Source organism: Leopardus geoffroyi, chromosome B4, assembly GCF_018350155.1.
Source record: "Leopardus geoffroyi isolate Oge1 chromosome B4, O.geoffroyi_Oge1_pat1.0, whole genome shotgun sequence".
Lineage (NCBI taxonomy): Eukaryota > Metazoa > Chordata > Mammalia > Carnivora > Felidae > Leopardus > Leopardus geoffroyi.
This window is the reverse complement of record NC_059341.1, coordinates 138573468-138847958: the sequence shown is the minus strand read 5'-3', so window position 1 is coordinate 138847958 and position 274491 is coordinate 138573468. Positions and strand designations below refer to the sequence as shown.

Below are 274491 nucleotides of genomic sequence, written 5' to 3'. Positions count from 1 at the left end.
CCGCTCCCGGGAGGCACCAAGCCAGGAACAGGGCCGCCAGGAGCCAGGAAGTTCAGCTGGATGTCAGCCTGGGTCTCGCCCACTGCTGTCCCGGTCCCTTTCCCTCCTCTGGGTCTGAGCTTGCGCCCACCTTCCTTCCCTGGGATGCCGCCTGCCTGCCCATTGTGTCCTTGGTCTTCAGGGCCTGGGGACTCAGCAGCCTGGCCCGGGCATCCCAGGGTCTTGCGGTCCAGGAAGGCCCAAGAGGGTTGTAGGCTTGGAACCCACAGCAGTGCCCAGCAGAGGCCTGGGTGGTGGGCGGGTGGTTGGCACATACTGGGGCTCAGGGCTCCTTTACTGTGCGCCCTAGGCAAGCACTGCTCCCAGGGCCCCAGGGGTGAACAGCACCCAGGCCAGAACTGTCTGGCCGGCTGCCCCGGCTGGCCCTTCCCCGTGTGATCTGGGCCTCACGCCTCTCTGGGCACAGCTGGAATCCCACAGCCGTCTGGGACCTTGTAGAAAGGAAAGCCCTCACGGCCTTGCAAGGAAGCAGCCCAGGAGCCCCCTGCTTGAGCCACTGGTGCGGGGCCACTGCTGACGCCATTCTGCTGGCTCGACCTGTGTGGGCTGGGGGGGGGGGGGGCGGGGGGTGGTTTACTCAAGGCCCCTCCCCTGGTTTCTGGCTCAAACCCTCACTTCTGGCTCCTGAGCCCCTGGCTTTTCCACCAAGCAGGACAGGGTATGACGTCCATCCGCTCACACGCCCCTCCATTCCCTCGCCCGTCATTGCTGGGTCCTCAGTGCCCAGAGCTCAGCTAGGCGTTGAGGGCTTCTGGAGCTGAACGGGCGATCAGCACCCAGGATGGCGGACGGAACGGTGAACAAACGGGCCTTGTCAGCCTCCCATACCCAAGGCTGCCATGGAGGGAAGTGGGGTCTGGAGGGCAGCGGAGTGTGGAACCCGGCCTTGGGTGGACCTTGGGGTGGTCAGCAAAGGCTTCCTGGGGGAGCTGGCATCCAGGCTGGGCCCCAGAAGAAACGGGATGGAAGGAAGGAGGTGAGAAGGATGCAGAAGGGAAAGCGACGCTTCGGGCACAGGAACGGAGGCCAGAGGGGCTCTCGCGGGTCCCGGGGTAACTGCGTGGACAGCGGAGCATGGGGTTTGGGGGTGCCGGGCAGCGAGGAGAGCAGAGCTTGAAGGGCTACCCCATGCCCGATAGGGTTCCAGAACCCTCTGGAAGGCACTTGAGCCTCACAGTTTCCAGCATTTGACAGGAGCATTCCCGGCCCCCCTTCTTCTTGTGGCCAACACGGTCTCGTGCCTTCTGGGCAAAGGCCCGCATGCCAGCTGGCTTCTCTGACACCCAGGCTGCTGTTTGGAGCCCCTGTTTTCCAGTGGGAAAGTGTCTCAAATGAGAGTCCTCGGGCTGCGAAGGGTGCAGGGAGCGAGGGCGCACATCGCTGCCCCTCCATCCAGGTCCCTCTGCTGGGCTCGGGGGCCAGGGCTCTGGGTTACCAAGGCTTTGCCAGGCCTTGGGCTGTTTTCCGAGGTCCCACCAGCTCAATGAAAACATTCGAGGACAGGCCTCCATGGGCCTCCTCTGGGCCTCAGTTGCTCTATTTGGACTCTAGTGGATCCCAGGGTCCTTGTCAGAGCCAGGAGGAGCCCCGTCTGGGTGAGCACTGGGCAGGCCGCCCCCCAGGCTCCCCGTGCCTGCCCTCTCTGGGCTAACAAGGCCGCACCAGGACCCCGAGCTTCTCCTTGTCGACCAACCTGGGAGGGAGCGCCCTGCCTGCTGACGGAGTGGGGGCAGCCTTGTCAACATGTCCTATCAGGGGCGTGGGCGTGGGCCGGCTGTTTCACACCTGCTTCCCAGGAAAGAGAGATCAATGAAATCTCAATGACAAGGACTCTGGGAGAGGGAGGGCCGTTGGTGGCGACATAGCTGAGTCACCAAGACTGTCTCCAGAGCTGGGAGAGTGCCCATTAGAGGGAGGGACATCTCAAAGGGCCTGTCTCTAGTGGAGGGTCCGCCAGTGCCTCATGGGGGGGACTTTGGGGCAGCCCAGGAGGCCCAGCGGGGGGCAGGCCTCAGGCCGTATCAGGAGAACTTTCTCATGGCCAGAGCTACTGAAGAGAGGTGGGAGAGGTCACAGTTCTGGGCCGGGGAGGAGGACGGGCAGGGTCCGGTTCTGGGAAGACTGCCCTCTCCTCTTGTCCTGACATTGGCGTTCCCTCTGGAGGCGAGCGTCTCTTTGCCTCATGGTTGTTCATTCTTTCCACAAATATCGTGCTCCCCTGCCACGTGTCAGGTGCAGGGGAAGCCACGAAAGGGAGCCGACGGTCCGGAGGGGGCGTGAGACCACATTCTTTATGGAAAGTGTGAGAGGCTCCTCCCTGCAGCCTAGAAGCAGGGACAGGAGTGGGGAAGCTACTGAAATAGTCCAGGCGGGAAGGGGGAGAGTGGAGAACCTGGGCGCACTTTGCCGGAGGGGAGTTCGGGCCTTGGGTAGGGATCCGCAGAGAAGGGCCGGCCAGAGAAGGCCGATGGCATGCTCAGCCCCGGCCGTCCCTCGAGGGCAGTGGGGAGGGACTTAGCCCAGGACTCAGTCCAGTCTGCTGCTCAGAGGGAGGCTGGGAGAGCACCTGACCTGTCTTCACCCGTGTAGCCTTGCATCAAAGGCGTGGCCCCGACAGCTGGGCCCCGGGGAGCACGAGGGGCTCTGGGTCCAATACTTCCTGCCTGTGTGACCTTGGCCCCACTCTGCCTCAGTCTCCCCTCCGTAGGAAGAGAGTGTCCGCCTAGGGCCCGTGACTAGGGGCCAGGGAGATGGCTGGTGATGAGTCAGCGGAAGTCAGCAGCTGCCCCCCTCCTCCCCGCCCCCCTCCCCATCCAGGCCAACTGAAGACCAGACGTGCCCCCTCAAGCTGCGAAGCCCCTCCACCACCCCTCCTGCCCACGCTCCCTTTGCTGGGTAGGATCCTCAGTGGAGGGGTGCTGTAGGGGATGGTAGACCCTCCCCCTCCTTCCCTACCATGCAAGAGGGACGGTCCTGCCCCCCCCCCCACCTCCCTGGAAAGTCTGCCTGTGAACAGGCCTCTTGCAGGTGACAGCCAGACAGGCCCCAGCGCAGGCCTGCCCTCCTATGCTCACCACACTTTACAGTTTACAAATTTCCCTACGACTATTTCCTGGCTCAGGGCCTAGACGCCCCAGGTCCCAGCCTCTCCCTGGTCTCCAAGGCCCTCTCGGCTGGTACCCCTCTCCTCTCGCGTTTCTCCTTGGGGGCCTCTTGCTGCCCCCTGACTGAGGCTGGGCCTCAGGGTCCTCAGGGCCCCCTGCTGTCCCCCTCACGGTGTTTTCATGGCCATGAAGTCACCTGTCTCTCTAGCCGGCGTGGCCAGAGATCTCTTTGACCCTCAGCTCCCATCGGCGGCACCCAGCACATCCCCCTAACTGCTTCTGTCCCTCTGGGACTCCCTGGGACCTCTTGCCCCGGACTCCTACCTGCATCCTGGCAGACCCCCTCCCCGAGGACCCCCCGGGTCCATGTCCCGGCTGTACCCCTGGAATCCTGCCTCGTGTAGCTGGGACACCTGGGCCTGAGGTGCCACAGGGCCGTCCGGCGGGCCCTCACCCCGCTCAGACCCCTTGAACCGGCCCATTACATTGCCCACTTAGCCCCCATTCTTCACAGGCCTGCAGGCTTTTCACCCACCCCTCCCTTCCACCCTCCTCCAGGCCCTCCGGCCTCCCTCTTTGTGGCCCTGATGGCACGTCTTTCAGGATGCCCCGGTCTGCACCAGGTTCTCTGTGCTACCCCCACGGGCTGGGTTATTGTTGTCTGTCTGCTCTGAAATGGGGGGGGGGGGTCATTCCTGTCAGGTGAAGGGTGGGTGCCCCCGGCCCTGCGCCGGCCCACCTGGGTGTGGCCGGCTGGCGAGGACATGCCTCCTGCGCAGCCGTAATGGGCACCTTCATCCCCTCGTCATCTTCTGATACCTTCATACCCCTGTCACCGACAGTTAAGTCAAAACTTGGCAGGAGCCCCGGAGGGCCAGGCCAGGCCTTGCACAACACGGGGTGGGGCGCAGGGGTGGGGGGAGGAATCCCCGCAGGGACGCTGAGACGCCCCTATTTTTAGCCTCCAGAAGAAAACTAAACCCCAACACACACACAGCATGCAACACAAATATTTGTTTTTATTCTTAAAAGGGCTCGGGTGGCGGGTTTGGGGCCTGAAGCACACGCTCGGTTGAGCCACGCTGGCTTGGAGGAAGTCTCGCCTGTCCCCACATGCCCCACCCTGCGCTCCCTCCGGGGGACCCCACCCTGCGGCTCCAGGAGCCTCCCGGCCCCGCCCACCCTCGCTGTCCTTTAGGGAACTAGCCGGGCAACTTCCCACCTCCCGCCCTGCTCCCTGCTCGGCCGGGTGTCCCTCCAGCCCCGTCGTGACGCCCTGCCCCTCTGTACGGGGGGCCGCAGGCCTGGAAATCCGGCCTTCGAAAAATTCCTGCTCTGCGGAAACCTCCCCCAGCTCAGGATTCCCTGTGGCCCCAGGACCGACCCTCCACGGGCGACGCTGGGGGACAGTCGACCCCCCATTTGGGAGCGTTCGTTCCAATTGTTCTGCCACGGCGTCCGGGCTGTGTCCCTGGGAAGCAGACACGAGGGAGACATCCCCAAAGCGCTCCCGGCCTCAGGGACAGGCAGCGGGGTGTTTGAGCTGCACGGGAGCAGGGGTGCTGGGGAAGGAGGGGGCATGGCTCTCTCGCCAGGGCCAGGGCCGCCCTGACCAATGACAGCAACTGGGGCAGCTCTGAACAACAGTGAACTCTCTCACGGTTCTGAGACCAGGGTTCGAAGCCAGGGTGTCGGCAGGGGGGCCTCCCCGCGAGACTCTGCTCCAGCTCCCGGTGGCTGCCAGCAGCCTGGGCTCGTGGCCGTGTCACTCCCTTCAAGGCCAGCACCTGCTCATCTGTGCTCCTCCTCACGTGGCCGCCTCCTCCAGGCGCGTCAGAGGGCCCCCTCGGAAGGTCCCCTGTGATCGCACTTGGGGTCCTCCGGTAATCCAGGACAATCTCCCGTCTCAAGACCCTTCCTTAGTCACATGGACCCTAGAAGGAAACATTGACAGCTTCTGGGATTAGGACCTGGATGTCGCTGAGGCTCACAGACTCCGTGAAGTCTCTGTGAAGACAGAGTCCCCCCAGGGGCAGCTCTTTCTGAGAAGAAGGCAAAGCCGGGAGGGGTCCACCGAGGCAGAGGACAGACCCGAAGCTGCTGCATCCAGAATTTGGGATCGGGGACAAACGCAAGCTCTTGGCTGCATCACGGACTGCCAGGCAGATGGGGGGGCCCTCTGGGGAGGAGCAGGCCTGGGCTGGCTTCGCTCACACTCCTGAGCCAGCAAAGAAGCAATTGTCTGAGGCTGCAGGGGTCCCCACGATCCACGGCTCTGAGGGCCCTCCCTTGAGGTGTTACCCCAATAAATACTCGGTAAAGCGGTGGCCCTTAGCATTCTTGTGACTGCTCTGTCTCCACACATCCCCTCCTGCCCAGGACTGTCTGGTTCACCTCCAACTTGGTTAGGGTCTACCCAGGATCCCTAGAATTCCTCCCGTCTCCGGCCCTGCCTGTGGGGCAGGTGAGGTGTTCCCTGACTGGTATGCTCTTTCCAAAGACCTCTGAGTGGCCACCTTTTTTCCTTAGGCCTCAGCTTGGCGGTCACCAACCCAGAGGCTCATTTATTTGTTTCTTTATTATTTTTGAGAGACAGAGTGTGAGCTGGGGAGGGGCAGAGCGGGGAGGGAGACACAGAATCCGAAGCTGAGCTGTCAGCACAGAGCCTGACACGGGGCTTGAACCCACGAACTGCGAGATCGTGACCTGGGCCGAAGTTGGATGCTTAACCAACTGAGCCACCCAGGCGCCCCCCCAGAGACCCTTTCAGGCTCCAAACTTAGAAGCGGCCCCCTCCCCAGTGAGGAGCTCAGGTGGAACCTTTGTCCAATGAGTGCATTTATTAAGCGTCCACTGTGTACCAAGACTGTCCAGTGAACAGCGTACTAAGGGCCAAGGCCAAGGTCACTCCCGGGCTGGGGGCTGCACAAGGCCCTGAGTCTGTCCTCAGGGATCCAAGCGGTTGTTCTGGAGAAATGCAGGAGGCTGGACATCTTTCTGTCCTGCTCTCCTGCAGTCAGGATGCTGTGGGGCTCAGGGAGCACTGAACCAAGTCAGGCAGGACGACTAGGGTGGGGGGCACCTCTATCCGTGCACACAGCCAGGAGGACCTCCGAAAGTGTTCACCTCACAGGAAGTGTGTTTGGAGGGGAAGGGGTCCGGGGCCTGAGTCCCCAGCGGCTCAGGTGGGTGCCAGGTCGGGCGGACACCGTGGCACATCGGGGCGAGCCTCACAGGGCTGTTCTCACGTGCTCTGGGAGCCCTCGGCTCCGTCCAGAGCCTGCCGGGGGCAGGGGCTCTGGCCCTCAGACCCACCTCCACAGGGCGCCTCCGCGGTGGCCGGCTTTGACCGTCAGGGTTCCACAGAAGAGTTAGTTTGACAAAAGGGTCTGGCTGCTAAAAATGCCAGAAAACCACGAAGAGAGTGTAACACTGGAGTGTCACGGAAGGTGTGCAAGGCTCAGAGAGGGCCCTGGTCTGCCCCAGGTCACACTGGCTGGTCCCCTGACTCCACCCAAACAAAGGCTTCCTGAAGCTGGGCTTCTCAACGCCCCCGGGGCCCGGGACAGAGCAGCCCGGTTCTGATCCCATCACCCCAGACTCGGCTGGAGGTCCTGAAGGAAAGTTCCGGCGAAAAGCCAAAGCTGGGAGACTCTGGGCTCAAATGTTCCTAAGTGAAACTGGCACAGGAGAGACAAGTTCCAGAAATGCCTGGAGAACTTTTGGCCATGCTAATTAGCCACTGAGGTCACGGGTCAGGGTAGGCGGCACAGGGAGGCCGGGTTACTGGATGCAGGCTGGCTTACCTGGAGTTCTGGTCGATGCCATACTTCCCGGTAGGTCTGGCTGCCTCTGTCTGCTGCTGGGTGTCACCCCGTGGAGACAGGAGCTCTGGCAGGGTCCTCCTGTGCCCGTGGCTGGGGGTGGGGCTCAGTGCTGATCAATCTCGGGAGGCAACACTCCCGAAAGGACTCGGGGCCCAGAGAGAAGCGTCTGGGGGGGAGGGAGGTGCATGGGGCTGAGAAGGCCGACCGCCCCCAGCTTTCTGAGCAGAACTCAGCCCTCCCGGATCTGGCTGGCTGTGATGGCAAAAGGACTTCGGGAGCCAAGGCTGAGGGCAGGAAAGCCCAAGGAGCTCCAGGGCCAGATGGGGGAGTCCCGGGTGCCCCAGGGGGCAAGCAGAGCCCGGGGGTTCCCAGGCCTGCAGGAGTCTGGGCCTAAGTGTGCAAGGCCTTGACTATCAAGCCTGGGCCGCTGACTTTTCTTCGACCCCTGGTGACCCCGGCAGTGGCCCGGTGACCCCAGGTCAAACCTGGGGGTTTGATGCCCTCAAACCTCTGTGGCTGCTGGTTGTCAGCTTTGTCTGGAAGACGTCTCCCCCGTGGGCCCCACAGCCAGCACCTGCCCCCAGGCCTCCCAAAGGTGACAGGTGACAGAATGAAGCATTGAAAGATGCGTCAAAGGATGAGTGAGTGAATGTATGAAGGAGGGAGGGAAGGAAGGAGTGGACGAGCGAGCAGAAGCATCTCCCCAAGCTGAGGGCTTCCCCGCTGAGCAGGGCTGAGGGATAGGACCCCAGGCCTCACCCGGGCAGGACCAGACAGGGGTCAGCCCAGGCTCTGATCCGCAGGGCCTCGCTGACTGCTGGGTTCTTGAACACCCCAGCGGGTGCCCTGCAGGACCGCGAACACAGCTGGAGTAGCCCATACTCAAACCCACGGGACCTGAGGCCCCTTCCCCGTTGGTGCACCTGCTGTCCCTTAGCTAAGGTGACCTTCCAGTCCTGTCTGCTGGGCAGACTCCTATGTATCTTTCAAAACCGGTTCACGCGGGGCGCCTGGGTAGCTCCGTTGGTTGGGCGTCTGACTTAGCCTAAGTCACGATCTCGTTGTTCCCGAGTTCGAGCCCCGCATCGGGCTCTGTGCTGACAGCTCAGAGCCTGGAGCCTGTTTCGGATTCTGTGTGTGTGTGTGTGTGTGTGTGTGTTTCTCTCTCTTTGCCCCTCCCCCACTCACGCTCTGTCTCTCTGTCTCTCTCAACAATAAATAGAAAAAAAAACAAAACAAAACGGTTCATGCGGCACCTCCCCCTCCAGGAAGTCTCCAGGGCTGCATAAACAAGGGCAAGAGTAGGGGCTCCAGGGGCCATGAGGGGCCATATGGCTGCTTTGCCAGCATCGGCTCCAAGTGCCCACCCAAATTCAGGCCCGGAGCAGAATCTTGGGGGGCTCGCTGCTGGTGGGAGAGACTCCTGCACTCAAGCCACCACAGGCAGAGCAGGGCAAGGGCCCGGTGTGGCGGGAGGGAGCGGCCTCTGTGTCAGTGTCTGGCCCTCCTGTTACCTCCCCGGCCTGTGGCTGGGTGGCCTTAACCTCTGCAAGCCTCAGTTCCCTCTTCTGTAAAGTGGGATTATCTAAACTCCCCCCTCCGAGAGGTCTAAATGGCCTGGGTGAGGAAACGAGCCAGGCACACTGCCCGGTATAACGGAAGTTCTTGGTCTACCTAAGTTTGCTACTCAAGAACGGCAGCTGTGGACAGAGTAGAGAGACCACAGATGCACCGAACTTGAGAGTCCGGACCAGGCTCTTCGGACACGTGGCGGCTGCTGGACCAGCCCCATGGGAGGCTCTTCCTACTCCCCGCACCCTCCGTGGCTCCCAGCAGGGCTGAGCCCCTCAGGGGGCAGGATGCTGGTCAGCCTGGGGCTTGCGCACACCCTCTCTGACCCTCCTGGGTGACCGGTAGGGCTGGGGACTGGGTGTGTGAGGGTCTCCCAGGCTGGACCCGACTCCTGCCTCACACCCCTCCGATCTGGTGGGCCTGGGAGATCCCCTGGGTCCCCTCTGTGAGACGTCACGGCCCGATAGTCACAGCCCCACTCCTGTGAGCTGTCAGGGCCTCCCGCCTTTTTCTGGGGATGCCTCGGACGGACGGAGCTCAGAGGGGCGGGCAGGCGGGAGCCAGCGCTGGTGGGCCTCTGGTCTCAGGACAGAAGCTCCCCTCTGGGGCCTTGGCCTCCTCATAGCCAGGCGGATAATCCCCACCAGCATTGTGGGAGCCGGGGCCGGGCCCTGGGAAGATGCCCCAGAGGCTCTGCTTGGGCCCTGGAGGGCGACCTCTGGGGTTTTCACTGGTTGCCCCACCCTTGGGGTAATTGAGAAAGCGGCTTCCTTTTAATTAAAGCTCTGCAAAGGGTCTGAGCTCCCCAGGAAAGGAAAAGTGTAGATGCAGAATAATTAGCCAGACAAAAGGCAAATCCCCTTAGCATCTCCCTGGGTGATTGCAGGTTAATTGGTTGAGGCTCTAACCCGCCTGCCCGGGCCAGACACCCGGGCTCTCCCCAGCCTCCCGCCGCTCGCTGACCCTGAGGCCACACCTGCCCCACTGTCCGGTGTGGGAACCCAGCAGGGGCTCCGGTTGCCCTCTGATCCGCCCCTGCCCCGCCAGGCCCTCTGCCGGCCTCCTGGCCCCTCCCCCGTCGTCGTGGCCCAGAGCCAGGGTGAGCCTGCCGAGGAACCCCGGCCCGTCTCCCTGGAGCCCCTGCGGCCCTGGGCAGGCACGCTTTCCTGTGCTGTTCCAGCCCCAATGCACCTCTGAACCTTTGGCTGGGCTCACCCCTCTGGCTGGCAGGCCCCCCCTCCCCACCAGGCCCCAGGCAAGGCTCTGGTGCAGGGTGTAAATGATGAGCTGGGGAGCGCCGGGGGCTTCCCTCACCAGCCCCGACTCAGGCCGGGGAGTAGGGCTGCCTTCCTGCTCAGGCCCTGCGTCCACAGGAGGGAGCTGGCTTGAAGAAATGGAAAGGTTATCAGTGAGAAAGAAAAGGAGGGAGGAAGGAGGGAGAAAGAGAGAGAAGGCAGACGGGAGGGAGGGCCCGAGGACCAGACGGCCAGACCTTCAGGATCACCAGCCCCCGGACTGGGCGAGGCTCCCTGGGAGGTCTCTGCCAAAATGATTCTGAAATGCGCCGTTTTCCCGCCCTGCTGTGTGAGGCCTCTCCTTGGCTGTGGCCCCCAGGGGGACCCCTGAGCCACGGCCACCACCATCACTGTCCACAACCGTGGTCAGAACAAGAGGTGCCCAGGCCCGCATCTGGTTTAGTTGATGAGGCCACCGAAGCCGGGCGGGAGAGGTCAGGACCGAAGGTCACACGCTGAGCTGCGGGAGGGCACAGCGCAGCGGGACGGGCGCACCCCCAGTCCCCCCGCCCCCGGCTCAGTGGACGGTGTGGGGCCCAGGCAGGGGTGGGTCTGGCCTGAGGTCGCGGAGGGGCTCCTCGGGGCAGCCCTGAGCCCCTCTCGCTGCCTCCGCCCCGGTGGCCAGTGAGTCAGCCCCACAGCTTGGTCTGAGGCCTGGGCTGCGACGGTGTTTCCAGCTGCGGAGAGAGGGGGACAGCTGTTTATTTTTCTTGCAGTTAAGGGGGTGGGGTGGGGGCGGGGACGGAGGAAGCTGACCTTGCTGTTCTCACACTGCTTCAGGCTTCCCGGGAGCCCCCGAAGGAAAGGGGGGGCCGCAGGGGTAGGCTGCTGGCGGGGGGAGGGGCGGGGGGCCTCCCCACCACACTCCTGGGGCGGCCGGCCAAAGCCAATTCCACAGGCCAGTTCCTGGAGCGGGATGTTGGGGTTTCCGAGGTCGGGAAGGAACTGGCAAAGCTCAATTCATGATGTCACCGGCCGGGCCCCAGCCCCGGCCCAGGCCCCCCCTTGCTACCGCCTCTGGAGGCCGTGAGGTGCCCAGGGGATCGCTCAGAGCTGACACAGTGAGGTGCTCAGGGGATCGCTCAGAACTGACACAGTGAGGTGCCCAGGGGGGACTCAGGGGCCTGTTCCAGAGCAGCCCTGGGCATCCCTGCCCCTCAATACCCAGATCGTGGCTGCAGGGGGCCCCTAACCCGGGGACCCCTTGGAGGCGGGGACGATCTCCTGGCTTCTGGGATTGGCCAAGGTGGCACCAAAGGGGTGTTTCCTGAACCAAGAGAACATCTTTCCAAAATGCAGTGATTCACCTGCCATGGGAGGCCCTCCGAGCACTCCTGGCCCTCCTCCTGGCAGGCCCAGGGCTCAGCCCCCATGGAGGGTGGGGACCCCTGCCCAGCCCAGGACCAAGTGGGGGGTCCGTGCCGGGGGGGGGGAGCGTGTCACCTGCAGGCTGGAGTTGAGGACCCCTCCGAGTGGGAAGAGAATGGACGAGAGGGGCCGTCTTCTTCTTTCCTGGGATTTCCAGTTTTCTGCCGCAAACTGGAACTTTTTAATGAAGTATAACCCACAGGAAAATGGACACAGACGTATACAGCTCGACGGGTTTTCACAAACCAAACCCTGCACGTAACCGGCACAAGACCAGAAACAGAACGTGGCCAGCTCCCAGAAGCCTCCCGATCCCCTTCTGGCCGCTGTCCCACCCCGGGGGCCACGCTCCTGACTCCCACGGCCGTGGGTTCGTCTTGCCTGGTTTATAACTCCCGTGAACGGGTCACACAGCCTGTCCTCACATGGAGGGTCACGCAAAGCCTGTCTGGCTTCTTTGTTCAAACTTGTGTTTGTAAAAAGAAACCCCCAAAACAAAAAAACCCCAAACCAAAGAAGATTCTGTGCAAGGTAGGTACAGGGGTACCCACTGTCGTGTGTGGTTGTAACTCATGTGATACTCTTAAAAAAAAAAAAAAAAAGTCCTGTACAAAAAAATTGAGGGGACAGTACAGAGTTCCCACATCCCGCCCTCCCCACCCCTACTATTCACGTCTATTTGTCACAACTGACGAGCGGATGGTGGTATGTAATCGTTCATAAAATCTATAGGTGACGTCCGAGTTCACGCCTGATGGGTACATCCTGCGGGTGTAGACAATGTGTGATGAAACCTGTCCACCATCCTAGCATCATACACAGTGTTTTCACTGCCCTCAAAATCCTTGGTTCTCCACCTCTTTATTTACTTCTCCCCTCCCAGCCCCTGGCAAGCACCGATCCTTTATGTGTCCACGGTTCTGCCTTTTCCAGAATGGGACAGACTTGGAATCGTGCGGTGTGGAGCCTTGTCCTAGGTCCTTCTTGCAGTTAGCGGTGTGCTTCAGGTTCCTGTACGTCTTCTCGTGGCGTGATAGCTCATTTCTGTTTAGCACTGAGTAACATCCACGGTCTGGACGGACCGTCGTCTATTTACCAGATCACCTGCTGGGGGGTTTCCTGGTTGCTTCCAAGTCTTGGCAATTATGAGTAAAGCTGCTAGAAACGTCCACGTGCCGGTTTTTATGTGGACGTAAGCTTGCCAGTCCGTTGAGTACCCGCCGAGGACGGGGATTGCTGGGCCGAATGAAGAGCATGATTAGTTTGGTAAGAAAGCACCGCGCCGTCCTCCACGGTGGCCGCGCCATCCCGCGTCCCCAGCGGCCGCGGACGGGCGCTCCTGTGGCTCCGCGTCCTCCCCAGCGCCACGTGCTGTCTGCGTTCTGGATTTTGTACCTTTCTCCTAGGTCTGTCGTGGTGGCTTGTTTTCACATGCAAGTCCCTGATGACACAGGACGCGGAGCAGCTTTTCATGTGCCCGTTAGCCGTAAATCGGGTTGAAATAAGCCATCTCCTGTGTTACTTTCCCTCTTTTCAGACCTTTCGTGCATTTTTTATTTGGGTTGTTTTCTTCTTGAGTTTTAAGAGTTCTTTGTGTGCTTAGGACAGCAGCCCTTTATCAGATATGCGTTGCAAATATTTTCTCCCCGTCTGTGGTTTATCTTCTAATGCCCTTTGCAGCGTCTTTCACGGACCACAAGTTTCTCATTGTAATGCTGTCCGGCTCATCAATTATTTCCTTCACGGATCGTGCCTGTGGCGTTGTGTCTAAAATGGCGTCACCAAACCCAAGGTCGTCTAGGTTTCCTGCTCTGTGATCTTCTAGGAGCTTTAGATAAAGTTTTGCATCTTAGGTCTATGATCCGTTTTGACTTAATTTTTGTGAAGATCGCAAAGTCCGTGTTTAGATTCATCGTTCTGCACGTGATGTCTGGTGGTTCCAGCGACATTTGTCCAAGAGCCTGTCTTTGCTCCTTTGTCAGGGTCAGTGACTGTATTTACGTGGCCTTAGTTCCGAGCTCTCCATTCTGGTCCATTGAACTGTTTGGTCTTTACCCCAGCATGCTGTCTTGATTCCTGTAGCTTTACAGTGTTGGGTACTGTGTATTCTTTTTCTTTTTTAGTGTTTATTTTCGAGAGAGAGAGAGAGAGAGAGAGAGAGAGAGAGAGAGCATGAGCAGGGGAGGGGCAGAGAGAGCGGGAGACACAGAATCCGAAGCAGGCTCCAGGCTCCGAGCTGTCAGCACAGAGCCCGACGCGGGGCTCGAACCCACGGACTTCAAGATCATGACGCGAGCCGAAGTCGGACGCTCAACTGACTGAGCCACCCAGGCGCCCCTGGTGCCGCGTATTCTGTAGCTTTGTAGGAGTCTTTGCGTAAAACTCTTTTTAATTAAGAAAAGTAGCCGGTGCTATTTTAAAGAGATGCCACGGGAGGAAGCCGCTTGCAGCCGGCCCGCTGTTTGGGGAGTCTCCTCCGCTGGCCCCGTGGTCCCCTGCAGTAACTTCTAGGCCCCAGCGGGCCTGTGGGTGGCAGGATGGGCAGGGAAGGGAGGTCATTGTTTGGTTTTGCTCTTTAGGCTTGCGGGCTTGTGGGGTGGGGGTAGGGGAGGTGGGAACTCCTTGCTGTCACGTGACTATTAACCATTTTGTCAGCCGGACCAGGCCTGGGGGCAGCTGGAGGGGGAGCCCCATTCCCCCGAGGTGGACCTTTCCCACTGTTGGCTTCCCACGGCCATTCTAGAGAGAAGTCCCCATTAAGGTTTGTGAGGCTGGGGTGGAGGAGGGGCCCAGTCCCCATGGGACCTCGGCCAGGTCACTCCTTTCTTTGAGCTCTTGTTTCCTCACCTGCAAATTGGGCCCCTGAGGGACACGAGCAATCACTATGGCTCCATGGCTCCCGGAGAGGGAGTGAGGCCCCTTGCAAACTGTAAAGTGCCAGGCAGACCTGTGAATGTTAAGTTCGGTTGGACCGTGAGCACGGCCCATCTGCCCGGGGACCCGTGCCACGCCAGTGACGTGGCCCCGGTGGCCCCCTGGGCAGCTTGGTTCCGGGATGGACGGGACAGCTGCCTCCCAGAGCTTCTTCTGTTCAGTTACCCTACTCCGTTCCACTTAAGAACATGAGGCAGCCCTGTGGGGGGCGGGGGTGTCTCCCTCCTCATCTCCATAAGGCGTCCGGGGCCCAGAGCTCTGTCCCGGCCTGGCGAGAGCCACTTGGCCAGGAGAGGGTGGTGAAGGCTGAGCTTTGAGCCCCTGAACCCAGGGCCTGGCTACATCCAATGACCCTGACCCTGACTCTGATGGGGGACACGGGGGGGGAGCCTCTGTGGGGGCCCCCCCCCACTGGGGCCTATGTTCCCCTCTTGGGCCTGGCCTCCTCATCAGCCTGCCCAGTCTCCAGATGGTCATCTGCTCCCAGCAGATGCACCGGGGCCTCTCGTCCCCAGCCTGACCTGAGTGTCCCCTGAAGCAAACGTTCCCGCCCCCGGAGTGGGAGCCTGGGTGGCCCAGCGCCTGCTGCCTGCTCCATTGAGGGCATTTTAGGGAATAAGAGAAGGAGGAAAGGGTACAGCCCGACAGCTCTGGAACACCAGGGGGTTTGGCCTCTGTTCTCTGGGCACTTGGAGAGCCATGGAAGGTTCTGGGGCCTGCGGGAAGGGGTTTGGAGGGACATCACCCCGGTGGGCCTATTGGATTCTCTAGGATTTACAAACCCCTCTTGGGACATCTGTTCCCTCGGCTGGGAGAAAGTTCCCCCAGCAGAGGCTGGCGTGAGGCCTCAAACGGAGGGACACGAACCCACTGGTGGGTGCTGGGCCCGTGGGAGGCGGGCAGTCCCCATGGCCCCTTCTGAGGAAGTGGAGCCCCGCTGTGTCCCTGAATGTCAGGACCGGTGGGCTCTCGGCCACAGGACAGCCTGGCCCACGGTGGACGCCCCCCCCCCCCACACCCACACACACAGGGTGGGACAGCACACAGCGGGCCAGACACGGTCCCTCGTTAGGCTGAAGGAGCCAATCCGGGTCCCGAAGGAGGACATTCTCGAAACTGGCCAAGCTAGCTGCAGGACTGGCCCGTCGGTTTCTTCAAGACGCGGCACCCTCCCTGCCGCCTCGTCCTCCAAGGCCAGGCCCAGCGGAGCCCGCGGACGGCAGCCCGGCAGGGGTCTGGTCAGACGTGGGCCTCCCTCCCCCCGCTCACTCCATCCCCCACCTGGCGCCCCCCTCCCTTGACGCGGGGCCACGGCCAGGCCTCCTCCCAAGAGGGTGGTCTCCCGAGACCTGGGTGCCACCTGGTTAAGCTGCGGCCCTCCTGTGGTCTCCAGCCAGCCGGGCGCTTCTCTCTGGGCCTCAGTTTCCCTCTGTGGGTGGAAAGAGCTCTTCCCAGAAGTTAGCTGGACAGGACCTGTGATCCCCGGCCCGGCCGGTCATGGCACCAGTACCCCTTGAGCTCCAACCACTGATGGGCTAAGGAGGCAGCCCCAGGGTGAAAGGCAGAGCCCAAAGGACAGGGCCTCAGGACCCTGGCTCCGTGCTCTCCCCCCAACCTATGGCCCCCAGGGGTTCCCTGGGCCTGTCCCGTGACCTCAGTGCTGCACAGACCACAGCCCTCTGCCCCCACCCTGGCCCTCCAGCTGACCTGCCTCACCTCAGACCCCCGCCCCCCCCCCCCCCACCTCGGGCCCTTGCCTCTTGTCTGACTCCTGCTCACCTTCCAAGGAAAAGCTCCAGAGGCACTCCTCCAGAAAGTTCTTCCTCCTTCCTCTCTGATGAGGGAGACCCAGGGGCCATGGGAGGCTCCTATAGGAGGTGTTGGTGGAGCAGGGGTTTGAGTCAAGAGGAGGCAGGAAGCAGCTGAAGGAGGAAGGCCAGGAGGGCCTGCCCGAGGGCCCTTGCCACCCTGAGGGGGGTTACTGGTGCATATTGTTGTTCCCCTTTCTGGAACAGGGGCTGGGCTGGAACCTCTCCAAGGGCCTGGTGCATGCGGGAGACGCCCGACCCCGCTGGGTGCATGGGTGAGTAAACAAGGAGGTAAGAATGAGTCAGATGGTCTGGGAACCCCTCGCCGGCGGGCCAGGTCCTCCGGGAGGGGCCTGTGGGGCACAGGGGTGCATCGATCGTGTGTGCCCATGGCAGGTGGGCCTGGCCCTGGCTGCTCTCGTCTCCATGGTAACGGCAGGGCAGCGTAGCGGTCGAGGAGGGAGTTCTGGAGCTCCCGCTGGTTCAAATCCTGGCTGCACTCCTTCCTCCCTCTATGACTTTGAATAGCTCACTCAGCCCTGTGCTGTGCGAGAGGATGGTAAGCCACGGGCCGGGCCGTGGGGACTAGTGAATCAACAACACAAAGCTGGAGGACCAGGGCTGGTGTGGTAGCCACGCTGGTAACGCTGAGCTGGGGAGACGAAGCCATTTGATAACGTCACAGGGGACGCGCACATGCATGCTGGGGCTTTTCGGCTTCTCCCCCGTGCTGTCCAGGGGATTATGGGACCCCAGGATCTGCCAGGAGCAGATCTAGACGGCACAGTGCTGTGCCCAGCCCGGATGCAGACCCCAGGGTGGGGACAGAAACCCCAGAGGAGGGGCAGGAACTCAGGAGGAGGGACACGGACCCCAGGCCCAGCGCGCGGGGGGTAGGGGGTCGGGGGGTGGCGCAGCTGGGCCCCTGGGCAGGGAAGTTAGAGGAGGGGAACGAATGATTTATTGTCTGAACAAGGTCGCTTTTCGAGACTGAAAGGGCAGAGGCACTGAAAATCATTTAAACTATTGGTTGCTGGAGGGGCGCCTGGGTGGCTCAGTTGGTTAAGCATCCGACTTGATTTCAGCTCAGGTCATGATCTCGTGGTTCATGAGATCGAGCCTCACATCTGACTCTATGCTGACAGTGTGGAATCTGTTTGGGATTTCTCTCTCTCTCTCTCTCTCTCTCTCTGTCCCTCCCCCACTCGTTCTCTCTCTCTCCCCCCCCCAAATAAATAAATAAACTTAATAAAATTAAACTATCAGTTGCTCGAATATGTATTTATTGATCAACAAATCAGTTTTATCATATTGGTGGACCTACAAAATAGTTATGTTCAGAACCTCTTAAAAAAACAATACCATTATGTCTGAAATAATTTAAGCAAATTATACCCTCACACATTAAGGCACGTGGAAAAGATAAGCCTGCCCCGGGTTTGATTACCTGCCATGAAAAATAATGTATGTGCAACATGGATTCTCCATCACACACACGGTTTTGAGCCCTTGTCTGTTCATTTGTCTGGGTTTTTCTCTTCTCAGTGTGTGTGTGTGTGTGTGCGTGCGTTAAATAAGGTCTAATTATTTTTAGGGTTGATTTCAATCAATTTTCCTGTAACCTTCAAAGTTGCTTATAATGATCCCCAAATGTGAATGTGCTGACACCTTAGACCGATGCTTCTCTGTGGATGATGCTATTTTATTTTACTTTTAGCGTTTTTATTCATTTTTGAGAGACAGAGAGAGACAGAGTGCTAGCAGACGAGGGGCAGGGAGAGAGAGATACACAGAATCCGAAGCAGGCTCCAGGCTCCGTCCGAGCTGACAGCAGAGAACCCCATGCGGGGCTTGAACCCACGAACTGTGAGATCATGACCTGAGCTGAAGTCGGATGCTTAACCAACTGAGCCACCCAGACGTTCCAGATGATGCTATTTTATTATTTATTTATTTATTTTTTAATGTTTATCTTTATTTTTGAGACAGAGAGAGACAGAGCATGAGCAGGGGAGAGGCAGAGAGAGAGGGAGACCCAGAATCCGAAGCGGGCTCCAGGCTCCGAGCTGTCAACACAGAGCCCCACACAGGGCTTGAACTCGTCAACTGCGAGATCATGACCCGAGCCGAAGTCGGACGCACAACCGACTGAGCCACCCAGCCGCCCTATTTTAATTGAGAGGGTCCTCTCCCTGCGGGCCGGGGTGCCTGGTGAGCTCCTGCGCAAACCTGTCAGTGGACGGAGTTCTCGTTCTAATAGTTCGCGCTGAAATGTGGAAACGTTTCAGCCCAAATGTCCTCACAGGCACTGTCTTTTGGCCTCCAATTCAAGGGTGCAAATATTCAACAATAAAAGAAACGGTAAAAGACAAATCTTGTCCAAAAAAAGCTATCTCCGTGATTCTTTTAGGTGAATCTTCACATTTAGAGGCTGCAAAACCAGGGGCCTGCCAGATTCCACCCCACTTTTTTAAGTTTATTTATTTTTTGGGACAAAGAGGGGAGGGGCAGAGAGAGGCTCCACACTGTCAGCTCAGGGCCTGATGTGGGGCTCGAACTCAGGAGCCGTGAGGTCATGACCTGAGCCGAAGTCAGACGCTTAACCGACTGAGCCACCCGGGCGCCCGGCTGGTCCAGAACATCAGCAGGTGCTCCCCGCAGCGAAGGGGTTTCATCGGACTTTAGAATCTCGTTGCCTTGGGCGTCTCCCCGGCTGGGGGGACCGCTCCTCGCTGGCTTGCGTGGGGACGGATTTGAACGCCTTCTGGTTTGCAAGCCGCATTCCCGGTCCTCGGCGTCCCGGAAAGGCTCCCAACGCTGAAGGTTCTCGGTGCTCCTTTTGCTGAAATATTGGATGAAAGATTTCTAGCCGATTTTCTCACGCATCGCAAGCGGAAGTTAGAGAACTCCCTTCCGCAAACACGCGGACACCGTCGGCCTCCTGCGTTGATTCAGGAAGCGGCCTTCCCAAGCCGGAGGGCCGGCCGGCAGCGTGGGCTCCACGGACGGGGCACATCTGTGTGCCTGACGCCACATCACTGCAGAAATGTGGCCGCTCGGCCCCGACCTGGGCACGAAAACCAGCTGGAAAGGCTGATTCGTACAGCTCCTGGCGTGCAGTCTTGGCAGAATTCTGCGTGCGTCACGACCAAGCGCGTCGCCACCCCATGGGTTTGCGAGTGTAGCTGGAACATCCCTTTTCCCGCTAGAGTCCCTCCTGCAGTCACCCCTGCAAAGACCAATGATTTTGTCTCCATGCTGAACGTCCAGCTGAACTTACAAGGGCCCTCGCGGCCACGCCCCCGAGTCCCCTCGACAGGTTGGACTTCTGAAAGCTTTACCTGGGCTGCATACAAGAGGCAAAAGTGTCTGCTCTTGGACTTGTCTGTTGTCTGTTGGTGATTCATTGTCCATGCCCTGGGGGCAGGGATGGTCAGCCCCCCACGTGTCCAGAGTCTGTAGGACCGCAGCCCCTACCCCAGGATTCTCCCTGAACCGTCCTGACTTCTGGACGCGCAGGCTGCTGCTGAGGGTCCTGCATACCTTGCCCAGGCCCGGGTGGCTCTGGGGGACCAGAGACTGAGAGGTGGACCCCACGCAGGTCCTGGGCCCCTTTCAGTGGCCCCTTGCCGCCCACAGTCCTGGGGTGGGGGCGGGGCTCCAAAGAGGTGGGGCCACCGAGGCCCTGAGCCAGTGGGCGACGGGGAGCAGGGTCTGGCCACACTTGCCTGGTGGGGGGAGACCGAGGACATGGCCAAAAGAGCGGTGTGGGGGAGGGGCCCGCAGGGCCACGGCAAGAGGTGGCAGCTCCTTGGGGGTGTCCCAGCAGCGAGGCCACTCCTCCCACGGCCTGACACGCCACCGCCCCGGTTCCACGCCCTTGGCTGCGCTCCCTGCGCTATTTCCTAAACCTCTGTTGACCCCGGAGCTTTTCTGGGGTCCAGCTTTCATGCCCTGTGGGGCTCCGTGGAACACGGGTTGGGAATCACCGGGCAGCACCTGCACTAAACGCTTTCGCAGTGACAGCTCTCTGGGGAGCTGGTGTGGCCTGGCATGCCCGGCCCACGGGGCAGCTCCCGGGTGTGGGAGCCGTGGGGCGCGGCTGCCTCCCTGTTCAACCGCCAGCTCGTCCCTGCCCTCTGCCTCAGTTTCTCCACTTGCGCAATGGGGACAGATGGGGCTCCTGGTCGGGTCTGCCGGCCGGGCACTGTTCACACCGCTTCTGACTCCCTGCCGGGCCCTTCCCCGCAGAGCCCAAGGCCACCCCCTGCAGCCTTCAACCACAGCTGCCGGGCCCGGCCCCGACGGGAGCCCCACGCGCGGGCAGAGGCAGGGGGCACCCAGCGGGGCTCTTGGGTTTTGTGCGGCTGATGGGATCGCTAGGGTGTTCGGGTCCTGGGACCCCGGGACAGCCCTTCCCTTCTCTATCTGTCCCTCCAGAAACCAGAGCTGCAACGGGCTACGCGGACAGCCCCGAGGACGGGGCGGCCACACCCAGGGGTGCAGTGACGGGGGCAGCCGGGGCCCAGGCTGTGAGGAGGCAGAGGGGCCAGTGCCCGTGTTACAGACGAGAAACCGCGGTCAGGAGAGCAAGGGAGGCGCCCGTGTGTCGCTGGGAGAGGCCCCCCCTCCTCCACATCCCTCGGCTCTGTGCCGGGTGCTGGCATCCTAGGCGCCGTGGGCGCAGTGAGCAGGTGCCTCCCATAACTGCTGCCCAGCGAGCGGCAGGGGCTGAGCGGGGGCTCGGGGGGCCGGGCGAGGGTCGTGAGCATCGCCTGCTAGCAGAGGGTGGGGTCCGAGGGTCTGAGGGTGGCAGGGAAGGGGCGAAGAGCCACCAGGAGATGCAGGGCGGTGGCGGAGACCCGGTGATGGAGCGTGAGGGTGGGCGTGTCCGATTCCAGACATGTCTAGAAGGTCGAGCCAACAGGATTCGGTGATGGATGGAGTGTGGGGTCAAGAGGAAAAGGAGGCATGGGGAGGGAGGGGGGTGGTCCAGGGTTTTGGTCTGAACCTTTGGAAGGAAGGAGGGCTTCCTTCCTGAGACAGGGAGGGCTGGGGTCAGAGCAGGGGAAGGGCCTGGAAGGAGAAACAAGAGTGGTCTTGTGGCTGGCAGTTGGTCCTAGATCTGATGGGATCATGGTTGAGGGAGGATCTAACCCTCTGGGGCCTAGTGGGTGTCTCCCTTTCTCTCTACGGCAGCCTGATTACTGCACACGTCCCAACACGTCTGTTCTGCTCCCACGCACACATGCCCGGCACTCTCATGCTGTCTGCTGGGTGCAGAGAGCCCTGTGGGCGGGAGAGGATGGGGAATCAGGGTTCGGAGCGGTGGTAATGTGCCCCAGGCCTCAGCCCTCGCCGGGATTTGGACAGGGGGTGTCAGAGGCCAAAGCCGCTATTTTTCCAGGGCTCACGCCTGCCTTAGGGCCTGTGGGAATTTTCTCCCCAGGGCGGGGGCGCCGAGTCCAGCTGATGGAGGCGAAAGGGCCACATGCTTTTTGTGGTTGAATTATCCAAACACTGAATCGCTCCATCCGCCCGGGTGGCTGTGAACGGGCCGGCTTTGTCCAGTCCTGAGAACAGCGGTGGCGGGCAGGGCCAGACAAAGGCGGGCGCTGACACGGACTTTTCCATGGTCCGGCAGAGAAAGAAAGGCCTGATGGACAAAGCCTGGCGGAGTCAATGGGGGCGGGGCGGGGCGGGGGCTCGGGCGTTAGTCACGGTGGGGCTGGCGGGCGGGGCGAGGGGCGAGGGGCGAGGGGCCCCCACCCGAGCTCCCCACCGGTCGGCCAGAAGCGTCAGGATGGGAACAGAATGGCAGGAGCCGACTTTCTGGTGGCCCTCTGTGTCCTGGGGCCAGCTCTCAGGGCTGCAAGCCCCCCCCCCCCCGCCCCGCCAAATCACCTGACCACATAACCCCCCAGAGGAGGCCTCCAGGGACCCCAGGAGACCACTCAGGTTCCCACGGCCATCAGCACCCACTCTGCCTGGCTCCAAGGCCTGGCCATGCCTCCTGGGGACAGCACCACGCCTGGGGGTGTGCAAGGCCTCCCCAGGCCCACAGCCGGAGACTCCTCTGAGGGGCCCCGTGACTGGCTAAAACCGACCTCTTGTAAAGAGTGTGTGTGATGGGGGCCAAGCGATAACACAGCAGGGCTGGGGCTGGGAGCCCCTTGTCCTCACCCCTCTGTTCACGGGGACCGAGGAGCAACCACAGGCCGAGAGCCAGGCCTGAGGGACTCAGCACAAGGCCTGGGGTGCAGGGAAGGGTGGGCGGAGGGGGTGCCCAGGACAGGAGCGGACCCGCCGGAAGCTGGGCACGGCGGGCTGCCTCCGTGTGGCCCCTGGACGGCGGTCTGAGGGCTCTGAAGGTGGTTCCCCCGGGGCCGCGGACCTTGGGTGGGGGGAGGGTGCCCGTGAGCACCGGTGTCACAGATGTGGGCATTTTGACCAAAAGGAGCACACGGGGGTGATGGGCTCATGCCCGCGTTGTAGAGAATTTCCTTGGGGCCCCCTTGAGAATGAGGTGGAAGGGGGAGGCCAAGCCCTGATCAGGGCGGGCCAGCGGGGGTAGCGTGGATGGTTTGAGACTGCGTTCGGTCCAGGTGAGGCGTGGGGGTGGCCACAGCGGGGGCCGGAGTTCCCTGGCTGAGCTAGCAGGGGGCTGTGCTGGGTGGGGGTCCAGATGCCAGCAGAGTAAGGCCTGGGAATAAGGGCCTGAACCGCCAGGCCTGGTGCAGCCTCTTCATACACGATGATTTCGTCCTTTAACCCTCAAAACTGCCGGGTGGGTCTTGTCCCGTTTACACGCAGGGAAACCGAGGCCCAGGGACCAGGAGTCTCAGAGCCAGGCCTAGGGCAGCGTGGGCTTTACCCACCATGCCCGGCGGCTGCCTTGACTGCTCCCAGCCCACGGCTGACCCCCAGACCCCCCCAGCCTTCCCAAGGGAGCACCTCACCGTCCCCGCAGGTGAGGCCAGCTCACCCCAACACGGAGCCCATCTGGGGACCCGCGGGGCACACCCGGACGCCTGGCCTGCCGGGAAGGCACCTGGGCCTTGGCCAGGGTCAGCGTCATCCTCCCTCGGGCAGCGCTGGGCCCCCAAGCCAGGAGGTGGACCCCCAGCCTCACCGCGGCCCGCACCGCCCTCTGAGGCCTGCCCCGGATCCCATCTGGGTCCCATCAGCTTGCCCTCGGCCAAGAGCGTGTGGCGTCCGTGGGAGTATGAAAAACAGCCGCAGGGGCCCGTCCTGCTGCCGACAGGCCTGGCTCTGCCCCAGCGGGGAGGGCGCATTTCTGATGAGGAAGCAACTTGGCTGACCCATCCCCCATCAGGTGGCGCCCAGGGAGGCTGCCCAGGCCCCCGCCCAGCCCCGGCCACCAGGCTCCGGCCGCGATCTTCCGCCAGGATGTGACTAAAGACCTGGCCGAGGCCTGTGGGCCGCCTGGAGGACAGCATCGGGGGCCCGGCGGGCACCCGGCAGGTCGGGAAGGCACGTGTGTGCACACGCGTGTGCATGCGTGCTGTGCGCTTGCACGCACGTGTGTGCACGCGTGCGCGTGTCAGTGGCTCTGTGCTCAGGGCCCGGTGCTGGGAGGAGAAAGTGGCCAACCAGCTGTGTCCACCGTGGGACGGGCCCTGTGACCCAGACCCTGGCATGCCGACCTCAGACAGCCCCGGGCTCGGGTTCTTCCCCCCACCCCCCCACCCCCCGCCGGTCCAAGCCTCCGTTTCCCCACCTGGAAAGTGACGGTGATGAACTAACTCCACAAGCCTGTTGCGAACTTCAAGAAATGAGGTCATTTACACAAATCCCCTAGCACAGCCCTTGGCCTGTAGCAGGAGCTCAGTGAACGAACCTGCCCTCTGAACAGGACGGAACCTTCGCGGACCTGGCCGAGGGTGTCAGAAACACCTTTTCTGCGCAGGCAGGGGGAGCCTCAGCACGCATCAAGATCCCATGGGACTCGGCAAACATTGACCAAGGTCCTGCAACCCACCGGGCCCTGGGTTCGGAGCTAAGGATCCTGAGGTGACCAGAGCATGCTCCCCGCCCTTGGGGAGCTCACACCAGCGGGGGAGATAGACACTGCCCCCGAGGGAGGGCTGTGGGATCCCAGCCTCAAAGCCTGACCAGCCCTCAGCCCCTGCCTCGCTGGGCTGGGGTGCAGTCCGGGAGGGCTTCCTGGAGGAAGAAGCATTTGCGCTAACTGCGTAGAATGAACACGTGGGCCTGGCGGACGGAGAGAGGGAAGAGCAGGAGGAGGACCAGCACGAGCGAGGGCCGGAGAAGGGACTGCACGTGGTGTCCACGTGTGGGATTGAGTGCCGAGCGGTGGGGGGGAGGCAGGAACGACAGTGGAGAAGTGGGTGGGGCCAGGGGACGCTACTGAGCAGAGGCACAGACTACCTGAGGCCCCCGGGGGGAGGTGGGCTCCGGGGTCCTCTGCACCTGCTTCCTCTCTTCCAGCCCCCGCCCCCCTCCGTGGGCGGCCCACCCGTGTTGGGGGCAAGCGGGAGCCGGCTGGCCTGGACGAGGAGGCGGCTGGACCTGCGTGCCTCTCGGTGAGCTGGGCCCTCTCTGCCCCTTCGAGGTGGGAGAGCGGCCACCGCCCCCACTCCGCCCCCAGGGGGGCTGGGACCCTGGGCTAAGCCTGGGAAGCCACCTGGGAATGGCATTTGCGTCGTGGATAATGAGGGCGGAGGGAGTGTAAATCTCCAGAAAGCCCTCTGATGTGTTTGGAGAGAGCAGGCAAGCGTCTGGGAATGCTCAGTCACCGCTGGTCAGCGCTGGGCCCGGCCTTTGTTCCCTGGCCTCTGGGCCCTGGCGTCCGGGAGCGTCCCAGTCAGCAGAATCGGGCAGGTCGTGTTCAGACCCCGGGCGGGGGTCACCGCAGGGCTCCCCCCAACCCCTGGGCAGGCCTCCCTGAGGACAGGGAGAGGACGCCGGGCCCAGACCCTTGCGTTCAAGTTGGGTGCGAGGCAGGTGGCGGGAGCCGGGACGGAGGGGGCACCTTGGAGGCTGTGCGTGAGCGGTGGGGGCTGGGGAGTCGGGGGAGCAGGGCTGTGGACAGCGGTGCCCGTCTCTCTGCCTCATGCTGTCTTCGGCTGTGTCCCCGGGTCCAGAAGTCTCCCTCAGCGGGGACCAGGGGCCCTGCTCACCCCCTCACAGAAGGGGGCTCCCGAGGCTCGGTCACAGAGGTGCACCCCAAGCAGGATGGCCCCCCTGCTCTGGGGGGGGGCAGGGATTGGAGGCGGTCAGGTGGTAGGAGCCCCACGGGTGCCCCCAGGACCCACCGAGTAGACGGGACCCGTGCAGGATCCTGCTGGGTCCAGGAGGGCAGCGGGTAGGGGTGCTGGGACCCAGCTCGGATGAAGCCTGGGACTAGGCTGGAAGGGAAACCCAAGGGACTCCCGTATCACCACAGCCGGAGCGGGGCCAGGACCGAAGATCAGGTCCTGATCCCCAAGCAAGCGTTCTTGGCACTTCTACACCCTTCCTGGCCCCAGGCGTCCACCTCGCCCTCGCTGCCATTCCCAGGGCCCAGCACCACCTCACTGCCCACAGCACCCCAGCGTATACTGAGCACATCGTATGGTGATGACGTCGAGGCCTCCTGCCTCGTCGGGGGTCTTCTGGGTCAGGGGCAATATGGCTCAGGAGCCATGGCCTTGACCTCCGCAGCACGTGAGGAGGGTAGCAGCCTGCTCGTCAGCTGCCAGGATTTACGGTTGTGTTTACTTTTCCTAAAACACATTCTGCTCCCTCAAACACCTCCCATAGCTCCCCATTGCCCGCGGAATGCAGCTGGCATGAGTGTCTGCATCCCCACGGTGTTCTTGCGGCACGGGGGCCCCCCACTGTGTCCCCCCTCAGGACCCCAAGCTCTCTCTAAGGCTTCCCTTCGGGCTCCGGCACCCCCAGGACTCCCCAGCTGCTCTCGTTCGAGCCTTGCACGGTGCGGGCCACGGGGCATCTCGCTCCTCCGTGCTCGTGGAGGATGAAGGCCCACGTCACCTGCCTCCAGCGCCTGGCTCCGGTGACCCGGCTGTGACCAGTGAGCAGGCACTGGTCTCAAGGCTGCGCTCTGGGCGTCCCGCTGGGCCCTGCTGTTTATAGGCGTGGGCTGGACCTCGGGCCAGACCGTCACTGGCACCGGGAACCCCCTCCCGACAGATGTAGATGTTGTCAAACCCAAGGACGCGGAGGGCCCGGCTAGCGGTCACCATGCCACGCTCCCGGTCCGCCTCGAGGGACGCCTCCAAGCTTGGAATTATGGTTCCCAAATCGGTCCTTACTTGGGTTTGCTTTTGAAAAGGTTAGGATTTAAGTTTCACCCGAAAACACGCACGCTCAGCTCCGTCTGAAATTACAGAGCGGCCGGTCCCGGGCTCTGGCGTGTGCCCACGGCTTGGTGAAGCCACGTGCCCTGTGGCTGTTGCCACTCTGCCCCGGCTGGGGGTGGGGGGTCCAGGCAGTGCCGTCTACCTGGGGCGTCACTGGGGGTGCTCTGGGGTGTCGCTCACCCGGGCAAAGTAGGGTCTTCGGGACGGGAGGAGGCCCCTGCCGGCCGCACCCACAGGTCCTGACAGCGACGCCCTGTGTCTGGGGACGGGCACCGGGCCCGTTGTCCCCACCCTGGTGCCTCGTACAGCAGGTGTTCTCAGCTCCCTCAGGAGCTTGACCTCCGATGCTTGCTGGCACTGGGGCCCTGGGTAAGTTGCTTACCTTCTCTGGGCCTTGGTGTCTCATCTGTGAAATAGGGATCGGGCGGTTGCAAGCAGAGAAAACGTGTGCACAGGCTGACCCCGGGGCCCACTCATAGCACACGACCCCCAGGAGCTTTGGGGGTGAGAACGGGGGCCCGGAGCAGGGGCAGAGGCAGTGAGCCCAGGGGGCCACGTCCCAGCCCAGGGTCCAGTGTGTCCCATGCGTGCCATTGTGGTGGGGATGACAAGGACATTAGCATTATTATTCTCTCCACTGAGCGGGAGCCGGGGAGGCGGGGCCAAGTGCATGGTGTCTGGGGAGCAGGTCCTGGGAGTGGATCCCTGCGGGGGGTGAGGAGTAGACCTTGGGCGGGGGGGCCCAGGGCAAGCAGGCCCTGTGCTTGCGTGGGGAACATGTGGGCACCCCGAGTCAGGACCCCCGAGGCTCTCTAAGCGCTCCCCCAGCTCTCCCTGACCGCCCCAGCCCCGAGCCCAGCCTTGTCCCAGGATCCCTGAGTGTGTGACACACGTCGGCTCTCCTTCCGCACCGGCCCCCCCCCGCCCCCCCCAAGGCCTCCAGGGCGGGACTCACCCTGGGGACACCAGCCTTCCCGCTGGGACCTGCCAATGTGCTCTGAGCCTGTGGGCTTGGGGCCCCAGTGTTGTCCCCTGCACCCCCACGAAGCAGCTGCCTCAGTTCCTGGGCCTCCTTTCCACCCCCGTCCCTGGACACCTCCGGCCCCTTCAGCCACCTGAGGCAGGGAGCCCGGCAGGTATGGGTGGAGCCTGCTTGTTCCCTGATAGCTGTGTGACTCTGGGGAAGCTAGTCAACCTCTCTGTCCCCAGGTTCCTCTCTATCAGTGCTATCTGCCCCCACCCCGGGCAGGGGCTCAATCGACATCAGAGGGACTCGTCCTCATGCCGACGAACACGGGTCAGATTGACCCTGGGGACGACGCCTGACCCGCCGGGCCAGCACTGGGGCCCTGAACCCGCCATACAGGCTCCCTGGGCCGCCTCGGCCCCCTGGCTCAACAAAGTAGATGCATAAGGCACGTACCGATTGGCCCCAGCACAGGGACATACGTGAGGGGTCACCCCAGGACCGACGCTTGGGTGCTCCCCATCTGTTGTCAATGGCCAGAGCAGGGTGGGGCCCTCAGGGTCAGGAGGAGGATGGCCTGTGTCGGGAGGGGCACGTGCCAGGCTCCAACGTGCAATGTTTCGTCCTTCAGTGGGACGCCTGGGCGCAGCACGACCGGGGGTGGGCAGTGGGATACGGAGTGTGGGGGAAAAGCAGACCCCGGGCACGCGGCATTTGCAGGTCTGACCCTCAGCTTGTCCTGGCGAGGAGCCGGCGTGCTGGTTCCGACCTCTCGGGTCCCCTCTCCCGTCCAGCAATGTTGGCCACGGAAAGTCTTCGGTGGGCAGATCCCCACCAGGGGTGACAAACCCCGGGGAGGCCTGGGCCCGGGGAGGAGGGGCCTGGCTGCTGGCCGTCCAGACTCCCCACCCAGGGGGATGTGCCAGCACAGGACTGAAGACAGGGACACAGCGGGGACAGAGAGAGGCAAAGGGCGACGCCGAATCACGGCTGCAGGGGGCCCGCGTTCAGACCCCGGCCCGGGCCCCGGAGGCCAGGGGCTCAGCTCGCTTGAGCCTCAGTTTCCTCGCGAGAGGCAGAAACGGGCCAACGTCCCCACGGAGCCGCTGGGGGGAGGGCTGATACCGTGGCCGTCGGGCCAACATCTCGCTGTCGCTGTTACCGCGAGCCCCCTGTGGCCCAGCCACTGAGGGAGGGGGGCCCTGGGAGATGCCAGCAGCTCAGGTTTGAGCAGAGCCCCCCCCCCCTTGCTTGACTGGCCTCAGCACAAGAAGCCCAAACCCAAACAAAACGCAGCCCCAGCCTCCACAAGGGCCTGTGTGTCTGCGGAAACTTCCACCCCCTGGGACATCTGTGGCGGCCCTGGGGGGGGACGTGAATAGGTTCGGTGGCATGTTCATTCAGCCAGGCCCCAGACGCAGGGTCGCTCCCTTCGGGCCCCACACCCAAGCACCCTGGGCCGCCTCCAGCATTCTGTCCCCGGGGTGGTCCCCAGCCCCCCCCCTCCCATCCCCAGCACCTGCCGTCGCCCCTGAAGGATGCCCAGGGGCCTGTGGGTATTGTCCCGGGGCCACCTGTCCTGTCCCGGGCAGGCACACGGGGTCACGATGGCTCCGCTCATTCACACGAGCCTGAAAGGCGGCCCCTTCCAGGCAATTGCCCTTCTCCTCCTCAGCCGCGTCGGAGCTGTGCAGGGGGAGGGGCCGGGCAGAGTCAAACAGTATTTTTTCTGTTCTCTCCTGCACAGATGGAATTCAATTAGGAAAGAAGAAACCCAAGCCCAGCCAAATACTGCTTTAAAAAAAAAAAAAAAAAATCTTGCAGGAGAGAAACATCTTCCCACATCCTTAGCAAATCAATGAGATCAACGGCTCCCGTCCAGTTTCCTCCCCAAACGCCGAGGTCGCGGCCAGAACGTCCTCCCCCACCCCCAGAGGGGGCAAGGCGGGAGCGGGCAGTGGAGCCCGCTCCAGCCCCTGACCCCGGTCCTGCCCCGCCAACTCCCCCCGAGAGCAGGAGTGCTCAGCAGGCCAGGCCAACTCTGCCAGACCCTGGGTGGGGTCGAGGGTGTCACTGGGCTCTGAGGCAAGAAAGCTTCTCCCCACGGCCCAGCCGCCTCCTCGGCTCTCCCTCCGGCCGCTGCCCAGGGCGGCCAGAAGCAGCCTGGGGCCAGGACACAGAAAACCACCGCAGGAGGCTGGGTCCAGGGGCCTGCCTCCCACTGCCGTGGCCTCTGTCACCAGGTCCCCGCCAGGCTGTTCCCCACCTGAAACAGCCTTCGCTCCTCAGCAGTCGCCGCGGGGTCAGGTCGCGGCTGCCCCTGTCCTGCTTCACAAGGAGCAGCCCCGTCCCAGGGAGAGGATGGCCCAGAGCCTTCCCAGCTGTCCTGACGGCCCAGCCCCAGGCTCGGCTGCTGCGAGTGGCCTTCTTTGGAGAAGGGCTGGACGGACGCTCATCGAAACGTCCTGTCTGGTCTCTAGATGCTTCACGGGCTCCAGAGACAGAATCTACCTCTAGGGACAACTCTTTTGAGAGTATCAGTGTGAAACCGGAGGAGAAACGTGTCGGGCTTTAGAAGCAGCAGCCCAGTCAGTGCCCTCCGGCCTCGGGTGGGGGAGGAGGCCATCAGGACCCCGTGTCCTGGGAAGACCGCGGGGCCAGTCCCGGTGTCTGGGCTCTAGTCACGCCCCCTTCCCACGCCCTGCCCCAGGCTCAGTGCGATCCAGGCAGATCCTTATTGTCCGAGTTGCCCCCGTCTGGGGAACAGGTGTGTTGGGGCCCAGGACCCAGAGCGCGGAGGGAAGAGAAGGAGGGGGGACAGCCCCTCTTCGACCTGTTGATGGCGGAGTGGCAGTCTGCTTGCCTTCTGCTCTTTCCTCCACGCGCCCGGCGCCCAGCCCTCACCCCAGCCTCTCTGGCGCGTGTCTGTCTTCCAGAAGCCCTTGGACCCATTTTGCCCCAACCCCCTGGCCGTGAGTTCCCCGAGGGAGCCATCCTCTCTCGGACCACCCGTGGGCCCCCAGCCCCAGCACAGAACCAGCACGGGGAGGGGACAGAACAGAGCTGAGCTCCTGCCCCACGGCGGCCTGCTCTCCTCCACTGCGTGGCCAGCACCTTCGGGAAGGACCGCGGGCCCCGCGTGCGCGTGCCTCTTCCGCGCCGCCCCGCGGACGCCGGCTCAATGCGCCCGTGTCCAGGCGGAGGCCCTCCTCTCGGGCAGGACAGCCGGCCGGGGGCCGGGCCCTTGCGAGTGCCACCTTCCGAGAGCCTCCCGACAGCCCGCGGTCTGCGGGGCGGAGGGCGGGCCAAGGTCACACGGAGGGAGGGGGCAGAAAATGCCGGTGGATTTCAGCACAGCCCCGGCTGAGGTGCAATTCCTTCGATGCTCTGAACCAATGGGAACCATTTCAATTCTTTCCAGCCTGACTTGTCTCACAGATTGCCGAAGCACTAATTAGTGCTAATTAGAATCCGATCCACTCGCCAAGGCAATCTGTCCTGCTGGGGCAGGCGGGATCCCAGAAGCACGTCTGATCTCGAAGGGAGTGGAGTCTTTTCTGCAAAAAGGCCCCCGTGGGTAGCTTTGGGGGCGGGGTGTTTTGTGCCTCCCTGCCGGCTTTGAGGACGTCCCTGTTAGAAGCGAGTCTGTTCCAACGTGTTTGACACATTCCAAGGGGAGAAAAGACAAACGTATGCCTTTGAGAGATGGGTGAGGGGGGACAGGGCAAGGCCGGCCAAGTATCGTCTTGGGCGTTTTGTGCGAAGGCACCAGTGAGGCCTCACAGGCCAGGAGAGGCCCCGGCGTGGTTGCCATGGGAACGTTCTCCCACTGGAAGGGGAGAGCGGCACCCTGGGTCTTCCCTTTCTCCTTCTGCCTGGGACCCACTCCAGAGCACGGGGACCACAGACACCTGCCGGGGCCCTTGCGAAGTCTGGAGAGGGAACAGGGGTGGCCGAAAGAGGTGACCCTGGTGTCGCCTGGTGTCTGGTGGAGAGCAGCCAGCCAGGGAGGGCTTTGGTTTACAAGGCATCCTGGCCACTGTCACAGGTGATGGGGGCGTGTGACCCCACCTGACCTTCACAATGGGTCCTGGAGATCGGCACCAGCATCTCGATTTGACGGAGAGGGAAACTGAGGTTCCAAGAGGTGAAAGGAGAGAGCTCGGAGTCGTGGGTGGGCTAGGAAGAGGCAGGGCTAGTGACAGACCAGGGACAGGGGCCCACACACGTGTCCAGAGTCCAGAGCTGGAGCCAATCGCCGAGGACTGGCTCCCACTGTCAGCCTCCATCACAGAGGACCGAGGGTCAGGAAGGGAGCAGACGTGCCCATGGCAAAAACCCAGGTCGAGCAATGCTCTGCCCTCAAGTGGCCTTTCTGCTGTGGTTGTGCCCAGGCATTCATAGTCTTGATATTTTTCAGAAAAAACCCATGTGTACGTGGGTCCCCCTTTTCTCCACTGGCAGGTGGGTGGGCACCTTAGCCTCAGGCTCGGAGCCCCAAGACTGCAGGTCCAGTGTGAAGGGGGAACATTCATTTCTTTGAGCAGAACCTCGGTGGTGCCCAGGGAACATCTGTTTATTGGGTCTGTTGCCTCGCAGGTTGGCAGAAACACGGGTTTCTCTAGGTTCTCAAGCAACACGGTTCAGCCTCTCTGCCTGGACCCAGGTGCTCTGTCTGTGTATGTGGGGTAGGGGTGGGGGGGGGGTCCTATTGCGCTGCCCTTGCCAGTCACAAGCAGACCCTCCTGCGGTCAGGGAGATTCCACCCGACAAATCCCTGACCCGGGCCAATTTGCAGCAGGAGGAGTAAGGTCAGAACCTCCGGATTTCTGACGAGCCCCGGGATGGCGATTCAGAGTCTGGGTCAGCTCTCTGTTACCAAGTATCTCCGCAGCGAGGCTATGGGCAGGATGGGGCCTCCCTTCTGGAACATTCCTCTTGCCCTTTTTTTCAAAAGCAGCTTTATTGAGGTATAATTGTCAATTAACGGAGCGTGTTTAAAGGGTACCGTTTGATAAGTTCTGACATCTGCATGCATCTGTGAAACCACCACCACAAAATCAGGATAATGAACAAGTCCGCTATCCCCCAAAGTGCTCCTCTGCGATCAGCCCCTCCTTGTCCTACCTTTTCCCCAGACGTCCACTGATCTGCTTCCTGCCACTATCCATTAGTGTGTATCCCCTAGCATCTAGATAAATGGACTCACGCCCTATGTTCTCTGTTTGTCTGGGTGCTTACCCTCAGCCCCCTCAGACTGATTTTGAGACTCACCTGTATTGTGGGGTGTATCGACAGTGGGTTCCTTTTTATTGTTCAGTGTATATGTATATCACAGTTTGCTTTTTTATTCACCTGCTGATAGGCATTTAGGTCGGATCCAGTGTGGGGTTACAAATAAAACTGCCGTGAATATTCGCATACAAATCTCTGTATGGACGTTAAGTTTTCGGCTCCTTTGGGCAAACGTAAGGGTGGAATGCTTGACAATACTTGGTATTGTGAGTTTTTCTCATTTTAGCTGTTTCAAGTAGATGTAGGGGGTAACTCACTGGGATTTCACTAACTCACTGGGATGAATAAAGCTACTGAGCATCTTTCCATGTGCTTATCTGCCCTTCGTAGGTCTTCTTTGGACTTCTTTCAATGCATATGTTGTTTTGAGAATTTTTTTTTTTTGGGGGGAGTGGGCTGTTTGTTTTCTTATTTTGGGTTTTGAGAATCCTTTCTATATGCTGGATACAAGTCATCAGATATATGCTTTAAACTTATTTTCTCCCGGTCTGCGGCTTGTTTTTTTTTCATTCTGTTGACGGTATCTTTCAAATAACAAGAGAAGCTTTCATTTGTATAAAGTCCAATGATCAATCTGTCCCCTTATGAATCATGCTTTTTGCTGTTGTAGCTAAGAGACTGTTGTCTAGGGGCGCCTGGGTGGCGCCGTCGGTTAGGCGTCCGACTTCAGCCAGGTCACGATCTCGCAGTCCGTGAGTTCGAGCCCCGCGTCGGGCTCTGGGCTGATGGCTCAGAGCCTGGAGCCTGTTTCCGATTCTGTGTCTCCCTCTCTCTCTGCCCCTCCCCCGTTCATGCTCTGTCTCTCTCTGTCCCAAAAATAAATAAACGTTGAAAAAAAAAAATTTAAAAAAAAAAAAAAAAAAAAAGAGACTGTTGTCTAACCCAAGACCGCAGAGTGCGTCTAAAGCTTTTATGGTTTTCGGCTTTCCATTTAGGTCTGCGGTCCATTTGAAGTTAATTTTTGTCTATGGGGCCAGATAGGGGCTGAAGTTTGTGCTTCAGTTTGTTTGGTTTCGTTTTGGCACACATTTGTTTTGAACAAATGTTTGAGTGTTCTCACACCATTTGTGTGAACGACGATCACACGATCACTTCTCCGCTGAACTGACTTTGCGCTTTGTCCAACGTAAGTTGCCTGTCTATGCGTGGGTCTCTATCTTGTTCCACTGATCACTACAGTCTCTTGATTACAGTAGCCTTATAATGAGTCTTTAAATGAGATAGTGTGACTTCTCCAGTTGACTTCTTGTTTTCAAAGTCTTGCTGGGGGCGCCTGGGTGGCTCAGTTGGTTAAGTGTTTAACTCTTGATTTTGGCTCGGGTCATGATCTCATGGTTTGTGAGATCGAGCCCCGCATCAGGCTCTGCACTGAGCGTGTGGAGCCTGCTTGGGATCATCTCTCTCTGCCCCTCAACAGCTCGTGCGTACTCTCTTCCTTTCTCTCTCCCTCAAAATAAATAAATAAACATTAAACAAATTTAAGGTTGTTTTGGTTTTTCTAGGTTCTATACATTGCCAAGCGACTAGATTACGAGAGTCAGTTTTTCCGTCTCTAGAGGAAATCTGCTGTAGTCTAAGTGTCGTGACACCGCATCTGTACATTGACTTGGGGAGAAAATGACATTTTTACAATATTGAGTCATTCTAATCCATGAACACGTTCCGTCTCTCCATTTATGAAGATCTATAATTTCTTTCGGCAATATTTTGTAATTTTCAGGGTAATAGGTCTTTTGTGTCTTTTGTCAGATTAACCCTTAAATGTGTCATGCTGTTTTGGCACTATTATAAAATGAATTTTAAAGTCTTCATTCCTGGTTATGTGGTGCTAGTGTATAGGAATACAAATTGATTTATGGATACTGATCTTGTTTCTGCAAACTTGTTAAACTCATTTATTGGTTCTAGTAACTTTATTGTAGATTCATTGGATTTCCTGCATAGAAGATCATGTCATCTGTGAATACAGACAGTTTTACGTCTTCCTTTACAATCTAGATGTGATTTATGTATTTTCCTTGCCTGATTTCCCTGGCAAGAACCTCCAGTTCAATGCTTAATAAAAGTGATGAGAACAAACATCCTGTCTTGTTCCTGAACTTAGGGGAAGAAAATTGAGTCTTCCGTCATTAATATGATGTTAGTTTTAGGTGCTCTGTAGATGTCTTTTCTCATATGGAGAAAGTTCCTTTCTATTTCTAGTTTGCTGAGTTTTTTTTTTTTTTTTTTAATTTTTTTTTTTTTCCAACGTTTATTTTTTTGGGGACAGAGAGAGACAGAGCATGAAGGGGGGAGGGGCAGAGAGAGAGGGAGACACAGAATCGGAAACAGGCTCCAGGCTCTGAGCCATCAGCCCAGAGCCTGACGCGGGGCTCAAACTCACGGACCGCGAGATCGTGACCTGGCTGAAGTCGGGCGCTTAACCGACTGCGCCACCCAGGCGCCCCAGTTTGCTGAGTTTTTAATCAAGAATGGATGCAGATTTTTTAACATTAAACCACTCTTGTATTCTTTAGATAAAAGCTCACTTGATCGTGCTGTGTTGTCCTTTTTATATATTGTTAATTGGGAAATACATCCCTTTAATATTCTGAGAGTTTGTGTAGAATTTCCTAAACGTTTCATAGAATTCGCTAGTGAAGGCATCTGGGCCTAGAGTTTTCTTTGTGCAATGTCAATTTCTTTAATAGATATAGGGATATTCAGGCTATCTATTTCTTCGTGAGTGAACTTTGGAAGTTCATGTCTTTCTAAGAATTTGACTGTTTTAACTAATTGTCAAATTTATAGGTATGATGTTGTTCATAATCTTCTCCTATTATCCTTTTAATATCTGTAGAGTCTGTAGTGATGTCACCTTTCTCACTTTTAATTTTAGTAATTAGTATCTTCTCTCTTTTTTTCCTGATTAGTCTGCTTAGAGTTCTATCAGTTTTATTGATCTTCCCAGAGATGGCCTTTTGGTTTCATTTTTCCTTTCATTATTTTTCTCTTCTCTATTTCATTGATTTTCACTTTGGTCCTCTTTATTTTCTTTCTTTTGCATACTTTGGGTTGAATTTTCTCTTTTTCTATTTTTTTTTTTTCAACGTTTATTTATTTTTGGGACAGAGAGAGACAGACCATGAACGGGGGAGGGGCAGAGAGAGGGAGACACAGAATCGGAAACAGGCTCCAGGCTCTGAGCCATCAGCCCAGAGCCCGACGCGGGGCTCGAACTCACGGACTGTGAGATCGTGACCTGGCTGAAGTCGGACGCTTAACCGACTGCGCCACCCAGGCGCCCCTCTTTTTCTATTTTCTTAAGATGGAGCTGAGGTCACTGATTTGAGTTCTTTCTTCCTTTTTGATACAGGCATTTCGTATATTTAAGGTGAAGCTTATCTCTGCTTTAGCATCAGCTCACAAATTCTGATCTGTTGTGCTTTCATTTTCCTTCAGTTTTAAATACTTCCTAATTTTAATTTGTTTTCCTCTTTGACTCATGGGAGTACAATATAAGTTGTTTGGTTTCCAAATATTTGCGAGTTGCCCAGATAGCTTTATATTACTGATTTCCATTATGGTAAGAGAACATAATTTGTGTAACTTGAATCCTTTTATATTTCATGAGCACGAATATGATTTATCTTGGTAAATGTTCTATGTGCCCTTCAGAAGAATGTTTATTCTGCTGTTGCTGAAATGCAGCCTTCTAAAAATTGTAATTAGGTCAAGTTGGCTAGTAATGTGGCTCAAATCCTCTATATCTTTGCTGATTTTCTGTCTCCTTGCTCTATCAGTAGTTGAGAGAGGAATATTGGAATCTCTTCCCATAATTATGATTTAGTTCCCCCTTCAGTTCTATCACTTTTTGCTTCTTGTGTTCTGAGGCTCTCAATATTTAAGATTGTTATGTCCTCTTGATTGACACCTTTACAATTATGAACTGCCTTTCTTTGTCTCTGCTAATATTCTTTCTTCTGAAATTTACTTTGATGGTACAGCTACTCCAGCCTTCTTTGGATTACCATTATAGTGGTAAGTCTTTGACTACCCTTTTACTTATAACTTATTTGTGTCTTTAGATTTAAGGTGCATTTCTTGTATGCAATATTATAGTCTGATCTTGATTTTTTTTAAGCTTATTCATTTAAGTAATCTCTACACCCATCATGGGGCTTGAACTCATAACTCTGAGATCAAGAGGCTCATGCTCTTCTGACTGAGCCAGCCAGCTACCCCTGGACCTTGATTATTTTATTCGATCTCAATCTCTGATCTTTAATTGGGATGTTTAGACAATTTACATTTAATGTGATTACTGATACGTTAGGTTTCTTTGTTTTCTGGGTGTTTTTTTTTTTTTTTTTGTCCCATCTGTTCTTTGTTCTTTTTTCTTTTATTGCCTTCTTTTAGATTGAGTAATTTTTATTATTACTTTTTATCTCCTTAGTTATGCCTCTCTGTTGTGTTATTTTAGTGATTGCTTCAGGGTTTATACTATAATCTTTAACTTATCAGAGTCTACCTTCAAGTGGTTGATGTCACTTCACCTACTATAGTGTAAGAACTTTAAAAAAATTTTTTTTAAATGTTATATTTATTTTTTGAGAGCGAGAGATAGTGTGAATGGAGGAGGGGCAGTGAGAGAGAGGGAAACACAGAATTCGAAGCAGGCTCCAGGCTCTGAGCTGTCAGCACAGAGTCCGATGCGGGGCTCAAACCCACGAACTGTGAGATCATGACCTGAGCCAAAGTCTGATGCTTAATGGACGAGCCACCCAGGCGCCCCTGGCATAAGAACTTTATAATAGTATTTCCTTCTCCCCACTCCTGGCCTTTATACTAATGCCATACATTTCACTTAGTTTATAACTATATTTGAACAATCATCTCTTTAAAAATTGAGGTGAAATTCACATAGCAAAACTTACCTTTTTTTAAAAGTTTATTTATTTATTTTGAGAGACTGAGAAAGTGGAGGAGGGTCAGAAAAAGATGGAAAGAGAGAGAATCCCTAGTAGGCTCTGCACTATGAGGACAGAGCCCAACGTGGAGCTTGAACCCATGAGATCATGACCTGAGCTAAAACCAAAGCCAGACACTGGGGTCCCTGGGTGGCTCAGTCGGTTAAGCGTCCGACCTCAGCTTAGGTCATGGTCTCACAGTTCATGGGTTCGAGCCCCGCGTCGGGCTCTGTGTTGACAGGTCAGAGTCTGGAGCCTGCTTTGGATTCTGTGTCTCCCTCTCTGTCTCTGCCCTTCCCCCACTCTCACTGTGTTCTCTCTCTCTCTCTCTCTCTCAAAAATAAACATTAAAAAAAAGATGCTTAACCAACTGAGCCAGCCACCCAGGAGCCCCCCAAATTAGCAATTTTAAAGTGAATAATTGTGATATTTAGTACATTCACAATGTTGTATAACCACCGCCTCTACTGAGTTCCGAAACATTTCCATCCCTCCAAAGTAAAATCCCACACTCATTAAGAAGTCACACCCCATTCTCCTTGGACCCTTGACAACCACTCACCTGCATTCTGTTTCTATGGGTTTACCTATTCTGGATATTTTGTATAAACGGGATCACTTAATGTGTGACCTTTGTGTCTGGCTTCTTTCACTTAACATGTTTTCAAGGTCCATCCACATTGTATGTAGCATATATCAGTACTTCATTCCTTCTTTTTAAAAAAAAATTTGTTTAATGTTTATTTATTTTTGAGAGAAAGAGACAGACAGAGCACGAGCGAGGGAGGGGCAGAGAGAGAGGGAGACACAGAATCTGAAGCTCGCTCCAGGCTCCGAGCCAACAGCACAGAGCCCGACATGGGTGTCGAACCCACAGACTGTGAGATCATGACCTGAGCCAAAGTCAGACGCTCGACCGACGGAGCCACCCAGGCGCCCCTATACTTCCTTCCTTCTTATGATTGAATAACATCCTACTGTATGCACATACCACAATTTGTTTACCAACTCATTCATTGATGGACATTTGGGCTGTTTCCACTCTTTGGCTACTTGTGAATATTGTTGCTGTGTGCACTCATGTGCAAGGATTTAAGTACTTGTTTTCAATTCTTTGGGAGAATTGCTGGGTTGTATGGTCATTCTATGTTTAACTTTTTGAGGAACAGCCAAACTGTTTTCCACAGCAGCTGAATCACTTTATATTTTTACCAACAACGTACGAGGATTCCAATTTCTCCACATCCTTGCCCGTGTTCATTTCCTTTGTTTGTCTGTTTGAACCATAGTCATGTGAAAGTGTGTAAAGTGGTATTTCACTGTGGTGTTAGTTTGCATTTCTCTAATGACTACTAATGTTGAGCATCTTTTCACGTACTTATTGACCATTTGTATATCTTCTTTAAATAGGTGTCTACTCAAGTCCTTTGCCCACTTTACAATTGGGTTGTTTGTTGTTGGAGTTATAATAGTCTTTTATATAGTCTGGATACGACACCATTATTAGACATTGGATTTACGAATATTTTCTCCTACTCTTTAGATTGCCTCTTTACTATCTTCATAATTTCCTTTGATACGCAGACGTTTTTAATTTTGATGAAGTCCGATTTACATATGTATTTATTTAGTTAGTTCATTGTGGTTTTGGTGTCACATCTAAGAATCCATTGCCAAACCCAAGGCCATGAAGATTAAGTCCTATGTTTTCTTTTCAGAGTTTTATAGTACCTTTGATCTTTAGGTTGTTGTTGATCCCTTCAAGTTAACTTTTGTATATGGTGTGAGGTAGGGGTCCGACTTCATTCTTTTGCAGGTGGATATCCAGGTGTTCTCAGCACTTGTTAAAGAGAGTGTTCTTTCCTCACTGAATGGTCTTGGCAACCTTGTTGAAAACTCAGTTGGCCGTAGATGTATAGGTTTATTTCTGGATTCTCCAATTTATTCCCCTTGTCTATATGCCTATCTTCATGCCAGCACCATACAGTTTGTATTACTGTAGACTCGTAGTATGTTATGACACTGAGAAGTGTGAGTCCTTCAACCTTCGTTTTTCCTTTTCGAGATTGTCTTGGCTATTTGGGACCCCTGGCAATATCACATGAAACTGAGGGCTGACTTTTCCATTTCTGTGACAAAGGCTGCTGTAGTTTGGATAGGGATTGTACTGAATCTGTAGATTACTTTGAATAGTATTTCCATCTTAGTGACATCAAGACTTCCAATTCGTGAACATGGAATATTGTTCCATGTATTTAGTTCTTCTTTTCAATTGTCTTTTGAAGAGATCTAAATTTTAGAAAATTAAATGTACTCGTGTAGGTACCACTTACAGTGTTCTTAGTTTCTTTACATAGATACATTTTCAGCTGGTATTATTTTTCCTTTGTGTGAAGGACTCTAACATTTCTTGTAGAGCAGGTGTGATGCTAATGAATTTTCCTGCTCTTGTGTGTTTAAAAACGTTATTGTTCATGTTTCCTTTACAAAGACATTTCACTGTGCACATATTTGCTGGAATTATATTTTAAAAGATTTTTTCTTTTATTTACTTATTTTTCTATTTTATTTTTTATTTTTTAAAATTTACATCCAAATTAGTTAGCATATAGTGAAGCAATGATTTCAGGAGTAGATTCCTTAGTGCCCCTTACCCATTTAGGCCATTCCTCCCTCCCACAACCCCTCCAGTCACCCTCAGTTTGTTCTCCATGTTCGAGTCTCTTCTGTTTTGTCCTCTTCTCTGTTTTTATATTATTTTTGTTTCCCTTCCCTTATGTTCATCTGTTTTGTCTCTTAAAGTCCTCATATGAGTGAAGTCATATGATTTTTGTCTTTCTCTGACTAATTTCACTTACAATAAAGATATTTTTCTTTTAAAGATAGAAATAGATTGACAGCTTTTCTTCTGGTGCTTTATTTATTTTTAATTTTTTAAAATGTGTATTTACTTTTGAGAGAGAGAGAGAGAGAGAATGAGAGCGGCAAAGAGGGAGAGAGAGAGGGAGACACAGAATCCAAAGCAGTCTCCAGGCTCCAAGCTGTCAGCACAGAGCCTGGCGTAGGGCTCGAACTCATGGAGTCTAAGACCATGACCTGAGCCGAAGTTGGACGCTAGACCGACTGAGCCGCCCAGGTGCCCCTTTCCTGGCGCTTTAAAAAAACGCTGTTGCTTCACCTGCATTGTTCCTGACAAGAAGTCTGTTGTCATCCTTATTTTCCTCCTTGATGTAATGTCTTTTTCCATAGCTACTTTTAAGATTTTCTCTTTGGGGTGCCTGGGTGGCTCAGTCAGTTAAGTGTCCAACTTCAGGTCAGGCTGTGATCTTGCAGTTCATGGGTTTGAGCCCCCCCATCAGGCTCTGTGCTGACAGCTCGGAGCCTGGAGCCTGCTTCGGATTCTGTGTCTCCCTCTCTGCCCCTCCCCCACTCGTATTCTCTCTCTCTCTCTCCCTCTCTCTCTCAAAAATAATTAAAACAAACAGAAAAGATTTTTTCTTTGTCACTGTTTTTTAGTAATTTATGATGAGCCTGGGTGTCATTTTCTTCATGCTTCTTGTGCTTCGAGTTTGTTGAGCTCTTGGATCTGTGGGTTTATAGCTTTCATCATTTTGGACAAATCTGATCATTCATTCTTCAAATATTTTTTCTGTTCCCTGCTTCCTGTCCTTCAGGGACTCGAATTACACATACATTAGGCTGATTGAAACTGACCCACAGCTCACTGATGCTCTTTACTGGGTGGGGGATTCCTTTTCCTCTGTGTGTTTCACTGTGGTTAGTTTCTGTCGCTATGTCTTCAAGTTCACGAGTCTTTTCTTTTGCAGTGCTGATTTTTCTGTTGGGCTGTCTACACTGCTTTTCATCTCGTGCGTTGCAGTTTTCAATGAAGTCTGATTCGGGTCTCGATATCGCTACAGTATTATTCGAACATGTGACATACAGTCAGGACGCGTTTCTCTGTTAATTCTCCTGGTGGTTTCAGGTGGGGAGTAACACGAGCCTGTTGATTCATCTTGGTCAGAAGCAGAACTCTCTTTTCAATCCACGTATCGGTAACCTCCTCCTTGCTGGGTGTGTGAGCCCACGCAAAGGTGGACAGAATAAAATGTCAGCCCTCTTCTGACCACAAGTCCTCCTCACGGCCTCCCAAGGGATAACACAGCCGGCGGTGTCGTTGGGTCAGGGCAGCATGTATTACCTGGACAGAGGCCAGAAACAGCTGCCTCGTAAGCCCTGGTGTTCATCGTCCTTGTGATGCCGACACCGGGAGGACCCAGGACCCCTGGGCAACAGTTCAGGTTGGTGTTCAGAATGCAGTTTTCCCCTAAATCGGACAGATAAGCCAGCAAGAAATGATTGAGGTGTGACAGGCCAGGACGGAGGGCTAGAAGCACTCTACCCAGGTGGGGACAAAATAAAATAGCAGCCAGTTGAGGCGTTTGTTGCAATTCCGGCTGCATGAAGGGGAGCCTGGAATCGTGGTGACCGTGGCCACGGCCATCACTACCCTGGTTCTCGAGAGCTACTAGGTTTGGGGCATTGCCTGTTGGCTCACACAGTGACCGGTGGGGTCACTTTATTCATCCCCGTTTGGGCCTGGTGGTTCTTGAGGCTGGTGCTCGTCCAGGGAGGGGGCACTCTCCCTTACCGTGTCCAGGCGCGGGATGGAGGGGTGACTCTGTGCTTGGAATAGGGAGCCAAAGGTGACGTCAACCACGTCTGTCTTCAAGCAGGGTCCCTGCCTGTGAAATAAGATGCTAGACAAGATGGCCCTGCCAGGAAGGGCCTGGGCACCGGCTCTCTGGGGTCCAGTCTGATGCCAGGGTTGTAATAAATCACTAGCAAAGTCGAGAAGCCCTGGATCCCTAACCAGTGGTGGTGACAGCAGGTGTGTGCATGTGTGCACTTGTGTGTGTGTGTGTGTGTGTGTGCCTGTGCATGGTGGTGACTCCCAGAGGTCTGAGTCCACGCCCGACACTGGGGCTACTGAGTCTCCCTGGCCTGCGCCTGTCACAAGGATGTGGCAGCCAGGGTGAAGCCGGGAGTTAATCTGGCTTTGATGCTGACCCACTGAGCATCCAGGAAACTAGGGTCAGGACCTCCCAGTCTGGCTCTGGGTGAACCAGTGAGTGGCAATCTAGCAGACGTAGCCTGACCCGAAGCCCCTTGGAGGCTGAAGGGAGGGGGCCGGGGCTGCCCTGGGACCGGAGAGAACCTGCCCTGCGTCTTCCTGTTGAGACTCCCGGTTCTGAGCAAGGAGCAGAGGGCCTTCCTGTGTTGTTTACTTGGTGGGTGTTTCCTGGGCACCCACCTTGTGCCAGTGCTTTTTGGGGGCATGTGGGATGCAGCGTGGAGCAGAGAGGCCCAAATCCCTGCCCTCGTGAACCAGACAATACATGAAGTGGCCCCTGGGGTGGCTGGAGACAAGTATAAGGCAGGGGAGGGAGGTCAGGGCTACTGGGAGAGGAGGTTGTGGTTGTAATGTCACCGAGGAAGTGACATTTCAGCAAAGACCAGAGGGAGGTGAGGGAAGGAGCTGGCAGATATTTGAGGGAAACGTGTTCAGGCGAAGGGAACGTCAGGTGCAAAGGGCCCGAGGCAGGAGACAGTCTGACTCAAGGAGCATCTAGGAGTCTGTGGGGCTGAAGGAGGGGGAGCCGAGCAGGTGACCCGGTCAAGCCCGGGAACGCCGGGCCCCAGTGTGAACATAAAGAGGCTTTGGAGGGTATCGGGCAGAAAAATGACACGAGGAGGTGCTCATCAACCTCAAAGCACGTGACGGTTCACGGTGGCTTAGACCAGGAGGTGGTGGGAGGTGGTCAGCTTTGGGACACGGTTGGAAGGCAAGACCACAGGATGTGCCGACGGACGTGGGCTCTGAGAAAGAGGGGAGCCCAGAAAGACGGCAAGGATTTTGGTCTGAACGACCGGAAGGCTGGACTTGTTCCTCTGTGGGGGGTGGGGAGGCTGGCGGGGGCAGGCCTGGGGCGGGGAGAGGTCAGGAGAGGTCAGGCGCGTGTTTACCCGCAAGACACCTCCGGGCCGTCCCGGTGGCGACGTCGGGTAGGGAGTTGGATCCGGGGTCCGAGGCTCAGGGGGCGTCCGGGCTGGGCCTACGTGGGGACGTCGGAGCGTCACTGGTGTTGAAGCTTTGACACGGGGCACATCTCCAGGGAGTGGGTGTCGGGGTCTAAGACAGAAACACGGAGAACGCCAGCACCTGAGAAGGACGAGAAGGAGCGGGCCGCAGGGAGCCGCGCCTGAGGAGGTCAGCGCGCCGACCACCAGCCTGAGGGACGTGAGGTCCTTGGTGGCCGTTGGAGCCGCGGTGGGGGGAGGAGCACCGGAGAGGCTCACGGGAGAAGCGGGACCACTGGAGAAGGCCGGACAACTCTTTCGAGGGCCTTCGCTTTCAAAGAGCAGAGAAGGGGTTTCCTGCTGCAGGTCGGGTGGGGTCAGCAGAGGGATGATGGGAGAAACCCCAGGGTGCGGGCCGCTCAGGGGACAGGGCGCGACCTGGAGTGGAGGCGGGCACAGCTCAGGACAGGAAGGGGTGGCCAGCTGTCGCCCGGTCGCTGCTGCTTCCAGAGCTGGGGGGAAGGCCCCGCGCTGAGGGGCCGGGGCGCAGCCCCCTGGGCAGAGGAGCGGAGGGCCTCGGGTGGCCGTGGTCACGCCTGCGTCCCCCAGCCGCCTGGTGAGTCCTTCCCCCAGGCAGGCTGCAGCCATGGTGGGGGCACCAGGTTGGATTTCTCCAGACCAGAATCCCACGCAGAAGAGGGGCCGGAGCCGGGGGGAGGGTCGGGGTGCATGGGGAACACCGAACAAAGAACACCGAGCCGGGCGTGGACAGAGGGGAGGAAGGGAGGCCACAGAAGGTTCCGGGTGGGCTGGAGGGCCGTGGGGAGGAGATGGGGGGCAGTGGGCTTCCGGGCACGGACACAGGGCAACGATGCGTTCCGCGCTGTGCCCGTGGAAGGGAAAGGCTGAGCGGTCGCTGGAGTCACCTCTGCCTCAGCGTCCTCGTCTGTAAAATGGGAACAACCCCAGCACCGGCCTCACGGTATCGTTGAGGGTTAAGGTTCTCGGAACGCGGCCTGGTTAGCACGATAAGCACCGGGGGAAGCCTTCGCCTTGCCCGCACTGCTGGACCGGGGGTGGGGGGTGGCGAGGACCGAGGGAGCCAGGGCCGCAGGCCCGTCTCTGGGGGTGGGACGATCTCCAATCGCCCCCAGAAGTAGCACGGGAGCACGGTGAGCCTGAGGCCGCCGCGGGAAGGTTGGAGGGCAGGCGGGACCACCCGGCTGCTTCCCGCGGGGCAGGCCGGAGGGTGCCTGGGTGCTGCAGGCCGAGTCCTCCTTCCTCCTGCAAGGCCATCCCCCAGAGGGCAGTGCAGGATCACCTCTCGGCCACACGCAGTCTCCCCACAGCCGGCTCTTTCCGGAATCCTCGCCAACAGGCCGACCTGCCAGGATCGGGTTTTACTCTCAATGCTTCTCTGTTTTTCTTCTCTGAATCGAGAGCGGTCACGGGCCGGGTGCTGCCCTCGGCCGCTCTGTGCGTGCTGTCTCACTGGGCCTCCCCAGCGGCAGTGACTGTCATCTCCATTTCATACAGAAGGAAACCCAAGACCCGAGAGGTCAAGGAACTTGCCCAAGGCCACACAGCTCGGAAGAGAGGGGCTGCGGTTCAAACGGAGGAGGGTCCGGTGCTGGGGCCGGGCTCCGATCCCGCCAGCCAGCCGCAGGGCTCGGGGCTCTCGGATGGCTGGCGCAGAAAGGGTCCCTAAGCTCCCCCTGCCATCCAGCCTGCGTCCTGCCTTCCTTGTACTGGTCTCTAGAGGGGGCCCCGCTGCTCCTGCCCAGCTGGACCTGGTCTGTCTGCACAGGGCCTGGCACCTAACTGGGTGCTCAGTGAGCACTGCTGACCGCGATCAGGATTCATGCCCGGGGCGGGCGGACTGCACGCGTCTCCAGGAGTAAAGGCAGGAAGCGGGGAGCGAATCCTCGACCCCGCTTGCTTGTACCCCGACCTTTGCTTGCACGCCCCGCCCCGCGGCACTGCAGCCACTCGGGCGGGTTGCAGGCTGGAGCTGCAGTGACCCTGCCGTTGCACGCAGGTCTCACGCCGGGTGTGCACGCGGCTCTGCCCGGATGGACGGCGAGAGGGCCTGTGCCCCTGGGCCGTGCCTCCACGATCCCCCAGGACCTGTCCTCTCCGGAGCTGTGGCACATCCCCTCCAACACCCAACTCCCCACTGGGCCCTGCGCTGGGCGGGAGACGCGGAGCCGGCCGGGGAGACGGGGGGGGGGGGGCAGGCAGAGGTGGGGGCCTCCCTGAAGAAGCAGGAGAGAGGAGAGGGAGGGAAGGGGAGGAGCAGAGGCCGCTGCAAGGACTGAGAGGGACGCAGAGACGGGCAAGGAGGAGACGAGGGCCTCGGGAGCTGGGCTCCCCAGCGGACTTGTGATTCACAGCAGATATTAGTTGCTGGGAACGATTGCAGCTGGAAACCCTCTAAGCGCCAGCGAAACGCCTCAGAGCAAACCCCATCTGTTGGGGGGACTCCGGGAACAAAGGCTCCGCGTAAACATCTCCCGAGGTGTGGAATCTCCGGGTGACTCAAGGACCTCACATCCAGACACCGGGGTTGTGAAAGCCGAGTGCCCCGGCAGGCTGCCGAGCGTCTCCCGTGCTGATGACAGTGGGAGGCCGACTTGCAGCGTGAGTCACGGGCAGCGGCACCCGGGAAAATACCCAGGTCACCCCAATTACAGCATCATCGATCGCTGCCATCGCCCTGTAACCCAACCCAATGAAACCGGAGAAGACGCCGGCCGGGCCGGGCCGGGCCAGCAGGAGTCGGGCCCTCGGCGAAGTCGGCCTCCCTGGCAGCGGCCTCCGCGGCCATGCCAAGCCGCAGCCCTGTGTGGTCGAAGCAGAGGTATCGGCCCCGTTTCACAGACACGGGGACCGAGGCCAGCAGGCCGGGGCCACCCCTGCGGCGCAAGCCCAGGGCGGAGAACCCAGACAGAGGAAGACTGCCTGGAAGAAGGAGTGGCCTCGGGGGCCATGGGCGGGAGACAGTCTCGCTCAGCACGTCCTGCCGTCCTGGCCCCTGGAATGCTTTCGGCTGCTGGAGGCATCCATTCTGTGGACGGTGCCCACACTTGCCGGATCTCAGCAGCCTCCACAACGCCCCCCGTTCCGTAGAAGCCAAGGCTGCGAGAGCTCGTCCCTGGCCGGGGTCACAAAGCTGGTGAGTGGCATCGCTGGGTTAAAACCTGCTGGACCCCAAGTCCACGCTCTTTCCATAGTGACCTGCTGCCCGTCACCCTCCTGTGAAGATACTCAGACCCAGCGAAGGCCCCCCTGCCTCGTCTCCAAGGGGCTGTCGCAGAGCCGTGCGGGCACACGGGTGCCCGCACACGCGGCCATGCCCTGCAGCCACGACGTGCACTGAGGCGTCGCGGCGGAGCCTTCGCACCGCCCCCTGCCGCCGCTGACATTCCGGCCCGGCCTCGGCGGAGCGGGGAGGCCGGCTACCGCGGCCCACCCACGAGCCGGTAGCTCACCAGGCTCTTAATCAGTAAGATATGTTTCTGGAATAAAAACCGCATCAGCATTTTTATTTTCAAGTTCAGACAAGGTGGCTTTTTTTTTTTTTTTTTTTTTTCCCTTCCCAATTTTCCCTTCACATGGGCGAGGCTAATCCTCTTGCCTTGACTGACAGGTCTCTAGACGGAGCCATACATGTAAAGAAGCAAACAATCAATGACAACAGCACAGGGGAGACTTTTCTTCCTCGAGTCTTTCAGATTTCGGTAAGTCCACAACCCATAATTACCAATGCAAAATGTTTAAAAAGTGATACCAGGCCTGTGGCTGGGCCGTCCAGGCAGACACGTGGCAGGTATTGCAGGATGGCTCTTGCCTTTCCCTTGTTTATTATCGTACAGGTTCTTGCCTTTCTTTCTGAAGATCTGCCCTGGGGGGTGGGATGGTCCACGGGTAGACGGGCTCCCACCTGGGACCAGGGAGGGGCAAAGCTCCAAGGAAGAGGGGTGAGGAAGCAGGGCGAGGGGCCTTCGGGGAAGGCTCAGGTATGAGCCAGAGCTCCAGGAGAAACCACTTAAATCCAGGGAAATGCCTCTGTTTCAAGAGTGGGGAGGCTTTCCCATAGCCACAGAGTAAACTCAGACCAAGTCTCTGCTCCTGGAATTGAAGTGACCTCTTGTTATAAAAGGGGGGTAGAGGTGGGGGCAAATCCAATGCAGTGACTTTGTTGGGTGTATGTTTGGGAAGGTCGCCAAGAAGTAACATGTAAGCCGAGCCCCAAAGGCCAAATGAGGATCAGCCTGGTGAGGAAGGGGCGAGAAAGTTACAGGGAGAACTAGGAGCAAGGCTGATCCCCGGGAGACAACAGTCCGTTCAGGTGAGACTCGGTGGGGCCCTCTGGCATTCTCAACAGGGCAACTCTTCATGGTGGGGCCTGGTCCAGGCACTGCTGCATATTTGACAACCGGCCCCTGGCCCACTAAATGTCGTGATAGCCCAGAGTTGGGGGATTGTGACAACTCACACTTCCACACATTCCCAAATGCCCCCTGGTGGGGGCAGGGGGTACTGCCGCCAGAGAGGGACAGGTAGAAATCAGATGTGTGTGGGCTCCAGTGTGGGGGGTTGGGGCACGGAGTGGAGAAGGGTGGGAGTTAGAGATAAGGCTGTCAGGGACAGGTGCCACCTGGGTCCAGTTGCCTTGAATGTCTTACTGGGGAGTCAGCCCCTGAGGAAGTTCGGGTAGGGGAAGGACATGACAAACTTGTGCTCTAGAAAGGTCACTGGCTGCTACGTAGGGCATGATTTAGAGGGTGTTAAGATTGAAAGCAGAGGCTTGGGATTTTCTTTGTGGAAGGATTAATCACGAATTCAATTTCTTTAACAGATATAGGGCTATCTGGATTTTCTATTTCTTTTTGTGTCCATTTTGAAAATTCATGTCTTTCACAGAAATAATTCAAGTTTTAAAATTTGTTTTGGCATAAAGTTGTTCACATTCCCATCATTTTCCTTTTAATGTCTGTAGGATTTGTAGTGATGCCCCATCCTTCATTACTGATGATATGTGGGGTTTTTTTTCTCTTAAGCAGTCTCTCTGGGGATTCATCAACATTAGTGACCTTTCCGAAGAACAGCTCTTAGTTTTATTGACTTTCTCTACTGATCACCCATTTTTTGAGAGGGGGGGGGGCAGACAGAGAGAGGGACAGAGAGAATCCTAAGCAGGCTCCGCACTGTCAGTGTGGAGCCTGATGCAGGGCTCGAACTCACAAACTGTGAGATCGTGACCTGAGCCGAAGTCAGATGCTCAACCGACTGAGCCACCCAGGTACCCCCCTCACCCGTTTTCTATTTCATTGCCTCCTGCTTTTAGCGGTACAGTTTATGTCCTTCTTCTTAGTGTTTCGTGTGTTCTTTCTCTAGCTTGTGGTGGAATCTTTGTTGATTTTAAATTGCTCTCCTAACAAGGCGTTTTAAAGCCCTACATTTCCATCAAACATCTGCTTTATGGCATTTCAAGTATTTTCATATACTGTATTTTCCTCACTATTCAGATAAACCTTTTAAATTTGTTTCATAATTTCCTTTTTTATCCACAGGTCATTTAGAAGTGTTCTTTTTAACTTCCAAATATTCAGATATTTTCCGGGTACCTTTTTGTTATAGATTTTCATTTAATTCTGTGATAGCCAGCATTTGATTCTGTATACAGAATTCTACATATTCTGTATGATTTCAAGCATAAAAATATTTGGATAGAATTCTGTCAGTGAAAATGAAGGGAAATGCAGAAGAAAAAGTCAGAACATAATTTCCAAGCACTTAAAAAAAAGCACTTTGAAGACGGATTATGGTGGGGACCATAGTTTTCTATGTTTCAAGTCTACTGCAGTCATTGGAAGGAGTGATGTAATATTTTAAAGTAGCTCTTCTATTTGTGGCAAATTCTATTATTTCCAATGACTGAAGACTTAAGATGAAAAACTTGGGTACCAACTTGAAATGTTGGCATAATTTTTTTTCAAAGTTTTTTTAGGGAGACGCGAACAGAAAGTTGGAAGACAACGGGGCTAAATAATGAACGAAAGGGAACTGGGAACTGGAGGTTTTCTTTTCCTTAAAGATGGGTGCAACTCGAACCTGTTGGAAAGGGCGCAGGAGCGAGGAGGCACCTGCGCGGCAGCAGAAGGCACCTGCACGTGGGGGCGGGGCCAGGCTGGACCGGCAAGCCAGTGTCAGCAGAGCACAGGCGTGTGAAAGGCACATGCGCTGGGTTGGCCATTTCGAGACAGCAGTGCCCTGCTCTTTCTAAAGGTGTCAGATTCACCTTCCTCCCCCAGACCCTATTCTGGGTCGGTGGCCCAGCACACGAAGCAATCTAGGGCATGGCTGCATGACCCATGGCTGCGAGTGCTGGAAGGTGCAGATTAAGGTGGACCCAAGTTCTCAGAAGGCTTCCTGGAGGAGGACAGCATTATGGCAGAGCCTGAAGGAACAAGCAGGATTTAGGAGAACAGGGAGAGGACGGACTGGCATGGATCCTGTGGAAGGAAGCAAGGCAGGGCTGGAGCCTGGGTCTGCCCTCTGCTGCCAGAGCACGAGTCTCTTTGGGTTCCACCCCCCCACCCACCCCACCCTGCAGGGGTCCCAGCAGAACAGCTGCCTGGCTGAGCGTCTTCTAAGAGCCAGTCCCCTTACGCACACCAGAGGGTTAATCCTCACCTTAATTCTTGCTTGACAGACAAGAGGCAGACCCTGGGGCTCGGAGATGCACGGTAGCGTGTCCAGCTCACGGCACTGGGAACGGGACCTCGGTTCGCATCTTCCCACTCTGCCAGGCTGGCTCTTGCCCGGCCTCTGTCTTTGCCTCGTCCAACACGGCTGCGGCCTCCAGAGGGAGAATCTAGTGCTGGGGGCTCCCCACCGTCTCAGGCCACGGCCCAAACTCCTCCCGCGGGCACGCGAGGTCTCCCCAGCAGGTGACCTCTCAAGCAGCGGCAGGTTCCCAGAGGCGGCTCTTCTCTCTTGGCCCCAGGCTGATGCACGCACCGGCTCCCGGCCCCGAACACCCCTCCAGCCCGTCCCGACCCGCGAGAGCTGCTGCTGGGAGTCTGGTACCCTCTGGCTCCCGGGGCTGTGGCTCCTTTGGTTACGTCTTCCTCCCCACATCACACTGGGAGCTGGCTGAGGGCAGCGGTGAGCTCACGCCAGACGCAGCCTCCAGCTAAGACGGAGCACCGCGTGCCTGCATTCGCCTGCTAGGGCCGCCACAGACCGGTTTAAACGCCAGAAGTCCACCCTCTCGCACGTTTGGAGGCCAGAAGACGGAGATCGAGGTGGCAGCAGCTGGTTTCCTCTGAGGCCTCTCTCCTTGGGCTCGCAGGTGGCCACCCTCTGGCTGTGCTGATTTTCATGCGCGTGTCCCTCTGTGTACGCGTGCCCCTGGTGTCTGCGTCCAAGGTGCCTCTTACAGAGACACCAGCCAGATTGGGTTAGGGGCCACCCGAACAGCCTCATTGCGATGCCGTCACCTATCTGTAGATCCCAGACCAATCTGTAGACCCCCAATCTCAGAATGTGACCAATACGGTCACATTCTGAGGTCCCGGGGGGCTAGGGTGTTGACAGATGAGTGTGGGCAGAGAGACAGGATGCAGTCCTGACGTGGACAGTAAGTGCAGGCCACACAGGGGACATCAGGCAGACACAGTCCCCGCGCTCGCCGGCCTGCTGACGCGCTGTGGTCGCAGGCAGAGAAGCTGGGGCAGTCCTGCCAGCTGAGAGTCCCCTTCCCTGAGGCCCCAGCTGCCGCCGCTCCTCTCTTCACCCTCCTCCTCTGGCCGGTGCTGCATCACAAGGCACTCGCACATCCACCGCCTCCCAGATGCACAGGGCCCTGGAAGGTGTGTGGTTCATCTCACGTGCCAACTTGACTGGGAGGCGGGGCCCCAGACATTTGTCCAAACACGACGCCGGGTGTGGCTGGAAGGGTGATTCTGGAGGAGATTCAGTTTGAATCAGTGGTCTGAGTAAAGCAGATGGCTCCCCCCACCTGATTGGCCCCGTCCGTTCGGTTCAAGGCCTGAATCGAACAAAAAGGCCGACCTCCCTTGAGAAAGGGGGGTGGGCTTCCTGCCCGACTGCCTTGAGCTGGGACGTCCGTTTTCTCCTGCTTTTGGACTCACACTGAAACACTGGCTCTTCCTGGGGTTGGAAGGCCTCTGGCCCCGGACTGGAGTGACAGCATCGGTGCTCCTGGGTCTCCCCCCTTGCCGACTGTGGGCCTTGGGACTTGTCAGCTTCCAAAATCACATGTGCCAATTTCTCCGAATGAATCTCTGTCTGCCTGTACATACACCGTGGGTTCTGTTCCTCTGGGAACCCTAATACAAAGGTCCTGTGCCACCCCTCCTTGGTGAGCTCCAAGGGCCTTCACCTGCTGCTTCCTCCTGGCTCCCGGGAGGGTGAGCTGCTCCATGGACCAGTCAGCCCCTGCGACAGGGCCAGGTCACGTGCACATTTGAGCCAAAGCCCTCCAAAGCTCCCTTTCCTGCTCCTGTGACTACAATAGGGGGACGTTCTGATCCCACCTGCCTAGGCCCCTGGTCTGACTAAAAAACAGAAAGTCTAGGCCTTCCCTCCGAATGATGTCCTTTCCCAGGCAGGGAGTAGGATGTCACAGAGCCCCTGAGAAGGTGCTCTGAGGCTCCACACTCCACTCTCCCCTCTCCTGCCCCCTAGCTTCTCTTTCTCTAACTGACCTAGCTCCCGCCTGTTGTTTTTAAAGTAGGCTTCAAGCCCAGTGCAGAGCCCAACGTGGGGCTTGAACTCAAGACCTGTTAGACGTTGATCTGAGCGGAGGTCAAGAGGTAGATGCTTAACCGACTGAGCCGCCCAGGAGCCCCCTGCCTGCTGCCTTCACTCCTGTTCCCAGACACGCTCAGCTCTGGAGTCTGGTGACAGGTTGGCTCCCTCAAGTCTGACCCCTGGCACTTTCTTGCGGCAACACACTGCATGAACCCTCAGGCTTTCTCACTCTTTGGACACTCAAGCCAAAAAACACCTGCCCAAACAGCCCTCAGCCTGAATCAGGAGGGGCTGGTAACACTAGAGGGTGAGACTAAATCCCTGTCCTCCCAGCAAAACCACGCAAGGCTGGACGGCCACACCAGTGTTGTGGCAGATCCTGTTAACTGTCCCCACGACCTGATCTCCCTCCTTCCTGTGGTGGGACAACTTGCACTCTGGGTGGGCACATGGCCACCCAACTGGGGGCTACACGGTCCAGTTTCACTCAGGAATCGATGTGGCCATGGGGCTGAATTCTTGCCAGTAGAACATGAGTAAAAGAGAGGCGTGTCAAGCCCAAAGCCCTTCCCTCAAAGGAAACTGCTTGCCCCTCACTCTCTGTCCTTCTAGCCAAAGGCAGGAACACAGGCACAATAGGCCACCGACTTCAACTGTGCACAAGGGTCAACACTGGAGATGGCAAAACAGCAAGACAGCGAGGAGCCAAACTCCTGCCAAACCTGAGGGCACCCGGTGCCCAGCCCGGCTTACTGGTCTACCTCTCCGAACAGACCAGCGGCTACTACGTGAACAGAAGTAAAGCCTCACTCTTGTTGGGCCACGGTATCTTGGGTTCTTTTTGGATAGCGGCTCACCCTGCACCCCGGTGAGAATCTTGGTTAAGCGTGAACTGGAAAACACATACAGAAAAAGACACAAAACGTACGCCTCCAATTCACGGCATTATCGCAAACTGAACACACCCCCGTGACCACGGGCAACCTCCTCCCCGAAGAGAACCACCATCCTCACTTCTATAGTTTAATCTGCTCGTGAACTTCACAGAAATAGTCCTGCAGCCATCATTTGCCTGTAGCTTCTTTCACGCGACGTTGTGAACCTCCTCCCTGTTGAGCGTGGCTGCAGCTCACTGCCATATGGCCCTACACGCCATGAACGTATCACAACTTACTCAGCCATGGCACTGTTGATGGCTTGGGTTGCTTCCATTTCCCGGCGATCACAAACTTAATGCTGCTCTGGATATTTACAGCTCATCTGTCTTTGGGTTCACCTATCCATATACTTCTGTTTGGTGTGAACCTTGTAGCGGAAATGCCGGGTCATGTGATATGCTTGCTCATCTTCAAGTTTAGCAGAAAATGCCAAATTGTTTCCCAACGTGGTTATAGGGTTGTGCCAATTTACACTTCCACCAGCAGTGTTTGCCTGCTCCACATCCTCACCAACAAACACGTGGCGTTGCTGGTCTTATTTTTAGCTCTTCCGGTGGGTAGTGGTGGTATTTCGTTGTGGTTTCAATTTGCATTTCCTTGATCACTAGTGAGGTTACATACCTTGGCATGTGTCTACTGGTGAGATGGGGATCTTCTGTGCAGTGCTTGTTCAAGTCTTGTGCCCATTTTTGACAACTTTTTAATGGCTATGTAGTTCTCAATCTATTTGGGATGTGAGCCCTTTGTCACTTGTATGTTTCAAGTGTCTTCTGTTGCCTTTTCACCAATTGTGACTTAATTTTTTAAAAAGTCCATTTTTAACAGCTTATGTATGCAATGTAGTTAAGAAATCTTACCCCATCTGTGTGAGACTCTATTTTCTAGAAGTTTTCGCATTTTGTTTTAAAAAAAGTTGTTAATATTTATTATTTAGTTTTGAGAGAGAGACAGAGTGTGAGTGGGGGAGGGTTAAAGAGAGAAGGAGACACAGAATCTGAAGCAGGCTCCAGGCTCCGGGCTGTCAGCACAGAGTCCGATGCGGGGCCCAAACTCAAGAACCATGAGACTGTGACCTGAGCTGAAGTCAGATGCTTAACTGACTGAGCCACCCAAGCGCCCTTGGGAATTGATATTTTTGTATGGTACAAGGCAAGAGGTGAGTTTCCTTAACCCTCTACAGTTATTCAGTGGCCTGTGCAGGATTTGTTGAGATCACCCTCTCCCCATTCTCTGCAATGCCATTTGAGAAAAAAAAGGTATCAAATGTCCACAGATGAGAATCTGTTTTTTGGACTCTATTCTGCTTCTTCGTTCTATTTACCAAGTGCCAATGCAATCCTATTTTAACTAATCTTGCTTTTCAGTTTTGATATTCATCTTGTTCTTTCAGAGTGTCTTGGCTATTCTTGGCTTTTTGCATTTCCTTGTACATTTTACAATTTACTTAAAGATTTTATTTTCTAAATCTTTGTTGCTGGTATACAGAAATTCAATGAACCTTTGTATATTTACTTTGTGTTCAGCAACCTTGCTATATTCACTCATTCTAACATTTTATGCATAGATCTTTTCTTCACTAGCTACACGAACTATCCTGTTGTCTGCTTGAGGTCTTCTTTCCCAGTTACTGCCCTTCTCTCTCTCTCTCTTTTGATGTATTTCATTGGCTATTTCACCTTTCCAATATACGGGCGAAAATAAGTGATGAATTGGATTAACCTTGCCTTATTCTTCAGTGTCAAAAGGAAAAGTTTCAACATTTCTTCATAATGTTCTCTATTTGCTGTAGGAGTTTTTGCAGATATTCTTTATCACTATAAGGAATTTCCTTCCTATTCCCAATTTGCTGTTTTTACTAATATCGTGATTAGATGTTGAATTTTGAATGTAACTTACTTTTTCTGCATGAATTGATCATGATTTTAATCAATGCAGTGATGTTTATTGACATTAAAAAAATGTTACACCGATCTTTCATTCCTAAAATAGTTATTAATGTGGGTAGGCTCTCTGGATCCGTGTTCATGCAGAGAGAGGATTGGACTTCACTTTTCCTTTCTTCTAATAAACTTTGCAGGTGTTGATACCAAGGTTGTGCTGCCCTCACAGAGTGAACTGTTTCGTGTTCCCTCTTTTTCTGGAAAAGTCTGTGTGTGATTGGTGGTATTTCTTCCTAAAATGTTGGTAGAATTTGTTGCTGAAGCTATCTAAGTGTGAGTTTCCTCTGTGGAAGTTTTAAAGATTAAACATTTAAAATATTATACTTTTATAAAATAAACTTTAATTTGGGGCACCTGGTTGGCTCAGTCGGTTAAACATCCGACTCTTGATTTTGGCTCAGGTCAGGTCATGATCTCATGGTGAGATCTAGCCCCGCACTGTGAGTGTGGAGCCTGCTTGGGATTCTCTCTCCCCTCTCTCTCTGACCCTCCCGTGGCTCATGCACGCTCACTCTTTCACAAAATAAACATTAAAAAAAATTATATTTTTATTTCATTTTGTTTAGCTTTTTTACAAAACTGATTTGTCCATGTCATATGTAAGTTCAGATTTATTAGCATAAAATATTCACAATATTCTTTTAGGGACTTTTAATGTCCAGAATATCTGTAGTGATATTTTTCTCGGTGGTCTTTCTTCTTCATTGACACAGCTTTATCAGTTTAATTCATTTTGAAAAAAATTTTTAAATATTCATTTTTGAGAGACAGAGTGTGAGTGGGGGAGGGGCAGAGAGAGACACAGAGAATCTGAAGCAGGTACCAGGCTCCAGACTCCGAGCTGTCAGCACAGAGCCCAACGCGGGGCTCGAACTCATGAACCACGGGATCATGACCTGAGCCAAAGTCGGACGCTTAACCGACTGAGCCACCCAGGCACCCCAATGCATTTTTTTTAGAATCAATTTTTGGCTTTATCTTTTTTGTATGTTTATTTTTTTATTTTTTAAATTACTGCAGTTATTTCCCGTTTAATTATGTTCTGTCTCATATTACTTTTTTTTCCCCCCGTCAACTGTGGGTTTAAGTTATGTTCATACTACTTAAGGATGTTTAGGTGACTCATTTTCTGATGCGTTTTCTCACATGTGCACTTAAGGTAATAAATCTCTAAGAAGAGCTTTAACTGCACTCCACAAACTTTGTATGGTTTTCATTAATGTTCACTTAAAAATATTTTCTAATTTTCATCTCTTGGTTTTAACTTTTAGGTATTTGAGAAATAGGTTAATTCCTAAAGTTGTGAGCATTTTCTAGTTATTTGATATGTAGCTTAACTGTTTTAGGGTCAGAACATACTATGTATGATTTTAATCCTTTGAAATTTGTTGAGATCTAATGCACAGCAAAATGACAAATACGGTAAGTGGGCCCACATATACTTTAAAAGTGTGTGTATTCTGCAGTTGTTGGGTGCGATGTTCCATAGACATCCAAGAGGGTCAGCCCTAATTGCATTGATCAAAACAATATTCTTATGGGTTGTTTTTGTCTACTTATTTTATCACTCACTGAGACAGAACAGACCACTGCATGCTGGCCATATGATGACTCCAATCTGCAGACTGGGGCAAGAACACCCCCACGTGGTGGTGGTCAGTAGACACTGGCTGGGAGTAGATGGTGGCAGCTGCAGAGAGAGAGGGGGAGGAGAAGGGACAGGCAGGCAGGGAGGGAGACAGATGCAATCACCACTTAGTTGACTGAAGGAAAGAATCACCTAAGTGAAATGGTGTTCATGTTAATTTTCTCTTGCTCCTGCCTCCTTGGTGGTATTTCAAGCCTAAGGTTTAGTTCTGAGTTTCAAATGTCTTACCCAAAACTAAAACGCCCATTCTCTTTCTTCTTCGGCTGTAAATAGGGACATTCGACCTTTTTACTGTCCTGTATGTCTCTTACCCCATCTTCTGTATTTTCCATCATTTTGTCTCTTAATGGTTCATTTTGGGTATTTTTGATTGGTTGGTCTTCCATTTGCAATTTCTATCTTTCGTGGTTAAAATCAACTACTGATTTCTTAGTTTTGGTTGTTATTTTTTTCAGTTCATGAATTTTCATTTGATTTCTTTTCATAGTGTGTCCTGCCTTTGCTGATATGTTCAAAGTCAATCCTCAATGGTCTCTTTTGTCTCTTTAAACATGATGAACAAGGTTGTTTTAAATTTCTGTTTGAGGACTCTGTTATCTGGAGCCCTTCTGTGTTCATTTCTATTAGTTACTAATGGTTTTTCCTAATTTCTCATTTCTACTAGTTACTAATGGTTTCTCCTAATCATAACATGTGGTCTTGTCACCTCATGTTATTTTTGATTGAGTGCTAGAGAACATATATGGAAAATTATACAAATGACTTGAGACTTGTGGTGGTATCTTTTCCCAGAGAGGATTCACCTGGGACGGCAGTAATCCAGGATGTCTGATGGTACAGCATACCAGGTCTCTCAGATTGTTTCTGGAGCTGAAAATATCTGAAACTGAGTGCAGTCTCTCAACCATTTACTCTTCTGATGTAGGCCTCTGGGGTCCCATCTAAAGAAAGAGAGGTCTACCAGGCAATAGTCCCCGTGGCCTGGGCTCCTCAAGGCTGTGATAAGCACCATAAGCCACTCGGCCTCTCTGCTTCCCCCTCTGAAATGACAAATATCTACAGAGGAAAAAGTGGCCCAAACACCAGACTAATCTCCCAGCCGCTGTCTATTCCTGGATCCCAGCCCCGTAATTTTTCACTGTATCTGGTTAGCTGCCTGGCACCTTCGAATAGTGGTTTAAACATTATTTTGACCTATTTTTTAGTTGTCTTCAGGAAGGCTGGTCAGAACCACCATGGATTTGGAAGTGCCCTCTTTCCTGACATAAATAATTCTCCAAGAAAACTTTCTTTAGCCCCTTACCTTCCTTCTGAGACATCCCATCGTATGCACCCTAAAACGCAAATAAAGCTCTATGCACCAAGATGTTCACAACAGCATTTATAGTGATGAGAAAAAGAATACAAAATGTTCTAATAATAAGACAATGGTTAAGTCCACTATGGAACATTCTGATGATACAGCCACTGAAATTCTTTTCATGAGGGCTTTTTAACATATGGAAATATCTTAAGCTATCATGTTAAGTGTTGGCTTACACGGAGGCTGAAAATGTGGGCTACATTTTGTAGTAGGCCCTCTTCTCTATCCCCACTCCTGTCCCCAGACAATCTCATTTACTCCATGGCCTCAAATATGTTTACATTGACTCCAAACATGGATTTCCAGCACTGACCTGCCTTCTGAGCTCTAGTCTTGTATACTCAATTACTTTTTTAAAAAGTCCTCTCCATTGGGAGGTCTCAAAAGCATCTCAAACTTAGTTTGCCCCAAAGAGAATCTTGGTTCTCTCTGCTCCAAACAAAACCCACATCAGAACTATTCTCCACGTCACACTTTTCCACTTTGGTGAACGTACGATCATCTACCCAGCTGCTCAACAAAGCTTTAGAGAGTGATTCTTGCTTCCTTCGTTTAGCCCATCCTCAACAATCCACCCACAGACCCTATGAATTCCATTTCCAACACACAGACCAAACGCAAGCCCGTCTCTCCACAGCCACTGACCCGCACGTGTCTAAGTCGCCATCATCACTAGCCCCAGGAATTATGTCTCAGCTTCTGCTTTTTTCCACTGCAATTCATTTTCCCCGTGGCAGCAAGAGCGGTCACTGAAACACGTGAAGTGGGTCTTCCCATTCCTCTGCCGAATGCCACTTCCCGACGTACTTCACGCAAGACTCACATCCCCCCATGGCTTCGGAGGCCCTGCGCGGTCGGACTCCTGCTTACCCCTCTGACCTAGTCGCCCTCGTGCCGCTGCTCTCTGGTCACCATGCGCTGGCCCCATTAGCCACCCTCCTGGCCGCTGCCCACGTGAAGCTTGCCATCTCGGGGCCTCGGTGGCTTGTCGCGGTCTTGTGAATGCTCTGCCCCAGCTCTCAGAAAGGGGCCGTCGCAGAAAGGACACCCCATTCGCCATCTGTATCACCGTTTTCTTCACGGCACTCGCTGCAGTACGTGCTGGCCTTGCTCTTGTTTCATCGATCGGTTTCCTTGCTAATTTCCTGCCATTCTCATCAGGACAGAAGCTTCCCAAGTGCATGGACCATGTCTGCCTTCGTTACTGCTGTGCCCCCAGGAAACTTAGGCTTAACTTAGCTTAAGCAACTTGCTCAGGACCACACAGCTGGCAGTATGTGGAGCTGAGATCTAACCTAGGGTTCTTCTAACTGCAAAGCCCATGTTCTTCCCATGGAGCGCCCCTTTTGCTCTACGTCCTGAGCCACGATCCAGGCAGTTCCGCTACGTTTATTTTCCATGCTTCCGGGAAAGAAGCTATATTTTCTTCCTCACTCCTTCTCCTCTAATTAACTACAGCGATTAATCATTTAAGCATTTGCTGTCTGCAACTCAACTTCCTCATCCACGAAATGGGATCAGTACTAGCACATACCGTATCACTGCCAGGAAGATTATATTACTAATATTTTCAAAGTGCCGAGAGCATTGCCTGGTACACAGAAGGCATTGTGCAAGTATCTGCTGAAGACATGAAATACCTCTGTGAGCACCCACTGTGCATCCAGCACTGTGCAGACAGGGGCAGGAAAAACGGTGCCATTTCTGTGCGTCCACCAGATATGCTCACGGTGAGGGTGTGAAGGGCCTGTCGATGCACGTCACAGCAGTAAGAAGAGAAACGGGCAGCAACGAATGCTTACCACCCGGTGCATTCATTAATTTCTACCCTTGGACACTCCTATGGGTCAGCGGTATCATGAGCCCCACGAGTGGTGAGGAAATGAAGGCACGGAGCTTACAGGGTGTGCCCAGAGTCACACAGGAGAGAGGCGGGGGACCTGCCACCCTTGTGCTCACTTCAGTCCGTGCCTTTCAACCACTGCACCTCACACGGTGGTGGAAACAATTACACCCGTGCTATAAAACATCACGCAAACTCTCGCTCAACTGATGTAAAATGTGTGTAAATGGAGGATGTATATTATGTTGTTTAAACAACAACAACAACAAAAACGCACTTAACCTAGTATTTCCAACTTAAGGTTTTAATTGAAAACAGTGATCAATTAATTAATGAAACCTCCAAGAAGTCATTTCCACTGGCATAACTGTCTCTGGTTGTGATGAGGGAAGTCTGATGAATGACTTAATACCATAACCACTACATTTATAGGCAAAACGTGCCTTTAAAATTCATGTATGTTAGGGGGCGCCTGGGTGGCTCAGTCGGTTAAAATTCATGTATGTTATACAAGGTAAATCAAATTTATACTGTGAAATATCACCTAAATAAGACTTAGCTGAAAAAAATCAAAATAAGTATATTGAAAAAAATCTGTAAGGAAGAGAAAAACATATTATATCATATAACTCAAGGGGGAAAAAGTGAATTTGGAAAACAAGGATTTTTCATATATGGGCCTTTGTGGCTGAAACAATCAGGACCTTGGACAGCACCAAAAAAGTGCTCCTTTCCTGTCCCCACGCCCACCCCCTCCCCCCACCCCCAGACTGGACTGGATTTGTATTAGATTTTAAACGTTAGGATTCTTTTGTATTAGATTTCAAATGTTAGGTTAAATGTCAACTTCTCTGCATTTTACAGTTCTGTCTTAATTTTAATGACTCTCATGTAGAAACTGGTTCCTTTACGTGCAGAACTTACTGATGAGGAACATGTATTTTAAAGTCTTTCTCCTGCAGAGACTGGCGTTTCTATCATAACGTCTTTGTTCATTCATTCAGGGATGGAAATAGAAAGACAGTAATGACATTTGAATAACCTTTAGATCCCAGGTATGGTGAAAAGAGCAGGAAATTGATGCCTTCGGTAGATACTGGGCACAAGACACACACACATAAAATGTTGATTTTTGATTTAAAATCTACTAATGGGCAGCCCAAATGACCCCAATCATTTCTCTTTATCCTATTTTGCAACATGGGCATCTTTTAGCAGTTTCCAAAGCTCTGCGGCTAGATTCACAGTTTCCTGAACAAAAATGTGTCTCAATATTAGTTTCCCAAATAGCTCATAAGCAAACCTACAAGATGTACTAAGGTGGAGATATATAAATTCTTATATTACTAAAATTGTGAAAAAATTGTATTTTTGAAATATCAGCGTCCATTGTGAACGAGTTGAACGAAACCCTTCTGCAAATACCTAGACTCCGTATCAAGCAGAAAAGCCTTCCCCTACTAGCTTTTATAATGAAACAGGCTGAAAAAATGCAAGTGCTTTGCTGGTTTGCTCTTGGAAGCAGTAACACGGTCGCCAAACTTGCTGTGGCCCTTCCGTCCCTTTACAAATGTTGTAAGGCTGGCCTGCCTTCCTTTCTTCTTCTTCTAAATGACTGATGGAGGTGGTGATTTAATCCCCTGCAGCATGTAAAACGAGGCTCTCAGAATCGCCAAGCCCTTGGGTAGAGGGCAGGGGAGCTGTTGGCTGTGTGGGAGGATTAACCGTCCAGGGCATCCAAGCAGCCACAATGCAGCCGTCAGCATGTTTTCACTATGCAAGCCCCACATTTCCTAGTTAGAAAACACACAGCCATTACCCCTTTCTGTGTTCCCACACAAGGCTCCCTTTTGTTTATTTGTGTTTGTTATTATATGGCTTATACGGCATGTTTGTTTGATTCCACTGGTGTGCATACATCCATTGAGAGAAGAAGAAAAAGAAGTGTCTATTGCAAACTTGTTAAAAGGGAAAAGGGACTCCCACTGTTTTTTTTTTTTTTTTTTTTTCCTTTGGAGGGCCTCTATTTGAGAACAGGATGTTAACTCTTTGTGTCCCGGAAAAGAAGGACTTCTTTGTGCATTTTAAATTTTGAAAAAAGGCTTCTTTACTGATGGAATGTCATAAATGAGAGAAAAAAACCATTACAGATTACCACAATTCTGGAAGTTGACGTTTCTTCAGAAATCGAGAGTACATTAGCACGTGGGACAACTTTTATTTCATTCTGAACATGCTTAAGCTGTTTGTACAGAGCAATTTACGTATGGCTACAAAAAAACTCAGAAGCACTTTATTCTAGAACAATCGGTATTTCTGTAAAACTTCTGGCTGGGTCTTCGTTGTTTTTATTTTGGAAGATTCAACAGGGACTGTGCAAAATCTAGACAGTTTAGTAACACGGCTGTTCAAGAACGTTTTATGCATTCGTACGTGACCTCCCTCTGGAGCTCTCTGCTGGTTACATCAATGCTCTGGGCGGCCTCAAAGATTTCAGTGCTCGTTTAACCCAGCTCCACCTCTAACAGGAGTACGTGTATAGAGAGAAAAGGACAGAAATAGACAGATGTAGGTCAAGCTAACTCCTGGTCCCCAAAACTACTTTTGCAACTCCGGAAAGTGGAGCCGTGGCTGAAACGTGGAGTGGCTTTAGGAGACAGTGCCTTTGAAACTGAATGAGACGTGGACGTCCCTTAATCCTGTGGTCCCAGGCACAGAGTGCCCTTCACGGAGGAGGCATGAGAGTGGGTAAGAGGCAGGCATGCGCCTGTGAGAACAATGGGTCTGGAGGTCTAGTTCCCCGGGGGATTTGGAAAGAGAAGAGTTAATGGCCCTCACGCTCTCCCCACTCACTCCCCGCATCGTCCCCACAACGTTCCAAAGGGCTGGGCTCAGTGACAGCACAGCCCAGTCCCTAAAATGAAGAGGGAGCTTCTCTATTCTTCAGCATCTCTCGAATTAATTAGCTGGAAATGAGTCTTGTCAATGTTTTGGAAAGGCAGAAAGGGTGAAAAGAGATTGCTAGAATTAATCACAGTGAGAAACCTACTTCAACTGCCTGCCAGAGTTCAGAAAACCCAACGAGCAGAGAAGAAAAGTAATCAGGCCGACCCGCCATCTGAAGGAACAAATGGAATCCGAGCAAATGCCCCAGTCTTTGCCGAATAAGGGATACGCCCTCCAGGAAAAGAATTTATTATCTGCCGCCACAGTAAGTACAGTATATGACTTCAATGCACACTGTATCCATGGGGACAAAGGAAACCGAACGGTTACGTTTCTAAAGCAAAGAAACCACAAAATACTCAAGTTACTTTCACTTTCGAGCTCATACACATCTAACTCTATTACCTAAGATTCATGGATGCCTGAATTTGCACTTAACAAATCTTCAAACACTTGCAATGTTATATACTGCAGAAGATGGAGAGTCCGTGAAACAGATTCCCAAAATTCAGATGCTTCAATGGAGAGTTCGTTCACTAAGAGAAAAAAAAGAAAACAAAATTGCAGATATAACGGATCTATTTATAAGAATCACCCAAGGGAAAACACACACACACACACACACACACGCACGCACACACGCACGCACACACGCACGCACGCACACAGCTGAGGGAGGGACCTGAAACAACCCATTCCACAAGACAAAGGGGGCTTACCTGCATCGGCTGCCTCGTCAGGAGAACCCGACTGCCGTCAGAAACTTTTAGACCGCACAGAAATTTTGACATGCTTTTTGTGTATCTCCCCCCAGACGAGTCGGAACTTCTCATTTTTAAGAAAATGGCAGCTTAAAGCTTGACCAAAATGTTATTTGCGATTAAACTGAGGGCTTTCTTGGCCATCTGAGAAGGCAACACGCTCCCATCCGGGTTCTCGGGAAGAAGCTCTGCCCGTGGGCAAGGGAACAGGGGGTGGGGGCTGCTTTGCACAAACCGGCTGCTCCCACGGCATACTCACCTGCGGAGGTGTGTCACGGGTGGATTTCAGAATCAGCCTGTCACCCCTCTTTTCAACTTCCAAACCCATCTTTTTGAGCAGGGAGGCGTCAGCCAGCCCCTGCTGTTCCATCTTCGCGATCAAGTCTTGGTTCTGACTGTTGTCTTCTGTAAGGTTTCGGATGGCATACACCACCCACTGGGTCAGGACTGGAAGCGGGGTGAAGGAATCTGCCAACACATTTTCCCGGTTCGGGAGTCCACACGAGCACTACTGGAAAGGAGGGGGACGAACCCGGCACTGGCGAACGAGCTCCTCCTGACCATGTGTCACGAGCAACCCAGAGGGGGAACTGAAGGAACAGACGTGACACAGGAATCGTACGGGTATGTCCCACGTGCGTGTGCATGTGTGTGATATCCAACAACGGGCACACAGACGTACTTACTTAACCAAGACCCGTTGAGTGAACGAGCAAGCAAGCAAAAGCTGGGAGTAGCCACGTCTGAGGTCTATGGTCACACACAACACACACACACACACACACGTTGGATAATGTTACGGAGCCACCAGGGAAAGAATAAGAACACTAGAGCATTAGTCACAAAGATGCCAAGTTAGAAGCAGGCGAGAGGACTCATCTTGTTTAGAGCAAGCTCAGTTATAAATAAGAATTGTTCCCTAGGAGTCACCATGGAATTTCCCTCATTCCGCCGCATTTGAAAGATGAAGCCAGAAGGCCTTTGAAGGATTTGCCGTATTTAGTTTGAATACTTGTGCTCTCAAGAAAGCATCTCATCCCCTTGGCCTTGCTGGGCCCCAGCCCTAATTTTGCGTGTCCTGCACAGCAGCCTTCACAGCAGACAGAAGAGAGCCTATGAAGACGACAGAATCACTACACTTACGGAGGTCTTTTAGTGACCAAGAGCTGTGAAAATCTCAGGGAAGCATTAAGTTGCTGCTGTATGTTGTTCTACAAAAAAACTACAGAAGTTGCCTCGGGTACCAACCAGCATTCGGCGCTGGGTCCAGGGATGCATCAGGGGTGTCGAATACGGCGGGCCTGGCACCTTCTGTGGTTCCGGAGGGAACATCAAACACCTGGGGTGGGGCAGATGCTTTCTCCAATAAAGAAAGGCCTCCCTGCCCACCATCGGATGGAAGCTGGCAAGAAAAACAAACCCTTTCCCCGATCGCCAGATGTTTCCTGTGCAGGCATTTCTGGTGTCAGAATGGGGGCACCTGTGCCCCCAAATTGTATCAGGCTCTCCAGTCTGAAGGGTCAACACTTCTGACCCTGTCCCAGCTCCCAGCATAGTGGTGAGGCCGGTGCTCAGACATTTCTAGCTCCCTCAACTGGACACAGGAAGCCACAGAGAAAGGCTTCAATATGTATAAAGGCTCTTTCTTGTAGCGTTTGGGAAAGAAAGTGAATCAAACGGTTTCCCTAGTTCGATAAGCTAAAGTAGGGGCATCAGGGTGGCTCAGTCGGGTAAACGTCCGACTTCAGCTCAAGTCATGACCTCGCGGTTCCAGGGTTTGAGCCCCACATTGGGCTCTGTGCTGACAGCTCAGAGCCTGGAGCCTGCTTCGGGTTCTGTGTCTCCTTCTCTTTCTCTCTGCCCCTCCCCTGCTTGTGCTCTGCTCTGTCTCTCTCTCAAAAATAAACATTAAAAAAAAAAAAAAAGCTCAAAGCAAAATGGTAAAAAATAGGCTTGTCCACCAAAGTCAGACAAACCGAGGCATGGAAAACGTGGCAGTTTTATGTTCAGGACGTGTCTTCTTGGGGTTAAAGGGTTGCTCCGTCCCCGTCCCTCTGACACACCCACGCTGGCTCGCAATCCTGACAAGGTCTTGGAGTTCCTCATGGCCTCTGCGCTCCCCTGCTCACAGACAGTCCACACCGGCCCACCTCTCCCGGAGGCGGCCTCGGGCAGTGCCGAGGCTGAGCAGACGTCTGCTCGCCTCTGGAGGTTTATCATCAAAACCACTTGTGAGTATAAATGACTAACCTGTTCCAGACGGCACAGGACAGGAATTGTGGACACCCGGCTGATGCTGATTCTAGAATTAGTTGTCCCCCTTTGGTGGCAGAATGCCCTTTTGCCACTTATCGGTCATCCTTTGATCACAAAGCCCAGGCCCTTTACAGGGCTGTATTTCCTTTCTGGAGATCGAGTCCGTACAAACATCCAGATGCATAAAGGCCTAAATTAGAATTTCCGCCCCTTTTCCACAATCACCGAACCACCCCCCACTCTGCGCCAGTATGAAGAATAAAAATGAGAATCCTGGGTGACAAAACTTCTGATGTGTTAGTGAATTTCTGAACAATGAATTGTTTGCCGCAAGTACGTTCTCATCCAGAATGACCTCATTCTACAAACTCCTCACTTTTGTACCAAATGGGGGGCGGGGGGGGCAGTGATCAAGAGATCAGATTGAAGGAGCAAGCAACAGAAGGGTAAATTCAGGCAAGAAAATAAACACATACGCTTGAAGAATTTTGGTTCATGTGTGTACATCCTGAGCGCTAAGTGAGAGGAGTGGAGTACTTCTTTCGAAAGCTTCCTGTTAGTTAATTCACTGCAACAGAACTGAATGCGGGAAAACTGAAGTCTCACTGAGAGCTCCTAAAGACGGCGGCGGGAGGTGGGGCGCTGGCTCGGCAATGGAGGGATCCCATGCAGCCCGGACACTGCCACATGAAAGGCGGAGCGTCTCTGCAGCAAAGAACCATCACCATCGTCCAGAGCTTCAGGGATCAAAGTGCGTGTGACGGGGAAACGACCCCCCCCACCCCGCCGTGGTCGCTGCGCACCCTTCTTGCCGGGCGCCCTTCGCGTCCCGGGCTGCCTCTGCGCGCCGTGAGTCAGGCGCGCTCACCGCGTGTCTCCGGCAGCTCTTCCAGGTGCGCTGCGCCCACCTGACCGTGACGTTCGAGGGCAGGGGCGCACCAGATTCACGTCTATGCCTGCAGTCTGGCTCCAGGCACAAAGGGAGTGGCGGACTTTGGAAGCCATGACTGTCTGTTTCTACCCGTCCACCCAGACGCCCTGCGGACTCCTCGGGCGCAAGTGTGACCCGCCTCTGTTCCAAGCACAGTGTCGGGAGAGGTCTGTGGGACCTCTGCACAAGGCGTGCTAGCTCCCACTCGCCACGTGGGTGGGGCCGCGGTGGCACAGCAGTGACCCACACAGGCTGTGCTTTTCCTTCTGGTTCTTGGTGTGGTTTGCTGACGCAGGGCTTTGCACGGCGGAAAGATCAGATGAAAGAAACCCACTACAAACGCAACCCAGGCGAGGAAGCTGCGTGCGTGGTGTCCATACAGGGTATGGGACAAGAGACACGGGGAGGACTCCCACGTGGGCAGATGAGAGGGCGGATCTCAATCACGTGCATCGTGGCGAGGCGACCAACGCGCCTTGTGGAAGCGGTGCCACGGCAGCTTAGTGGCACTTCACCCTAGAAGCGCTTGGACACGCAAAACCCACGCGCCCCCCATTCTGCACGCAGCCAAAGAGGAACCCAGAGGAGAAGGAGAGGGGTGAAGATTCCCGGCGGTCAGACCGGGCAGGGGCGCCGCTCCCGGCTGGGCCAGCACGACTCCGGGAGCACAACGCAGCCGCTGTGAACTTCTCGAGGGACAGACTCGCGGCACAGCCACGCGGCGGACAACCTAACATAAGAAGCAGTAAAGCCCAAAGCAGAAAAGGCACGTCCGTCTTTTTCTGCAACTGGTGTTCAGGGGGCAAGAAGATGTGTGTGGACGGAGTGGGGGGTCGGGAGAGGTAGGGCCACACGCTGGAGTCCGCTCCTTTGCACACCTTGAAGATCGGAAATAACCGACCAGCAACCCCCACCCCCGACTTTTCACATAAATGTATGTGTCCCATTCTCGTCAACGTGAAATCGTATTTCCTCCTGAAAGAGGATTTCGTGAAGTTCGAACACGGTGCCCTGAGCAAATAGGAAAGGCCCGCTCTGCTTCTCCACCCTCGGTGAGCACCCACACTCGCGGTCTGTGTTGTCCCATCTATAAATTAAATGCCACACAGACATGCTCTCCTTTGTCCCTATTTCCAGGGAGAACGCTTTAGCACTACTGTCTAGGGGCTCTGACTTAATCATAATTAAAAAACCAAATTTAGCGGTCGTTTCTTTCACAAAATTTGAGTTGAAAAGAGAAAACACTGAAACAAGCCCTTACAGGCGGCATCTCACGCACACGAGCCTGGCTCATGAATATGCATGGCTCTCCTCGTTAGCGGCTGTGAAAGCCCGGAGCCCTGGGCAGCCTGCGCAGCCCTAGACAGCCCGAAGGGTCGCTAGGGAGATTAAAGGGAGTCCCAGTTAATATTCACATTGCCCTCTTGTTCCCTCTCTAAAGAGACAGACAGAGAGAAAGAGCGGGGGGAGAAAATTAAACATCTTCTAAAGTCTAATCCAACCAACACGTGAAGTGCTTTATTGTGCGCCTGGCTTTAGAGACAGCTTCTAAAGTTTCCATAGCTACTGCAAATACAAGGCGTGAGCCTGTGCGCGACAAGACTGCCCTGAAAGAGCCTTGCAATCAGCACTCGAGTGAGGACTCCACAGGGCTGGCCGGCTCCTCAACAGGGCACTCTGGGGTCTGGACACAGGCACAAAGGGGACAGTGGCAATGAGCACCCCAGAACTGCCGTGCTTGGGAAGGAGGCTCCTCTCGGGCCCAGAGCCGCAGCCCCGGGCTTCAAAAAGACCCGGCTCAACACCGAACCCTGCGGCCTTGGACAAGTCGGGTGATGAGGTGTTCGTGAGGCACAAAAATGTAGGCCGGGAGACAGTGCGACCTAGAAAATCTCCCAACACGGATGTGACGATCCAGCAGACTGATGTGCCAAATTCACTTTAAAGTCAGAGAATTAAAACACTGCAGTTGCAAGTGTCCGATGAGAAAGGTTCCATCTAAGAAGGGCAACATCCGTTCAGTTCTCAGAATCAGACACCTGTGTACCCAAACGCAGGGCCCGGGAGGACAGGGGCTCCGTTCCGGTCACCGCTCCAGCTCTGTGGCTGGAAGGATGCTGAGGACAGTGGTCAGCAAATTAGGGCCTGTGTTTTTGTACGGATGCATGTTGACAATAGTTTTTATATTTTTAAATCATTGGGGGAAAAAAATCAAAAGCTACTACTAACTGGTGACACATGGAAATTATTTGAAGCTCAAATTTCAGTACCCATAACCAATGAAGGTTTACTGGCACTTTATTCGTGCCCATTCACTGACCTACTGACTATGGCTGCTTTCATGTTCCAACGGCTGAGCTGTGGAGGTGTGGCAGAGACCGTCTGGCTAGCAAAGCCAAAAATATTTACTAAATTTAAACCTTTACAGAAAAGGTTTGCCTACCTCTGGCCTAGAACACGGAAGGCACCAATAAATATTTGTTGAGTGAATAAATGAGCTTTTTAAAGTCCTGGCATTGAAAGACTTACATTAGTAGGGCGCCTGAGTGGCTCAGTCAGTTAAGCGGCTGACTTCAGCTCAGGTCATGATCTCACGGTTCGTGGGTTTGAGCTCCGTGTCGGGCTCTGTGCTGACAGCTCGGGGCCTGGAGCCCGCTTCGGATTCCGTGTCTCTCTCTCTCTCTGCCCCTCCCCCTCTCACACTCGTGGTGTGTGTGTGTGTCTCTCTCTCTCAAAAATAAACAAATGTAAAAAAAAAAAAAAAGAAAAACTCACATTATCTAAATCAAAACAATTTAGCTTATGTTAAAAGATTTTGATAATGTGTGTATACATACTAGCTATGTAATATCTATGATGTTTTATACGTTATAAACCCGTACCTGCACAGCATACATCTATATTTAACATCATAACATATAACACGTACATAACAAATGTAGGTACTATATACATAGGATCTACATTTAATTTTTGCTTTCGGGATACATTTCGAAAAATTATTTTTAGACAACAAGCCCATTGATGGCATGGGATTTACGTACTGCCTAACAAAGTCAACTATTTAGTAGGGCACAGCATAAAAACCTTTTACAAAGTTGGTGTGAGAACAGGATGTTCGATATGAGGTGAGCCTACTTGATCAGGTTTCCGGGTTTCACAAAAACCGTGTAATTACCTGCCACGTTATCATATTAAGGTTTTTGTAATACGAAGCTACAGTTCTGCTAAAGATCAGGATGCTTTCAAACGACTTCCGTATCTAAACTAGTATCTTCACAGAAGTGGTAAAACTGAAGAATTTTTCAGAGTGCCAAGAAGTAGCTCAGTTTAAAATGCTTCTGAAAACGCTTTCCCTTGCTACAAGACAAAATACTTCTAAATACGCCCATTCTGTCAGGCAAAGGACGAGCAGGCATCGAAAGGGCGGCTTCTCTTCCCGCGGCAATGACTTACTTCGCCTTCCTCCTAGCCACACAAGTCGGAGAACCTGCCCGTGTCGGGGGGTGTTCTGGGGGGCCCCGCTTCCCAGGTCCTCACCAACCTCAGCCCTGCTCTTCATGTACTGACTTTCTGAGGGGGAAAAAGTGGCGCCTCTCAAACTGCTGCCCCGGGATCCCTGGGCTCCCCTGAGGCCTCTGCCGGAGGGCGAGGACCTTGTCCAAACCACAGAGGACGTCCGAGTGGAGGTGGTGAAGGAGGAAGAGCTCACGATTCAGGGGTTTCTGGAGGGTGAGGGGCACCCAGCTGCGGACAGACGAGGGCCGGCGGTCAGGACACACCTGGAAAACACGGCCACCGTTCCTTCCCTTCCCGGGACAGCACATGCTTTTCCTGCACGGACTGACTCGACCTCCAAGGGCCAACATACTTCCCTTTCCTTCTGCCTTCATCTACCATAATTACCTTCTGCTCTTAACTCTCATTATGTCATCCGGCTAACCCCATGCTCTTCTCCGTCAGGAAATTAAAGCAGAAGTTTCTGCGGTGCGGATTCTATCCGGGGTCTCCCCGCCTGGCGCTGGAAGCCAGAGTCTGCCCAATAACCGCCACAAACTGCCCATCTGGCTCCCTCCTCCTTCTCCAAATTGTCAGCCTATCTGGTATCTGATTTCCCTCCGCACTTCTGTATTTTAATATGAGGGAACATCTGTGGTTCAGGCGCTCCAGCGCCGTGCGGATCCGAGCCGTTCGAGGCTCTGCCGCGTGTTGTGTCCCGGCGGCACCGACAAATGAACGCATGCGTCCTCGTTCATTTACCAATTACTGGCTAATTGTGAATCCTGAGCGTGGTAACGGGAAGACTGACCCGGCTGGTGGGGGCGGGGGGACAGCTGCCAGATTGGTAGATTACAGGCCACAGTCTGGAGAATATGAAATAATACTTGTGTTTAGCACGAGCTCCAAGAAGGGGCAGGAAGGAGTCATCCCGGAACCACCCCCTCTGCAGGCAGGGGCCGTTTCCTGGCCTCTGAATCCCCAGGGGACTAGGACGTCACAGGAAGAGCCACAAGGCCCAAGAACACAAACTGCCCAATTCTGACAGAGCTGTGTCAGACACTTTATTCCTGGGCTGAACCCCGATCAGCACCTTCTAGGTGATTCTGGAACAAAGGGTGCATTCTCTGTCCTTGGTAGGTACGATTTACTTTCCGCAAGTGGAGCCTCTACAGGGGAGACCCGACACTCAGCACCTCACGGGCCTCTGCTCCTCTCCCCCCACCTCAGGTGGCTCCGCGTCCCCAGCGCCGTCACATGCGTGCGGACGCGGTCTGTCTCTTGCCCCCCACCCCCTCCACACCAGCCGGGTTAGGAGCGCTTGGTCCTTGACAAATCCCACACATATAAAGCCCAAGCCTCCAAGATGAGCAAAGTGGCACCGGCCGAGTGACGGGAGGAGGAGGGCCCTGCCCTCTGTCACCACACCCGCTCCCCACCCCAGAAGCTCCTGCGGCCAAGTGAGGGCTGCGTGGGTAGCTCACAGCCGCGGGGTTTTGGAGGTAAAGGCTCCGAGGGCACCGCGACCAATTTCGTGCATGACACAGTCTGGAATCACTTGACTCACCACTTGAAAGCGCAGTGTGGCACGGGGCGGTCAGAGCGTGGTGTCCACATCCCACGACAGGTCTCGGGATCAGAAACGGCCACCACCACTTCTAACTGAAACCACACTAAAGGCTTCTGGGGCCGTGAAGCGGTTCCATGTGCATCTGGGGCCGCACTCCAGTGTCACCTCTGAGACCCGGGCGAGCCCCTGCGTGTCCCATCTCAGCGGCACCTGGCACGTGGCGGGCACGCAGCACGCGCTCGGGAAGCGGCGCAGGAAGAACCCCCAGGGCCCATCACGCTGCGCGCCCCCCTCCCCGGGCCCCCCTCCCGCGCCCCTTCTCAGGCTGCGGTCACGGAGTGGACCAGACCCCTCCCACAGAGCGGGTGATCACCTGCGTGCCGGGACCGCCGGCTTCGTCCCCGCAGCTCCTGGCGCGCGGAAGGAGAGACGCTTTCAGCGTCCGTGGGACGAATGCCCCCTGCCCGTCTTCTACCTACTTCGAAGCTCTTCCGGGGCAGGTGGGCCGTGAGTGAGAGGTTACCGAACCCAAGCGCGCGCGGGGGCCCAGCCCCACACGAAGTCAGTCCTCACGCTGCAGGGGAGCGTTCGTCGGGGAGATGCACTCTGGACACGACAAACTCCTAAAGACACCGTGCCGCCCTGGTGCCGCGATCCCCGCTCGGGGCCGCGGCCGGAGACCGCGTGGAGCCACCCGAGATGGCCCGGCCCCCGAGGACGGAGCGATCATGAGCAGAAGCCCGTGGTCGCACAGCAGAGACCCCCAGGAGGCTCCAGGCCCCGTCTGCCAGGCAAGAGGACGTCCGTAAAGTACCGTGTGCTCTCTGGGATAAAGGAACCGTCGGGTGAGCAGCAGTGACCTTCTCCGCAGGGACTCCGCCTTAAGCAAGGCTTTGCGAGAGGAACCGATTCCAGCGCCTCTCGCAGAAACCAAGACCGTCCGCGTATCTGCACGAAACAGTCAGAGCGAGCGCCATAAACGTGACGGCAGCGGCTGTGACACGCCCAGGACACGTCGGGGCTGTTCCAGGACCCAGAGGAAGCATTCAGTCCTCAGGATGCACTCTGCAGCAGGTACCGTCACCCTCCTTTTACGGATGACGACACAAGACGCCGGGGCTCACGCTGGTCCGAGGTCACACGCCCTCAGGCGGCTGAGCCAGGGTGGGAGGCGGGCTCGGCACCCACCCTCGCGACCACCGCGCCACCTACTTCCGAGCACTTGTCCGGGAGCGTGGCCGACGAGGAGGGAAGTGGGGGCGGAGGGGGGGGAGGAGGCGGACAGAGCGGTTCTTCCTGTGGCTCAGTCTAACCGCAAGCCGCCTACCTCTGCCTCCAAGTCAGTTAAAGGGACGGTGGGTCTGACGGTACTTCAAGTAAGGTCCCTTTCTCTTCAAAGCATCCCGAGGGACAAAATAAGCTTGCAGAGATTAGAGTGACTACCTCTGCAAAGCACCCCTGGAACTAGCTAACGGACAGTTCAAGGAGCACCAGCGGCTTGGTCGGTTGCGTGTCTGACTCTTGGTTTCGGCTCAGGTCGTGACCTCACAGTTCATGAGATCGAGCCCCACGTCGGGCTCTGTGCTGACACGGTGGAGCCTGTGCGGGATTCTCTCTCTCCCTCTCTCTGCCCCTCCCCTGCACACATGCACGCTCGGTCTCTCTCCCCAAATAAAGAAATAAACATCAAGAAAAAACAGTTCAAAATGAAATTAGTATTTGGAGCAGAAAAAGTGAGTAGTCTCAACTAAATCACAGAAGATGAGTGTCAGTCTAGCGCTAATGAAGTCCAAAGTTTATGCAGCACAGCTAAGGGTCAGAAATACTTCTAAGAGAGCAAGGCTTCTGTTTCAATGACAGACACACAGTGTGGGGGTTCTGGCAGATTTCAGACTAGACGAGACACAGCAGGCGCCCCGGAGGGTGTGTTCACAAACCGCACGTGCCAGGGGCCTGAACACGTTACCACTGTCACTGGTCACCCGGGACGGTCCACTCCACGGGCCACCGTGCTGGCATGTCTCCCCCCACCCCCCCCGCCGACCCCCCCAGCTCCCAGAAAGTCAGCGGTCAAGAGGGGTGGGCCCGCAGACGCGTCCGTTTCCCGCCCACACTCCCCCGCCCCGAAGCGAGCCCGTGAGCGGTGGTGTTTCTCATCCTGTGCTGTCGGCTTCCACTTCTCTCAGTAGCAGGGGAACTAAGGACAGAGCACAGACCCGGGAGCCCACTCATCCTGGTTACGGGAGGAGCTCGGCCGTGTCCGTTTTAAAGGGAAGACCACTCGGCAGAAATTTATCACGTGCAACTGCCTTCCACGCTAACTGGAAATAAATACCACGGGCCCGCTGGGCTATTTATATGAAGGCCAAGCTGGTTGTGGTGGTGACGTTAAGTTCTAAGGTTCTTCCCTGACGTATGTCTCTCTTACCACTTCTAAAGTACCGGCCGCCTCACTCTGGGGAGAAAAATCTCATTCCATTATAGAAATCTAATACTCTACCGTGTTTTTCCTCCTCTCTGCAAACAATCTGCTCCTTGAGCATTATACTGGAATTAGCACGGGATTTAGATCCAAACAAAGATGCAAACGGCTGATCACACACCCGGCTGTCTGAAGAAGTCAGCCATGATCTAGTCGCTCGTCAGCAAATGTGAAGACACCACGCTCCGTGCTGGGAAAACAACAGTTCCCAGGATGGTCAGGTCCCCGCCCTTGTGGCATCTACATTCTAGAGACTGACTCACCGGACAAGGGCAGTGGGAGGCGGCCTCTCCGAGGAGGCACCACCACTCTCAGAACCACAGGCTACAAAAAAGGGGTGTTGGGGCAGAGGGCTGCGGGCCGTGCACAAGCCCCAAGGCACGAAGAAAGGTCCGGGGTCACCTCTGTGTCGGGAGAGTGGAAAGCAACAAGGCAGACCTTGCAGGGAATCGGGATACGGTGAAGAGTCTGTGTTTTACTCCAGTACAATTAGAACGTGGGGCAAGAGCGAAGTAGAGAAATCAGGACCCTGTCTTGGGTAGGTGCGTGGAACGTGGTTTCGAGAGGAAAGTGTGGGAACGGGGGCCCAGGAGGGGTCCACCGAGGCCAGAGGAAGGTCCTGGAAAAGGACAGACCTGGGCTCAAATTCCAACGCGGCCACTTCGTACGATGCGCAACTTGGGGCCAGTTTACACAACCGCAACAAGGTAGAGCTGGTCAGGTGACATGTGAGGACGGCGGGAGGGGACGTCTGCCGTGCATCTTGCCCGGCCCCTGGCACACCTGAGAGACAGCGCGGGGCCCCGGGCAGGCTGTGGAGCCCCCGACCCCTCTGTCAGGCCGGGACTTCATTACCCTTTGCCTTGGCTGCTTCATCCATTCGGGGGGGCGGGGGGGAGACCATGCCCCAGTGTGTCAAACGATCACAGGACCCACATGAAGCTCTTGGGCCCTGGAGTCAGAAAGTGCGGGTTCTAAACGCCAGGCCTGCTGCTCAGGAGTGCGGAGCCATGGCCAGTCACGACCGTTTCTGCCTCAACTTCTTCTTCTGTAAAATGGGACAATGACAGTATCTGCCTCACAGTGGTCATGAGGTTTCAGTAAAATCCTAATGCTTGGTGTGAAAAAGGCTAGTTCTGTTAGAAACACAGATGGTTACAGGGTGCCCGGGTGGCTCGGTCGGTTGAGCGTCCAACTTTGGCTCAGGTCACGATCCCCCGGTCTGTGGGTTCGAGCCCCGCATCGGGCTCTGTGCTGACAGCTCGGAGCCCAGAGCCTGCTTCGGATTCTGCGTCTCCCTCTCTCTCTGCCCCTCCCCGCTCATGCTCTGTCTCTGAAAAATGAATAAACCTTAAAAAAATATATTAAAAAAAAAAAAAAAGCAGCAGCAGCAGCAAGGCAAAAGAAGGAGGCCAGGGACCCTCACATCATTTTCTTGCTGAAAACCTGTTAGGATTTCCTGGTGTTTCCTACCCACACTCCGAAGTGCTTTCGGAGAGAAAGACAGATATCGTTTTGATTCTGACATAACCTGGTTTCTCTCAAAAACTGGGAAAATGTGTTGACTTTCTATAGGTTGTTCCGGTCCCGAACCAGGAAATACAGATTGTTATCTGCACGGGGCCATCATTCTGTGAGCTTCCGTAAGAACGTAAAATTAGGCCGCTATCCGAACACGAAGACGAGAACCTCTTGTAAAAAATAAGGCCGGTTGCAGTCGTGTGAAAAACCCCAAGTGCAGGGTTGGGTCCCGGCTGTCAAATTGTCCTCTTCGGCCCGGCTTCCGTCCACCCGTGAGGCTCTTTCACAGCACGGGGCTGCTTCCAGTCGCACTCGGTTAACCCTGAAGAGAAGATCTGTCCGCCCCTCAAACGGCCCTTCCCGGCAGCTCGCAGGAACCAGCTGCCATTGCCGGGGCGGCCGGGGCGGCCGGGGCTCAACCCACGCAGCCTGCTTCACCTCTACCTGGGAGGGAGGTCCGGACCAGAGGACAGAAGAGCGTGGAAAAGGGGACATCTGGAAGTGAGCTTTCTTCTTCTATTTTCCGGATTTGCGCGAGCATCCGAGGTGAAGAAGGGGCGGCCATGAGGATAAGAAAGCCTGAGGATCTGGAGGCCTTCCTTCCCGACTGCGGCCGCCACGCCTCACTCCTGTGAGGCAGGCCCGGCGTTTCCTCCAAGTTCCTCGGGGCCCACGTGGTTTGTCGGGAGAGACAGACACCAGCAGGCTCGGGTCGCGTGCTGGTGGCTGGCGCGGCCCTCCTCCGTCCCACCCGCGGGTCCTCTGGTCGCGACAGTGGCCTCCGCGCAGAGGCTCAGCCCACAGCTTCCTTCACGTGGTCACCAGGGACTCACCGAGGGGCCGCTGCTGGCCCTCCTTCCTCCAGAGACTCGCTCACTCACCCGGCAGGGTTTGTTTGTTTGTTCGTTTAAATCTGTTGGTTCTAGAAAGTGGTACAGAGAGTACGAACGACGATCCCAAAACACGAAAGCCAGGGGGTCACCACCTCACGGTGCTGAACCGGCCGTGGGGCGTCCACGCTCTGCCCAGACCCTTCTCCCTCACTGCTAAATCTGACCAAGGTCATTTTGGGCAAAAATCCCGACTTTAGGGTTCCCTGGAACACGTTCCCTCGATGCCAAACTTCTCTCAAGTGTTTTACAAAATACGCAGTCTGTGTAGCAATGGCATTTAAGTACAGCAACTGTAAAAAGTCATTTAGTAACATCCTCAACACACCCCAAACTGCTCTTTTTACTAAAGGGAATGCAAAAAAAAAAAAAACAAAAACAAAAAAAAAAAAACCCCAAAAAACCTGGCAAATACTTAACTTTGTAACAAAACACAAACATCCAGTTAAATGCTACCACTACTTACTGAGCACAGACCAGGCGCCAGGACTGCGTACGTTTCACGTGAGTGGTCAGTGGGGTCCAAACTCGCCAGCTCTTTCGAAGGCAGACCTCACCCTCAGGGCCCGCTGTGCCCACCAAGTGCCCCAGGGCTCACGCGCGATCTGCCAGTGATGTCGCTCGGTAATGCCATTTGGGGACGCAAGGGAGGTGGGAGGTGCATTACCGAGCACGAAGAGGATGTGCTGGTGGGACGCCTGCCTGGCTCAGGGGGCAGACCACACAGCTCTCAAATCGGGCCGTGGGTCCAAGCCCCACATCGGGCGGAGAGATTACTTGAAAATAAACAACAGAAGGATCTCCCGGTGACCGGTCGACTTTGCTGAATATGCTTTCAAAGGGAATGCAGACTGCTCTGTGCAGAGACAGGCTTCTGAAACCCCCCAGGGGCTGTGTTTGGACACTGTCACGCATGTGAAGTTTAGGCTGTTTCAGACTTCTCTTTTCTTTTCTCTTTCTCTCCCTTCCTTCCCTCCTTCCTTCCTTCCTTCCTCCCTCCCTCCCTCCCTCCCTCCCTCCCTCTCCCTTTCTTTTTAGAGAGAGAGAACACATGTGTGTGAGTGGAGGAGAGGGAGAAAGAGGGAGAGAGAGGGAGAATCATAAGCAGGCTTCACGCTCAGCATGGAGCACGACGTGGGGCTCAATGTCACGACCCTGGGATCGTGACCTGAACCCAAGTCAAGAGCTGAACGCTTAACTGACTGAATTAGCAAAGCTCTCTTTATGCTCTTCTCCATACTGTAGAGACGCTGGGGGACAGGTGCAGAACGACCACCATGCAGACATAACGTTACAGGAAGTGATTTTGAAAAACGAGTATCTGGTCCATGCAGACAACACGACGCTCGGCACTAAAAAAGAAATGAGAAGTCATGGAGCAAACTGGAATGCGGAGCACCAAGTGACAGAAGCCAGTCTGAGAAGGCCACCTACTGTGTGATCCCGGCATCTGCAGGGCACTCCAAACAAGGTATTAGCTACAGAGATCAGAAAAAGATCTGCGTTTGCAGGCAGAGGACAGAGGATCCCCCAGGCCTCCACGTACTACAATGGGGGATGCACGTCCTTACGCACTTGTCCAAACTCACAGCGCACACGACACCAAGAGCGAATCCTCCCGGGAAGTGCGGACCATGGGTGACAATGACACGTCAGTGGGTGTTCACCACGTGCGGCAAACGTCCCACCCCGGTGGGGATGGGAATGCACAGGGAATCTCTGTACGGTCTTCTCCAGCTTGCTCGTCAGCCTACCACTGCTCCAAGAAAAACCCGGGAGAAAAGAGAGCAACATCAGGAATGAATCTTTCACGTAGTTTCAGAACTCGAAATACTTTCTCAGGCTGGCAAACTCACCACGACCATGGAAGACCAGTCGGGAGAAATTATTTCGGCCAGGATGTCTAATACGTATCCCCAGAGACGGTCTTTCCCTAAAGTTATACTCCTCAGTATGAGTCTGTATCCGTATATAACAGCACCTGTTATGTTAACCAGCCACAAGTGTGGCGCAGGATCCTTCAGGTTAAGAATCGGTGGCAACAGGTATCTGCATGACGTCTTGTTGCAGGTTTCAAACGCCCTTTACGTGGTGTTACTTCAAACATTAATAGGAACTATCAGGAAGTAAAACTGCGAAAATGCTGTGTCATCGCAAAGCCAGGTGGCTGAAGTGACAGGCCATCCAAGGAAGCGGCTTCCACGGCCACTCGCACACTACCTGGGGTGTGACGGCAGCCCTGCCCTGGTCCCTGTGCAGGGTGAGTGCGTGCCAAGGCCAAGGGGGAGGTGGCAGACCACACGGTCCACACCGGGCTTCTCACCACGGGAAAGGGCAGACTCCCATCTCCTAGCTTAGGTGAGAATAAACCCCAAGCATTCTTGCTCTTTGTTTTTAATCTTTATTTATTTTTGAGAGACAGAGAGAGAGAGAGAGAGAGAGACAGAGAGAGAGAGAGGGGAAGGGCCAGAGAGAGAGGGAGACACAGAATCCGAAGCAGCTCCAGGCTCCGAGCTGTCGGCACAGAGCCCGACGCGGGGCTCGAACTCACGGACAGCGAGATCGTGACCTGAGCTGAAGTCAGAGGCTTAACGACGGAGTCCCCCAGGGGACCCCAGGCAATGTTGCTCTTAGTGAGTCAACAAGATACAGCAAACCCTGGTGCACTCTGACCTCTGAGATGGGAACGGCTGAGCAAACCAGGCTCAGCGAGACACAGCCTGAGGACAGGCGTGGGCGGCGCGTGCCCCTCGGCGTGTTCTCACCTCTGTCACCTCTGGGCGCCCTCGGGGAGAACCACTTTCTGTGCCTCAGCCTGCGGGACGCAGAATCTGTGCGCTAACGATGCCCGCCATTTGTAGCCTCTATTTCAGAGACGCGGGAAAACTGCAAGCAGGTGGAAAAGCGAAGCAGAGGCCACGGGAAGGAGCGCAACTCGAAGTGTGTGCGTCTCACTTCAAAACGGTCTACTTGCCACAACGCCTGAACCAGGAAGCGGTCCGCTTTTGTGAAAGCCTCATTCATTCCGGGACGCGGACTCCTCCGGCCATCGGCTTCAGGCCCTGGGGAACTGGTTGCTAGGATACCACAGAAGCCACACAAACGGGGCTTCTTTCCCCTTTCACTGTGAATGGTGCCATTGAGATGCATCCGTGTGTGTGTGTGTGTGTGTGTGTGTGTGTGTGTCTCTCTCTCTCTCAGGGGGCTGGTGGCAGCGTGTCACACTCTTAGCAGCCTGGGAGCGGCACCCGCACATTGTCCGGTCCTCGGCCCATGCTTGGCTCACGTCACACGGGGCCCCAGGGAGGCCTCCCCTGACCTGCAAAGCTGTGTGTGTACAAACTTGTTTGCTCTGGTCGGGGAGAAATGTTGGGTCTGGACATCTTCAAACGCACTAGGTGAGAGGCAAGACAATCAGCGAGGGGCTTTACAAAACCAAATTAAATCACTGGCCAGCTCAGCCAAAAGTTTATCTCTTCCAACTAAAACAGCATTAAGAGTGTTCCTGAGTGTTCCTAGTGTTTGGCCGCTCAGGAACAGAACAAATAATCAGTTTATCAGCTATTTCATGCTGGGGACTCAGAAATACAGAAGTAAATAAAAAATAAATGGCTCTTTCCCTCCAGAAAGAGGAGGGACAGCGTTCCCTCAGAACGATTCCCTAGCCGTTCACCGCACTGAACGTCCGGGTGGGCAGTGTAGGGTATCAGCAGCAGAAAGGCACCGTTCTGTGAACACAGCGCCAGCACTCCTTTGGCGTGGAAGCGCACGGCTACACCTTTTACGAACCCCACCAACTCTAGCCTCTTGTGCCCTCCCGAAGTACTTCAGACACTTCTCTGAACGGCCCCCCTCTGGCTGCTGCGTGGCAGGTCCAGTCACAAGCCTGGACTCCCCAGTAAGTACAGCGCTGGGGCGCCTGAGTGGCTCAGTCGGTTGAGCGTCGGACTCTTGACTTCGGCTCAGGTCACGACGCCAGGGTCGTGAGGCTGAGCCTCGCCTCGGGCTCCGCGCGGAGCACGGAGCCTGCTTAAGAGTCCCTCTCTGCCCCTCCCCCTCTAAAATGAAAATAAACTAATAAGAAGGACAGAATGGAATATATTTCCATCGTCTCCCAAGATGTGGCGCTTAGAGTCCAGAGTCTCCAAAACGCACATAAGAACGGTAAGGACTCCACGCAGTCCTGCTGGAGACAGGCTTGGGCAGCACGGTTCGTGCGTGTGCGTGCGTGTGCGCACAGACATGCAGGTACGGACATATCGTCTAGAAGCCTTCCCTCAAGTAACAGCTGTTCAAGACACCACATAAAACTCTGTGCTTTGGAACACACTTTGGTAACGCTCCCTTGGATCCGTGGGGTCCAGTGTGGAGCGTGTCCCGAGGTGTAAACGCACGAGGACACAGATCCCACCCGGGGTAAGTTGTCCTCGAGGGAAGGGGTTACATATGCGGGTACGTCCGTGCGGTGTGCTCACGGAGACGCGGAGCACAACTGAACCATAAAGACGCGCTGGCGCGCTCTGCTCGGTCCCGGGGGTCACGGAAGGATCCCAGAGAGGAAGACACGCAGGTCTAGAGTTCCAGAGGAGGAGGGAGGGGAAACGGGAAGGGGGGTCCATCTCCAGGCTCAGGGGTGCATCTCGATCATCCACGGTTGCAACAGAGCGCTGAGCGGGTACCATGCGCTACACGTTCGGCAAGATCAGTCCAAGACTTCGTACCCAACACAGCCGATGACCCACGTGTCCCGGAGAAAGCACGCCTGAAAGGAACGCCGTGACGGAGCGAAGCGAGCATGCACGGGCAAGTCTAGACCCCTGAATTCGGACGAAGCACGGGCCTTAGAGTCAGACACACCTGGGCCTGCACCCTGGCCCTGCCCCTCCCACGCCGGGCGGATCTGGAGCGGCTGGCGTCAAGGAACCAGCCGCCTGAGCTTTAGCGTTCTCAGCGGGAAATGGAAATAAACGTTCCCAATGAAGCGGGTGGTCTTAGCCCCGGTGAAGGGGCCAGAACAGGACGTGGCACGCGGGAAGAACCCAACAGGTGATTTAAAAAACTTGTGCGTGGCGCAACAGAACACACACATCCGAGGGCACGTCTTGAGGGGTTTCCTCACGTGGGTGTGTCCCCATGACTCCACCTACACCGAGATTAAGGACACGCCCGCACCCCATCCCGGAGGGCCCCCGCGTGCCCCTTCCCTAGTAATACCCCCCCTCCCACCTGCACACATGGTAGGAACAGGCCACCATGGATTCATCCCTTCTACTACGGGTGAGTCCCGGGATGCTCCCACCTCGGGGTTATCATCAATGGCTCTGCTGTGAAGGCTCCTGCACGTCTGGAAGAGACACGCGTGCACTCCCCCCGGGGGAAGGTACCGGGAAGGACGCTGCTGGCTCGCAGGCCGGGTGTGTGCGCTGTGTTAGGAGACACGGCCAGAACGTCTCCAAAGGGGTTACTCCAATCTACATCTTCCCCAGCAAGGTTCGGAGGTTCAGGTTGCAGCTCCACACCCTTGCCATCACTTCATACTGTCGGCCCTCGCCATTAGCCATTCCGGTGGGTTTCTCACTGTGGGTTAATTGTGCATCTCCCTGGCGACTGATGACATTGAGCTCTTTCCCCAGGTGTGCTGGCCATTCGGATTTCTTCTTTTCTGAAATGCCATGAGTCTCCTGTTCGTTTTGTTTTTAAATATATACATTTTAAAGTTTATTTTGAGAGAGAGAGAGAGAGAGCGCGCACGAGAGCGAGAGAGCACAACTGGGGGATGGGCAGAGAGAGAGAGAGAATCCCACGCAGGCTCCACACTGTCAGCACAGAGCCCGATGCAGGGCTTGAACCCATAAACCATGACATCATCCATCATGATCCTGTGAGGATAGGAGTACGGTCTGTTTTATAAGCAAAGAAGCTTAAGGCCAAAGAAAGTAAATGCAGTGTTTACAAACTAGGAGGGGTGGGGTGCGGGTGTGTCGGACCCAGCAGCTGCCACTCTTGCCCCGGGCCACACCTCCTCGACATGGGTCAGGTCACAGGGGAAAACACAGTTTGTTTAATATTTCTGTAAACTACTTGCTACATTTCTGTACGCAAGGAAACTTACAAATGAGGTGTTTCAGTGTTAGAGAGAGAGAGAGAGAGAGAGAGAGAAAGAGAAAGGAAGGGAAAAAAGAGAGAAAAGAACAGAAAAAAAACTCCTGTTTGGATTCTCTATGCCTGTCCCCTCCCCCTCCAATAAAAACAAAACAAAACAAAACAGCCCACATCAAGGACAGCTGATGAAAACACAGATCAAAAAAGAATAAAAGAAAAACATTTCAAATAAAGCTCAGTGGTTTCTATTTGGAAGCAACAACAACAAAAAATCCCACTTGCCACAATAAACTGACAAACAAGGAACTGACCCTGTGGTGGTGGGGCTGGAATTTTCCGATGGCCTCGGCTACCGTGTCATTACTGTGGGTGACCCACAAGCGAGCGGGCGAGTGAACAGCTGGGGCCTGGCTGGGCTCGTGCCCCTGGAGCAGCTGTGGAGGGCAGGTCTTCCCAGCCCAGCGGAGCGCCCCTTTGACATGCTGCCCTCTCCCTGAGACTGGAAATCCCCGCTGGTTTCTAGAATCTACCTCCAAGAAATGGAGCCTGGGGCCTCCGTTCCTAGCCTGGGGGCAGGGGCGTTGGCCCTCGGCCCTAGTTGGCTCTGATAGGAGAGCCAGCCTGAAGTTCCCAATCCCCAAGGGTGGCCAAGAAAGTGGCAGTCTCCCAGGGTCCCCCGCACTGATCTCCTATGGGGACCGAGGACTGCTCCCCACAGCGTCACGAGGCCTCAGCCCCCATCCCGCAGAGCATGGTTAAGTACATGTGCACGGGCAGCTGAGCCTGAGTGATCAGAGAATGGAGAGATGGTTATCAGCACGATTCCTCGTCTAAACATACCCAAAATATCTACTGATTTTTGACACAAAACACTGAAATGAAAGTTCTGTAAAAACTTGGCTGGTGTTAATTAGAAGAGGGGGTTAAACGAAACAAATCTGAAACCGTCGCTGCCGAGCAGACTTGACTTCATTCACGAAGAGTCACAGAACCCACAGGAGCAATTTTTCGTGTGTTGCCAACCGCCCCTGTTCCCACCAAATACACACACACACCTCTCGGCAGGCTGCTATTTGTTCAGTGTTGTCCCCACATGTCTATGTGTCTAAGAAGTGTTTACTGGACATTTACTAGGTGCCAGACAGTGGCAGATTGTACTGGGGTGAACAACAGAAAAAAACGGTCCCTGTCCTCACAGCACTTGGCCCAGAGGGCAACTGAGACGTAAACGCACAAGTATGTGGTGACACACTGCGCTGCGCGGACACGGCAGGTTACAGGAGGGGTGACCGGACCGGGCCGGGCTCCAGCGACCTTTGGCTGAGAAGAGACCGCGGGAGCCGAGCACCCAGCACGCGGAAGGCTGGCCCCGGGGAGGGCAGTTCAGGCGAGAGGTCGGTGCAGGTGACTGCCTGCGGTGACCATGAGGCGCACGTGAGCCACAGTAAGAAAGCGTGTGGGGGGAGTGCCGCGGTGGGGAGAGCAGCTCCGGATACAAGTGCAGGAGGAGGCAGCGGCGAGATCAGACGGGGCCTCTCAGGCTGTGCTGGGGACTCCGGGTCATTCCGAGCACGGCGGGCAGTCTTGGGGGTTCTGTAAACGGAGCGTGTTTGGGACAGACGGTGTGGGGGCAGGGAGAGTCCAGAGGCAGAGAGGAAGGATCCTGTTTTGTTTTGCGAGGTCTCACGGGATGGGTGGGGGGGGGTCCGTGTTTCCCGGACACCCCGAGGGAAGGAGGGGAACAGGAGTCAGGAAGCCACCGCCGACCCAGGCCGGGGTGAGGAGAGAGTGAACGGGACGGTGCCACTGGAAAAGGAGGAAGTGGACGGCCTTGGGACGTGCTCCAGAGAGAGAATCGGGAAGACACGGTGACACGTTAGTGGCAGGAGACCGAAAAAGAATCAGCATCGCAAGGGGCTCCCGGATCTCTGGCCTGAAACCATTCCCCCAATTACCGAGGAAGGGGGGGCAGCTACGGAGCTATTAACAGTTCGACTGTGGACGTGCTGGGTTTGGAATATCGGGAAGACACACAAGCAGATGAGAGAGCTCTGTCCACAGACTGAGTCTGGGAGCCACGGGCGAACAGGTATTTGAAACCCTGAGAATACCCAGAATGCAACTCTGTCTCCCCGTCCCCACGGTGACCGGACTGGCCCAAGCCACCATCCCCTCTTGCCTGGAAGACCGGCCGCCACAGCCTCCCTACAGGATTCGCTGTCATTCCGTGGGCCCGGAGAGTGTCTGGCATGTGAAGAACGTTCACTAAACACGGAATGAATAAAGGAAGAAACGGGTGGGACTCCTTAGGGAGAAGAGGCAGGGTGAGGCGAGCACCCCCGGGTTCTGGAATGTCCAGCAGGGCTCCAGCAGGGCTCCAACAGGCAAACGCTGCACGGAAGAGGAAGCAACAAAGGAGCCAGAGAAGAAGGATCCAGAAAGACCTGAGGAAAACCTACAGAAGGTACTATCGCGAGGGCCAAGAAAGAGGCAGTATGTTACAGGCGAGGGATTAATTCTGCCGAACTGAGTTTTAAGATGGTAAGAACAACAGAGCACCACTGGTTCTGGCACACGGTAATGGCTGGCGACAGTAAGCAAACGATGAGGCTTAGGAGCCCACTCACCGATCTACACTCCCTTTTGAAGAGCCACCGGATTTCTTAAAATAAAGACACAAACTCTCAAGCACAAAAAGAATGTTAGACGCTGAAAAGCAGACAGAAAAGAAGTAACAGGGCACTGGCTTACGGCTGGGTAAGGGGCTCTAGCACCTACCTCAGCAAACCCAAGAAAGCTGGTCCTGAACGGCAGGGAAACACTATGCCCTGCAGAATCCCTCGCGGCTCAGATGTTGGTGACCACACGGATCTCTTCAGAAGGTAAAGGCGAAAATTAAAAGAGAAGGCCTGTTTGCGCATTTAACACGTACCCGTACCCCTAGGCCCCCTTTCTCTATCTCAACACAAGACTGGAAGATTCATCAGCTCAACAACAAGGATAAGACAGAGACGCTCTGGCACAGAGGGCACCAGATAGAGTGGAGGGCGCAGACACCATGCGGGAGATGGTGGGATTAGGTGACGGTACATACGCATTAAAATTAAAATGTAGAGATCCTGCAGCTTTCCCAAAAAAATCGTGGCATCAGGCATACATTTTCAAACAAACTCAACTAGTTCCCCACCAATGGTCCCACTTTAAAGGAAATTCTAAAAAGACCTCAGGCAGAAGGAAGACGATCCCAGCTGGACAAACAAGAGATACAAGGAGTGAAGGGCAGGCAAAGTAGTAAATATGTGGATAGATCTAAGTGAACACTGACATTAGGGTTTGAAAACAGAATTAAAGTGTATAACAACAACAGCCGCATGTAAGGTGGGGGTGCCAAAATGGTCCTGTATAATCTGGGAAGGGGGTTAGGGGTGCCTGTTGTAATTTTCCCCAGAAACTATTAACAGAATAGAAAAAAAGAACAGAGAGCATTTAAATGAGAAAACGATAAAAACTGAATGATACAAAATAATCCAAAAGAAAGCAAGAAAGAAAGAAAAAGAAAATAAAATAGAAAGGACAGAGAGGCTTCAATACAAATAGGTCAGCATTTACATTATATTAAATATAAATGGGCTAAATGCAGCAGCTGAAAGACAGAGACTGTCAAACTAGATTAAGGGGGAAAAAAAACCCAACTACATGCTGTTCACAAGAAGCACCTCTGATACAGACAAGTTGAAAATAAAAGAGTTGAAAATGTTATACCATGTAAATAGCAACCAAAAGCAAGTCAGAGGAGCTATGTTAATATCAGGTAACAAATAATTTTAGAGATAAAGGGGTTCAATTTATAATGACAACAGGAACATTTCTCAAGGCCTGTCATACACCTTTATCTAATAACACTGCCTCAAAACATACAAAGGAAAAATTTATGTAACTAAGTGAAGAAATAAAACAAATCTATAATCACAGAAGGGTATTTTAAGACTCTATGTAGCTGATAAACCAAAGGAGACAAAAATATCAGTAAAAATATAAAATTTTCACAAACTTCACCTAATACACATGGATAAAATGCTGCTTCCCACTACTGGAGAATAAATGTTCTTTTCAAGCACACATAGAACAGCTGCAAAAAAGTACCATATACTGGGTCATAAAGGCAGTCTCAATACATTTCACAGGACAGAAAAGTATGTGCTCTTTGATCACAACACATTTATGGCAGAAATCAAGCTCCAAAAGAGAACTAGAAATTTTCAATTTGTTTGGAAATTAAGAAATGCATTTCTAAATAATCCCAGGGGTCAAAAAAGAAACCATGACAGAACTCAGGAAACACTTTAAATGTATGGTAACAAAAATAACATACACCCAAATCCATGCAATGGAGCTACAAAGATACACAGAAAAGGATAAAAGCTTAAAATTAAGAATCCTAAATAAATGGACAGATATGCCATACTCATGGACTGGAAGATCCATCCAGTATTGTTTAGATGTCAATTCTCACCAAATGGACTTTAGTCAATGCAACTTCAATGAAGAACTCAATGTGCGGATTTAAATTTTTGTTGGTTAAATTGGTTTGGTGGTTTTTTTTTTTTTTTTTTTTTTTGGTTGATTTCATGTGTGTATGTACATGTAGGTGTACATAAAGACGTAAGCACACGTGTAGAATTTGACAAGCTGGTTCTTGTATGTAAACTTTTATGTAAAATACAAGTGACAAAAAATAGCCATAACACTTTTTAAAAAGAAGAGACCAGTTGAAGATTTGACTCAACTAATATCAAGACATGTTAGAAAGTGACACTTAAAGAGTAAGGACGACAAAGAGATCAATGGAAAAGAAAACAGAGTCCAAATACAGACCCACACATATTTGGATACTCGTGATAAAGAGGGCACTACAGCTAACAACGCATGTTCTTTTCAGGAACTGGGGCTCGGACAATTGTGTGTCCATATGGAAAAATACAGAAATAGACCGCTAACTCACACTATACACAAAAATCAACTCTAAGTGAATTACAGACCTAAACAGAGAAGGTAAAACTATCAAGTGTTCAGAAGATAACACAGATTATCATCCTGACCTCAGGGTTGGAAAATATTTCTTTAACAAGATACACACCAAAGAACTAACCATAAAGGGAAAGTGATAAATTTGATTAACTGTTAATACCTCCTGTTAATTAAAATAAACTAGAAAGAGAATGACAAGATAAGTCACACAATGGGAGAAAGAAAACATTAGTAACCATGTAGTTGATTAAGAACTTCTATTTAGAACACAAAAAGATCTATTACAAATAAATTATAAAGGAAAAACCCAATGAAAAAATAGTCAAAAGGTTTGCTCAAGCATGTTTTATGTCCACTGACACACATGCGCGCGCGCGTGCGCACACACACACACACACACACACACACACGAAATCCAAATGGCAAGTAAACATGTTAGAGGATGCTCAGCCTTGTTAGTCATGCAGGCAATAGTAAACGAGATCTGTAGTCTTAACTACAGTGGCATGAGAAGAGGGAGGAGTGAAGGTGGTTTATAAGAGAATAAATCTTCATGTCGTAATAAATAGACTCATCAGAACCCAATATACACATCAAGAAACAGCAACAGAGCAGGTTACTTAGGTGTACAAAGCAACTAGTAAAACAAAGGGCGAAGAGTGAGTTTAAAGTGTGGACAGTGGAGTAAGAGGCCTCACTCAGTACCTTTTGGCACTAAAAAAAAAAAGATGTATTGTTTTGATGAACAGAAAATACAAGAAAGGAAAACACCTAAAATGGGCGGGGAAGAGTAAATGGGAGGTAAGGAGCGAAGTCAGGGAAATTAGAGAATTCTCTGGAACACCTACTTCTGAGTCAGAGCAGAGGAGCAGCACAGAAGGGCACTGGTGTGGTTTTATTCCATAATCCGCATCATGTCCTTTTTGCGCTGGCTACCAGGAACGCCAGGTTCAAGTGTATGGCTCCTGTCTAAAACTTGATCCCCTAGGCTCTAATGCCTCTTCGTTTCTGACCATTCAACCATCAATTTCCCTTCTGCTCTGATATCTTACTATGTAGTATCTCCTATCTTATGCATATTTTATAGGCCTTTGCAATCTGGCCGGCTTTGAGAAATAAAACTCCAAAGAATGAATGAATATGCGTCATACTGAACTACGTGGGATTTTAACTTATCTTGACAATTTAAAGAATATTCTGGGATCTTGCCATTCTTCATTAATTATCATTGTAAAGACACCAGTTACCTATACAGATCATCCACATACACTTTTTTCAATTTCGAATGCTGAATAATCTCTCCGCCACATGAACAGGTTATTGTGGTTTTCCTATATGAGTTCTGTCCCCGCCCTGTGACTCCTAAGGAGGGAGCACAGCAAAATGGCTGGGGATCGGGCACACACCCAGCTTGCACTCTGGGTCTGGCCCGCAGGACGAGGCTCTGAGACTCCCTTGCCGTGTTTCCTCATCCACAACACGGGGGTGGCAACGACGACAGCGTGTGCTCCGTGGCGCTGCCGGGATTAAATAAGGCAACGGGCATAAGCGCACAGCGAGGAGTCAGTGGGTGTTTCTGGAAGGAAGGAGTGAGTGAACGGAGGAGCCGCCCAGGAGGCTGCCAGAGAGACCCTGCAAGCGTGGAACCGCAGGCGGGCCGTCTGCAGAGCCACGACGCGCTGTGCGCAAGGGCCGGGCCGTCCCCTGCTCTCGGTAAGAGCCGAGACCAGTGACAGAACGTCTTCTTCACCAGGAGGCCGGTTTAGGGAGCAGAACGCTGTGGGTGAATGTCTTGTTTCATGATACATCCTCTTTGTCCTCAGGAAACGCACCACCTGTCCCTGCACCTGAGTGACCTTTCACTGCCTTCCTGTGACCCCCAGCTCTCTTTCCTCCCTTCTTTTTTGGGGCTAAAAGACTTCCAGACTGCGGGGGGCAGAGCCTGTAGTGGCTGATTATAATGCGATGCAGCGAACCAACTTTGTTTTGTCTCAAGGACGAGTCTTCCGAGGCTTCTGTCTTTTCCTGACTCAGCTTATAAACCGTTGTGCTCTTTAAAATCGGAGATTTTCTTCTGTTGCTAATCAGACAAATGACAGTGTCGTCAGCACCGGGATGAGCAGCCCTCCCTCCACCTACTTTCAATACACGATTTTTATCAACTCCTTTTGTCTTCTCGACAGAAGCCACAGTGAGGGGTGCTGTTCCCACACCCCCCCACCCCCAACCCCTGAGCCCCAGGCCGGGCTCCTCACTGTCCCTCAGAGGGTTACGCTCTCAACGTCCTTCCTCGCCAGCCCCGCCCCCAGCAGGCACCCAGGGCGCAAGGGCACGCAGCGGCCAGGGCGAGGGACTGGACGGAGTCCGGCTCTCGCCAGGGAAGTCTCGAACTTACACGGAAATACCGCTCAAACCTCACCAGGCTCAACCTGGTTTCCGGATGTGGTTTCCTCACAGTTATCAGAGTGGCTTCCTAGCGTCACTCCTCGGTGAAGTCGATGAAGTAACGGGGTTCCCCGAAGAACCCTACAAGCAGGGTGGTCAACCAAGGGCAAGAACCAGGCTCCCCGCCCCCCGCTTCGGTAACAGAGGGTCACAGGCCAGAACACGTCCAAGACAGGTAGGTGGTGCCACTAAAGTGTTTCTCCCTATTCCTGGGGCCGCAGAGCGCCCCTCGAGCTTCTCTGTCACGAAACCGTTGCTAAAATGGTTCCTCTCAAAGGACTGGATACTTAGAATCTCTAGAGCAAAAGTTAAAAAAAAGCACGATTCTTCACATTTACTCCGAGGAACACACACTTTGGAAAGGTGACGTCGGCGGCAGGAGGCACACAGGGACCCTGGGTGGGTGGTCTTTCCCCCCCCAGAGTTTAAAGCATTCGTGAGTACAGGGCTGCTTTAGAAGGTCCCACTCACCTTGAACACCAGCTCACTGCGCTGCACAGACGGCAGGAGGGCTGGTCCGGCGTCCCGACTCTGAGAAAGTGGCTTAGTTCTTAGGAACAAGCACCCAAGAAAGCCAGCCGGCCACAGGGCCAGGGAACACCGGGAAAGGGAGTCACACAGAGGGCCCTGACTGTGAACGGATGCTCACGGGTTCACGTGCAAGGATACAGGGGTTGCTGTCATCGATGCTGCAGCTGTCCAGGATCAAGGGGATGCCATCCAGCTCATTCACCTGCGGAGAAAGGAAAAGGCACATTTATACACCGAAAAAGGCCTGGGTCACGGTGAGAGATCATAGATGGTCTGTCTCTCCTGCTGGTCTCCTCACTCACTGCGGTAACGTAACAGCATACTGTTGTATTTAAGCCTGCCACCCCAGCCACAGCGGACGACGAAACTCGACCTCCAACATCGAGGCAGGCAGACACAGCAGGTGTAGACGTTAGTGACCTGCCTGCCCTAATGGAGTCAGACGATGAGACGTTAGTTAACAGAAGACCCTCCTCCTGTCTCTGCTACAGCCCAGCCTCCTGCACCCGCCACCACCCTGACCTCCGACCACGCAGCCCAACACCTATCCCCACCACCTCTGGCCTTGGGGGGCAGGGCGCTCGCGGTCTTCCTGATCCTGGTGAAAGCTGAACTACGCTGTACGTACATTGTGTCCTCTTCACACAGACTGTGGAGTTATGACATCACTCCTGCTTTTACGACACAGCGTTACTTTAGGTTTTATGTGTTATTTGGTAGGATTTGGTAGGGTATTTTGGGGGATGGAGAACGCTCAAAACATTTTCCATTTAATTAAGGGTAGTTGTTTCTTTGCTTTCTGCCGTTTCGGCTGACGGGGCTTCATGGGAACAAGCAACTTCTGGAGAGCAGGGGAAACCGGTATCTCAAACACGTACACCGACCCAGAAATCTTTAAAAGCAGACATGAACAGAAAGGGATACACTATTTTCCTTTTCACCCTTCCTTAAAAATGCGGGGGCAACTGGAAAGCCATATAAAAAAGGATAAAATGGATCTCTCCCCAGCAATGTTCACCAGGGTAAGCTCCAAACGAATCTGAGTTTATTACAGTTTAACAGTACTAGTAAGTGGACAGTTTTTCTACACCAGGAGTAGGAAAAGCTTTCCAAACTATGACTTAAAATCCAGAAGCAACTGGGAAAAGAGGTTTTTAAAATTTGCCTGCAGTTTTTTAAAAAGCAAATTAAGGGGCAGCGCCTGGGTGGCTCGGTCAGTTGAACGTCCAATTCTTAATTTCGGCTCACATCATGGTCTCATGGTTCGTGGGTTCAAGTCCTGTATTGGGCTCTACACTGTGAGGAGCCTGCTTGGGATTCTCTCTCTCTGCTCCTCCCCTGCTCACGCTCTCCCTCTCCCTCTCTCTCTCAAAATAAATAAGTAAACATTAAAAAAAAAAAGGCAAATAAAAGCTAGGAAAGTTATTTGTAAAATATTACAGGCAAAAGGTTAATATTTTAATATACAAAGAACTTGTAAAAACTGAGAAAAGATCAGCAATCCAACAGAGAAAGAATGGATCAAATGCATGAACAGAAACGGCACAGAAACAAAGAAACGCAGCTGGACCACGGAGACATCGGAAGACGTTCAACCTTGCAAACTGTTACCACGCGGAGACATCACCTCTCGCCCGTCAGAGCGGCAAGCGAGCGAGTCTGACAACCCACGCAGGCGACGGGGAAACAGGTGTCCTCGCACACTGCTGGAGCGAGCGCTAGATGGCACGACGCCCGTGGACGGGCTGAAGCACCTACTCGCTGATCCAGCCCTCCCAGTCCTAGGGCAGCACCTCCGACTGCACTGTCCCACGGAGGCTTTGCCTGCACAAGGTTACTCACTGCAGCACAGTTTTCGGAGATACAATTCACACACGATAACGCGCACCTTTTAAAGGATAGAGTCCAGTGGATTTCTTTTTTTTCAAATTTTAGACAGAGAGAGAAGGGGAGAGTGGCGTAGGGAGAGAGAGAGAGAGAGAGAGAGAGAATCTCAAGCACGAGCGTGGAGCCCGACACGGTGTCTGATGCCACGACCCCGGGATCAGGACCTGAGCCGAAATCAAGAGTTGGATGCTCGACCGACGGAGCCACCCAGTGGGTTTTAGTTTTATTCACAAAGTTGTACAACCATCACCTCTACCCAATTTTAGAACATTTTTATTATCCCAGGGAAGAAACTCCATACCCATCAGTCATTCCTCATGTCTCCTCCGTCCAGCCCTTAGCAGTCTCTGATCTACTTTCCGTCTACAGATTTGCCTATTCTGGACATAGCGTACAAATGGAATCTTTCGATGCGTGGCCTTTTCTTTCAGTTAGCATGATGCTTTCAAGGTTCATCCAGCACCGCGTTCCTTTTTGTGGTTAAATAATATTCTACTGTCTGGAGAGACCATGTTTTATTTATCTGTTCATCTGTAGATGGGCATCTGAGTCATTACGGTTTTGGGTATTGTGACCGTGCTGTGAGCATCTGTGTACATGTTTTTGAGGGGATATTTACGTTCAGTTCTCCTGGCTGCGTACCCCGAGAGAGGAACTGCTTGGTCCCGGTAACATCTGGAGGAACTGCTGGGGTGCCTTTCAGAGTGCTGTGCCGTTTTCTAGTCCACCAGCAACGTATGAGCGTCCCAACTGCTCCGCATTCTTACTGGTGCTTGTTGGTGTCTGTCTTTCATTTTAACCATCCTGTGGGTGTGAAGTGACGTGTCACTGCGGTTTTGATTCGCATTTCTCTGACAATTAGGGATGTTGTGTACAGTGCAACTTATGAAAACAAAGATCCTGGAAGCAACTCAGGTGTTCTCCGATACGGGCCGGCTGAACGAACGACAGCACGGACGCAAAACACTTCCGTGTAGCTGTGAAAATGAGTGAAGGAGGCCCAATGCACTACCTGGAGGGATCACCAGGAGACAGCGGTAAGTGAAAAAAGCAAGCCGCAGACAGGCTTAAACGTGAACCTTCCGTGTAATAAAGGAGGAGAAATATACAAACTTTCTTATAGTTCCCAAAAGACACAAGAAAGGGTTAAATAAAAAACTAATAATGGCTGTCCACAGGGCATGAGAAGAGAATGAGACAGGAGCAGCAGGAAAGGGAGGCAGATGTCTGTGAATGCACCTGGTCATACAATTATGACTTTGGAATCCTATATATATTTTATATAATTCTCTACAATTAAATTTATAACGGATGTTAACTACACTTACTGTGTTGATAACTTCACAACACACGAATACTGAGTCATTATGTTATGTTCTATGAGCACAGTACGTTACGTCAATTACATCTTAGAAAAATTAAATTTACAAAGTTATAAAAATAGGAAACAGAAACACATTAATCCGATGGCACGTACAACAAAGAAAAATTACCACAAAATTAAAACAGTATTTGACTTTACACCCCTAGCGAGACGTATCCGAAGCTCAGAGAGAACTGCACAGAAATCTTAGAACGGCATTCAGCTGTCTCTGCTTCCTATTGGTATCGTTATTCCGAACCGTTATGTACTTATTTTTTTAATGTGTGTTTATTTTTGAGAGAGAGAGAGAGAGAGAGAGAGAGAAAATGAACGGATGGGGGAGGGGCAGAGAGGGAGACACAGAATCTGAAGCAGCCTCCAGGCTCCGAGCCATCAGCCGGAGCCCAACATAGGGCTTGAACTCACGAACTGTGAAATCATGACCTGAGCGGAAGTCGGACGCTTAACCAACAGAGCCACCCACGTGCCTCTATATTTAGTTTAAAGCAAATGGGTCATTCATGTTATTAAGGAACTAAGATTTTCAGCATAAAAAAGGATTAAATCCAGAAAATAATTTTACACTTAAATTAGAAATATTAGCAAGATTTCGTGATGTATTTTTCAATTTCCAAAAAGTATTTATTTCCTAGCTGTTCACTGAAAAGGCCTAGACGTGAAGAGAAGCATCCCTCCCAGGATCGGATGAACTACAGATCCTCCCTGACTTACGACGGGGTTATGTCGCGATGAACCCGTCGCTATCACCCCCTGCCTACCGAGCGCCACTGCTTAGCCCCGCTGACCCAAATCATGTTCAAGCACTTGCAAGAGCCTACGGATGGACAAAATCATCTACCGCAACGCCTATTTGGTGACGAAGTGTTAAGTACCTCTCGTGTAATTTGCTGCACAGGAAGGGAGAAACTGAAAGGCTGAGGAGTACGCAACGGGTGTCAGCGTCACCGCTGCTGCTGACCCTCGTGGTCGCGAGGTTGCCCGGGAGCCGTGGCCGCTGCCTGGCGTCGCGAGAGAGGAGCGTACCGTGCGTCGCTAGCCCAAGAAAAGATCCACACCCAAACTCCAAGCACAGTTTCTACTGAAACTGAACGCGTTCTCACTTCCACACCATTGTAAGGTTGACGATCCGTAAGCTGAGCCACCGCCAAGTTGGGGACCGTCTGTAAATACATGTCCCGGTGAAAGATGGCAGATCTCCACCTGCCTGTGATGCACAGACCTGCTGAAGAGCATTGTGACCAGCTGTCCTTGGTTTCCCCAAGGCAGACAGGAAGAGAATAAATCTAATTTCTGCAATTTTTTCTAGGTGCCGGAAACAGGGTAGGAAATGTCCTACTATTTAATAGGCATCTGGCACACCCTAGGCAATGACAAATACATCCATGATTTCCGCGTTCCGGCAGAATGCCAGAAGCTGCACTGGCTCCATGTTCCTGACAAAGGAAGTGGGGCTCATGGGTTAAATATCGTCCCCAGGGTCACTTCACTAAAGAGTGCTATTCAAAGCCTAGAGGCCACCGTCAGTCAGTGGAAACAGACAGTGAGAGGGAAAAGTCAGAAAGGGTGCTAACAGTTCAACAGGGTTATGCTGTGTCTCCTGAATCTTGTAATAAAATCTAGGTTTGAAGCATCTATGTCTTTTTAAATTTTTGATTTTTTTTCCCAGTAAGTCATTTGTATTACATTTTATAAACATATTGGTCCAGGATGGCTTGGGGGAAAGAGAACCCGTTCTTCGGCACAGAGTTTGGGAGGTCAGGACACTAGGGAGGGCTGGACCGGGAAGGGATCACGGGTTTGAGAAGTGCGGAAGGAAATTTTATGGCCAAGCTGGTAGCCACCTGAGACCGAAGTCAAAGCTTCCCAAGGCAACCCTTGCACCGAACGTCTCCTCCCACAGCCCACGGCACACCCGCCAGCGGGACCGGGGTGCTGACTGTGACGTCTTCAAAGGGGAGGGAGAGCTACCGTCAATGCCTCTGCCCTGGGGTGAAGACGAGGGGTCCAGAAAGGAGCAAGAGCCTGGCGACGGGCACAGCAAGGAGGCAGCTGACCCTCACCAGCCCTCTGCAAGGACGTGATCTAATCCTCCTGGAACATACGTCAGCCTGCTGTCGGACGCTATCACGCAGGGCTCACAGGGAAGGCCTCCTTGCAGAAGTGACACGTGGCTGGGGAGGCGAATAAACTGGCACTGAATGGACAAATGGGGGGGGGTGCGCTGTGGAGAAGGCTTTGCAGGGACAAGAGCATGTGCAAAAGCTAGGAGATCAGAGCGTTCCAGGAGCTGGATGTGCAGCACAGCCCTGGGATTAAGAGTGAGGACTGTGGTTCCCAAAGCCTGGTTCTGCAGCAGTGCTGAGCTGTGTGACTTTGGACAAGTCCTTTAACCTCGGAGACTTGCCATTCTCGCCCATAAAACGGAATGACGGGGCTCACTTCCAAGGGCAGCTGTGAGAACGGAATCGATGGCTTCAGCCAACGCTGGGTGACGGGCAGCGGGACTGGCAGCAGCAGCTGTTAGTCCTACTGCCAGCAGGAAGTTCAGTTGCTTGGAGTGAGGAGTGAAGCCCCTGAAGGGCTGAGGGAGAAGCTTCAGGATAACTTCACCCAGCTGAGTTTACGACCCCACTCTGTATTGGCAAAACAGTACCTTTATTTTCAAAAAAAAAAAAATTTTTTTTTTTTGGTGAGGAATAAAAAACTATTCAGGATCTATTATTTGATGCAAAAAAAAAAATCTCATTTGCTTGGGGGGATAAAGTAGAATTCTCAGGTATGCGAAATGGGCAAAATTTCCTGTGAAGGACACGAAATCACGTGCTAACAATGGAAACGTGAGCAGCATTAAGGGTGAATTACAGAGCCCTCGAAGATCACACTTACGGGGGAGTCGTGACTGAATCGAGGGCATGCTTTCCTAGGCGAGTATTTCGCATTCACGCCGCTCCATTATGAAATGATACGAGGTCAATTTTTACAGAGATACACGAAACGTGTAGCACATAAATGACAGGGACGACAGTGGCACTGTGACAAATGCATCATCGTTCACTTCAGGAGCAGTGACTGACGACACCTCTGTGCTACGACCAAGCTCAAGTTTACTGCCTCAGCTACGAGTGTGGAGCTCTGTCTGGGGCAGGGGAGAACAATTAGGAAATTAACAAGTTTTCTTCTGTTCACACTTCATAAAACAAGGAAGCTGTTTGTTTTCTTACCTAACATGTTGGGAATTGATTCTATACCCATAACAAATGAGTCACAAGCTGTAGTTCATATGAAGGAGCCAAGCTCAGTCAACACTTTCACAAGGTAACACATTTCAACAAGACAGCGAGTCTGGCTTAAACAAACGAACATTTAGCCCCTGGAAATAAAGTGTAAACAGAAGGACAACTAATTGATTTGCTAACTGTTCCTCCCACCTGGGCCAATCGGCTCGGAGAGCGTTCTATGCACAGTGCACACGCCCAGCCTTGCTCTGTACGCTCCCTTGGGGGAACCTACTAGATTGACAGAGAACACAGCCTCAACCACCCGGCTGCCGTCACGTCTAACGGTAAATACAAAAACCCAAGAACCCAAAGAAAGCAAGGGCACGGCACCAGCGCAGCACCCTGTCTCCTACCTGAATATACAGTGAAGCGAGCCTGACTGACCTGACACGTGGCAAAAATGTGTTCACCACACAGCTCCTCAAAGCAAACACACACACAAATAAAGAGATCATCAGAGGCCTCGTTCCAAAGCCGATCAACGACGAGCGTGGGCGTGGCAATGCTCACACGAAGTCCCCGTCCGGATGAAGCCATCCTCAGACGTGCTGACAACCGACTCAAAGGGCCTGGGGCCCAAAGGCAATGCTGGATGAAACGGACCGTCCGGTCAGAGATGTGGACGCACCCACCCACCCACGGGCAGGACTCGGGTGTCATCCCAACCACCTGGAAGGACGGGGGACACTCTGGAGACAGACAGAACTACATGAGAATCCCGGCTCAGGGATCCTGTCAGCCGTGGAACCTTGAGGAGCTCCCTGAACGTCAGGAAGTCTAGATTTTATGTGACAAGGGGGTCACGCCCATGTCACGGGGTCACGGTGAAGATCCACGAGGAAGCATTCGGCATGGCCCCCCGCACGCAATCAGGACGTGAGAAATGGCAACACGCTTGTGATACTGTTTTCACTTGCTCTGAGACTCTGGAAGTTTCCTTCACGGCCCGCACTTGAAAAGGGCTGGACACGGCGCTCCTGTGCCAACCGCGAGTTGAGCTGTGGCAAAGCTCCGGTACATCAAGACTTACGCTTCTGTGACCAGCCAGTAAGTAGATACGGTGAGTCCAGGTGTTTCGTGCAGCTTCGTGCTGGGCGCTTCATGGCTCCCCTTCACGGGCACGTTGGGAACAAGTAATGGTGCTCCTCCAGAAGCTTCAGGGCAGCACAGGGCCTGCGTTCCACAGACACGCTTTCTCTACAACTCTGAGCGTAAGGCTAGGCCAGTGGTTCACAACCCTGGGTGCACATCAGCATCCCCTGGGAGGTGTCCAACAGCACTCATCCTGTGGCCCCAACCCGAAAATAAACACGTCCCGATCTCGGAGAGTGAAGCCTGGGCGTCAGAGCCGCAGACACGCTCTTCCGGAGATTCCGACACGCAGCCGAGCTGATGATTCCCGACCTGCGCCAAGTGCGAGAGCACCCACTGAGCCGGCGTCTGGGACCCACCGCAAATCCTGAGAGAAGCCCCTAAAATGGAGCACGACGGCCTTCCCGTTCTCCCCTCTGGAGCTCTGCTCTCCTTGTTCCTGAACCAAGCTCTGCTGAGCCGTGACAAACACACAGCCGATCACGGCTGCACCTGCACCACCACAGACACATCAAGGCCAGAACCTCACGGCCCAGAAAGCTCCCGCGCGTGTCTGCAATCTCTGCGGCTCGCCCGCCAGCTTTCGTCAGCCACGGAGCTGCTTTCTGCCACTTACGAACCCTCTCTCTTTTTGTTTCTTTTTTTTTTTTTTTTAAAGTGGTTGCTCTGGGGTTTAGAGTAGGCATCTTTAACTTGCTGTGGTCTATCTACAAATAATGTTATATAAATAGCATATTACTGTTTCACACACGATGTAACAATCCCACAACCGGACACTCCACTTGACGTTGGGGCTCCCGTACGTTTACTTCTACGTCCGTCATAAACCCCCAAACACACTGCGATTACGATAAGGTATTTCGGTTTTAGCTACGTATTTCCTTTTCTGGTGCTTTGATTTCTTTGTATAGAGTCAGGTCTCCATCCAGCACCATTTTCTTCCACTTTATTCAACTTCCCTCGATACCGTCTCATAGCACAGTTCTACTGACGGCAAATTCTTAGCTTGCGTCTGGGGAAATGGCTTTATTTTACTTCCATTTTTGAAGGCTATTTGAGCTGGATATATAATTCCAGATTGACAGTTTTTGCACTTTAAAGATGTCATTGCACTGATTCCTGTTTTGCCTCACTGCTCCAGAGAAGCCTGCTATCAGGAAGCCTTGTATCTTTGCTTTTCTTGATTGGCAGGCAACGGTCAGCGTGTCAGAGAGTAACGGCACAACAGAAAGATGAACCACAACCAACGGGGGTTCTTTGCAAACATTAACAGAAGGAAAAAAATTCCAAGAAGACTGATGAAGAAGAGAGAGACATCTATTTAAACAGAACAGAATGAAAAGAGACAAAAAAGGGACAGAAAACACAGATTACAATAAAACATTATGGATTTTATGAAAACAACTGGAAGTCTAGATGGAATGAATATCTCTGAGGAAAGGAGAAAATGTCAACACTGACAGAATAAATCAAAATCCCGAACAGAACAATTTAAATAGTTAAATTTAAATGATTTAATGATACAACAATGACCAAGACTCACTGACAAAACAAAGACCCAAGGGCTCTCCAAGTGAGTGCCACCGAATTTTTCAGGACCACATAATCTATCATGTATGTAAGTTGTTCCAAAACAACAGGCAAAGAGAGAAAGCTTCCTAAACCTACTCTGACTTGGTTCAAAACCAGCATCAGACAGAGCGGTGGAAGAAAATCACAGGCCTATTTAACTTTTAACAGGGACCCCTCCCTGCCCCACACAAAAAAGTCCCACAGGGTATTAGATGAACAAAATTACACATGCTACAAAAGTTCCTCACGATCCTAACGTCAACCAGAAAATGTACAGTAAGCATCCTCATTAAAGTAGTAATAATTATCTCAATATCACAGAAAAAACATCTGATAATGGTTAGCACTGGCTTACAACTTTTTTTTCTTAATTCTCAGAAAACTGGAGAACTTTTTTAACTTGAAGAGGGCTATGTGCCAGGAACTTGTAATAACCATCATACCTAAGAGAAAATTTAGGTAGATTCCGAGACCAGAAAAAAACACAAGAAGATGGTCTTCTTATTCTGATGTAGAAAAACAAACTCAACGAAATACTGCAACTTAAAAAGGTCTTTGTTTGGAGCGTTCAGTCTCTGGAAATCAATAAGGAGTCCGAGTGGCCGTGAACAATGCTTCGGACTCACTGTCAGAATGGAAGCAGAGGAAGAACGAAAAGAGAAGAAGGTAATCAGGCTGATTTAGATGAAGGAAGAGTGTTTCTTTGTTTTGTTTTTTTTTTAGGAGAAAAAGTTGAAATCTTAGAGGATAGATTCCCCAGATAGAACGTGGAAAATAATTATCTAGAAGGCCAGGAAAGATCTAAAGGGAAATGAAAATGCATCCAGTCCCAACTGCTCTCAGAGATGGGGTAGATGTGTTAGTTGTTACCGGAACAGAAGACTGGGGCCCCGCAAAACCCAGGACAGGACAGAAACATGGTCTCGGCTCACTGGGATTGCTCTTACAAGGGAGAGCAGTACCGAAGAAATGAGCGAGGACACCACCCCTCAGTGTCACAGGCCACCAACCGTCACAGACTAACTGAAGTCCTGCAGAAGCAGAAACTCAGAACTTCTATGCCAACGCTCTTTCCCTCACAAACCAGAGACTTCCTGCTACTTGGCAGCAAAGACTAAGCACTGGTATCTGGGGACCCGCTTTTGCTCGGGGGTAACTATCAGAGGACTGGGAAAGGACGCATTTTCTAACTCTGGTGTGGGGACACCGGTGCTGTGATAAGCCTGTGCCCTCGTACCTTTTTTTAATTGTAAGAAGTGAGGCATGTCAGAGATTTGGTACTGGCGTTCTTGAACCTGTAAGACCCCAACCAGGCCTGCAGAGGTGGAGTCCTGATCCCGGGCAGGCATGAAGAGCCCCTCTGGGTGGGATTCAGCAGAATAAGAAACCGGAAAGGATACATTTTAAACCTCAGTCTCTTTGAATTTCAACTCTTAAGGGCAGAGAGTCTGACTAAGGTCTTGGACTTTAATTTAAAATGGAATGTAATCTTCGGATTTTAATGTCTCCCTGGGAATTTGATAATGAGATAGAATTAATATTCAAATTTAGAGGTACCTCTGGTGGGCATTTTATTATTACACTGAATTTAGTCTCTTAATAGGGAATGAATTTTGTGCCTTGGGGTCAAAGTGACTTTGGAGTTAATTTAATTCATGGATTGGGGTGACCCACTTAAGAGTCCTGTGGGGGCAGAATCTCCACTCTCCACCAACGGTCCAGGAGAAGGAAAGGCGCCTGGTCGGTATAACCAAAGTGGCCTCCTAATGAAGCTGGGAGCAGATGGTCCTGACACCTGAGGTTCTCCCCAGAGAAGGGACCCACCCTTGGCCCAACACCTTAGCAGAACAACTACAAAACCCAGAAACAATGCTGAGAGGGGCAGACATCCGCTCTCTGTATGTTGTGGAGGGAGCTGTATTAGCACAACCTTCCGTGGCTTCTCTATGCCCTCCACTGGCTCCTTCCCAGTGCAGCGACCATCAGACTAGTGAGTCTGGTTGTATGAAGGCCATGGTATACAAATGTGCTGGTCTGTCTGACTCTTTCATTAGATGCCGGGGTTTTCAACTACATGAAGCTCGCTCTTTCACTCCTGTATCCCTTGCCCTGCCCTTCGATTAGATGTCAGGAACTAGTTGCTGAAAAACTCTGTGTATGTGACAGCTCTTTTGAATGACCCCACGCACACATCCACATGCAAACAGGTAAACAAGGTCCTTGTGCCCGTGAAACTTAGCACGCAGGGGTGGGGGAGCGCGGGACGCATACGGGAGAGAGCACAAGCAAGAAATAAGTAAATAAAAACACACTACAGATTAGAATAATTGCTATAAAGGAACTAAACAGGATGATCCACTAGAGAGTGACAGAGGAGGCTCTATGTGAGACAGGGGATGGGGAGGGCAGGTAATGCTTTCCTATAAAATGGTGACGTCTGAACTAAGACCTGAGTCATGGAAAAGCACTCAACGATCTCGAGGGAACCCAGATCACCCGAGGTTGAGGGAACCAGGGGTGGAAATAGTCAAACATATCCAAGTGACAGAGAGGAAATCAGCATGGCTGCGTGCAGGGGAGTACCGGTAAAATGGCAGGGGTGAGGCCGTAAAGGCAGGAGCCAGAGCCTACGGAGTAGTGGGTGGTTCTCAAAGCAGAGTCCCTGGAGCAGCAGGGGACTTGTTCTTCCGAAACGCACATCCTGAGCCACCCCCAGCCCTACTGAGTCAGACCCTGGGGTCAGGGCCCAACAGACAGCTGTTGAACGGATCTTTAGACGATTATGCTGCGTGTTGAATTTTAAAGATCACTGTGCCTCTCAATCCTCCCTGTGAATCCGAATCACCTGGGGAGCTTTTAAAAAGCAATGCCTGGGTCCCACTTGGTCAACCTAATCTGAAGCTTGGGGATGACGGTCCAGGCATAAAAACATACATGCACGTACGTATTTTATAGGCCCCCTAGGTGATTCGGCTCCCTAGAATACAGTCTTGAAGGGCAGGAAAATAACTTAGGTCTCTTCTTTCCTACGTGTAAAATGAGCCATCGAAGATTTTTACAGGTGAGTGCATCCAATCTGGATTTTCAAAACCATGACCCCTGGCTGCCATATAAACACTCGGGCGGGAGAGCCAGCGCTCGGGGCAGGTCCGTCAGGAAGCACTGGGGCAAGGGAGTGGGAAGCGGACCCAGGCAGGGCTGCCGTGGCGCACTGGGGATAAAATCCCACACCACTGACGGGAGGCAGATCCCACGGGAGCTGCTTTCTCAAGTGAACAAAAGAGGACTCCAAGATTCTGAGTTTCTGGAGGGCTGGTTATCGTTCACTGAGATACACAAGGGCTCTGGGGCGTCAGCGGATCTATCCTTCTGTATTTCCTGTAAGGAGAGTGTGGGCCGCCATGCACCCCAGCGTGGACCCTGGGGGGCAGGTCTGGGCTCCAGAGATACACGCTGGGGTCATCTGCACACAGATGGGCTTTAAAGCCCGGGACTAGGGGTCTCCCTAGAGAAAGGCTCAGGACCAAGTCCTAAAGCACTGAAACATTTGGGGGTCTCAGGAGAGAAATCTTTGTGCTTCCTCTATAACTTTGGTATCATCACCAAATACTGTCTAATCCAAAGGTTTCAGTAATCCAACACTAGGTACTATAGGCAACTGTTAAGCACTTTCCCTGGAGTAATTTGTAAGCAATATGAGTATTTTCTTCCTGGAAGGAGGTCATCAATAACTGAAAAGCCACAGTGACAAGATTTTCTTCTAAAAGTCACAGTGATGGGGCACCTGGGTGGTTCAGTTGGTTAAGTGTCCAACTCTTGATTTCGGCTCAAGTCATGATCTCACGGTTTGTGGAGTAGAGCCCTGCATCGGGCTCTGTGCTGGCAGCCTGCCTGGGATTCTCTCCCTCTCCCTCTCCCTGCCCCTCCCCCATGCTCTCTCTAAATAAATAAACAAACATTAAAAATAAGATGAAAGTCACAGTGATCATCACATTATTTGTCCACTCATCATTTTTCAGGGTGACTTTTCAGAAGCTTATTTCTTTTTTCTTTTTAAATGTTTTAAATGTTATGTGGGCTGCAAATTGTTTCCCTTGTTAAGATTATATAGGAATAACACATATGTACGTACGTACCTCACTAAACTGAATAAAAAATACTTTAATCCCAACTAACTCGCTCTGTGTCAGCCCAGACCTTGAGAGGAACGGAAAAGAACTCGATGGGGAGTTCAACCTCAAGATGGCTCATCTCCGTTCAGTCCGCCTACTGCCCGCCCAAGGTACAGAAATGCCAGCCTTGTTAGCAGAGGCTGGAAGGTGGGAGAGAAATAACCAGCGGGCTCACCATTCCCTGAGCCACCCCCGCCGAGGATCACCACCCTGCAATCTCACCCCCAACCAGGCTGCCATCAAGGATCTGATCCCTTCCCTCGGGGGCCAGGCCCGAGCCCTGAGGAGGGGACAGATCCCATCCATGAATGTGTTCGTGTACCGCCAGTCTGTGTTCGACCCGTATGTATCAACCCACGCACACATCTTAAAAAATGAAAATCACGGGGCGCCTGGGTGGCGCAGTCGGTTAAGCGTCCGACTTCAGCCAGGTCACGATCTCGCGGTCCGTGAGTTCGAGCCCCGCGTCAGGCTCTGGGCTGATGGCTCAGAGCCTGGAGCCTGTTTCCGATTCTGTGTCTCCCTCTCTCTCTGCCCCTCCCCCGTTCATGCTCTGTCTCTCTCTGTCCCAAAAATAAATAAAAACGTTGGGAAAAAAAAAAATTTTTTTAAAAATGAAAATCATCTTTATATATGTACGCTATTCTACATCTTCCTGTATAATAAAAATTCTCTGAAGATGTGATTTTTAAAATGGTATATGCTATTCTGTCACTGCAATCCACCAAAATTTAATCCTCCCCTACTCAGGATTCTTACATAATTTCCAAATTTTTACCAACAATATAACAAACATCCATGTATCAGCATTTTTACTGTGTCGCTGATTATTTCCTTTGCAGAAATTCCCCAAGGAAAAACTACTGGATGAAAAAACATAATCATCTTTAAGTCTCTTCGATAAACTGCTCCCTGTCAGGGTCCCACCACTTCATATCACCCTAACAACTGCCCACTTTATCCTCACTGACCATGCATTATTTTTTCTAAAGTTGCTTTTGTTAAACAGACGAAAATTTTTATTTTCTAGCTTCACTGAAAATTAAAAAAAAAAAAAATGCTCAGCATTTTTCCATTTTTCCACCTGCCAAAGTTTGGCAACTGAAAGTTTCAGGAGCATTTTTCCACCTGCCAAAGTTTGGCGACTGAAAGTTTCAGGAGGTAAAAGGCCTTTAACAGTAAAGTTTTGGGGACCAGCTAAAACGCGCAGCAGGGTTACCCTCGGAGTTCTGAAACCCGAGTCAGGAAGGACCCACAGGTCTTGCAATGGGGCAAACGTGCGGGCAAGATGACAGCCAACGATGAGACGAACCTCGGCCCCGTTTCCCACAGGGCCTGGGACACCACAGAGCCTCGGTGCGAACACCAGCAAAGGGCAGACAGTGCCGACGGCAGGGCGGTGGCGGGGGAGGCAGGGGTGACGGAGGCTCGTTCAGAGACTGCGCCCCGCAGGCGAGCCTGGCCAAGACCCCACGAGGCTGGGCATGCTGGGAAAGAAGAGCCCGTGGAAAGTAAGCCACAGAGAAGACGGGCTCTCCAATTCCACAGTACGACTCACCAGGGCAACACGGCCGCGTTCTGCCAGGGCTCACGGACAAAGAAGCTTTTCAACAACGTAACACTGCGACTTTCAAAAGTACTCCCAAGTACAAAGCACAATACGATTAATAAAAGTATTTTGTACGCCCAACTACCAGATTCCAGGAAGACTAACAACTAACTGTTCTTTAGCAAACATCTGCATCTGAATTTAGTGCGATTTTCTCATGAATTCCTCACCCAGCAGATAAAATCTTTGTTGAAATGATGAATGAAACGAGCTGGTTTTAAAGGAGCTTACTACTACATTCTGCTTGCAGGACTGAAGAAAACAGTAACTGTTTTGAAGTGAGGAGGGCACAGGTGACACACGGATGACACCGTGGTGGCCGAGTATGGAATCAGTGTGCAGCTACAGATGTCCCTGCTTCCACCCTGACCGATTACTAAACTACCACACACCGTAGGGCCGGATGTCAGAAAGGAATTTTCAACTGATCTGGAATGCAAAACGCCTTCCAGTGTTTGGTCTCAGAGGATGAGGTCCTGGGGGAAGGGGCGCGCCCCGCGCACAGCACTGTTCGTGACGCCGGGCCCTCCGCTTCGTCAGGCTTCCACGTCCCGAGGGGCACGTGAGCCGCAGAGGCTCTGATGAGTCACCCTGGTCTCACAGGGAAAAAAGGGCGAAACGCTCCTACCGCGAAGCAGAGGGCGTCACTTAACTAGGGGGTGAGGAAAGGGAAGGTCTTGCACAACACCTGGTTTCCAGAAAGTGCCCAATAAAACGGCAGGGAGTAACATAATCTTTTTTATTTGTCCTTCTACTTATGGCATTTTTGTTGCATTCTTTGCGAAGAACTCGAAACAAGCAGAATTAGAAGGAAAGAAGCATACGTGCAAGGTGACCTTTGCCACCACAGTCATTTCTGGAAGACGGTTTCATCAACAAAACGTCAGAGGTTGTGCAGTGAGATATCTGAAGAGCGAGACGAAAGGCCACTGTTTTTAAGCAGAAGCAGGAGAAAACACGTATCAGGACGTGAACTGATCTCTAGTGTACTCGAGAGCCCGTGACTTAAAGCTCCACTCCACTTAGCAGCCTCCTTACAGCGCCACAAGATACGACTTGAGAAAGCAGGAAGACCAGAAAGGGATCGTGTCAGCGGCAGAGAAAACAGAGCAGCTCAGGAGAGTTGTTCTGGCACATCTGTGCCATCACGCACAGCTACGTTTAGCACAAAAATAACCCATAGAGCCAGTTTTTTAAAAATACGCATTCCGCTGCTGCTTCTCGGGATGTGATTCCCACCCGTGCTGCATCGTCTACGGTGTCGTACTTCAGTGCCTGAACAAACAGAAATCTGTCCTGAGCACATTCAGCCTTTAATTTTTAACCCACGGACAGAATCTCAACTGCTCGCTGTAACAGGATGAGCTCCTTGCTACTAAGAAATCCAGCCTTGGAAACGGTTTATCGAACTTGGCCATGGTGTTTTAAAAAGAAAAAAAAAAGGGAAAAGAAAGAAAGAAAGAAAGAAAGAAAGAAAGAAAGAAAGAAAGAAAGAAAGAAAGAGGAAATGAAAGGAAGGAAGGAAGGAAGGAAGGAAGGAAGGAAGGAAGGAAGGAAGGAAAAGAGAAAGAAAGAAAGAAAGAAAGAAAGAAAGAAAGAAAGAAAGAAAAGGGAAATGAAAGGAAGGAAGGAAGGAAGGAAGGAAAGAAAGAAAGAAAGAAAGAAAGAAAGAAAGAAGAAAGAAAGAAAGGAAGAAAGAAAGAGGAAATGAAAGGAAGGAAGGAAGGAAGGAAGGAAGGAAGGAAAGAAAGAGAAAGAAAGAAAGAAAGAAAGAAAGAAAGAAAGAAAGAAAGGGAAATGAAAGGAAGGAAGGAAGGAAGGAAGGAAAAGAGAAAGAAAGAAAGAAAGAAGAAAGAAAGAAAGAAAGAAAGAAAGAAAGAAAGAAAGAAAAGGGAAAGGGAAAAGGAAAAGGAAAAAGGAAAAGGAAAGGAAAAAACAGTCAAGAGAAGAAAGGCAAGGCAGGCAGACCACTGAGAGCCCGCGTCTCTCTATCCAGCACAGGGCATCATGGCACCCGTTGGCCCCTGGGAGGAATATCCCGACCTGGGCCTGTTAATGAGCCCTCTGTCCTGCGGGCACCGGAATGAAGCCAGCGGGGGAACCTGTCCTTCTCTTCCCTGCCTGCCTGCCTCCCACAAATCCTGACTGACATGCCCACAGCCTGTCGTGGCCTCTGAAGGGTGTCGTGTGGAAGCCCCACGGTCACCTTTCGGGTGCAGGGTGACAATGGGGGGAAGAAGTCTATGAACAGAGACGACACATCTCAGAAACACATCCCGTGGGAGAAAGGCTTTATCGGTGCAAGAGAACGGGACCCAGAGAAGAGGAAGGAAACGTGCACCGAATATGCTCTACACACAAGAGCCCGGGGCTCTTAACAGCCCTGCGACGTAGGAATCAGCGTTCCTCTCCGACAGGTGAAGACAATGAGATGTGTAGGGTTAACCGACTCGATCCGGGTCATGGAGTGGAGTGAGCGGCAAAGCCCGGGTCTGTTACACTCAAAACGTCAAGCTTTTATTCGACTGCAGCACCCACACTGCAGGAGGGGGTTTCTAATCTTCAGAGTAGAGATGGGGCCCGAAATACTAGAAACGCGCTGGGAACCCTCACGGTGTACAGCTGAGCCCGCTCGGGGTGGAGAAGGGGAGGGGAAGGGCCGGCGAGGCAGGGCTGGACGGCGACAGGGCCACGGCCCTGGGCGCGGCCACAATGATGGGGACGGTATGTCGCCAGCCCCAGCACACCAGGAAGGGCCTCTGCGGCGAACAGCGCAGCCCCTGAGCAGCAAAGAACTGCCCTCGGGAAGCTCGCCACCGGCTCCATGAGAACGTCAGAGTGCCATCTACCTGCGGTCCCCTCCCTGCGTGACTGACTTCTCTGACTTCTCTCCCTTCCCTATCCCTAACCCTAACCCTACGACTGTTTACTCATTTGCTAAACATTGAAGATAAAAGCTACTTTGCGACAGACCCTAAGGTGGGGACCAATGGGTGAATCAGACACATTTACTGCTCTTACCAAAGTCAAGGTGGGGTGGGAATAAGGGAGACAGAAAGGCCCTGGAGACGGGAGAACACAGCATTGGTATCCAGGGCTGGAGGAAACATAGTGGAGCCGATCAGGGGAGACCCTGAAGGCCAAGCCTACGAGTTTCACTTTCTCCTGAAAGCAACAGAAAGACTTTACCTAGAGATTTGTGTTTCAGAACACGTAGCTATCAATTAATAAAATTAATTATTTTAAAAATTAATTTCCTAAAGTGTGCAAATCTCAAAGTGCACAGCTTACGGAATTTTTGTACGTGTACACACGTGTGCAACTGTCACCCAGATCGAGACAAAGAACACTCCGGCACCCAGAGGCTCCCTGTGTCCCCTACCAGTTGCTAACCCCACACAGTAACTAGTACTCAACCCTCTATCATCTTAGATTACTTCTGCCTGTTCTGGAATTCTGGGTGAATGGAGCCACACAATATGCACTCTCTACTGTGGGTTTTCCCGCTAAACATACGGCTACAAACCACAGAGCTTGTCCCTTCTCACTGCCGGTTTTATTCCCCTGCACGAAGAACATGCCATGCTGTATTTTTACCCATCCTGTCCGCGATGGACATGCGGGGTGTCTCCGGTGTGGGGCTTTATGAGTGAAGGCTGCTATGAACACTCATGCACATGACTCGAAGTGGACGGAAGCACTCATTTCTACCGGGTAATTGCTGGTTTAGGAAAACAAACTTTGAACAAAGAGACTATCCTGTCATGATCTTGTAGAAAATGCGGGCTGATGTAACCTAGACTGAGATAAGGTCAGTCATTAAGAATAAAAGACTGAAAGCAAGATCCTTTTTGTTTTAATAGGATGTATGGGTTAATGAGATCGTAAAAATTTCCAGACAGGTGGGTCACCTGCTACCCGTAAGCTAATCGAAGGAGACGTGACCCAGGCTCCGCCCTTCCGAATCCTTCCGCTTTTTGTCAGATTCGGTAATTGTTTCTCAGACCACGTTCTCAGCCTTGCCGGCTTTCTTCTCGTCTCCTGGGACTCTGATGACAGACTCCCAGACTATTTTTGAGGACCCTACATGTCCCTGAGGCTCCATCAATTTTTTTTTTCCCGGTCTATTCTCTTTCTGTTGCTCAGACTGATTTTGATTTTAGCCAAAGTTCCCAGACTGTCTCCGACGTCCTCTCCACTGTGCTACCAAAGCCCACCCAAGGGGTCTTTACATTTTACTTCGGGTCACTGTACTTCTCGGTCCTAAAATTTGCAGTTGGCTTTTCTTCACATCTTGCTTCTTGGCCGGGACATCCTATTTCTTCCTTTGCTTCCAATGTTCCCAACTGCTCACGGAAGCGCTTTTCTGAAGGCGGCTTTAAAATCCTTATCAGGTCACCCCACATCTGTGTCATCTAGGCAGCCCTCGATCGCCTCTTCTCATCAGGCGGAGATCCGCCTGGTGCTGGGCAGAACACGTGGCTTTTATGTGTACCGGAGACACTTTGGGCTTCAGGTCACGCGACTGAGAGTCTCGAGCACACGTCCGGTTTTGGGGGGCCTCCTCTGACACCACGACAGCGACCGGGCCGGGGCGAAGGGCAGCACCTGCTACTCCCATGTGGGGGCCAAAGTCCAGGCCTCGGCTCACCTGGTCTCTCCCGACAGTGGCACTGTGGTGGGCGTGGGGGGCTTGCCTCCTTACTGCTTTATGCCCATGGTTCCTGAGCGGGCAGGAGTTCTGGTCCCCCGCGGGGCGTCCAGCAACAGGGAGGGGAGGAAGACGCCCAGTTACCGCTGACACCAGGTCTTTCTGGAGTCCACCGGTGGGGCCGGGGGCACCGTGTCACATCCAGGTGAAAGCGTAAGTCTGGGCTTTCCACGTGGCCTTTGCTGATGGGGGAAGGGCTACGTGGTTTTCCACGGTGTCTGTCTGAAGTAGGGCAGTTATATTCTATAAGGCTGCCTTGCCAAAGTGCCCCTTTCTTGGTCCTCTGGCAACAAAGAGCAACCTTCTCTTGGGTGTGTATGTGTGTGTGTCTGCACCCATCGGTGTTTCTGGACTGACAGCTTCTCTAACACCCAGTCTGAGATACCGGAGGCAAAAGGAAAACCCCGGGAACACACGCTGGGCTGCTCCTTGAGTCCTGAGGTCCCTAGGCAGGCCGCCTGCTTCTCTCCATCTTTCAGAGGGCTCCTGTGTTTGTTTTACACCTGACGTCCAGGGATTTTAGCTGTGCTTAGTGGGAGACATACAGAGAAGTACATCTAGGCCACCACGATCCAGAATCGATTCCCAACATACTGTTTTCAAGGCGCAAAGGACTTCCACTGGGAGCCAGAAAAGCAAGTCCACGATCCAGGTTTTGATTTCAGAAGAATGCCTGGGATGTGTATGTGCAAACAAGAATAACGCAGTTCCTACTGACTAATACGTCTCTGCCTGGCACAGTTCACATTACAGGCTCCATCGTGACCCTCCCAAGGAGCCTCTGACACAGGACTTCCTGTCGTCCCGTTTTTGAGGGGGAAACAGGCTCACACAGGGTCACTCCCGGTCTATAGCAGGGCCAGGATTTGGACCCAGATCCACCTGACTCTAGAACCAGAGCTCCTAACCACCACACTACGTAAAGCCTTTCGCCACGAGCCACACTCTACCACGGGCACTCTGGGGGCACTGAATCCCACACTGCTGTCCTCAAACCACACACAAACTCAGTCAGTAATCAACAGCTTACAATTACACACTCTTCCCTTGTGTCTTTAGAATTCTTCTTTTTCAAAAATGTCAACAGCCCAAACTTTGAGAGTGCTATATACAATTTAGAGGTCACAACTACGATCTCATGAACACTCCTAACAATCTTACGAGGTGGGTATTTTGTTTCATTAAGTGTTTTATTTTATTTCCGGTATAGTTAACATGCAGCACTACAGTAGTTTCAGGCGTACAATACAGTCATTCAACATTTCCAGACATTACTCGGTGCTCATCATGACAAGTGCACTCCTTAATCCCCATCCCCGATTTCCCCCAACCCCCAACCCCCTCCCTTCTGGTAACCATCAGTGTGTTCTCTACAGATAAGAGTCTGTTCCTTGGTTTGCCTCTCTCTTTTTTCCTTTGCTCTTGCATTTTGTTTCTTAAATTCCACATATGAATGAAATCGTATGGTATCTGTCTTCTGTTCACTTACTTCACTTAGCATAACACTCTCTAATGCCATCCGTGTTGTTGCAAACGGCAAGATTTCATTCTTTTTTCTCGCTAATATTCCACTGTGTATACACACCACGTCTTCTTTATCCGTTCATCTACCGATGGACACTTGGGCTGCTTCCATATCTTGACTATTGTAAACAGAGTGCATGTATCCCTTTGAATTAGTGTTTTTGTACTTTGGGGGCAAACAGCCAGTAGTGCGATTACTGGATCGCAGGGTAGTTTTATTTGTAACTTTTGGGAAATCTCAGAAGTCCTCCACAGTGGCTGCACCAGTCTGCACTCCTACCAACAGGGCACGAGGGTCTCCATATCCTCACCAACACCTGTTGCTTCTTGTGTTTTCTGTTTTAGCCATTCTGACAGGTGTGAGGTGATATTTCGCTGTGATTTGTATTTCCCTGATGATGAGTGACGTGTCACTTTTCATGTGTCAGTTGCCATCTCGATATCTTCTTTGGAGAAATGTCTTTTCATGTCTTCTGCCCACTTTTTAACTGGGTTATTTGTTTTTTGGGTGTTGCATTGTGTAAGTTCTTTATATGTTTTGGATGCTAACCCTTTACTGGATAGGTATTTGCAAATACCTTCTCCCGTTCCGGAGGCTGTCTTTTAGTTCTGTTGGCTGTTTCCTTTGCTGTGCAGAAGGTTTTTATTTTGAAGTAGTCCCAATAGTTTATTTTTGCTTTTGTTTCCCTTGCCTCAGGAGTCATATCTAGAAAGATGCTGTTATGACCAATGTCAGAGACATTACTGCCTGTGCTCGCTTCTAGGACTCTCATGGTCTCAGGTCTCACATTTAGGTGTTTAACCCGTTTTGAGTTTATTTCCGTGTACAGTCAAAGAAAGTGCTCCAGTTTCATTCTTTTCCGTGTAGCTGTCCAGTTTTCCCAACACCGTGTGCTGAAAAGACCGTCTTTTTCCCACTGCATGTTCTTTCTTCCTTTGTCAAAGACTAATTGACTGTATAATTACGGTTCATTTCTGGGTTCTCTGTTCTGTTCCGTTGTTGTACGTGTCTATTTTTGTGCCTGTACCACACTGTTTTGATGACTACAGCTTTGTATTAGAACCAGAAGTCTGCAGTTTGCCGCCAGCTTTGCTTTTCTTTTTCAGGACTGCTTTGGCTATTTGGGGTCCTTTGTGGTTCCAGACACATTTTAGGACTGTTCTGTGAAAAATGCTGTTGGTATTTTGATAGGGACTGCATTAAATCCGTACACTGCTTTGGGAGCATAGGCATTTTAACAATATTTGTTCTTCCGATGCAGGAGCACCGAATGTCCTTCCATTCCTTTGCGCCCTCTTCAATTTCTTTCATCCGTGTTTTACAGTTTTCAGAGGACAGGTCTTTCACCTCTCTGGTTATGTTTATTCCTAGGTATTTTATTATTTTGGTGCAATTAAAAACGGGATTGTTTTCTTAATTTCTTTCTGCTGCTTCCTTATTAGTGTAGAGAAATGCAACAGATTTCTGTAGATTGATTTTGTGCCCTGTGACTTTACTGACTTCATGTGTCAGTTCTAACAGTTCTTTGGTGGGGTCTTTAGGGTTTTCTATATATAGTTACCGCGTCGTCTGCAAATAGTGAAAGTTTTGCTTCTTCTTTATCAATTTGGATGCCTTTTATTTTTCTTATCTGACTGCTGTGGCTAGGACTTCCAGTTCTATGTTGGACGAAAGTGGTGACAGTGGGAATCCTTGTCTTGTGTCTGACCCGAGGGAAGAAACTGTCAGTTTTTCACCATCGAGTATGATGTTAGCTGTGGGTTTTTCATATATGGTCTTGAAAAAAAATGTTTATGTATTTTGAGAGAGAGCAAGCATACAGGAGAGGGGCAGAGGGAAAGGGAAAGACAGAATCCTAAGCAGGCTCTGTGCCACCAGCGTAGAGCCCCATGTGGCGCTTGAAGTTATGAACCGTGAGATCATGACCTGAGCTGAAATTAAGAGTCGGGTGCTTCACCAACTGAGCCATCCAGGTGTCCCCCTATATGGTCTTTATTATGTTGAAGCATATTCTCTCTAAACCTACTTTATTGAGGGTTTTTATCATGAATTGATGTTGTACTTTACCAAATGCTTTTTCTGTGTCTACTGAAACGATCATATGGTTTTTATCCTTTCTCTTACTGATGTGATGTATCACATTGATTTTATAATTCTTCTTAGTTGGGGACTTCATACATTTGAAATATGGTAAATATTAAGTCATAGATAATATTATCCTTATATTTTTAAGGGCAATGACTCCCAGGAAAATCATTTGAGTATATTTTTCCATTTTACTTCTTTATCAACCAGTGATTTTTTTATAAGCATGTTACTAACTACCGAATATCCTAAAAATGAAAGTCCCAGAAGAATGACATATTTTCACATAGAGTAAAAACGATTTTTTCTTCGTATTTTCAAAAACGTACATACGAATTTTGTTTAAGCTCTGCCAGATCACAAACCACGAACTGTAATTTAATTTTCAAATCTGTAAAGGGCAATCTTGAATTGGTCATTTCACATCACCTAAGCTTTTAGGTATAAACATTTCCTACAGAGTTATGTGTCAAAAGGAGAGTGTTATAGGAAAAAGGATACTGGGTAGCACAGGAAAATGCCAGAGGTGCGCACTGAGAACCTGACACCACTGCCAGTGGTCACAGCCTTCTGCTGCAATAGCGAATCTAGTCTCTGGAAGCTCCGGGCCACGCAGGTTCTCCCCTTTTCCACCTTAAACAGACAAGATGGGCGCCTGGGTGGCTCCGTCGGTTACGCGTCCGACTTCGGCTCCGGTCATGATCTCACAGTTTGTGAGTTCGAGCCCCACGTCGGGCTCTGTGCTGACGGCTTGGAGCCTGGAGCCTGCTGTGGATTCAGTGTCTGTCTGTCTCTGTCTGTGTCCCCCTCCTCTGCTTGTGCTCTGTCTCTCTCAGTCTCTCAAAAATAAATATTAAAAGAAAAAAACTTGGGGGGGGGGGGGACAGACAAAACAAAACAACACAAACAGCCCTCTTCCTCCCGTCCATCTTTAGTCTTCTAAATTGTATTCTGGAGTCTTAGAACGTCAGAACTGAAAAATACCTCAGGTAGTGGTCCATCACAATGACACCCCCACCTACAGATGAGGGCCACAAGAGGAAAATGTCCTGCTTAAGAAGATGAGGAAGGGAGGGCCCCGTCACCCCAACGCCATGCATGTTGCACCTACAACCATGAAGAACCAAACGTGTTGTATCATTATGTGAAGGACAAAGTGGCAGATCCAGCAGGAGAGGAAAACAATACAAAGCTTTCGACTTTGGGGAGTCTGGTCGAAGAGAAAATTCACAGATTATTTAATTAGAGCTGAAAAGGACCTGGAAAAACTTGGTCCGATCTCCTTACTTTAGAAATGAAAACAAGAGGGGTGCCTGGGTGGCTCAGTCAGTTGAGTGTCCGACTTCGGCTCAGGTCGTGATCTCGCGGTGAGTTCGAGCCCCGCGTTGGGCTCTGTGCTGACAGCTCAGAGCCTGGAGCCTGCTTCGGATCCCGTGTCTCCCTCTCTCTCTGCCCCTCCCCTCTCTGTCTCTCAAAAATAAATAAACATTAAAAAAAAAAAAACCCCAAAAAAGAAATGAAAACATGAGCAAAATGAACTCATTTTCCCCAAGTCATACAATCGGGGGCCTCTGGGTTCTTAGACATACTACGGATATTCATTCCACTCACCGGTTAACTCTACCCCACTCCCCGTACCAGTCCAAGTACGAACATGTAAAATACTCGGGTCCTAGGACCCTGTGCACAAACACCAATTAGATTATCAACATTTAATGTATATGAAAAAAACTAGTATAGACTTCATATTTTCCAATATTGACCTTCAGTCTTAAAACATAATCATCACTTCAACGAATACGAACCTTTAGGCCGACCCTTAAAATTCTCGGTACTTTTTCTCACTACTCCTTTATGGATTCAAAGAACCTCAAAAGTCCAAGGAATCTAATGTCTAATGAGAATTTTTAAATATAGAATGAGCATAAAATGCTCGAGTTAGCTCCATGGTCCACGGGCAGATTTTCTCCTTTCCCCACTCTCACCTTCTACATGTGAGCAGCCCAGTACACCAAGAGCAATCCGTGAATTCACCCTGCCCTGGGCTGGGACTATACAGTGACACTATTTTACACAGTTTCCCATGAACCATTCCCTCTCTTCAGGAGGCTAATGGTACCAGTTATGCTCCTCATTATTTCTAGCTGTTCACTCTCTCGGTAGAAACCTTAGGGACATAAACACGGAATTAGAAGGGTTCCAACCCTGAATTGAGTTTCCACTTTGTTTTACACATTAACAAGCCCATATTTAGCACAGTTAAGCGCCAACATCACACAGTATGTATTCTACTGATGCTTGTCTACGCCAAGAAATGTTCCAAATGTGCTTTCACAAATATTCGTCCACGAAGCCCTCCCTGTGCTATTATTATCCTCAGTGAACACGTTCCCCTGGAACGTAAGCCCCACGAGCACAGGTATTGCACTTCCTCAGCCTAGAACGGTGTCGAAATGTGGCAAGCACATGACACTCGCTGAAGGGATGAATGAATGACATTCGTAGAGGAAAAACGAAGCTACGAAGAGGTCACAGAACAAGACTGAGGTCACACAGCTACTGAACGGCACAAATGGGGCTCACAACACCGGTTTTTGATCGTTCTATCAGGGGTCAGCAAGCTTTTTCTGTGAAGCGTCAGAAAATAAAGAGTTTAGGCTCTGAAAACCACCCGATGGTCTCTGCGCACCTCCCCGACTGTGCTGGTAGAGCGTGTCAGCAGCCATAGACGCCACTCGAGGGATGGACACGGCTGTGTCTCCATAAAACTTTATTTACAAGAAGACGCCAGTACACTGCAGTTTGCCAGCCCCCGCATAAATCTTCACAATAATCAAGCCAAGTAGACAACGAGAACCAGAGACTCAGCTATTTTATTAAAGGACTTCGTCGAAGGTCACACCGTGGATCTCAAAGTTCACATCCTTTCCATTAAGCCTCATGGCCTCCGTGAAAAGGAGACTTGTCGATCGACCACGCGCTCAAAATTTGCCGTTGCACTTGTGCGCCACAAAGCAGACCTTCACCTCATTCTTCCGTCTTGAAATCAGGACCGTGACGTCAGCAGGTTGCTGGAGCTGACCGCACGGGCGGGTGTGGAAGGGTGCGTGCAAGCACACAGAGTTAATCCGAACCCTGTTTTCACAAGAAAATCCGACCTTACATTAAGCACCGTGATCTGGAAACAATGCAAAGACTCCGTTTGGGAGACAGGCAGGGCACAGGATTGGCCATTTCTGTTCTCGTAAGGAAAACAGCCTAACCAAAACTAAACACTAACCTGGTTAAACGTGAGGCTGAACATAGCTGAATGCATTAATCATCAGACAGGATAATAAAGGAAAATATGCAAGCTCTCTCCCAACTGTTTACCACTTCTATTTTTCTTGGAACAGAAATGCATTTTATATATTATATGAACCTGTAAGAAACACATACCTGGTAAAGTATTTGAACACATACTGTGTATGAAGAATACTGAAACATGAAATATTCCATCATCATAAAAGAATTTTGAGTTCACAGGGGTTTAAACACTCACCCGACTCCAGCTATGGTAACAACTACATAACAAAACTTTATGCTAACATAACTGCACTTTACGTTAACTGGATAATCTTGATAATTATAGACTGTTCAGTACGCAGAAAAGTGTGACATACTTCTCTTTAATGCTGGCCAATCCCAGGAACTAAGGTGTTACTCAAGAGAAACACAGTACAATTTAAATGGGAAAATTCTAATCAATTCCAAAATAAAAGCTTTTTGGTTAAGATTCCTAATCATATATTTATAATCATTCAAATTCAATGCTACTATTGGACTGACATAAATATTGCTTGGCCCAGGAAGTTCAACTCAACACATTTATTTACTGAGAAATTATGTGCAAACTGGCATGTGAAAATAAAAAGCTGAGAAAGGAAATGTACACCCACCAAGAAATTTTAAAAACTCACGTTTATCTCAGACTCACTGGCACAAAGATGAGCAGTTTGTATTTTGGGGTGACGTCATATCAAGGATCACTTGATGTACTTTACATATGTGGTCTCTAATGCCTACAGCGACCCCACGAGATACAACGCAGGCATCATTCTGTTCCACACACGAAGCTGGGCTTCAGCGGGTCTTGCCCCGAACCACACAGCCAGGGAGCACCTGCTGCCTTCCAGTCCACACGCTCCTTCCACACCACACTTTAATCCCCCCAAATTCCCAGGGTTCTGGCCCTGACATCCCAAGACAGGTCTCAGGGAGTCTGTGACCCCTACAAAGTGTATAAGAAATGCCTACGGCGTGTAAACTTTCTGAAAGGGGTAATTTTTATTTTTATTTTTTAATGTTGATTTACTTATTTACTTACTTACTTAGAGAGCGAGTGACAAAGCGAGGTGGAGAGGGTCAGAGAGAGAGGGGGAGACAGAGAATCCCACGCAGGCTTTGCACTGTCAGTGCAGAGCCAGATGTGGGGTTCAAACCCACGAAACCATGAGATCATGACCTGAGCCGAAACCAAGAGTCAGACGCTTAACCACCTGAGCCACCCAGGTGCCTGCGAGAGGGATGACTTTTAAAGGAGAAAAAACGAAGGTGGTCAGATCAAAGATGCTTGTCCTGAACGCTGCCTGACAAATACCAGCACTGTCCCGTAGAGTCCTTTCGAAGACTTACTGCTCCCAGATGGTGACACCCCCCGAACAAAGAGTGATTCACCCTTCCTTTCTGACCATGAGAACAGAGGTGCTCTCACAGAGCCCAGCCCCCCGATTCATGGCAGGACCCGCCTGTTCTCTTCCACCTTGAGGAATACACAATATCCATGCACAAGCTACAGGCCCCAAGACAAACACCGCCGTGAAATGTTCAGGTCACTGGGAACTATTTCTGCTTTTCTGGAAATGGGAAGATTCATTCTATGGCTCTTTAGGAGTTGATCTGGAGGGGCCATGGCTGTGCATGGAGGCTCCTAAGAATCACTCCACCACCACCACCGGCCGCTCATTTCTTTCCACACGCACCACAATTAAGCAAAGACGATTCTTTTGCAAACCCTCCTTAGTGATGTGCATGTCAAGGTGCTTTGTAAAATGCCAAGTGCTATAAAAAAATGAGTTATTGTTAACGAACGAATCAGCAGGTGATTCCAGATTAAGGTGAAACACAGTCCACGTTGGGTGCAGCCCCTACGTTGCGTATGTTTTCCTTCTGCGGCACGTTCCCCGTTTAACCACAGGATTACAGAGCGGATCGCCGTCTGGGTTTTAAGGACACGAAGTGACGTGAAAACTGAAGTTGGGAGAGGTCATGAGAGGTGCTCCGGGGCGCTGGTGTGCAACCGTGGGCTCTCCGGAGGGCCAACCTCGGGCTCGAGCCAAGGGATGGACAGACGGACGGACGGGTGGGTGGGCGGGGTGTGCAGGCTGGGACGGAGCAGGTGGCTGAGGAATGGCCGCACAGCAGGCCTCCTTCATCGCCGGGGATGAACACAAGCTCCGGGTTTGTGTTCAAGAGCGAGGCTGCTGTGAGGGCCCGAACGGGGTCACAGAAGCTACTGCTCTTAATGTCACTATATTAAACACAGTGAAGACAGGCTCCACAGCCTAAGGCACGGAAGAAGCAACGGCATGTTTGGCCACAGAGATCGCAGATGCTGGTTCACGGCGTCTCTCTCAACAGCAGTGGTCCAGGCTGCACCTGCTTTACAAACAGTCCCCGTTCCACACACTAAAATGGCCCAAAGCCATCCACGGCAGTCACCTCATTCTACCTATTTTCCAACATTATATTTTCATAAAATCGAGACGCTACAGAGCAATCATTTCTGAATCTGATTCAACAGGCAAATAAGTAAATGTTTGAACAGAATGAACACAGCTAAATACGGACCAACCATGGCCTTCCAGCAAGAGGCACGCCCCTTCTACAAACCCTCACGGTGTTTGTGTTTTCCAACATCAGTCTTAACTTCTTATAAAATCTGAACGAAGCCACCGAACAGGGGGCGTGCTTAAGCTCCCAGTGCTCAAGTCCAGGATGCGAGCGCAGGGACAGGACACAGAGCCCGGTCTCAGAACCAGGGAGCCACCAGCCTGCTACCGATGAAGCACAAAGAGGCACCCTGATGTGCCACAGACGCCGACACGCTTCTGTGGGCGCGCGTGGACCTTCTTTCCCCTGCCCGCCCCACCCCTCCTTTTCCAAGGATGGCTCCAGACTGGGTGGCAGTGTTTCTCCAAGACGGCCCCAGGCCAGAATACAACCTCTAGACACGGTGGGGTCCTAATCTGCTCGGTCAGTACATCTGGAGATAGGACACTAGTGATTGAGAATGACCAGGGGTGAGCACAGGGGAGCGGACAAAAGCAAGAAGCTACTTTAGTGTAATGTCTCCCACCAGTGACCCCCCATTTCCAGTTTGTAAAAAACATTTAAAATTCCTTTTCCTCTTCCAGAACCTCACCCAGAGGACCACCCGGAACTGGATCCTCTGCCGCGCAGCACCGCTCAGGGCCGGGGAGGCAGGTGGGTGTCACGACGGCACCGGGAACCTCACAGCACTGGTCTCTTTCGACAACGCCCTTGTTCTTTCCCTCCGAGGCAGCTCCGGTTTCCACGGGGACGGGGTGGGAGACCCTGAGCGTTCTCCCAGCCTGCTCTCACGCTCTCTCTAGATTACCTGCCCTCTGAAACGGTGACGCACTGGAAGCAAGCGGGGGGCACCCCAGCCACGTGTAGCATCGACTCTCCCTCCACTAGACAGACGGCGCGATAAACAGTTAACAGAGTCATGTGGCCAGAGGCTCCCCTGGGGAAAATGTGAGAGAAGGCGGTGATGCACCACGTTGCTGAGCCAAGACCCTGGGTGCGGCCCAGGCTCTGCATCAGCAGACTGTCACCAGGGCTTCCCAGAGCGTAACCTTCCCATCCCTGAGCCCGCGGGAGTGGTGGGAGCCAGAGCACACGGTCCAGAAGATGCTCGGCCGCCATGGTTTGCATTTCCTTACAGTTCTGTTCTACTGGCCACTCTCCGTGCCCAGGAAGGACCGGGCTAATAAGCAAGAACTCCCCATAGTTAATTCCAGAAGAAGAAACCTTTACATACAAATAAGCCTGTGTAGACACAAAACTACCTTTCTCTTGTTCTTGTGGTAGTTGGGTCGGTTTTTAAACATTAGGCCATTTTCCTTCTTTCTTTGCATTTTGTCTTCCTTGTGATGATTTTTTAGTTTTCTCTTCAGTTTTAGTAAGTCACCGTTCGGGAAAAAGGGATTTCTGTTCCCATTCAGCACCCTCAGAGAAGAGGGAAGAGACAGACGTTGCAGCATAATCAGAAAAGGCTTAGCAGTGCAAGCAGACAAGAAACGGCAATCAAAAGCAAGCAGACTGAAAAAGAGGAAAACAACTTCCCCTCATTTACAGAAGATATGATTATATATCTTCTGTACAAAATGTACAAAAGACATAATCATATCTTCTGTACAAAATGCCAGGGGCTCTAGTTTTTAAAACCCCTAGAGTAAGTGAGTTTAGCAAGGCCCCAGGATACAAGGCTAACATACTAAAATCCGTCGTAATACATATATAAGCGAAGAACAACCAGAAAGTGAATCTTTTAAAAAATTTTTTAAAATATTTATTTTTGAGAGAGAGTATGAGAGAGAGAGAGAGAGAGAGAGAGAGAATGAGTGGGGGAAGGGTCGAGAGAGGAGGCACAGAATCCGAAGCAGGCTCCAGGCTTTGAGCTGTCAGCACAGACGCGGGGCCCGACGCGGGACCCGAACCCACGAACCGCGAGATCGTGACCTGAGCCCGAGTTGGGTGCTTGCTTCACCAACTGAGCCACCCAGGCGCCCCCTGAACCCTTTTTTAAAAATACCGTTTATAAGGGAAATACTTCGATATAAATCCAACAAAGCATATGGAGGCTCTGTACCCTGAAAACTACAAACCGTTGATGGCAGCCATCAAAGGAGATCGACAGGAGGAGGAAAACATCTCTCGCTCGTGACTGGAAGACTCAATGCAATAAAGACGCCAATTCTCCCCTGCAGGGAGCTGTAGATTTAACTTCATTCCAACCACAACCACGGCCGGGCTCCGCACAGTTCCAGACGAGCTGCTCTAAACTTGCACGGACGGGGGGAACAGGGAGCTGAAAGAATCACACTGGCCGACTCGAAGACCTGACGGAAACCCCCGGGGCTGGGACTGGTACCAGGGTGGCACCAGCAGGGACCAAAGACCAGAGGCGCAGAACAAACTGGCCAGAGACACGCCCGCACAAAGAGAGCCAGCTGATTTCTCACAAAGGTGCAAAAGCAATTCAGCAGATAAAGGACAGTCTTTCTCACCAACGGCGCTGAAATAATTGGTCATCCAGATGCCAAAAAAAAAACCAACCAAACAAACAACAACAAAAAAAAAACCAACCAACCAGGACAGGTGACCTAAACCTCACGTGTTATATACAAAGACCAACTCAAATGGAACACAGATCTAAACACAGAACATACAACTGTGAAGCTCTGAGGAGAAAACACACGAGGAAGCCTTTGCGATCTGGCACTAGGCAGAGTTCTTAGGATAATACTAAAGGCGTGATCCACAGAAGGAACAACTGACAAATCAAAGTCCATCAAAATTATAAAGCCCTTGCTCTGTCAAAAACACAGCCAAGGTGGGGCGCCTGGGTGGCTCAGTGACTTGAGCATGCGACTTCAGCTCGGGTCACGACCTCACAGTTCGTGAGTTCGAGCCCCGCGGCGGGTTTGCTGCTGTCAGCGCAGAGCCCGCTTCGGATCCTCCGTCCCCCCCTCACCCTACCTCTGCCCCGCTCATGCTCTTTCTCTCAAAACTAAGTAAGACATTAAAATAACAACAACAACAACCACACAACTAAGGAAGTAACAAAGCAAACTACAGACTGAGAGAAAACACCACAGATCACAAGTCCAACAAAGAAACCGTACCCAGAATATACGGAGAACCCTCAAAACTCAACAAGAAGACAACTCCGCTTCACGAGACACTTCAGAGAAGATACAAAGATGGCAAATAAAGCCCCTGGGAAAATGTTCACCGGCAATAACCATCAGGGAAACAAGCGAACGGGAGCCCCTGCTACGCGCCTGTCGGAATGGTTCAAATACACAGCGGTGACGCCGCCAGGTGCTGGCGGGGATGCGGAAGAGCAGCAACTCCGCGGGCGGAGACGCAGACGCGCGCGGCTGCTCTGGAAGACGGTGCGGCGGCTTCTTACAAAACTAAACGTACGGGACCATACGATCCAGCGGTCCCGCACCTGGGTTTTCACCCTAGAGAAATGGGAACTTCAGCCCAAACGCGAGTGCTCACGGCTGCTTAATTTGTGACCGCCCAAAGCTGGAAGCCAGCCAAACGTTCCTCACGGGGTGAACGGACGAGGGAGTGGGGGTGCGTCCGCACGATGCCACGCTACTCGCAGGAACAAGAAGTAACTTTGGATGACCTGGATGACGCTCCAACATGCTATGATGAGCGAGGGGTCAGTCCCAAAATATTGCATACACTGTATGGTTCCATTTACATGAAGCCTTTGAAGAGATAAACCTAGTGGCAGAATGGAGATCACTGGTTGCTGGAGGTTACGATCGGGGAGAGGATGGGACACAGGATTTCTGGGGTGACAGAAAGGGTCTCCATCCTGATCGTGGCAGTGGTGGTTACAGGAATACATACACTAAAAGACCTGTATATTCCCCCCGAAAGTCATGTTCCTGTACGATGATTAAAAACAGGAAAAAAGAGGGGCGCCTGGGTGGCACAGTCGGTTAAGCGTCCGACTTCAGCCAGGTCACGATCTCGCGGTCCGTGAGTTCGAGCCCCACGTCGGGCTCTGGGCTGATGGCTCAGAGCCTGGAGCCTGTTTCCGATTCTGTGTCTCCCTCTCTCTCTGCCCCTCCCCCATTCATGCTCTGTCTCTCTCTGTCCCAAAAATAAATAAACGTTAATAAATAAATAAATAAATAAATAAATAAATAAATAAATAAAACAGGAAAAAAGAGGGGCGCCTGGGTGGCTGGGTCGGTGAAGCGTCCGACTTCGGCTCAGGTCATGATCTCGCGGTCTCTGAGTTCGAGCCCCGCGTCGGGCTCTGTGCTGACAGCTCAGAGCCCAGATCCTGCTTCGGATTCTTTGTTCTGTCTCTCTCTGCCCCTCCCCCGCTCATGCTCTGTCTCCCTCGATCAAAAATAAACATTAAAATATATGTGTGTGTGTGTGTGTGTGTGTACACACACACACACTAAAAACAGGAAAAAAGAGGCTCAGAAGATACAGAGCTCGAAGGGGAGGAAGGAAGACGGCCTCTGCCCATTCCCAGATATGTCGGGGGCAGTCAGACCGGAAGAGTCCATCTGTGGGAGGAAGTCGCCGCCAGGTCTCCTAGAATTTTCCGAGTGCCCTCCCTCCAGCAGAGCCTCCGTGCTCTCTCTCCTGCTAAGAAGGGCCCTCCTGTCAATCATGCAGAAAAGGCAGACCGTCCAGCATATCTATATGCTCTAGAAACTTCTTTAGCTCTGGTGAGAAGAAAGAGAGGAGGGAAAGAAGCCCCAGGGAAGACCGTGGAAAAGGCAGAGACGCCTGTGGTCCCCTCAACTCGGGTGCCCTTCTTGGGAGAGCTACCGGGGTGGCTGGAATGGCCCACGGGACCCTTCGGGGATCCAGAATCCTGAGAGGAAATGGTCGTGGCCCAGACAGGATGCAGCCATGAGTGCCCCGAAGAGAGGAGGGCCTCAGAGACTGTGGTTCCCCCGAAGGTGGCCAAGCTCTATGCCCGCAAACGAACGGGAAAGAGGCAGCTTTGGCGAGCCGGAACAGCTGACCTGGCAAGATTTCCCAGGCTGGCTCCTGTGTGGGAAGGTTGCTGCCTTCTTATTCCAAGCCAACGGCTTCTGAAAGGCCACACGGGGAGCAGTGAGGGAAGCAGGGGTCATTCCCGGGCCACGTGATCCCAGCAAACAGCTCGCTGGCTAATGAGTCAAGGCAAGGGCTGCAAAGTGTGAGGCTGCTGGGTCCTGGCCCTTGGCTTCCCTCGGGTCACGAAGGCCTCTCTGACCCCGGGCCGGGCCTGGCAGCGGTGAGCTCGGAAGTGTCCGCGTCTGCCATCCCACGACGGGTCGCGCTTCAGCAGGTGTCTCTCCCACACGGGCCACGTGCTCTGTGCACGGTCCTTCCGCCTGGTGCACTCAGGGCCACCTCGGAACCCAGTCTGGCTCCCCTCCGGCTCAACCCCACAGCCCTCTGCAATGGTATTTATGTATTTGTGAGCTTGCCCCACGGTAAGAAATACATCTTATATGAAGCCTAATATACCCATACGAGCCCCGACTCCTCCAGAAACATCCGGTCGCTCGTGCATTCACCAGATACTGTCCCCGACCTCTTTCATGCCGTCTGTCCCACCTGGCCACGGTATTTAAAACAACATGTGTCATTCTTGCTAACCAGTCGTGTGAACAAGGAAACACTGTCTCCTCCACCCTATCCTATCTCGTTTTAAAATAATTCCGGCTGTGACCAATGAAATTAGTTTAATATCCCATTAATGGGTTGCAATCTAGCTTTAAAAAACTCTGCTTAAGATGGAATTCAAATAGATCTAGGGTTTTTGTTTTCTTTTGTTTTTTAATGTTTATTTGTTGAGAGAGAGAGAGAGAGCAAGAGAGAGAATCCCAAGCAGGGGCTTGGGACCCCGACACAGGGCTCAATCCCACGAACCGCTGAAATCATGACCTGAGCCAAAACAGTCAGATGCTTAACTGACTAAGCCACCCACGCACCCCAACAGACCCAGGTTTCAATCATACTTTGCTGGAACTGGTTCGGGCAAATTCCTCCTGTGACTCTGGTGCCCCCTCTGAACAACAGGGGTTCAGACTAGCAGACAGCCGAGGACAGGGCCCAGCGTACGGCAAGCTCTCAGGGAGCTGCAGCATTATTAGACCATAAACACTAAAATCCGCTCTCTTAGCTTTACCATCTGGGACGCGGCCTGCTCTGTGAACCTGCATCTGCTATCCTCATTTAGAAATCTATTTATAGAGTGGCAAAACACTTCTGGCAAAGTTTACTTTTTACCCAACCAACATACGTACACCTTGTGTTCCATCCGAAAAAGTTTCGTAACTTTTAAACTCCCCAACAGTTTTACAAAGTTTTTATTCAGATCAGGCTCCCGTACCGTGTACGGAGTACTCACTCATCAAGTATTGTCTGAGTACCTAGCAGGCACTGCACCAGGCTCCTCGGGGAGACAAAATACAAGAGGCAGGGCTCCTGGCCGTCAGGTACTCAAGACCGGCTCCGCGGGCCTGTGACATCGGGCCTCGGTCTACCTTCCTTGACCAAGTCTAGTCAAGCCAAACTGGGCTTGCTTTCTTTCTTTCTCTGTACTTCTGCTGCTCTAATTCCTGCTGAATATCCTCTTCATTGCCACAGCACTAACTGTTCCCTACCCTTCCTTGAGACCCGGTCCAGACCATCCCTTCTTGACCTCTGCTGGGGTATTTGTGGCCTTCTGTCCTAATCATACAGAGAGAGGGTGACCGTCCCGTCCTTGATTCTCCCCATCCACCTAGGGCAGTGCCCTGCACCAACCAGAGCCTGGAACTATCTGTTGTCTCTGAACGTAACAACTCAAACGTGTATATTTGGGGACGGGCATCCATATGCACTGCGTGTGCTACTCCCTCGATGAAGCTTTCAGATTCCACGGTGGCTCCCCGGACCCACCGAGAACTTTTGACCTAAGGTCAACGAAGAAGTAACTTTAAAAATTTTTAACCTTTTTTTAAAATTTTGCATTTACTTTTATTTTTGAGAGAGAGAGAGAGAGAGAGAGAGAGAGAGAGAGCACAAGTGGGAGGAGGACAGAGAGAGAGGGAGCCACAGAATCCAAAGCAGGCTCCAGGCTCCGAGCCGTCAGCACAGAGCCCGACGCGGGGCTCCAACCCACCAAGGCGAGATCATGACCTGAGCCGAACTGAGACGCTCAACCGACTGAACTACCCAGGGGCCCCTAACCTTTTTCTCTAAATAGAAATTTCCAAACGTACCACAAAGCAGAGACAGAAGTATAACAAGTACCCATATACTCCACACCCAGCTTCCAAAATTACCAATCATCAATCATTATCAATCTTGTTTCGTTTACTCTCCTCCCATGCATTTATTCTATTTAAAATAAATCTCAGATCAGTAGATCTGATACCACCTTAACATATGGTATTACTTTGTTCTGTTAAGATTAACTATGATTCCTTGAGGCATCTGGGTGGCTCAATCAGTTAAGTGTTCAACTTCGGCTCAGGTCATGATCTCGTAGTTCATGAGTTCAAGCCCTGCCTCGGGCTCTGTGCTGACAGCTCGGAGCCTGGAGCCTGCTTTGGATCCTATGTCTCCCTCTGTCTCTGCCCCTTCTCTGCTCATGTTCCGTCTCTCTCTCTCTCTCTCTCTCAAAAGTGAATGAACATTTCAAAACAAAACAAAGAGCAGAATGGGACGCCTGGGTGGCTCAGTCGGTTAAGCGTCCGGCTCTTGGTTTCGGTTCAGGACACGATCTCATGGTTTGTGAGTTAGTGCAGAGCCTGCTTGGGATTCTCCATCCCTCTCTCTCTGCCCCTCCCCTGCTCTCTCTCTCTGTCTCTCTCTCAAAAATAAATAAATAAAAACTTAAAAAAAAAAAGATTAGCTATGATCTCTGAATAGTACCTAACAGCCAGTCCACGTTCAAACATCCCTGCCGCCTCAAAAGGGTCCTTCCACAATGGTGTGTTGAGAGCCGCCCTCAAAGTCTACACACAGCTGTGACAGGCTTCCTTTAACTTGTGCAATTCTCCCCTCTGTTTTCGGGTCATCCATCACCGAAGAGGCCGTGTATGTCGCAGGTGTCCTCACCCTCTGGACTGGCTCACTGCTCTCTGAGGACGTCTTTATCTTGAGTCTCCACCACCTGCGTTTTCTCTACACTGGTAGTGAAGGGCTAAAGGTTTGATTTGATCTCCATGACTTCAGCAGGAAAAGTTCACAGGGCATGCTGCACGTCCCGCCGTCAGAAACTACGCCATCCAGTTTCTTCCAGGTCAGTGATTTTATCAGTGGGTTCCGGTGCTGGGGCCTGACGAGCCACCCGTGACACAGCCCACACCACTGTGCACCCTAATGGCTTTCTGCATTGATGACGACAGTCATTGATGACGACAGCCCACATCCTAGAGTTCTTTAAAACAGTGATTGTCCTATGACACGATTCCTTCTCCACTTGTTAGCTAGAATCCTTCCATGAAGAAGTGTCTCTCTTCAGTTGTCTGCCCCGAAATACAGTTCAAACTTCCAGAAGAATGAATGATGACTCCTTAGTAATCCTCAAAAGCGATGGAGGAGAATTCTCGTGTCTTTAGTTAGCATGACACCTTACATCTTGCATTGTAAGCATACGGATTTTTGTGTAGCTGATGTCTTTCAGCCCACTACTCAAATTTTCCTTTTCATCCTCTGGCCAGCGGACAAACCTTCGAGCAGGCGCTCGTGACCTTGGGACACAGCTCTGGGGAGTCTGCGACAACTTCCCTGCACATTTACGAGTCCAAGGGACGTGTTCCCGATGTCCTGCCCCACCAAGAGCCAGCCATCCATCCAAGGAGCCTCGGTTCCTCTTAGAAAGAGAGGGTATTAAGAAAACACAACGTGGATGGTACAGGGGCTCATTGGTATTAGTATTTCTCAGTGAAGAAAGCTAGGAAATACATACTTTCTGGAAGGAAAAATAACCAATCACGGATGTAAACTGCCTGTCCCAACTCAAACTTCGAGCCAGGGGTTTTTAAACTGCTTTTCTTCTATTTTTGTGTCTGTTTTATGCTGAAAATCTTGCTTCCTAACAGCATACACACGACTGCTTATTTTCTTTATCCTAAATGCAAAGTATGTGACACGCACACATGTGGAAGGACGTAAACAGGTGTGTGTGCAAGTACTTGCTTCAGAATAACAACGACGACAACACCGCTCCTGGAGGCAGAAGGTGGTCTACAATTTCTCTGTGGCGCTTTGGTCCCAGGATGTATCCCACTAAGTTATACAGTTAAAAGTCACTTCAGGGGCGCCTGGGGGGCTCACTTGGTTAAGTGTCTAACTCTCGATTTCAGCTGAGGTCATAACCACGGTCCAGGAGTTCGAGCCCCACGTCAGGCTCTGTGCTGACAGCGTGGAGCCTGCTTGGGATCCTCTCTCTCCCCCTCTCTGTCTGCACCTCCCCCATTCGTGCTCTGTCTCTCAAAATAAACAAACTTAAAAAAAAAAAAGTCACTTCAAGTAACTCTTTCTGTGTTAGAGATTCCTTCCTACCCTCCTGCCCCCCCTTGTTTCTCCCGCGGATGCATTTGTATCTGTTTTCTTGTTCATTTGTTCATTTCAGTAAAACACACACAGGGATTTGAAGTAAATCCCATACATACAACAAGGGACATGCAGGCAATTCTGCTTCCCATCCCTGCCTATTCTACCCCGTCCTCTTCAAGTTTTAAAAATTCGTCTTTACTTTTCCATGGCTTCTCTTCAAACACACACGGGGAGGGAAGTGTGCCCGTGCACATGCAGAGCCCTCCCCCCTCCCCCCTCCCCGTGTTACACAAGGCCGCAGTCTCAGTCTCCTGTGGCTGCTGTTCTCACAAAACACGTCCCTCACGTGACTCCACAGACTCTAAGAGGAGGACTTCGTGTGTTTCTGTGATGCTGTAAATCTGTACGGATACTCCCTTCTGAGGGACATCTGGGCTGCTGCTAACTTCTCAGAATTCTGAATAACGGACGATTAGTGATCCTGAGCTCGTCTCTGGGATAGGTTTCTAAAAGCAAGGCTGAGGAGTCCAAGAGGAAGCGCGTATGCGCTCTGCCAGACGCCATCAAACCCCCAGCCACAGGGAGGTGCCAGGCGCGCGGCGGAGGCCCCGCGGTCCTGCCGGCTGTGTGTCACACGGGTGTCCCACAGGAGTCACGCGGGTGAGACGCAGTGGCTCGGCCTGTGGTTGCACATGTCCAGGGTGGGGCGCTGTTTCACTGATTTGAGGGCCCTCTGCATTTATTTTTTCTGTAAATTTCCGTTCCAGTCTTAATCCAGTTTTCTACAGGGCCACTGGTCTTTTCCTTCCGAATCTTCAGAAACCACATATTACGGAGGCCGGCTTTCTGTTTGTGACCCAAGCTGTAAATATTTCCCCCATCTTGTCACTTATCGTTTTTCTCTGCTTACTCATTTTGTGCCACCTAAAGGGTTTTGTTTTTTAAGTACACTTAAATTTACCAAGATCTTCTCTACGGCTTTCAAACTGAGCTATACAGAAAGTCTTCCCAGCTCTTAGGGTATGAAGGAATTCAGTCCTGTTTTCTTCTGACATTTGCAGGGTCAGGTGTTTGAACATGCAGATTTCTGTCATCTGGAACTCAGCCAAACCAGCGCGCCGTTTAAGGGCTGGATCCAGTTTTATCAGAAGATAACGGATGTCCAGTCCTCCCCGACACCATTTATTAAACAGTCCTTCTTTCCGTCCAGTGACCTGAGACATCATCTTTAACATACGTGCAATTCCACAGAACCCTTGTATCTATTTCTGGAATTTTCTATCCCGTTCCACCAGTCTGTTTCTTCATATGCTAATGCCACACCGTGTTTAACTGTGGAAGCTTTACGTTTTAGTATCTAGTAGAATGATCTGTCATTTTACTTTTTCGGGGACTTTCCTGGCTGTCACTGCTCACTTACTCGTGTACATACGCCTTACAATCAACAGACCTAGCTCTAGGAAAAACCCGAGTGTTACCGAGATCACGTTAGATTTCTAAGGTATTTCGTAAGGAGAAATGGCACCTGCACGAAACGGGAGCCTCCCTGCCCCAAGCCCATGGCGTCAACAGGGGCCACTTTCATGCGGGACGCTTCCTTCCGGTCTCTACTCTAGTTATGAGAGTAACTGATATTCCGAACAGCAAGATGAAGGAATCTGCCAGGAAATAATTTATGTTGGAGGAATGATTTATGACACAAGGGTTTTAAAGCATCCGCGCTGCAGATCCGAGTAACCCCAGAGGGGCGGACTTGGCAGTGCTGGGGAGCACGTGGAGGCCGGGGAAGCCACAATCCCAGGAGCAGCCTCTAGGGCAACTTCTTGCAATCCAAAGCTGGCTTTAGAGGAGTTAAAACGCTCCCCAAATCCTGGAAGATGAACTCCCGCACGGCTGAGTTACCCTCTCCGCACCGCCACTGACAAAGCTAGGCGCTACTGAGAGCCCACGGCGCTTCCCCAGCTCTCGGCTTCCCTCCCAGACCTGCCTCCTTCTCCAGGTTTCTATGCGCGCATTCCTCCGAGGGTCGGCTGCAACCTGCTGGCTGCTCTCTGTCACCCCGGCACTAAGGCAAACAGGTCTCCAGCTGCTGTTCTGAGAGGCAACGCTCCTGGGGCGCCCCGGGGGCGGGCGGGAAGGTAATCTCCTGACCCCCACGCTCTTTCTACTCGACCTCACATTGCTTCCCTATCAGCACTGACTCTACATTTCCTGAAAGGGTTTTTATCATCCAGGAAAAAAGAGAATTTATCAGGTGGTCATTTACACTGCAAAAAACCAGGATTACTGGAAACAATGGCTGTTGAGAGAATTAACCGGTAAGTGAACAGCATGAACTAAGGATGCGAGGCTCATCCCAGTCAAAGCCCAATGAAGTTTAACAGGGACAGGAATTTCTCTAGTCGCTGATCCACTCATACAAGGGGCTGCCATTCTCGTTGTTTGACTCTGACCCAGAGTAGGTGAGGAGCGGACGTATCTGTGAATTTCAAGAATGACACAGCTTTACTAAATAGGTGTGTGGTTTTGGAGTTTTGTTGTTTGTTCCATCCGGGGAGTCTCATTTGAACACAGTTTTGGGTAAATTCTTTGGTTGCTTAGGAGACTATTTTGTGGCTCTTCACCAAAGCATGAAAGGATTTGATACCAAAAACGAGAAAAAAACCCTATCTTAGCTTGTGTCTTAGCTTAAATCTACCCACAAAGGACAATGGGGGAAAAGTCAACAGAACCACCCCTGGTGAAAGACAGGAGGATAAGAGTGAGTCAGCCCGTGAAGCCTGGAGAGCCGGGCAAAACGAACCGGGTTAGCCAGAGGCAAAGCTGATGCCTTCTGGGAGCTCAGACCCTCAAGGACACATGGAGGAGGGCAGAGCCGCCGTGGACGCGGTATGTGCGAGAAGCCCTTCTGCCAACTGCCAGCTCGTGCCCCAACATGGTGCCCGCCGGCTGAGAGGGACTGATCCACAACTCTAGCAGCAGCAGGCGAAGGTGCTGGTAGGGATGGGGCTGGGGGGTGTGAACTTGGCCGTCCTCACGTGGAAGGGGAAAGGGAAAGAGGACGCGGTGCAGACCATTTTGATTTGGAAACGTGGCCAGCTTCTGAGGTCAGGTTCACGTGCTTCAGGATTACACAAAGCGAGAGCGATATGGGTCATCTGAGGACTGGAGGAAGAGATTCTAGCGCCTGGAATCAAAGGTAAGTGCAAAGGCCACCACTGGGAAGGCTCAAGGAAGCTGGGTGGACACGTTCGGGGGCGGAGTTCACGACACAGGTATTCCAATGGGTCTCCAATGGGTCTCAATGCAGCTTGAGAAAAGAAGCAAGGGGAGCCTGGAAAATACGGTGGGAGCAAAAAGTGGTCAAAGACCCAACACGATGGGCATCTCATGCCCCGCGAGACTCCTTACAAACACTTCCCCATTTTGTCGGTCTGCACGCGGAGGTCACTTATGTCTGGTGCCGTTCTAGGCACCGGAGCAGCAAAGGGAAACCGGGTCCCCGCCCTCCCTCCCTGCCCCCACATCCTGGGTCGCAGGGTCCCTGCCCATCCTCCCTGCCCTTCCAATCAAGGAACGAAGTGGGGGTGGGGAGCAGACGAATACAAAACACAGCCCATAAATGCACCGAATGACAGATGGCAGGAAACGTGCCAGCGGAAAGAGCAGCGAGTGCCAAAGGGACAGGGGAGGAGGGGGTTGGGGGCGGGGGGTTACAATTTCAAGGGAGGAGGGGTAGGAAGGCCTCCGATAAGATGAGCCCAAACCTGAAGGAATGAGGGAGCAAGAATCCGGCAGAGAGAAAAGTACACGAGGCTCTGGGCGGGAGTGAAGGGCAGGCAGCAGGGCCGCCGACGTGTCGGAGCGAAGTGGACACGAGGCATGACGTCCAAATTCCTCGGCTGATACTCAAAGGCCTCCTATAATCCTGACCAGACCTCTGTTGCCGCCCTCTCTCTCGGGAGCCCTCCAAAAGAAAAGCTCTTTTCCAGCCGGTTACCTCTTGTCCTCCCGGGGACACAAGAGGCCCATCCCGCCACCTCACTCCTGTGCGGAACTTTCTCCGGCTTGCAAATGCTCTCCCGCCGTCTTCCAGCCCCCTCCAGGATATTCTGTCCGGCGTCAACCGGCCCCTGCCGCTGAGGGTTACCAGGTCAGGGGGGACAGGGAGGGCTGGCCACAGGCAGGGGGTCACCTTCCAGACTTCCCTTCTACACTAGCGTGCTACAATCACGACCTCCTGCTGCAGGTAACAACACCCTGTTTACTTGGTGCGAGAGTGGCCACGACCCGCACGAGCGCTTCTGAAATTTACTGGACGCTCAAACCAGCCGGGGATCTTGTTCACGTGTGGGCTCTCATTTGACAGGTCTGAGGTGGAGATTTTGCGTTTCGGACAAGGCCCCAGGGGAGGCCTCCGTTTGGGTCCTGGGGCCACAACTCTTGAGTGGTCAGGGACCTACGACAAGGATGGAAACTGAGCCAAGAGAAGCCATGAGACCATTCTCACTCAGGATCTGGGACCAAGACACGGGGACTGCATCTGGCAGTGAGCGGCAGGATGCGTGAGGAGTTAGAAGGTGCGGCTAGGTGGCGTCCGAGGGGGCAGGGGCAGCTGTGGCTTCTCATGGCTTCAGAGCTCCCTGAGGTCAGAGAGGCCCTTCAGCCCCTGCCCTAGGGTTCCTTGTCCTCACCGTATCCTCACAATACACACTCTGGCTCAGCTCTTCCCCGGCCGGCGTGAGAGCAGCTAGAAAGAGCCTGGACCAGACTCAGTCGGGCAGGACTGTGGGGGTGGGCGTGGGGTGTACATCCAGGAAGGCCCAGCAAGTTCAAGGGCACATATCTGATTACAGTCGAGCCAGTCAGGGTGAGAATACCATTTTACTAAAGAACGATACAGTTCAGAGACACATTCAGAGATGTCACCAAGTGTGTGTACGATCAACAATATTAAGTGAGGAAGATATAGTAGTCAAAGGATCCCGCACCTGACTGGAATAGTCTGCTTTATCCGTCATCTATTATTGCGAAGGTAAGTAAGAAACAGTCACCCCTCTGGTTGGCAGGGGAGAGGCATCCATGAAGGTGTGAGGGCCTATTCTGAGCCAGGCCCTCCATCAGGCCGGATGCACAAGCACACGCACACACACGCGCGCGCACACACACACACACACACACACACACGCTAGTAGGTAACTGCCCCTCAAGAAATACAGACCAGTCAAGGGAGACATCCGAGGGGGAAAGGGTTACAAAAGCAGCTTCAGAAATGCCATGACCAAAGCCAGCACAGACAGAAGGAATTAATTTACTGCCCCCCCCCCACCGCCAATAACTTCAAGCCTCTATTTCTGTAATTGTTATGAGTACAATATCATTTTGATGACTGATTTTCGTTGTTCAGCTCATTGAAACCATAAAGCAAAGTAAAAACATAGGTTTAAATAGGAAATTGTTTAAGGATCAGAAATCCCTGGGAGTCAGAAGGCAGAGGCTCACCTGGTCCATTCACCTGCTGAAAATTAGTACCGCACCTACAACATCCCAGACAGATGTGGTTTTTTTAAAAAAACAAATTAAACTTTAATCCATTTAAGTACCATTTCAACCCCACTGCTCTTAAACCAGCCTCCTCTGTTTTAGCCAACATTTGAAAAATACCTCCACGACAACCTAATTTTTTTCAACTTTAATTAGAGACCATTTAGACGAGCAACCAACTTCTGCCATTCCCTGGGGTGTAGCTTAGAACAGATTTTTGTGTAATTACTAATAATGACTATGCAAAAGCAGGGAAGAAGTAAGATGATAAAAGGCTTGTATAAAACGTCTCCTTCACTGCATTTGCAAGTTCCATAAAAAGGAAAAAGATGTTTCCTGGCACAAACGGTATCACAAGTCTGCACCACAGTTAACTTCCACTTTTAAAAGAAGTTTATACCTCTTACAGTACAATTTCATCAATTACTGCTTTTCCAACCTTCCTGTAAAGGGGAGAAGGGAATGAAAAAGCAGACAGATACGCCAGTAAGCAAGAGCTTGGAGGAGTTTCACGGTTTGAGAACAGTCGTGTTTGGAAATCTTCATTCGTTCGCCCTAAGAGCGGCCGGAACACTCACGCAGGTGCCCAAGAGTGAGGAGAGGCCCTGCCATATTCTAGACGGTACTTCAACGGCAGCTCAAACTGCCGAGGCGGTCCTGGCCACGGTCAGGCCTCTACGAGCCGCTAGCTCACTTCTCCCCGCAGCTGGTCCACCAAGAGCCGTGTCCCCAGCAGCCCTGCCTCTCTGGGCTTCTTCCTGTCAGGTCCCTTCATTTCCTGTCTTCTCTTCATGCCCCAGTCAGGCCTCCCTCCACTCCAGATGCCCGTGGCCAAAGTCTAACTGCCTTCTCCTCCCCAGGATGGGATGGGGGAGTCCTCCTGTCCCAGTCCCTTCCATACTGACCCTCACACCAGCTGGGATAGGTTAATCTGTCCTGTGGGAACAAATATACTCCCCTCCCCCCAATCCAAGCAGCCTAAATAACAAAGTCTCTCTTACTCATGTCTCTTAACAGCTGTGTGGTCCTGGGCACAGATACTTAACTTCTCTGGCCCTCAGTGTTGTTTGCTGTCATCTGCAAAATGGGAAAAACAGCATCAGGAAACACAAACGAGTTAAGAGCTGAGTACCGAGACCTGCCTGGCACTTAGTAAGCACTCGGTAACTAAGGGGCAACTACTTTTACTACCGCTACTGTTATTCCGGGGAAGCTTCCACTGATGCCCCAACTCCTGATGCTTACACCCCCCTTCGCTAGGATACCTGTCCGTTTAACCGCCTCCACCCCACCCTGGATCATAAGCTACTCAAGAATGAAATTGCACCCGACTGGGTCTTGGAACCCAGAGTTGAACAGAGTCTGGCACAGGGCAGACACTCAGGAGATGCCTGCTGAGCTAAAGGGAAGAATCAGAATAACCATCCCCGATGTCTGAGTAAACCCTACACGTGCTGAGTATAGTGCGGACTCTAACGAAGACACGTTCCCAGGGGGACCTGGCCTACAAGAAATCTACCTAAAAGCTCGTGCCGAGGGTCCAGAACATCATCAGGAGACGGGAAAGACTACTGCTCCGGGGGCCCTGAACTGGGCCCCGGCGTGTGCCAGGACGCCAGAGGTGGGCCACTGCTCGCAGTGAGGTGTAAATAAAGGAAAGTGGACGCTTAGCACGAGTCTATGTCCCCACAGGAGAAGAATGCAGCCCAGGACTCCGGCCTGCTCCCCATTCCTTACTTGGGGCACGATGCCGTACCGGCACCCAGAAGCCAGCCTCGACATGGCAGGACCTTCTGAGGTGATGAAAACGTCCTGTCCACGTTGACTGGGGTGACAGTTACACGGGTGTATACATTTGTCGACACTTACCGAATCATTCATTAAAAATCTGTGCATTTTTTGGTGCCTGAATGAGAGAGAGAGAGAGAGAGAGAGAGAGAGAGAGAGGGAGGGAGAGGGAGGGAGAGGGAGGGAGGGAAGCCACGACTAACTGTTCTACCCACCCCTCTGTCTTCCTTAGCTGCCAAGAAGGAGAGAGACGGAGGGAGGGAAAAATTTATGAACAGTTAGGTGAACCCGGCGTCTGCTGACAACATCATTAAACACTTATCCCGAAAGTTTGTGCAGCGTCAACGCCCTCGGGAAGCCCTTCTTCCTTCAAGGTTGGGAGCCACGAGAAGAACGGGGACTTCTCCGCCCTGCCCGTCTGTCCCCAACCACACAGTACCGGCCTCTCACGTCTATCATGAAGACAGTACTTCTCAGACAGCACGGCAACCTTTTCCTTTTCGGCACCCTCCTCTAGGTGCATGTCCCTCCAGGGCTGGGACCACCTCTCTCCCGTCCCCCGTCCTTCCACCTTGGCACTTGAGCACAACGTTTGGCACACGGCACACTCGTAACAAATACTCATTTCTCTGGCGCTATGTTTTTCGGATTCCCTTCAAAGATAGGAGATACGCTGCCTTTAGATAAAAACGTTACTTCTAAGTAAGAATAATGTCTAAATTACATTAAATCTTGGTAACCCTGTAAAGATTTAATCCCTTCGTTTTTGGGTATGTACGAATCCTACTGTCATGATTTATAAGTCCATAAAAGCCATATATTTAGTGGGCAGAAGAGACAGTGAGCCTGGAATGCATAACACAGCACTAGAATTCTTGCTATAAAGATTACTGATGCCTCGGGCTTTTAACAAACGAGATGTCACATGAAGCTGTACGAGGAGCCTGCCTAAATATAACACATTACACACTGCTCTATCAATTCCACTTTAAATCACAGCTCCTGGCGCTCTGCTGAGCGTGTAGGCATGCGTGCATGCGCAGGCACACAGGCCAGTGTGTGTTTCAATTAACGCCTGGCAACCTAAAACAACATCTTAAAGATAATCGTCCGCGCAAAACACCGCGCTGACGAAGAATCCCCGAAGCCGTGGACGGGCACACATCAGAGGCGATCTTGCAATCAGGTGTGATGGTCCACGGACAACTTCGGTTTTTCAAAACCAGTCACTTGAATCTAAAGTTCTGAACCAGAAACAATGAGGTACGACACTACAGCAGGTGAATCTCAAGCCACGGATCTGTCGTTTCACCCACCGAGCTTGTACACGGATCCAAAATGGCCAGAAAGCCCGTGGCGCCACACGGAGGCACTGATGACCGTCCGCGCTCCCCCGCTCCTGACAACAGCACTACCAGGGAGGCCACAGACCGACTTCCCAGGGGAGGGCAGGGGGCAGGGGGAACAGCTGGGAGCCTGGGAGCGCAGGGTGACAGGGCTGAGGGTCCGTGGAAGTGGCACCGGGGCCCCCGACCGCCGCATGAGCCTTCCTGCGGCCACGTTCCGGCGACAGGGCCGAGTCACTCTCGGCCATCCCAACTTGGGAGCGTTAACTGTAATCTGAGTCTGTGCATCTCCGCACAAAAGCTGAACTCTGTGTTTCCTCTTTTGCAAATTGAAATAAAACCAATCAACAGTGTACACAGAAGTCTAATAAACGCCACTTTAGTGACTACGTCAGATAAGGGGAAAGCGTTATATCAGTGCTTAACTTCCTGATAAAGCCAAGCTGAATGGTTTAGAAAAACTACCCAGAAGGCGGAGAACACTGAAAGGCAAATGAAATGCCAACTGAGAGTTTGAGTCAAAACTTTGGTAACTAAAATTCCAAAACAATTTGACCCATAAGGTTAGTATCCACGAAACTCCCCGAGTCCTCTGTGTATGTGGAAAAGAACACGTTTTGTCCTCTCCGTATTTACCAGTGCTGCGCTAAGGTTTCTTCTAAAACTGCTAGAAATGATTTTTCGAGACGAGAAACAAATCTGTCTTGAGCGGAGCCCAGAACGGACCCATCTCCTTCTCCAAGCGCCGAATGAAACGTCCACTCCTCCCTTTTGCGGCGCACCCCTCGGGGACCCCAGGGCTGGGCCAGGGCTCGGGGCGGCTGGAGGGCGCACCTCCGCGCGGCCGCCCGCGCCCGCCGTTTAGCAGGGCAGCTGGTACTGCCCCTCGCTGCACTGAAGCGCTGAGATATTTTTTTGTTTTGCTCTGTTTTTGGTTAGGGGAGGGAGGAGGATGAAGCCCCAGAGTTGCCAGGGCTGAAATTCCAGCAGGCGGGAGACACGCCCTCCCCTCCGCTCCCAGAGGCCTGCCAGTCGGATTCTTCCTGTCAACACCCCCGCCGCCCACCTCCCGGCTCAGACTTCCCGGCCCTCCTCCTCCACACCCCCAGCCCCCAGGCTGTCCGTTCTGGAGCTGCAGGTGCAGACCCGGAGTCACTCCTCGCCCCAGAGAGGAGGAGGAGGGTGTGATCTGCTTCGGAAAACATCTCAAACTGTGTCTGTCCTCTTAGTTACAGTCCTCACCCTGGCTCCCTCCTCCTCCACGGTCACGCGCCGTCCCCGTGGGATTAAACACACAGAACTTCAGCTCCGGCGGCCCTCAGGCCCCAACTCTGCCGCGGAAAGGACTTACTTTGAAAGTTTCCCGCTGGATTTCTCCAGTGGGTAAATTCAACACTCTCACTACATCACACCCAGAAATTAGTCTCACGCTAAAGCAATTATTCAAATGTCCAAGAGTAACATGAGCTAAGTGCGGCTTGGGGAAGGATTTGTAACGTAAGATGTACAATAATACAAACACTTCAACCTGAAAAGGACAATCACTCCCCACCACACACACAAGGAAGCTTTGGGTGAGGCCCCTCCGCTTGGTCTCCTGCCCTTCTCGGAGAGCGGCCCCCGTGCCCGAGGGCCTCCTCAGGTAACATCAAACAAAAGCTGGAAAGACCTTTTAAGCAGCTCATCATAGATGCTGCTTAGCTATTTTCTTTTAATGCTAATAGTTGGATTTTTCTTTACATGATTAAACAACACACATTCTCTTTGCCTGGGTGTGTGTGTGTGTGTGTGTGTGTGTGTGTATTATGTATTAGCAGATAAAAGTTTCTTTAATCAAGACCTCTTTTTTTGAAATGTCAGTCTTTCAAAGCTTAAAAATCGTCTGGGTGAGCAAAGACAATCCTATTTTAAACTTAATTCACAAAAAACTGACTCTTGCTCTGAAAGATTGATACTGGGTATTCTGTGTGCATTCACAGAAACCGACTCCGGGGCCATACAGAGAAACTGGAAGAATCATGTCTTCGGCTCACAATGTCCCCAGCGGACAACCATCCCAGAGACCCAGCTGACAATGAGTCTAGGCCAAACACGGATAGGAGAGCGGGCAGCTGGGAGGCGGGGTGGCCGGCTCCAGAGCCTGGGTCTGAAGCCGGGCTGCCCGGATTCTTACGTGGCTCTACTGCTGACTCGCTACGTGTGACCCTGCGAAAGTTCGGGAACCCCGGTAGGCCTCCGTTTACAAATTTGTGAGGCAGGGATGATGACATACCCTACTCCAGGAAACATCACGAGGACAAATGCACAGACAGTTGTAAGGGGCTGACGAGGCGTCTCCGGCCCAGCGGGCACCACACTTGCTCCTAATACTGTCACTGCTGCTGTTTCTCATTTTAGAAGTAACTTATTTTCCAGGGTCCTGAACAGGGCTTAAAATTTTATTTTTCCAATCGAAGTAAGCGGCCAAGCCAACTAATGACTTTTCTCCAAAAGAAAATGTAGGTGTCCAAGTTACTACCATTAAATAATAGACCATCGTCTATTGGCACAGACCATCGTGACAGACCACAGAAGCTAAGCGTGGGCTGTCCTCACCATCAGGGGAAAGACGGCAACATGTCGCACAGATATGCGGGAGACCGAGGCGGCTCTCAAGTGTTTCCCCTCCAAGGCGCCTTTGCCTTTTAACACAAATGTGAGCTACGAGAAGCAAAGGGTTAATAGTGGGACACCGAGCATGATGAAACACAGAGGGAAGACAGAGGCGTCCTGAGAACCAGGGCCCCTCCTTGCCCAGGTGAGAGGTGGCTCTTCGCAGATACCGGCAGCTCCGTACAGGCACGAGAATTCCCGAAGCTGACCTGGAAGGCTTAGAGGGCTAACCTGACGAGCAGGGACCAGAGGGTCCTCCTTCCCAGGCCCTGCACCCAAGAGAGAGCCAGTAGGTTGGGGGCGGGGGGGGGGGGGGGGCGACAGCGACCATCTACACGCAGCTCAGGTGGAAAAGGACCTTAGCTTTTTCCCTCTCTCGGCTCCCATTCGCGGGGGCGGCCTGCTCACGGGCCGGCCTGAGACAGGCCGAGGCCCTGCTCCGAGAGCTTCGGGGAACTGAGCCAGCACTGAGATAGACGCTGTTGGGAACCGGGCCTTCCCCACCACGCTGAGCCTGGAGAGGCAGACCGACTCGGTGAACACGGCCGTGGAATTGGACGGGATGAAATAAAGCACGCGTATAGAACGCCACACTCGAGTCCACACAGGAGGCACTCAGAGAAGGCAGTCAGAATGTTATCACCACTGGGGCCCCCGGGTGGCTCAGTCGGTCTGACTGAGGCAAGTGGCCCTCAGAGGGCAGTGACCAGGAATGAAAACCCCCAGTGCAGAATGAGGCCCCACCACAGGCTGAAAACTCTGTCTGCTCATTTAATGAGGCTTGTGGTTTGCCCGGAGATCTGGTGGGGGTGGGATGGGGCCACTTGCACAGGGAGGTGCAGGGTCCACACTGCTGGTGTGCCACTGGAACCCCTGGTCAAGAAATAACAATACAGAAACTGGTGAGACGTGGGATCTGTGGACCCTCGAGGGCCCTAGGAGGCGGGAAGCAGAAGCAGACTCCTCTGTGAACAAGCACGACCCAGGGGACCACGAGAAACCCCTGCGGGCAAACCACAGGGAGGGAGACGGAAGGAAGAGGAGGGGACAGGAGTTGGGGAAGGGGGGTGCCAAATGAGAAAATTCTACCCCAAGGGCTAGGAGTAATAAAACAACGTGAAAGAGGGAAGGAGTTCGGCAAAAGATAAAACACACACAGAGAACACAAAGAAGGAATATGTGTGTGCGAAGGAGACCCAAAACCATTTTCAGAGCTGAAAGATATTTCAATACATTTACGAGGACATGCAATTCCTCCAGCGGAGTTCAGAGCCCGTCGGCATGGCCCACAGAACCCCATGGCCCGCCGCTCTGTCACCTCCGCACCCCCAGCCCCCACCCCTCAGGTCCCAGCAAAGGCCCAAGGCAGGGGGTCCCACCCACCTGCCCCCAAAGCCAAGCCTTTCCTCCACCTGCCCCGTTGCTCCTAATTCTTCCCTGAAGGCCGAGATCCTGGAGGCCCTTCAGGAAGCTCCAAGGTGAGCCACTTGTACAAAGCCTTTACAGCATTTCTCCTACTCAGTCGGAACACTTTTCGCACACCACTTACTCTACTCTACTGGAACGATCTGTTTTTACACCTGTCTCCCCCTCTACACTGCGCATTCCTTGGGAGTAAGCACCAGGCCAAATCCGTTTCTGCACTCCCAGTGTCTGGAGCGCTGGCTGGTACACAGCATATGGCAGGCACGTATTTGTTGAGCTGAACTAAAAGCTCTTGCCCCTACGCCAACTAGCATGTTCGCTCGTACTTGGGAACTCAGAATTATTCCCGACTTCACTCTTGACTGCAACACAGCAGCAGATTTAAATTCAAACTAAAATCCACAGCTTGGGACTAAATATCATTCCCGGTCCACTAGAATGTAATGGGTATGAAATTAAATTCTATCGGGACAAGACAAGCGACAGGCTTTTAAAAAGGGGTGGAGGGCGCAGTCCGATCGTGACTTCAAGCGCTGACGAAAACAAGGCCATTATAGGAACGTGGCTTTGATCCTCTTTTTAGTTGCTGCCAGGGGGGAAAGAAAAAAAAGAAAAAGCAAAATATGGTAAGGATCAAAACTGTGTTAGATGCGTGACAGACAGTTCCACTCTAGCCTTTGAAAAAAATGGGAGACTCTCCAATATTTGAAAGAGCGCTTTTCTCAATGAAGGAGAGCCTGGGGAGATACAAAGAGATTTCACAATGTCAAAGTACTCAGATCCACACTAGGTTGGGGTATGTGCTAGAAAGCTTGGATACTTGAGCATTCAGCAGATGCTAATGTACCCAAAACAGAACACCTGACAATAAAGGGTAAATTCAAATTCCTATTCCTTTCGGGGGGGGGGGAAGAAGTTTAACACTCTAGAAGAATCATCTTTATATTTTCTTCTCTCTCTCTCACTCCCCCTCACACTTTCTCTCTCTCTCTCTCTCTCTCTCTCTCTCTCTCTCTCACACACACACACACACACACACACACCTACCACCTCCATCCCCACTATTATTCGTTAGCAAAATATCCATGCTGTATGCTAACGTTTTGCTTATTAGAATCTTTCAATTAAAAATATAATTGAAATTGTAACTGTTAAAGCCCCCAGGCCTCAGCCACGGAGTGGGGGTCAAGATGCCGTCCCTACCGTGGAAAGCAGAATGAAGAACTATTTCAGTCACCAATGAACGAAGTATATTCTCTCATCAGGAACTCTAGACATGCATCCCTTTCCTTTTTGAATAGCACCTTCTCGTTATTAGGAAAGAAATTCACATTCACTGTAAGACTATGAACAAGTATACAGGAAAAAATGAAACCCACCCTAACTTTACCAACCAGAGACAGCTGTGGTCTATCTGTGCGGGATCCATTTGTTATGCGTATATGTATTCGTGCCTCTAAAGTACGCTTACAACACAGATACACGTGAACGCGTGGCTCCTCAGATACAGTATTGTGTCCTGTGCTGAATTCCCACCGAGCATGTTATCCTGAGCACTGACTGTTTCAAGAGAATAAATGTTCTCTGAAAACATGATTTTTATTGGCTGCGTATCACATTACCATAATTTACTTAAACATTTCCAATTATGGAAAAGTTGGTAACACAAATACAGCTGGCCTTGACTAAAGGCTTATCACATGTCCTAAACGGATTATCTAACCCTCACAGCCAAGACTCCATTTTGGGTTGAGTAAACTGAGTCACAGACAGGATGAATAATTTGCTCACGATCAGCCACGTACTATCTAGCTAGCTCAACCCAGACAGGAGCTCCACGCCCGGAGTTCCTCCCTTATTTATAGTCCTATCTATGCTAATCTTCATTATTCCTGCTCCATAAAATATCCCTGGTTATTCTGACAAGTTAATTATGTGCTGCTCCAGATTCCCATGATTTCTATCCGTAACATTTTATTCCTTAATCGACACAACCTTGCCTTAGTGTTTCCTCCAGGTAAGCTTAGCCTTTTTCAAATAGTTAACAAGCTCCCTCTCCTCTCTGGTCACATGGGGCCTTCTCCCCTCTTGGGGTCTGCTTCCAAAGTACATGCTCTGTTCCACCAAGCTATATGCTCTGGACATTGTTGATTATTTTAGCTGTAAAGTATGTTTATTTTGGGGGCGCCTGGGTGGCTCAGTCGGTTGAGTGTACGACTTCGGCTCAGGTCATGATCTCGCGGTTCGTGGGTTCAAGCCCTGCGTCGGGCTCTGTGTTGACAGTTGGGAGCCTGAAGCCTGCTTCAGATTCTGTGTCTCCCTCTCTCTCTCTGCCCCTCCCCTGCTCAGGCAAAATAAACATTAAAAAAACATTTTTTTAAGTATATCTTAATATTGCTAAAATAATTCTCTAATTCTTTTCACATTTTTTTGGTCAAAATTCTGGGATTTTTTCACCTTTAGTGGGGATATAATTGGCCTACCAATAAACAGATAAAGCAGTGTAAAAACAGTACCAAACAGTATCTTTACAATATCCCCACATTTCCACCCAGGAACACGGTACTTGTCTCGGTTTACGTGGCTAGTTTTCTGTCACCTAAAGTCTCAGCTATTTCTTGTTATGGATACTGTGAAATAATTGTTTTTACCGTGAAACATGAATCCGTTTAAAATCCCTGTTGTCTAGAAACTGATCAGAAGGCACAGTAAAGAAAACGGAGTGGCAGTTAAGAAAATCGGATTCCAGGCTTTTACAAACTGCTGAGTCACCACAGACAAATACTTGCCCAATGACTTCCTTTCCGTACGTAGGAGATGGATCAATCGTGCTTCTCCGAATATGCACGTCCCAGGAACAGAGGTCTCTACGCTAACCTCCAAGAAGTCACGTACTCCTGGGGCACTTCAGACAACAAAGAAAACGGTTCGGCCAGAACCAAGGAACATGACCGCTGTCCAGAACGACTCCACCGCCAGCTCCCCATGCGCTGCTCTATAAAACGTGCCTGCTCTAAGGATTCTCACCAAGCTGGTCAAAGGTTTCAAGCGACAAGCCTCGAACGTCTTTTTCTGGTAGGTGCAGAACAGTAGAGGCCAGCCGGCAGAGTTTGGTTCTGGAGGCAGAATGTAGCCTGCTATCGCTCCCGGCGAGTAACTTAACTTCTCCAAACTCTGAGTAACCAGCACAGGGGGGCACCGATCCATGGTTCACGGACTCCCTGTGCTGCACACCAGGAGCTGTGGCAGGGGTTCACCGGACAGGGTGCGTGCTGCCTTCAAGGAGCTTACAGGTCGGTGGGGAAGAGGGCCGAGGAGGCCGCAGGCTCGAGAAAGCCCAGGCCTGGGGCCTGGTTCGCGTGCAGGAGTGAAACAACAGCCACCAGCAGGCTGTTACATTTTATTTACATCTTCAGTACGATTCCTCCTTTTAAATAATTTACCTCTTTTCTCCGAAAGAACAAGCTGATCACTCCGTGACAAGACACAAAAAGGGGTTTTGGGTCTTTAAAAAGAAAAAATTTACAGCTGCCTAAGCAGAGCCACGGTATGTGTCCTCTAGGTAGGAATTTTAATTTCACCTACTGTAACAGGAACTGTAGGTTCAGGAAACTAATGGTGACAGCTTGATTTATGAATTTTGACATATTTCTTGAACTAGGATTACATTACAAAGAAGAGGAATTCTAAGCAAGCCGGATCTTGCCTATACATTCAATCTTCAAATCGATAAACTGCGATTCTGGGCAACTTGTTTCTGACAGAGGACAGACACAGGCTAACCCAGACAGGCCAGGTCCCTGTAACGTGAAAGTTCCTTAACACGCTCTCAGAAGTGAGCTAGAACGGATTCGGGGACCCACAGAGAAAACCCTTCGGTTCTTTCCTAGGCAATAACAAAAGAGAAATTCAACTCAGAGAGCAGGTGTGGTCAAAGTGACCAGGGAAAAAAGGATTCCCGTCCTAAAGGAAGTTTTGTCTACTCCATTTTACTTCCTTCCAAAAGCCCCATCTATGAGAAAAGCGCTGAACACAGAAGACGGTATGTGAGGGTTACTTTAAACTGTGTAAATACCCGTGAGGTGCTGTCCATAAATTTCCATTTAAATACAGGCACTGGGAGACAGTGACTGAAGCGGAGCCTCTCAGTTACAGTGGGACGGGAGGGGAGCGGCGGGGAGAGGCCACACACATGCTGTCAGCCACTTCCCGCACGCGCTCTCACTTCATCCCTCCAGCCACACAGGCAGGTGTTTCACACGTGAGGGAGCTGAGGCTCAGAGAGGTTAAATCACTTGTCCAAGCCTACACAGCTAAGAGACGGTAAAACTACGAGGCACATCTGGGGTGTCTAACCACGAGGTTCCGCGTGGGTTCTCTGTACTATTCTCGGCTTGCTGTATGAGTATCACATCTACGCGTGGACCCAAATGTGACGAAGCACGCAAAGACAGAGGAGCCACGGGCAGGAGAACCCACTGCCATCCGGGATGTCTGCACCAGCCTACCTGAAATCCCCCAAGCAGTCAGGCACGGAGGTACGGGTACTGAAGATTTCCGTAAAAATGGAAAACTACATACGTGGCAAAGCGTGCAGATTACGGTATTACCAGCCGAGAAGACCTGGAGAGAGCAATCTCATGAACGGACACTGGTTTGGGGGTGGGGTGGGGCGTGGTGAGATGACTGGGAAGGAACCAGGCTTTGCCAAGGTAAAAGTGAGTGACACTGCATGAACTGCCAGGGGTCAGTTTACGTGTGTGTTACACTGGAGCCATAAATGACAGCCACCTGCATATGGACACGTGTGCCAGAATCCACGGCCAGTAACACATTTACATACAGAAACTGAGGGTATGAGTCCAGGATAAAGTCGGGGTAAAGAGGAGTAGGTATGGGCTCCAGAGGTGAGCGTGGGTGGAAAGCCTTCCCTGCAGTGACCAGAGAAGGCACCTGTGACCTTGGGTACTGAAGGCCAAGCTACGGTCACCTGGGTAAAGAACCCACAGGCCGAGAACGCAGGCGCTGGTCCTGCAGGAGGACACAGGGCCCACCATACAGCAGCATGGAGGACCCCCCACACTCGTCGGGCGTTCCCTTCCCTGCGCTCCCATCAACTCCCCGGGGAACCGACAAGCCAGCAGTAGGGACGCAGCACAAAGCAAGTACTGACCCTCCCCAAGAGCAACGGCCTCACTAAAATGACTGGGGGCCCCTGGGGGGCTCAGTCGGCGAAGCGTCCGACTTCGGCTCAGGTCGTGATCTCACGGTTCGTGGGTTCGAGCCCCGCGTCAGGCTCTGTGCGGACAGCTCAGACAGAGCCTGGAGCCTGCCTCGGATCCTCTGTCTCCCCCTCTCTCTGCCCCTCCCCTGCTCGCACTCTCTCAAAAATAAACAAACCTAAAAAAAGGATTAGGAAATAGCAACTGATTATTTCGGGTTCGTGATCTGATAGGCAAATATGCTGGTTGAGAACATGTCAAATAGAAAGAAATCATAAAAAAGGGTTGAACAGCTGGCCTGCTCTTGACCCGTCACATCTAGATGCTAAAAGCTGAAGGTACCAGTCCCCCTCCAGAAAAAAAAGCAGCGAAAAACAATCATGTTATGATCGCTTAACAAGTGTCAAGTTTAGTCTAAAACTTTTTTTAACGAAAAAAGTACACTGGGATCTATAAAGCTAAATTTGGGGTTAAAAAAATATCGTTTAACTCCTTGCGAATACTACACTTTGCAGATGTTCTTATAGTCTAAAATTCAGATCTGGGTAAGTCAAATCAAAATAAGTCATGTTACAGTAAGTTAGAATATATTCACACGTGACAAACATAAAAGACTTTCAAAAATAATTACAGAACGCCAAATCTGGAGGAACTCTGATTTTCATGGGGAAAAGCGGTTTTATTCTCACTACGTGTCTCTGTTTGCAAACAGAATAAGGACGTTTTGTGGTAAAATACACACTCCTTGAGGAGGAGGGTCATGTCTTACTTGCTTTCTATTTCCAGAACCTAAAACTGTGTTTGGTGTGTGGAGACGCTGACCATAAATCCCCACGCGAGCACTTCCTGAATGCCTGCGGTGTGGGAGGCACAATTTAGATGTTGAGGGTAACACAACGGGCAGAACTTCCTTCGTCAAAAACAGAGCACAGAGGTCTTCCACGTGTCTAAATGACACCTATCTCCGTAGCAGATAATTCGGGCCTGGGACTCAGAGCTGGCCACCCAGCGCACGGTCTTCATGTGCTGGACTTTTCCGTACGCTGGAGGCTCATTTTTAAAATGAAGCCAGGGCTGTGATGAAAGCTTTCCGTGTGCATATGTCTGAACACATGGGATCCAACATATGTGTGAATGCTGGCAATCTTTTCTATCAGGGAGGAGGAGAAAGAGGGACGGAGCAGCATTTCCACAAACCTTTTGGCAGAATGGACCAAATAACCCAAACTGCGGAGGGCCCGGTGTAGTCGACACAACTTCTTTGGGGGGAAATGAAGGCAGACAAACTAGTTCATTTGCTGATCCGCTTTGAAAACACGCACTTAGCTTTATGGAAAAAACCAGCAACCGTGTTTTGTTTTGTTTTGTTTTTTTCTCATGAAGAATTCCCTTAGAGCATTTCTGACAATAGCGAAGGAGAGAACAGGGAAGAAAAAAAGTAAACCATGCATTCCTTCGGCTAACAAAGGAGCAGCCAAAGAATGCTTTCTTCATGTTTACGGCATTGATACCCATGCGCTTCTTACAATAGAAACCAAAACAGAATCTCCATTTCAGGTCCACAAAGGTTTAAAAGTAAACCAATCACTAGAGACGCAGCAAGGAGATACTATGTTTTGTCGAGCACAGAAAACAAGGTAAGAACAGAAGTCACCAAGTGTTTGTGAACAGCTCCCCACCACGACCTGGGAAAAAGGGAGTCTAGCAACCCTTTTACAATTCAAGAAACACCACGACCCATCACGGGCAGCGAATTAAGAGTTCAAGACCCAGGGGAGGCCTGGGGAAATAAACTTCCATCCAAGGCCAGGCACACTGGACCGCCCCACCCAGAGCCCAGAGACACAAATGCAAAGGGGGACTGCCACCCTTCCTGTCACCATGGTGCAGTCGGCTCCTGTCCTTGAGAGACAGAGGGACTGCTAGCTGGCACAGCCCGCCCACAGGACCACACCTCACCTGCCCCTCGCGGACGGGAGCGGGGGGCCACAGGGGCTTTTGTCAGAGGTACCGGTGCCACGCAGACCTCCCTACGAAGGTGACTCAGTCTCCTCCAGAGCGCGCAGCAGGAGTTTCTATTCGAGAAATGCTAACTGAATGAAATCACAGACTCTCTGAGCCTTGATCCCTCGTGTAGAAGATGATGATGGGGTCTTTTTAGCCTTTTCCACAGAGGCATCCGAAGCCTCCACTAAACTAATGTAGATAAAAGGACCTTTATAACAGGGAAAGGGCCCCACAACTGTAAAGGGTGCCATCCAGGCGGGGGCCACCACATTCAGTGCAAAGAATGAACTTACGCGGGCAAGCACAGAGACCCAGCTGGGCTTAAACGGCTTCTGCTCAGACCTCCAAGCAACCAGGCAGTGCACAAAGATCTAGGAAAATCTGTCAATCATTTTGGGATCCTAGTTCAAAGAGGCAAGGATAATTAGGCCCTAGATGCTTCTCGAGTGGAAGCTTCACAGAAGAGATACCCGTCTGTTTCATCCAACAAAAGGTCCCCACAGCCGGGAACGTTCACATTTGACGAGTAGATGAATCAGAGACAGAGACGCGAGTCCCCGGGAGTGCCAGACTTGAGCCGAGACCGGGCACAAGGGGCCCGGCTGGCCTAGTAGATGCAGACTCACCAGCCGCCAGCACCTTCGGTCTGAGGTCCATCAGGAAGGAAGCCTGTTGTAAACCTCTTCTTGCAAACCCCGGAACGCTCTTAAATGAGAGGCAGGCATGATGGTACAGGCCCAGCAGCTCAGAGTCAAACAAATCTAAATACTACTCTGGATCGGGCAACTCACCAACCTGGTGGCCTCTCCTAAAATGTGGTTAACAGAGCCTGCTTTTCGGGGCTGACACAAATATCCAAGTTGACAAGACATGTAATTCACTCTGCACCACGCTGGGACATAAGAAACACTCAACAGGGTATCAGTCCCTTCCTCTGGGTGAACAATGAACCAAATCAGATTAGGTGGCACAAAATCCCCCTAACTCAAACAGAGTTAGAGCAGAGACAGAGCCAAATTTCCCTTTGGGCCCAAATCTGGGTGGAAGCAAGAGCCTGGTGATAGAGACCCACTACGCTGCATAATCCTGTCTCTCTAACACCACGACTAAAGTTATTAATGCGTGTGATTGCTTTCCCTGGAGGCAACCATGACCAAGGTCAGTGTCTAACAGCCAGCGAGAACCAGGATTTGACTACAAGAATGAAGAAGCTTCTAGGACTGTGACGCCGTGGCAGATTCTTCGGAAGGAGAAACAAACCCCAGAAGGAATGGGTTCAGGGAAGGCACTTCGTTGGCACAGTAAGAAAGCAGGGGCAACAGGGGCATTCTTCTACTCAGAGAATGACCTTTCTCATTCCTTCGAGAATGTTTGCTCAGAAACCAGGAGGGCTATTAGCAATCACACACGTGAAGGAACATACCACCGACTTCCTGTGAGCCCCGATGACCTCTCCACAGCAGCACTTGGGCACACTCCAGATTTACTTATGGTGCAACCTGATCCTGACTTGAGTGAGTTATTTCACAAGCCTTTTAAGGGTTACTACGTTTTGTTCCTATAAGAGGCCTATCCAAATCAGCAACAAAAGAATAGTTAAACACAAGAAAAGCCACCTCTTTTGTGCTCCTCAAGAAAGGCAGTCTTGGTCATTAAAAAGGCAAAGTGTCTTTTATTCTCCATCACCTTTCTCTCACGAAAATCGGGCCAGTAACTTTCCAGGGTGGGGAGGGGATTAGTAGTCTTTCACTCATACCTCCTTGAAAGTGGGGAGGAGTCGAGATGCTAGATGCACATCTGAGCTAGCTACCTGGCATCTGGTTCCGTGCCACATCCTGTAGAAACGATTCCGATGATCAACGATGCACAACACACAGAATTGAGACGTCAGATGACCGTTTTCTTGTCAACCTTTTCTCTGTTCTTCAGATTGGATGACTTCTATGGTTCTATCTCCAAGCACACCGACCCTTTCCTCTGTCACCTCTCTGGAGTTGTCAAGCTCATTCAGTAAAATCTTCAAATTGTATTTTGGATACCGTGTTTTTCAGTTCTAGATTTTCCATTTGGCCCTTTTACTTTTATTTTTATTTTTTTAGTTTCTATTTCTCTCTTGAGTTACACTATCTTTTCATTCATTAGAAGTATATTTTCCTTTACATCCTTGAGCATAGTTACAATTGCTTTAAAATCTCTGTCTGCTAAACCCAATGTCTGTGTCCCTGAAGTTTCTGTTGGCCATCTTTTTTCTCTTGGAAAACGGGGCATACTTTCTTGTGCTTACAGTAAGTGTGGACTGTATCCTGGACATTGCGAATGCTAGGCCACGGAAACTCCGGTTTCTATTTTATTCCTCTAGAAAATGCTGAATATTTTTGTTTTAGCAAGCAATGATCTTGGTTGGAGTTAAACTGTAAACTCTGGCACGGCAGCTCAAATCTCAGTACAATCGTTTTATCCTTGGCTCAGCTGCCTGGAGCCTGCCCCGCATGTGTGATTCAGGCATCGGCATGGACTCAGGCAGCTGGTGCCCAGAATCCGGGGCTTGCTCTCTCCCACCCGGGAGTCCCTCCTTCACTTTCCAACGGCTGTGGTTACCCCAAACTGTCCATTTCATCTTTAAGGTGAAGGGAGTACAGATTTTCTTTCAGAGTTCTAATAATTGTCCTGCACAGCACGCACGGGGCTGCTCCCTTCTTCCAAGTGGCAATTCAATTCCCAAACCTGCCGGTCTGTGTCAAATTTGATTATGTTCACACGGCTGTCTTTTGTCCAGAGTTTACAAGTATTATCTGCAGGAGGACCAGTCCCATGGTAGCCCACAGGGCCATTAACAGAAGCAGAACTCACACAACTTGGTGTTTGTTTTTTTTTCCCCCCAATTTTTCACTTCTTCCCACAACGCTGTGGGTCACAAATTCAGAAAGGGCTCTGTGAGGCAGGCTGTCTCCAATTCATGTGGCCTCTGCCGTGCAACTAGGGAACTGAGCTTGGAACTAAGGATCTGAGCAACTACCCAAAAACCTTCCAAGATGGTTTCTTGATCCCACGTCTGCTGCCTTGGCGTTCCCTGACTAGTCTCCTTCACTCTCCTCAGTTCATCCTCCAGGGCTTCTCCAGGCAGACTTGGCAAAATCATGGCACAGTGATCGCAGGCAATCTGCACATCTTACATGGTGACTGGCTTCTAAGAGGCTAGAAACGGAATCTCCAAGACCAGTCAACAGCTGTATCAGAAGTGGTGGAAGATCACTCCCACCATATATTACTCTTCAAAGGAGCCACGGGGCTTTAGTCATCAAACTGAAGAGAATGGGGAAATAAATGCTAATCCTTGATGGGAGAGTGGCAGAGTCAAATTCCAGGTATGTGTTTGCAGCCATCTTGGAAAAAATATATCTGTCACACATATATCTGATATATTTCATCAGGCAAAACAAGTGCCACCCGAAGAAAATTCCAGTGAAATATAGGCAGGCTAATTCAGTGTTAAGCATGTGGTCCAATTCTCCTGCCATCTTTTTTCTCATCTTTTCATGTATCAGTGTAGTTCCACCTAAGCTGTTCAGCACAAAAGAGGTTTCCAGGGGCAGTTTATTGAGTTTCCAAAGACTTAATACTTAAATACTGTATCAGTTTCAAAATATCTAAAAGAAATGCTTACGATGCAATCATCCAGAAATGCTGGTCACAGATTTAAGGGTTTTTTTTTTTTTTATTACTAACATAATGGCCCATAACTACCGTTTATTACATATCTACTGTGTGTTTCAAAATTTCTAGCATTTTAAACGCTAGATTTAAATTTTAAATCTGTTTTTATTGACTGTTTCCTACGTGATAGTAAGAATGTGTTCAAATGCCCAGGCTCTGGACAAACATTGATACTTTATAAGAAAAGAGACTGACTCAAACACACGGAGGACACATACAAAGCAACACTATAAAAATATAAACCCTGATATAAACAAATATGACACATTATGCATATCTGTGGGATATATGCACATACCTAGCATCTCCAACTACCTTCTAAGCAAACTTTCATTCCAGAAAAGTGTACATATTCTAAATCCTAAATGTCACATTCTAAAGGAAGCCATATACATATGAAACATCCTCAGAAATAATCTTACCTTGTCTTGGTTGTCTTTATTCTTGTAACACAGATTTCCAATCAGACGAATAAGATGAGACTTAAAACCTTCAGCCACGTTGGAGACGTCACCCTCTGCTTTTACACAACCGCTGGTACTGAAGATGTTCGCAGTGTCATTGCCAGCCACGTGAATCAGTCGTAAAAGATCTATACAAAAAACAATAAACTTTCTTTTCCAGAAGAAAATTTTTACTATTATAAAATAAAGCTTTCTTTAAACGAAAAGTAGAAGACTCTTCCTTTCGTTTTAAATTTTTTCATGACTCGGGTTTTGGGGAGATAAGCCACAGGGATCATCCCGACTTGGACTTTCTATCCACAAAGGAAAGTTAGCTAAAAATTTTCTGCCATCTTGCTTATAAAGAGGTTTCCAACCCCACATCCTTTCTTTATGAAGGAACTCGTGACAACCACAGTCCGCTAAGTCGAAAATGCAACACCTGTTCTACAGTGAGCCATAGGACAGAAACCAAGAAGTATGTTGACTTTTTTCTCATTGTGCAGATCATCAGAAGGCAGCATGCAGTCTCCAGAAATCTATTCTGGCTCCATTCAAAAGGAGTAATACTGTAATGCTCTATGAGATGCCTCTCAGACAGCACACGAAAATAGATCATCTTCCAGAAGCTGCAGTGACGTGTCTCCACATTCTCTCATTTAACACTCTCAACAGACCTAGTAGAGGCAAGTATCATTTTCTCCATTTCAGAACGAAGAACTCAAGCTCACAGAGGGTAGTACTTTGGCAGAGTTGGGTGGACAGCCCATGGCTGCCTTGGCTGCACGCATGGTTTTCAACAATGATTCTGTTTCGCAGGTTGTGGCATTTTATTTTGATCATCGCTAAAAGCACTGTACTCAAAATAAAACACTCACATGAGATTCTAAATATCTTCTACAGCTCCCTGCTGACTTGTCTGCCCACCTAGACACAATTCATCCTTCTTGGAGAACGCATCTCCACCAGAGATATGATCTCTTTTAAAGGAAAAAAACAGAGAACAGCAAATAACAACACCATAAGCATGGCTAACCACAAGGAACAGGTCCTACTTGAATTATGCTGCAAACAGCTTTTTAGCAAAGATGGTATTCCAGACAATGGCTTCTTGTGTAAAACGATTTTCTTCTAAGAACGGAATGCATGATTACTATGTGTAGGGCACTATTCTTTGTGTCCATGAAGGTAATTGGGAATAATCTACTAGCAAATTTGGAAAACTGATATAAAAGGCACCATCATCATCACTGAAACTACTACCCCCATCGTCACAACCCCCCACACCACACACCCCTGAGGAGACGCCCACGATGTGCAGCCTGTGGAACACGTGTTAGGACTCTCATCTACTGACCAGGCGTCCTGAGTTACACAGCAGGTAAGTGGCAAAAGCCTGAGCTGTTACCAAAACACAATGATTCTTGTTAAGAAAGACTAGTCCAAAAATAATCTCAAAAATATACCAATACAATGAAAATTAAGGATCTGTGTCTGGACTTATATTTCAGTGTGACGAGCCGAGGATTCCTCAATTAAACATGATGATAAGGGTGACACTTCACTCACCAATCACTCTTTCCAGCAAGCCAGGGAAAACCTGCAGATAGCTGAGCAGATCGGTGTTGGCGGTCATTTCACACAAGACGTCGAGAAGCCTAATCGTGGCCAACGCCTCCTAAAAACAGAAAACGTGACTTTCAAGTCAAGCTACATGGTCTGCAACTGTTACAAGTAAGGGAAGAGGATGGACTATTACAGTAACTACTAAAGAGGGGGTACTTGTGGAGAGTGTCTGAAGAGAGAGACAAAACGATCGAGAATGAGACAGAAGTATTAAAAATGTACGTGAATAATCGTTTTCACTACCAGCAGCATCAGCCATCAAGAACGCAAGATTATGTGTCATTATGTGTCTTCCGGGAGCAAAGAGGCAGAAAAGTTCTTATTCAAGCAAAAATACCTTCCAACAGTGGAGCAAATGTTCAAAATTACTAGCTACATACATAACATTTATGCAAATACTTTCTTTTTAAAGTGTTCCCAGCAAGCAAGTTCTACTTTAAAGATACAAATATCCCATGAAATACATTAATTTCTTGTCCACAGGAATCCTGTAAAATGCTGTGGTCGAAAGAACTCTGGCTGCAGGAACTTGCATTATTTCTGGGGAAATATAAACTTACATATGCAGTATGGTGGAAGGTAGAGAAAGAGTATTATTTGAAAATGTCAGTTCACGTAATAATTGATCATCAAATGGGCTACACGAATAAGAGACTACCAACTACCAACCATATAGCATTAGGTAATCTGAATAAAACGTCAAAAATCCAATCCTCTGCAGATTTCGACCCTGGTTTCTAAAGTACACGCTACTTGACAAAATGTGGTAGATGCTATACATTTAGGTCATAAAGATAACATTCTTCAAAAGAAAACTAAATTACTAGGATGGGTTAACTCTTCTCCAGTTAGGAGATTTAAAGGTAATATTTTAATCCACCATTCTGAAATCTCAAAATAAACAGCAAGAAACAACGTGTATTTTTAATGCCTTGTTTGTCATCGCCAGATACCATTCCTCCTTCCAGAAGAGGCTGATTGGTTTGAGGGCTGGGGCAGAATACATGCCAGAGAGAGCAAAGAAACTAGGAGCGACTATCGGGATCCCGTCAGAAGGAACCAGAAACAACCTGAAGAAGGTCCCACTGGCCAGCAATGGCACATTAGGACATCAGGAAGAATTAGAGCTAAAGTGGACGGAAGATAAATCAAGTGGCTTTAAAACCATGACTTCACGATGGTGATGAAAACCTAAACAATTCACTCATCATCTCTGGATGATGCCACAAAACCAACTCCTTACTCTGAAGACTGATAATCAAAGGGGGAGGAAAAAAACAAGCATTTGTTGTACTTTTCATAAACACGGTGTACTGTGGGTAACCTAATAGCTGATTAAGAGAAGTTTCTGAATGATAAAAGTCAAGATACCACCATCTGCAATGCCCAAAGAATCAAGGGATCTAGGGAACAGTCATTTACAAGTGCTGACATCACAGAAAGAGACAACCGGACGTCACGTGCCTCTTGATGAAGGCACTCATCACCAACAATAAAACACTATCGGAAAAAAAAGACACAAAAACCTAACCCAAATGTGAACAGGTTTCTGGAACTAATTATCAGTCACAGGAAATGCCAGGAAAAGAAGAAGAATATGTTAAACACCACCATGGAGTTACAATCAAAATCCAAACTGTAGAAAACTCTACAGGTAAGACAACCCAGTTTCTTCCATCAAGAACTAGCAAAAAAAAAAAAAAAAAGAACTAGCAAGGGGGGGGCGGGGGCGGGGCAAGAAAGGAGACCATATATATTAAAGGATATTTGAGATACGGCAACTGATTGCAGTGCACGGACTTTATTTGTATCCTGATTCAAAGGAATAAACTAGAACAAAATCACTGGATAATGGGAAAAGTCCGAGTATTATAATTACATTGCTAATTTTTTAGGTGTGTGCTAACTGTAGTTTACTTCTGTGTGACTCATCACCTTTTAACACATAAAACATCGGGCTGATGAAACACGTGGGAATTTTGTTTCAACGCAGGGCGGACGGTGGGATTGTGGACAAAACAAGAAAAGTAATTAACGGAGAGGAGAGCTGCTGATGCAGGGCATGGGCTTGCAGGATACTTTTTTCTCTTAGTCTGCTGGAAATTTTCCATGATAAAGAGATAACAGTAACATCAGAGGGTTGGAAGAGATAATCTAGAAGTTTCCTTCCAGTTCCTAAATTCTAGGATATTGACTGAAATCAACCCCAGTGAAAATTAATCTCCACCTAACACATTCCCAATTTTAGTCATTAGAATCCTTTTATTACTAATGTGTTTCTAATGTGCATTTGGAAACTAATAATGAAAAAGCAGCTAGGAAAAATATTCTCTTAAAAAGCAGGATGGGGCACCTGGGGGGCTCGGTTGGTTGAGCATCCAACTCTTGGTTCCGGCCCAGGTCACGATCTCACAGTTTGTGGGTTTGAGCCCCGAGTCGGGCTCTGCATTGACAGCACAGAGCCCGCTTGGGGTTTTCTCTCCCTCTCTCTGCCCCTCCCCTACTCATTCTCTCTCTCTCTCAAAATAAATAAACTTAAAAAATAATAAAAAAATAAGAGGAATGAGCGAGATGTCCTTCTGCTACTTACAAGTATTATAAAACCATATTCATTGAATTGGGCTCTGGGGAAAAAAGACACAGGCACATCAAAGGAACAGGACTCTGCAATGGGCACAAGAGGGGGAAGAAAGATTTGTCTCCCATCTAGACCATCTGGCGAGATTAACTTCACCCTTACAAAATTTAACGTTGTGGAAAACTGATAATTATGCAAATGACTCTTATCTACAGAAAGGCAGATTACTTGTGTCTGGCTGGAATGTAATTAATTACCGCCTTGTGCACAGACCAGCGTTTGCATCTATGTTTAAGTCATTCCAGCAGGCCTTCAGTGCCTATAAAACACGTAGCTCTTTGACTTCTTTGACGGTTGTTAGTATCTCACTGGTTCTCTCTGTAAAACGTTGGAAATACAGAAAGGGATCCAAAATTATACAAGAATTTAATATATGACAAAAGTAACATTAAAATTAATGGAAATGATGAGATTACTCACTAAATGGCATTGATACAACAATTAACAGCTGATATTTGGGAAACACTAACTATGTACCAGTCAGCATACTAAATGCCTACATGAAATACCGTTTGTCTTGGGGTGCCTCAGTGGCTCAGTCAGTAAGCGTCCAACTCCTAGTTTTCGCTCAGGTTATGATCTCACTAGCCCCAAGCTCCATGTCGTCGGGCTCTGTGTTAATGGTGCGGAGCCTGCTTGGGATTCTCTCTCTCCTTTTTTCTCTGTCCCTCCCCTGTGAGTACTCCCGCACGCGCTTCCCCCCCCCTCCCCCCCCCGGCCACCTCTCTCTCAAAATAAATAACTAAACATTAAAAAAAATACCATTCATCTTACTGGTATAGAAACGGAGGCACAGAGGGTAAGTAACTTTTCCAAGATGAAGATCAGACACCAATGATAAAGGAAATCAAGATTCAAATCCAAGCTGTCCTTTACCAAAGATTATATACTCTTGGATCATCAAGACATAAATAATTCACTTGGATCTATACTTCACTCCTTACTCAAAAATAAATTCAAGGCCAGTTAAAAATGTGGACAGAATACCAAAAAAAAAAAAACCCCTAGAATATACAGGTGCTATTTCCACAGTCTAACTGGAGATGCCTTTATAAAATATGTAAAAAAAAAAAAACAAAAACAAAAACAAAAAACTAAAAAAAACTTCAGAAACCAGAAGGATAAAATTGGTAAGCCTAACTAGATTAAAAACAAAAATTAAAACTTCTAAAAGGCTAAGAATATCATAAATAAATTCAAACAAACAATTAACTCTGGGGAAAGAAAAGTTTCCTACATATGTGACAAAAACACTAATTTTCTGAAAATACTCATTAATAACTTTATTTTAAAAGGTAAACTGACACACAGAAAAATGAACATGCTGGACAACGAAACAATTAACGAGAAATGGTAATCAGATCAGATTAGTGAAAGGCTGCAAACCCACACACTCTCATGCTCTGTTGGTACGGCATTTAGAAATATTCCTAAAATTTTTAAATAAACAGACTCTGACTCAGCGATTCGACTTCCAGGAATTTATAATTCCAGATCAGCTGGTCCCAAATTGCAGAGACACCTACTCTGGGGCATTATCTGTGAAAAGGTTTTGAAAACAAAACCCTGGAGGCAACTGAGGTGTATGTTGACAGACGGTCAATGAGAAAGTTCTGGCAGATCGATCTAGTGAGACACTGTTCACCTGTGAAGGAGGAGGAAGTGCACAAGACACAGAAAAAGTAGTCATGGACCAAACCAAGAGGCAAAACACAGGCGTGTACATACAAAAAACTCTGAAAGGAAAAGAGAAAAGTACACGCTAATATATCCGCAGAAAACAGGAGGGCTGGGCAAGAATGAGGACTTTTTGTTTCGCTGACTTCAGTGTGAACTTTTTGTACTTAATAAGCAAGTATTATGTGCATAGCACAAATATTTAATCCCTTATCAGTCTGTGGAATAAAAGATTACCCGTTCTCATTCAAATGCCTACTACAGAAACAGATATTACAACTGAAGTTGAGGAACGCAGAGTGAAACAGGATGAGAAACCCACAACCCGAAGATCATTTTCCTAACGGACAAATACAAGAAAATACAAAACTGAAGGAAATATTTTTCACTTTCAGAGGAAAGGCCAGGCTCACCACAAGCAACAAGACGAAGGCTCGAGACAAAGCTAACTGACCCGTCAGTCCTACGAGATACACAGCACACTAAGAGCGACAAAAATGTATCAGAAACTAGAAAAAAGAGTACACACAAAATACCAAAGGCAGAAGCACGCACGTTAATGTGAGAACCTAAGACTATTTTCACTAAGGTGGCATGGAAAAAAAAAAAAAAAAACCCTCAGGATTTTAGAGGCACACAATTACCTAAATTAACACACAGATGATACAAACACGACTTTTCGTTCCAATTTTTCAGCCACAGCATGGTAAGAACTTTCCTGGGTATCTTGTCCTACGGATATCCCAGCCGGGTAAATGCAGTGGTTTGCTGTCTGCTGGCTGGGGGAGACAGGGAGAGGAGGCAGGAGTGGGGAGCCCCGATCAGCGGCATTTGCTGGTTTCCACGGTGTAAATACCTCTACCCTGGAGGATTTAACATCTCAGGGGTTTCTGAACATTTAACGATGGACTCAGAAGTCAGTACAGGCCAGCCCCAGTAGCCACTGGGTATATGGTATATTGAGATACTGAGGTTAGAGGTCTTCTTAAAAACTACTGTGGCTTTTTTAAAACCTTCTAACTTAAAGGAGAACACATATACGGTAACGTGCACAAGTCAGGAGGGTGGAGGTTAATGAGTTTTTAAAAAGTGAACTACTGGGGAAAGAACCATTCTAACCGTTCTAGCTTTAAGACAGAAGGGAAGGAAGACAGGACAGTTCTCAAAAGAAAACGGTCTATAAATTTTTATCTATTGGTGCACCTGGGTGGCTCAGTTGGTCCGACTCCTAGTTTTGGCTCAGGTCATGACCTTGCAGTCCGTAAGTTCCAGTCCTGCATCAGGCTCTGTGCTGACAGCACGGAGCCGACTTGGGATTCTTTCTCTCCCTCTCTGCCCTACCCCTGCCTGCTCATTCTCAAAATAAGTAAATAAACTTAAGTTAATTTCCATCTATTAATATACAGTATTTCCTCCCATCTTAGAAATGAAACTATCTGAAAGAAATACACAAACTTTCCTCAATATAAAAAGTTCCATCGGGCGCCTGAGTGGCTTTGTTGGCTAAGCATCCGACTTTGGCTCAGGTCATGATCTCGTGGTGTGTGAGTTTGGGCCCCATGTCAGGCTCTGTGCTGACAGCTCAGAGCCTGGAGCCTGCTTCGGATTCTGTGTCTCCCTCTCTCTCTGCCCGTACCCACTCACACTGTCTGTCTGTCTCTCCCTCTCAAAGAAAATAAACATTAAAAAAAATAGCTTCATCAGGTCATTTCTTACAACAATATTGAAATTATCTGTACTATAAATACAAGTGCCCTGAAAAAGTTGAAAGCTGGGTCTTAACCAAGTACTAAGTTTTAGTTCCTTTTCTGTCTCCTAGAGAATTGATTTTTGAAACTTTTTAGAAGCACAGCTCACTGCTCCTCCTACTGGAAACAAAGGCAAATCTATCTCCAGGAAGGAAAGGCAGTAGGAAGTTGAGATTTGGCTCTTCTAGCACAGAAATGAGAATGAAAGTACCAGCTTTGCCAGGGAGCGCAAATGTGGTCTGTAGGAACACGGCACAGAAAATCCACAGCAAAGTAACCTTGAAAAACAGTACATTCACCGAGAAGGAAATCTACTGTCGCAGTGGAAGTCCTAACCGCGGCCCGCGGTTACAAGGGAAGCTAAGAGGTTCGTGGCATCACGCACAGCTCCCTGGAAAACGCTATGGATCCGCATGGTGGGTGGTCCTGTGGAGGGCAGCCCCTCCCACCCATCATTCCCACAGACGTCAGTGTTACCGACGTATACTTGACACAATAAAAATACGCCCATCTTGAGTGTATGATACACAGTTGTGTCGACATACACAGCCAGGTACAACCTTTCCATTACCCAAAACGTTCCCTCGTGCCCCCCACAATCAATTCTACCCCTCCAGACCTCCAGCCCCTGGTGACATTTCGCAGGCTTTGTTATTATTGGTAAGTTTCACGCTCTACTCTGGCTACCCTCGTGCAGCAGGTTTGCGATTCCTGCCTGTGTGACAAACACATCCCTTTCTACTGTTGAGTAGTATTCCAGAGAAAGAACCATTCTAACTTTAAGACAGGAGGGAAGGAAGATGGGACAGACAAAAATAAAGAGACCTTCTCACGCAAAGAGAAGGGAAGCGGAATCGGCATAAACTAGCTTCCATCCCCTTGGTAAAGACTCGAATGATCCAGGGCAGCCTTGAGGAGAATAAAAAAAAATACTTGAAGAAGCTGACCAGGCTGGTGTATGATCGCGAATCTCCTACAAGGACAGAAGAAACAAACTTTCTGGAAGGCAATTTAAAATGTGTACCAGAAGCTTTAAAGCGGGATACACCCTTACAGGCAGCAATTTCACGCCGAGGCTAATACGAGGGAAACGTACAAAGATGTAACTGTGAAGGCATGTACCACAGCCCTGGCGACAGTGAGCACAAGTGGGAACAACCTGAATGCCAGACGGGCAAGCTGTGGCAAGTTCTTTACTTACAATGCTACCCTGGCTTTTCTCATGACATTCACAATGGACTGTTTATGCAGTCAGCCAATACTAAATGCCTACTGTGTACCATGAACATAGGAACGTAAGAGTCAAAACTTTTACCCTCATAAAACTTACATTCCGTAGAAGAAAAAACAAACTTACAAAAAGCACAGCATGGTTTCATTTTTCAGAATGCATGTTTGTGCACGTGTGCATGCATATATTTGATGTTAGCTGCCTGGAAAAATACGTTAACCAGAATTTTGTTTCAAGTCGTTAACTCTGGATGGTAGGAAGACGAGCACTGTCTTCCCTTACCTGTGTTTTCCTAACTGTTCCAAACCGAGGATACGGTCCTCATCCATTCGGGCCACTGTAACAGAACACTGCAGACTGGAGGGCTTAGAGACAACATTTATGGCTCACAGTTCTGGAGGCTCCAAGTCCACGGTCAGGGTGCCTGCATGGCTGGGTTCCAATGAAGGCCCTCTTCCGGGCTGCAGATGGCCAACCGCACCATGTCCTCACGTGGTGGAAGGGGCAAGGGATCCTTCCGGGGTCTCTCGCATAAGGGCACTAATCCCATTCACGAGGGCTCCAGCCTCAGGACCTCACACCTCCCACGGGCCCCACCTCCGAACAGCATCACATGGGCCACCAGACTTTCAACATATGAATTTGGAGGCGGGGCACACTCAGTCCATATGTTACTTACGCACTATATCTTAAAGCTTTAAAAGAGAAATTCTCATGGAGGACCAGACTAGGTCAGAAAATCTCCCTTTCCCTCTCTCATCCAAGATTATGAAACCTGTCCTCTTACCTCATCGTCAGCGTGCTGCTCAGAGGTCAGTTTCAGCACGATCTTGCACTGATTCACAAACGTGCTTGCAATCAACTCGGCATGGCTCAAAAACACAGGGATGTCATCCTTGGTCAGTGGCTCATCACCCACGAGTTTCGCTATCATAAGGTCCAACAAGGTGACTCTGTGAAACATAAAAAAAATTTTACATAAATACGAAATATTGAAATTGCACCGTACTAAAAATATTTATAGAGCGCATTTTAAGAGGATGTTTTAATTTTTTAAATTCCTTACTTTGTTTATAATGTCTAACTAGGGCAAATATTTTTTGTGAATAAAATCAATCTTCATCAGTTACATGTTTTTTCAAATCTTGACTTCTCTGATGTGACGTGGCTACAGAAACGAGCCCCTGTTATATGCCCTTTACTGTGAGCCCTTAATTCAGTTATTTCAGAAATGCTGTCAAGTTTTATAACGCGTCCACAATATCAACAACAGCAAAGTTCAGGGGACTCACATCCATTCACAGCTCACTCCTGGGCTACTGAGCACTTTACACACACGGATCTCATTTACTCTACCGACACTCCAAGAGACAGGCACTGCCACTGGCCTGCACTAAGAACGGCAAACAGGGCTCAGTGAGGCCAATTCACACGCCCCATATCACACGTGCCAAGCTGCATCAGGACCCAGACACAGGATTCCAGCTCTCACTCCTGGGCCACAGGCCTCAGCCACTCACTTTGCTGTCCTTCCTGTGAAGGCTGGCTTTGTTTATTTCATCATTTTAGTTTACCAAGACATAAATCTGAAGACCAGACCTATTCGATTTTACATCAACACTTATATTATCCCATAAGTATTTCTATTCAACAAACTCTTTCCTTCTCTGAGAAAAAAAAAACAAGTCTCACCCAGGGCAATCTATCCAGCATAAACCAAGCAGGATGTTTCTCAAAATTACGCTCTGACTTGAGATTACATGTATAATTCTCATTTATTTTTAAACCAGAAAGGACAGGAATGCTTAGCAAATAGGGGAAATTCACTTACAGTAGGCTTGGAGCGTTTCTTACCAAACAAACAAAAAAAAGAACTTGTTTACTCTTGCAAGTTTCAAGCATGAAATGAAACTATACCAAACTCTTCCTGTATTTTTGCCAAATGATGGGAAAGATCATCCTTCTGGGAAAAAAAAAAATCACACACAGACCTTACTGGTTTTCAAAACTCCTAAAACCTTCAGATTTCTTACAGCAATTATTAATCCAAAATAAAACAGATGACCCCTCAACTGAGTACAGAAGAACAACAAACAGTGCAGTACTAGGGTCATTTTTGTTTTCCCTTATTCACACGGAAGCTTTAAAAATGAATGGGTGCTCTCAGGCCGTAAAGCCAGGCTTTCCGCTTTCCCCAGGCAGGTCGACTTTCTGGGAACGCTGGGGAGGAGGCTACCTACTAGGTATGATCCAAAAGGAACCCAGATGTCTGGGCTAAAAATATTCTTTTTAAACTGGGAAAGCGTGACAACGGCTGCTAGGTATGACAAGTCATAAGCTCTGGTTTCAGGGAACTCAGCGCCTCGTGGACTCAGAACAGAGCACAGAAAAAGGAGGAGCAGACCCAGAAGGTCCAAGACAGAAAGAGTAGGCCCAGGGTGGTACCCAAGTTCGTCAGGCAGAGGCAGGAAGGCCCTGGAGTCCCAGGGGACACACGGAGGGAGGCCTGGAAGCGGCGGCTGCCAGATATGGTAACAGGTGCAGATGCTGCCTTCTTTACAGGCTCAGCAGAGGCCGTCCACCTCACACTCCTCCCTGCTCGGGCGAAGCACCTCTACTATGTGACTGTAACACGGGACAGCAGAGCAGACGAGGACTTAAGTGGTTTTGGGGGGGGAGGGGGGGGACCAGAACATGAATGTTCAAAATAAAAAAATACAAGTCAAGTTTAACTATCACCTGAGAATCAGTTATACTTCATTAAATGATCTGACTTGTATTCTGTTATCTGTCAATAAAAACCTTTAACGGCTCCCATCATTAGGGAGTGGGTCCAAACACTTTTGTCTGCCATTTACAAGGGGGCCGGCCCAACCAGAGGCCCCATCTAACTGTCCAACCCCCACTACATCTAGCCACCATCAAAAACCATCCGTCTCATCAAAATGTGGGACTCACACGTGGGACTTAACAGCTCAAGGAAGAATTTTTTTTCGAAATCATGTATTTTAACGGTGGATTACATTTGCCCCTCGTTTCTAAGCCAGAAAACATGTGTACTGAAAAGTACCGTGCGATCCGGGACCGGGGGATGTCACGTGGGAAGCCTGACTCCTTCCGGTTGCAGGGGAACCACTCTGCACACTTCCTTGGAAACGTAACAAAATACCAGTGCTACTCACTCACTGACTTGGTGACTCTCCCAGAGGTGAAGAACAAAGAAGTGAGACGTCAGAGACTAGCTATCTAAAGTCACACATCAGCGTGAGAGTCCCCCATTCTTCTTCAACCCAGAAGTCCTCACTCGGGCTGCCACAGGCTCACCGGACACACCGCTTAATGCAGACTGAAGCTTCTGTAATTTTCTCTCTCAACCACTGGCTGTCATTAGCATTCTATTTCTGATTCACTTCTGATTAAATAGTTACACAGTCTGCCCTCAAAATCAGGATTCCCATTTCATTAAAAAAAAAAAAAAAGGCAATATATATATATAGAGAGAGAGAGAGATACACATATAAGGGAAATATATACGTTTAAGGGAAAATTCTATAGCAAAATTTATATCTGAAAGTCCTGCTTAGATTAATGCAAGCTCAATTTTTTTTTAATTTTTTTTTTTTTTTTTTTAACATTCATTTATTTTTGAGAAACAGAGTGAGACAAAGCATGAGCAGGGGAGGGGCAGAGAGAGAAGGAGACACAGAATCCGAAGCAGGCTCCAGGCTCTGAGCCATCAGCCCAGAGCCCGACGCGGGGCTCGAACTCACGAACTGCGAGATCATGACCTGAGCCGAAGTCAGAGGCTCAACCGACTGAGCCACCCAGGTGCCCAATGCAGGCTTAATGTTAATAGCCACACCTGTACCACCCTGAAATGGGTAAGGTGGTTGTGGGGGGACTGGAGTGAGGTACCAAGAAGCAGGGGGAGCTTGTAAGGGCGTGAGTTCTATGAGCAGAGCACGTAATAATAGTCTCTACTTCTGGAAATAAAACGTCTGCAATTTGGGGCTCCTGGGTGGCTCAGTCAGTTGGGCGTCCAACTTCGGCTCAGGTCACGATGTCACGGTTCATGAGTTCGAGCCCCATGTCGGGCTCTGTGCTGACGGCTCAGAGCCTGGAGCCTGCTTCGGATTCTGTGTCTCCCTCTCTCTCTGGCCCTTCCCCCGTTCATGCTCTGTCTCTCTCTGTCTCAAAAATAAATAAACGTTAAAAAAAAATTTTTTTTTAAAAAGTCTGCAATTCAACTAAGGGCTGATGGCCCCAACGAACTGGGAATTTACATCTGGACCGCCCCACAGATACCATTTGTTGAATGGTGTGCCATAAAGGCCAAAACCTGTATTAACCTGGACAAGCTAACCAAGATGCAGGCAGGCACAAAGCCGTGGCCGAACTAACCTCGCTAATCCCTAAGTTACAGGCATATGAGATTCCTGTGTGGTGGGGAAGGAGACTGTTGATTCTGGCACCAGACACGCTGAGTCCAAACACTAGGCCGGCCACCTTTGCAGGGCAAATACCTTAACCCACAAAGCCTCAGATGCCGACGTGGAAAATGGCAAGAATGACACCTATGTCGCGGGGTCTTTCGAGGATGAAGTGAAAAGGCTGTAGGGTGCTACCCGGAGGGAAAGTCAGGACACAGAAGAGCAGGAGCACAGAAGCAACTCACTGACTGAGTGATGACCGCATGCCAGGCACTGATCCCTTCATCCTACGTTTCAATTAGTTATGGCCGTGTCGCGGGGAGGCTACCATCCGTACCCCTATCCGACAGAAGAAACACAGATGCACAAGAGGAGGTAACTTCTCCAAAGCAGTGAGCCACGAACCACCGCCGCTGTGCGCGTTACCCTGCTACAGAGATCACAAGCCTGGAAACTACAATAGTGTTTTCCGAGGGCAGCTGTGTCAATCTAACGATAGTGCGACTCACTGGGAAGGGGGACCAGAGAACTGTGTCAGTGCAGACCCTCACTTCTGCCCATCAGCCATGGGAACTGCCTGGGACTCCGCAGCCACCACTTCTCACCAAGCGGCCTGGAGTCAACCGAGGGCACGGCCCAAAGCAGCTGCTGTAGGAAAGGGCAGCAAAACACGCCCAGCACCTTCCGGCCAGGCCCACCCACACGAAAGGCTGGGGCGGTGTCTCGCTGTCACCTCGAGACCCCAGGGACCACCAGCAGGCACTTAATGAACACACCACCTGTTTCACTGACCGATCCTCACACGATTTTAAATCCAGCAGCCGCTAACCCGACGGGCCACTGCAATTCAGCAGGAGGGGGCCGCGGCCAGGGCACCTCGTCAGGCAATTCGGAGGAAGCACCACGTATCCCCACAGGGTTCTCGAGTGGAGCCCCTTACGGGAACCACAAAACACAGGACACGGTCTCAGCGCCGTCACAGAGGTGGCGCCCATCTAGAACATCCATTCTAGATGCACAGGAAGCACGTTCGTTCGCTGCCTGTCCCTGTTGAGAAAAACTCAATCTTTTCCATCCTATTAACCTGCAAACGTACCACTCTGAGCGCAGAATTCCCCGTTACTGCCTGAAAAGGGGTCTGTAGGGAACCCAAGAGCCTCTCCTCGATCACAGACGGAGTGCCTCTGCTGAGCGCCCCCACTCCCCTCCTCCCTGCGCCCTCCCCCCCGCCCCCCTGCACACACACCAGCACGGACACCATCAGCACTGAGGCCTCAGGCCCTTCAGCCAACTGTTCGAGGCGGTCACCACGAAAAGCTCAGACGAGCTCTGAAAAGGACCTAAATGCACGAGTGTACAGCTGACCCCGAACAACATAGGGGACAGAAGCAGCGACCCCCAATAGGGTCAGAAATCCATATTTCACTTTTGACTCCCCCAAACTCAACTACTAATGGCCCACTACTGACAAGAAGCATTACCAATAACATAAGCTGATTAAGACATATTTTGGATGTTATATGTGTTATATACTATATTCTTACAATAAAGTAAGCTAGAGAAAAAAAAAAAGGTTATTAAGAAAATCGTAAGGTGGGGGGTCGCCTGGGAGGCTCAACTGGTTAAGGGTCGACTCTTGATTTTGGCTCAGGTCATGATCCCAGAGTTGTGGGATCAAGCTCTGGGTCAGGCTCCACCCTGAGCATGTAGTCTGCCTGAGATTCTCTTTCTCTCTCTCTTTCTCTGTCTCTCTCTCTGTCTCTCTCTCTCTCTCTCCCTCCCATCCTCCCTCTCTCTCTCTCCCCCTTTGCCCTTCACCCTTGCTCGTGCTCTGTGTCTAATAAAAAAAAGATGAAGAGGTGCCTGGGTGGCTCAGTTGGTTGAGGATTGAGTGTCCAACTTCGGCTCAGGTCATGATCTCGCGGTTTGTGAGTTTGAGCCCCGCATCGGGGTTTGTGCTGACAGCCCGGAGCCTGGAGCCTGCTTCAAATTCTGTGTCTCCCTCTCTGTGGCCCTTCCCCATTCATGCTCTGTCTGTCTCTCTCTCTCCCTCTCAAAAATAAATAAACATCCAAAAAAAAAAAAAGAAAGTTTTTGAAAAAAAAAAAAGATTAAGGAAATAAAAATTTTTTTTTAATTGAAGAAGAAAAAAAAAGAAAACAGAAGGAAGAGGAGAAAATACACTTACAGTTCTGTACTTACTGGAAAAACTTGGCACATAAGTGGACCTGTGCAGTTCACATCCATGGGCTCAAGGGTCAGCTATACATTCACGAGGAGGAGAGGCGGGGGCCAGGACGTTCCAGGCAGAGAAAGGGACACGTGCAAAGGCAAACAAGTACAGGGAAGGCCTCGAGAACAGAGAGGAGTTCTCTGTTGCCACAGTGTGGTGACCAGGAGAGAAGGGGCAGGGGTTGGAAATGAAGCAACATTATAAAGGGCCTCAAACAGCCACACCACGGAATTTAACCGCGTCCTGGGCAGGCAGGACCTGCCACTGAAATGGCAGGGCGAGATCCATGCCGGTAGTGCGGTAGGTAACAGAGAACGGGAAACAAACATCAGAACAATCGGCCTTTAGGCCGCTGCCCTCCCATGGTCATGGCAGCCTGATTCAGGAGAGCTGAACAGCAGAAGCAACCTAAGTGTCCACCAACGGATGAGTGGGTAAACAAAACGTGGTCCATCCACACAACGGAAGAGGATTCAGCCTTGCAAAAGGAAGGAGAGGGGCGCCCGGGTGGCTCAGTCGGTTAGGCATCCAACTTCAGCTCCGGTCATGATCTCGCAGCTCGTGGGTTCGAGCCCCCGGGACGGGCTCTGTGCTGACAGCTTGGAGCCCGGACCCTGCTTCGGATTCTGTATCTCCCTCTCTATCTCTCAAAAATGAATAAAAGTTAAAAAAATTTTAAACCAAAAAAAAGGGAAGGAGATTCTGACACCTGCCACAACACGGACGAACCTTGAGAACATTATCATAAGTGAAATAAGCCAGTCATAACAGGGCAAAGACTGCAGGATTCCACTTACGGGAGGCACTCGCTGTCATCAATATCATAGGGACAGAAAGTCAGATGATGGCTGCCAGGGGCTGGGGGAGGGGCGATGGGGAGCTGTTAACAAGGAAGCTCTGGTTTTGGAAGGTGGAAGTTCTGGAGGCTGGCCACACAACGGTGTCATGTACAGGGCGCTACTAAACTGCACACGTGAGCACGGTTACTGTAGTACATCTGAAGTTATGTGTCCTTTATCACAATTTTTGTAAATCTTGTTTCATGTTTGTTTATTTTTGAGACAGAGAGAGAGTATGACTGGGGGAGGGGCAGAGAGAGAGGAAGACACAGAATCCGAAGCAGGCTCCAGGTTCCAAGCTGTCAGCACAGAGCCCGACACAGGGCTTGAACTCACGAGCTGTGAGATCGTGACCCGAGCCAAAGTCAGACGCTCAACCAACTGAGGCACCCAGGCGCCCTATCACAATTTTTTAAAAGGCCACAGCCGAAGTCCAGTCAAAGAGGACGTAAGGGTAAAGCAAAGGTGTGGTGAGAGCGAGCTCACCAGACACGGGGATGGCGCCCTCAGCAAGGCCACTGACCCGGGAACCGGAAAGGGGACCCTGAGGTTTCCGACGCAGCAGACGGTATGACCCGAGTAGGCGCACTCACTGGGTAGACCTTCCCGACGATAAGAAAATTCATTCGCAGGGACCCGGGTGGCTCAGTTAAGTATCCGACTTCAGCTCAGGTCATGAGCTCATGGTTCAGGAGATCAAGCCCCACATGAGGTTCTCTGCTGTCAGCATGGAGCCTGCTTGGGATCCTCTGTCCTCCTCTCTCTCTCTGCTCCTCCCCCACTCATTCTCTCCCTCTCTCTCTCTCTCTCTCTCTCTCTCACACACACACACACACACACACAAATAGATAATAAATAAAATAAACATTAAAAGACAAAATTCATCTGCCTCATGCTTTCATCCAAACAACCTTTTCTGGCACCTGTGACATGCCAAGCACTGTCTGGGAAACGTGGGCACCCCAGAATCAAAGACAAAATCCATTCCCTCTCAGGCTGACAGCCCAAGGGCGCTGTCACAAGGCAGCACGCAGGTGTGTGACACAATATGATGTACAATGAGTGACACGAGGAAATGAAAGCGCTTCTCCTTTGGAAGAAAAGTAAAGAGGGGCGGTGACACGTGAGCAGATGCTCCATGAAGGGAAGCAGTGGCTGCGACTTTTTTTTAAATAAAAACAGAAAATGTCTAGTCTGGCACTGTCTTGGTTACATAATGGAGCAGCCTAAACACTGATCTTTTGTAAGGAATATGAAGAATACAAAATTGCATATTAAAATACAACTCAAGGGGCGCCTGGGTGGCGCAGTCGGTCAAGCGTCCGACTTCAGCCAGGTCACGATCTCGCACTCCGTGAGTTCGAGCCCCGCGTCGGGCTCTGCGCTGACAGCTCGGAGCCTGGAGCCTGCTTGGGATTCTGCGTCTCCCTCTCTCTCTGCCCCTCCCCTGCTCACACTGTCTCTCTCTCAAAAATAAATAAACATTAAAAAAAAAAAATGCAATTCAACCAGGCATTATTCTCCTCGCATTCAGGTATTCCTCACTGCAAAGCCATTTCCTAACTTATAGCCCTGTTCCTTGTGTCACATATTTTAGGTCAAAAACTACGAATAATTCTTTTTCTGCAATAGAAGTATGCATATGGTGGGGCGGGGGCACTGGGTTTATAAACATGGCATTTATTTATTTATTTATATATTTTTAACGTTTATTTTTGAGACACAGAGAGACAGAGCTTGAACGGGGAGGGTCAGAGAGAGAGGGAGACACAGAATCCGAAGCAGGCTCCAGGCTCTGAGCCGTCAGCAGGGCTCAAACTCATGGACTGAGATCCTGACCTGAGCCGAAGTCGGACGCTTAACCGACTGAGCCACCCCGGCACCCCATAAACATGGCATTTAAACTGACTTTAAAAGCACAAACTTTTCCTCTTTGTCAAAGATATTAAAGATATGAGAGTTCCTCAACGAGACTACAAAGGAGCATACACGGAACTGTTGGAAGCCAAACATACCGTAAGAATTTCAAAACCACAGCAATTATACAAATGGTGACTACAATCAAAAGATTAACATTTTTTACAGTTTTTCATCATTAGACCTGGGATTTCTAAGTTAAGTTTTATGTTTCCCGAGGCAGCGTCTCCAGTAAGGCTAGGAAAACCACAAGCCGCCGGAGTCATACTGGAAATCGTTTCACACCGTCCTCTCCGTGTCCAGGTCTGGAAACCGAACCCCAGCAGGGTAAAGGGCCCGGCTACGGGCACGTGAAGAACCACCATCACAACGAGGCACGGACCCAAGGTCTCAGTGCTCTGAGGGCACTCTTCTTCCCACTGCCACGGCAGGGAGGTGGCAGATGGGCACCAACTTTGCCGGAAATACCTATGGGTCCCTACGAGCTTTGGTGGAGCACGTCCCACATCGTCACACCGGTGGTACGAACAGGAGCACGTTGCAAGGCTACGGACAGTCGTCAAGGGACAAGCCTGACATTGTGCCGGTCACGGTTTTCGAGCGCGCCCTCGCTGAACGATGCCATCAACCTGGACTCCGCAGCCCCACGTAAATCACTGCCTGTTGTGGCCGAGCGGTAATGCTAACCAGCCAATTTAAAACCATTCCTGACCCAGAAACATGTAGTTAGAGATTTTGTGCCAGCTAAGAAACCACACAGTTTTCCATTCATGTGCACGGGATACTCTATATGGAATGCTAAATACTCAAAACCACACTGGTTTTTGGGGTTACCTTTCTTGATTGCTCATTTTGGCATACATGGCTTTCACCAATTCCGGGCTTTTCAGAAAATGGTCTGTAATAATCAAGAACCTAAGAAAAAAGGAGGAAAAAGTGCGGTTACCAGAAACATAGTAAAATGGACATAGCCTTATCTCTCTATAGGCGTTTTATACATAAAAACATTTCTTTTTATTGAATTTTTGATTTGCTGCAACATTAAAATGTTTTAAGAGGTTCACAGGCGATTTTTCCATTAACAGCTAAAAGAAAATAAAAACCCTCAAAATAGGTTTCTCCAACTTTACCTCTGAAAAATGTACTGATACGATTCATTTATTCCACCGGAGGGAAGGGCCTACTCTGTATAGGTTTTATCTAAGTTTCATTTTCACAGTAACATGAAATTGACCTACAAGTTCAGGTATAAACAGAAAACACATTAAACTGTTTTACTCAGAAGGTTAAGTGCTAAAATCAACCAGAGCAACGGGACATGTCATACATTTTATTTAAACATATGCCAACAGCCTGGTAAGGCACACGGGCTTGATTACCTCGTCCGTAAAAGCTCTCGAGTTACCAACAAAACATCCTCACTGTCAAGCAAACCACTCATCTAAACTCAGAGATCAACGTATGAAGACCCGGAGGCAAAGATTACCAGCGTCCTTCTTCAAAGTACCCCTGTGACAACTAAAAAGACTGTGTCGTATTATTAATTACTTCTGAATCGTATTGCCGGAGGGCGTCTCCAGTCTTAGGAACTAAAGAGGATACTGTTTATAACCATGGTTATAGCAGTAAGGGTGACTGTGAAGCATTAAATATATTTATGGACATGGTCTATCTAACTCTTTAACCAAAAAGTTAACAGATGTGTTTCAGCATAACCAAATGATGCAGATTAACGACAACACGTCGTCACTCATAAAACACCAAAAGCTAAATAAGTATTCTATTTCTTCACAGCCTTCAAAATAACGGATTGACACCTTGATGCAAAATATTTCTAGTAATAACGGATATATTCAAAATTCTCAGACAGTTTTCATACGAGGTTAAGTCCTCAAACTGCAACGACAGAAACTGATGCATTTCAAGCCAGGTACGCAGAAGTGATCGTAAAGCACGTTCATAATTGAGCTTTCTGGAGCTCAACACATTTTCCCAAGAACATTCGTTCAAAGCGCAATGCTCCAAACGGCCAGGAGCTAGGTCAGAAGCCGTCTTCCCAAACGCTAACAGTGGAGAAAGATTCACACACAGAGAATTAGACAAAAATGTCTTAGGGGCAACACACACACTTCACGGATCAGAGTAAAAACAGAGTTTATCTAACCAGAGGGCCAGGGCAGGACGTTCAGGAGGCTGGAGGAGAGCAGAGCATTTAAATTACCGGTGACAAAAAGGACTTGGAAAAACAGCATGGCAGTGCGCTCAGGGAACCACAGCCAGGAAAACACGACGAGGGTTTAAAGAGGGTTTCAGGGGGCGCCAGGGTGGCTCAGTCGGTTAAGCGTCCGACTTCGGCTCAGGTCATGATCTCGCGGTTGGTGGGTCCGAGCCCCACGTCAGGCTCTGCGCTGACGGCTAACTCCATGACGACCATGCCCTCCTTTGAGACACTGGGCATGGCGCCCTTTCTTTTTTTGACCAATTTTATTGATCTTGAAGAAACACTCTTGCCTTGGTTAATTTTTTCTAGTGTGTTTCTGTTTTCTGGGTCACTGACTTGGGCCCCAATTTCTTACGGTTCGCGTTTTCCTGCTCGGGTTTTACTGTGCTCTTCTGTCTTCACAAAGCACAACCTAAGGCCACTGCTTTCAGACCTTTCTTCCTTTCTGGTAGAAACATTTAAAATTGTAAATTGCCTTCCAAGCACTGCTTTAGCTTTATCCCACAAATCCTTAGACTTTCATTATCCTTCAGTTCAAAAGACTAACTTGCCCTGTGATTTCTCCTTTGACAAATCAATTATTTAGATGAGCTAATTGCCAAAAACTTGGAATATTTCTAGATATCACCTGATTATGGTTTTCTAATGTAAATGCACTGCGGTCAGAAACTCTGTCTCTGTCTGTTCTCAATCATTCTCATATATTTACTGAGACTTTACAGCCCAGACTAGGGTCTAGATTGGTGAACACGACATGTGCAGTTGAAAAGAAAGTAGATTTTCCAAGTTCTGAGATGATATCCTACAACATCTCTCAGGTGAAGGTGGTTCTGAGTGTCATCACACTGACATCTGTCCACTCCAGTGAATGGCTGAAAAGCAGGAGTGAACATCTCCAACTATCACTCCCAATTCCAAGCATAAAGGACTCACAATGTACCCTCCTACCTCAGACAACCATAAATGCAGGGAAAACACGACACTACAGTTTTTAGACAACCGACAAAAGACCCAAGTCAAGTAGGTTGTGGAAATAAAAGGCACTTTGGAGAATTTCTTCCTAAACAAATAAAATATTCTAATAAGCATGTGATAAATGTGATTTCAGATCAGTATGTTTATAAAATCCTTACAGCCCAACAGCAGACTGGGACACGCTTGGTGGAGGAAGGGGTTAAGTCTCCCACGGCGGAGTGGGTGCTGAACAGGTGGAAATGGGGCTGAAAAAGTTGCCAGGGACGTGGGGCGGTGAGGGCAAGGGCGATGCGCAGGGACAGAGGAAAGACGCGTCACAGTCACTGTGGCGCTCGGCCGCCGCGACCATCTACAGCACCTAGAGCACAAAGGAAAGCGGATCCGCACTTTCCCCTTTACTCCGAGAAGTGCAACCACAGCAAACTGCTAAACCTCGAAAGTGAAATGACACAACACTGACGAAACCCTGAGTAGGGCAAAGACCTCTGCGTCCATCACCAAAAATCTATAGGACATAAAAAGACGGACAACTTCATCTACCAAGACATCAAAAAAAATTTTTTAATGTTTGTTTATTTTGAGGGAGGGGGCATGAGTGGGAGAGAGGAGCAGAGAGAGGAAGAGGGGATCCCCAGCAGGCTCCACACTCAACAGGGAGCCCAACGCGGGGCTCGATCCCACAACCGCGAGATCACGACCTGAGCCAAGATCAAGAGTCAGATGGTTAACCCACTGAGCCACCCGGGCGCCCCTCAAAAATTTTTACATAAAAAATGCCACACACAAAATCAAAAGACAAGGAAGCGAGACAAATATCTGCATTTTATTTCATAGAAAAGACCACCGGCCCTAATTCAGAAAATATTCTTCGGCTACAGTAAGACCGACCTCCTAAAGGAAAAACAGGTCAAGAAAATGAGAACGAACATAAAAGAAAAATAGGCTCTTCAACATCTAAAACGGTGCTCAGCCTCGTAACAAGAAAAACAGACGATAAAACTCTGTAACGATGCCACTTCAAACCTCGGCAAGATCAGCGCTCCCAACACTTTGAGAGCACACTCTGTTAGCACCGAGGTGGCAAACCGGGTCCTCTCAACGGCCAAGGGGAGTGTCCGTTGGTACAACAGCTATGAAGGACCTCTTGGCAGTATCTGTTAAAATATAAAAAGCACGTTTCCTTTGGCCTAGTAATTGCACCTATGAATTTATCGGACAGTCGTACTCGCCAACGTGCAACGTGACGTACGTACGAACGAGGCTACTCACCGCCACATTCTGTAGTTATGAAACGCGGGGGGCCTAGATGTTCACCAGTAAGGGGCCGATGAAATAAATCGCGGTATAGTCGCACAACGGAAGACAAAAGAAAGTTCTTTATATACTTCTAGGGAAAGATCTCACAAGTCTACCATCTGGTTAAGAAAGCAGGAGACTCAACGGTGTGTCGAGGACGAACGGGCGGCCCACCTGTTCAGGGGCCGGGGCCAGAGGAGCTATGAATGGAATGGGAGAACGAATCTCCCCCCAAGTTAAAAAGATCATTTAAGTATATCCTGGGAAATTCACCTCAAGTTGGTTTCTCCTTACTGCCCTACGGTGGTGCGACGCCACCTGGTGGCCCGGGCGGCTCAGCGTCCCAGGGAGAGGGCCGTGGTGGTGGACGAGTCCAGTCGGTCCCGTCTTACCAGGAGCTACTTCTGGGCAGGGAAAGCTCAGCCATTTCTCCAAAGCGACTTGACTAACAAATCTCTATGTCTCTCCCCAAACGGACACAGAAAAACAGAAACCCAAGACGAGGTCACTTCACCTCCCTGTCAGGGCGACTCAGCGGCACAGCGGTCAGGTCACCTAAAATCTTGGTTACAAAGCACCACTACCGCGCAGTCCTCACCGCCCCCTGTAGCGCGACTGCACCCGCCAAGCACGTCGCCCACGACACGCTGCCAGGGCGCCTCTCCTCTCCCCCCGGTGCCAACGCCGTGCCCTCTCCCAACCCGCGTTGCCCTCGGCCTGGAGTTTCAGCTCCCGCTCTCCGGAAGCCCCCCTCGCAGGCAAGCTCCCAGCCCCGGGCTTCCACAGCACCCTGTGCTCCGTCTTCTGGAACTTCCACGCTGGCCGCACCACAGGACGTCTCTGCTTAGGTGCACGGTGGGCGTCTCCAATCCCGCACGGCCCGCACAGAACTCCCGATCTCCCCACCGCCGGCCAACAAGCCCAGACCCTGGCCGGCGCCCCTGCCTTTCTGCTCCCAACCTCACCCCACACCCCCAACCCGCATGAAGCCCCACGGGCTCTCCCTGCAGAGCACATTCAACCTGCGCGCTTCTCCTCACCCCCATGCCACCACCCTCAGCCAAGCCGCCCGCGCCCCCTGCCCGGACCTGGAGGCCACGGCTGCCCCCACTCTACCCACCCCCCCCCCAACCCCCAGCTCAGCCTCTGCCCAGAGGCCAGAGGGAGCTTTTAAATCGCAGACCAGGTCAGTACAAATTCTGCTCAGAACTCTGCGATCCCCTCCCATGGCACAGAGAGAAGGCCAACGACGTCTTCCCGGTTCAAGAGGCCCGAAGCAACCGGCTTCCAGCCGCCCCTCGGGCTGTGTGTCCCGCCCAGGACTCTGAAACCACCCTGGGCCCTGTCCCGCAACAGAGGCCTCTGCTGGGGCGGGGGTGGGGGGGGTGGGGAGGGAGGGTCTCCGCACTCTGGGGACTCACTGCTCCACATGTCCCTCCTGGCTGGCCTCCACCTTTACCACACAGGCTATCAAGCAGGCCGGTGACCCTGTTCTCAGCTCAGCGTCACTGCCTCAGGAGGGACTTCCCTGAACTCCCAATTCCAAAGCAGCACCCGGCCCCTCCAAGCCCCATCACTGCACTGGAGGACTCTGCTGAAGTCAAATACTCCTCGTTTTTCTTCAGTCTGTGCCCCGCACCAATCGTATTTAAATGATTACTAATAAGGGGCACCAGGGTGGCTCAGTCAGCTAAGCATCTGACTTCGGCTCACGTCATGATCTCACGGTTTGGGAGTTCAAGCCCCAAGTCGGGCTCTGTGCTGACAGCTTGGAGCCTGGAGCCTGCTTCGGATTCTGTGTCTCCTTCTCTCTCTCTCTGCCCCTCCCTCACTCTCTCTCTCTCTCTCTCTCAAAAATAAACAAACATTAAAAAAAAATTTTTAATAAAAAATAAGTTACTACGAATAAAACAGCAAATGCTACACTGTTTGCTCCGAGCCAAGCACCACTCAGCACCACTCAGAGGACAGCTTTGTAAACACAACTGGGTGTGTATCTTTTCTCAGGCATTTATCTGGCATCTTATATATTTATTTGGGGGTTTTTGTTCATTATCGGTCTCTCTCCCTAAAACATAATGTCTTCTTAATTTTGAACCTCCAGAGCCACAAACGCTGCCTGGCACACGTTAAAGACTCAATCAATGATCACTGACTTCATTAATCAGTTCCTGTTTGAAGTGAGTGTTTTAAGTTTCCTGAGTTTCCTACAAGCGTGCACAGGGCAGGAGGGGTCTCTAACTCACAAGTTCTCCGAGAGAAAACCAGGTCAGATCGTTGCACGGAGGGCAAATTATTCCTTGCGCAGAGCCCAAAGTCCCTTCTCCTGGGCACGGTGGACAGGCCTGCCAGCAGGGTCCTCACGGCAGACCCGAAGTCAGTCAGAGCAAAGCTGCTTCAGAGTATTTGCCAGTGCAAGCCAGGCCCCAGACTGGAGGTGGGGGCGGGGGGGGGGGGGGTACTACGGGCTCTCAGGTCAGTACATCAAGCCAGGAGATGCTGATGAGCACCTAGAGACGCACAGATGGACCGTTCAGTTTTCAGAGTTTCTTTGCATTTTTGAGTTACCCAGGCAAGTACTGGGTGGCAATGAGGTCAAGGTCACACTCACTGGGTCACCAGTCAAATGCAACACCATACGCTTTAACAGTCACCAGAATTAAATACCAGCTCGTTCGCTTTAACCAAATGTAATTAAAAAGGCAAAGCCATCAGAGCAAAGGACAAGAATGACATCTTCCCATGATGCTACATAAGAGGCTGGAACGAGTACCGCCACTGAGGCCTCAGAGCGACAGCAAGGGACACGGTGTTGTTAGCCAACAGTCCCCAAGGCAGACCAACCACCCCAGCGCCTGTGTTGTTTTTATTTTTACTTTTTTAAGTAGGCTGCATGCCCAGCGTGGACAGCCCAATGTGAGGCTTTAACTCTCGATCCCAAGATCAAGACCTGATCTGGGATCAAAAGCCAGACGCATCAGCAACTGAGCCACCCAGGCGCCCCAATCCATACGCCTTTAAACACAGGGGATGTGAAGTTCAGAAGTGTGGAAGCGTCTGACCTAAATCAGCCCCGTTGTTTAAGAATTAAAGAAAGAGAGGCCCACAGAGGTTTAGTGTCCTGGGGAAGGTCCCTCAGTTACCTGAAAGTCAAGACAAGACCTCCGTCTCTGACTTCCGGGGCTTCTCTGAAAACGCTCCCCTTTAGAGAGCTTGCCGCTTGCTCAAGCAGCCCTTTGGGAGAGAGGTTTCAGGTGAACTTAGCGTCTGGTTCTTCGTGACACCTTCAGTTCAAAGTGACCAAGCGTGAAATTCCTCCATTCTTCTTTTCCGTTTTCTTTTGCGAGAGATTTTACCTTTAAGTAACATCTGCACCCAACATGAGGCTCAAACCCACAACCCTGAGATCAAGAGTCTCACGCTCCACGGACTGAGCCAGCCACGCGCCCCCTCCATTTTTTTTTCCACACAAGAAAGAGGAAACGTCTACTGGTGACTGAAGACAGCGGCATCTGTACTTTAACGATTTCGAGGGCGAGAATAACTGTCACTCACTTTCAACTATGCAAAGGGCAGGAAAAAAGCATCCTGTGTGGACATCCATACAAACAACTGAATTCTCCGCTACCACGTTATGGCGTAACATCCAGCGCCCAATACTGGTGGCAAATACGCAACAGAGCAACGAGAAGATGCCGACGGGAGGGCGATCTTTTCTTTGCACCTTGAAAGCGGTCACTGCGATGGCTGTCAATCACGCGTGTCTGCGTTAGTTCCTGAGATTGTTTTTCTAAACATAATATATTCTCCATGCCAGCATGTCGCATCAAGTTACAAGTGGAATTCTCAACTTTCTTTTTTTGGGGACAGAGAGAGACAGAGCATGAACGGGGGAGGGGCAGAGAGAGAGGGAGACACAGAATCGGAAACAGGCTCCAGGCTCTGAGCCATCAGCCCAGAGCCCGACGCGGGGCTCGAACTCACGGACCGCGAGATCGTGACCTGGCTGAAGTCGGACGCCCAACCGACTGCGCCACCCAGGCGCCCCGGAATTCTCAACTTTCAACTTAGAATCCGCTGCATATACTTTCTTACCGAATGTCGGCTCGGGGGGAACCGAAGACAAAGACTTTTACAACAACGAGAGACCCAACCGTGGTCAATGCTTCCTACGTTACAGATTTGACATCTGTGATTAAACTCTTCTGGAGAACCACCATCTCTGTAACTTGCGAAATTCTGTGGCAGTGTTGTGCGAGGGAGGTGGGTCCTTCTGATCCGAAACCTGAAACACCACAAGGACATGTAGAGACTGTAAGTAAGGCTCCACTAACACCCCAGACGTCACGGAAGAGAACAAATGGTCTTGGGGAGGGTCAGAAACATCTTCTAGCAAAGGCAGGAGTTGGAGTAGAAAGGGCATCAGAGAAAGAGATTTATTTTACAAAAAGAGGAAACGAGAAATGCGATACTTTTGTTAAGTCCTGAACTGCACGCACAGACACACGAGCGGAACGCTCTCCCTCACATGCATGAGGGTCCCAGGCCGGCTTCGCCTATTACTTTCTGTTTCTGGTGCCAAAACGGACTCATGCAGGCCAAGAGGCAAAACGCCTCCGCTTAATCTTGAAATTCATCACCGAAATGTGATTACAGAAAAGCTAACATTCACAAATCAAGCTGTCGACGTCAAAGCACTGACCACATATCTGCATCATTTTCCATACTGGCTAAAAACCCAGATGCATCAAGGTCCTTCTTTCCATCTCCTTTCTCTCGATCTTCCTCATTTATAAATGGTGTTGATAAGGTATGTGAACAATTACAGACAAATTAATTACTGTCTACAGGACAGTGTTCCTACTCCACACAGAAAGTGCTAAAAGCCATGTCTAAGCATCAAGAAGCAGACATACAGGGGCACCTGGGTGGCTCAGTTGGTTTAGTGTCCAACTCTCCATCTTGGCTCGGGTCATGATCTCATGTTTGTGAGTTCAAGCCCCTCCTCGGGCTCCACACTGACAGCGCAGGGCCTCCTTGGGATTCTCCCTCTCTCTCTGCCCCTCCCCTGCTTGCTCTCTCTCTCTCTCAAAATAAATGAATAAACTTAAAAAAAAAAAAAAAAGACAAAGAGCAGTATGCCATTGACAAACGGAGTTACTGCTAAAGTTAAGGTTTTAGGGAAATTTTTTCAAACGAGATCCCTGTCTTATCCCCACTTCCACATAAGCACGAAGCACACGGTATCAAAGCCACACTTACAAAATATTTCAGGGACTGTGAAAACCTAGAAAATGCTTTCATACCGCACTAGTTAAGCAAAGAATCTGATTTAACCAGGTTCTGGAAAAAGAACGCTATTCGTTTCTGAGGACAGGGAAATCCCACCCACAGCTGCTTCCTACAGCAATCTGGACAAAGCTTCCAAAGCTGGTACAGAAAGGAACTTTCTTCTCTTTGACAAGTAAGTAACATCTTCACTAAGGCAGAAAATCCCCCTAGAACACAAATAAGCTATAACCTCTGCAAAAGACACCAGCCGGGATCTCCTAAGGCACCTTTACTGTAGGATTTAGAGGAGTCCAAACACCAAGACCCAACCCCTGGATTCATGCGGGGTCATCTCAGAGCAGGAAAAAGTCCTTCACACCTACAAACAAAAGGAGCAAATATTTTTAGAAGGACATTATCCCAATAACTCAAACCGAGTAACGCCAGAGCCCTTGGCGCCCACGCTTCCCAGCGTCCCTGGTGTATCCAAACAAAGGACCCGGCTACTGAAACCTTGCATTTGTCCCTTTCCAAGAAAAGACACCAAACCCATGAATTCTAACACTGTTGTGTCTTGTACTCTTTGCCAACCATCCCATCGTGTTAGCAGGCGGGACGGAGAAGGGCAGATGCTCCCTAATTGTCAGAGATGGACGGGTTCATATTTAACGGTAAAAAGTAACAGTGTTGTCGGAAGCCTCTGGATGCTGGGACAGCTCAGAGACTGCGTCTCATCTCACTGCGCTTTGCAAGGAACGCACTTTGCACAAACTGAAGGCCCGTGGCTGGCGCCCAGCAAGTCTGTTGGTGCCATTTCTCTAACATTTGCTTGTGTCTCTGGTCACATTCCGGGAATTCTCGCAGTATTTCAAACTTGTTTATTATTGTATTTGTTACGATGATCTGTGATCAGTGATTATCCTTCACTGAAAGCTCAGATGATGGTTAGCATTTTTCAGGAATAAAGTGTTTTTTAAGTAAAGTACATACACTGCTTTTTTAAAAGCTAATGCTATTGCACACTTTGTAAACTACCCTACGGTGTAAACACAACTTTTTTTTTTTTTAATGTTTATTTATTTTTGAGAGAGACAGAGCGTGAGCAGGGGAGGGGCAGAGAGAGAGGAAGACACCGAATCCAAAGCAGGCTCGAGGCCCTGAGCTGTCAGCACAGAGCCCGACGCGGGGCTCGAACCCATGAACCGCAAGATCATGACCTGAGCCGAAGTCAGACGCTTAACTGTCTGAGCCACCCAGGCGCCCCAACACTGCTTTTATATGCACTGGGAAACCAAAAATTTCACTTGAGTCTTTTTACTCCAATACTCGCTTTACTGCAGTGGTCTGGAACCAGACCTGCAGCATCGCTGACAAAATACGGCTGTATTTTGTGATCTCATTCTTCTCATTCTTGTTCAGCGAATGCGCAGCTCCTCTAACACAAATCAAAGTGTCAGCACTGCGCCAGCGGAAGACATCAGTTACCACCGCCACTTTCCATCCTTCTTCCTGGCTGCTTCCATCTGGTGACCTGTGAGAACTCTCACTTGAGCTCCTCCGAAGCAGACTGCACCTTCTGCCCTTGACCCCTGCTGCCAGAAAACTGCCGATGGCCAAAACACAGATCTAAGATACTTAACACACGAAACAGACTTCCACTAAAAACTGTGCTAAGTAAGCAGACTCTAAGCATTCATCCACCGTGCTCAATTATAAAACAACCCATACAGAGGTAGGTAATCTAAGTCAAGCACAGTATCCTAATATTTTCAGACACCAACTTGTGTCTGTGTGCAAATGGGTAATTCAAATACAAATGAATGCTGGGAAAACAAAATAATTTTTAAATGAGGCATAATTTCAGGAGGACAATAAAGTTCACACTGAAAGAGACCCAAATCGAGAAAGTGCCTCTGAAACGCAAGTGGCACAGGGGCGCCTGGGGGGCTCAGTCGGTTGAGTGTCTGACTTCAGCTCAGGTCATGATCTCGCTGTTCATGAGGTCAAGCCCCATACTGGGCTCGCTGCTGTCGCACAGAGACCACTTCAGACCCTCTGCCCTTTCTCTCTGCCCCTCCCCGGCTTGCACTCTCTCAAAATTAAATAAAAACATTAAAATAGTAAAAAACTTTTAAAAATAAATGAAAAAAAAAATGCAAGCGGCACTACTGGCAGCTCCGGGCTCCCCCCACTTGGACACAAGCTGTGCCCCGAACTCACTGGCCGCTACGTGAAAACACACATAAAAATAGATCTTACAGAAAACGGAAGAACAGGACTAAAAGCAACAGGATTTTTGATGAATTCTACAATGATGAAAGGAAGGGCCAATTCCTCAAGACATAACAATTACAGACAGATATGTGCCTAACAACAGAGCCCAAAAATAAGGGACACAAAAACCAACTGGTCTGACTGGACAGACAGAATACGGTCCCCTTCCAGGAATGCGTGGAACAGGTGGACAGAAGACCATCAAGAAATAGAAGGTCTGGGACGCGTGGGTGGCTCAGTCGGTTAAGCATTCGACATCAGTTCAGGTCATGATCTCGGGGTCTGTGAGTTCGAGCCCCGCGTCAGGCTCTGTGCTGACAGCTCGGAACCTGGAGCCCACTTCCAATTCTGTGTCTCCCTCTCTCTCTCTCTCTGCCCCTCCCCTGCTCACGTTGTTTGTCTCTCTCAAAAATAAACAGAAAGAAGGAAGGAAGGAAGGAAGGAAGGAAGGAAGGAAGGAAGGAAAGAAAGAAAGAAAGAGAGAGGGAGAGAGAGAGAGAGAGAGAAAGAAAGAAAGAACGAAAGACAGAAAGAAAGAAGGAAAGAAAGAAAAAGACAAACAGGTTCAACAGGCGTCTAGACAGCGCCCCCACCAAACCCGAACCCACAGCACGTGGGACAGTCTGCATGACAGACCAGGTGCTTGGCCATAAAACACACCTCAACATATTTAAAAATTAAAAACAGGGGGCACCTGGGTGGCTCAGTCGGTTAAGTACCCAACTTCGGCTCAGGTCACGATCTCACAGTTCATGGATTCGAGCCCCGCGTGGGGCCCTGTGCTGACAGCTCAGAGCCTGGAGCCTGCTTCGGATTCTGTGTCCCTGCCCTCCCCGCCCCCCCCCGCCCCTCCCCTGCTTGCTCTGTCTCTGTCTCTCAAAAACAAATAAAAATGTAAATTAAAAAAAAAAACAAAACTTCACTGAAGAAAATAAGGCCTAAATAAAATGGAAAGATACTTCTACACACGGACTGAAAAACTTAGTCTAGTTAAAACGGCAACATTCCTCAAGCTGATCTACAGATCCATGCTATCTCTACCAAAACTCTAGCTGCTTTTCCGAACAAGCTGAAAAGCTGATCCAAAAATTAATATATAACACAAGGGACCCAGAACGGCCCAAAAAATCTCGAGTAAGATGAACAAAGTTGAAAGACTTAGAGTTTTCTGATTCAAAACTTACACAAAACTACAGTCATCGAGAAAGTGAGGTACTGGCTTAAAAGAGAAAACAGAAAGCAGGAAACAAGAACAAAACCTACAAAAACCCTGATCAGAGCCTCAGGGCGCTCTGGGGCAACAACAGAAGACTAAGGCGTCATCAGGGAGCAGGGACTGCTCTGGCCGCCTCCCTCCCACACGTGCACAGGGGCCAAGCGGACAAAAGCCCAACACCCTGTGATCCTCCCACAACTCAGGGACGGCAGGCCTGATGCTTTGGAGGCTGTCAGGGACGGTCAGGTGAGGGGCCCTCCTGACGAGACACGGAGCGGTCTGCCTAGCCCCTCGGAATATAAAACCGCTTCAAGCAACGTGGCATCCCGTTGGGATGACAACGGTCGTCCCAGTCATCCGGCCCCTTTTCGGCACGTGGGACGATGGGACTCTCGGCTTCTCCTTTTCCTTGTCCACAGAATAACAAACCGTCTAAATCTGACAGTGGCTTCTTGAGTCTTAAAAGGATCACAGTCAGCCTCAGCCGCGGCCTGATGTGGAGTCCCCACAAGAGAGTGGAGAGATCACGGGGCCAAAAAAGTGTTCAAACAAATAATGGCCGGAAACTCTCCAAATCTGGCAACGTAAACCTACAGATTCGAGAAGTCGAGGGAACCAAAGAAGATATACTCAAAGAAGTCCACATCAAGACATCATAATTAGGCTCCTGAAAAGTCAAAGAAAAATCTTAAGAGCGATTGGAGGGAGATGAGGCGTTATGTACGGGGCCAGGGGATGGACGGACACTACAATTCGGATGACAATGGATGTCTCGGTGGAACACAAGCACGAGACACGTATCGACGTCCGATCCGTAACGAACCATCAGGCGCAGCCACGGTGGTGTGACCCGGACGCCCCCAGAGGGCTGCGTGTTCTCAGGCTGCGCCCTGGGCCTCACCGCCTCCCAGGACCCCCGACTCGCCCGTCACCCCACCTTCCCCAGCCTCCAGGTGCTGCCCAGACGCTTTCTCATTTTGTCCGTATCGTTTAGCGTCAACTTCTGTTCAGCTACCGGAATTCAAACTCTGGTTTGCTCTGCAAGGAAAGGGATCCGCTCGGATGTTCTTAAGCAATCAGACTGCCAGCGAGGGACTTACGGCCATTCCGACTCGGGCTGCCTCTGGTGAGCTTCGACGACGTCAATCGCGATGTTCAGATTCTCTTCCAGTTCTTTCATTCTCTCAGAGTTCAGGGAGGTGAACAAAATCATTGACGAGTAGGCAACAATTTTCTTGTCTGGATGATTTAAGCAAGACCTTCCAAAGAAAGACATGAGGGCATTAGCCCCATTGAGCAATATGGTAAAATATGGATTCTGACAAACAACAATCACCCAATTGACAAATGCAGTGCATTTGACGTTTCTGAGGATTTAACAAAGAATGACAACACTCTGAAACAAGTACCTTATCTACTGGAAAAAGAGCAATCTAAAATGAGTCGTGACACGCTGTAGCCAAAATTAAAGATGCGGCGGACTTTAGGACTTGAAAGCAAAAAGCAAACACCACCCGATTAAAGGAAAAGATAAATGATGACATCTATAAAACGTGAAAATGTTCACTCTCGTTAGAAAAAAGAAACCAAAAGGTAAAACGTGAGGCCCCGTTAACTACGGGCACTCCTTTCAGCATCACGAGGGTCAGAGGGTTTACGGGAACGGTGGAAAGATGGTACCCTGGCAAGAGTGGAGCCAAGAGCGTCAGGGGGAGTCCTGCCTCATCACCTCTCAGCTACGCCATCTTAGTTAGGAAGGTCACTGAGTTACCCGTGGCCAATTACGCCCCGGGTTGCGCACTACGGCAGGATTTTTTTTTTCCAGTTCCACTTCATCATAGTCTCCTGGAGGAGGTGTTATCCATACGTTACAGACAGCGACTGTGTGGACTGTGGCTGCCCAAGTGCACAAAGCCAGTACCTCTCAAAGACGGAACCCAAATTTGGTTACATTTGTCTCACAAACGCGTGCAGAGTGCAAATTACCTCTTTCAGTGTGTTTTCTGATATAAAAATGGACTACGATCACCTCCCTGGCCTATCTCACGGCGCTTCCGTGAGGATCAGATTTGACACCGGAAGGAACACCACCGCGTAACCTGTCGCGGCTTCTCTGCCTTGTTCAGGGGCCTTCTCTTCTGGGTTTCTGTGACACTCGGATTTGCTCGAACTGTGTCCGTCTTACACTGCAGTGTGCTCACCTGTTCCTTTATCTCCCCCAAAGCACGGGCTTTTGGGGAATAATAAATAGCTCTAAATTACCCAAATTCCACTCACCTAGCTCAGAACCTCACAGATACTAACTAGGTGTTCAAAATGTTTTAAAGGAAGGAATTCTCAAGAATGAGTAATTTCTATTTCTGTAGCTTGAATTCCACAATTCTTTCCTTCCACCTAAGCTCAATTATCGTGAATCATAAAGATTTGGTGCCTTCAACTCTCATTATTTGGAGGAATTTGAGAGCCAGTTATCGACTCAAGTGAGCTAGGGACCACATTCGAGTTTATGTGATCCTGACATCATACTTTACACGGAAGCCCAGAAAACCGACACGACCGGGGAAGGCAGCAGGGCGTTTAGGCAGCAGAGCACCGCCTTTGGACCCGGAGAGCAGCTCTGCCCTTGACCAGCGGTGAGCGTCGGTTCCTCACCCCGCCCCGCACGGCCGCTCACAGGACAGGAATCGCCCGCACAGAATACCCAACCGGGGCAGAGAAACAGCCACTGCTCGGCCGCCTTACTGCTGCCACGACCACGGACACCCCTCGTGGGCCACGGGGCCTGGACTAGAAGCCAGGCCTCCCACTCTGAGACAGTGCTTCCTACTGCCTACCCTGCCTCCGTTACCCACTCACCTTCTATCCCGGTGCTCAACTTTGTGTGAACTAACAGAAGTTGGTCAAAACAAAGTACCAAATCACCAGGAAAAGCACCGTGAACCAACCTAGACAAACGGATTGGCTGTGCCCATCTTACCGCTCTCCAGATCTACCCAGACAGCCTTGTGCCGGGTACATAACAAGTGCTCGATGGATAAATAATGACCAATTCACTGCCCATACTCCAGCGTTTTATGGCTTTTTTTTCTTACGAATGTGTTTTCCTATAAATCACAGTGAACTTAACAGTATTTCTTACTTTATTTATTTTTTTTTTTTTTTTAATTTTTTTTTTTTCAACGTTTATTTTTTTGGGGACAGAGAGAGACAGAGCATGAACGGGGGAGGGGCAGAGAGAGAGGGAGACACAGAATCAGAAACAGGCTCCAGGCTCTGAGCCATCAGCCCAGAGCCTGACGCGGGGCTCGAACTCACGGACCGCGAGATCGTGACCTGGCTGAAGTCGGACGCTCAACCGACTGCGCCACCCAGGCGCCCCAGTATTTCTTACTTTAATCAAAACTCTTATTTTCTTTAAAAAAAAAAAAAAAAAGCCGACATACAATAAAGGGCATAAATCTTGAGTGTACAGCCCAATAAATTATTAGATGTGGATACAACTCCATAACTACCACGCAGGTCAAGACACGGAACATTCCCAGAACCCCAGGAGACTCCCTCGTGCCCCCTCCCGGCTGGTGCCGATCCTGCCCCCGCCCACCACCACCAAGTGCCATCCTCAACGCTCTGACCAAGGGCTAGTTTTCCCTGTTTTTGAACTTCACCTAAATGGAATGATATAACCAGTCTTTCCAGAAGGAGAGAAACTTTTATCGATATACTCACAGAAAGAGTTCTGGGAAAGCGTGCACCCACACGACAGACTGCGAATCTTCATTCCGTGAGGCGATGTTGCCTAGAAACTGCAGGCCACAGCGAAATGCTGACGATTTATAAAAATAAGAAAGATACAATTTAAAAACTTGTTAACACACCAAATAAACATATCTTAATAGATATTCCACGTCATTAAACGGGAAGTTTCTGTTAACTTCTTTTAACTACATAAGTCTCTCACCGCGATGAAACTTTGGGCATGATGTTAATATTAAAATGCCTTACCAAAACAACGTGCTCCGTACAAACTGAATTAACTTCTTTAAAAAACTGTAAATGTCAACACAATATACCTCTAATTTACATTAACTATCACTGGACTACATGCTCCAATTAAGAGAGTTACTCTTTGACCGGATTTTTAAAAATCTAACTTAATGCTACTTAAAACAAAACATCTAGAACATAATACTATAGAAATATTAAAAGTTAAAAAATAGCAAAAAGATGTATTAGGCAAATACCAGCTAAACAGGAAGTCATAGACCCCTTAAAATGAGACAAACATTAAGGCAAACAAGCATTATCATTTCAGGGGCGCCGGGTTGGCTCAGTCGGTGGAGCACACAACTCTTAGTCTCAAGGCTGTGAGTGTGAGCCCCATGTTGGGTGTGGAGATTGCTAAAGAAAAGAAATAAACTTCAAAAAAAAAAAAATGATTTCAGGATGACAATTCACCAAAAAGATAACAATTATAAATTGTAATCATAACATGGCCTCAAATATATAGATACAAATACACACATATATATATAATTAAAAGAAAAATTGACAAAACTACAGAAGAAAGAAAAAAACCCACAATTAAACTCTGCAGTAGTAACACAACTTTCCTGGTGACTTATAAAACAAGCAGACAAAAAACTAGTGTCTGTAAAAGATTTTAACAGCATTTAGTAACAACCTAGTTGACACATTCAGAACATTTCACCCAATAGAACTAGAGCATATTGGACAACATCCACAACACTGACCACACGCAGTGCTGGCACGGATGTGAGCGACAGGGACGCTCACGCACGGCAGGTAGGGACGCAGAATGGTACGGCCACTGTGAAGGACAGTTCAGTCCCGCGGCTTCTTACAAAACTACGCCCACGCTTAACATACAATCCAACGATCGCAACCCTTGGTCTCTACCCAAAGTAACCGAAAACTTATGTCCACACAAAACCCTGCACATTAATGTTTACGGCAGCTTCACTCATAATTGCCAAATGAAATTATGAAAGCAACCACGACGTCCTTCCGTACATGACCAGATAAATGAACTGCAGTCCGTGCACACAAGGAAACATTACTCAGCACTAAAAAGACACGAGCTATCAAACCATGAACACACATGGAGGAAACTTCCATACAATTACCAAGTGAAAAGGCCACACACCGTATGATCCCAACTGTGACGTTCTGGAAAAAGCGAAACTATGGACACAGTAAAAAGATCTGTGGTCGCCCAGGATCAGGGCAGGGACAATGAACAGGCAGAGCACAGAGGACTTTCAGGCAGTGAAACTATTCTGCATGATTCTATCACGGTGAATACACGTCACTGCACATACTTTTGTCCAAACCCATGAAATGTAAAACACCAAGAATGAACCATGATGTAAACTACGGACTTTGGGTGATAACAACATAACAAATGCATTACAGATGACCCTTGAACATGGGGCGGGGGGCGGGGGGTAAGGGAACTGATCCCCACATGGTCGAAAATCCACAGATGACCTCTGACTCCCCTAAAACTTAACTATGAATAAATAACCTACTGCTAACCAGAAGATTTATCAATGACATAAACAGCTGATTAACACATATTTTGTACGTTGTTTCATACACTATATTCTTACACTAAAGAAAGCCAGAGAAAACAAAATACTAAGAAATCGACGGGGAAGAGACAATACATTTACAGCACTGTTGTGTAAAAGTCCACCTGCGAATGTGAGGAGCCGTGCATTCAAGCTTATTGCTCAGATCAGCTGTCACTATGGCGCCACACGCTGAACGCGAGGGAGGCTGTGCAGGTGCAGGGGCAGAAGACACACGAGAAATCTCTGAACCTTCTCAATTTTGCTGTGAACCAAAAACTGCTCTAAAAAATAGTCTATTAAAGGAAAGAGTAACAGGAGAACACAACTGTGTACCGGCCACAAACACAGACCTGTGTGCAACTCCCAACGTAGCGTGAATGTGTGCAAGGCACGTGACCTCTGTGAGATCCAAGCTCCCCCCCGTAACGTGGACAGTCCCTGTTTTGTCGGTCATAAGGATGACACGGGAACCTGCTAACACAGCTGATCGTGCGGGAGAGAACGCAGAAAAGGTTCACCTGGCCACCCTCTTTACTGGCACAATACAGACTTGATAAATACTGGTTTAAAATGTCAGGTTTCCAAATGTTCCATGAATACATGTGTTTGTTCCTGCAGTCGGAGACTCTAAACAGACACCCTGAGCGCTTACTATACACGCACTCGCTTATCACAATGCTTACTGTACTACCGTATGGAGAACCCTACTGCCAAGACAGGTGCTTTTATCCTCGTTACAGAGCACAGGAGACCAAGACCCACGGCGGTTATAAGGAATCTGACCAAGTCACACAATTGCAAAGTATCGCAATTCCGGATTTATTCCTGTGACCGTATCAACCCAATACGGTTGTCTCGTGCTTATCCGAGCACCCACTTGCTTATACGTGAAGCTGATTCGTGAAAAGGAAAAACGGGTTTCAGCCGCAGAGTGTACGGTCTTCCCAAGGACATACCGCCAAGCACTTCACCACGTGCCGGAGAAAAAGACAAGTCTCCGCGCACTTTTAAAGACTGCCATACAGACAGTGCTCGCTTCCTACGTGGCAATTACACCTACGTGCGAGTGTTTGGGGGAAATTAGTCCCCAAAATGATCGGAAAGTCACCAGGTTTAGAACAAGAAAACAGACCCCTAAATAACCTGTGGGGACAGAAAAGAAATCACTACAGAAATACAATATTTCAAACCAAATGTTAACAAAAATACCTCAAACCAAAGCTTCGCGATGCAGCTAACACAGTACAGGAAGGAAAACCTTTTTAAAGCTTTAAAATGCGTATTTTGGGGAAGAATGACAAAAATCAATGAATACCTGCTTTGAGAAATTACAAAAAGAATAAAAATATCCCAAAACAGGGAAGGAAGAAAATAAAGATTAAGAGCAAGAAATTATTAAAACTGACAGCAGTCATAAAAAGAGGGTATCAGGAAATCGAAAACGTGACTCTTCAGAAAGCACCATACAGACCAACCTTTGGAAAAACGGGTCAAAATGGAGGAAAGGCACAAAGGACGCTGACGTTACACGTTCAGAAATGACAAAGGCGAGGCTGCCAAAAGAGAAAGTCAGAAGATATCACAAATAACATGAGGCCACACTGTTTGCAAACTTCAATTAAATGAACAAAACTCTAGAGCACAGCTAACACAAACTGTCTCTGTAAAATATCCAGGGAATGCCCGCAGAGCGCGACGGCCACGAAGGGAACTGAAGCGGCAGTCACGTTTTCCCACAAAAACACATCCTACGTCCAGACGGCTTTCCCGCCAGCTCACACTCAAGGGAGAAAGACTTCCAATTTACACAACCCTTCCAAAGAACGGGAAGAGAGACAGCAGACCCCCAAACCAAGCCGGTGCGGCCAGCCTCACTGGGACCGATATCCAAGTTGAACACGCACGCTATGAAAAAGGAAGAGAACAGAAGGTAAAAATGCAAAACCCGTGTTTCAGGAGGAATCTCGTACTAGAGAGGAAGCTGCACTCACACCTGCACCGCAAACTGCTCTACCCTTCCAGAGTCAAACTTTGTAAGCGACCACATCAACCTACAAAGGACAAAACGATCCGATCATCCCGAAGACTGCAGAGGACGTAGTTGGTGAAATTCGACACCCGTTCATAATTTTAAACAACAAGCCAAACTGAACAACTCATAGCCACCGAGGAACAGAGGAGGGCTTCTTTAACCTAAAAATGGGTCCCCGACACAGAACGCAAGGCGCACGTTATGGTTAACAGACAGATGGAGAAGGAGCCTTCCTTCTGAAAGGGAAGGAGACAGAGGTGCCTGCTATCACCACGTCCAGTCCACACTCCGCTGACAATCCGGGCCAGCAAGACGAAGAAAGGCCAAACGCTGGAGGAGACGACACTGAACTGTTTTTTTGTTTTCCTCTACGGTTGAAACGTCATTTCTAATGTATGTGGACAACACTTTTAGGCGTACAAGTTGTCTGAATTAGTAAGTCCCAAAAGCTTCTGGATGCAAAGTCAATATTTAAAAAGTCAACGATACTTCCATACATATAGGGAACAAGCAAAAAAAAAAAAAAATCAAGAATGGAGCCTATTCATAAAAGCACCAAAAATGGGGCACCTGGGTGGCTTAGTCAGTCAAGCATCCGACTCTTGATTCTGGCTCAGGTCACTATCTCACGGTTCACGGGTTCAAGCCCCACGTCAGGCTCTGCACTGGCAGCATGGAGCCTGTTTGGGATTCTATGTCTCCCTCTCTCCCTGCCCCTCCCCCGCTCACATCCCTCTCTCTCTCTCTCTCTCTCTCTCTCTCTCTCTCTCATTCTCTCAAAATAAATATATAAACATTAAAAAGAAAAAAGCATCAAAAATGTAACTAAAAATGATGCCCAGTGCCACTAAGAAAAAAGATTCTAAACTTGATCGAGTAAAGAATTATACCACGTTCACAGAGGAGAGGAATCCATTTTTCTCTAGAGATCAAATGCAATCTGAGTCTGAATTCCCCACAGGGTGTGTGTGTGTGTGTGTGTGTGTGGTCATTTTACACATCAGAGAACATCTATACGTTTGTGTGGGCATCTCTAATCTGACAAGATGATTCTAAAATTTATGTCATGATATAAACAGCCGACAGCTGAGACGCTGTTGAAAATCACGAGGTAAGAAGATTTGTTTTCAGAAAACAGGAAGCAATGGTAGGTACCAGTATAAAAAATGGAAATTGGGCTCCTGCCCCACACGACACAGAAAATTCAACTCCAAGTACTAACCTAAGAGTTAAAAAGTAAAACTAGAAAGCTTTTAGAAAACAACACTGCAGAGTAAGATATTTTAAACAAAACACACAAAATAATACCATAAAGAAAAACATTAACCACCTAGACTACATCAAAACTAACACTTTTTTCTCAAAAGCGTGAACATCCTAGGGTTAAAAAACAAAAACTATCCATCGAACAGGAAAAGACGTGAATGAACACGTAACAGAAACACGTAACTACCGCAGGATTTGAGCTTTTGTAAGTCGGTAAAAAGACAGACAAATCTGATTTTAAAAATGGGAGGGGGGGATTTGAAACAACGCTTAATAAAGATCTCCAAAAGGCAAAATATAGGAAGTGCTGAACCCCATGGAAAAGGCCAAGATTCTACGACACACCCACCGGACTGGCAAAAATCAGCCAGATGATACCCGAGCGTCTATGAGAAGGTGGCGCGGCACAGCCAAGGGCTCTCTAAACCCGGCACCTCCCGGACATCCCCGAGAGCCGTGCGCGGGCCGGGTTTACTAGGTTTCCGAGTGGGCGCCGGTTTCGTAAACCCTCCACCGCCTGCCCTGCCAAAGGGCAGACGGGCCCTTCCGGGAAGTCTCCTTCACCGGCTGGCAAGTTCGGCATCGCCAGGCTTCCTGCAGCACGCTGCTTCTCTGGCATCCGCCCGCTGCGGTCAAGTCTCTCCAGTGATTTGCTCCGGCAAATTGTGACCAACCGGGCGTGTCCAGCAGCCGAGAACTTCCTCGGGATGCTTCCGAGCAAGTTCCGAGTCAGGATACCTCCCTGTGAACGACCTGCCCCTGCACCCCAGAGGGTGGATTTCCAGCAAGTTCCGCCGACACCGCCTCCCCACGACTTCCCCACCGGCCAGATCCTCTGTTGTTTTTAATTTTTGTGTGTGTTTATTTATTTTTGAGACAGAAACAGGGCATGAGTGGGGGAGGGGCAGAGAGACAGGGAGACACAGGATCCGAAGCAGGATCCAGGCCCTGAGCTGTCAGCACAGAGCCCAACACAGGGCTCGAACCCACGAACCGTGTGAGATCGTGACCTGAGCCGAAGTCGGACGCTTAACCGACTGGGTCACTCAGGTGCCCCAATCCTGTATTTCAAGACTTTGTGACAGTCAGCAGTTCTTTACATTAAATTGTCCCCGTTCAAGTTATGGCGTTCAAGTTTCCATCTCCTGGACATGCCCTCTCCAGCAGAGCAGATGGAGAGAAGGGAGAGCAGGAGGGAGGAGTGGGGAAGAGAGGGAGGAAGGGACAGGGGGCCCCTGTGGGAGCAAGAGAAGAGGCACCAAGCACAGGCCTTAGAGCAGGATCACAGCTCAGGCAGGACATCAGGCGAACAGAACCGAACTACTTGTTTCAACGAAGAAAACTTGCTATCAGGAATCAGATATGCTACAGAGGCAACACTGAGGTAACACAGACACCGGGGCTACAGGAAACAGCTACCACCCTCGGAACCGAGGCACCAGGGGGAGCTTCTGAGAGCCCAGGACCTGCAGGGGCTCCGCGGGGCTGGGAGCCAGGCCCCTGGGGAAAGGGGCCGCCCGGCGACCGTGGATGCCTCGGAGCACAGGGGACACCTTAGGGAGGGGGCGTGGACAAGGCCTGGCCAGCTGATGACGGTCCCCCCGCCCCCCCGGGGAAACAAAACGAGGCCGACAGGGAAAGCAATGGAAGGTGGGCGCAGGTACGGCTCTGGGAGGGAGACGCGAGTGGGGAGCGAGTCCCTGCCTCCTCCTCCCGCCTGCCGCTCAGCTGGGCCCGACACACGGACGCCCGGGCCTGGCAACGCCACACAGGACCCGGACGCCAGGGTGAGTGACGGTGGCCGAGGAGCCAGAATGACGTCCAACGCGCAGCAATCGCTCCCGTGATGTGCAGGTGGGATTTGGTGGGTTCTTACTGTATCTTCATAGTTAAGGTGGACGGCACCGTCCACATTTCAGATGAAGAAAAGAGGCACAGAGCGAGCACATAAATCAGCGGCCAGTGAGGGGCCGGCCACGACTAAGGCCGCGCTGCGCGCCTTCAAGGCCAGCCGGCTGACGGGAGCAAGCTGGTGTCCGTACGTTCACATGGGCACCGCAATGCTGGCCGGGGAAATACTTGAAATACTTCTGTCCTTTGCGGTAACCAGATACTCCCCCGAAACGCCAGTCCCAGCCCCCTCCTGGCGACACACCCCATACCTAAAAGGCCCCTGCTGGCCGGGCCTCGGCCTCCCAGGGCCGCACCCCAGCTATGCGTGGCATGCGTGCCGAGGCGGAGACGCCCGCGCCCTGCTGTTTGCTCACTGTTTTGGAAGCGGTTCACGTCGGGGCCAGCGCAGCCCATGCAGGCGGAATGGCATGTGACGAGATCCTGAGCGGAAAGAGACCGAGACGCTTCCGAGGAAGTAAACACCAGCACGGGTTGAGCGCCAAGAAGCGAGGGCTGAGGGACAGCGGCAGCGAGAACGGAGGCGGTAACTGACGCTTGCGGAGGATCCACCGGGAGCACCTCCTCTAACCCCCGCGACAACCTGGGAGGCAGGTATTGACATCTACGCCTTTTACACGGGGCAAACCAGAACCCCATCACACAGCCCGCCCCGGGGCAAAAGCAGCAGCAGGTGGGTGGCTCTTCCCCAGGGTGGGAATCGAGGCTGATCAAGGTAACAAGTCACAGGAGAAGGAGCCGAAATGAAAGATTTTGCTCCCCGAAAGGATCCCCGCGCCCACCCATCAGCAACCAGAGGGCAATTTTAAGAGCGGGGGGACTTCCGAAGTCTTTAAGCTTTCTAGGCCTCTGCTTTGCCAGAGGAGGGGGCCGGCCTGCTGGTCGGGGCCCAGGGCTCCCGTCCTCTGTCCTCAGACTCTCAGGGGATCTGGCCTTCCCTTCGAGTCCTATCACCTGATCCCTGGCTGAGCACGGGACGCGCTGTTCCTCCAACAGCTCAAAGGCAGAGTAGCCGCGAAGATGAAGGAAGAGAAGGTGTGTAATGTGCCTGCGCCCCTCACTTACACAGTAACTCAACGATTCCTGCCTCAAAGATGGTAGAACTGTGGCCGGGGATCACCGACACCGAGAGAAGCACAAAAAAAAAAAAAAAAAAAAAAATACAAAGGAAACGATGAACCAAGAACTTCAAAACTGAACAGAGTTAACATTACGATCCAAAAGATGCAAGGTATAGAATTCCAGGTACACAGTCATTCCCATACGTACAAATACTGAAAAAGGACTAAAAAAAGTCAAGTGTTTGTCTAAAGCAGCCTGCATGTACACGATGACTATTTTTCTTTCCACTTTCCTGAGTTTTTAAAAATTACTCTGTAACGAGTTATGGAAAATGGTTACAGTGAAAAGTTAGATCCTCATTTTTAATCTTAAATCACAATTTAAAATGCCCTTTATATTTTCACTGAGTATTTTAGAATGTTAACAGTCAAATCTTTGTAAAATTGCTCACACACACACACACACACACACACACACACACACACGCCAACAATATAAGTTGGTCTGGAAGCCAACTGACCTAACAATTCATCAGGCAGCTAAAAATTAGCACTCTGAATCAGAACATGATTCCAGGAAGGAAAAGGTTTAAAGATGTCCTAGCGGCAAGAAAAGAAATCCCAGACAACTACAAATGGCCGTTTACTTTGACCAAACAGCTTATCAACTGATCTGTGTAAATATTGCAAATGTTACAAAGCCCCTCAAAAATCCCAACATTATTTTTACAGATTAGAAAATAAAGGCCAAAAACAACACCAATAACTCAATTAAAATAACTCATGCTTGTGTTTACATAAAATTTGATGAGCATAATATATTCGTCACACCACTGCAATTATTCTCTGAAAATAATACTCTAAATATTATTTTGACAATGTAATTACAGTTTTTACCTCAAGAGTGGTAACAAAAAGCTGGCACAGATACCCTGCTAAAAATCCACAAAAAGACGATTCTCACAGAGAAACAGTCACAACACAGTATGGGCGCTTTATTAAGAACCAGAATACTTTTGGGGCGCCTGGGTGGCTCAGTCAGTGGAGCGTCAAACTTCGGCTCAGGTCACGATCTCAAGCCCCGTGTCGGGCTCTGTGCTGACACTCTGTCTCTCACACTCTGTGTCAGCTCACACTCTGTCTCTCAAAAATAAACAAACATTAAAAAATTAAAAAAAAAAGAAAGAACCAGAATACTTTTTACAAGGCTTATGTTACGCTTGAACTAACATACTATAAAACTTCTTTAAGTTTCATTGTTGAGTCCAAATTTCACTGCTGAATTCCAAATAAATTCAGGAATACCGTGAACTGCCTTTGCCAAGAAGTGAGAAATACCTTTTTGACGTCCCTTCTCCTCCTTGCCTCAGTAATATCCTCCCACTCTGCCTATAAACACACGTGATCCGCCTGAAGCCAACACAACCGGAACTTACAGACCTAAATGCGTGGAGAGACGGTCCACATTCATGGACCAGAAGACTCAGGGTCACAAAGATGGCCAAGTCTCCCCAAATGGATCTACAGATTCACCACAATTCTCAGTATGCACAATATACAAATAACTCTTGAAATTCACCCACAAAAAAGACAAACAGCCCAATGAACAGCTGGGCAAAGAACCTGAACAGACAATTCCCCAAAGAAGATCTACAAATGGCCAAACCAGGCGCCTAAGAAAGTGCTCGGCATCATTCCTCAAGAGGAAAACGCAAATCGCGATGAGACACCACTGTACAAACGTCAGCATGACTAGAATCCAAAAAATAAATAAATAAATAAAAGGAAAATAAACGTCGACAGGGACATAGAGAAACCGGAATGATGTACGTTCTCAGTAAAGACGTAAAACAGTTCAGCCGCTGAGAAAAGTTTGGCAGTTCCTTGACAATTTAAATATAAAACTGCCCCAGAAATTCTTCCAGATATACCCAAGGAACAGAGAACGGGTACTCGGATGGGACACATCCGTGCCTGCTCAGAGCAGCACCGATCCAAACAGCCAAACGGTGGAGACGACCCCACGTCCGGCACTGAGTGAACAAACAAACTGCTACGTGCACGCGATGGAACGTTGTTCAGTCATCTGAAACAATAAAGTGCTGACACAGGCTACGACGGGGATAAACTCTGGACAACATTCTGCTCAGCGAAAGAAGCCAAAGAAGGTCCAATAATCCTGATTCCACTCACAGGAGAAATCCAGAAGAGGTAATCCCGTAGAGACAGAACGCAGACCAGCGGCAGCCAGGGCTCAGGGGAGGGGAATCGGAAAGCAGCCGCTCAGGGGGCACAGGGTTGCCTTTTGGGATCATGAAAGTATCTGCAATTTGAGCTGGTGGTCGCACAACATGGTGACTGCCCCAAATGCCGCTCAATGGTTCACCCGCAAGTGCTTACCCGTGTGCTTGTGAGTCTCACGTCAGTAAGAAATGTATCACTTAATGAAACTAATACAAACGCGGCTGCCAAGGGGCACTTGGGTGGCTCAGTCATTGGGCGCCCGACTTCGGCTCAGGTCGTAATCTCACGGTTTGTGGGTTCGAGCCCCGTGTCGGGCTCTGTGCTGACAGCTCAGAGCCTGGAGCCTGCTTCGGATTCTGTGTCTCCCTCCGTCTCTGCCCCTCTCCCACTCATACTCTCTCTCTCTCTCTCTCAAAAATAAATAAATGTTAAAAAAAAAAATTAAAAAAAACAAAAACAAATACAGCCGCCAACCCGGCAAACAACTCTGAACACACCAACACAACACAACACAACACAACACAGGTGTCTGAAGATCTGCCCTCTGATTGGCACGTATCAATGAAAAGCCAGGCCACCACACAGCCAATGTATTCATCAACGACAAATCAGGTCATGAAAAGTTTCAGCAATCAGCTCCTTTAAGTTTTTCGTCGGATCGCCTACTTGCTTCGGCGAAGAGAAAAATCAGTCCCGTGAAACAGTCTTTGATCACGTGAACACACCCTACAGTAAGTCTCCCATGGCGCGTCTGGGGTAGAGCAGAGGGGCCCCTGGAGCCCGGGGAAGACAGGAGGGCGCCTGATGTGCTGCCGTAAGGATGGGGAGCGGCGGCCGAGGGGCCATTTCAGGAGCAGCGCTGCTGCGCGGGGGCGTGGGGATGGGGCTCAACGCCCCAGCGGCGGGCCGCTCGCTCTGGCAGTTACTCGGTCACAGCGTGCGCGCCCTGCCTCCCCGGGGTGTCTCACTCAGGAATCCATCCAGGGAAACCCACGTCCGCCCGCTTCGGTGCTGCCAGGGCCACACTACCCACCACGCCAGGAGGTCTCAGTGATTATGGAACGCGGTCCACTCCGAACTCCCCTTCTCACGCCACACACGGGATTCAAAACCAGAGGCTTTTCCACGCAACAGAGCGCAACCTGGATCTCGCTGCCGATTTGTCTTCCCCCAACTTGAGCACGGAGGCTTCCGTTTCGCCATAAAATGAAGCTACAAAAAGACCGTTAAGCATAGAACGTCTTCAAAATGCCCTCCAACTAAATCCTACACCCTATCGGTTTCTCGAGAATACCTGAGAAATCAGAGCTGTTCAAAAAAACGCAGAGCAAATGCTTTGTGTGCAGAGTCTTAGACAATTTAGTTAATTGAAAAGATCACTGCGATTCCCCAAAAGAAGAACTCTCAACCAGGTAGAGACGCAGGAATTTTAACAAAGGCGTTTTAAATGAGAACACTAAGGAATCACAGAACAGGAAGAGAACGGAACTGAGCCAGGCAGCACCTCTGACAGCTAATTTAGCCCCCTGTGCTCTGTGCCTCAGTTTCTCTGCCGGTCTAGTTCTCTCCCCGACCCCAACGGTATATTACCATGAAGATGAAAGGCCTCACTGTTTTTTTGTTTTTTATTTTATTTTTTTCAACGTTTATTTATTTTTGGGACAGAGAGAGACAGAGCATGAACGGGGGAGGGGCAGAGAGAGAGGGAGACACAGAATCGGAAACAGGCTCCAGGCTCTGAGCCATCAGCCCAGAGCCCGACGCGGGGCTCGAACTCAAGGACCGCGAGATCGTGACCTGGCTGAAGTCGGACGCCCAACCGACTGCGCCACCCAGGCACCCCAAGGCCTCACTGTTTAGAGTCAGTACAGGCAATGAGAACTAAATGTAAACCAACTTATAAATCAGATCACATTCTACAAACTGCTGGCGATTGTTCCTTTATTTTTTTTTTTAAAGTTTATTTATTTTGAGAGAGACAGAGCACGCATGTGCGTGTGTGGGGAAGTGGCGGGGGGGGGGAGGATGGGGGCGGGGGGCAGGGCGGGGGGTAGGGAGAGAGAATGAATCTCAAGCAGGCTCCACGTGCTATTGGAACAGAGCCAGACTCAGGGCTCTGATCATGACCTAAGCCAAGATCGAGTCAGATGCTTAACCAACTGAGCCACCCAGGCACCTGTGGGGATTTCTCCTTTAGAGGATGTATTTATTGAATTATCAGAAAGAATTTGTTTAATCCACGATCTAGTAAATCTTATAAGTCGAACATTTACATTAAGATTTTATTACTAAATGACTTGGGTTTGCCCAGAAGCGTTCCAAGGCCTTAGATAGAGATCATATGTTAAAATTCTGTTTTCTTACAGGATATTACAGTAATGATCCCTGTCCAAAGAAGAAGTATGGATGCTAATACCTTAAGAACCAAAAACATTCAAAACAGTCTAGAAGAGCTTCCTGGTCTTCAAATCAAGAGGCTTGATTTCTCTCCTAATCCCTCATCGACAGCTATCCAACAGTCAGAGAGCTACCCTCCCTCAGTCGTGCCAGGTATTTGACTTAGGGAACATACTTAGCACCAGACTCCCTCCACTGCACTGTAAACATGCGGAGGCAAAGATTTTCCGCCTGCGTTGGTCACTGTTCAGAGCACACTCAGCACCAAGAACAGGCATGCCACCCTCACACATCCTGAGAGACACCATTACTTGGCGAGGGCCACCATAACGAAGCACCACAGAGTGGGTGGCTGAAGCAACGGGAATTTATTTTCCAAGTTCGGAGGCTAGAAGCCCGAGGTCATGGTGTGGGCAGGGCTGGTTCCTTCTGAATCCCTCTCCTGGGCTTGCAGATGGCTGTCCCCTCCCCGTGTCCTCGCGTGGTCGTCGTCTCCCTGCGTGTCTGTGTTCTGACCTCCTCTTCTTACAAGGACACCAGTCATAATGGATTACTTATCTTACCTTATTTATCTCTTCAAAGGCCTGGTCTCCAAATATAGCCACATTCTGAAGCACTACAGGGTGGGGACTCCGCCATGTGGATCTGGGGACAGGTCGGGGGGGCGCAGTTCAGCCCACAACAGAGGGAGGAAAGGAAGCCGTTGCCACTTTTTTATGGAAATTCACTAGCATCACTAAATACATTTCTCTGTATCATGAAACACGACACGTTTGCTTTAATGAACGATGTAACACTCCAAGTTGTAGTTTTTAAACCCGTTTCAAAGACACAAATAACCCGTGAATCATACCGCAAGTTACCTGTCAACAGGGATTCCTGTTCCACCCGCAGTTCACGGAAAAGAAGAATCAAATCGACAGCGACACCAATTGTATCCAAGTTCCTGCAAAGCGTTTTTAAAAAAAGAAAGTTAAACACGTTGATTTTCTTAAACCTGCATTTCAAATGATGAGCCAGGGAAGGGCGCCGTGAGCACTGGCTAACGGTTCCTGCACTGAACAGAACCGTGGCCCTGAGCTGTCCGCATCATAACCTCCAAACCTGTGGACGCGTCACCTTATGTGGCAAAGGGGACTCTAGGTTGTGAGGAGATTCGGGCTCTTGAGATGGGCAGATTATCCTGGATTAAACCAGGTGGACCCGATGTGGTCACGAGGGTTCTTGAAAGCAGAATACTAGAGGGTCAGAGTCCGGGAAGGGGCCGCGAGCCCGGGGAACACAGGCGGCCTCTAGAAGCTGGGGAAGGCCAGGAAAAGGATTCTCCCCGGGAGTCTCCAGAGGGAACTCAGCCTCCTGAGCTCCTACACCAGAAGGTAACAGATCCGTGTTGTGTTACGTCACTCAACGTTGGGTAATCCGTCAGAGCAGCAGCAGGAAACTAATGCGGATCTGGGAGCAGGAGCAGAGGTGCGCCGTGAAGAAACATCTGAACAGTGGGTGCGGCTGTGGGACCGGGGACCGGGCACTGGGCCGGGGCGGGCAGAACTGGGAGGCGCAGGATGAAAAGCTCTGATGCCGTGGGTAGGTGTGTGGACACCAAAGGCACCGCTGGTGAGGGCTCAGGAAGAAGTGAGGGAACCGATCATCGGAAACCGGGGAAAGGGGGCCCTTCCTCCACAGGGGAAGAAGCTTAGCAAAATGAGGAACCTGGACATTCAGCTGAGCAGGTTTCCAGGCGACATGCTGGACGTGTGATCTGACTGCTTCTTGCTGCGTATGATACAGTGACGCCAAGGGGAGAAATAAAGGAGGTGGAAAGGGAACCAGGTCTTGCTTCAGGAAACTCAGTCTAGCCAGACCGCAAAAGATGCTACAACTGGGACAGACTGTCAAGAAAAGTGTGCTCTGGAGAGAGCCAAATCTTTCCGGACAACCTTTTGCTCATGACTTGGAAGGATCAAAAGGTCAGAGTGTTCAGACACACGGCGGGGGGAGCTCTCTGAAGAGGTAAGGGTGGGACTCACTCCCCTCCGTCACCGCAGCAGGACCCAGGAATAGAGATGGGGTTATCTAGGAAGGCTCTATGGAGGGCCACCTTGTCTGATGGCATGAATCCCCATGACATACAGGTGAGACCCACAAGGTTGTTGGAAAGGTTCTACTGGTAGAAACTCTGCCAGCGTGGACAAAATGCACCGAGAAAGGATGAAATCAGACTCCCCAAATCCTACAGGCAGGAAGTAGGCTGATCCAACTACTCAGGCGCAAACGTGTGCTACCCTTCAAGAAAAAGGAAGGGTGATGCTGAGGGGAGGGCCGGGGGCACAGCCTCAAGCCACAGAGGATTCTTCCCAGGCCCTGAAACCTGCGTTTGCCCAACGGAATTCTGAAATTGCTTGGGATCAGTAATTCCTCTTCTCCTTCAATTTTCTCCTCTCTCAAAGCATAATGTCTAAAACTGTTACCTTAGGCTTTGGGGAGCAGATAACTTGTCTAGCTTCACATGTGCACAAAGAGAAATTCTGCCCCAGGATGGAGCGCGTCCAGAGTCAGACCCATCAGCAGTTTCTACATGACTGGATACTGAGATTTGGAACTTCTCAGTTGATGACTTAGAGGAGATTCTGTACTTGAGCTGATGCTGTCAGGGTCAAACACGTGGGGACCTCGAGAAGGGATGAATGCTTTCTGCACATGTAACAGACGTCAATCTTTAGGGGCCAAAGGGTGGGCTGTGGTAGGAAAATTATGGCCCTGAGAGGTGTCCACATCCCAAACTCTGGAACCTGTTAACACATTATCTCACATGGCCAAAGGGATGTGGTATAAGAAGAAAAATACTTTTGGTCTTTGTCCCCAGTTCCTGGCCCAGAGCTCCTAAAACCCCTGGAATTTCTGGTGTGGTCAGGAGTGTCTTCTGTTACTCACGACAAGCCCCGTTCAACCATACGTGACCTTATGCTGATAAGGTGACTCTTTCTGGGTCTCCAGGTAGCTTCACAGGGGGGCTGGCTGCCTGGGAGGGGGGACGAACCAAGTGATCAGGGGCTGTAACTTTCACCCCAACCTCCAGACCTCTGGAGAGGACGGGGTCTGGAGAGCGAGATTCATCACCAACAGACAATGATCAAGCCTATGTGAAGGAACCTTCGTAAAAACCCTACTACACGGAAGTTTGGAAACCTTCAGTGTGGCTGGGTGAACACAACAGAACGCCAGGAGGATGCAGACGGGCCCAGGGAGGGCAGAGAGCCCTGTAGCTGCCCACCTGTCCTACACATCTCTTCTGTTTGGCTATCCCTAAGTTGTATCCTTCATGGTGAACTGGGGACAGGATGTAAAGGCTTCCCTGAGTTCTGTGAGCCTTTATACTGGATTACCATATCTGAGGGGTGTCACGGGAACCTCCAAATTTGTAGTCAGCTAGGCAGAGATATAGCTCAGGTACCCCGTTCACATCTGAAGCAAGGCCATCCGGTGGGACTGAGTCTTTTAAGTTATGAGATCAGATGCCACTAACTCCAGATAGGTCCAAATAGAACTAAACTGCTGGACCCCCAGCTACTGCCAAAGACTTGAAGTTGGTCAGAAAACACCGCGAGAGACTTTTTCGATGCGATTAAATCAATGGTTTTGAGATGATGAGGTTATCCTGGATTATCTGTGTGGGCGTCATGTGATCCTGAGTGCTTACCAGAGGCATACAGGATGGTCAGAGCCAGAAAGAGATACCGGAAGATGCCACAGTGTTGCTTTGAAGACGGGGAGGACGGAGCCATGAGCCAAGGAAAACGGGCGGGCGGCCTCAGGAAGACAGAAAAACCAGGGAACGGCTTCTCTATTAGAGACCCCAGAAGGAGCCAGCCCTGCCGATACCTTCACTTGAGGTCAGTGAGACTGATTTTGGACTTGTGACTCCAGAACTATGAAGCCAACGAATTTCTGTTGTTTGAAGCCATCGGGTTTGCAGTAATTTGTTAGCAGCCAAGGAAACCAACGCAGCTCCCGACCTGCCTCACTTCTCAACACGAATCAGACCGGAGCCAAGATATTTCCTTCCGGGGCTAGTGGGTACATGGGGAGGGTCCTCCCTCCCTTCCCCAAGGCCAGGGGGTCAGAGAGCCACTGTTCCTTCCTCCTTTACTTGTCAGACCAGTATAGGAAAAGAGGCCGTTCCTGCTCTTGCCTCTATACGGCCAGATGGTCACCGGGCCAATGTGCCCACGGCCTATTTCTATATGGCCAGAGTTCTTGAATTAAAAAAAGAGAAAGAGAGAAAGAGAAAAGAAAAAAACCTGTAATTTCATGAGATGAAAATTTTACCAAATTCAAATTTAAACGCAGCCACGGGCATTCAGTCACGTGTTACCTGTGGCTGCTCTCACACCACGACAGGAGAACTCAGAAACCGGGACAGCGATCACAAAGCCTGAACCATCTCCCTGGCTCTTGAGGGTAAGAGTGTAGCGACCCCCGCAGCAGGGTTTACACCGGCCTGCGGAACTAACTGCTTTGGGTAGTGCTGAGAACTTCCTGAAATTTCCCTGGACTCCGATTGTCTGCCTCGCCGTGTTATACACTCCATATGTGCAGAACACAACCTTGGTCTACACAAGGGCAGCGTCCAGACAGAAGATGTAAAAGGCCTGGAGAGCATCACACCTTTTGATTAACTCCTTCATAACTTAACACAAAGCGCCAGAAAACTCCATAACAGCTGCAATCTGAATCCCGACAGGCTCAGAAATTAGCTAAGGTCGACTTTGAAGTCCTTACTAGAATCTTTTGTGTTTCTGACCAGAAAAATGGTTTTTCCAGGAGCTGGTGCCTTAACCGGTAGGAACTTCCCTCGAAGATCAACTGTGAATAATAACACAATCCTAGAAGGAAAGAGGCAGAAAAACGAACACCTTCTAACGTTCATTCTCACTTCACCCCTAAGTGTAAGCTGCGTGCGAGCGGGATCCCACGGCCACGAAGCACAGTGCGGGCTTTGACGGCCCCTCCGGAAGACGGCTGACATTTCATCTGCCACGGTGTTTACTCTCGTAATGTTTGAATTGTTACAGTTTCGGTATTACTTTTACACTCAGAAAAAGAAAATGAGAATTCATTTCCAAGAAAGACGTATCCTCATCCGCTTTCATCGTACCACCCCATTCCCGAGCAGGTGCAGAACCCACGGGCGCAGCACACTTGCCGTCTGCAGGAGTAAGCTCACGGGACACTCCTGACGGCCTGTGTGGGAGACACGGCCTGCCCTGCTCGGGGACGCCGAGGCTCTCGTTCAGGGTCCCGTGGCTGTTTAAGGGACGGAGCAATCACGCACAACAGGGTCAACGGGTGTCGCAGAGCGCTTGGGGCAGCTGTGGAGTCACAGAGAAGGTTCCCTGGCTCTCCTGTTCAGACGAGTTCCATACCCAAGTCACAGTTTCCTGTCTGTTAAGAATGGAAAAATAGGAGCATGCTATTTCTCGGGTTTGTTCTAAAAACAAAACAAGATCCTGCAGATCAAGCCCTTGGGACAAAGCCTGGGCGGAGGGCAGGCCCCCCGAAGGCTCGCTTCCTTCCCCACGAGGCTGGCAAAGCACAGGATGAGTCTGCCTGCCCACAGTCAAAGAGTCTCCGTCCTAAGGCTCTCCTATCCCTCCCCCATCATGCAGGAGGGCCTCTCTGCCAGGAAATGGACAAAGCACACTAGTCCCTGCCCACTGCTGCTTAGCACTAACTAGTTATGTTTTTACATGGTAACTATTATTAGCGACATTATTATTGTTTCTAGGCATTTATCTGCAAATGGACAGCAGGCTCTGTTTGGTATTAAAGTTACACAACCCTGGCATTTCTCCCCCTTCTCCTTTGATCTTAAAAATCTCATTCATCACATCAAAGCCCCAGGTATAAGACTGTCTAGGCAGCAAAGGGGGTCCCTCAAGTGGCTTCTGGACCAGCCCAACTTTGCCCACCACAGCAGTGACGGAGGCCTGGAGGCTCTGTCTACATTCAATTCCAGGAAAGGAAGCTGAGCATGCTCTTTGTGGCTTCTGACTTCATCTCAAGAAAAAACGTGTAATAAAAAGCAGATTCCATTAAATCAGAGGAAAGGTGCTCAGTTCTGGGAAGAGAGAGTAAGCAGCAGGCAAAGAACAGAGCCTGGCAATTCTCTTGCTCACCTTCTTAACTACTTTAAAAAATGTGCACCTTAGGGGCACCTGAGGGGCTCAGTCGGTTGGGCGTCTGACTTCGGCTCAGGTCGTGACCTCACAGTTTGTGAGTTCAAGCCCCGCATCGGGCTCTGTGTTGACAGCTCAGAGCCTGGAGCCTGCTTTGGATCCTGTCTCCCTCTCTCTCTGTCAGTCCTCTGCTCATGCTCTGTCTCTCTCTCAAAATAAATAAGCATTAAAAAAATTAAGAAATGGGGTGCCTGGGTGGCTCAGTCGGTTAAGCATCCAACTTCAGCTCAGGTCATGATCTCAGTCCATGAGTTTGAGCCCCGCTGACAGCTCAGAGCCTGGAGCTTGCTTCAGATTCTGTGTCTCCCTCTCTCTGTCCCTCCCCCGCTCATGCTGTCTCTCTCTCTCTCTCTCTCTGTCAAAAATAAACCTACATTAAAAAAAATTTTTTTTAAATGTGCACCTTATAAAATGGGTGGAAAGAGTTTCCAACCTTGCACAATCTTAAGGAAATCTTAAGACAGGTGATCTCAGAAACGTACAAGACATGCTCCTTGTTCAAAGCAAACACAAGGGTAATGAATTAAAAGACTAAAACTAAGTAAAACATTTCCAACTAAGAAAAGTGAGGTCCAGAACGGCATATGCCTTTAGAAAGGCAGAACCTAGGATCGGAGAATCAAAATTAGGTTAAAATCACTGTGCTACATAACCATAACCAAATACCTCATAACACATTAGAAATATAGTAAAACCTTGGTTTGAGAGCATAATTCGTTCTGGAAAGATGCTTGTAATCCAAAGCAATTGTATACCAAAGCTAATTTCCCGGTGAGAAATAATGGAAACTCAGATGATTCATCCCACGACCCAAAAATATGCCTATAAAAATGACTACAATACTGTAATATAATACCAAATAATTTAAAAAACATTAAAAGTATAAAGAAAAACAAATTAACCTGCGCTGACCTTGGAAAACCTTCGTGGCTGGTGTGAGGGAGACCAGAGAGAGGAGGGTTACTGTGTAGGACGACTTTCACTGCCACTAATGGAATCACTGCTGTCATTGGCTCAATGGAATCTTCTTCTGCCTGGGGGCCACTGCAGATGCTCGCAGCGATGTAGGCTACGGTGCAGTATTAATAAACTCTTGTCATGTACCGTATTTAATGTAACTGGCAATAAGGCAGCAGGGGAAAGGGTCTCTATCTGCAGGCAGCCTGAGCTAGAAGGAGGCAAAGCATTTCTAAGCTCACTCTTGCCCGGAAAAGCAAAGGACTGTCCACAGGTGCTTTGAAGTGACCAAAAAAAAAAAAAAAAAAAAAAATACACTAGTGTCGGCTGTGAGCACCTTCCAACGTTCTGAAAAATCACTGATTTCTGCCAAACACCGCAGCCTGAGACTGAGCATCTGAGCACGGGAGACGATCACCCAAAGTCCCTCCGTGAGCAAGAGAGAGAAGAAACACTGGCTCAGTTGTGATCATGTGACGTCTGGCATCACGTACTATTCATATTGCAAGACATCGCTCATTTATCAATTAAAAACGTATCGGAAAGGTTTGCTGGTCTTGCAGAACCCTCACACGAGTTACTCGCGATCGAAGGTTTTACTGTATAAATAACAAACTGAAATAACCCCCAAGGTTAAAAACATTCTATCCTATGTCGTGCCATCTATGTGCTCATCTAAAAGCCTCTAATGGCAAAGCCTGCAAAGCACCTGTCCCCTGGAGACGTAAAAACAGAGCCTCGTGGTAACACTGGTTAGCACTGCGACACCAACGCTGTTTCTCGCCGATAAACCTGCACGACGGAACAAATGTGCATATACACAAAGAGTACTACCTGATGGAATTCTGGTTCACGGAACACTCTATGCAGGCATTTCGGAGACACCGGAAGCATTCTGTTATTAGCTGCAGACTGGAAGTGAGATGTTCCACTTGAGAGGGGTCTCTGCAGGCCAACTCAACAGCATGAGAAGATTTCTTCAAGATGTCCAGGACTCTTTGGAAGATAGTCCTGGGTGCCGTTTCTCTGAAAAAGGATAGAACTGTTACAAACCAGAGGGAAAAAAAAAGTCGAATTTCCAAATGTCGTATCCAGAATACGGTTTATACTTCTATCTGTGGGGAGCCGGGCCCGGCCTGTCTGTCCCAGTTCCTTGGCTTGCAACACAAAATAAAAGAGCTACATCTATGGAGTGCTGAGCCAGGTACCATTCTTACCAACTTCTTCGTATATTATTTAGTAAAAACCCAACTGAAGAAGAGGGGAGTTGAAGTAACTTGCTCATATAACTCGGCTAATAACGGGCAGAGCCACATTTCCAATAGGAGTCGGACTCGAGTACTCCCACAGCCCAAAGACCGGTGACGGGGGATGGTCTACGCCTATAGATCTGTCCTTAATCGAAACAGAATATCTACATTTTATGTTCTAGAAAGAGAATATAACCACGTCTGCTGTCACCCAATAAGTACTAAAATACAATTATGAGAAACAGTCTTCGTGAAGCTGTCAGGGAGGCCAACGCGTTGTCCACTCCCTAGATACAGAGAAGCCAGCAACAGCACATGGTCTGAGCTGGAATATTCCACTGCAGATGAGAGGCAGAGAGAAAGAGGAGGAGGAGGAGGGAGGGCGGGAGACGAACAGGGAGAAACGCAGAGAGAGAAACAGAGATAGAGAGAGAGGTGGGAGGAGAGGGGGAGAGGGCGGGGGGTGAGGGCACCGTCCACCCGTCCCGAGTGCGTGCCCAGGGGAGAAAATGAGCCCGTGGCCGTTCCCTGGGGGCTTCTCCGTTCCCACAGGCCTCTCACTCGGGAAGCAAGGCCTGCAGGGGCTACCGTTACAGAGCTACGGAGATAAGCATTTGTGGCGCAACGTGGCACCGAAATGCAAGCCAACTTCCTCATTCCGTGAGTCTCCTAAAGAAGCAGCAATCTGTTCTCATGTTAGAAGAAAAACTGCTGGGCTGGGCGATTTGAGACATTCTCGCAGATTCTTTCTGACCATGAGAATTTTCGCCTTTGGCCCTGTCGTAGAGTCCCAGCACCCTCCTTTCTTCCTCGCTCCGCGCCAGATTATCAGATTATCAGGGGAGCGCGCGCTGAGGCAGAACCGCGGACACGGACCCACCACGGTCACGGCGCCGGTGCTGGCGGGGTCCCTCCACACGTCTGCCCCCCTCCCAGAGGAGACACTTCCCTCCCTGAGTCCTGTGCTTCCACTGGCGGGTTTTTACCGCATGGACAGATAACATAAATCACACTGTTTACCGGTGACTGAGTGGGTGACCGAATAAACGACGTGCAAGTCCAAGGGTACAGTATTTATCCTGCCTCAATGACCGTAAGAAACAATTATGCGCGTGAGCCATTTTCAGCGATGATTTGCCATAAAAAAGTTCACAGACACTCTCACGACATCTTTAAGGAGCACTAAACACGGTGCAGACGCAAACGTGCTAAGAAAACACACAAGAGTTCAAAACATTTCGAAGGATGCCAACAGTGATCAGGATTTCCAGAACAAAGATTACATCTAATTATCTGCCCCCACTGCACAAAGCTTCGACGGCATTTATGATTTAATATTACAGTCAAATAAACAGAGAGCTATAACTTGAATGATCAACAGTAATACCTCTTTTTCCTACTAAGAGAGCTGAGAAACGTGTATTCACACTTGTGATGAAGAAGCCTCCCTCTGACGGTCCTTTGCAAGCTACCCTCACTCGGGCAACACCTTCCTGCTGCGAACCGTCTCCCCTGATGCCACCCTTTGAAATCCTGACATCTGTTTTACTCAATATTCGTATCGAGCACATCAAAAGCTTTGGACTCAGACTATGGCAGACTAAAAAGCAAAACAGAAAAAAAAGCATTGTTCTTAGGAAAACTGGAGAACTGATATTCCCACCATAGAACAATTAGCAAGTTCATGAACTATCCTATGACTAATTCCCAATGCTACGTGATAATCTGTCATATATGCACCATGACTTTCTCCTTTATTACTCTTCTAATCAAAAAAAAAATGTTTGAGCTGGGGCCAATCATCATATTCCTGAAATCAAAATAACTATTAACAGCTACTAGAGAATAATTACGGCAGCGTTTACTCAGCATACAACAATTCACATTTGCGGTATAAAGAGAAAATTCGGGCTTGCGATTACGGTCATTTGTTCTCCCCCAGGCTGCCCACCCATGGATTCCTGAAAACACCAAGCACTGGGCAGCCCTCTTTGTCTGTTCAAACATATGCCCTCCCAGAATGCACTCTGCACACAACCACCCCCAATTCTCTGCCTGGAAAATCTCGCATCTCCTTATCGAGGCCTTTTGAAAACTCTCAGCCCTGGGGAAACTCCTCCGCTACTCAAGGCGGAGCAGCTCCCATCTCTATGTCCCACTGGAACGCACTCTGTCCATAACGCTGGAATAACACTTATCCACCGTAGATTATACGCACTTATCCAGTCTAGCTCCCCAGCTAGCCCATAAATCCCAGAAAACAGAGCCTATCCTATTTTTTTCTGCATCCCCAGGGCCCAGAACTGGCATTCAATAATTGCATTTATTCAATTCAAGTGTATAACAGAAAGACTACCTGCACGTTCGGCGGCACCTAAATGCCTCGTAGACTTGTACTGAGAACGCGCCCTGAGCCAGACACCAGCCCTGGGATGAGCAATGACATTAGCGCATCCGGCGGCAGCAACTGGAAAAAGGGTACAGAGGCATCGACTCTTCCATTCCCATTAAGAAATCCATATATCCAGAAACTTGAAAAAATATCACGTCTTAAGTAAGATGTAGATATCTCACGAGTAACATTTAACAAACATCTAATTTCTTCTCCACTACATGATACAATGGATGAACTTAAAAGCGGGAATGTAACCCGATTAACTGTACTTTAAATTTCTTTAGGGGCACCTGGTTGGCTCAGTCAGTTAAGCATCCAACTTTGGCTCAGGTCATGGTCTCATGGTTCATGGGTTCATGGGTTCAAGCCCCACGTCGGGCTCTGTGCTGACAGCTCAGAGCCTGGAGCCTGATTCACATTCTGTGTCTCCCCCTCTCTCTGCCCCCTCCCCCCGGCTCACACACACTCTCTCTCTCTCTCAAAAATAAACATTAAATTTTGAGAGCAGAGACTATTTGTTAGATGTCTGGCTCCCGAGGTAAAGGGTAGGAGGAAAAAACTCTTCTAGAGCCATATAATAAATATAGACTTTATTCACCATCTTTGTGTACAACGTATTAACGACTTTCATCAGAAGTAGACGTAAAGAGCTTTTACTCACTGAGAGAAAGACCTATGAAAGCACCTAACAGTCTTCTATACTTCTTCACTTCTCTACGGCCTTTAAAGAAAGCTATTTGGTATTGAGATCCAAAGCGGCCCTAATGTCCTCTGCCTTCAAATTCTAAGTTCGCTATCAAGAGAACGCAGCTAAGTATGTGAAATGATTAACGACAGTGAAATGGCCAACATCAGTCGATCGTTCCCATATTACAAATGTTACTATTAATAATAATTGCTGTCATTTCTGCTTTAACCAAACTAACACAAAATATTCACAGACTTTACAAAGCTTAGCTGCCTTATTCACAGAAGGCAGAAAGTACTTAGGAGGACAATTAAAATTCAACCGTTAGACATTCCTGTTAGATAGGAATGCATACCCTGAAGACAAGGTAAAAATGAAATGTTACATTACAGAACAAAAAAAGAAAAAAACAAGCCTTTGAATTATACAAAAGGTAGAATTTCATCTCCTTCAAGTTTGAACAGATCTGTAGGTTAAATCTTGGCAAGTCCTGTCTGAGTAAAATTAGATAAACCCACCCATGATCGTGTGTCAGAGATTAGACAGGTCTATCACACCGTGTGCACACACATTTTACAGTTAGGGCATCAGGTGGCACCTCCTACAGAAAAGGAAAACCACCGCTCGTCACCGCACTGCCCTGCTGAGACTTCCCTGCATTCTCGTATCTCACGTTCGATGACAAACCAGCATGGTAGGTCAGAACCGCACAGGCGCCGTCACTGGGAAAAACCATTCGAATGCGCACAGGTTCTGAGATTAAAGGAAGAAATCACTGGTGCTTCTTTAAAACCACAAACGGTGCTCACTGACTTCACCAGGCCGCACCGAACAAAAACAGAAAACAAAAACGTCTGCCCGTCCTGCCAGAAACAGCTTGGGGGCAAAATTCTGAAATTCATCTTTGCAGACCTCAAAATGCTTTTTACACCTTTTCCCTCTTCGGTGACATCCAGAACCCTCAAGCCGGCCCTGACAGCCCAGACCAATCCATTTTTCTGCAAAGGGCCAGAGAGTAAATACTTCAGGGCCGGAGGGCCTGACGATCTCTCGTCACAGCTTGGCAACTCTGCTGCGGGGGTAAAACCAGCCACAGACAACACCCACGCGAACGACCGTGGCTGAGTGCTAATAAAGTTCTACTTACCGACACTGCAATTTAAAGTTCATGTGATTTTCATGCGCCACAAAATTTATTTTTCCCAACCTTTAAAAACTGTAAAAACCAGAGTCGTCTGGGTGGCTCAGTCGGTTAAGTGTCCGACTCTTGATTTTGGCTCAAGTCGTGATCCCAGGGTTGTGGGATCAAGCCCCTCCACATTAAGTGTGGAGCCTGCTTAAGATCCTCTCTCTCTCCTTCTGCCCCTCTCTTCTGTTCACACACCCTCTCTCTCTTAAAAAAAAAAAAAAAAAAAAAAAAAGGTAAAAACCATTCTTAACTCACAGGCCATTAAAAAAAAAAGGATACAGACACATGAATGACGGCAGACCAGCCTTGGCCCCCGGATCAATTTAGCAACCCTTCTTTAAAGAATCCGAACACATCAGTCCTCCCCTAAAACCCCCAAAATCGCAAGCTTCCCCCTTTCCACTGTTCTCACTACAGTCAAAATTCATCTCTCGTCAGAATCAAATCTCAAAAGCACGATGCCAAGTCACAGAGGCCAAGAAAAGGCGAAACGGGCACAGACGTGGAAAAATAAACCACTGGCTACAGTGTCCCACAACGGCGCTGTGCATGCAATGACAGCACTGCCACCAGGCCTGCGGGGGCCGGGCCATTGTGGAAGGGGGCTGCAGCGACAACGATCCACGTGGGAAACCAGAGCTGGACCCTCCCCTATAACCACACAAAGAAGGTAACTGCAGATGCATCTAGGAATGTATGTTAACCAAACCTATAAACCTCTGGAAGAAAGCATACGGAGGACGTCTTACACTCTCAGGCAAAGAAAGATCTTGTATATGAGGCCTCATTAAGAACCTTATGAAAAACCTTACCCAAAACAGGGATGTCTGAGCACAGAACTCAGGAAGGTAAGGAAGCCCTGGGCACCTTCCTGGGAGAAGAGCGCGGGGGAAGGGAAAGGCGTATCTGGAGGGCTCGCGGAGAAGAAGCCCAACGAGGGAGTGGAAAGGTCACGTGAGTCCGAGGCAACACGGAACCAAACTGCACAGGCCAGAAGGACTTGGGCTCTTATCCTGATGTGAAGCCACAGAGGGTTCTGAGTGCCCTTCATTCTGAGGGACCCCTCTGGCTGCTCTATAACGACTGACCACAGGGGAGGACGAGACGACACCAGGAGACCAGGCAGGACGCTATTCTTGGAAACGACCATGGCAGCAGCAGGCACAGTAAGCAGAGATCAGATTCTGGATACATTCTGAAGAAACGGCCAATGAGGTCTGACGGGAAAAACTGTCAGAGGGCTACCTGAGAAAGGGGATTCCAGGAGCACTCCAGAACTTTGGCCTGAGCACCATCAGGAAAGGTGTATTTGCTGCTTACTGAAATGGAGATGGCCGGGAAGGCCCCTGGAGGGGAGGGACTCAGTCCAGGCAGGGATCCGTGAAGCGGGAGGTACCCACCCCAAACAACGAAACGTGCAGGAGGCAGACAAATGCACAAGTGTGACGTTCAGAAGGCAAGTTCGGCCAGAGACAAACATGACAGCCACCAGCAGATGGAGAGTTATTAAAGCGCAAGACCGAGCGAAGTCACTCGGGACTACAGGTAGAAGAGGGAAGAGGTCTGAGGACTGAGCCCTGGGACCTGAGGAGGCGGCGATTCAGAAGAGGGCGGGGACACAGAAGCTGAGTGAAGAAAGGGTCAAAGGCAGCTGACAGGTCAAGTGAGCTAAGAATTTCAGAGGAAGACCACTGGACTTAGCAGTGGATTAGAATGGGTTCAAGAGAAAGACACTGCAGTAGGTGAATATAAAACACTCTCCGGAGTCATAAACAGCAGCAGAAAACTGGGATCATGGCTCAAAGAGACAGAGTTTCCTATGAATGGGAAAAACTTATAGCAGATATATAAACTGATGAAAATAATCCAACAGAAAGGGTAAAACTGATTATTTAAGAGGGGGGGGGTGGATTACTGCAGCAGTGGATGCAAAAGGGAGTGATGTCTAGTGCAGACCTGAGAGGGGTCGCATCAGGGCAGGAGGCTCATCCACAGCCACAGAAGGCAGGGCAGGTTATGGGCACGGACACAGGCAGGTGGGAGAGCGGGTGATAGGAGCCCCTGGGAATTATCTTCTGGTGGCTCCATCTGTCTCAGTGAAACAGGAAACCAGGAGTGAGGACGAGGGAGAGGCAACGGAAACAAGGACCGCGAAAGGCGCGCAAGGTTGGGCGGGGGCAGGAGACTATGGCCGAGGGAAACACAGGAGCACCGCCAGGCAGCGCTAAGTTGGGCTAGTGATCAGTTTAAAGACAGCCCCATGAGCAGGGTCGTGTAGTAATCACCACCGTGATGTGAGACCAGCGAGCATGGCTGGAAGTTCTTCTCCAGCCTCGTTGGGTGCAGACACCAAGGACAGGACAGGTGGGCTTTAACCAGAGCTGAAGCTGTCCCAGGAAAGCATGAGGCATGAGAAGTAGGAGATCAAGAGACTGTAGGTCCTGGTGGGGCTGAAGACTGTTGGGGTAGGTGACCTAGAGAGAGCCAGAGCAGACCTCCCGAAGTTGAGATCGTGACGGGAAGGCAGCTACCATCAATGAAAGGCCTAGGGGAGCGCTGGTTGGATGGGGTGCGGGTCAAGCTCAGCAAAGGAGAGGAAGTCAAGGAACGAGAAGGGCGGAGTAACGCAACGACAACCTATGCGGATACTGAAATAACCAAGACCTAAGATAGGACAAGCAGCACAGAGTTAACAGTGAGCCAGAGCGAAGTCTGCAAGGAACGAGCTGACATGACCCACAGAACTCTCCTAACGGCAGAAGTGACCCATGGGCAGCCTACGCCGACGGTGTGAGATGGAAAGCCGGAGGGGTCACAGGGGAAAGGTCTGGAAGCAGCAACGACGATCAAGGTGAATGCCCACCACACCTTCAAGCCCAGCGGCACGGGATAGAGAGAAAACAGCCTCCCATTTGGAAGACCTTCTGGAAAGGCATTCCTCAGAGGTGAGCCGTATTTCACTTAGATCAAGAAGATGAATGTTCAAGGAAATGAGCACACAGAGAATTTTGCTAAGGGTGTATGGGAAGGGTTTTCAGGGCTGAGGGGTCGGAAAAGGAGTCATGACAAAGCCTTCAGGGAAGCAGGGAATGAGAGAAAACCTAGTTTACCGTATAAATTAGAAAACCAGCTTGTGAATGTCTACCAAACTCCCGGCCGAGATTTTATTTTCAGTGGCTCCGAAACCACAAGTCACCACGGGGAAAACTGATGTCTCTGTGCCATGGAGGGTTTCCATCACGTAACGGTCTATCTTACCATCTGCCTTCTTTAATGACTTTTGATAAAGCTGCATAATGTTCTCAGGGAGGACGAGAGCCCCTGACACTTCACCGTGCCCGTTAACACCAGGCACTTGACTAAGCCCCATGCCATGAACTGCTCAAGGGCTACGAGAGTGCTGCTTGCCTCCGAGCGGTCTTCTTAGCCCAATGAGACTTGTCCAGGCCGCGGCCGTCAGACAGGTTGACTCAGCGTGGTCGGGCCCAGGGTTCCTGTCCCTCCGAGTAAGCTTCCTTGCCCACAGTCCAGGGACCGCTACAAAAGACTAGAAGAAGAAGAAGCTGAGAAATCCTGCCTGAGGGCACTGGTGGTCACAGCTCCGACCTTATTTACTTTGACTCGCTGGCTCGAACTTCTTCCTGTCTGTTTTGTCCATTTAAGATAATTGAATGTGAGGGGTGGCTCACACTGACCACATCTGTATTTTGAAGCTGAGTCAGAACACCTTACCAAATAGTTCCATGTGGTATTCCAGCTCATGGCCTAGGTAAAAATAAAGGAAGCTGTCATCATACTCTGAAAGTGCTTTTTATAGTGGAACTTAATTGATGTTCTCTCTCAACAAAGTTGATCTGAATCATGGTTGAGTCAAGATGCCATATGGCAACCTTCGCTGAGGACTCGTGTGGGTTTTTTTGGGTTTTTCGTTTTGTTTCATTTTTTGTTTTTGTTTTTGGTGCGGCCCAAGATCCCTGCCGGCCGGAGGCTCAGTAATGTTTGGGGAAAACCTATGTGAGTACGTGTATACACAGGCGGATAGGTTTATTTGGAGTTCTGCAGTGTGGTGACCTCTGAAGTGCTCATTCTATTCCCTTTCTTTGCGAAAGTTAGTCAACGTGTTTATACAAGCAACTGGGAATACCAAGACCTTTTTTACCTCTTGAAATCATAGTCATCTGTCACATTTGGTATTTTTCCTATACCTTCCTTACAGGAGTCTTTCCTCTGTGGTCTCTCTCTGTATCTTCTGACTCAAGCAAATGAACTAGTCAAGGAAGTAATAAGAATACCATCAGGTGCTCATTATGTGCTTGGCCTTAAAGCAGGTTCTGAGAACACAGAGGTAAACAAGAAGCCTGCCCTCGGGCTGCTCTCACCCTAGTGGGACTGGCAGGTGACTAAGTGATCGGAACACAGCATGACGATTTTTCAAAGAGGGAAGCAGAGTGCCAAAGGGAACAGAGGGCAGGAGGCGCCCCGAAGATGAAGACAGGCTTTCATCAGGAGGTGAAACGGTAATTAACCTTGAAGGAAAATGAGATGCGTGCGTGGCGCAAGTGAAAGGCACACGGCACTCGCGCTTATAAACTCGGTGTCACAGCAACTGATCTATTCCCACTGCGGGTGTCAAACACACGGCTTGTGCGGTACCTACAGCTGCGGTGCTAAACACCAGCGTGTGTGAAGTGACCAAATAATTGAAAGGTCAGTAAACCAAATTAAAAGCTTTTCTGTAGCCAGAACAATCATTACTGACCGGCTCTCAGTGCCAGGAAGTGACCTTCTCGTCTCAGCCACTGGCTCCTCGCTGCCAAACCCTCGAAATGGACCAGGAGCTGTGTTAGAAAATGCTGGACAAGAAGACAGTCCCTCAACAAGGTCGCAGTCCAGCAGGGAGAAAGACATACAGAGGCTAATGAAAAGTGCTGTGAAGGAGCTCACGCCAGAAGCCTCTCTCCTCCATTCCAAGCAATGTAATCACAATTATTTTTAAAATATATAAACACACGGCCGACTTTAAAACAAGACACGTATCTCCATACCCAAGGCCCGAATGGAAACACTCAGCCATGATCAGGTCTAAGACCAAGGAGTGAAACAGGTTCGAGGATCAGCAAAAAGCCCGCCTGATGGGAACCAAAACGCGATGCCCCTGCATTACGTGGCAACGAGTGGCAGTGAGAGAGCCAACACGTGAAACTCCGCGCTAGGACAGGCCTCCCCCGCGTCTGAAGATGGAACAGTACAGTGTGAACTGCCGAAAGTCCAAGGCAATCCAAATGTCCACCAGTAAGAAAAAAGGGAGATAAGTTCTGTACTCTTGTGACGGCACACTTCACAACAGCTGACGCTAATGGCCCAGCTCTCCACGCGTGACAGCTGGCGGCACTCAACTCAGAAACAACTCAAACGAGTACGAAACGCAAACGAGAGCATATAGTATGATGTTCATGGAGTAAAGAGGGAAGAACGGGATTGGAAGCTGAAACAAAGACCCGCCCCCCAGCACGATCCCCGCCTCGTGGTGTTCACGCTGTCCTCCCGGGGCCATTACAACACGCGACAGAAAGGCTGGTCATTTCCGAGATCATAAAGACGCTCCGGCGTCCACCTCGAGCATGCTCTCTTGGATCCCGCGTGGAACAAGCCAGCCGCCAGGGCGGGCGCAGCCCTAGGCAAGAGTCCACGTGGCACGGACCCGAAGTGTCGGGCGCAAAGCCTTGCGTGAGCTTCAGATCAGGGCTCCAGCCCCAGTCAGGCCTTGGGCGGCTGGCTGACCGGGTGGACAGCCTGACTGCCACCTCATGAAAGACTGAGCCAGGTCCACCCAGCCGAGCAACTCCCGCCCCTCACAAACCCTGTGAACTAATAAACGTCTGTGGCTTTCAGCTGCTAATTTGTGGGTAATGTGTTCTCACCCAGAGGATATTAACAGTATCAGTAATGTTCTGGACTTGGCGAGAACACGACAAAATTTTAACATTTGTTGATTCTGCAAGTCAATTACATGGGTACTTATTAGATCATCTGTTATACCACCTTCCATGAAGGCATTCACATTATTATGTTTGTGGTTTTGATTTGTCAAGAGTTTAAAAACAAGCAAACCAACAAAAATACACGGATGAAAACTAATAAAAAGCTTCAATTTCCTTCTCCAAAGAGCACACGAGTATGGTTGTTCTAAACGTTGGTTCCTACGGCTGTCACGCCATGCAAAGACATCGAAATCCTTCTGCCTAAGTCACAACACTGTTATTGGCAAGTATTCACTTTTTGTTTTGGATGTTCTTATAGCTTCTTAAAATTATTTACCATTGCTAACGTAACTTTCTACCAAGGAATTAAAATGTTGGCATGAAATCACTGCCCACATCTTGGATCTGAAAAACCATCTTTCTTCCACTGTGTTTCTTGTCCTTACACCTACTTTGTATTCCAAAGTTTCAGAGGCAGTTCCAAAAGCCTATTGAAACTAGAACCTGACTGCAGAACTGCAATGAATTTAAAGCCTTCCCAAGCGCGACTGTGAATTACACAAAATTCTCAGGAGTTACCACACAGTTCTTTTCATTTTTCACTCTTGACTCTGACCAGAGCCTGCAATGATAATAATGGTGTTTGCTGGGCACCAGCCATGTGCCAGGCACCGTTCCGAACTCTACATACAGAACACTCTAACACCTACATCCCCCCTACAGGGGAAGCATAATTATTATACCCATTTTCTTTTGCGGGAGGGTGAGGAGAACTGTAGTAACTTACAGTTCTACGTTATTTTAATGAGTTGTGACAAATGCATGCCCCCGGGCACCCAATCATACCCCCACCTAAAGACAGCACATTTCCTTTGCTCCAGAGAATTCCTTTGCTCCTCATGTTCCTTTCTAGTCAATCCCCAACCTCTTTTGACAAACACTGTTCAGATCTGTGCCACCACTGATTAGCCTTGCCAACTGTAGAACTTCACAAAAATAAAATTACACAGGACATACTTTGTGCCTGGCTTCTTTCACTCGGTATGCCACGGAGATCCACCCATAGTGTTGTGTGTATCGGTGGTTTTTTCATTCAAAGTACCACATAGTTTTAGCCATTCTCCCGCTGGTGGACATCTGACATGTCTCTAGAGTTTGGCTAACGTCAATAAAGCTTCTGTAAGGATTTTTTTTACAAGTCTTTCATAGACGTAAGTTCTTGGATCTCTTAGGCAAATTCCTGGACTCATGGATTAAACTTTACAAAAAACTGCCAAAATGTTTCCCAAAGCAGGTGTACCGTTTACACTCCCTGCAGCAAGTTGTGAGAGTTCCAGATGCTCCACATCCTTGCCGAAATTTGGTGCTGGCGGTCATTTTAATTTTAGCCATTCTAATGGGTATGCAGACGTATCTCATTATGGTTTTGTTTATAAAAGCTTTATTGAGATATAACTAACATAGCATACAATTTGATGTATTTTTGTATATGACATTGTTAATTTTTTCACTGCAGTAAAATATGCAGCACCACCTCCCCCCCACCGCCTTATCCACAAGTTCACTTTCAACAGTTCCAGCGACGGCAGTCAACCTCAGTCCAGAGGCAGGAGCCGGCTTTCTGATACACCATCAGCAGGTCAACAGCAGCCTAGCACCGCGTCACAATGCCTACGTCATACACCTCCCTTCATGTTATCATGCAGACGTTGTATCATCTCACATCATCACAAGTAGGGTGAATACAGCACAGCAAGATCGCCTGAGAGAGACACCACATTCACAGAACTTTTATTACAGTGTGCTACTACTGTTCTATTTTGCTATTAGTTTTTGCCATTAATTTCTTACTATGCCTAATCTATGTTAAATGTTATCATAGATTGTAGTACGAATAGAAAAAAACATAGTATATACAGAATTCAGGAGTATCTACAGTTTCGGGAATCCACCAATGGTCTTGGGACGTGTCCCCTACGGATAAGGGGGAAACTACTGTGTATCTAACATAAATGTTGTCGTTTTGAGCATTTTTAAACATAAAATTCACTGGTCTGAATTATATTCAGTGTTGCACAACCACCACCACTATCTAATTCCAAACTTTTGAACACCCCAAATAGAAACTCTAGAACCATTAAGCAGTAACTCCCCCCCACCCCACCCTCTGCTGGTAACCTCTAATGTGCTTTCTGCCTCCAATTTGCCTAATTCTAAGTACTTCATGTAAGTGGCATCGTACAATAGTTGTCCTTTTATGTCTGGCTTCTGCACTTAGCATGTTTTCAAGGTTCATCCACGTGGTACCACGTATCGGCACTTTGTTCCCTTTTACGGCTAAATACCATCGCAACGGACGGACGGACCACATTTTGTTTATCCATTCTTCTGCTGATGGACGCTCGGGCTGTCTCCACCTTTCGGCTATTTTGAGTCGTGCTACCCCGAATGCTGGCTCACAAGTATCTGTTGGCGCCCCAGCTTTCAGTTCTGTGACACGTGCCTCTGAGCGGGACCGTGGAGTCGCATTAGCTCGTCGAGGAGCCACCAAACTCTGCCACAGCAGTGCTACCATTTGGCAGTCCCACTGACACCACCCAAGTGCTCCAATTTCTCCCCGTGCTCCCCAGCACTTCCCTTTCTCTGCCGCCTGTCACTGCCATCCTAAAGAATATAAAGCAGGATCTCATTTCAGTTTGCATTTCCCTAACGACTACTGACACCGAGTACTTCATCAGGCTTGCTGGCCGTTGATGTATCTTCTCTGACGAAGCATAGACCTTTTTCACCCAATTTGTTAATTGGGTTGTCTTGTTACTCCCGGGTTGTAGGAGCACTTCATAATTTCCGAAACAAGTCCTCTGTCAGACATATGTATTGCAAGTCTTTTCTCTCCGTTTATGGCTTGCCTTTTCATTTTCTTAATGGTGTCTTTTGAGAAGTAGCTTTTAATTTTGATAAAGTCAATTTTTCCTTGCATGGTTAGTATCCTCTGTGCGCTGGATAAGAAATGTCTGCCTACACTCCAGCTCACAAAGATATTCTCCCGTGTTTTCTTCTCAGCACTTTATAGTTTGAACTTTTATGCGGAGGTCTAACTCACGTTGGAATATTTTTTGGTGGATGGTGCAATGTGTGAGCCGAAGTTCATTTTATTCCAATCAGATATCAAGTTATCCCACCATCATTATTAAAAGAAATCGTTTTTAAACTGATTTTGGTTTTGAGTTCTCAAATATTCTTCAAAGGGAACATATCTGGAAACGGTCTCAATTTTTCAAACACATTTAGCACTCAATAAAATGGGACCAAAGTACTGAACACAAGAAACTGACAACAGGAAGTTATCAGGACAAAAAAGGGGGGTAGGGAGGGGGAGTTATCAGGCAAGTTATCTTTCAAATAACTATAATTAATACGTTCAAGAAAGCAAGCAACAAAATGAATCTCTTAAAAAACTCAAAGAGAAATTCTGCAATACAATCACTCAAAAACATAGTATCTGAAACTAAAAACACAGCAGATAACAGCACACTAGACATAGCAGAAGAGAGGATCAGAAAGCTAGAAGGTAGATTAACAGAAAATGTTCAAATGGAAGCTCTGAGAGAATGGACAACACAGAAAGGAGCCTATGATACATATAAAATACAGGGAAAGGTTTAACCTACGTGTAAGTGGAGTGCTAGAAGGAAAAGAATGGGGAAGAAGCAAAAAACATCTGTCAAGCACCTGTAACTACCAGATTTCGTGTTACTTGCTAGGGGTAAGTGACTGTGACATGCTCACTTCCGTCAAGAAGCTTATCAAATGGAAGCACAATGAGCTAGGAGTCTAAGGCGAAAATTTTATAGAAAATGGGACCCAAATGTAACATTACTTCAGGAATACTCAAAAACCAGAACATAATCTTCTCTGTAGAAAAGCATACAGAGCAACCATCTCCAACAGAACTTTCTACAATGAGGGAAATATTCCACAGCTACGGTGTCCAATAAGGCAGCCACTGGTCACAAGTGGCTACTGAGTACTTAAAATGCAGCCAGTGCAGGAACAAAATTATTCATTTTACTTATTTCTAATTAAACAGCCACACACAGCTAATGGCTACTTAACGGACAGTGGTATAGGTACAGGGCAGGACAACAAATTTCATGACTGCACATGTTAACAGGGAGGTCTGGCTGCATCATAAAGAGAGATGATGTAGAGATACACCATGAAGGTAACTAAAGGGTTGGAAAACCTCCAGCAAAACCCCAAAAATAGAATTTTTAATGCATTTTTATCTTGCTTTGTTTCAGAAAGGATTTAGTATGACTTACAAAGACTCCCAGCACAGCAAGAAAAATTACAATAGATGTTAAAAATGCAAATACATACATTAAACAAAGGATATAAAACAACTTTAACACATAAGAAAAGGAATTACCTTCCACAAAGAAATAGCTGAATATCTTAACACTGGTATTTATGACCCTATGCATTTTTTTATGGACTTTTGTGATTAAGATACTATTCAAGAAGTGGGTTACAGAATCCAGAGCATGAAGAATTTAGATTGGTATATTAACCATCTATTGCTACATAACAAAGTACCCCCAAATTGAACAGTTTAAAACAGTAACACTTGTGGTCTTGCGCAGGAATCTGCAAGTGTGCGAGTGGGGTGGCTCTGGCTTAGGGTCTCACGAGGTTGTGCAGGTGCCTGAAGGCTTCCCGTGGACCAAGCGTCCGCTTCCAACACAGTTCATCACATTCCTCACCACGCAGATCTCTCCGCATAGATGCTTGAGTGTCCTCACGACATGGCAGGTGACTCCGTCAGTGATTCAAGAGAGCGCAAAGAGGGAGCTGTGCTGCCTTTTAGGACCTAATCGCAAGTCGCACGCCTTCAAGTGTGCCATAATCTATTACAACAACAGCACGTCCCTAAACTCGGCCCACATGCAAGGAGAGAGGAATTCTCCTCCTCCGGCAGGACAGAGTTGCAAAGAATTTGTGAGCACATCCAAAACCACTGCGATGTGATAGGAGGACTTCTGTTCACTTGGGGGTTGCCAGAAGTTGTAATGAGATCCTGGGATCCCTCTCCCTGGAAACCCCAAAATCAGAATAAATTATAACCTTTTTGAAAGAGCTGCAACTGCTTTCTCAAATGCAAGACAGTAAGCACAATCGGGTTCTCGGTCACTTACAGCCCCATCGCTTTTGAACAGCAGCTATAAAATAAACGACATAAAACAGCGTGCTGTGCAGATACTATTACAGATCCTCACGGTAATCCTGCAAAGTGAGAGGCTTGATCCCCACTTTCCAGATGAGAAGTAAGTCCAGGGAGATAAGCCATGATCCTTGTCTGGGTCTACCTGGTTCCCAAGGTTTTCTTCTTCCGCTACAGGATACTTCTCTTACTCCAGCCACCGCAGAGGCTAGTGTCATGGCAACAAACGTAGGGGGAAGTACCACAAAATACGCTACACCAGCTCAGATCTCCACCTTGTGTTCCATCAGTTACATTCTCACTCTCCTCCGTCCGTGTTTGTTTTGCCTGGTGTTTCCCACCGGCTGCTCGGAGGCCTCCATTTGCTTCACTTTATGTCCCATCCTCCCTCCATCGGCATCGGAGGAGCGACCAGTAACTTGCTCAAAGACACACAGAAGCAGCAGCGACAGAAGCAGAACCAAGAACCTGTCCCTACAAACCCTCAAGGAGGGCTCTCTGCACCACCACGCATTTCAGCCTCCCCCTCCCAAGACCTGCTCGCCAGACTCTGCCTGGAACAGGAACACGGACCCAGGAAAGCTGGCACCAAATGTGGGAAGCTTCTTCCTCTGCTCGTTCTCCCCCAACAATCCAGGTGGACCCAGAGACCTGTCCGTTCAACCTTGTAGATATTTTTCAGCACTCATCCCATCCATCCCCATAAACAAGGTCCTAATTCAGATTAGCTGTTCTTTGACTCGGGTTCCACATCAGCTTCTTAAAAGTCCCTTGCCTCTAGCCTCACCCTCTCTGATTTATTCCCCATACAGCAGAGAGTTCGGTCTAATGCCCAGATCTTAGCTTGCCATTCCCTTAAAAGAACCGTCAATAGCTCCCCATCAACTCCCCTCACAACAGTGCAGAGGGCCTTGTAAACTGACCCAGGGCCTTGGATTTCATCCTACAGGTTATAAAAAGGGATCTGACTTTTTTTTTTTTTTTTTTTAGTTTTTTTAAGGTTTATTTATTTTTGAGAGAGAGATAGAGAGTGAGTGGGGGAGGGACAGAGAGAGCAGGGAGACACAGAACCCGAAGCAGGCTCCAGGCTCCGAGCTGTCAGCACAGAGCCCAATGCGGGGCTCGAACTCACGGACCGCGAGATCATGACCTGAGCCGAAGTCGGACGCCCAACCGACTGGGCCACGCAGGTGCCCCAAAAGGGATCTGATGTTTGAATGTCTCCTCTGTACCAGACGCCTTACCTATGCTACTGCATTTAATCCTCTCAGGAACCCTACAAAATCCATATATGGTCCCTCTGCACCCAAAGTAATCCAAAGCCTTTCCCGGCCCACCAATCCATCCAACAGATCCACAGACCCCTTCCGTGTGACCGCTTGCTCGTCAAGAACCCCATTACAATTTGTTCACACGGCCAAGGCTCGACAAAAGGGATCATGTCAGATTCACCTTTATACCCTCCGCACCTAACAAAGAACCTGTTTCCGAGTAGGTACTCAGTACATGACTGATGGCTGATAACTGACTACAGGGAAGGTCCACCATGGTATGGGTGCACTGAAGCATTAACCAACATATGTCCTAGGAGTACCATATCATGTAACTTGTGTCCCAAGAAGCCCCCAGAACAGTGCCCTCGGCTTTCACACTCCTTCCACAGCTCAGTGCTTCTAATGTGATTTAAGGGAGACGTGCCCAGACCCAGGTGTCCCATTCAAAGACTAGAGGGCCTCTGGGGACCCATCCTCTGGACCAACCCACATCTGGCTGTCCCTTCTTTCTATGTTCCCTCTGCTCTTTGTACACACCTCCCCCCCCCCCCATTGTAAAATTATCTGCTGGCTCCCCAGAACAGGACTTCTCACGAAAGGACTTCATTTTTCACCTTCACCACCCAGCACAGTACCTGGCCCATGGAGGGCCATCGATACATGTATTAAAGGATAAGAATACCAGCTAACGTGCATCTAGGACTACGCGTCAGGCATGAATTACGGATTTAATACGCATTACCTCATACCATCCTTACAGCAACCCCACCAGGGACGTGCTGGGCAACACCGGCACCGAGGCCCAGAGAAGACCAGAACAAAATCAAGCACTGACTTACAACGTCATACGTTCTGCATTTTCACGCGCTTTATTTGTGTCATTCATCCCTCTGCACAATCCAGCAACGAGGGTACGTACTGCATTCGCACTTCTAGACAAGGAAAACCTAAGGCTCGGAGAAATCGCCCAGAAACGCACAACTTGTAAGGCCAGGAACCGAATCCAGGCGCGCCAGACTCGCGGGCCTTTCCCACACGGCCACCTTGCCCCCCACTAGCAGTCAGGACCCAAACGGCCGGTTCGCTCGGGACCAGGGCGCACACCGCGCTGCCCACCCCCACCCCACCCCCCCACGGGGACTGTCCCCACCGCGCTCTCGCGGCCGCCCGCCTGCCCCCCGCCAGCGGGCCGCCGGGCCACCGCGGGCCGCGCCGGCGCTCCGGGCCAGGGCCCAGCAAGCCCGGGGGCGGGTGGCACGGGGCTCGCGTGGGGCGGTCCCCTTCGCGCGCGCGCGGCTCCACGCCCGTGCCGGCGGGTGGGGGGCAGGTGTCAGCCCCCCGGGGCCCCTCGGGCCCACGGCCGAGGCCTCCGCCGCCCGCCTCCCGGGGGAGGGGCGCCCGCTCCCCGCCCGCCCGCCCGCCCGCGCCGCCCGGCCGTTACCGGTTCCGCTGCTCTTTGAAGAGCGCCGTCAGCGCGCGGAGGGCCTCCAGGTCCTGGATGGGCGCGGGCACCATGACGCCGGACAGCCGGGCGGGCGGCGGCCTGGGCGCCGCCATCTTGCCGCTCGCAGCTCGCGGAGCCGGGCGCCGACGAGGAGCAGGAGGAGGAGCAGGAGGCGCGGGGCGAGCGCAGGCCGGGGAGGAGCGCGCCCCGCAGCCGCCGGACGCCGCCGCCGCCGCCGCCGCCTCCGCGCCGCCGCAGCCCGGGCCCCGCGGGAGAGCGCGACGACGCGCTCCCAGGCTCCCCTCGGGCGGCGACGGGGACGACGCGGCGCGGGGAGGGGGCGCGGGCGGAAGTCCCGCCTGAGGGGAGGGGGCGCGGGCGGAAGTTCGGGGGGGAGGGGCGCCGGGAGGGCGAGAAGTGGAGCCGAGGACCCAGGCTCGGAGGGGGAGATGCAGGAAGGGGTGGGCGCCTGGCCAGGAGGGGGTACAGGGACAGGTGCACCCGGGAAGGGGGGAGGAGATGCGGGCGTGGGAGGCCCTGGCCGGATGGGGGTACAGGGACAGGTGCACCCGGAAAGAGGGGGGAGATGCGGGCGTGGGAGGCCCTGGCCGGATGGGGGTACAGGGACTGTCGCACCCGGAGGGGCAGATGCGGGCGTGGGGGGGCCTGGCCGGGAGGGGGTATAGGAACAGGTGCACCCGGGGGGGGGCGGGGGGGAAGATGCGGGCGTGGGAGGCCCTGGCCGGATGGGGGTACAGGGACTGTCGCACCCGGAGGGGCAGATGCGGGCGTGGGGGGGCCTGGCCGGGAGGGGGTACAGGAACAGGTGCACCCGGGGGGGGGCGGGGGGGAAGATGCGGGCGTGGGAGGCCCTGGCCGGATGGGGGTACAGGGACTGTCGCACCCGGAGGGGCAGATGCGGGCGTGGGGGGGCCTGGCCGGGAGGGGGTACAGGAACAGGTGCACCCGGGGGGGGGGCGGGGGGGAAGATGCGGGCGTGGGAGGCCCTGGCCGGATGGGGGTACAGGGACAGGTGCACCCAGAGGGGGAGATGCGGGCAGGGGGGACCCGTGGGAGGGGGTGCACGGGAGGGACAGAAGTTCTGAAGCTCCCTGTGAGGAGAAGGTTGAAGACCTCATCCAGCTGTTGAAATGGCTTTATCCGTGCCCCTACATGGACCCACTGAAAAGTGGATCTCAGCCCCTGAAGCCCAGTTCCCAGTACTTAGTGATCATTTACTGGTGATACCAGATCATTTACCAAGCACTTTAGGTACGTTGAGAATACGTGCATCCAGCTCACGGAGGGCTTAAAACATAATTAGAAGTCACGTAGCTAAATTCTGTAGCAGTAACTTGAGAATTGTTTTTTCCTAAATAGGATTTTTTTTTCTTGAGAGAGAGAAAGCACACATGAGAGTGAGGGAGAGGGGTAGAGGGAGAGAGAGAGAGAGAGAGAGAGAGAGAGAAAGAATCCCAAGCTGGCTCCACACTCAGTGCAGAGCCCAATGTGGGGCTCTAACCCACGACCCTGGGATCATGACCTGAGCTGAGATCAAAAGTCCAATGCTCAGCCCACTGAGCCACTCGCGTGCCCCAGAATTGCTTTTTCCTAAGGGAAATGAATATATTTTTCAAGAATCACAATATTCTGTGGCTGGTGTTGGTAATGCACATATTTTCTTTCTACTACCCTTTATCATACTGTGCATACATTAAACATTGTCCCCAAGCCCTGTGCTAGGTGAAATGATCCCAACCCTGAAGGAACTCCAGACAAAAGAGCCTTGATAACTATGACGGAGGACTGTACGAATTGCTATGGGACCACATAAAATCTGTAGATACATGCGCCTGACATTTTGACTTGTAAATAGGACTGTGTTTCTAATGTGGCACTTTTGATGATCTTTGCTACAGAAAACTTAAAGACAATAACCACCACCAGAGAAACGCCTCTTACATCTGCAAGTTAAGTGATAACGTAACTCAGTCTTACCCATTCAACTGCCTACGTATTCATTCCAGAAATACTTCTGTAAGCCAATTATGTGCCAGGCATTAGATCGCCTAACGGTGCCAAAGAAAATTCAGAATGTTTAGCAGTCCTTGGATTAGCAAGGCAAAATCACCCAATATTTCCCTGAGGAGCAGGGGATGGTAAAATGCTTCATCATGCATCAAGATTTCACCCCTTAGTTTTCTATCCTCAATCGTAAAACGAAAGTAACTACCCTGATTCTTCCAGAAAACATTCCCCATAATATTCAAATGTATTGCCTGGAAAGTTGTAATGTCCTAACTGGTTTCTTGGCCCCTTCTCTTGCCTCCCTACATTCCGGATCTTCTAAAAATAAGCCAAGGAGAACCTGGGTGGCTCAGTCAGTTAAGCGTCCGACTCTTGATTTCCGCTTAGGTCATGATCTCACGGCTCGTGAGTTCGAGCACTGTGTCGGGCTCTGCACTGTCAGCTTGGGATTCTCTCTCTCCCTCCCGCTCTCTCTCTCTCTCTCTCAAAACTTAACATGTAAAAAATATACATGTCAACACTTCACTTTGCTTAAAACCCACTGAAGGATTTCCATCTCACTCAAGATAAAAGCTCAAATTCTTCCATTGGAGAAGTCCCTAAATAGCCTGTGTCCCTCCTCCTGCCCGCCCCGACACTTCTAGTCTCTTCCTCCCGCACAGAGCTTCAGCCACACCGGCCTCCTTGTTGTCCTCCACCAGAGGAGTTACACTCCTGCCCCAGGACTTCATACATGCAATTCCTTTTGCGTGGGACGCTTTCCACACCCTTCCAAGCAGATGCTGGCGTGGTTAGTTTCCTTCAACTGTCTGACGAAGTGATCTCACCAGTTTTTAAAGTTGTAATACACCACCCAAATTCCTGATTCTAAGGAATTTTTCTCCATAGCACTTAACACTCTCTATATCCTGGTCTACTTATCTGTTGTGTTTACTGCCGTAATGTCCCCAGGAGAGGACCTACCACGTGGCAATTTCTCAATGAACATTAGTTAAATTAATGAACAAAGAATATTTTTAGAGATATTTTCAGAAAGGAGAAAGAAAGTAACCCGCCTCCAGAAAAAAAAAAATGTACACCAATCCAAAAAGTACAGGAAAGAGAAAGGATGGAACAGGGGAAGAAATAAATTATAAGAAGATTAAAAGAGCTACATTAACAGGACAGACTAGTAGTATGAGCAAGTAAAAAAATGATAATAATAATAATAAATTGGTCAAACAGTGGATGTTACTGACTGCCCAGAATCGACCAAGAGATATCGACCTTGACTGAATTAACAGAAGTAAGTTAATATTTCACTTGGGCAAAGTGGCATTTTTTGTTTTTGTTTTTGTTTTTTTGAGCTTTTTTTTCTCTTCATCTTTTTTTTCTTTTATTAAGCCTTCTTATTTTAATTCCAGTATAGTTAACATACAGGGTAATCTTAGTTTCAGGTATAGAATATAGTGATTGAACAATTTTATACATTACTCGGTGTTCATCATGATAAATGTACTCTTTAATCCTTTAGCTCTGTCCATATTGTTGTAAATGGCAAGATTTCATTCTTTTTTTATGGCTGAAAGATATTCCACTATATATCACATCTTCTTTATCCATTGATCTATCAGTGGTTGCTTGGGCTGCATCCATAATTTGGCTATTGTAAATAATGCTGCAATAAACATAGGGGTGCCTGGATCCCTTTGAATTAGTGTTTTTGTATGTTTGGGGTAATACCAAGGGTCACAGGGTAGTTCTATTTTTAATTTTCTTTTTTAATTTGAGAGAGAGAGAACATGAGCAGGGGAGAGGGGCAGAGGGAGAATGAGCGAGAATCTCAAGCAGGTTCCATGCTCAGTGCAGAGTCCAATGCGGGCTCTATCCCATGAATCGTGAGACCATGACCTGAGCTGAAATCAAGAGACAGACGCTTGGCACGCTGGGGTGGCTCAGTAGGTTGGACATCTGACTCTTGGTTTTGGCTTAGGTCATGATCTCATGGTTGTGGGATCGAGCCCCGAGTTGGGCTCTGTGCTGACAGCGTGGAGCCTGCTTGGGAGTCTCTTTCTGCCCCTCCCCCACTTACATGTGCACGCACGCTCACTCTCTCTCTTTTGCTCTCTCTCAAAATAAATAAACATTAAAAAAAGAGTCAGGGGGCACCTGGGTGGCTCAGTCGGTTAAGCGTCTGATTTTGGCTCGGGTCATCTCATGGTTCGGGAGTTCGAACCTTGCATTGGGCTCTGTGCTGACAGCTCAGAGCCTGGAGCCTGCTTAGGATTCTGTGTCTTCCTCTCTCTCTGTTCCTCCCCCACTCACATTCTGTGTCTCTCTCTCTCTCTCTCTCAAAAATAAACATTTAAAAAAATTTTTTTTAATTTTTTTTTTCAACGTTTATTTATTTTTGGGACAGAGAGAGACAGAGCATGAACGGGGGAGGGGCAGAGAGAGAGGGAGACACAGAATCGGAAGCAGGCTCCAGGCTCTGAGCCATCAGCCCAGAGCCTGACGCGGGGCTCGAACTCACAGACCGCGAGATCGTGACCTGGCTGAAGTCGGACGCTCAACTGACTGCGCCACCCAGGCGCCCCTAAAAATTTTTTTAAAAGAGCCAGACATTGGGGCGCCTGGGTGGCGCAGTCGGTAGGGCGTCCGACTTCAGCCAGGTCACGATCTCGCGGTCCGGGAGTTCGAGCCCCGCGTCAGGCTCTGGGCTGACGCCTCGGAGCCTGGAGCCTGTTTCCGATTCTGTGTCTCCCTCTCTCTCTGCCCCTCCCCCGTTCATGCTCTGTCTCTCTCTGTCCCAAAAATAAAATAAAAACGTTGAAAAAAATATATATAAAAAAAAAAGAGCCAGACACTTAACCAACTGAACCATTCAGGTGCCCCTATTTTTAATTTTTTTGCAAAACTTCCATACTGTCCTCCATAATGTCTACACCAGTCTGTATTCCCACAACAGTGTATGAGGGTTCCTTTCCCCCCACACCCTTGCCAACACCTGTTGTTTCTTGTATTTTTGATTTTTTCCATTCTGACAGGTATGAGGTGATATCTCACTGTGGTTTTGATTGGTGTTTCCCTGATGATGAGTGATGTGGAGCATCTTTTCATGTGTCTGTTAGCCATCCAGATGTCTCCTTTGGAAAAATGTTTGTTCATATCTTCTGCCTATTTTTTTTTTAATTTTTTTTTTCAACGTTTATTTATTTTTGGGACAGAGAGAGACAGAGCATGAACGGGGCAGGGGCAGAGAGAGAGGGAGACACAGAATCGGAAACAGGCTCCAGGCTCTGAGCCATCAGCCCAGAGCCTGACGCGGGGCTCGAACTCACGGACCGCGAGATCGTGACCTGGCTGAAGTCGGATGCTTAACCGACTGCGCCACCCAGGCGCCCCGTCTTCTGCCTATTTTTAAAATGGATTGTTTTTTGGTGTTGAGTTGTATAAGTTCTTCATGTATTTTGGACACTAACCGTTTATCAAATATCTCATTTGCAAATATCTTCCCCCACTCGGTAGGTTGTCTTTTAGTTTTGTTGGTTGTTTCCTTTGCTGTGCCGCAGCTCTTTATTTTGATGTAATCCCAATAGTTTATTTTTGTTTTTGTTTCCCTGGCTTCAGGAGACCTATCTAGAAATATGTTCTGGTTCTTGCCTATGTCAGAGACGCTACTGCCTGTATTCTCTTCTAGGATTTTGTTATGGTTTCAGGTCTCACATTTAGGTCTTTAGTCCATTTTGAGTTTATTTTTGTGTCCGACGTAAGAAAACGGTCCAGTCTCATTCTTTTCCATGTAGCTGTCCAGTTTTCCCAACACCATTTGTTGGGAAATACACAACCCATTGTATAGTCTTGACTCCTTTGTCAAAGATTAATTAACCATGTAATTATGGGTCTGTCTCTGGGCTCTCTGTTCTGTTCCATTGATCTATGTGTCTATTTTTGTGCCAGTACCGTACTGGTTTGATGACTACAGCTTTGTAATAAAACTTAAGTCTGGAATTGCGATGCCTTCAGCTTTGTTTTGCTTTTTCAAGATTGCTCTGGCTATTCGGGGTCTTTTGTGGTTCCATACAAAGTTTAGGATTGTGTGTTGTAGTTCTATGAAAAAAATGCTGTTGGTATTTTGATAAGTATTACATTAAATCTAAATGACATTTTTAAGTTTTACATAAATATTGTTTGCCTGAGATAATGTGTCAACCATGCTGATGTACCTGAATTAAACTCCAGATGAAGTGTGCTATATAAATGTGTGCCTTGAGCCCAGTGCAGAACAGGACCAGTAGTCAAGAAGCAAAAATAAATAAATTTTAAGAAGAAGGAAGCGGGGGTGGAGGGGTTGGCACCTGGGTGGCTCAGTCTAAGTTAAGCATCACACTTCAGCTCAGGTCATGATCTCACAGTTTGTGGGTTCGAGCCCTGTGTCGGGCTCTGTGCTGACAGCTCGGAGCCTGGAGCCTGCTTCGGATTCCTGTCTCCTTCTCTCTCTGCCTCTCCCCTGCTCTCGCTCTCTCTCTCAAAAAAAAAAATAAAATATTAGAAAAAAATTTAAGAAGAAGGGAGGGGAGGGGAGTAAAGCAAAGGAGAAAGTAGGGGAAGGTGCGAGACAAAAAGATTTGGACCAAAGTACGTATGATCCTGGCGAGGAAAAGAGAGAGGAAATAAGTGAATAGTGGTAAAGAGAAGAGGAGTGACGAACGGATAGAAAAAATCTTGCTTGTGTTGGCTCCTCTGAAACTGTCTCCTTGCCATCTCTGCCTGTGGTTCTCTCACCAGAAAGCTTATGCCATCACCACCCACTGCACTGAAACACCCTGTGTCCGTCGGGAAAAGCTCCAGTCTATACCCCTCTTTTGGCACTGACCAGTCAGCTTTGTGGTATAGATGTGTTTGTGTACCGTCCTTCTCTTCTGCGGCCCCTCCAGTCAGGGCCTTTGCCTGCCTCACCCCTTCCAGGACCAAGTTCAGTGCCTTGTTCTCAGAAACAGTGCTGTAGGTATTTGTTGAATGGATAACTCTGGAGACTAAAGGGGAAAAAAAAATAACAGAATGGTGTAATTGTTAAGAGCGGGGATCAGCAAACTACAGACCGCGAGCCACATCTTTCCCACTGTTTCCGTAAATGTTATTGGAAACTGTCACATTCATTTACATGTTGTCTGTTTCTCCTCTGATGCTACAATGGCAGATTTGGGAAGTTGTGACAGACACTGTATGTCCTACAAAGACTCAAATGGTCACCATTTGGTACTTTATGAAAAAGGTTGGCCAATCTCTGGTAAAGAGCACAAGCTCCAGAATCAAACAAACCTGCACGATGTCGATCCTGTGTTCATCTATTAGCACCTGACCTTGGACAAGTAACCATCTCTTTAAGCCATTTTTTTTTCCCACCTGTAAAATGGAATACTAACAATGCCTACTCAATTGGGTGGCTGGGGGGATTCAATGAGATAGTCTAGGTCAATCCAGTGTCATACATTTATAAGCTTAGCTCAATAAATGATGACATTGAACTATGTATGGAATAAAATTCAGTAAACAGGAGGGATAAGGTGGGCAAGGAGGGCAAGGAGATAGAAAGCTGTTAGGTAGTTGGGCTAGTTAGGAACACAGGGAGTGGGTGGAAAATTCTAGGTAGGCTCAAGGTATAACCGATCCATTAACAATAGACTACTGGTATTTGAGGTAATAATTCCAATGTTACTAGTAATAGTTGGATTGTAGGGATGAATTATTTTTATACAATTTGAAAAGTGAGTAACCTAACTTTAGAAACAACAACAAAAAATGGAATGCATTCTCACAAGGAAAGAAACTTAAGTGAATTCATCCATATGATGAGCTAGATGTTAGAATGGACAGAAAAGACTTTATTTCATTTTATTTTATTTTGTTAGGTTTATTTATTTATTTTGAGGAAGAGAGAGAGAGAGAGACCACAAGCAGGAGAGGGGCAGAGAGAGAAAGAGAAAGAGAGAGAATCCCAAGCAAGCCCCAAGCGGGCATTGGTGATATAGTGGTGAGCATAGCTGTCTTCCAAGCAAGCCCCATGCCATCAGCACAGAGCCCGACGCAGGGCTCGAACCCACGAACCATGAGATCATGAGCCGAGCTGAAGCCAAGAGTCCAATGTTCAACCAACTGAGCCACCCAGGCGCCCCCAGAAACAGATTTTAAAGCAAATATAACTAAACTCGATGAATTAAAACAAAACATGACTTCAATGAATATGCACCTCAGGAGAAAAATAGTAAATCTCAGCAGAGAAACACAATAAGAAAGGACCAAATGGAAATTGTAGACCTGAAAAAGACATGGCAAACAGAAGAATAAATGAAATTGAATCAAGACACAAATGATAGAAAATAGATAGAAGATAGATAGACAGACACACCCAAGAATAGGAACAGAAAGAGAAAACATTGAAAACACAATGAACAGAATCTCAGGAACTTTTTAGAGATGTCAGATGTTCAGATACCAGTCTAATTGTAATACAGGAAGGATGAGAGAGGGAGAACGTGGCACACACAGAGGAGCATTTGAAAAATAATGGCCAAAAATGTCCACATCTCGATTTCCAAGATAGAAATTTGCAGATATAAATGTTACAGTAACACCAAGCAAAATAAACACAGAGAAGCCTCTGCCAAGACGCACCACACCATTGAAAGCCAAAGAGAAAGAAAAGACATATTATATACAGAAAAACAATTATCCAAATAATGGCTGACTTACTAGAAACCAGAGAGGCTAGGAAACAGCGGGACAACATCTTTTAACTGATGAAGGAAAAAAATCCGTCCATCAGGAATTCTATATTCAGAAATGATATATGATATATCCACATCGTTCAAGAATGAAAACAAAATAAAGGCATATTAATATAAAATATAACTAAAAGGATTCCTCACCGACGGAACCGCACCGTGAGGAACACTAAAGAAACTTCTTTGGGCTGACAGAAACTCAAATCCTCAGAAGCATTGAATAGCATTAGAAATGGTGAATATCCAGGTAAAATCAAATGACCATTTTTTTCTATTTCCCATTTCCCTTCTAATATCATATCACATCACGGCTTATAGCAAAAATGACAAGTTTTCTTGTGAGGTTTAAAACATAAGTAGATGTATTAAAGATAACAACAAGAACAGAAGAGACAGAGGAGATACTGACCCATAAATTCAATGTATATCGTATTTCCTAGAGCAACCACTTTAAAAAAGACAAAGAAGTATAACTAAGATAACAACAGGAAAATTGAAACAGAATTCTAAGAAACATTCTAAGAAAATTAAAAGGAACAACAGAGGGAAAAAATACAGAGGAGACAAACAAAACAAAAATAAAATGAAAAATCCAACCTGACCATATCAATAATACCAGTAAAGGGTAATGGAAGAAACACTCTAATTAAAAGTTAGAGATCATCAGAAAGGATTTTTTTAAGATGACTATATAAAGACACAGGTTGAAAGTTAACTAATGGGAAATAGATAACCCTTGTGAATGACAAGCACAAGAAGGTCAGAGGGGCTATATTAACATGGGATGCAATAGATTTCAAAAAGGAATGTTTTGCCACGGGCAAAGAAGGACCCTTCACGATGGTGAAAGAACAAATTCATTATGAAGACATAATCATCATAAACGTGTATTTGCCCAATAAGAAGTTTTCAAATACCTGAAGCAAAAATCAACAGGTAAAGGGAAACAGACGATCCCACAATCGTAACTGGAGATTTTAACACTCTTATCTTAGCAATGGCTAGAACAACTAGACGAAAATTAGCAACGATATAGGATATCTGAACAATACTCTCAACCTCTTTTAACATACATATGATGCAACACCCGGCAATGATAGAATGTACATTCTTTTCAAGTGCACGTGGGTAGACCATATTCTGAGCCATAAGTCTTCATACGCATATGAAGATTGAAATCCTACAGAGTGTGTTTTCTGACTACAGCAAATGTATGTTAGGAATCGGTAATAATAAAATAACCTAAACACTTCCAAAACTTAAAAAAAAAAAAAAAACGCTTCTAAATAATATCGGATCAAAAAAAAAGGAATCACAGAAGAGGTAAGAAAATGTTTTGGACTGAGTGATAATGAAAATGTCCTATCAAAATTTGTAGGATAGGGTTGCTACACTTGTGGTAAGCATAGCATTGTGTATAGACTTGTGAAATCACTATGTTGTTCACCTGAAACTCATGTAACATTGTGTGTCAACTACAGTTAAAAAAAGTTTTCCTCGGGGCGCCTGGGTGGCGCAGTCGGTTAAGCGTCCGACTTCAGCTCAGGTCACGATCTCGCGGTCCGTGAGTTCGAGCCCCGCGTCGGGCTCTGGGCTGATGGCTCGGAGCCTGGAGCCTGTTTCCGATTCTGTGTCTCCCTCTCTCTCTGCCCCTCCCCCGTTCATGCTCTGTCTCTCTCTGTCCCAAAAATAAATAATAAAATAAACGTTAAAAAAAAAAAAGTTTTCCTTTAAATAGTTTCGTGGGATAAAGTTAAAGCAGTGGTTAGAGGGAAATATACTTTTAAATGCCTGGATTGGAAAAGAAGGAATATCTCAAATACACATCTAAGCTTTCACTTTAAGATCCTAGAAAAAGAGGGTGCCTGGGTGGCTCGGTCAGTGAAGTGACTTCGGCTCAGGTCATGATCTCATGGTTTGTGAGTTCCAGCCCCACATCAGGCTCTCTGCTGTCAGCACAGAGCCCACTTCAGATCCTCTGTCCCCTTCTCTTTCTGCCTCTCCCCTGCTCACATGCTCTCTCTCTAAAATATAAATAAACATCTTAAAAAAAGATCCTGAAAAAAGAAAAGCAAATTAAATCCAAGGCAGGCATAAGGAAGAAAATAATAAAGATCAATGAAATAATAGAAAAATATAGGGAGTACCAATGAAAGCAGAAGCTACTTCTTTGAAAACGGTAATAAAAATGATAAACTTTCAGTTGGGCTGACTAAGAAAAGAGGAAGTCACAAATTTCTAATATCAGGAACAATGAAGTCACTACTACAGATTCAACAGACATTAAAAGAATAAGGATATGTTATGAACAATTTCATGGCAATAGAATGACAACCTATGTGAAATGACAAATTCCTTGAAAGACATGAATTGCCAAAGTTCATCCAAGAAAACATTACAAAACTTGAGCAGCCTGATATCAATTAAACAAATCGAAGTTATAATTAAAAACCCTTCCATAAAGTGAACTCAGAGCTTCAGCGGTAAATACTATCATGAATTTAAGAAAGAAACAACATGAGGGGCGCCTGGGTGGCGCAGTCGGTTGGGCGTCCGACTTCAGCCAGGTCACGATCTCGCGGTCCGGGAGTTCGAGCCCCGCGTCGGGCTCTGGGCTGATGGCTCGGAGCCTGGAGCCTGTTTCCGATTCTGTGTCTCCCTCTCTCTCTGCCCCTCCCCTGTTCATGCTCTGTCTCTCTCTGTCCCAAAAATAAATAAACGTTGAAAAAAAATTTTTTTTTTAAAAAAAGAAAGAAACAACATGAATCTTACACAAATTCTTTCAGAAAACAAAAGAATTAACACTTCCCAACGTATTCTATAAGGCTAGTATAACCTGATTCCAAAACCAAGCAAAGACTTCACAAGAAAAAAGAAATACAGACTAATATCCCTCACGACCACAGACACAAAAATCTGTAACAAGATATTAGCAAATCAAACCATATATAAAAATGATAATTCATCAGTACCAAGTGGGGCATATTCTGGGAATGTAAAATTGGTTTAACATCCAAAACTCAATTAATATGATTTGCTGTGTTAATAGAATAAAAGAGAAAAGATCATTTCAAAAGGTGCAAGTAAAAATATTTGATAAAATTCAATTTAAAATCTGATTAAGGATATCTACAAAACAACACAACCCCCCCAAAACAAAACAAAAACCAAAACCCTTACACTCAACATCATACTCAGTAGTGAAAGATTTAATGCTTTCTATTTAGAATAGCAACAAGTCAAGGATGTCTGCTCTTACTGTGTCTATATTTAACATTTTACTGAAAGTCCTAGCCAAGGCTAGAAAAATAAATGAACATGAAAGACATACAAGTTAGGAAAGAAATGAAAATGTCTTTTTTGCAGACTACTTAATCATGTATCTAGAAAGCCCTAATGAATCTATTAAAGACACTACTAGAATTAATAAGTGAACGTAGCAACGTTGTAAGATAGAACGTCGATAATATGAAGGCCAGTTGTATTTCTACATACAAGCAATGAACAATTACACATTCCATGTAATAACCAGCTTCACTTACAATAGCATCAAGAATATTTAGGAATAAATTTAATGAAAGATGTACAAAACCTGTTCTGCTACAAAATATGACAACAGGAGATTGAAAAAGACCTAAGTACACAAGAAGATATACCATGTTCATAGATTGGGACACTTAATATTGTTAATATGTCTGTCCTCCTCAAATTCATCTACAGATTCAATGCAATTCCAATTAAAATTTTAACACACTTTGTGGAAAGACACTGACAAGCAGATTTAAAAACTTATGTGAAAAGACAAAGTGCATACAATATCCAAAAGAGTTTTGAAAAATAGGAACAAAGTTGAAGGACAGAAACTATTTAGATTTCAAGATTATTATAAAGCTACAGTGACCAAGACACTGTGCCATTGGCACATAATCAATGGGACAGAATAGACTCCAGAAATAAAGAAATAAACCCACACGTACATGGTCCATTAGTTTTTGGCAAAAGCACCGAGGTAATTTAAAGGGGAAAATCAATGAGATACCACTGTGCAACCATTAAAAAGACCAAAGTTTAAAGAAACAGATAATGGGGGTACCTGGGTGGCACAGTCAGAAGAGTGTGTGACTCAATCTCGGGGGCGTGAGTTTGAGCCCCATGTTGGGTGTCGAGATTACTCAAAAATAAAATGTTAAAAAAAGAAAGGTAGTGGTGCCTGGGTGGCTCAGTCAGTCAGGCATCTGACTCTTGACTTTGGCTCAGGTCATGATCTCACAGTCGTGGGATTAAGCCCCACGTCAGGCTCTGTGCTGAATGTGGAGCTTGCTTAAAATTCTCTCTCTCTCTCTCTCTCTCTCTCTCTCTATCTCTCTTTCTCTCTCCCTCCCTCTGCCCCTCAACCCCACTCATACACACACATACACTCTCTCTCTCTCTCTCTCTCTCAAATAAAAAAAGGGAGGGGAACCTGGGTGGCTCAGTTGGTTAAACATCTGACTTCAGCTCAGGTCATGATCTCACAGTTCATGAGTTCAAGCCCCACATCAGGCTCTGTGCTGACAGCTCAGAGCCTGGAGCCTGCTTCGGAGTCTGTGTCTCCCTCTCTCTCTCTGCCCCTCCCCTGCTGCACTCTGTCTCGATCTCTCAAAAATAAAATAAACATTAAAAAATATACTGGGGCGCCTGGGTGGCTCAGTCGGTTAAGCGTCCGACTTCAGCTCAAGTCACGATCTCACGGTCCGTGAGTTCGAGCCCCGCGTCGGGCTCTGGGCTGATGGCTCAGAGTCTGGAGCCTGCTTCTGGTTCTGTGTCTCCCTCTCTCTCTGCCCCTCCCCCGTTCATGCTCTGTCTCTCTCTGTCTCAAAAATAAATAAACGTTAAAAAAATACATTAAAATATATATATAAAAAAATAAGAGAGAGAGAGAGAGATAATAGTGTCCTTGATGATCTAGAGCATCCTAGATCATCCATTGCTGGTAGGAGGGCAAAGTGGTATGGCTACTTTGCAAAACAGTAGACTGAGATCTTTAAAAGTTAAACATACACTTACAACATATCCCAGAATGTCCATGCATGCAAAGGTTACATATCTATATATATATATTTTTTTTTCCACACAAAGTGTAGCATAGTAACATTATCCATTAACAGCCCCAAACTGGAAGCACCCCAAATGCCCACCACCCAGTGAATGGGGTAAACATCTACCCACACAATGCAATACTACTCAGCAATAGAAAGGAACAAAACATTAACACACACAATAATGTGGAAAATCTCAAACCCGCTAAGCGGAAGACCACATACACAAACACTGTGTACTGTAGAATTTAAGAATCACGGCCAAGGTGAAAGCTATAGTTACAGAAAGAAGTTACACGTTGGGAGGGGAGAGGATTGAGGGTGAGGGGGCACGAGCAAGCGTTTTAGGGAAGGGAACTCTCCCCCATCACGATGGTGGTGGTGGTTACCAACTGTATACAGTTACCAAGATTGTTTAAACTATACACGTTAAAAAGTTGCATTTGACTGAATATAATAATAGCTAGTGAAGAAATTCAACAAGAAAAGCATGGCTGTCCTTGATGGATAACCAAGAGCGGACTTGCTACCAAGAAGTAGAAACTGGAGAAAATATATGGGGGAGAGACCTACGTGTTTAAGACATTAAATAACAGCCAACATGGCACCGGGATCCTCGAGAGGACAGAAATGCATGATTGCCCGGCCTCTCTGCCTGGACTAACTTTCCACATCACAACGCAGAAAGCAGCGGCCCCGGGTAGCAAGGCAACCTGGCCGAGCTAGGGTGACCGAGCTCGCAGGCTGCAGACCAAAGTGGCTGGAATTTGCGGAGGTGGAGCTCTGCAGAGAACAAACCGCGGAAACCAGATAGGAACCTGCTCGGGTCTCTGACTACGTATCAGATCGTGCGTGCACAAGGTGACAGCCCGCGAAGCCAGCCAAAGAACAGCTGTCACAGAGCTGCGACCTTACCAATCCCCAGAGCTCACGCAGGGTGGGGAGGTGTCGGAGTTTGGGCCAGATTGGAGAGAGACGCACACGGACGAAAACAACGTCGCGGTGGGCGAAACAAGTCAGACAGAAAAGAAGACTACAAATCGTGCGATGCCGTTTATGTGAGATCTCTAGAAAAGGCAAACACTATCGGGACGGAAAGCGGATCTGTGTTTGCCCCGGGGTTGGGGGTAGCAAGAGGGGGAGACCGCAGGTGGGCCCCAGGGAAACTTGGGGGAGTCACGGAAGTACCCCCAAACTGGAATATTGTGACGATCACCCAGCTGAATAAGTTTACCAGAACTCATCACACTCTCGAAGCAGAAAAGCCCCTAGCATCCGACAGGATCCTGGTAGATAGGGGGCACCTCCCCATGACTGCCGGTGGCTGTGTGGCCAGGGGCCTGAATTCTACCAGACCCTCCAAGGCAGCAACAGCATTCCTCGAAGCGGAGCTAGCCCATCTGGGTTTCAGTACTAGCGAAGGCCAGAGGGCAAAGGTAGCACCGGCCAGGTGCCCAAACTCACGGCCCCTACCACTAGTGCCCTGGTACTGTCCCTAAGCCGTCACCACCTCTGGCCGCATGAACGGGAGGCCTTTGCGATCAGAAGGAGAAGGGAAATAGCCAGCTGGGTTCACAGATGTGACCGCTTGCTGCAATACTCCTTTCATCAACAGCGTCTCACAGGCCTGGAGTGGAGAAGACGGAAACAGATCCCGCTGGGGCTCACATCGAGGTGTGGACGGGGACAGGCGTGCGTTCCTTCTGGAGACCCGAGGGGAGAATCTCGTTCCTTGCCGTTTCCAGTTCTAGGGGCCACCGCGTTCCCTGGCTTGTGGCCCCTTCTTCCTTAGCAGCACAGAGCTGGAGGGCTGGGTCCCTCCCACGCCGCCGTCCCTCGGGTTCTCCGCCACCTTGGCTGTGTCTCTGCCAATTAAAATATGCAGTCGGACATACCCACAGGTTCCCGGGAGTAGGGCAGGGCCGTCTCCGCGGGACCATTGTTCGGCTCACTGTCTTTGGTATGTGGGTACGAGCCAAAAGGGGGACGTGGCTGTGGTGCAGCACCGGCCCCGGGGTGGCTTTGAAAGACAGCGGCGAGTTGACACCCGAAAGGACAGCGCTTAGAGCGGGGAGCCTGGCAGCCAGCTCACGTGGAAAGAGAAACGGCCCAAGGTTAGACTGCATGCAGACTGACGAGCCGGGGCAGACAGTTTGAAGAAAGAAGAAAATTTAGAACAAGAGAATTTGGGAGGAGGATGTGGACGAGCTGGAGAGACCGAGTGCCAAGGGAAAGATGTTTCGTAGGCATGAAATGCCCGCCAGGAAGCATCCAACACAAACGCGGCACTCAACGACCAAGCAGACAGGACGACTTTGGCCACCAGCTGGCTGGGGAACTGACGCAGTGTTCTCGTGAGCCAATTCTCACCGTAGTGGCGGGGACGGACGCCACGCGTGGGCCCAGCTGCACGGGCGGCCGGCACCGAGGCCGATTTACCTGCCGCCTCCGTCAGTGTCTTCTCCCTCTCCAGTCCCGCTTCCTCCACTCCCCGCAGGTGTCGATCCCAAGCGCACTTGCCCATAAGCTTCCTGCACCCAGGTCTCCGTCCCCCTCTCCCTAGGGAACCCAACCTGGGACACGATGTTCAACACTGGTTGGATGGACCAGAACTCACCTGCCTCCGTCGCCCTCGGGGCCATCTTTCTGTCCTCCGCGGAGGAATTCAGCTGTGGCCAACGATCCAAGCCTCCAAGGACCCCTTTCTTCCCTAGGTGATTGATTGATCCCAGAAATACCCCCACTACGTTCCCATCTCAGGGCCTCAGTAACTCAGCCCTCTAAGCTCATCATCTACACAGGGGACACCTGCTCCCGGTGCGAGTGACATCATCTTGCTAATAAATGATGGCATCCAGAGCGGGGGTGGGGCACCACCCTTGGATGGCACAAGTGGGGAGTGAGGAAAGACGGGGGGCCGTCAGCACACCTTCCCGTCAGGGCTCCCCGCTGACCACCCTACCCAAGCCAGTCTTTTCCATGTCACTGAGTTCGGCGTCTTCCTTCGCTGGTTCTTACGCAGCCGATAATGATTTGACGTAGTTCCTCATTTACTTACGGACTGTCCTCCTAAAACGTAAGCTTCACGAGGGTGGGGACCTCCTCTATCTTGTTTATAATTGTATCCTCAGCATCTGGCATGGCACCTGGCCCTGTGGGTTAAGAGCACACGTGGGCAGGCACACAACCTCCTTTGACCTCAGGGCCGTCCACGAGCCTGCAAACGTGCGAATCGAGGAGGGGCTGTGGCGAGGACGAAGAGGTGACCCGAGGACAAAGCGCTGAGCGCGATGCCTACACAGAAACACACACGTGCAGGTAGGGGAGGGCAGAGCTCCTGCGGGAACCAGGGGCAGAGCCATCTGCTGGGGGGAGACGTCGTAGGCTTGGAACGGATGCCCAAGAGGAGGAGGGGGGAGCCGCGGGGAGCGAGCAGCTGACTCCGGGCACCGTGGCTTTGTGGGCACCAAACATCCTTGGTGTGGGATTTCCTCCCCTGGAGCGCCAAGGCTGGCGTAGGGCGGAGGAGACAGGTGCCTCGCAAATCCCTGGCTCGAGCCTGGCCGGATGAGCTGGGCGGAAGGACGGAGGGGCGAGGCAGTTGAGGGTATTGGCGAAGAGATCGGCCGCGATGATGTCCTGTGTGGTCTGGAGGGCTGGAGACGGGGAGCCAGGAGGCTCTGGTCCACGTGGGAAAGTCCAGGGAGCGGAGGTGGGGATGAGGTCAGCCGGGCGGGGAGGGAGGGGACGGCTTCGGAAGCTGTGGTCGGGGAGCGCGATCCCGGAGGGCAGTGGGAGCCGTCAGGGTGATGACGAGGCCCAGGGTGTGGGCGGCCGGAGGGGAGCGGAGGTGAAGGTCACCGGGCCAGGAGGAGGTGTGGGAAGGGATCCACAGAGCTGGAGGCCCCCTCGCGTCTCCTCTGCACCCTCACTTCCTCTCCTCCGTGGGGCCTCACTGCCCGGATTTTGGGGTTCGGCCCAACCTCCAGGTGACTCGCAGACGGGTACCCCTGGCCCTCACCTCTCACCCTCAGTTCTGCCTTTTCTGTTTTGCCCTCCACCTAACCTGGGAGCCGGCTTTCTCCGCCACTCACGACGAAACGTTTCTCAAACGGAACTTGTTTTCTTTCTGCCGAATCCTTCCCCTGCTTAAGCGCCCTATCGTCGTCGTCCCAATCCCCCAATTTTTATGCCACTCTCGTGTCCTCTTCTCCTTTGCTGGTTTTTGTGCCCACCATCCAGTCTATCGTGGATCCTCGTGAATTCTTTGACCCGCAACAGCTCTAAGCTAAGCCCCCCCTCTCCATTTCCAGAGCTAAAATCCTGCCCGTGAATTGGCATCCCAGACCTAAAAAGTGAGGGTCGAGAAACGGGCTGAATCCACGCTGGGCGGAAGAAAGAGGAGAAGCCCTCGGATGGGGCAGAAATAGCACGCCGTGTTGCCAGGCAGATGCGGGTTTTCGGGCCTGGCCCGGCCGGCTTCATGGAGGGCTGCAGACAACTCCTGCCACTCAGCCTCAGTGGATATTGTGAACTTTAGTTGAAATTAGCTGTTAGCACGCCTGATAAGGAGTAGTGTCTGCTATGTGCTAGCTCCTTTCTGGCAAAACAGCCCCAGCTGTAACGCCTTACCGCCCACCGTGCGACGCCTGGGGCGCTAACCTCTGGGCCCGAGTTAAGTCCTGCCGCAGCCCTGACTGGCCACCCACCCCGCTTCTGAGTCTCCGTTTCCTCATCTGCAAAATGGGCCCACGAATATCTGCATTGCCCCCAGCGCGAGGCTGCTGTTGGGAGAATCAAATAGGGTTCTGTACCTGAAGGCGCTATTCCCGATGAGGACGTTTCAGTCTCAGGCAAGCCAGCAAACTCTTACCCACGGGTGCTCCTTCAGTCTGGGTCGGAGGAGAAAACTCTCCCTGAAATGCTATTGTCTTCATATCGTTCTGAGCCCCCGTCGTGGAGGCTTGTCGATGGAGACTGCGGTTGAGACGGGAGTTCTAGACTTGAGCTGCTGTGCCCAAACCTCTGTCTTTAGCGCCACCAGCCTTGTGCCCTGGACGCCTCCTGCGTCCCTGATGTGACTCAGTTTCCACAGCTGAAGGGTGGGGACGGACAGTGGGGATAGGACCACGTCACGTGGTTACTGAGCACTCAGCCAGAGGGCGTGGGGGGCTCTTGGGACAGCGTCTGGCAAGTGCCCAGTAAATGTAATTAAATTGTTTTAATTTATTTTTTTATTTTGAGAGAGAGAAGGGGAGGGGCAGAGAGAGAGGGAGAGAGAATCCTAAGCCGGCTCAACGCGGCCAGCGCAGAGCCCAACGCAGGGCTCGATCTCACGACCAGGAGATCATGACCTGAGCCGAAGTCGGACGCTCAACCGACTGAGCCACCCGGGTGCCCCTAGCTACTCTCATTATAATCAGACCTGTCCCGGTTCGCCCCACTACCTAAAACTTGTCCACACATTCTTCCAAATGCAGGGAGGTGCCTGTCGTCTGCTCTGTCCCGGGCCGAATGCCTGAAGGCCAGACCCCCGTCCACAGTGACCCTTCCTCAGTGGTTCCCAACTTTGTGCCGTTATTTCTATGCTACGTAACAGACCTCACCACCACAGGCAGAAACCGCCCAGAAAACATTGTTAAAGGTTGATGGTTTGGTCACTTTTCACCTAGGCCTCTGGGAGAGCAGACCTTTGCGTGAGACGCGGGACCGGACGCGAGGCCCTGGGCGGGAAGGGGATCGCAGCGGCTCTCAGAACTTACAGGAGGCCCCTGCTTCCTCTCTGTCACCAAAAGGCTCTGTTCGCTCTATACAGGCATCTCGTCTCTGCCTCCAAGTCCTAGCACATGCCTTCCCTTGCACCCCGGACGCTGGCCAGTCCCCCAGCGCCCCGCCAAGGCCCCCCTTACAATGCAGGTGGACACCCCCACCCCCGCCGAAGCTTTCCAAGCCGGCTCCTCGCCAGACCAAGGAGTGTCTGTGTGGACACGCCCCTCCCTGTGCTCCTCGCTTTTACCGTTGGAATTGTTACCGGCTTTGAACCTGTTTCCTGTCTCCGTTACCTGCGCTTACGATGTTCCTCTCCTTTTTTTCCCTTTCCTTCAGTGACATCGACCCCAAACGCTGTCCATCCTACTGCGTGTTTTCTTCTGTGGCGTGGGGCACAGAAAGATGGGAGATTTGGGGGGGTCTGCAATCTAGAAGGTGAGACAGATGGGAAGAGGCAGGTGTTCCTAGGCAACCGCGAGAAAGAAGTCATCAGGGGACAAGCAGGACAGCTCGGGGACGCGGGCTCGGCCACGCTCACTCCAGGAGATTCTGCAGGCCAGGATGGCCCCTCTTGGGCACTTGAACCCGGGGAGCCGCCCCACAAAAGGCTGGGGGAGTTCATCCCGGAGGCAGGGGCAGGGAGAAAAGAGGGGAGGCCATTTAGCAGAAAAGCAAAACTACCTGTCACAGGGGATTTTGGAATGTTTGTGCCAGAGGCAGAGAAGAGGAAAGCGTTTAAGTCTGAAAAAAGCCACGTCTGGGGCCTCGGCCAGCGGTCATTCGAGACCACAGAGTGACACCTAGTGGGCACTTGGGGAAGTGCTCCCTGCCGAGATGGCGGGCTCAGGCAGGTGGCTCCTAAGGGCTCAGGATGCTAAGAGCAAAGGAGAATCCGGGCCAGGTGCTTACCTCCTGGAGCTCGCCTCACTCTGTGCTTGGAGAACATCTGGAAAGAGCATTTGGAGGGTTCTGAATTCCAGTACTGGCTCAGACACCAGCGGGGAGACTCCAGGCCAGAAACCCCACCACACATAGCCCTTGCCCTGGCTGCCCTGCCCACCCTTTCTGTGCAACTGGGGTGACTGGGGAGGAAGGACAGACACCCCCCCCCCCAGGGCATGAGGTCCACCTTTAAGCTTTTTATTTTTGTCCCCAACAGAAGACTCAATCCGATCACGGATGCCAGGCTGTTGGCACAGTGCTTTGCTGGTGCTCAGTGCTCCAAGAAAGATCTATCACAGGAAAGAGTCCTGGATCTTGAGTCAGGATTCTAGCCCAGTGTAAACATCAGCACCTTGGGGGTGGGAGCTGAGCAGTTCTTCTAGAAGGTTCTCCTTCGTTCCTTCGTTAAAATCGGCCTGTCTACAATTTTACCTCATTTGTCTTTGTTCCGCCTGCTGAAGCAACTCAAATTGACTTTCATTTTTTTTAAATTCCATACCTGCAAAGAGCTTTCACCTTCCCTGTAAATATTGTCATTCTGAGCTAAATGTGCCCAATTTCCTTCATTCTTTAGACCAGTGGTTCTCAACGGAGAAGCATTTTGCCCCGCAGGGGACGTTTGTCTGGAGACCATTTGGTTGTCACACCTGGAAGAGGGAGGCCGCTACTGACACCTAGTGGGCAGAGGCCAAGACGCGGCTAACCTCTTGCGGTGCTCAGGCCAGCCCCACCCCCACCGCATACACAAAGAACCATCCAGCCCCAAGTGCATTAGTGCTGAGGTTACAGAACCCTGCCTGGGACACGGTAACGTAATGTCCCTTTGGTGGACATTTTCCATTCGTCGTCGATATTTCTACCATGATGTAGGATAGAACCCTAGGCCAGCTCTGACCAGCCTCGGCATCTCTCAGTGGAGCCCAAAGACAACATCAGTCTTCTGAGCCTTCCTTTGCTCACGTGGTTGGTATGTCCTTCGTGTTTTTGAACAAAGAACTTACAAATTCAACCATGCGTACAATTAAATACAAGCCATATACTACCTAGAATGACTAGTCTTATTTTCACACATACAAAAATACTGGGCAAAGTGAGCATTCCCATCAGATCGATTCAGTTTTAAATAATTACTACTCTATAACTATGGGTTTTTTTTAAACCATTCCCCCTAACAAAGAAATGGCAAAGCCCTGCTGAAGCTCTCCAGAGCAGACAGAACAAAGGGGGAAAAAAAGATGCTTGTCAAGTAAAATATGAAAGGCGTGCCCCCCAGCTCCCCTAATTACATCTTGGAAGGGAAGCTTTGTCCTATTGACATTCAGGATCATTTTTCATAAGCTCAGGTTACCCCCTGGAAGGTTTTTAGGAAGTTTCATGATATGCAGACATTGTGGAAAAATCGGCCGCTTGACTTCTGCTAAGCAGTCGGATTCAGAGATCAAACCCATCCCTGCCCACTTTGCTCAGAGCAGTCCCGGTTTTCTTGGGCAAAATGAGCTGGCAAGTTTAACGGGGACTTTTAAGGAGTCAGATGGTTTACTCCGTTCGTGTGTGTGTGTGTGTGTAACAAAGGATCTCTGAGGGAGCTCGGCAGAAGGTGTGGACTGACTTCTGATATCTGACATATTCTGTGTTCATAAACATCACGGTAATTAGGGAACGACAAACACCATTTTCCTTTTCGGAAACTGGAAGCAGAGGAAATAAGATTGCTTTCACCAGACCCTTAGTTCTTTCCTTTAGAATACAAAATTCTAAAGTAAATCGTGGGTTCCTCTCGCCCTGCCCTGAATTTTAAGGGTTTGACTGCTTAAATTATCATTAAAACTTAATGCAATTAAACTCGCTTGGCTCTCTTGAATCCTGATTTATGCACATCTGTTTGTATGCTCGTGGACACCCTGACAGAGCGTGTTTTCATACGGGGTCAAGATATTAAGTAGACCTGTTTCTGCACTAGGCCGTCGTTCCTGGGAGCAGGAGTTTCTAGCGAATAGGAATATATTATAAATCACATTTTTTGTGAGACTGACAAAGCTTAGCAACCCTCGCCTTAGGGAACCTGTCCAATTTGTCAGTTAAAATTTAGCTTTCTGATATAAAACGAGCCCATTCATGTTGTGTGAGGGCTGATTCCTCGCGGAAAGAATCTGTTTGGGATCTGCGGGCAAAATGCAGAGCGCTAGTCACATAGGGTGCAGTGTGGGAACCTCCGCAGAAAGCTTGGCAGTGTTTCCTCAGTTTACCACCCGGCCCCTCAATCCCTCATCCCCCCAGGGCCCACAGAGGTGGGCGGACGGGCCTCCGAAAACACCGGGTTCACATCCAGGGGAATTTCTGCCTTGCAAAATGAGGACACGGATGGGAATCTGTTACTTTCATGAACAGAACAATGGAAATACCGAATCCAAAAACAATTACCCAGGCAAAAAGCATTTCACTGAAAGGAGAGGGTGAAGACACACATTTCTGTCCACATTTGGGTCTAGACGAGAACAGGCCCTTCTGGGATGGCAGGCAGAGGAGTTGATGCTGAACCCTATCGTTTGGTGGTTCGGAGAGTGTCCTGGGGACAGGTCCCCCCCGGGGCCCCCAGGGAGCCGTGCAAGGGGACTTGATTCTTAATAACAACACTACTCTGGGGGGCAAAGAGGATGTGGTCTCTAGGCCCACAGCTCCAAATCCTTTGTTCCCTCGGTGCCCCACCCAAACCCAGGGGGAGCCCAGCTCCGTCGGCTCTGTCCCTGAGGGGCCAGCAGCTCCGGCCAGTCCTCCAAAGCCTCACAGAGCCCCTGCTGCAGGGCCCGGCACCCGCAGGGGGGCTAAAATCACACGTTCTCGGACCCCACCCCAGGTCTTCTGAGTCAGGATCCCCGTGGCTCGGTGATTCAGCCGCTCACCAAATCAGGAACCACGGAGCAGGCCTTGGCGGCTTGGTCCAGTAGCACACGCAACCCGGCCATCGTCACACCGAGGGCTTCCACGGTGACCTCTGCGAACACCCGGGACGCAGGTTGGAATCTGTTGCTTTCACGAACAGGACAGTGGCAATGTCGGATCTGAAATAGCCCCTTGGGCTGAGCTCCCTTCCGGCCCCTGATGGGTCCCTGCAGAGCCTTGGGTCCCCCCGACCCGGGCTCTGCGCCCACCTCTGACCTCTGAGTGCTCCTCCCCAACGGAGAGGGGAGGAGCCTGTGTAATCCCCAGGCACCGTGCGGGTGGGGCAGAGGCTCAAGCCCGGGTCGGAGCCGGGGGTTCCAGGACCACCGTCCCTCAGGTCTGTCCCATCTGGAGTCACACAGCATGCTCTGCAGGGGGCACAGCTGGCCTGTCCGCGAGCTAAGCCAGCAGGAGCGAGACGGGCCCAGGGCATCGGAGGAGCTTGGCTCTGGGCCCACTGAGCATCTCCCTGGCTGTGCTGCTTTGGGTCTTTTGGTTAACCTCTCTGAAACCCAAGTGCTGTATCTACAAAGCAGGGAATGGGAGCCCCTCTCCGCCCCTTCTCAGGAGTGAAAGTGCTCTAACCATGCCCGCGGCGAGGGGTGGTCCTGCCCCCGCTCTCTTCGTCCTCCCCTCCCCTCCCAATTTGAGCCCGGGTACAGCATAGACACTACTCTGGTCTTGGTCCTAAGGTCTTGGTAACGTGAATGCCTGGGAGCCCCCAAAGCTGAAAGCGGCTGCCACAAATCGCCACACGCACACAGCCACCAGCTGACCCCCCCCCCGGACCACCGGCAGTTCCCCGTTCTGGAACTCTCTCCCGGGGCTGCGAGCCCTATGCCTTCGATATGAGCGGGTCTCAGAGCAGGCGCGGACATGCCCAGGAGGGGCATTCACGCACTCCTTTCGAGCAGCACCTCCACAGCCCCTTCCTCGGGGACGCAGGGACTCTTCCCCAAGCCCCCTTGACCCCCTCGCCGGAGGCCAGGACCTGCCCCAATGGTGCTGGCCGGCAGCTCGGGACAGACCCCTCCCTGGGCTGACCAGGGACCAGAAGGGCTGAGAGTGTGCCTTACTGACCACCCCGGAGGCCAGGGCACTGCTGCCCCCACCCGCCCCGAGGAGAGAAAGCTCACAGCATTTCTCAGGCCCTGCCCCGGCCCCTGGGTTAAGGAGGGTGAGGACAGTTTTGCCCTCAGAGACCTTAGGACCCGACCGTGAAGCTTCCTCCTCGCTTGCCTACCCAGATCTCCAAGGACCAGGAGTATTGATGCGCAGGGGGAGGAAAGGACAAGAGAGACTCCCTCGCTCCCCCCCTGCTGACCCCGCTGTGCCCTGCTGTCCAAGGACAGCCACCGCCCCGCGCTCTCACACCTCCATGGCTTTCCTCCCTCAGCTCCCTGGGCTTCTGCGAGCTTCTCTTCATTCCAGACCCACCTCAAAAGCCACCTCCTCCAGGAAGCTTTCCCCGATCCTTCCCCTCGGACATGCACGAACCACCCGAGCCTCTTTGCTTCCACCTGGCATTCTGGGCACCTCTAGCTCACACATGAACTTGGCTATGGCTTTCCTGTCCCCCTTCACACAGCACCTCCCTGCGAGGACTGTGTGTATCCAATCTAGAGACATTTTTGAAGCGCCTCTCCTGGCCGGCGCTTTGCTAAGCGGGTCTCACCTTGCGGTGCAAGCTCGGCCTTGGAGACTCGGCCTCTGGAGACTTCTCTCCAAATGCATGGGGTGACGGGAGACAAGGGATTCTCCTCTGTGGCCTCGAGAGAAGGGGTGGGTGGCCTGCGTGAGGCCAGCGACATCTCCTCGGTTGAAGTTCCGCGGAAGGGTCTGAAAGCACCCAGTACCTAGACCAGGGGCCAGAACGTGGATATGCTACCAACCGAGCCACGATCCTGTTGGCCTCTGTTTCTCTGGCCGCCGAGACATCAGCGATGTGTGCAGATCCATCCAGACGCTGCTCTCAGCAGCCCTTCAGGCAGGTTCCATGACGGATCCCGGCTTAGGGAGGAGGAAGCCAAGGCACAGAGAGGTTAAGCAACTCGCCTGGGTCACACAGCGTGCGGAAGGTATGCTGCAGGGGTCCCCTGCTGTTGGTCAGCACTCTGGCTACCCAGGCTTGGCGGCGCGGCCCAGGGCCCGACTCCAGCCTCACACTCCCGGGATGGCAATGATTGTGGATACATTTCCTTTGAGGCACCAGCCATCCTGAGAGAAGGAGGAGGCAGTCGTGAAGAAAGGGTTTCTAAAATTTTTAACGTTTATTTATTTTTGAGAGAGAGAGAGAGAGAGAGAGAGAGAGAGAGCGTGAGTTGGGGAGAGAGAAACAGGGAGACACAGACTCCGAAGCAGGCTCCAGGCTCTGAGCTGTCAGCACAGAGCCCGGTGCAGGGCTTGAACTCATGAACTGCAAGATCATGACCCGAGCTGAAGTCAGACGCTTAGCCACGGAGCCACCCAGGAGCACCCCCCGCCCCCACCACCGCCGACAGGGCTTCTATGCAGGTGGTCTGGATCCATGAGGAGGGCCGGAGGCGAAGCCCAGCTGGGACGGTTCACCTCTCCCTAACCTTGGCGGTGACCCCCAGGCCGGGTGGGCGACCGAGGGGAAAGCACTGACTCACTCCAGCCACCGGGACGAATAGGAAGCTGGGACACTCCCTCGGTGCAACCCCGGCCTCCCGGTGTCCTGGCCTGGCCCGGTTTGCATCACCGCACAGAGACCTTTAACCTCTCTGCCCCCGGGCAGCACCCTCCAGCTGGTGACTCACACCTCCTCCCAGCCCTGTCCGTGTGCCATGAAATGCGGACATCCTCGCGGGTTGAACAGAGGGACTTCGCCTCTACTCAAATCTGTTTGTCAAACCGAAAGGTGCTTTGTGTTTAAGTCCAAGTACCCTTAATGCATTTTCCATTCTCGACAGAAACCACGGCCGCCAATTAGAAAAAGAAAAAAAAAAAAAAAAAGGACGGAGCCTCCAAACCACGAAGCACACGTCTCTTGCCCAGTTTACCATTTTCTTTGATCCATTAAAATCTGAGAGCCAGTCTTCCTTGGCCTCTAGAGTGAGGCAGAGAGGGAATAATTATCCGTAAAGTGGCCATCCGAGTGTTTGCTTGGTGATGAAAGCAAACTTTCGAGAACTTGGAATGAAGAAGGAATATGTAAGCCTCTCCAGATCCCATCAATAATAGTACAATGAATTAATGATTTACTCACGTTTTATGTGTCTATTTGCTTTGCTATTCATAAGCATACATCGTTGCCTTAGCAACCTTGACATCAGACTGAACTTCATCTCTCTGGGAACTGAAGGGCACCTCTCAAGGAAAGGCACACAGCTTCTCGGGCTTTTTTTTCGGTGTTTGCAAAGGAGAAAATGATGAATGGACATATTCTAAAGGAGGTATGTCTCCTCTTTCCTTTCCTTCCCATTACCACTGAAATGTGACGTTTGATACACCTACTGTATCAACAGGTAATCCCACCACCACGTCTCTCTCAAACAATGCCTTCAGTCTTAACCAAATAACACCGCTCCCACCAATGCGTGTCATTTATTCATAGATGTCATATGCGCACACACAGGCACACGCATGTATATTACATACTCCATCGGCTTCTTACCGACGAACAAAAATGTTGATTCGATCTCTCAGTTGACTTCAGCAGCGTCCACGCTCTCAGCGCCTCGTACGCGGCCGTGGCGCAGGCGTTGTCGCAAAGGGTAGGTCCGTGAGGACGGACGTTTCTGGACGTGCCGAGTAAAAGCCCACTTATCCACAACAGCCCAAATGGCAGCAAGTCAAGTTTCCTTGGCGTGAATGCTCAACAGAGGAATCTGGTCAGACAGATGAACGGAGGTGGCTGAGAATAGAATGGGTATAGATTTGGACTCAGCACTCGCTCGGTTAACTTTTTCTTCGATCTACTGCCGCTGAGGATTTTGTCGTTTGCCTTTGGGGGGACAGGTTACAAAAGCAATGGAGGAGAGGGCAAGGGGGGATCCGTTTGCTGGGGAAAGACTGAAAGGGATGGTCAATGTTTTCTAACAAGCGGAAACCCGGGCCGTCAGAACCGTTTCGCACATCACGGAACGCCTTCTGGTGTTAGAGGGTTTCTACTCTTCCGCAGTCGTGGCCCTTTCTTGGGTCTGAGATGCACCGGTCGCAGTCAGGCGAGGCTTAGTGGTAAGAAGCCATCTGCCTGCACCCAAAGGAAGGCATCCCTAGGGGACAAGACACCGTCCTGGGCCCTGGAAAGCCCCTGGCCTAATTGGCTAGATATTGGGATGGCAGCTAAATGGGGTGCAGTAATAGGGGAGCGCAGAGGAGTGGGGGCTCCCTTGGCTTGAAGGGGTTTGGAAAGGCGTCACCTGGACACAGAGGTTGAGCAAGGCTTTGGCAGGTGTCTACGCGTCAGGGGAGAAGATGTTGTTTTATGGCAGGTTCCAGCTTCCAAAACGATCACTGACCTTCCCGTGTTAGCAAAACGCACCAAAAGCGTACAGCTCACCAGTGTCAACCACGCGGCTCCGTCACCCCCATGGGCTCCCCTCCTGGTAACTATAAAAGCCAGTGAGGATTTCGCTTCTCAGATACGTATCGGAGCATGGGGAATATTAACCTAGGGTTAGTAGCCCCAGCTTTCACTGCTCGTGGGTCTGTGTGGTTGGACTCCACGGGGGGTGGGGGTGGGGGGGGGAAGAAGGGCTAACTGAGATGGTCCGTTTCACTGATCCCAGAAGTCCTGTTTGTCTGACACTGGCTGGGGGTCTGAAGTTTTAGGCAGAGAATGTGAGGACATTCCTGAGTGGAATCGAGCTGGCCCAGGGCCCAAACCGTGAGAAACCACTAAAAATATCCCGTTTTTTTGTTTTTTTTTTAAACCAAACTCGGCCCTCACTTGTCGACAACCTGACCCTGGTTTTGAGGGAGCGAGCCCAGCTTGCTTGAAGGTTGGTAGGGGGACCTGAGACCGTCCCGTCCTGCCTCCGACCCACTCAAGTTTTCCGGGAAAAACACGACCAACGCTTTTCACAAACCGTTTCCACCACAGGTCAGCCTACCTGTAGCGAAGGTGCCTGGTGAGTGAGCCGGGAATGGGAGGTGGCTAGAGGCAGGAGGAACTGGGCTGCCGCCATCCACCCTGGCCAAACATTACCTCCCTCTCCCCCGCCCCGGACGTTCGGCCACAAAGCAAAGAAGCGAGGCCTTGGAAGGCTGTAGAAATTCCTGGAGTCACGTCTCTGTGCTATCTCTGAAAAGAAAGGAAATAGCTCGGTTAACTCGATTGTATTCTGAAGGGTTTAGAAAGAAGGGTCAAAACCAGCTGCTTAAGATCACTCGGCAAATGGAATATTCCTTGTCTCACCGCCGTCCGTCTGGTTGGGTTAAGTTCACGCAAAGAGGAGGCCTTGAACACTTCTGTACATATCGGGATGGCCACACGAGGGGTCCCCGGTCCTCTGCGGAGGGCTGAGGCCGTCTGGGGCTTGTCTGCGCTGCCATCAACCAGTGCCTTCTTGGGGCCCAGCTACAGGACTTTCCTCCGGCCGCACGGGAGTCTGGCTTGTAGATCTCTGCCCAGCTCCTGCCACCCAGGCTGAGAGCCAGTCATCCGCCTCTGGTTTTCCCTGGGAACCCTTTCTCTCTCTCTTTTTTAAAGACCCAGTTATGGGACCTTCGACTGGACATTTCAAAAAAGAACGACCCAATGTAATCAGAGCAGGTGGTTTTAGAATATAGTCTCTTGATTAACCCCCATCCGAGAACATACGTTTCTCAAAGTATTGAGAGGCTGTACAGCATAAGGGTGAAGGACAAAGAGTCTGGCCCAGCAAATGCTGGCGCTGCCGCTGCTGACCGCTCTTTGCCTCAGTTTCCCCCGCAGCTATCTGTGTCGTAGGGTTTTGGCTTACTGCCCGGCGCTCCCCATCTCGGTGCCTGTGACCCGGTGGCCACGTGTCGGGCCAGGGTGGTCCCACTGTCACCATCTCCGGGGGTCAGAGTCGCTGCTCCCGGGAAGCAGCAATCAGCTGGCTCCTTCTCGGGTCCGAGGCATCTATGAGCCCAGGCCCTCACTGGGTCCTCATTTCCGTGACTAATATTTTCCAGGGTCGACCCTGAACTCCACGCGAAGGTCGGGGGCTTCTTGAGACAAAACAATGGCAGCACATTCTGGCCTGGGTGGTTGGAAGTTAGGTCACCATCCGGGGCTACCACCGGTGGGTTAGGAAGACAAACACTAGCGCCCCCGCCCACCCACCCCTGCCCCCAGGGAAGGCACCCTCCCCCGCTCTGCAGGCCGCAAACCTGAACACAATGCCTTTCTGTTTCCAGCACTCCGGGGGATAAAGAATCACTTTCAAGATGGGGTCAGCCAGAGGAAAATTAAACAACTTGCCCCTTGACCCCTGGGGCAAAGGGCAGGTTGGGCACTTCTCTCATCTGCGGTGGGGGTGGGGGGGGGTGGGGGGGGTGGGGGGGGGCCAGGACAGTGAGCAGCTGAGGCAGGACTCTGTCTGGTCTGGTCTGGTCTGCTGGATGGGGGACACCAGATCTGGGTCTGGGGCGCACGGGCCCCTCCAGGCGACGCCCACCTCCAGGAGGCTCCGGGGTCTCCCGGCGCCTGGAGCTCTGTTCTCCCCACACTTTTGTCTTCCTCTTCCTCTTCCGCCTCCCCATAGAGCACTACGATGGATTCCTTTATTTCTCGCTCAGGATCTCTCTCTCGCTCTGGGAACCCTCCTTTTCAGCAAATTCTGTTCTTGGTTTACAAACGCGGTATCTTCACCCACCTCGCGAAGCGTCTTCCTTGGCGATTTCCGGGGGTCTTGTTTTAGCTCTTGCCTATTTCCTTAATTCTCTGTGACGCAGGGATTCTGCTTCTCCGTTTGTTTGCTTCGGTCCCCACGGCAGCGGCTGTCCTCCTAGCCAGACTCCTCGGCCGCGTCTCCCGCTCCGCGCTGAGGCACCAGGCCGGCGGGGACCCCACGGCCGGGGCAGGCCTGAGCGGTGGGTTTCAGGTGGGAGCAGCTCCCAGGTGTCAGACTATGGAAAGCTGGTCTTTAGGGAAGACCTTGGGGGGGGGGGGTGCAGGGAAGGTAGTGGGGCAGGTGCCTAACCACCCGGGGTTCTCAGCAAGTGGCCGGGCTTTGAGTGTATCTTGGGGAGACCAGCGCCCAAACCTGCCTCCGCCACGCACAGCTTGGGTGAGTCACTAAAGCTCTTGCCGCCTGTATTTTCTCATTCGAAAGGAGATCCATTCCAGGCACTGAGTCGCCGGCCCCGTGCTCCCTCTGCTCTGTGTAGCGAGGGCATTGCATGGGCCCCGTAGCCACGAAGGGCACTGTTCATCCGACCCCCGCAGATTCGGGAGAGTCCCAGCAGGTCTGCAGGACGCAGGGGCCCCGGTGCCCAGGCCCGCATGCAGCACGCATGCAATGAGCCCTTCCTTCTTCCAGCCTTTGTCAGCTGCACGACCCCCCCACCCCCCCCAGCACTTCCTCGAGGACAGACCCTCTGTGCTTCCTCCTAATTGTAATTTACCTCATTTGCATGTAGCTTTTTCATTATAATTCCCTGAACCTGGGCTGCCATGTTGCCAGGGCAACGGAGAGAGCTTTCCAGCGGGCTCCATGCTGTCGGGGAGACCCGTGGCCCGGCTCCAGCTGTGCCCTGGGCCCCCCTGAGAAGGCACAGCCTGCAGCTGTCTCCTGCTTGTTTTGTCTGTCTTTCCGCAGGGTCTCCGTGACCTTTCTGCACGCCCGGACCCCCTGGTCCTCTCCGGGCCAGCTCGGAGTCGTGCACCCCTCCTCCGGCTCGGGGACCCCTGTTCCCACCAGGGCCAGCTGGGCTCTTGTGACGCCCAGCGAGGCAACGTGCATGAAGCACAGGGCACACGGGATCGCCAGGACCCGTGACAACGGTCACCTGTTGTCACGCTCCAGTGGGGCCCCCACGCCACACCAGGAACTCAACCAAGCTCTGCCCAGAGCCGGCCCCCCCAGCCCCTCCGTCTGCTGTCCCTCCAGCTACCGGCTCTCAGCATCTGTGCCCGGGGCGGCAGGTGCTGTCCTCCCCCCTGTCCCTCCGAGTCCTCTCTTAACTGGGACTCAGGTGAATCTCAACTACGGCTTAATTACAGCCCTTGGTTCTTGACCCGCTCTGCCGAACGGACTAGTGAACGAACGAGTGACCCCCCCAACCTGCTCACACCCCTACCCTCCATTTCAGTGATGTGAATTTTTAGGCTTCCTCATGACTTATTTGGGATACTCAGTGACAAAGGGCAAGGACAAGATGGGGTTAAAGGAGCCACCGGGAGCCCCGAGTTCCACACTTTCCCCTACGTTAGTAAGTGGCCCAAATGGCTTAACTTGCCCAGCTGACCCCTTGGAGGACAGAGGACCGTGCTAGGAGATTTATGGAGTGTGGACAGGGTGGGAGGTCATCTAGGAGGTCAAGTGCGTAAACTCTAGCTAACTCTTACCCGGCTAGACTAGTTAGTGGTGGCCTGCCTGACCACCGCGTGTGGCTGGCCCCACCTGATTTCTGATGGAGCAGTGAGGGAGGGGTGTGGGGGGGGGGGAGGAAACCTAACAATAACTCTCCATATTGCAGACCGAGCATAAAAGGTCGCATTTCATTTTTCTTTTTTAAATAAATACATTTTATTTCTTTGTTTTAATTTTTTTAACGTTCATTTTTGAGACAGAGAGAGACAGAGCATGAACGGGGGAGGGTCAGAGAGAGAGGGAGACACAGAATCGGAAACAAGCTCCAGGCTCTGAGCCGTCAGCACGGAGCCCGACGCGGGGCTCGAACTCACGGACTGCGAGATCATGACCTGAGCCGAAGCCGGACGCTCAACCGACTGAGCCACCCAGGCGCCCCTAAAAGGTCACATTTCTAAAAGCTGAACTCATTCACACTTTTTGGGGGGCAGGCTGGGGGTGTTAAGGAACAAAGGGACAAAAAAAAAAAAAAAAAAAGAGAGAGAAACTCTGCCTTTTAAACCCAGCTCAGCCTCTGACCAGCTTTGTGACCTTGGTCCAGTCACTTACGTGCCCTTTTCTCACGTCTCCAGGGGTCTCAGGAAAAAGTGTGATTCGGACCCACGTCCATAGTTCGAACGGAGAGAGCGTACGATAAATGACAACCACGGCCTTGATTGCTCGTGAACACGGCCAGCTCACGGGTAGGACCCGGTGCCCGGCTGGGTCCTGTTCACACCACAACCCCAGCACGAGGCGTGTGTTACTATGCCCACGTTATCCACCAGGAGGTAGACTCGGAGCCCTGAGAGGACTTGTCCAGACCCAGCAGCTGCCAGGTAAGCGTCTGCAGGTCTCTGTGTGTTTATTGTGGTAGGTTACTCGCTTGGAGCCATTTTCAAATGACATATGCTGGACCCCCCTCAAGGGATGTGGTGCATTCGACTGGATGTGCCTCTAACAGCTGTACCGGCGTCAGCAAAACCAAAAACCAAAAACAAGAAAGGAAAAACAAAAGAAAGGCTTCTTTTAAGGATGGATGCAGGGTATGGGGGCGCCCGGGTGGCTCAGTCGGTTAAGCGTCCGACTTTGGCTCAGGTCACGATCTCGCGGTCCGTGGGTTCGAGCCCCGCGTCGGGCTCTGGGCTGACGGCTCGGAGCCTGGAGCCTGCTTCGGATTCTGTGTCTCCCTCTCGCTCTGCCCCTCCCCCGCTCATGCTCGGTCTCTCTGTCTCTCTCTCTCTCAAAAATAAATAAATATTAAAATAAAACAAAAGGATGCAGGCTGTGTCGGAGGGCTTGCTCTGTAGCAACTGGTGCCCCCACGCGTCACGCTATTTTTATCTCCGTTTTGCGTGCTAAGTGCATCTACTGTTCCCGCCGTGAAGTACGATCGCTGAACTTGGGGGCAGCCACCACAGCCACTGCCACAACTCCATTTTGCTGAAGTGAGCGAGTTTACCTTTCGATCTTTCTCCAGGGTTTCTGAGTCGTTTTCAGGTTAGCTCTGGCAGGGGGGCCAAAGCAGAGCAATCCCCACCACGGCAGCCGTGCACCCGTCGTTGGGATCAGGAACCGCCCGGGTTTCTGGAGATGTTTTCCAGAAGCCAGCATGCCCCCCTGCAGCATTTTCATCGATTTCTTGGATCCCGTTTCCTTAGCGGCTTGGGGCTTTGTTTTGCTTCCTACAGTCCCAGAGAAGGAATCCAGGGTGAGACCTACCCAGATGAGCAAAGCCGAGGAGGCCACTCCCTTTGCCACGAAACGTGTGTGGCCGATGCACTTGCAGATAAGCTCGCGGTGCCAGGGGAGGGCGCGGGGTGGAAAAACACAGCGCAAACCCGGCCTCCGCCCCATCCCGCCAGGAAGCTGGCAGGAGGGGGGAAGGGGGGCTCTGCGCATTTCAGTATCTTCAGCAATTGCTTTCACTGCCCTCGGACGTTGTTTGCTTTTTTGTTTTGTTTGGCTTCTATTTACATCCCCTCCGCTCTGAATCAAGAGGCCTGGGCCGCGCTGGCTGAGGACGTGCGGGTGCCTGCAGTGCTGGGCTCAGTGCCTGCAGTGCTGGGCTCAGTGCTGCTCAGGATGGGACAAAGCGCCGTCCGCTGGGGTGGGTGTTTCGTGGGACGTAAAAGAAAGAGGTGACAGAATCCTTACTCCGAGGAGCCCAAACCAGTTGTGAAGATGTGGTTCAATACAAACAAAATGGGACCCCACGTGGCACAAGGGTCCTCACCTAAACAGGGTTTGCGCTTGGCACGGGAGGCCCCTCACTCGGTGTCCTCCAGCCCACCCCCCCCCACCAGCGTCCTCGCCTGCCTCCCTCACCTGCCCTGAAAGAGGGGTGGGCGTGCCACCCCACGGCTCTTTCCTCTTTCTCACGCGCATGTTCCGTCCTGGAGCCTGGCAAAGCTCTGCCAGAGATGACTCAGGCAAACGTGTTATCCAGCCGAGCTGCCAGGATCCCTGCTAGGATCCAGCCAGTACGGTCACGCTGGGCAGCCGCTGCTACTCACCTGCGCGGCTCCCAGAACATTCCCCGGCTTGTCCGCCCTAGAACCGGGGGGTGCTGGGGAAGAAGAGAAGAAGCTGGCCGACCCCCTCACCGCCTTCACCCCGGGGAGAAGCGAGAGGGGAGTGTGGAGGGAGGACAGAGGGGGAGGAAGAGACTCAGTGAGCAGGAGACACAACTAACACCGTGCCAAGTTCTCGGCCGGAGGCTGGGAGGACGGCCAGGAACAAAACAGATGTGCCCACGCCTTTGGGGAGCTTGCGGTCTAAAAGAGGCAACACATATACATTGCAAGAGGACACAAATCACAAGAAGACTCATCATGTGATGGCAAGGTATGGTAAGTTCTAGAAAGAAAAAAAGAAGGAGATGAGAAGACGGGATGGACGGTTATAAAGGGGAACAGGTTTGCGTTGGGAGAGGGGTCAGAATGGACACTTGGAAAAGGGACATTTGAGGGAGATCTGTGAAGGTGGAGTGAGCCGGGTGAAGAGGCCGGGACAAGCATGATAACTGAGGGAACAGCACAAAGGACACCACGCTGGGAATGTGGTGACCATCGGACCGTCTGACGAACGGAAAAGAGGCCACTGTACCTGGAGTGCCGTGACCAAGGGAGAGGGTGGCTTGCTGTTCTGAGCCCACACACGTAAACACATGATATATTCTCCTCCGTTTAGCAAGCCTGCCTTGGGGACTGAGAGCCCGGTCCACCCTTAAAACCTTGTGCTGTTGTGACCGGCCGGGATTTGAATCCCGACTCACAAGCTGGTAGGACCTTGGCTTAATTCTGAGAAGCTGGGTCTCCTGGCTGTCAGGTGGAGCTAATGGCACTTGGCCCAGAGGATGGGGCTCTGAGTTGGTTGGGAAAAGGTGTGGGATGTGCCCAGTGTGGTGTTAGGAGCTACGGTCCCCACTCCAAACAGCCACCTCCATCGGCAACCGGGGACCTCCGTGTCCAAAATAAAAGGGGTTTGGCGCTGCGATGGCTCTTCCCCGCTTTGCGTCTCAGCTTCTTCGGGATCTGAGTGAGGGAAGGAGGCATTATTTATTGGGACCCTTCTGGAAACTCACAGAAAAACAAAAAACAAACCCAACCACCAGGGGATGTGGGAGACTATCTGCTCCTCATTTAAAGGAGGGAATTAACAGAGAAGCTGGAAGGAAAGGTGTTTTTCTTTTCTTTCTTTCTTTTAAAAACAATTTTAACGTTTATTTTTGAGAAAGAGACAGAGCCCATTATTTTTGAGAGAGAGGGAGACAGAGACAGAGACAGAGCAGGAGCAGAGAGAGGAGGAGACACAGAATCCGAAGCAGGCTCCAGGCTCTGAGCTGTCAGCGCAGAGCCCGACGCGGGGCCTGAGCTCACGAATCGCGAGATCGTGACCTGAGCCGAAGACAGATGCTTAAGGGACTGAGCCACCCAGGAACCCTATGTTTTTTTTTTTTTTTAAAGGACAAGTACAAATGTACTAAAACCTACATTATACTCCTGTTTTGTCAGTGCTCATACTAAAATTGGAATGATATTGGGGCGCCTGGGTGGCTTGGTCGGTTAAGCGTCCGACTTCGGCTCAGGTCATGATCTCACGGTCCGCGGGTTCGAGCCCCGCGTCGGGCTCTGTGCTGACAGCTCGGAGCCTGGAGCCTGCTTCGGGTTCTGCGTCTCCCTCTCTCTCTGCCCCTCCCCTGCTCATGCTCTGTCTCTGTCTCTCAAAAATAAATAAAAACGTTAAAAAATATTAAATTGATGAAAGAAAGAAAAAAAAGCCCTGCCAATCTTTTTGAAGACGACATTTTTCAGAGATGAAGGCTAAAACAAATAGGTCTTCAAAAGCTAAGAGAATTAGTCACCAGGAAATCAACACGCACGAAATCTCATAGGAAGTCCTTCAGGCCGAAGGAGAGGGACCCCAGATGGACGCACCAAGCTGCAGGAAGGAACGAAGAAAAGGGTAAATATAGGGTAATATTAACTATGTAAAGCAATGATAAGTGACCAAATGCTAAAACGCATGATATCCATGGCACCGGGCTGGAAAAGGGGTAAGTGGAGTCACGGACCACGTACTAAACCAGACCATACGCCGGGCCCCAGAGCAAGTCTCAACAGATTTCAAAGGGCTGAAACCACACATTTCATTCTCTGTGCATTCTCTGACCACAGTGCAATTAAACAAGAAATTAATAACAGAAAGATAATTGGAGAATTCCCGAGTGTTTGGAAATTAAGCAACGTACTTCGGAATAACTAACTCATAGGCCAGAGGAAACATCACAATGGAAGTTAGCAAATACTTTGAACTGAATGATAATGAAAATAAACGTATTGAAACTTGTGAGGAGCCGCTGAGGAAACGCCTAAGTGAGAATTTTTAGTGCTAAATGCATGAGCTAGAAAATAAGGCGGCTGGGGGAGCCTCGGTGGCTTAAGCTTCTGACTCTTGGTTTCAGTTAAGGTCATGGTCTCACAGTTCATGGGCTCGAGCTCTGCATCGGGCTCTGCGCTAACAGTGAAGAACTTCCTTGGGATTGTCTCTCTTTCCCGCTTTCTCTGCCCCTCCCCCACTCTCTCTCTCAAAATAAATAAACTAAAAAAAAATTTTTTTCTTTATTTACAAAAAAGAAAATAAGAAGGCTGCAAGTCAGTGATATAAGCTTCTGTCTCATGAAACTAGAAAAGCCCAATAAATTAAATCTAAAAATGGAAGGACAACTATAATCAAGAGAAGAGTTGACATCAGTGAACTAGAGAAGAGAGGCACAATAACAACAACAACAAAAATAGCAAAGCCAAAGTAGGTGTTGGAAAGATTAACAAAATCAGTAATCCCGTCAAGACTAATTATAGGGGAAAAAAAAAACCCAGAAAAAATAACCCCAAATGTTTTTCACCTCAATATCAGAAATGAAAGAGGGCCATCACTACAGACCCTAATGACATTTTAACTGGGATGACAGGATATTATGAAACGCTTTATGCCAACAAAAAGGACACCCTCGACGAATGGACACATTCTTTAAAAACCACAATTCACCAAAACTAATTCAAGAAGAAATGGAAAATCCAAAGAATTCTATACTGTTTAAAATAATCAAATCTGAAATTAAAAACCTCCTGACAAAGCGAAATCCAGACTCATATGGCTTCACGAGTCATTTTCTAAACCTTTAAGGAAAAAATAATACCAGTCTTACACGAGCTCTTGTAGAGAACAAGGAAATAGAGAACACCTTCCAATTCATTTTATTTATTTATTTATTTTTTTTAATTTTTTTTTTTCAACATTTATTTATTTTTGGGACAGAGAGAGACAGAGCATGAACGGGGGAGGGGCAGAGAGAGAGGGAGACACAGAATCGGAAACAGGCTCCAGGCTCCGAGCCATCAGCCCAGAGCCTGACGCGGGGCTCGAACTCACGGACCGCGAGATCGTGACCTGGCTGAAGTCGGACGCTTAACCGACTGCGCCACCCAGGCGCCCCCCAATTCATTTTATAAGGTCAGCCAAACCCTGACATTAAAAGTTGACAAGGGTGGGGCGCCTGGGTGGCGCAGTCGGTTGGGCATCCGACTTCAGCTCAGGTCACGATCTCGCGGTCCGTGAGTTCGAGCCCCGCGTCGGGCTCTGGGCTGACGGCTCGGAGCCTGGAGCCTGCTTCGGATTCTGTGTCTCCCTCTCTCTCTGCCCCTCCCCCGTTCATGCTCTGTCTCTCTCTGTCCCAAAAAAAAAAAAAAAAAAAAAAAAAAGTTGACAAAGGTATTATAATCAAAGAAATTTACAGAATTATATCTCTCATGAATGTAGATGAAAATCCTAAATAAAACATTAGTAAATCACATCCAGAGGTGTTAAAAGGACAATACTTCTTGAGCAAGTAGTTTATTCCAGAAATGCAAGGTTGGTTCAACACTTGAAAATCAATCAGTGTCATTTGTAATAGCAACATCCATCAATTAATAGTAAAAATACATACCCTTAATCTGATAAAGAGCATTTTAACTTTTTTTTTTTTTTTTTTTTTTTTTTTTTTTGAGACAGGGAGAGACAGAGCATGAACAGGGGAGGGTCAGAGAGAGGGAGACACAGAATCTGAAACAGACTCCAGGCTCTGAGCCGCCAGCACAGAGCCCGACGCGGGGCTCGAACTCATGGACCGCGAATTCATGACCTGAGCCGAAGTCGGCCGTTTAACCGACTGAGCCACCCAGGTGCCCCAAGAGCATTTTAAAAAACTCTACTGTTAATATAAATGAAACTACCAAGCACTTTCCTCTTGCCCACTACACCATTTCTGTTCAACATGGTACCAGAAGTCTTAGCTAGTCCACTAAGGCAAGAAAAAGAAACAGATACAACGAAAGTAAAACTGTTTTTATTTTCAGATGGCACACTTATGTACTAGAAAATCCCAAAGAATCTACAAACTACTAGAATCAATAAATGCATTGAGAAAGATCACTAGATAAAATGTCAACATATGAAATTTAGTTTACTTCTGCATACTAGCAGCAAATGACTAGATGATGAAATTAAAAACAATTTACAATAGGAATGAATCTTTTGAAAGATGTGCAAGATTCACTCTGAAAACTACAAGACATTTCTAAAGAGAGATGAAGGAAGGACCTAAGTGGCGAGGCATACCACATTCATGGATTGGGAAGTTCAATATTATTATGATGTCAAGTCTCCCAGACTGATCTATAGATTCAATGTCATTTCAATCACAATCCCAGTAGTGTTTTTGCAAGGCGTATTGACAAACCGCTTTATATGGAATTGCAAAGAACCTAGAATAACTGGGACGACGTTGACGAGAAAGAACAAAATTGGAAGACTTACTCCAGTAGATATCAAGATCTACTATGAGTAACCGAAATTAAGCGACAGCAATTAAACAGTGGGGTATTGCTGTTAGACTGGACACAGACCCATGGGATCAAATTCAGAGTTCAGAAAGACTCACACATACGTGCCTGCTTACTTTACAATAAAGCTACGTAAGCAAGACAGTAGAGGAAAGCACGGTCTTATCAATAAATGAGTTGGATTTGCATGTGGAGGAAAGTGGATCCTGACCCCTACCACGTAGCATGCACAAACATTAATTCAAGATGAATTATATGCCTAATAAGAAAGGTAAAACAATAAAGTTTCCAGAAGACAATATCATCACGACTTCCAGATAAGCACAGATTTCTTTTTGTATGTTTATATATTTATTTTGAGAGAGACAGGGAGAGAGCAGGGGAGGGGCAGGGAGAGAGGGAGAGAGAATCCCAAGCAGGCTCCCTGCTATCAGCGCAGAGCCCGACGTGCGACAAACTGTGAGCCGACAAACTGTGAGATCATGACCTGAGCCGAAATCAAGAGTCAGATGCTTGGCCAACTGAGCCACCCAGGCGCCCCCGGATAAGCACAGATTTCTTAAACGGGACCTAAAAGCTGTTAATCATAAAAGAGCTGATTGATACATTGGGCCCCATTGAAATTAAGGTCTGTTCACTAAAAGAAAGCAGTAAGCGGGTGAGAATGTGAGCCGCAGGCCGGGAGAAGAGGTATTCAGAAAAGGAATCCTATCTGGAAGGCACACCGACTCTTTACAAATCAAGAAGAGAAAGGCCAGCAACTTGTTCAGAACCGGGCGGAAAACTGGAGGCGATCTCTCACCAAACAGGATCTCCAAATGGCAGAAAGTAGGATTAAAGGGGCTCAGCGTCGTTACCCGTCACACAAAAAAGTCAGGTGAAAACCACAAAACGAGCCATGGATTGGTTAAGAAAGTACTCGACGTCATAGAGCCGACTACCCTGGCTAGACTGCAAGTGCCTGACCATCCTGGGGTTTGCGAGGCTGTGGGGCGGGGGAGCCTCTCCTGCGATGCTGCACGTCGGACAACCCTTCGGCCTACATTCTGAACCCGTGATTCCCCTCCTACGTTTATACCCTTCAGAAATGGGTGCCTGTGTCCAGTAAAAGACACAGACGAGGAAGCATATGGCAACTTGTGATAAACTGTCGTTTATTCACACAGTGGAATACCACACAATGGTCAAAAAGAATGTCTGAGGCACGATTCCGAATTACAAAAAGGCCAGACACAGAGAAGTGCATCCTACATCATTCCATTTATATGAAGTCCAGGAATGAGCAGAATCGTGGCAGAGGTCAGGACAGAGGTCGCCTCTGGGGGCTGGGCCATGAGAGGTTTCTGGGTACTGGAGATGTTCTATATTTTGGTGGTGATCACATGGGAGTATACAAACATAAAGATTCTTAAGTATATATATATATATATATATATATATATATATATATATATATATATATTTTAGCTTTTATTTATTTTTGAGAGACAGAGAGAGAGAGAAACAGAGCAGAAGCAGGGGAGGGGCAGAGAGAGAGGGAGACACAGATTCCGAAGCAGGCTCCGGGCTCTGAGCTGTCAGCACAGAGCCCGACGCGGGGCTCGAACCCACAAACTGTGAGATCATGACCTGAGCCGAAGTCGGACGCTCAACCGACTGAGCCCCCCAGGCTCCCCTTTTTAAAAAACAATTTTTTTAATGTTTCAGAAATCACCTTGTTAAGAGAAATTATTGTGGTTGGGGGAAAAAAAAAAAACCCCAACTTCTGTGAGCCTGATTATTTTATTAAGCATTTTATGAGCAATCTTACGTATATTCTTGTAGGGGAACAGCTCCGTTCTGGCCCCTGCCTGCGCCCGACGCGGGTCACGTGGGCGAGGCTTGAAACACAGCTGGTCTGGGTCTGGGTCTGGGTCTTGGGGTCCTCCCGGACCAGAAGAGCATGGGGAGTTCTGGGGGAGCAGCTCTCACGGTCCTCCCTGTCCACCCAGAAGGCTGTCCTGAGTCAGCTGGTGACGCAGTGGCATAGCCAGTTTCTCACCAGCTCCCAGGTTCTGAGGAGGTATGAGGCTTCCCGCCTGGACCCCTCAGGGTGCGGATGCAGGCTACGAAGCCACTCTGCAGCCGTCCAGCGTCGCCTCCCCCACAACTCCCGTTTACGCGGCAGTCACCTGTCTCTCCTCTCCCTTTCTCTGTCTACAACAAACTGTGTAAATCCAAAAAGGCTCATTGTTCTCTGCTGCTGGTTCCGCGGGGGCCTTGGCCTCGCCTCGCCTCGCGGCTGCCAATTCTTACATATGGAAAGCGGATCGTTTACACTCTGGGCGAAAAGAAGGGGCTATAAAGGGAGCTGGTATTTACTACAAGCTAACTGTGTGCGGAACACCACACCCGGCATCACGCGCGTAACCGAATTGCCTTGTCGCAGATTTGTCCTCGGCTATGTTGGACCGTGATGACGCTCTCTGTGTATCTAATACTTCGTTGGCATCGTTATCACTTCTGCCCGTGTTCTGGGTGGCAGCCTGCCATCCAGCAGAGACGAGGTTTGCAGAGCATCTGGGCCAAGCCCTTAAGAATCAGCACTGCTGATCCGCCGGGCACCAGCCGGAGCGGTTCTGAGAAGGGGACGGTGAGCATTGTCCCTTAGAGGCGGCTGGACGGAAGGGCGGGGACCAGCTGAGCACACGGGAGGGGGTCCGGAGTCTTGTTACCTAAACCGACAGGACTGTATTTTTCGCCGCAGGCTGATGGGGAAGAGGGCGGGGGAAGGGGACTAAGTACCAAGTACCGCGCTAGGAGTGTTCACGGGTAGAATCGTGGTCCCCGCATCGATCTCAGAGAGGGTTAGCTGCGTGCCAACAGCACAGAGCTTGCCGGTGACAGAGCCAGGACTCAAATCCAGCCCATCTGCCTGCAAAGTCTGAGCCCCCCTCTGTGGTACTCTGGCTGTTGGTAGCCGGTTGCCGTGGAAACCGCATCCCTGCCCTGCCTCAGACCGCGCACCGTCACCTCCAGCTCAGGGGACAGCCCACAAGCGCCACTGGGTCGGGCAGAAACCCCGCCAGGCTTCTGAGGGCACCAGCCGACCTTCCGTCAACTGACCTCGAGGGCCCCTGCGGTCGCCAGCCAGTGCTACCGGGTCCCCGCCAAACAAAGCCTCTCTGTGGGCCCCGCCTGTCATCAGCTGCAGGTGAAGCTTTGTCGTCCCCTCTGGTCTCCCTCCTTTCCTGCCTGTGTGTCGTCCCCTCTGGGCATGTGTGTCGTCCCCTCTGGTCTCCCTCCTTTCCTGCCTTCTTCCTCAACGCCCTGTATTCTGATGACACAGCCCTCCTCCCCCACCCCCACTCCGTTGGGGGTGGGGGTGGGGGAATAACAAGCAAAATTGCGGATGATGATATAATACGACTAATGACGGGGAAAACAGTGTGAATACCTGCGGGCCACGGCGATGACAGTCGCCATGGGGCTGAAAGACTCCATTTACGGCGTTCCCGTCCAGGGCCGGCCGCCCTGCTCTGCCGCTCGGCAGACGCGGGTCTGCTCTGGGGACAGGGCTTTGCTCACTCATCATTGTGAGCAAAGCATTGGGGATTGTGTTAGCCGCGCCGGGCGGTGGGGGTGGAGAGCCAGCCTCTGTGCTCCGAGGCCCCCTTGGAGAGTTCTAGAACACAACTAACTTCGGTAGGAGGGCAGATGTGTGCGCGAGGAAGCCACTACATTATCCCTCTACTAAGAATAAAATGGCAGGGGCGCCTGGGTGGCTCAGTCGGTTAAGCGTCCGACTTCGGCTCAGGTCACGATCTCGCGGTCCGTGAGTTCAAGCCCCGCGTCGGGCTCTGGGCTGACGGCTCAGAGCCTGGAGCCTGTTTCCGATTCTGTGTCTCCCTCTCTCTCTGCCCCTCCCCCGTTCATGCTCTGTCTCTCTCTGTCTCAAAAATCAATAAACGTTAAAAAAAAATTTTTAAGAACAAAATGGCAGAGACCGGCCTAGGGCATTTCTAGAAGACAGAAGTTTTGCAGGGTTCATTTGCAGGTGATTCCTTTCTTTTGTTAAGTTTTTTAAAAAAATTGGGGCGCCTGGGTGGTGCAGTCGGTTAAGCGTCCGACTTCAGCCAGGTCACGATCTCGCGCTCCGTGAGTTCGAGCCCCGCGTGGGGCTCTGGGCTGATGGCTCAGAGCCTGGAGCCTGTTTCCGATTCTGTGTCTCCCTCTCTCTCTGCCCCTCCCCCGTTCATGCTTTGTCTCTCTCTGTCCCAAAAATAAATAAACGTTGAAAAAAAAAAATTAAAAAAAAAATTGTGGTAAAACCTACGCACTACAAAACTGACCACTTTCCCATCCCCCCCGTCCACCTGCAGAACTCTCTCCTCTCCCCAAACTGGAACAGCCCCCGTTAAACAGTTCCTCATTCCCGGTAACTGCCACTCTACCCACTGTCTCGTGAACGTGACCTCTCCGGGTCCTTCAGGTGAGTCCGTGTCCTTTTGGGTCAGTTTCACTGAGCAAAGTGTCTTCCAGGCTCATCCACATCATAGCAGGTGTCAGAATCTCCTTCCTTTCAAAGGAGTATTACCTACAATAGTCCACCGTAAGTACAGACCACATTTTGTTTACCTATCCATCCACCAAAGCACATTTAGGTTTCTTCTACCTTTTGGCTCTGGCATCAGGTGATTTCTATCGTGACGCTCTCTTCGCCTTTTACAATATAATAATTCTGTGCCCCATTTTTAGAAAGGATATGAGATGACTTCCCCTAAAGAGCACGCTCTAGAACAGTACAGAGTAAGATAAAGGAGATCAGAAACAAGGCAGGAGGTAAAATTACATTTTCAAAGTCAGCTAGGGTGTTACGCAATTGGACAGTAAATTTAGATTTGAGCCTCCCGGTGGCCAAAGTGAAAAGGGATAATGTTGAGCCTCAGGATTCTGACAGCATACGATGCTTTTATTAGTAAAGTTAGCGGAGTTGTACTATGACGGGTCCACTGGCTGGTTTTTCTGAGAATTTATTTCTCAAAATATTTGTGAAATTGAAATGTGTTTTGTCTTAAATATCCTGGTGTATAGAGGGAAAACTAACAAAATAAAAATAAAAATGATGAAAACAAAACTTGGTCCAGTAAGTTGCGACAGGCAATTAAAGACATTGGCTTTGGGGTGCCTGAGTGGCTCGGTAGGTTAAGTGTCTGACTTCGGCTCAGGTCATGATCTCGCAGTTTGTGGGTTCGAGCCCCACGTCGGGCTCCGTGCCGACAGCTCAGAGCCTGGAGCCCGCTTTGGATTCTGTGTCTCCCTCTTTCCCTGCCCCTCCCCTGCTCATGCTCTGTTTCTCTCTTGTCTCTCAAAAATAAATCAATGTTAATTTTTTTTAAAAAAAGAAAGAAATTGGCTTCTTCTGGGCCTGAAAGACCCCTACACCATTATCCTCTGGCCACTGTGTGTTGTTCATTGTGTCTCTGGGCCTGGCTCTGTACCTGTGCTTTTGAAGACGTGCAGTCAAGATTTGCTTAAAATTTAAAATAATAATGGCATTATTACGAAGTGACATTTACGGAGAGCCCACAGAGGTAAGTCTCCAGGAGGGAGCAAAACCAGAACGGAGATCTCCGAGCTCCTCTTCCGGGCCAGGCACCGTGCACTGTGTTTTACATTTGCCGCCTTGCTTCCTCCTCCCCAAAGCCCCGCGAGGTAGTAATTATCAGACCCGTGGTCCAGATGAGAAAACTGACAAGCTGAAGAAAAGTCTAAGGAGGCTCTTGGCCTGAGCTGGAGAAAAGCACTAGACTTGGGGTGGGTCCCCTACAGGGAGAAGGGAGGAAAGGACCCCTTTCCAGCGTTTTCAGCTCCAGACCCACCGATTCCAGAAGCCTTCACGCACCCGTCCTGGAGGAGCCTGCCCAGGTCCTGGGTCCACGGCCGTCACCTCGGCGGTTATCGTGCTGTTGTTTTTATCTCAGGCGTATTTGGATGCGGGGATTTGCACACAACCGAACTGAACGGAGTTGGTAAGGAGGAGAGACTCGTTCCACAGTGCTCATCAGGGCTTACACGCAAGGTGGTCTCTCCTCCGTGTCTGCAGCGGAAGGAGCCTGGGAGGGCCCCAGAGGAGGAGCTGCTAGGCTTGGGGGGGGGGGGCGGTGCAGGTCCCTGGGCTTCTGAGGTTCAGGTTCGTCTTCTGCTGGGTGGTGATTGGTAATGACCTCCCAGTGCTGCCCGGAGATGGCGCGTGCCAAGCTGGTGATAATTCCCCGAAGAAAGCCATCCGGGTCCAGTCGGAAGCGTCTTTTTGTCTCCCGTCTCTGGTTGGAACAGACTCTGTGAGCACCAGCGGCTTCCACCTCAGAGCCCCGCATGCCCGTCTCCTGCCGTCTCTCCCTCAGCACCGGAGGGAGCCAGGCCCCGGGTACGAACGCG

At 50.4% G+C, this 274491-nt stretch overlaps 1 protein-coding gene and 2 long non-coding RNA genes across 7 annotated transcripts; all 3 read right to left on the bottom strand.

Annotated features, from left to right (window-relative positions):
• Positions 1 to 62323: 62323 nt before the first annotated feature.
• On the bottom strand, positions 62324 to 229010 carry ATXN10 (ataxin 10). 5 transcript variants are annotated; one of them, XM_045464531.1, is made up of 12 exons: positions 228656 to 229010; positions 210048 to 210239; positions 202884 to 202966; positions 189242 to 189338; positions 186616 to 186774; positions 173097 to 173177; positions 163631 to 163796; positions 155493 to 155601; positions 153903 to 154072; positions 91225 to 91288; positions 64092 to 64279; positions 62324 to 63607 (listed from the first exon to the last, which is right to left on the bottom strand). In XM_045464531.1, the coding sequence occupies exons 1-12, from the start codon at positions 228769 to 228771 to the stop codon at positions 63605 to 63607; spliced, it is 1428 nt and encodes a 475-aa protein (XP_045320487.1). In that variant the 5' UTR covers positions 228772 to 229010; the 3' UTR covers positions 62324 to 63604. The 5 variants fall into 5 exon arrangements, with proteins under 5 accessions (XP_045320487.1, XP_045320486.1, XP_045320489.1 ...); XM_045464530.1 differs by having other exon boundaries at positions 64092 to 64300; positions 228656 to 228998; XM_045464533.1 differs by lacking the exon at positions 173097 to 173177.
• Positions 69970 to 91216, bottom strand: LOC123590903. Its single transcript, XR_006709027.1, has 2 exons — positions 79746 to 91216; positions 69970 to 75614 (listed from the first exon to the last, which is right to left on the bottom strand). It is a non-coding gene; the product is annotated as an uncharacterized LOC123590903 (long non-coding RNA).
• LOC123590904 lies at positions 117155 to 118792 on the bottom strand. The gene is made up of 2 exons (XR_006709028.1): positions 117682 to 118792; positions 117155 to 117579 (listed from the first exon to the last, which is right to left on the bottom strand). It is a non-coding gene; the product is annotated as an uncharacterized LOC123590904 (long non-coding RNA).
• Positions 229011 to 274491: the final 45481 nt, after the last annotated feature.

Coding starts and splice junctions, on each gene's coding strand:
- ATXN10 (XM_045464530.1), bottom strand. CDS start 228,771: ATGGCGGCGCCCAGGCCGCCGCCCGCCCGGCTGTCCGGCGTCATGGTG. Junction 202,967..210,047: donor GTGAACCAGAATTCCATCAG/GTAGTACTCTTT, acceptor AACGCTTTGCAG/GAACTTGGATACAATTGGTG. Junction 173,178..186,615: donor CAGCCCGAGTCGGAATGGCC/GTAAGTCCCTCG, acceptor CTTTTTTCTTAG/GTTCTTGATTATTACAGACC.